The sequence below is a fragment of the Macaca mulatta genome, chromosome 5 (genome assembly GCF_049350105.2).
Source record: "Macaca mulatta isolate MMU2019108-1 chromosome 5, T2T-MMU8v2.0, whole genome shotgun sequence".
Classification (NCBI taxonomy): Eukaryota; Metazoa; Chordata; class Mammalia; order Primates; family Cercopithecidae; genus Macaca; species Macaca mulatta.
In genome coordinates, this window is record NC_133410.1 from 160,906,801 (window position 1) to 161,189,417 (window position 282,617).

General features: G+C 36.7%; 1 protein-coding gene, 1 non-coding gene and 1 pseudogene across 11 annotated transcripts; all 3 read right to left on the reverse strand.

The window, feature by feature from the left end:
- Positions 1–14,259: 14,259 nt before the first annotated feature.
- Positions 14,260–225,049, reverse strand: FBXW7 (F-box and WD repeat domain containing 7). 10 transcript variants are annotated; one of them, XM_078001493.1, is made up of 15 exons: positions 223,891–225,049; positions 159,687–159,734; positions 106,740–106,789; positions 105,575–106,144; positions 75,926–76,103; positions 42,401–42,483; positions 39,311–39,452; positions 30,603–30,737; positions 25,428–25,551; positions 23,593–23,729; positions 22,534–22,647; positions 21,085–21,266; positions 19,001–19,226; positions 17,207–17,417; positions 14,263–16,157 (listed from the first exon to the last, which is right to left on the reverse strand). In XM_078001493.1, exons 4-15 carry the CDS (start codon positions 105,811–105,813, stop codon positions 15,889–15,891), a joined length of 2,040 nt encoding a protein of 679 aa, XP_077857619.1. In that variant the 5' UTR covers positions 105,814–106,144; positions 106,740–106,789; positions 159,687–159,734; positions 223,891–225,049; the 3' UTR covers positions 14,263–15,888.
- On the reverse strand, positions 179,359–179,471 carry MIR3140 (microRNA mir-3140). The gene has a single exon (NR_128310.1). It is a non-coding gene; the product is annotated as a microRNA mir-3140 (primary transcript).
- A 15,119-nt stretch (positions 225,050–240,168) lies between the features above and the next one.
- LOC696923 (small ribosomal subunit protein eS1 pseudogene) lies at positions 240,169–240,908 on the reverse strand (annotated as a pseudogene).
- Between the last annotated feature and the right edge of the window lie 41,709 nt (positions 240,909–282,617).

Sequence of the window (282,617 nt, forward strand, 5' to 3'; positions counted from 1 at the left end):
GCTCCAGTGATCCTCCCACCTCGGCCCCTTGGGTAGCTGGGACTACAGGCGCGAGCCACCATGCCTGGCTAATTTTTTGTATTTTTTGTAGAGACGGGGTTTCACCTTGTTGCCCAGGCTGGTCTCGAACTCCTAGACTTAAGCTATCCACCTGCCTCAGCCTCCCTAAGTGCTGAGATTACAGATGTGAGCCACCACTGCCAGCCATCCTGCCTTTTAACTGGCAAAGCCTGGGGATGGATAGTTGGAGGTGGCACGGAGTGCAGCACGTGACAGTTCTACAGACTCAAACCCGGCTCTCTCAGGTTTTCTAGCCCAGTTGAAAATAATCGTTTACAGGGTGGGATGGGGGAGCATTGGTATTTCACTCCTTACAAAGCTCCTGTTGGGGCTGGAGGGTCAGTCTACAAAATGTCTGATGAGATTTATTGTCTTATGGGAGTCCAGTCAGAGAAAGGTCTCTGATTCCCAAAAGTTTTGCCTGAAACCCAGACCCTGTAATAAGACAGCAACCAGAGTGTGTCAGAAGTCACTGAGAACCACATTACTTCAGAGTGGGTGGATTTGGGGGACGGGGAGCAATATTTTTTCCACAAATCAATTCTGCTGAAAGATGGTGTGCCCTCCCACCCTCTGAACTCCCAGGGAGCTTCTGTCACGTGCAGTAGCAATTCAGCGGCCACTTGGTAAAAATAGCTTTATAATTTATTGACTGGCAAAATACTCTATTTATCAAACCACTCTGGGTTCTTCTAAAGATAAAATGGAGGTAAAACCCAAAAGGAAAATTAAAGCTTTAATGCAGTCTTGCAGACTTCTGCTTCATTTCATTGTAAATTGCACGCAATAAAACATAGCATCGGGCCTGCATAAAGCAGCTGTATAATTTTCTTTTGTGCAGGGAACTAGTTCTGAAGACTTCTCACCTAAGAGAAGGCTTACGATGGTGGATGACTCCCATACACTAATTATGTCTTCCTTTATATCTTTGGCTTGAACTCTAATTTGCTTACAGTTTAATGAACATCAGTTCTTGCTGAGAAATATCTAAGTACCTGGGAGATTGAACACTTAGGCAGTCAAATGCTCTCACTCCCAACACTAATCTTCAAACCCTCTGCATTCTAAACAGACTTCTAAAGGAGAGTGGCTCTTTAAAGGCTTGTGAATCACTTTTGAGCAGTAACTGTACACTTAAATTAAAAGCCATGATCTGGCAGGAGACTTGGGTTGTGCTTTTTAAAAAAAGAAAAGAAAAGAAAAGGCTTTCCTAGTTCAGGTACAAGGCATGAATTACTGGTTTCTATCATTGCCTGACGCAAAAACCATAAATTTTATAGCTGTTTGTTTCCCTGACTTTGGTTTTCCCAACAGTTTCTCCAAAAAGGCTTAGTTACTTTCTGCAGGTGTTTTCCCTTTATCTCTGAGAATTTAGAAACTGAGGAACTGGAGAAGCAGGGAGGCGGTTTCCAACCTGGACCTTGCTTCTCATTTCAAGGTCTCTTTCCTTTAACACTTTACTCCTGGAATGGTGATGCTGAGCTTACTTTGGTGGCAGATAATTTCAATATATATCATTACAATTAATGGCCGTTATGTGCTTCACTTGCCATGACTTCCTAAATTTCAGTATTTGAGATGAAGGACCATTCAGATCAGCACCGCAGGGCAAACGTACAGATTCTGGTTCAGCAGGTCTGGAACAGGACCCAAGAGTCTACATTTCCGAGCAGCTCTCTGGGGAGGTGGCTGCTGCCGCAGGACAGTGCAACACACTCTGAGTAGCAAGAACAAAACTCTGTACCTGGATAGTCTGAGTTCATCTTCATTAAGGCATCTTACAGATGAGGCCACCAATGTGCAAAAAGAGGAAGTAATCTATCTGGGGCCACCGAGCTGTAAATGGCAGAGTCTGAATTTGATTCCGTTCCATTTGATTCCAAAGCCTGAGCATACGACCCCTGCACATCGCTCCTCCCTTTTTCAGTAGGTGCTCTTGTGAAAAGGAAGACATGAAAAGAATTTGGTTCATTGCTCTTAATCCAGAATATTCTGTGAGTAGTCCTTGTTAAAGCCAATAAGCCATCTCTTAATTTACCCCTATTGTCAATCAAGGTTTGTGTCCAGCTGGGCATCACTGTGTTGCCATAGGAGAACCCAACCTCGACAAGCACTGAGTAGCCAAGGTAGGCTGGCCCAGTGCTCCTGGCAAGGCAAGGGAGGAATCAGCGTGATGGAGGTCTCTGGTCACATCTCTCTAATGTTTTCAGCACTCCCCAAGGAAGCCATTTTCTCTCTGATGACGTTGGGTCAGATTACTCAGAAGTGGATTGTAGGTGGACAAAGAAACTTTGGCACTTCACTTGAGGATTTAAAATGGCACAAAGTGTTGCTTCTCCATTTGGGTGAAATAACTCACTTTTTTCTAACACTGCATGCTTAAGTCAGGGCCCTAAAGAGAGGAGCAACAGCACATGGTGGTTAAATGTGTCCACACTGGTGCCAGAATGCCTGGGTTCAAACCCTGGCTTAGCTAGCTGCTATGGACTTGGGTAATTTACATAACCTTTCTGTGCCTCTGTTTTCTCACCTGAAAAGGAGAGGATGATAACAATATTTCCCTCATAGGCTTATTATGAGGATTACAGAATTTATTCATGTGAGATCCCTTGCCATGGAATAGCACCTCAAAAACATGAGCTGCCATTATTAACAGGAAGCTGGAACAGCCTTGCAGAGAGTGCTCCCTGAAATGTGGGCAATGTTTCTTTCTTCTATACCTATAGCCCAAGGAGCTAATTTTACTGATTCTTTACAATAGGGAATAATGGGAAAATAAACTTCTGCAAAGAATTGACACTATAAGTAGTCCAAAGCAGAGAGAGAGAGAAAAATGTATAGGTGAATGTTAGCACTTTTATGGATGATGCTTCTGTTTACACTTTGAGTCTTGAGGCTATTTAAATTAAGACCTTCGGCTTTGATTACAGCTGTGTGCACAGGCGATGTTTGCTGAGCCCAGTTCCTGTGCTATCATTGCAGGACTGAAATGCAAACATACTTGTAAAGAGGAAACACACTTTTATTTCCTAAGGGCCCTCTAATCAAGGCAAAAGCTATTACTTGATCGCATAATTAACCTTAGGAATAGAAGTGTAAACAGCACAATTCATGAATTTGTTAATTGGTCTTCCCTGCTACTGACATTAGCCCAAGTTGATCTGTTGTTCTCCTCTGTTGATTATCTTAAATAGGAAGTTTTCTAATTTGGATTTCTCCAGGGTGAGCAAGGGAAAAGAGTGAAGTAAGATATTTTTAACAGATTGAGAATATTCTGTAATTTTTTTTCCTAGAGGTGGACACAACTGGAGGGAAGATACTATATATCTTATCAGATTTGGACCTCTTTCCAGATTTCCATTCTGTGCACTGATTAGCCACATTGCTGGCTACTGATGTGGGAGCTTTCCCCCAACCTCACCCCCCAGGCAGTAAATACATAAAACAACCAGTAATGTTCATAAGCAGTCATGCTTCCTGGACTCTGAATCTTAGTCTAATTTGGTTCTAATTTATTTTCCCCATTGCAATGACTCCTTAGCTGAGTGGAAATAACCAGAAACACTGGGGTGTGTGTAGACTCAGGTCCTGCAGGTGGAGAATATGTGTGTGTGTGTGTGCGTGTGCTAGTCTGGGGCGGGGAGGCTTTGAGGAATATAGTACCAGGATCCATCTCCTATGAGTTTTAAAGAATTGTACTCACCAGCCAGGACACGAATTCTGAGACAAGTGGACATGGCACGTCTGTAGTAGGAACTTGGGCCAAGTTCCAGAAACAGCCAATCAACACTTCAGGGATTCTTTCTTTCTTTCATTGGAGTCCCTCGATATGACACCTAGTTATTCAATTAAATTAGACCTTAAGCCCCTAAGGGCTGCTTTAATTAAAAAAAAAAAATCACTGAGGGTACTGATACTAGGCCTGATTTGTTCACACATACTTAAAAATATTTGCAGATACATCTTAGGTATCGTCACTGATGACTTCAGAAACTTAAGCTGCCCACTTCAACCAACAGGCAACTTCAGTTGAGAAGGAATGGTTACAAAGCTCTTAACAAAGAGAAACTTGCTAGTGGTCTCTCTAGCTGCTTTGAAACCTTAAGGAATCTTGCTGGGTAACAGTCTAGGTCACCAAGCAGAAAGCCACAGTGAAACATATACAGATGAATAGCCTGTGGCTATGGGATTCAAACACCACAAACCGCCAAGTGCAGAGACATGGAATGCCTGTGGTTTGGGGGCTTTCTGGCAATCTAGGATGTGTTCAGAAGGATCAGGTGGCAGCAGACCTTAGGACTTAGCCTGGAGAGCTGAGCTGACACAGGGAGCCCCCCAGGCTGACTGCCATGCCTGTGAGTGGGCCTCTGAGGCTCTCACTGGCTCTAGGCCTTTAGTGAGAGCAGCCAGGGCAGATGATTTCATAGGCTATGTCTCTGACTGTCTTGGGCAGGTTTGGAAAGTCAGGAGTAACTCACAGTAATGGCACACCCTGTCACAGCTGGGCTGGGGACCAACGTACACCTGGACCAATTCACACTGCACACTTCCAGGTATGAAAGACTTTGGTCATCATGGGAATTATGAACTCACCCTAAGGATTCCATGTAGCGGGACTAATAGAGGTGCACAGAAGTTCTTCCAACTCATTGCTTCTGCTCTTCTATGGACCCCACTCTGGCCTTTTTGAAATTTTGATCTAGAATTTCAAGGGAAAAAATAGAGTCCCAAAAGGGATACTCTGAACTTCACTTTACAAAAAGTTCAGTCATTTTCATTTTACTGAAAAGTATTTCCATGTGGAGAAAACATTTAAGATGCCTGGTGGGAGATTTTGGAATTAAACCCCAATGAAAGTCAGGAGGAGGTGATGGGAAAACAGGTTGGAGAGGGGAGAGGGCACCTATATCCTTGAGGATCCCCAAGTGGCTGGTCCTCTTGATATACGATGCATGGGGTTACAACTCAGTTTATCCATCTGCACATACTCAAACCAGAACTTGAAGCCAAAAGCTCTGGATTCTGCTAGTTTCAGATCCTAATGTATGATGGTTTCCACCTTGAGACTGAAGAATGCTGCTAACAGTGATATTATCAAGTACTTTTTATTAAGAACTCATAAGCCAGAGACTATGCTAAGCACATTACCTACGTCATCTGTTCAGTCTTCAGAAGCCTGATGAGGTTAGGACTATTATTGTGCCTGTTTTACAGATGAAACAAGAGACCAGAGAACTGAGGTAATTTGCCCACACATGGATTCCATCCTAGCTTCTATCTAGCTATAGAACTCCTCTAGGAGGAGCACCCCTAAGCCCCTCTTTGTGACATGAGACTGACTAGATAGATCATTCTTGTTGATGGATTCTACTGGCATGGGTAAAGAAAGGTCACTATTTCTGAAATCGGCCGTATTGATTGCTTTTTTTGCAGAAGGTGTTGGGGGAACTTGCTTTAAAAAATATATTTCTAGCAAAGTAATGCAAACACTCAAAGTATATCGAAATGCTATAACCCTCCACTTTCCCCCAAACCACAGAGGCAAGTATTTTTAACTTTTAGCTAACTCTTCTGATATACATATATATATATATTTATATATATCATATATATTTATATATATATTTATATACCAGATATATAAAGATGGGATATATCTGACATATATATGGATATATATTATATATAATATGTGCATCTTACTTTTTCATTTTAGACACTAATAACTTCTAATTATGGTAGATGAGGATTTAACTCTCCCTCTACTATCCTCTCCTCCCCCATTGATGTTTTAGCAATCATATAGTATTTATATTTTTATGGCTACATATAGTTTAGTATAGTTTCTAGGTCTAACTAGTATACTATGTTTTTAAACATACTTTTAAAAATTAATAATTGCCTTAATTTTTATCCGTTGCATAGCTTTTTATATATTGAACCTTAAAAAATTTCTAAATGTACCATCAGCTGTTCGGAACCCTGAGACTTTTTTTATCTAAAAGCTCTGGCATGATAATGAGATGATTATCATTTCCTTTTGTACTCTTGGGACCTTTCTTCCATTACTTTCCCTGCTTACACCTCAACTGCTAGTTCTTGAATTCAAATGCCCACCTCCCATCCTAGAACTCGCTTCACCCATCTCCTGTGTTAAAATCCCTATTTTCTGTCTACCACGTTTTTCTTGATTGTGGTTTGCTGGACCACATATTCATTTCAGAAAGAAAGGGTTTCTGAGAGGGAGTGCTTTGCGGTCTTCCATGCTGAAACTGTCTTTATTCTCCCTCCCACTTGATTATTTCGCTGGGTGTAAATTCTAAATTGAAAATACTTTGCCTGTACAATTTTGAAGACTTCTGTCTTCTATTATAGCATCTGATGTTGCTATTGAGAAGTCCAAAATTCCAATTCTTATTTTATTTAACCCTGACTTTTCTCTCCACAAGTTTTTAGGAAGGTCTTTTTAGCCTAGGTGTTTCAAAATTTCATAATGATGGACATGGATGGGCAGTTTGTTTTTCATTCATTTATTCAAAGGGCACTCAGTGGGTCTTGTCATCTAGGGGTTTTCTGTCATCCAATTCTGTTCATTTTTCATGCATTTAAAAACATTTTATTCTTTGTTTTCTATTTTCTGTTTTGGACACCCTGTTATTTGAATGTCAGATGTCCCAGACTGATCCTCTAAGTTTTTAATATTTTTTCTACTAATTTCCATGTCTTCCTTTAACGTTTGTTTGATTTCCTCAATTTTTATTTTTCCGTTTAAGGTTTTCATTTTAAATTTCTATTATATTTTAGTTTCCATGAGCTCTTTTAAAAATTGTATCCTAGGCAGGGCAAAGTGGTTCACACCCGTAATCCCAGCACTTTGGGAGGCCAAGGTGGATGGATCATTTGAGCCAAGGAGTTTGAGACCAGCCTGGGCAACATGCTGAAACCCTGTCTCTAGAAAAAAATTCAAAATTAGCCAGGTGTGGTGGCATGAGTAGTCCTAGTTACTAAGGAGGCTCAGGTGGGAAGAACACCTGAGCCTGGGGGCATCAAGGCTGCAGTGAGCTGAGATTTTGCCACGGCACTCCAGCCTGGGGGACAGAGTGAGACTGTGTCTTTAAAAAAAAAATGTGTTCTGTTCCCATATTATAAGATGCAGTATCTTTTGAGGGTATAAAACTTTCTTTCTCAAAGTTTATTCCATGGGTTTTTGGCTTGCTTAGTCTTTTAAATCAGCGTCTTTTCTCAAATGTTCTTGATTCTTGACTATCTGTTCATATTTTAGAGACAGATGCTAAAAAGTGAATGGGAAGCTCTGTATGGTTGGGGCTCTTAGAATGAGAAATTTCTTCTCTGATTGGGTGGGGAGCCAGCAGTTTCACTGAAGGAGTCCTCTAATAAAATGCCAGTATCTAGAGACTTTTTCTCTCAGGTTGTTCACTTCTCTGGGAAAGAATCCTTTGGTATATTTCAGATTGTTGGCATTCTGGGAGAGGGTTAGGGAGAATGTAATCTCCATTTTTGTTTCTGAGCCTCTCCTGTGCCTGTGTGCTCAGTGAAGGGTCGGGTGAGGTGGGTAATGGGATAGGGGGTAACACAGATGTGGTTCCCTGGCTGAGAAAAGGATGTAGGACTCCAACTATTCCATGTGTTCTTCCTTTCAGCTAGTCCCCCAGTTTTCAGCTCCTGTCTTACCTTTGCCTTTCACAGAAAAGGAATTAGCTCGTTTCTCATTTGTGTCCCCCTTTCTGGGCACATTAGATAGTGGCTTTTCTACTCTACTCAACTAGAGTAATCCACTCCTACATCTGTTTTCCTACATCCAAAGTTGATGAAATCTTTTGTCTACTCAATTCTCTTCTCCTGCTTCCTTTTTGGGGTCCTGCTTTTTAGATTTCTCAATTGAAATAGGTTCTTTGGAGAGAAAGAAATAATTTGTCATTTTAGACTGGATTGCATACATACATACATACATACATACATACATATATATATATATATATATATATTTTTTTTTTTTTTTTTTTTTTTTTTTTTTTGAGACAGAGTTTCTCTCTTGTTGCCCAGGCAGTGATGTGATCTCGGCTCACTGCAACCTCCACCTCCTGGGGTCAAGTGATTCTCCTGGCTCAGCCTCCCAAGTAGCTGGGATTACAGGCACCTACCACCGCGCCCTGCTAATTTTTGTATTTTTAGTATTGATAGGGTTTCGCCATGTTGGCCAGGCTGGTCTTGAACTCCTGGGTGATCCTCCTGCCTTGGCCTCCCAAAGTGCTGGGATTATAGGTGTGAGCCACCACACATGTCAGCCCTCCTTTTTTTTCTCTTAAGTGTGTCCTTGAGCAAGTAACTTGACATCTTTGTGTCTCAGTTTTCTTACCTGTGAAATGAGACTTTGTATTAATAATAGTAAACCATGGGATACTTGAGAATATTAATAATATAAAAATACTTAGAGCTATGCTAAGTGTTACGTGCACAATGGCAGTTAGCTACGATAGTTTATTACAGGTAATAACAACAAACAGCCCTTTAACAAATACTATGTGCCAGGCACTATGCCAAGTGCTTTACATACGTTGTCTTATGTAGTCCTCATGTTACTTCATTTATAGATGGGGTAGAACACAGAAGTTGAGACAGGCAGACATGGATTCATGTTGAAACTGATTAAGCTAATCTTGAGGCCCTCATTTAACAGATCCTTGGGAGAGCTAGGGGTTGCTGGGAGTTGTAGTATTTCAGGTGGGCTAGAGAAGCTAGGCTGCAATCTGAAGCATTTCTGGTAATTGCCTAAAGAGATCTTACTCGGTGGCTCACACCTGTAATCCTAACACTTTGGAAGATGAAGGCGGGCGGATTATCTGAGCCTGAGCTCAGTTTGAGACTACCCTGGGGGCAACATAGTGAAGTCCTGTCTCTACTAAAATACAAAAAACTAGCCAGACTTGGTGGTGCACACCTGTAATCCCAGCTACTCAGGAGGCTGATGCAGGAGAATTGCTTGAACCCAGGAGGTGGAGGTTGCAGTTAGCTGAGATTCATATCACTACACTCCATCCATCCTGGGAAAATATATATATATGTTTTTTCATGTTGAAACCAGAAATATGAAGCTCCGTTGCTTTGCATAGCAGAAATAGATTCACATTACATCTTTTTCTGATTGGTTCCCTCCAGGAGAAGGAAAGTTTTTGAAATATTTCTCCCCAATCAATACCACCCTCAGACACAGCTTCGTTTTCATTCTTTTAGTCATCCCCGGCCCCAATAAAAATCAGAATTGTAACCTATACTCCCTCAGGTTCATCAGCCAGTAAAGGATCCAGCCTTGTCCCTTATGGGGGGACATCTGTGTCAGAAGCATTTATTCAAATTCATTTATCAGCAACCCTAAGCCCTGAGATATATATATATCTCAGAAGGATCTGCATTTCCTAGGCTTCAGTAATTTATCATCTTTCTCATTCTAAATGTTTATTTTTGGATCTAATTTTATTTTTTCTTAAAGAGAGTCCTTAAGTTTGTAAGCGTTAGGCTCCCGAAACCCAGATCCAACCTTGACCAGAGATGTATGCGGTTTTACTCTTTATCTCTATACCATACTCTGTTCTTGCTGGATGTATTTAAGCTGTTCAAACTCCCTTTAAAGGAGTGGACAACATACTTAAATTGAAAAGACTCATAGTTTTTCTAACTACATTTAGTAAGGAATAAGGGTCTGATGAATTCTTAGGGGCTGTAACGTAAGTTTAAAAAGCCTTGCAAATAAGCTTCCCCTCTAGGTGAGTAGCAGGGTTTAATGTCTCTTTTATAATCGATGGGCCTCCTGGAAGAGGGTAGATTGGCAATATACTTTTGTGGTCCATTACATTTGAATCTTTGATTTGCAAGTGGCTTCAAAGTAATTTTACTTGCAGAGCATGGCTGCTGAAGTAAAACAGAATCCAAACAGCCTTCGTAGGTTTTGCCATCACAGATATTCGAAAGGAAAGAATGAAACATCAAAATGTCCACTCAGTGGCTCCTTGTCCTTAAGAATCCTGTGGAGAATCAGATCATCTGAAATAGAAACTCTGCTATTTTTATACCCAATTGCAAATTGGGAAGTCGCCAGGCTTTTTGTCTCAGCAATGAGTCTTCCTAGGAACTGGATCTAGAATTTGTTTATACTTCATGCTCTGGTGAAAGGTGCATTCTGAATCCTTTCAGCTTTTGATGCTTTTCCTTTCCCTGAAGAATCCTTGAAATTTTTTGTCTCATTCAACCTAGAAAGAGAAGGTGGCAGGGGACAAAGTTGGCAAGAACCTCACTCATTTGGGCATCATTAGTATTAACTGAATGGATGGGACATGTTGGTTAGTCAACAATGTCAGATCTTGCTATGTTGTTTGCAATTCAAAGCAATGACTAGGCACTCCCCAGAAAAGGAGCTGGGTGCAGCTACTTTGGATCTAACTTCATATCCATCTCCTGGGCAGCAGAAAATGCCAAAAAAAAAAATTATGCATCAACTTTTCAAACTACCACATGGTTGCTTGATGCAGGACTCCAGGAACATCACACACACATCCTCTTCAGACATGGAGGCCACTAATCTATCATGGAGAGTAATTCTAGGAAGTCTCCTCTTGGCCACCAACTCCTTCCCTTTATGGCCATTCTTTACTTTTGATAGATGAAAAAAAGAGGCCTAAAGGAATGATGGTATGACTCAATAAGAACATGAGGCTTATTCTGAGTTTCCAATATATTCTTGTGCATTTGTGTGTGTGTATGTGTAAACACATACACACATAAACAAAAGCCATCTTCAAAATGCAGTAAGGCAGAGAACATTAAAACAATCTGTGTCAGAAGCATTTATTCGAACTTATTTATCAGCAACCCTAAGCTACTTCTACTATTAGAATTACAAATGGCACTGCAAAATAGGACGTTCTCTTCCAATTGCCATAAGGGACAAGGCTGGATCCTTTACTGGCTGATGAACCTGAAGGAGTATAGGTTACAATTCTGATTTTTACTGGGGCCGAGGATGACTAAAAGAATGAAAACGAAGCTGTGTCTGAGGGTGGTATTGACTGGGGAGAAATATTTCAAAAACTTTCCTTCTCCTGGAAGGAATCAATCAGAAAAAAATGTAATGTGAATCTATTTCTGCTATGCAAAGCAACGGAGCTTCATATTTCTGGTTTCAACATGGAATAGAGGGAGTCACAGGGGCAAGGACAGTAGCGGGCAGGCACCTCTGAGATGTCTTCTCTCCTCCACCTCCGTACCTTTGTTTCACAGTGTGCAATGTGTCTCTCAGGGAGAAATGTACAGAAAACCAGGGCTCAGCTGGGTCTGGGAAAGCTACCTTTGATCCCCATTTCACTTTAGAGAAGAGAAAAGCACAGAGGTCTTCTGTAGCCTCTAATCAATTCAAGGAACTAGAAGAGTTTTACAACAGACTAGCTCAAAGCGGGTAGAGAAAATGGCTCAAAGCAGTTAATACAAATAACAAAATGTCAATTACTATTTTGAAATGAAACAAATAAGGTGGGTTGAAACATTTACTTAACCATTTGGTAGGCATTAGCTGTTGCAAACTAATGAAATAGCTGTGGTAATTGAATCTTGGTAAAGGGGTTTCAAAGTGTCAAAATTATAAACAATTCTAATAAAAAATAATGAGATAATCAACTCTCTTTGCTCAATTCAACAAGTATACTAAGTACCTGCTACTGGCTTTTATGAGTTACTTTTGTGTCCTAATTTCAGCCTTAGTTTCAGGCAATGTTTGATATTTGGGAACTTGTAACATCTAAATATGAAGAGTGCCTAATCTGTTATGAAGATTTAAAAATGTACAGTTATATAAGGTGGTAAAGTTTTTCATTAAAAAGGCCACAAAATGGAGCTCTCTGTGACCTTTTTTTTTAACTACAATATTTTGATTCCTGTAGAAGGATGCTAACGTTTTCCCTTCAAGCAAAGATGTACTGTAATAAAGATTATTCATTTATTCTTAAAATGATGTTTAATGAACACTTAAACACAGTCATCCCTCTATTATTTGTGGGTTCTGCATCCACGGATTCAACCAAACGAGAATCAAAAGTATTTGGGAAAAAAAAGGGTGGTTATGTCTGTATTAAATATGTACAGACTTTTTCCCTTGTCATGATTCCCTAAACAATACAGTATAACTATTTACATAGTATTTACATTGTCTCAGGTATTATAAGTAATCTAGATACGATTTAAAGCATACGGGAGGATTTGCCTATATTACATGCAAATACTATTCCATTTTATATCAGTGACTTGAGCATCCATGAATTTTGATATCCACGGGAGAGAGGCTGGGGGGATCCTAAAACCAATCCTCCCTAAATCCTGAGGGATGACTGTATATACAAAACCACTGTTAGGTGCTCAATACCGGTCTATCTCACAAGGTTTCTTTAAGACTCAAATGAGAATCTAGGTGGCTCCACTTAAAAGAATGGATTGCTCTGTGTGTGTGTGTGTGTCTTCTATTTTTATTACATAATCTGAATGAGTCACAAATACATTCAATTCTCAAATATAGAAAGTTCTCTGGGTCTATTTACTTAAAAATTTTTAATAGAAGCTACCATTTACTAAGCTGTAAATGCCATCGGTATGCTATGTGCTTTACATTTCACCTAATCTTTATAATAACCTTAGGAGACAGGTATCCTCTACAATCTTAAATGAAGAAATACGAGGTCAAGAAACATGATAAAGGTCCCCATAACTAGACCATATTAGAACTGAGATACGAATTCAGGGCTATTTGTTTGCAAAGCCTGTGAACTCATTCTATTCTCTAAAGTTCCAAAAATGGATGTTTCTCTTCAATTATAGTTAAGCCTCATTTATATGCTCTTATGAAACAATCAAGCGGTTTCAAGAACTATCAAATAGAATTACAACTTTTTCTTGACAATTCACGGTCATCAATGTGAACGGTAGTCATGGTTTGGGCTGTAACCTGGTTTACTCTAAAGACCCTGCACCTCACGGCCTAGTAGGATTTTTGCCTTGCATTTAACCAGTTAGTTTTTTGTTTTTTATTTCCTTTACCCTGTCACTTTTCCTTGTTATTTTTGTGTCTGTAATTTGCTGTGGACTAATAAACCAAATAACCAAATGTACAGGAATGGTATCTAAAGCAGTGGTTCTGAAACTTTAGTATCCACAACTCACCTGGTGAGCTAGTTTAAATGCAGGTTCTTGGGTCACACTCCCCAGATGTTCTGATTTAGTAGCTTTGGGAGAATGAGGCCCAGGATTTGCCCTATGAGTAAAGAACACATACTTTATGACTATGAGAAAAAGGGGAGTCCATTTTTAGTAGCTTTTAGATATTCATCTAGGGCCTGGTTAGTTGAGATTACTGGATATATATGTATATATGTGTGTGTGTATATATATCTATATCCATATATAGATACATCCTATTTGAGACATTAAATATTTTTAGAACTACATAGTTTCAAAAACAACTTTATTTTTTCCCCTTACATTATAAAATTTAGATTTGTTGAACAAAATGGCTACAGAAGAGTCAGAAAGTACCAGAAAAATGGCTTATTTCCCTCTCAAACCTTGCTTTAGTCTGTCAAACTTTCTTAAAGAGCAGCATGTATTTAGTCTTTGGAAATATGGGTTTGAGTTCTGGCATTCTGCTAGTTCTATGATTCGACAAATTGCCTAACCAGTCTCAGCTGCAGGTTTTTGCTCGTCTTTAAAACGGGAGATAATAGTGCCTACTTCTCAGGGATAGTGGGAGCTTGAGAGAGAATGAACAGAAAGTATCGAGGGTAAGCACTTAATATGTGGTCAAAATTTCAAAATGAATTTGTTATTTATAAGGCTTCTAGTTGTAATTATCACAAAAGTTTTGTTGATTCTTTGATGGAACCAGATTTCATATTTATATACCCCAATGCAATCTACAGAGATGAGCACAGTGGAGTGTCCTCCTTCATAGTCTAGGAGAGAAGTAAGATTTGCAGTTGCAGCACATTATCCTTACTTTTGCTGTATAAAACAGGTCTGAAGTATTGATTTCTATGCCACACAGCAGGAGATGCAAAGAAACCAAGATTTTGCTGATTTAAATATTATAGACAAATCCTAAATACTTATAATGAAGGATTATTACTTCAGTGGAAGAAACAGGCATACTAACATGAAAAAACACATTTTATTGCACTTAAGTTATAAGAAAATAAAATTTCTAAGTGAATCAAACCATAGACACAATCCCTTTAAAGGTTGTTTTCCTCCATCATGTCAGGTTGTTACATAACTAAAATTAACCAACTTGAATCTGATTGCTTTAAATCAGACTATAAATAAAACAAACAAAAAAAATAAACAGAAGGAGGAAAAAAAGATCGCCTAGGATACAGTGTTAAACCACTTTCACAGTTCAGCTTGAGTTGTGGCTCTTGGAGAATGAGGCAAACCATTTGACTTTTTCATTCATTTTGTTTGTTTGCATGTGACGCCTTTACTACAAAAACTGAATAGTTTCTGCTTTGTCAGTTACTCAGAGCAATAAAACTGTAACAGTTGTTTTCCCAAATACTGTAAAACACTAAGACTGACCAGCGACTTTATTTTAATTTTGTGTTTTATATATTTTTAAAATATTTTGTCAGTTTTACGATGTACGTTCATCCATTCACCACAGCCCTCAAAAAGAAAAGTTTCTCCACAGAACAGGCAAGTAATAGCTCTGTTCCAAGGAATGTGTTTTAAATTTTGCCCAGATAAAAGAAAATAAGCTTTGCACACACTCTCAATTATTTACTTGCAGGCAAACTTCACTCTTTATTATCTGAAACTCTTCCATTCTCAGCCTCTTAGAGGCACAGATGGCTCAAGTTTCAGTGGCAAAAAGTCTTTTTTCCGTAACCAAACTAGAGCAAATTTGGAATTCAGTCTGGGACTAAAACGTCACAGCAGAAAAAAAATAAAAAAAAATAATTTGCTTTTTTCTTTCTTTCATTTAGCAGCATAAATAAGTTTGGCCACTGGGAGTACAGTACAGGGGTGGGACAACAATCCCATATTTGAAGACCTACTTCTAGCACCAGCATCAAGAATTAAATCCATCTCAGGACTCACAGAACCCAGGACAACTTGCCACCTTTGAGCAACATATGCATTGAAGAATGTATATGGAAGCAACAGTAAATAGATAAACAGAGGCTAATACTGTGATTGATTGACATTGGCAATGGTTGGCAAAAAAAAAAAAAAAAAAAAGGTTTTCATGATAACTGTACAAAAACAATTCACAGTAATTTTTTTAAGCTTTTTCACTCCAGAAAAATGACTTTTTGTTGCAGATGCTCTCTAATTAGAAAGTCAACCAGTACTTGTTTTGATGTTATTGCAGTTCCTTTCTAGGTGTCTAGTTGTCAGTGGTAAAAGAACAGGCTAGCAGAATCTGTAATGATGTTTCAGCATTAACACTGCCCAATGAGCACTGGAGAAGAAAATAAAGAAATAATTGCACCTGGTTTGATTTAGAAAGTCTCATTTTGCAAAGCTGCCCTCAGTCAAAAGTGAAGCCTTTTATGTGATGAGACAGCAGACGCCTCTCTTGTCAGTTATGGTTTGTCATCTCTTCTTCTTTTCCTTCTTAGTCTGTAGGTCTTTTCAATCTGTTGCCCCAAGCCAACATCCTGCACCACTGAGAACAAGGGATTTTTTTCTTTTTCTTTTCTTTTTTCTTTTTGCAGGGGGAAGGGCAGGGAGTATATCGTCTACACAATTGGACAAATTCATCTTTTCTGCTCTTCACTTCATGTCCACATCAAAGTCCAGCACCAGCAGCTTGGTTTCTTCAGTCCCATTCCGACTCCCAACTGCACACACCAGCTTTGTGTTTGAGGCTCTGATCCGCCACACGACTCCCCCACTCCCCCCACTCTCCAATGTGACTAGGTTTCGAATAAATTCACCCGTTTTCAAGTCCCATAGTTTTACAGTTCCATCATCTGAGCTGGTAATTACAAAGTTCTTGTTGAACTGTAAACAGGTCACAGCACTCTGATGCTTGTTGGGACCTAGACAAAAACCAAAAGAATTTAATTACTGGTTAGAAATAATGGCTATGGGTTAGTTACATTATAATTTGTAGACTTCTACTTTACAACATACAATAAATGCAACATTTGAAATGATACATATTTAGAAACCTATGTCCTCAGTATTTTAGGATCAGCAGGGATATAAGAAAATCTGGTAGCAATTTGTAACTGAAACATTAACTTTCAAGAGGCCTGTCTTCCAAGACACTTGGTTAGCTACCAGACAAATGTCTTATTTTCTGGCTGTGTGAACGACAGCATGCCTTGGTGAGGATGCAGATAGTGCAACTCCATACATACTGCTGATGGACAAATGAGCACTAAGAGATCTATTACTCCACCACTATGAACCACTCAAAGCTGAATGGTCACTATTCCAAAACTCTGAGAAGAGACAAAACCAATGAGTAAAAAGCTGCAATGTTGCCTATCAGATGCCGCCCCCCCTCCCCCACCCCAGAAAAAAACGCTTTCTAAGGGCTATAACAAATAGAAAAAGTTAATCATGAGGCATTGCTGTACCTCATCTAATATTAGTGATTTTTCACTTGTTTCTTTCTCTATTTTAGTAGGCACTATTATTCCTCTCCATTCCAGTTAAGCACGTGACTAAGAGGAGGCCAAATAAATTTTCTATCAAGGATGCTTTTGTTTTTTTCAATAAGGTAGCCCTTCAAAATTGGACTACAAATTCAAAATGCAATGGCCAATCAAAAAACATAATGAGTATGTTGCTTCTATGATATAGCCAAGATCTTTCTTCTCACTGTTCTTAAAGGTTAAGTAGAGTCAACTGAACATGCAGGAAGTGATTAAACAATTTTATATTATATATTAAAAACACAGTTCAAAACATTTCCTCAAGAGTAGACTAGTTCTGTAAGTCAGGGTGAAAATATGCATAAACTTTTCTGAAGTAATCATTCCGTATGAGGTTGACTCTTTTTGTAATGCTAAAGCTCCATATTTCCGTTGAATAATGATCTCATTTTTAATGAACAAAACTAAACGTAACTAATACTTACCTTGCAATGTTTGTAAACACTGTCCTGTTTTGATATCCCAGATTTTAACTGTAGAATCTGCATTCCCAGAGACAAGAATATTGTCTTTGAGTTCCATTCCACTTGTTAACGACTGGTGCCCTGTTAACGTGTGAATGCAATTCCCTGTCTCCACATCCCAAACGCGAATTGATGTATCAAGAGATCCACTCACCACATGGATACCATCAAACTACAAAAGACACAGTTTATTAGAATAGAAGTACGGATGCTCTTCATATTACTGACCTTAATCCTAGTAGGAAAGGGGGAAGAGGATGGGAAATGGGTAATGCCAGGAACAAAATGAGGTACTAAGGTAAAGTGGCAATGAGGATAAAGTGCACGCCAAGCCATTCTACAATGTATGTTCTCACACCTTTCTATCAGAAAGGTTCATCTTTATGCCAAGCTGCTTCAAACTAGATGCAGAAGCAACTTAAAATGAAAACAAAGCACCTAAAATGAACAATATATTAATTTTCAAATCATCTGGCCCCACCTAGCTATATATCATGGGTGACTGAGAGAATTGCTATTTGAGTTTTCCTTCCCACTAGGAAGCTAAGACTAATGACACAGCTTATGATAAACGGAGTGCTTATCAGCACTTAAGGCATGAAAAGGGCTAGAGATAACTTTCGTGATGTTCAAAAGCAAGTTCCATTAAAAACCGTGTGTAAAATAAAATTTCATTTATAAGAACCTAATGCTAATTAGGAAATGTGCCAAAAGATAACTGTATCTGGAATCAGAAGAGGTGGCATTTTGTTATCAAAAGCAAACTACATACCACCTCTTCTCCAGCTTCCCAGCTACACCAAAAGTCAACAACAATCTATCATTTCTATATAATAATGTGGCTACCTCTTTTCTCAATCAAATGGGGTTATTTAAATTAGAATATTATATTCATTAAGCTTCTGAGAATATCACAAACAGGTGCAGCCAATTTCCCTTCCTCCAAATTCATCACCTTTTCTAATTTAGCAAACATCTTGATCATATTGTCAATATTTCATGACATGGACAATATTCCTTCGACAAAGAAACAAATATCCTAAGAACAGAATTGACAGTACTAAGATTATGTACTAATTTGCTGAACATTAATGGGCAATAACTGATAAATAAACTATATAGGCTGTAGGAAATATTTTTACATTGAAAATGTTGCCTTTCTGGAAACAAAACAAGATTCATATTCTAAACTTCCTATTCATCTAGTCAATGATCTTAAAATATGGCAATGTTTTCAAGGATATGGGCTTGAAATGTAAACCAAAAAAAAAAAAAAATCTGTTTAGTCAACTTTACTTCCTTATGACTACAAATCAGTGGGCCTGGGACAGTAGAGTGCTTTATGCAGAAAGGATCTATTTCCACTTTGAATGGGGATGGAATCACAATTACATGGTCCATCAACTTTCAGCTATCAAAGCAAAGGGTCAGCTTTGGGCCATATTAATCCTCTGCAAAGGAGTTTCTTAAAATCCAGGTTACTCTCCTATGAGACTATTTAACCATTAATTAATATAGCAAACCTTAGAGTCCCAAATTGTCAGGTTACAAGACAAATATTTGTATTTAGAGGAGAAATAGATCACAGAAAATTGAAAGCATCTAAATAATTTTGAAATTTATATAAAAACAGCAGAATAATCTGGTTAATCTTTTTTGGATTGTACTGGAGCAGCAATTTGACAGCGATTATCTGAGTAAAACAACCTTATGATTCATCAGGAGAGCATTTAAGGGAGAGATAAGAGATCTTACCTGTAATGAATAGACTCTATTAGTATGCCCCTGCAACGTGTGTAGACAGGTTTCAGTCTCTGGATCCCACACCTTTACCATAAAATCATATGCTCCACTAACAACCCTCCTGCCATCATATTGAACACAGCGGACTGCTGCAACATGACCCATCAAAACATGTAAACACTGGCCTGTCTCAATATCCCAAACCCTAAGAGTGGCATCTCGGGAACCGCTAACAACTCTGCAGAGGGAAAAACAGAAAAACAAAACAAAACAAAAAAACCCATGTTTAGAATTTTTAATAATATGAGAAAACATGATAGATTTAGTCAAGGTTTTTTAGCTTTCTTTTTCTTACACAGGAACAACTCTTGTCAAAAGAAATCCTATGTAAAACCTTGGTATATAAACATACAATAAGGGAATGGGAAGTTGGGAAGCCTAGAATGCCTCATGCTTGGTTCCCTGACCTGTGGACCTTAGTTCCAGCACCTCGAGGTTCTGTGGGACTGAGTTTGAAAACCACTGTACTGTATTTTTTTTTAAAAGCAGCAGTAGCTGCCTCTAAATATATACAATAAGATTTTGATTTTAGAAATAAAATGTTAATGTGGGCATGTGTATAAAATGTTAATGGGAGAACTCTAGGTGGTAGTAGTTTAAAGAATTTAAATTTTCTTCTTTATGTTCTTTGCCATTTTCCAAAATTTCAATTATGGATGCATATATTCCCTTGTGATTAGGTAAAAAATTCAATAAAGGTTATACAACAAAACAAGTCAGGATTTGGAATTTAAACAGCTGCAGATTTGTGTTTACACTATACATTCCAGTAAAAATTAACCAGTTTTAGACATGTCCTCAAACACAGGCTGCTTATGCTTTTAATGATTAGATTTATAAGTATGCAATAGGCTATAAAAATATTGATATGGATCTTTAAAGATATGTACATTTTTAAAAACAATGGCTATCCCTTAAACATGTGGTTCAACATTAGCGCTACACTCTCCTGAAAACCAGAGCAACATGCAAATACTGTAATCACTTTTGGATTACAAAACAAAGCTGAAAACTCAGGTATCCTTATGTCATTCATTCTGAAGAGATAAAAGAAATATCACAGTTTCCATATTGGAAAAATTAGAAAATTAAAGGGTTGAGATTTAAGTCAGAACACAATGGAACACAATGAAAACATATTACAAATCTGGTGTGAAATCTGCTTAATGTAATGGTTCTTAATATAAGAAGATGCTATAGACAGAATTAAAGGTAAAGACTGCCATTGATTCACTGTAAGGACCTTTCAGAGAGACCTTTTTTGACAAATGAGGCAGAAATCACACTTGTTTAACAGGGGTATGATGAAGATAATAGAAAGATAGGATTTTAATAGGAGGGCTTTACAGGAGGAGATAAAAGTAACAGCAAAGGCACTGAGAAGAAAAAGTCAAGCAATCTAGTTTGGCAGACACCATTTTGAAAACTGGATTGAGGATTTCTTCCTTAATTCGTTAGTCAACAGTAGGCTCACAAAGACTTAAGAACTGGGCAGTGACACTATCATAATTATAAAAGGACTGTATGTCAGCATATAAAATGTAAGATGACCAAGTTAGAAAGTTGTGACACTAGTTCAGAATGAGAGAACAAATTACTCACAGGCCTCAGCTTTTGCCTCGACTTAAGAGATAGGGTGGGTGTAAGGTGGGTAGGTAATTTAAAAAGGCTCAGACGCTTGAAGCCTGAATTTGTCCCACTTGCAGAAGTAAGAATATCAAAAAAAGAGAGAGAAAAAATGATTTCTGCTTGAACATGATGAGTCATCAAAGATACAGAACAATAAAAAGGATTAGAGAGTAGAGAGCTTCAAAGAGGAAGCCGACAACACTAGCAAATGAAAAAGGAAACTTACAGACAATCCCCAATTTTAAGACAAAACACTATGGCTTTCCTAGAATAGAACCATCTGAAGTCTAATAATTAAATGTAATTTAAGAGCTCATTGTCACTATTTCAGTAACTCTATACAGAAAGGGCCCAAATTCACAAATAATAGAGGAAGAAGTCCCAACCACGATAAGATTTTCCCTTACCTTTTTTCATGAAGATGCATACAACGCACTGTGGAAGTATGCCCATATAAGGTGTGTATACATTCTCCAGTCTCTGCATTCCACACTTTGAGAGTCCGATCGGTAGATCCACTAATGATGATGTTGTCTCTCATTTGTGATGACCATACTCCACCTGTATGTCCCACTAATGTTCTCAGACACTGGAAAAACACTTAAGATGATTACTTTTGGGTAGAAAGGAAAAGTGATTTAAATAAAATTTAATAGCTCATTAAAATTTGGAGTAAAGTTATTTATTCGTTTGGCTCTTCAGAAAATATTATTTTACACATCCGTATAAAATGATCCCATCACTATTTATAGTTTTGTTTATTCAAAGCATTATAAATTTATATAAGCACAAGCAATTGAAGAACATGTAGAAAGCAAACATATGATATAAAATATGATATAATAAAAAGGAAACATGATATGAAAGCAATTATGATAGCTCTGGTCTCTTTGATGAAAAAATACTGAAATTGCAACTGGGTTTCTTCCATGGGAATAGATTCAATGAAAGTATGCCAACAGTATTGGGTGTGGCTACATACCACATTTCATCTGAATCTGCCCCAGGGCAGTATTTAGGAGCCAGTGAAGCTACTTCTAGACAAGTAAAGACAGACATTAAGGCCCTGAAATAAATCCCAAACTAATATTACACTATGGAAATATAAAGCTGCTTTAAAAAATTTTAACATCTGACTTGGCGTATTTATAAGATACTTGCCAAGAAGCACCATGGTAAAAGACATTTTAAAAGACATGGATTTTTTTTTGTTTTCAGACTCTCTTCTGTTATTTTTGAGGTGGCAATTACTTAATTCATGAAAATATTCTCTACTGGACAGATACAAATAAATATTTGCTAGAGAATCATTAAGGTATGATATGGTACACGGTCAAGCTGATTGCTTGGGCTACTTTTTTCTTCAAACTTACATTTAAATGCCTAGTCCACTCTCATCTCACAAAGGTTTGAGATAAGTATAAATTAACATGATTTATTAAGTTCTAAACTATAGGTAGGTTATCAACAAAGCAGTTCATAAGGAAAAATAAATACCCCTCAACCATACTTTTGAAAAACATTACAAAGTAATGAGGTATAACTTAGACAGTAAATAAAAGTGGGGAAAAATTGAGCCAAGAAAAATATAAAGCACCCTTGAAAATGTTAAAATATCTGTCACAAACTATGTAAATGAAAAAAAATTAATGAAACCTCTATCATGAGAAACATCATTATCCTCATGCCATTGATTTTCATAAATATGGGGGAAAAAGCTAAGTTACGAGCTCTGATATTTGCTATCCCAATAATTGAGAATCAAGAATGAATTCTGATTTTCTTTTTTCCAGTTGCTACTTGCAATGCTATACACAAAATTGTGACTTTGTGAAGTGTAGGAAGAGTGAACTTACTTTGCCCGTGACTGCTGACCAAACTTTTAGAGTGTTGTCATCAGAACCACTAACTATTCGGTTACCACAAAACTGTAAGCATGTGATCACATGATCATCATGTCCTTTCAGCACCTATAAGATAGATGTACAGATTAGAAATATGTTAATTAAATTATGTTCTTTAAAACACTGGTGAAGAGAAAAATGAAGGCACAAACAGGAACGGTAATTTGTAGTCTATCTCTAGAATTATAATTTATATAAAATATAAAGCATTATTTTTCCTGGCTGACGAATTCAGAATTAAACATTTTATTGTTTCCATAGTCTATTATTTATACTCAAAACATCAACTATTAAAGTTTTACTGCATCAAGACCTCATGAAGATGGTTCGAACACCAATGTATTTGACAATAATCTATTTTATCTGTTCAAACCAGAATATGCCTCTAATTTTTACAACTTTGACACACAAGAACAAAATACGCATCTATTAACCACAAAGAGTAACAATTATTAGCATTCTCAAAACAAAAAAATCTATAACATATACATATTAGTATCACAATGTCTCCCCAAACTGTTTTTTTCCAGTTGTAAAAATATGCTCAATAATTTAAAGTGTTCTTAACATTCTTTATATATTTGAAACGTTTTAATACAGAAAACCAGAATTATGCTTCAATTTATAAAAATAAGACACACGAAAGCCACCAATACCAAAACACAGACACTCCTCAAAAAATCATGTTTGGACTATGTGATCAGAGAAGGCAGCAAATTCTCAGGTAGAATGTGTATGACACAGTACAATTCAACAGGATATTGAGAGATTTTCATTTAAGTAAGATAAAAAGATACTCAATTTAACTTATCTTTTGTTCAAGCACAATTAGTTGTCAGATTAATTAGCAATAAAAGAATACTGTCAGTAATACTTTCAGTTATTTTAAAATATATGGTTTTCTTTCCACAGAAGAGAAGTGTCAAATTATAGTTTGCCAAGAAGTGAAATAGTACACTAGGTACTAACACTGATTAATGGTTTCTGTTACACTGTGCAGAGTTCAGTTACCTTAGGAGATTTGAGTTCTCCTCGCCTCCAGTTAGTATCAATTCTGTGCTGTCTGATGTATGCACTTTTCCATGGACTGTGTATGAAACCTGGTTTTATTACTTTTCTTCTCTTGATGTGCAACGGTTCATCAATCCCTGAAGTGTTAGAGGTCAAGAGTAAATTGCCTTCACCAACAATAACAATTATACATTTTATAAAGTATTCCATCTTTCTCTCTGCTCGAAACCACTGAAATGTAAGACATTGTCCAATTTCTAATACTGTTATCACAGTATATAGCAATAATGTAAAGTTTGCACTTTATATGGCATATTTTTGTATTCACTATTTCATTTCTCAAAATGATTCTAAAAGATGCTGGTGAAGATGTGAGGAAATTGGAATGCTTGTGCAAATGGTGCAGCTGCTGTGGAAAATAGTCTGGTGGTTCCCCAAAACAAACACAGAATTAACATATGATCTAGCAATTCCATTTCTGGATACATAAGCAAAACAATTAAAGGCAGAGCCTTAAACAGTTATCTGTACACCTATGTTCATAGCAGGATGACTCATAATAACTAAAAGGTGCAAGCAATCCAAGGGCCCATCGACAGATGGATAAACAAAATGTAGCATTAGATACATATACACAATGGAATAAAGGAAATTCTGACACATGCTATGACATGGATGAACCTTGAAGACATTACACTAAGTGAAATAAGCTGATTACAAAAGGAAAAATATTGTATGATTTCACTTATATGAGGTAGCTAGAGTAGTCAAACTCATAGAGACAGAAAGTAAAAGGGTGGTTGCCAGAGGCTGTGGAGAGGAATAATGGGGAGTTATAACAGGGGGCATGGAGTTTCATGTGAGGAAGATGAAGTTCTGAACACAGATGATAGTGATAGTTGCAGAACAACGTGAATGTACTTAATGCCACTGAAATGTACATATAAAAATGGTTAAATTGATAAACTACATATATGTTATTACAATTTTTAAAAGATCATTAAAAAAATGATTATATGGGAGAAGGGAAGGCAGAGATTAATCCCACTTTATGTATACAGATACTTAAGAAGGAAGATTTCACTGATTAATCCAAGTCCTACAGAGGTGAAAAGCAGGATGAGAAACCAAGTACCCTGGATCTTTACCTCAAACCTTTATTAACTGGACTAACCATCAATGCTTCCCACTTGACTATAACCACCATGAACGGAATGATCACCTATAGAGTACCTGCATCATGCTCTATGATTCTTTCTAAAAAAAGTTTGCTTCTGAGGCACATAATACTTTTATATTTTTTCAAAAATATTTTTCTGGATGTCTGCTGGGGAAAACAACAATAAAAACAACAAAACAGCTCTCCCAATACAAAGGATAACTATTCCTCTACTAAGGAAAAAAATAGGTTTCAAGAACATAAGCTCCATGACAGAAAGAGAACTTCAGTTCACTGCTATATCCCCCACCTTGAAGAAATGTCTGGCTCATAGGAGGTGTTCAATAAACATTTATGAAAAGAATTAATTAATACTAAATATTTGGATATTTAATTGGAAATGTAATTTTGGGGTTTCCTTTAAATCATCCACATCTTGACTTTTTCATTGTTTATTAATTCTACTAGTGATAGGAAGCAAATCAGATATATTTGCTATTAGTTATATTGCTTGTTAAAGGGGTTAGCTGTAAGATTTGGCTCATTTCAATGTGTAGAATAATCTGTGGATTTTATTATAAGTAGGTGAATATTATTTTTATTTTTTCTACTTGTTTTCAGAATCACTCTGCTTTTCAAAGTATAAACATATTCTCTGTGCAATTTTGAACCTTACCCTCTTCTTTGCATTTCTCTCTCCAGAGAAGGTTGTCTTCAGCCAAAATTCTCCAATAGCGACATGTCTGAGCCGCTTGTAGCAGGTCTTTGGGTTCCAGGAATGAAAGCACATAGAGTGCCAACTAAGAAAAAAATGCATAGTATAATACCCATATTTAAATAAATATATATATTATATAAGTTAATTATTCTCCACAGGATGAGATACTTGATAAATATAATTCTGCACTCTGATTTTTAAAATTATGAAAGGCAGTAACTTCAGTCCTAACAAATATATACCAGATAAAAAACACACACACACCTTATGGTTTTTATGAACTTCACTCTACTCTTTACCTCTTCAGGGACTACTGATTAAAGCTCTCTGTCTCTGCTCTTGCCTTGCTCTGTGAGCCTCAACTTAATAATTCTTTTTTAAAAAAATGTTATTAGTTGTTTAACTTTGTTCTCTATCCTACTACAATGTAAATTCACTGAAGATAGGACCTAAATGCTTGCCTGACAGACAAGAAATAATTTTTATATATTCTGTGTGGCATGACTTCAGATCATTTCTGATTGATATATATCATAATTAACAGTCTTCAAATCAAAGTGTTTATTATCATAATGAACTTTTGAAACACTTACATCCTTGACTGTAAATGACAAAGGGGGACAATTATTAAACCATTCCATAGACATATAAAAGTAATTGAGTTCTAATTACTTTACATTACTTATAAGGATCTTCTTGATGGGCCACACAGAGTTGTATATTTGAGCTAACTCTTTGGTATACCACTGATTAAAAAATTTTGTTTATAATACTTGTAAACTATTAATTTTTTTCAGTGTGTCAGTTCAAATAAAGAGGAAAAATAAAGAGAAAAAAAGGGGAATTATAGCCTCTGTTTATTCAAATAGCCTCACATATCACATAAAATTTTAAATTATGATACAAGGAAAACCATTTAAATAGAGCAATTAAGTTCAGTTTTCACAAGAACTAAATGACAAGAACTAAAACAAATTATCCATTAAAGGGTCAAGGGTCATATAGGGAGTAAAAGCACAATTTTAATTATTTTTGATGCTAAATATAAATTATATAATATAAATTATGCTTTCCCAATGACTTTACATATATAAGGAGTTCATCATGGGCTGGTGTGGTGGCTCACTCCTGTAATACCAGCACTTTGGGAGGCCGAGGTGGGTGGATCACTCGAGGCCAGAAGTTCGACACCAGCTTGGCCAATGTGGTGAAACCCCATCTCTCCTAAAAATACAAAAATTTGCCAGGTGTGGTGGTGCACACTTATAATCCCAGCTACTCGGGAGGCTGAGGCACAAGAATCACTTGAATCCGGCAGGTGGAGGTTGCAGTGAGTCAAGATCACGTCGCTGCACTCCAGCCTGGGTGACAGAGCAAGATTCTGTCTCAACAACAACAGCAAAAACTTACCATTCATTACATATTTACTATGTATTTGTTGAATATTATATATTCAGTATACTCAGTAAATACTGTGTATACAAAATACTCCAACCAGCCGGTATTCAGTTTACTACTACTACTGATGAATGATAGTGAAAAACTTTTTGTGAAATAATTACTTTTGGTATATCAGAGAAGACCAGTATTATGCAGAGAAGCTGAGTCGTTTAAAATAAAAAGGTATAACTATATTCAACAATACTCACACATATGTAATCTCAATATTGTACTTAACGGATACTCCAAAAGCCACTTAATTTGGGAATTAGCAATCAATCAAAGCCTAAGCAAGTTCACTTTGTGTCAGTATAGCAGTAATGTGATGTTACCATTATTAGTCTGTGTGTAATTGTAATTTAACATAGAAGTTATCAGGCACAAAAATATTTGTGCAAAAGAGATGCTAATTAATGACCAAGATATTTATCTAAAAACAGAAAAAGTCTATTCTTTTCTTTGCTTTAGTTACCTAACTAAAGTAGAAATCAGGTAATATACAGAAATAGTCAATGGATCTTAAAGACTAGGAAACAACAAATCCAGAATAGCTTAGATTTCAAAAGTATATCCCCAAATCACCAGGTAAAATTTCCAGCATTAATAGCGATTATGAGATCATCTAGTCCAGTGCATTAAAGAGAAACATAAAGAAATACTAAGGCGCTAAAGAAAGTTGAAGTGCTAACTCTATAGGTTACTGGCACACCTTCCTTAAAAGTAGTGAAGACCCTAACTCAACCAAGAACTTCAACTTATTAAATGTTTGCCTATTTACATCTAGCCAGTTCCATCAAAACATCTAAGCAATACACAAAATACACAAAGCAAAACAAAAAAAATACAAATTAAAAAATCAGAAAAGAAGGTTAAACTAGAGAAAAAGTAGAGCACAAATATGCTGTCAACAAGGTATGTCTTACAAGGTTTTGAATTAAACTGCCAGGCCAAAAAGAAAATAGCAATTAGTTGCATGATTCTTACTATGTATTATGAGGGAGTATACCAGTTCCCTCAAAGGAAGCAAGGTTTTGTCATGTAGGGCTCTGAAATGGACTGAATGTCTATATTCCCTCAAATTCATGTTGAAATCCTAACCCTCAATGTAGGAAGTGAGGTGTCTGGAAAATAATTAGGTCACAAGGTTGGAGTCCTCATGAATGGAATTAGTACTCTCATAAAAGGGACATCCGCCCCTATGCCCACCCCCAGCCCCCCCAAAAATTAACCAAGTGTGGTGGCACATGCCTGTAGTCCTAGCTACTCAAGAGGCTAAGGTAGGAGAATCATTTGAGCCTAGGAGTTTGAGGCTGCAGTGAGCTATGATCATTCTGCTGCACCCTAGCCTGGGCAACAGAGTGAGACTCTGTCTGTCCCACCAGTATGGCAGGGAGTTACGGGTTTCTTATAGCCAAGTCATGCAGTTAATGCAGTTTTCTATTAATTTGTTTTAAAGGTAAAACCCAGATAAGTATTTCTTCCTAAAGACCACTTCTGCCAGAGAAAAGCTCTTGAATTGAAACCTATTTCAGATAATTATCTTTTCCTTGTCCAACTCTGTAAGAATTGCTATTTTTTATTTTTCTCTATAACCTATATAAAAGACAACCACGTTGTACATAGAAGGTAGCCAGTATTTTCCCAGATTTGCTGTATTTCAGTGGATTAAACTAGTCAAGGAAAAAAAATTTTTTTTTAATGTTGGCTAATCCTCTATTAAGAATTTCAGGTTTTGCTCTAGATCACCTACTATAAGATTATGATTTTCCTGGTATTCACTTATAAAATAAAGACAATGTTATTCATCACAACCCTCCCATGTGAAACTAGTGAGACTTTTGTCAAGCTTTTTGAGATTAGTAAGTAAATGTTTATAAATAGTTTTGATATGTCCAAAGGAATTATAAGAAAAATAAGTCCATTTCCTGACAAGAAGGTAATAATGTTTTAAATAATAATACTTTGTTTCTGAGAAGATATTTTCTATACCATTATTTATCCACATAGACAAGCATTTTTCAAAACAGGAAATGTTTTTCCTGGTAGTTGAAAACAAGAGGGAAACACAGATCATATGCTAAACCAAGGCTCTCCCTTAGTCTCCTATGTAATTTCACTTCTTTTTCCCCAGGCAATCCTTAAAAGAACACTTAAACCGAAAGAATCTTTATTGGATTTACCCTGGTTATTGATTATTTGTTTTTAATTCTTAGATTTTTCAAAATACTTTCATATTCTGATCTTAAACCACATTTTGCTTGTTAAGAAGTTATTATGGAAATTCAAATAAAGCAAAACAAACCAAAAACCTCACCATTATTAGAAATAAGAGAAAAAAATGAAATGAGAAAGTCTGCCTTTTAACCAAAATGATACCCTCTAAAATACGGAGGATATCACTAAGAAAACTACGGAGAATATATCAAAGGTGAAGAAAATCACTTTCAGTCAAATACTTATGTAAGTGTTTCCTATTATTAATGCCCTTCTGGAAGCAAAGAGAGCTGATGTCACTTTCATAAGCTAAATCTATTCAAAGGATTCAGTTTTAGAACGAGTTAGCAAAACTAAAAATTTTCTTCTGGGCCAACGTCATTTTTAAAAAGCACTCAGTAGAAAACGCATTTCAGGAAGAAGAGATTTTCTATACTTTGCTCTTTGCTGGTTCCATGCATTAAATATGACACAACTATTTTATTCATATCCAACATGCAATTCTAATTGGGACTACCTTTAATATCATTAGGATATTTAGAATGATAATCTTAAAAAATGACTCCGTTTCTGTTCAAATTTGAAGTTTCAGGATAATTTGAAATGGTATATTAGTATTTTATATTGTATTCTTAGCTGATATATAACTAGTGGCATACACACATGACTTACGAAAATATAAATCATGGTGATGCTGATTATTTAATGTTATATTATTTCTGTTCACTGACAAAATAAAATTACTAGGTCTATAATATCAATAAAGGAACTGTATCTAAACTATGCCTTATTTATAGTTATGAATGCCCATATAATAGCTATGAATGCCCATATAATCAGTCTATAATAGTTTCAGCTTACATAAAAATATAAAAAGAAATAGGCATAAATAATTCCCAAAGAAGTGCTTTTAGCATATAATTAGTATGGGATATCTGTATTTGTGTAATGGAGATGGGGAGGAGAATGATTAGAAAAATATACACACGTGAAATTATAATATTTGTATTTAAAATAATTACACGATGTAAGTACCAGAGAAAAACTACTGGTCTTGAAGGGACTTAAGATATACAATAAAATAAGAGAAAAAATATTGCTATTTTAATAAGGTCAGAATTTTAAAAAATCTACTATAATGAATATACCAAGATAACTAAAGCCTGGGCTTCAAATAACCCGGCAAAAAAATATTGGTAAATAAATAATCAAATTAGTGAAACTCAATAGTTACTCTCATATATATGACTTATTCAAGTAGTGGAAAAGAGTTACTTAGTCCATATGCATACTTTAATCTGACAATTACATTATTAAGTCATGGCAATGTATCAATTTACAGCCCTCTTTACCACTAATTAAGAGTGTCAAACTGACAATACTGAATACAATAATTAGCATGACAATGTTTAAAGGTGGTAGCTGTTGAGTTATATATTCAAATAACACCCAATGAAGAATGTAATTGATAATCTTTACCTCTTTAGGGAGCAATGAAATGAAGTCTCGTTGAAACTGGGGTTCTATCACTTGCATCATATGTTTTACTTGTGTTGGTTCACAACTATCAATGAGTTCATCTAAAGCAAGCAATTTCTCTGGTCCGCTCCAGCTCTATCAAAGAGAATTAGAAATTTTTATTGTGTTAACAGATGTCCCAAATTATAGGCTTATAAAGGAAAACTCACATCTACACACAAACATAGTTGAACAAGGTAGAATTGTATAAAAAGTGGCTCCTTACAGTGACATTTTTTCCACAAGGCATTGAAGAATGCATTTAATTTCATCGCTTACCAACCACTTTCATTTTGTAAAAGGTTTAAAAAAAAATCATGTTTGACAGAAAAATAGTTTTTCATTACATTATTTTAATAGTTATATGTTCATCTACCACCAAGTCACTAATTGAGAAGCCAAAATTTTATTCCAGAAACATCATTTTGGGTTACTGAGTAAATAATAGAAAATTTTGACAATTTTGAGCACCATAAAATTAGACGGTTTTAATAAGGCATCATCTGAAAGGAGACGAGCAACATCATTCAGAGAAAAATCAGTAACTGGATATATTACACATTTGACAAGGGTCTTCCACAAATTAAACAGGCTTTGATTTGTTATGTGAAAACAAATACACAATAGAAAATTGAATAAACAATAAAAACAATAAACAATAGAAAATAGTAGCTGATAGTGGTAAAATTAGAATATAAACAAAGGCCAAAAGCGGGTAAGAAAGAGATACACTATAAAAACACAAAAACACACAATTATGCTTCAGAAATAAGAGTTCCTTTAAATGACATCAGGGGATCATCTTAAAACATTATTATTTTCCCCCCAGTGAAGAACACCTGCACAGAAAAGCCATGGTTCTTAAAAGGAAAAACTAAAATGCCATGTGAATAATTCAAAATGTTACAATTTCACACATTTAATTAACCTCATAATACTTAAATGAAAGAACATTCTTAAGCAGGCCTTTCTTTCTGCAAGTCTATACTGATTTAAGTACCATTGTAAGAATTATTGTGTCCACTTCAGAAGTGGGTGAATACAGAATAGGTGAAGTTTTCAGCTAAAAAGATCTGGATTTTGCCATTCCATTTCTTGTCCAAACAAGAAAACTTGATCCAAGACATGAAATATGTAATAACTGACAAGAGATACACTAAGGATATGAGGAGCTGTATTTGGAATACTTTTTATTTACCTCTGTGGAATCTACAACGAACTTCTTCTCATCTTTCTTATCATAAAGTATGTGTTAAATTGGCAATACCATAAAACATTTCAATGGTATTTATTTCCACAGTATATTCCATATTACCACCTAATGTTAAGGAAATACTGGTTCCAACCAGTTGTGTCCCTTCCTTTTGCTTCTACAAATACATGTATCCAGAACATTCACCCTGAGTCTTACTTTGTACCTTTTTTGGTCAGGGGGAGGACTTATTATACATAGAAATGTAAAATACTCATAAACATGTATATGTATACACGTGACCAATTAAAAGCAGTTAATTTGAAGTTTAATTATCTTGTTTGGTTTCTCTCACATAACTTCAAATACTGGTTTAAACTTACCTCTTTGACATAACTTATAGTGATCAATCTCCACTCATGTCTCTCCATTTGGTATCAACAAAACAAACTCATTAATTTATTGATTCACATCCCTCACAGGATTTGAGGTGGGTTTTGATAAAATGCTATTCCTCTCCATCTACATCACAGACAACGCATGGACACTAGTATAAGGACATGCTCATTTTGAGTGATGGATAACTATGCTGACTTGATTAAAATGTAGCTTTAGGCCAGGTGCGTAGGCTCATTCCCGTAATCCCAGCAGTTTTGGGAGGCAGAGGCAGGAGGATCACTGGAGCTCAGGAATTTGAGACCAGCCTGGCAACATAATGAGACCTTGTCTCCATAAAAAAATAAGAAATCAGCCAGGCATGGTGGAATGCGCCTGTAGTCCCACCTATTTGGGGGGCTGTGGCAGGAGGTCAAGTCTGCAATGAGCTATGATCACGCTACTGCACTCCAGCCTGGGTGACAGGGTGAGACTTTGTCTCAAAAAAAAAAGCTAATATATGAGACATATCTTTTATCAAGGCTTTTGGAGGATAGGGTGTAGAATTAAAGAAGACAGGACAGACGAACAGATGATAAACATCTAATTCAGACCTTAGCTAAGTATCTGAAACTGTGTCAGAAGTTTCCATATATTTAAGAAAAAGTACATGGAAAAAAATCATGCCTGTATAACAAAATATATCTAAGACTCTAAACAATATTTGAAACGATGCATTTTTATTTTAAATAATCTGTAATAAGAATCAAAGACAATTAAAAATGTCTCAATTTAAATTATATATACACTCAGTAGATGTTACTTCGTGTTATTTTATTAAAAAGTATACCACTGATAAAGATGAGTAGCATAAGAAAATGAGACTGTTTCCACTGACCATACATATTCAACAGTTCTATTGGTTAAAATCACATCTCTTTGGTGATTCTAAACAAAGATCTGGACCATAAAAACAGCTTTCCTCTCTCCAGCCTGGAGTCCTTCCTAAACTTCAGACCTACGTATGTTGTTGCTTTTTCAACATCTATTTTTGGATATGTAATTGAAACTTAACATGTCTATGATCTTTCCCTCCAAATCTATACTTCCACAGTCTTCCTCATTTCAGTAAAATAAACTCTATTTTACCAGTTACTCAGGCCAAGAAGTCTTTGGTCATTCCTGACTCCTCCCTCTCTTTTACCATCAGACAGTTTTGATCCAAATGAACTCATAGCCTTAAACTTTAAAATATATCCACAATCTGACTATTACTACACTGGATTGAGCTACCAGTATGTCTCACCTACATTACTCCTGTAACTCCCTAAGTGGTCTTCCAGTTTTCTACCTTTGCCTCTTTGTTCTATTCTCCACACTGTACTCGGTGCTACTGTTAAAGTCTTAACCTTCTTAAAACCCTCTAATGGCTTTTCATTTCACCCAAAGTAGAAATCAGTCCTTAGGGTGGCCTACAACATACCAATTTCCCATTACTTTTCCTCTTATTTACTCTGCTCTGCCATACACACTCTTTCTGTGCTGTAAACACTCCAGGCACACTCAGTTTCACAACATCTTTCCTTGCTGTTCCTTGGAACATTGTTTCCCTAGATACCCACATGCCTTGCTTCCTTATTTCCTTCCCTGAGCAACCTTTCTAAAATTGTAACCAGTTCCAAACCCATCCACCTCATCCCCTTCTGACTAGAATGCAGGTTTCCTGAAAAAGGGTTTTTTGTCTGTTTTTTTCACTATTGCATACCACGCCCAAGTAGGGCCTCGCACAGAAAAGGTGCTTAATAAATATTTATTGAATAAATAAATGAGTCCCAAAAGAATCAGGAAATACTATCTCTAGATTAATGCTGTCATCTCAATTTTATCTCTAGAGAGTGTTTCTATTCTTTGTATTTGATGGTATCACTAGGACTTGCTTGCTGATTCTGGCTCCAAGAGTGGTTTCAAATTTTGTATATATACAATTAAGCAGCAAGGGACATATACATTAACATGAAACCCTTGCAGCTAATGACTACATGTGTGTATATGAAGTAACCTACAGCAACCATTAACGAAGAATAGTTGAGAGAGAACTGAATTGGGGATCAGGAAATAATTTTAGGAGATAACTGTCATAGGTTACAATTTAACCTCTTCAGGCCTTGGTTTATCTGCAAAAGCAAAGTGTTGGATAACTCTTTTAATTATTATTTTACTGCTACTTGAGAAGTGGTTCTCGGAAAAGAGGAAAAAAAAAAAAGTACTTCCTTTGGCCTTTCATGTAGTCTTGTTGGAACATATTGAAGGGGAGAGGAAAAACATCCCAGGTTCAGAAGTAAATTTTAATTTGAGGACAAAATTGCAAATGCAAATTTGAAAATTCCCCATGGAAGTGGTGTTTTATTTCAGGTAAATTAGAGCATAGAGGTAGTAGAGAAGAGTAGAAGGAGCACTGAACTGCAATCAAGAGCCTGGGCTTCACCAGGAAACTCACTGTAGAACCACATGGAAGTCTCTTAATGAGTCTGAGTCTCAGAGAACCCACCTACACAGTGAGAGGCTTGGTCCAGGCCAGTGGTTCCCAAATGCCGATCAAGGATAGCAAGAATTACTGAGTTCTAAGACCCAACAGCAGAGAGTCTGATTCAGTGGCTGAAGACATTTTATTTTTTAAACAAACAGCTCATCCAGTGTTGATGTAGATGATCCAAAGCAGCACTTGTGAACCACTGGTCTGGATGATCTTTAGTGTCCCAATTAGATAGACTGTTTTATGATCTTGGGTAGTACTGCACCTGAATTTCATGTGGTAAAGAATTCACTTCTCTAGCACCTCTAGCACATGGTTATCCAGGCTGTTTGAACAGTTCCAGGATTCAAGTAACTTATCTCCCATTCTACTGTGGGCCAGTTTTAATTGTTAAGTTTAACTTAATGCCAAAATCTGACTCAAAGAACATGATTCAGGTTTCACTTTCTAAGAAACCAAGAATGAGTCTTTTCCTACTTTTATACAAAAGTCATTAATATATTAAAAACAGACATCACATGTTCCCTTAGTCTTCTCTAGCTCCAATACATGACTTTCTTCAAGTCCTTCACACAAAACAAGGTTTTTAAATCACTGTGTCCCAAGTACAATTTCAAAGTAATAATAAATTCAATTTTTGGCACCATCCTGTGGGTTTTAATTTTTTGTTGAGTAGCAAATAAGATGTAAATAAAGTAGGTTTGAGAACATGTACAGTTTCTAAGTGTTCCCATGAAACCTAATTAAATCTTTCAATGGAGAAATTTTTCCTCCATTTTTAATATCAAAACACATGTATTTTATACTTACCATTTTAAAATATTTTTAGTATAACATCTTTTCAAAGTACATAAATAGCTTAATTCAAATATGCTTTAATTAAAATAATGCAAAGCTAATGACATCTGTGTAAGGTTAAAGTTCTTCCATATCACTTTATCTTTGATCCTCACACCAACACTGTGAAACCAGTGTTAACGGTCCCTTTTTAGATCGAGAAAATTTCTGAGGTCCACTAAGATTATTTCTTCACCAAGGGAAGAAACTAATATTTGTTGAGTCTCCAATATATTTCCAAGTATAACTTTAAGCAGATGTACATGTTTTCTCCCCTTTGACAACTTTTTAATGTTATGTGTTTTATAGAGTGTGAAAATAAAGGCAAGACTGGTTATATATTAATGAAGTTATTGTTTTTAAGAGACAATGTCAAAATTTGAACTAAGAAGTTGTCCTTCTAAGTCATTTGTGCTATTCTCAAGATGCTTCTGAATACAAATTTCAATATAAAATAATGTTCATGTAATTAGTCTGAAAATTTTAAGTGAAAAACCATTTATTAGCACTTGAATGATATAAACAAGCCAAACAAATGACCAACTCGCTTCCCTAAATTAATCTGAAGCATCAATCTGACTGCCATACAAAGTGGATCAATGGCTACTGAAAATTCAAATGGTATAAAATTTCTATTTTTTTTTGGTTTTTGTCTTTAATTTGCACTTCTATTTTCCAGTGGCATTCTGTTTCAGTCCTCTTTTATGCAAAATGGAATATCATTTGTTCACACTCAATTTATAAACAGAGTACAGACTACTCTGTCAGAATTGATGGAGCTGGACCAAAACAATGCTGTATCACTGCCTTAGGAGCAATAGCAGAACAGTAAGGGGACAAGCTCTCCCATACTGCTTATTATGCAACAGAAAAGTCATCATGAAATGCCCCCAAAGCATATTTGTAGAAATCATGCCAGTTTAATTATCCCTCAACTCTCTCACATAGGTCAACTCATGACTTCCCCACTTTATTATGAAATTATATCTCTACAAGTTAGACATTAAAGCACTGTAAGCCTTTAGGCAAGTGAATCATTTCTAGTTACTCTGGGACCAGCCCTGAAAATAAAGGGCAGTGTACAACAATGAGGCCTTGGGTGTGTCAGAGACAGACATGGTACTCAGAAGATGAAGGTCCTGATCTACCTGTCTAGTTGACCTTTTGTTGCTACAGATTTCTTTGCTACAGAATATTTATCTGAAAAAAAAAAAATTAAAATACTATACCTGCAGGGTAATTCCACATGCTATTCCTGTTAACTAAGAACAAGGTTTTTTCACTGTACCTACTTCTTTCACAGGACCAAAAGCTAGTCTAACATTCTTTAGCTTATTGAATAAAGTTTTTTTTTTTTTTAAATATTAACATTTCTGAAATTGGAATGCATCTAAAAAAATCTATGGTGTCTCAGATTTGATGAAATATAGTATGTGGTAACATTTGGACATTTCATTTAAAAAGCATGAACTAGCTAAACAAGCAAACGGTGTACAATGAACTCTCTAAAATATCCTGACTAAAATAAAGCTGAAATGCCTCTTCCTATGGATCAATATTAGAGAGTCCCCTTAAAATTGAGAAATATCCTAGATAGTAAGCAAAGAATATTCAAGTATTCCAAAACGTTGGAAAAAACGAGCCCTACCACAGAAAAAGTAAATCTTACTCTGAACTACCTTCTGATGAGAAATAAGCCTTTTCATACAAAATAAGCATTTTGGAGGTTTTTCTACAGTGATGATAAAACTATTGCTAATAGTGTAATTTTCAATCATGTATTTTCTTATAAAAATATTAAATCAGTGAAATCATGTGATATGAAATCAGAATGATATATGCTGTTCACACTATATGCATGTGCTAGCATGGCAACACACAACCATATTCCTACCTCTTTGGCTTAATCAGAGATGATAAAAATATTTAAATTTTTTTTAAGGCTATATAAGTGTCTGAGTTTTATTTTCACCTCTTATTGATGGAAAGATTTCCTTTTAAAAGGATGGGACAAAATTAAAAATTCAGAATTCTGAGGGCATGCATAGGAAAAAATAAAAATTAATTAACATTTTACAAACCATCATGAACCAGAGGCAAAATAACTCAGGGGGGTGGGGTAGGAATAATCCTTGGGGAAAAGGTAAGTTTAATCAACAAATGACTATGAAAATGAAAACTTAAAAAAATTCTTTGTAATTGCAGTGGCTTATAACATTTTAATAACAATAAAATATAATTTTCATTCCTCTAACCCAGATTCTTTAGTACCATTGACATTCTGGGCTGGATAATTCTTTGGCATGGAGATCGTCCTTTATATTCCCTCTACTTACTAGATACCAGCAGTGTCCTGTGCCCTCATCCCCTCAGTTACAAAAATGAAAAATGTCTTGAGACACTTTTGTCTCAACCAGGGGAAAAACTAATCCCTGTTGAGAGCAAGGCTCAAATCTTTCAGTTACCAACCAAAAAAAGGTTATCCTAGTTTTTCAGAAATCACCTGAAGGGTAGAAAATGATTTTAAAAATCCATTTAAAAGCAATAGTGCTCCAAGTTACTTTTCTAGCTACAGAAGAAAAAAATAGACACATTTATCTCATATTCATCTAGGTATTTAAAATATTAGGGTTTATAAAGTGAACACTTTAAAATCTGAAACACTAAAAGTCAAATAAAGTATCATCTTTATCAACCATTATTCCCTTATGCATTGATTAAATACCTAACCATTCATGCAGCCAGAGGTAGGCTAGTAGATTCATTTTACATTAGTATGGAGGCTAACATCATATCTTCACTTTACATAATTTATATTATTTATTTACAATGAATAACTGAGTGAGAACTTAATCCTTGCCATTTATTTTGCTAAACACTTGATTTATATGCATTATCTTACTGGAAGAAGAGATAAATCAATGTAATATCACTATCTTAGGTTATAAAATTCATAATATTCAGGGTTTGGTTGTAACCAATCTTCCCTGTAAATGTCCAAAAAATATAAATACTATTAAAATATAGTAATCAGGATTCAAGTACGGTAAGCCATATACAAGCATGGCACTGAAGAAAAGAAGCTGTATTAACTCTAGCTAGCATGGTTCTTAAATTACTCTTAAATGCCTAACTTACAAGCAATGCAGTTTAGAAAACTAGACAACCCAGAAATTCAAACAAAGGAGAAGAGGAAGGTCAGTCTTATTATTTAAAAAGCAATTTAAAAAAAATGTCAGTGCACAGTTACACAAATAAGTATTGGACTTCCTCAATTATGACACTCAAAAATTGAGTTCCCTTGTTTTTAACAGCATTTTAAAATTGAAATATACATCACATAACATTCACCATTTTAAAGTGTATACTTCAGTGCTTCCCAGTATATTCACTCTGTTGTGCAACCATCGCCACTATCCAATTCCAGAACATTCCATCACCCCAAAATGAAAATCTGTACTTACTGGCAGTTAGTCCTTCTCCTCCCCCCATTGCCAGGCAACCATTAATCTACTTTCTGTCTCTGTGGATTTGCCTATTCTGGACATTTTATATAAAGAGAATCAACATGTGGTCTTTTGTGTTTGGCTTCTTTCACTTGGCAGAATGATTTCAAGGTTCATCCATAGTATAGTATGTAAAAGTGCTTCCTTCTTTTTTTAATGGATGATTAATCCCTTATTTTGCAGCAATTAAGTGAGGCATCTCAAGTACTATGTTCAGATATGTCACCTGAAACATTTTCAGCCATTCCTGGAGGCCTGTAGGTGGCTGGACAGATGTAATTCGGCGTCGTTGTTGCCCTTGGCCATTGGCTGCTCTGAGGTCCCCAAAAGTTGTTGGTGTTGCTGAACATGGTACAAGCCCAGTGGTACTACAAAAAAAAAAAAAAAAAAAAAAAAGGAGAGGAAGGAAAAAAGGAAAAAAGCAAGAGTGAAAGCAAAAATAGATGCTTATTAATAATAGATTCTAGTACAAAGAATGATGATCTGGCATATTTCAATCATCAATTCAGTTAATTACATTTCTTCCCAGAGATCACAGGTAAACAAAACCTATTTGCGGTTCTTACAGTAAGTTTCCTCCCTCCTACGTAACACCTGCTATTATCGCAGAAATGCTAATTGCAACCAAATAACAGAATCTCCATGACAAAACTGCAAGTTGTTAATATATACAAATAATGTGAAAATATTTCCTTAGAACATACAAGTCCCACTTCTTCTATGACTGGTCTTCAGTGACATAAATAAAAGTTTAAATTTTCTTTATACAAAGGGTTGTGATACTTTATTAATGCTTTAAAAAACTCATACATAGAAATACTATGTTCAAATGTTTTGAATTTCAAGAATCACATTATTCCTTAAGTTTGCCCCAGATGCCTATAATATTTCCAATTTTTTTATTGCTATTTATAAAGCTTGGTCTGAATAGTTGACAGAACTCAGTCTTGATTAGAAATACATTTATTCAAAACAGGTATTAAGAACTTATATACAAAACTAAATAAGATCATCTAAACATTTTTATACAGTAATTTAAATTTTGAGATTTAACAGTCTCAAACAAACTTGAAATTCAATTCTGCCACCAGTAAAATGAGGATGACTAGATGATCTCTCTAAAATTGTCTAACTACCCTAAAAATGATCAATTAACAGCAGAAAGAATACAGATATATAACTATATTATGAATGTATTAAAGTTTCCTTTCTAATTTCTGCATGTAATTAAACTAAACTCAAGGTAATTATTGGGTATCCATTTTAAGGACCTTGGAAAAAAAGCAGCAGGAAGGTCTGTTTTAACGAAATTATATTTGAAAAGAAATTCTCACTCAATTCATTGAGCTATGTTGATTATTTTAAATTCAAAGAACACTTACAAATTGCATCATAACAGTTAACAATCAAACTCTGATAAATTACTAATGAAACAACTCCTCCAGCTTTTTTTCTATCCAGCATTATTTTGTTAAAAAATGTATCTCAATCACCAGATTTTACAGAAAAGTCTTCTTACCTACCCCCTTTAAATCCTCTAATAGTATAAATCGAAGACAATCTTTAACATTCAACAATTAAATCTATCTTTCAAATTTAAAGGTAAGTTCTATTTTCTTTTTCTCCAAAATAGGATGTGTTTATAACAAATTTTTGATGGAAAAATCACAGTTTTATCTTATTAGCAAATGTCAAAAATATGACAAAATATCAAATATATATCTTCCTAACCAAGAGTCTCCAAAAAAACATGGAAATAAATATGCTGTTTGGTCTAATTTTGCTTTAATAAAATTATGTATTAACAGGCTAAAAATAAAACCTGTGCCTTTTCAGTTGCTTTGTCAATATAAAAAGTGAGCAACAAAAAACAAATTTTACTAAAATGTGCTCCGTAATAAATATTCAGCACTCATTTATTCTAAGTCGCCTTAAAAACAAGTGAACAATGTAATACCTTTGTCCTTGTATCAGCCATATTAATCGAAGACTGATACATTTAAAAAATAGCATTAACAGTTTAACATTAAATGCAAATTTCTCATCCAAGAAATACTTTATCATGACTAGAAGGGAAAAGCAAAATGAAGTGAATAGTTTCACTTGTCTCTCTATCCCTCCACACCCTCTGGTGGAAGTGCCAAAACACAGTAAAACTGTCAAAAGGCAAAGACTAACAGGAAGGGGGACAGTTAACATAAAAAAAATCACACAGAAAAGCAGCTCCTGAATAAGAGATAGCTTCATTTTTCTCTTCTGTATTATCTCTTCACTTTTTGAATGTAAGACTATTCCAATTATTATGATTTTCAAATTTCATAAAAGAGCATTTGAAAGAAATATTTTTACAGCTGAAATAAAAACAAGCTATTTTTCTGTAAGAGACACAATCTGTAACAATGTTCAACAAAAATTGCATCTGAGCAATGTTAATTGTATTGCATCTTATAGAACAAAAATAACTAAATCGAAATATTTTGAGAGAAAGGAAGAAACGTCATAACCATAAAGTTCTTGTGGTTTCTACTGTTAAGTTTCAATCACTTATTTTAAAAACTGGCAATTATACTAAAAATTCTGTTTTAAAGACCAAAAAAAGCTCTAAGATACTTCTGTCATTTAAATTTTAAAATGCGACATTCCAAATGACATTCAAAGCCACTTTTAATTGGCTGGGCAACAGACATTGTGCTTAAGTTAGCCTAATTAGTGTGAGAGTGGGAAAAGTTTTATACTGATGTAAAATTCAAAAATGATGGAGACTGAAATAGAAAAAGATTACAATTATATTTAGTTGTTATGGAAACTATTCTACTGGTATGGAAATGTATGTGTTAAAAACTTAAGACCTACCAAGCCCATAAAAGAAAATTTCTAACATATTAATTTCATGAAATAAGATTTAGTTAGTAATTGTTTTATTTCACTGCTAATAAACGTATCTTCAAATTTCCATACATAAATGTCTACCCTAGAACAGCTGTTGCTATAGTAACAAGACACAGGGGCTCATATTCATATTTTATGGTTTACTTTTTAGAATTCCTTAAAAATTGTAATTTCAAATTTTTGTTCATAAGATAATTTCTGCTTATGTCATACTTCAAATGTAGTAGTAACAAAACATAAACTAAGGTGGTATTCCTCTTCGTATTTAAAATGATATAGTTCTCAATTTCTAGTAATCTCAAAATGTGTTAAACAGTCAACCGTACTAGTAACATTATTATTCTATAAGAATAAACTAAAACACTTTCAGAATAAACTCTAAAAAACTGAGAATCACGACATAATCAATCATTATATTTAATATTACCTTGTATATTCTGAGACTTTGCATGGTTTCTTTCCCAAAGAAAAAGAGCGGACCTCAGAACCATGGTCCAACTTTCTTTTCATCTATAAGGTAAAACAAACAAGATATGTTTTTTAAAAATCGTCTAAATCTTGAGTCAGCATGGTTAATATTTTAAATTCTTAACTTTTCATATGCCTACAACTGTAATTATATATATAAAATAAATGTTTCATAGTTTCTTCTATTTGTTCTACTTTGTTTTCCTCTGAATGGAATGGAAAGGTGAATTTTTCCCCCTAATATTTTATCCAGAAGAACAATGTGTGATGATTTGAAAACTGGTATTTTTTATATATATATATATATATATATATTCCTTGAGATAATACATCTTTCATGTTTTCCAATTTAATAACCAACATAGGGAAAAATCTCATGTTAATCCCCACAGAAAAGAATCATATTTAACGTGCCTTCCTCGTGAATCTTCATTTTTCTTTAAAAACATGTTTTTAATAAAGATAAACAAAATTCAAAATTGTAAAATCAGAAATAAGTATGAAAGTAACAAACTCAATTTTAAACACTCATACCATTATAAAAGGGTAAAGAGCAGTATAAATAATCTTGAATAGTGATAAAGCATAAAGCAATTAATATGGGCAATAAGGATAGTTTTAAAAAGTAAATCAATAATAAGAGAAATCTGGAGACAGTATAATAACGCTGAGGGAAAAAGTCATCAATTGATATATATATAGAATATAGCTCTATTGACAGATACTCAGGACAAAATATTCTAACTTGAAAAGCAACAACAGAAAGGTTTTAAAAGAATCAGTTATGCCTCTCTATAAGGTGTATCCAAAATCTACATTTTAAGGTGTTTCATTATGCCATGCTATACTATATATTCAGAATTGTATCTTGTCAACATCAATATTGAAATATTCTTATATGACTATATGTATATTTTAATACGAGAAAATAAAATCTAATAAGATTCAACTTTTTCCATTTCAACAACCCCTTTTTAAGATTTGTGTCCACTAACTAATCACTGTATTACTGCAAGTTATAGGAGGAAAAACACTCCAGAGTGATAGCGAGCTATCCTCATGTTTATAAGTAGGTAAAAATCCTTGCTTTGCAGCAGCCTTATTTTCCTACCTCTTGCCTTACATGGGAACATCACAACATAGCATGATACAATATAAATACTAAAGAGACTAAAAATGTTTTAGAGCCACACGGAATAATAAAGACCATGTTTTTGTCATCACGAAGGGTTTTCTAAAATACTGGGATGATTTTACGATACTAGGGGCTAGAGGTGAGGGTACAACAAGCTCATCTACAATTTATACCTTAGTTCATGACATACCTACTGGAAAGAAATGGAATTGGTCTGGCTGGTTTCTTCCCTTCAGAAGTTTCTGTACTGATTACATTGTTTTAAAGTGATTCCTCTCAGAAACCATTATTTTCTTTCTCCAAATAATTTTATTAAAAAGCAAACATAAATATAAAAGCTGAAGTATATAGGCAGCCACGTGTTTCCATGTGTCTAATTTATAGATACACATATATACACATACATGCAAATGAATCCATCAGGAAGGTCAGTCAGTACAGACTACGTTACAATCTAGTTTTCTGATAACTTCCTCAAATTCTTATCTTCATAATTAGGAGAAACTTCGATATTTATTCTGATTAAGTTTGTAATACTGGTTTTCAGAACTTCCCAGGATACCTTGTAAAAAACATTGGTGCAAATACCATTTGCCACTAAAAGCAAACTTTATTTCCATCTTAGAAATCCTTCAATGAATAAACATGCCCAAAATGTGTATCAAGGAAACCAATGAGAAAGGATTTTATTTTACAAATATTTCATAAAGGAAAGCACCTTCTGTATGACTATAGAAGTCTTTTAAATACTGTTCTGTTTACTGAAAATACTGACTTCAGAACCAAAAATTAATTCTGCAATTTTTGAGGGGTACGGAAAGTAAACATGATCTCTTTAAATATAAATCCCAAATAGTCTCATGATTCTATACTTTTAAAGAGTCAACTAATGAAAAAAGAAAAACTATATATAAGGTATAGAAAAATTGAAGGCAAAAGGTTCACTAAAAGCCAACTAAGGATAGAGTATTTCCAGGTCAGCATTTAACGGAGCCACATTTCTAAAGTCTGAATATATTTTCAGTGAAAAATTCTCAGATTAAAATATACATTTAATCTTAAAGCTTTTTCCAGCTCACAGTTTTTCCATTATTTGCTTACATTCATGATATAAAACAGAATACCAGACATCCAGCCACCCACCAAAATTAGAGGATACTGCAGCCATCTCTGATGATACAGATTTTCCTTCTCAGGCAGGCATACACACACAATCACACAGCATAGGAAGAAAACAGATTACTTACTTTGTAAAAAATCATTTTTAATGTGCCGTAGAAACCCATATTTTCTGTATTTTTCCCCTTCAGTGATTCTGTGCCCCCGTGTGTCCGGCTGCTTGGCAGTCTCTGACAATATAAACCTTTTTCAGGTAGGTATGTCACAGATTCTAATGTGGACATGCTCAGGCACGTCAGAAAAGGAAGATTAGGGAGCAGAACCGGCAACAAAACTCCACAGTAAAGGCAAATGCAGCTCAGTATCAAACCGCTTCTCGGGACACACATACATACATGCAGCTTGACTGAGAAGAACTCGAGGGAATAATGAGAGAGAACGGAGAAGATTATTGGAGGAGACTATGCCCTGTCAAAGCCTTGACTGAACAGATTCCTCCCTCAGCAGCAGAGGGATCAGATTACATCTTCCCTTGAACACAGAATGGTGCAGTCCAGGATTCAGCAATGCAGACTGCACATCAATTATATGGTGATCCGCTCCAGGGAACCCGTAAGCACACAACGCACTGAACAGAGGGAGGATGTGGGCAGCAAATGAGACCGCCCCACACGACAGCCCCCTCTCCCCTTTCAAACTTTCAGGAGGTTATTTTTGTATTTTGTAAAACCTGCATTTTTGAAGAGTTTTAAATAGCAAGGAACATTTCCACAAATAAATCTTTTCAGAAACATTGTGAAAATAGGATATATTTTCATATGGTCCCCCTCAACAGAGGCAAAGCATGCTATTTTCACTAACTGTCATCCTACCGTAGTCCTGGCACAGACTAATCAGATTTTTCAAGTAGCTTCGATGGTACAAAACAGGCAATCCCAAAGAGAGAAATTAATAATTCTTTGGGGTTGACTGACAATAAAGTAAACTGGTTTGGAGCCAACAGCATTTGCAGAAATTATGTAATCTAACTTATATTTCAACCTGCATATTTTGGTATTGATTTAATAAAAACATCCTCTATGCTTTTCCAATTCAATCCTTTAAAACATAGTAATTTTCAGGAAAATGGCCACACGCTTCATCAATTTTTACTAAACATGAGAATGTCTTTTTAAGATTAACAAACTAGTACTACCTAAGTGTGTAAAGTTTGGCCGAAAGGTTATTTTCTCCCCAAAAGAGCAAACACTGGGCTCGCTGGAGAGGCTTACTTTTATTTGCTAATTTAATCTGGAGTAAACAGGAGGCACTGGACTTCTGTCCCCAAAATTATTTTGACAATCTATATTGCTTATCATTAAAAAGGCATTTTACATAATAAAGGTGCCACAGTTTGCCAGAAGGCAACATTTTTCCTGGAATGACTACTACATAAATCTAGATATTTCATCTTGCAACTTCCTTCACAACTAGCTTCAGGGACAATTATAAGATTCCTTGAACTAGAAAAGCCCATTATTAAGGGTCTAGTTAATTTACTCCTATCCTTCCCATTAGTGTTCTTTATTACAAGTAAATTGTGTGCCTATAGTTACCACTATTCGATGCAAGTTTCTCCAGAAAAACAAAACAACGATTTGGACTTACTAATATTTTAATACTCTCTGCTATGGTGGTAAATGGCATTCTTTAGTAAAATGGTTCTAAATACTGCATAAAGTAGTATCATAATTTTAAAAACAAAAATGTTTACCTTTATAACTAAGACATTATGTCAATGCAACATCTTTTACTTTAAAACATAAATGAAAATAAGATAATGTAAAATTTTATGAAGATGTACATCTTGAGTCTTCTAGAAATTATATTCTACTGTCTACTTATCTTTTTTAAAAAAATCTCCTACCTGGCTCTTAAACTAATTCTTACCCTCAGGAACAATATGTATATGTACTCAGTAGAAGTTAGTTATCTAAATAATCTTACTTCGAAGGGAAGCAAAAAAAACAAAAAATCTAATTGTTAGGAATGGACCCATAAACCCTTTTGTTAGAAGTTCTGAGGACTCAAGATTTAGGAAAGGGGGAAAAAAGGTGATTTTCCTCAATGTTCTGGACTATCAGAACACCTGAAATTTCATTCAGAATTTGTCAGCGGTAACAAGCTTTTCATAAGACAGGTGTAATACTAGTGCTATAACAGTATATACTTTGGCTTCAACTGAAATCATGTCCTATTTCTAGTTGAACTAACTTTTTCAAGTTAAGTCTACTCAGTTAAGAAGAGACCAACTTTAATGAAGTAGGGGATACTGTCTCAAAACCTAAAGAAATACCTCTTAACTTTGTATATTCAAAGGACATGCTCCCATGATTATATGTCTCCTACTTAGGGCTGTGAGTTACAGGAAAACCTGTTCCCCACAAATATTGTTTATATGGGGGTACTGTCCTGTAGATTCATGTTTTATTACCAGGTTTGTATGCTTCAAACATCGAAATGATATACAAAAAAGTCTACACTGAGAAGTCTTTCTACTACCACATATCCTCCATCTACCATGGTTCCCACTTGGGAAAGATTTTTATTAATTTGTTTATCCTTTAAGTGAGAAATGCATATGTTTATAAGTACTAATGAAGACCTTGTCTTCCCAAGTATTTAAACAATTCTCCCTAATATCTTATGATGTTAATTTGAACTGTGAAGAACTTGTCAAACAAAGCTAGTCAACTGAGCCTCTAACTGAATTTCAAATTAACAGAATAAAAATGACTTTCAACATTCTCTGACGTACTATCAAGGAAAACTGTGATCTATTGTATTACTGTCATCATAGTCTATATATGAACAAAGCAAATAAAATCATTCTCACATTTCTATTTACACCACTCTTGGCTAAAATATAGTTTGAAACTTTATTCACATTTAAGTTTTTAGTAATATAATATTTAAAAATCTTTGTTGGTTTGTGTATTTATCTTATCTCTGTGACAATAAACATTTTAAACTTTAGATCAGTCTATTATCTCTGTTAAATAAGTTTCTTTTAAGTATTTCATGCCTTATACTAAAATATTAAGTAGTAAGTTCACTGGGAAGAAGGCCAACCAAATAACTAAGAAACCAAATAGCTAAGTTAGTCAACCAAACAGCTAAGAAAATGCTTGTTTGTCATCTGTATTTTTAGAATTACTATTTCACTATATTAAATATATTTTCATTACAATAAAGTAAATTTTCATGTAATTTCAGCTAGGCAATCATTTCTCCCATTCTACAAAAAATTAATTCTTGTGTTGACTGACAACCTAGAAGCATTATTGAAATTCCATTAGCAAAGGGAATGACCAAGAATAAGGTCCTGGAATAAAATCCATCTGCTAACTCAGACCCAATGCTCATCTCATCACAACTCCACTGTGCTAGGTGTAGAAGTGGAACTAGTGTGCTAGCATAGAAGTCAGCAGTAACGAGGAAAAAAACCAGCACAAATATATGATGATGTCTTTGCCTCTGGGGAATGATGCCATAGAACCATTAACCTGTGAGCTCCTACTAGAGAAATGGCTCTCTCTGAGCAAATAATTGGGATGACTTAAGTTTTTAGAAGGGCCAGTTGTGGTTGTGAGCAGAAACAAAAAATAATGTACATACAGTGAGAAAAATATAAACAAATGGTCTTAAGTGAATCATTTATCTTCAGAGAAATACTTATCTTTGTACATAATGTCAACATAAAGGATGAAGTAGTTAATAGAGTACTTTACCTCACCTTGACTCTCAAGAGTTCATTATTTCCATCTTATATATAGTTCTTCTATTAACGCAGTTATCATAGTTCACTGTCATTATTTTTATACATCTTTCTCCCCTATCTCCTCCCTAAATATTCACATCTTATTCAATTTTATTTCTAGGGCATCCAGAAAATGTCACAAAACAAATAATTAATATTTTTGAATTGGCCATACAAGCAAATATCAGAAACCACAGCATTATTTTTCTAAAGAATAAACATACATTACAATCAATATTAAAAAGCTTAACTCAACTAAAAAGTTTATAATTAGTGGAAAATACTATGAATACTATTAGTTCTTTTCATTACCTTGCGAACATTTAAAAATACACTTCCATTTTATAACAGCAGGAGAATGTGTTTATATTCCTATGTCAGTGATTTTATTATTATCATGACAACACTCTGTACTCTGGAAAGGACTAGGAAACCACCACAGTTAGCTGTCTTGCCCTAAGCACAGAATTTAGATTACAGACAGTTCAAAATTACAGACAGTTCAAAATTTCAACATCAATGAAAGGAATGCCAACCATGTTGAGACTGAAATACTTTTTGAAATTTCACTAACTCACTGTCATTAACTTTCTGGGATGTGAGTGCTTATTAAAAGGTTTGCTTATTAAAACTGGCAAACTAATAAACCTGTTCTATACAGATATCAACTGAAATAGTATATATGCCCAGCATTTACATTTTCAATAACACAAATAGGTGGCAGTATTGACCAATAAGCAATTTTCCACATTTATTCATTCAGTAAGCATTTGTTTAGCACCTATTTTGTGTTGGGCACAGAATATTATATACAGTAATTAAGACTTTGTTCTTACTCCATTGGAAATATAGTCAATTAACACAAGAGCATAGTGTAATGTAATATACACAAACATCTGACTGTTAGAACTCATACTGAAACTAGTTCTGAAAAATTTTTGAGAACATGTAAAATAAAACAAGATAAGCCAGCTTTAGTTCAAAACTACCATCTAAGTAAACAAATACTATGACACTAGTGCCTTAGAAAACAATCCCAAACACTAAACATTGTAATAGATAATCTTACTTAAACTTATTTTTTGGGGGGAAGGGGATGTTTACAGTAATATATATAATCCCAACCTCTGTAAATCAAGCTGCAAATCAAAATATTACAGCTGACTGCTTTTAAATAAATTTTAATATAAGTATGATTACAGAAGTAGTACTTTTTTTTTTTAAGACAGAGTCTTACTCGGTTGCCCAGGCTAGACTGCAGTGGCGCAATCTCGGCTCATCGCAACCTCCACTTCCTGGGTTCAAGAGATTCTGACTCACCCTCCCGAGTAGCTGGGATTACAGTTGTGCGCCACCATGCCCCACTAATTTTTCTATTTTTAGTAGAGATGGGGTTTCACCATGTTGGCCAGGCTAGTCTTGAACTCCTGGCTTCAAATAATCCGCCCGCCTCAGCCTCCCAAGGTGCTGGGATTACAGGGGTACGCCACTGTGCCTGGCCAGAAGTTTTAAATCTTGAAGTGTAAGCTATTTAAAACTCTCCTAACAAAGATGCAGCCTCTGATGATTTGACACAAATCAACTGCAGTATTAGTTCAAACAGTGAAAGTTTTTTCATTCCTTCAGATCAGGTCACATTAGTCATCTGATGGACACGTGCACAAATGTATCTACAAATATATAAATATACATACATACAGAATTTGTACCCAATAATGCAAGTTAAGAGTTCTATTTATGCCAGCCACAGAATAATATGGGGGTTTTATTTGTTCCTCTAAAATTTATATTGTTACACAGCTGTCAGACTAATACTAAGTCAACATCCTCTACTTTTTCATAGACACCCAGCATCAGTGCAATAATTTGACAACAAAGTTAGCAAGTCACCGTGGAGTTTACTGATTTATCCAGAAAGCAATGAATCTTTCATACTTAAAATCCAAAATAAACTACCAATAAGCATTTGGAATTCGTAAGTTTCCTCTCAAAATTTCGTTGTGAATTTCTTATAGTAATACTTTCAGTAAAGTAAGACAGATATCATGGAAAAAAAGTAAAGTAAGTGTGACTTCAAGAAAAATGAAATCACAAATATGAGCCAGGAAAGAATTTAACATGGAGAAAGAATAAAATCAAATTTCCCTCAATATAAGGCCTAAACCCTATTCACTCTTCTGTTTTCTTTACACAAATCCATATTTATTGCTGCTGTTTGTGATTTTCAAATATATTTGCCTGACTTGAGAATAATTTTCCAAAGGTGTAATATATTAATCTTGTACTCATTTCAAGAACTGTTTAAAATTCTGGGATTAATTTCCCAAATTAGTGATTAGTCATAATAAAAAATTTTGAGAAGAGAGTTGAAGACTAAAAAAAAAGGTATAGCTACTGAATCAGCAAAAAACATTAAAAGCAGGAAGCCATAGAGTGATTTTGGATGTCATCTAATTCCTCTTTGTTTGTGGAATGAACACAAGCAATGGAACCAGAGAAACCTGGATTTAAGCACAAGTTTTGCCACTATCACAGTGTAATGTCAGGTGCTTGACCTTTATCAGTCTCAGTTTTCTCTTTTTATAAAAGAGTAGTGATATGCACCTACCTTACCCACCTAAACTACAGAGTCACTGTGAGGACACAGAAGATGCCTAGCACATAAGAGATACCCTAGAAATGGTAGGTGTATTTAACAGGTAAGAAAAGTAGGTACAGAATTAAGAGTCTTGCTCAGGCTTATATAGCTAGCTATATTTAGAACCTTGGTCTCTGGTCCCAAGATCAATAATTCTTACTGATTTCCATTAGATATGTGGTAGCTCAAGTTAAGTTAAAACACGAGACATTGCTAAAGAAGAAAAAAGTGTTACATTTTGCAAATAAGCATGTTTGTAAACTGCAACTAAATTTGATTATTCAGTTTATTGAATCATTATTTTAGGTCCATGTAACTATGCTTCTACTACATCTGGGAAATCTGAGGCAAAGGCCTGGTGACGGGGGAAAGGTGACAGAAACTGAGAGAAAATTTTAGGTTAAAAAAACAATCAATTAAGAAATAAGTCACCTAGGCCGGGCGCGGTGGCTCAAGCCTGTAATCCCAGCACTTTGGGAGGCCGAGACGGGCGGATCACAAGGTCAGGAGATCGAGACCATCCTGGCTAACACAGTGAAACCCCGTCTCTACTAAAAAATACAAAAAAACTAGCCGGGCGAGGTGGCGGGCGCCTGTAGTCCCAGCTACTCGGGAGACTGAGGCAGGAGAATGGCGTAAACCCGGGAGGCAGAGCTTGCAGTGAGCTGAGATCCGGCCACTGCACTCCAGCCTGGGCGACAGAGCGAGACTCCGTCTCAAAAAAAAAAAAAAACAACAAATAAGTCACCTCCTATGTCCCAATATCTGTGAAATGCTACCAAGGGCAAACAAAAGCATTATAATTACCTTCCTCCCACAAGATACTTAAAATCCAGGTGACAAGATAAGAAACGAGCCTGGGTGTGGTGGCTCACACCTGTAATCCCAGAGCTTTGGGAGGCTGCGGCAGGAGGATCATTTGAGGCTATGAGTTCAAGACCAGCCTGGGCAATATAGCAAGACCCCATTTCTACAAATAATGAAAAAAGATTACCTGGGCATGGTGATGTGCACCTGTAGCCCTAGCTACTTGAGAGGCTGGGGCAGGACGATCATTTGAGCCCTGGAGTTTGAGGTTGCAGTGAGCTATGATTATAGCACTCTACTCCAGCCTGGGTGATAAGGCAAGACTCTGTCTCAAAAACAAACAAACAAAAACTACCAAAAACAAAACAAAACAACAACAAAAACCATGAAAACAGGTGAGGCAGGAGAATCGCTTGAACCCGGAAGGTGGAGGTTGCAGTGAGCTGAGATCGTGCCGTTGCACTCCAGCCTGGGCAAAAAGAGCAAAACTCTGTCTCAAAAAACAAAAAAACCCCACAAAGACAAGAAACAAATAGAAAGCAATACTGGACTACATATCAATTGCCAAACTGGGTGGAGTGGGTCAGAAAATGGAGAAGTTATTTAAATAGTCTGAGAGTTCATAAATGACACGGTCTTGCTTCTGTGTTTAAAAAACAGAAGTTTGGTAAGTGTTGAGAGGGAAGAAGGAAATTATCACCTGTGGACCTGAGATGTAAATGGAAATATGACTATTATTAACTTGCAGGATTAATAGCATCTATTAGACTTCTAGTCACTGGTCTTACAAGGTTCATTAGGGGATAACCCATGTGATGCTATTTCTCCTAATTGAAACATTTAATACTAGAGTTAAAATGTTATTTAACTTATTGTTAAATTTCTTCAAAATACTTCCTGTCATGGCTCATCATTCCATTTTAGGGCATTATGTGTCTTTCTGCACTAGGAGAACTTTACTGTGTGGGTGTGAAGACTGTTGACTTTTTATCTGAGTTACAAACACTGACAAACAAGGGGACTTTCTGTTTGAGCAGGCATTCAAACTAGAAATCATACATACAAGCAAGTTGTGCTCCTGAATATATGGGGTAGGGAAATAGTGAAGAAAACATTCATTGAAACTGTATATTCCCAGAAAAAGTTCATGAAAAAACAATCCAAAAAGTTACTCGGGGCAATAGGTGAGTACACAACTCACCGATTCTTACCAACACGTGGCTGAAAGAACCTCTCCTATTCAAAAAGGTATGGCTCACTAAGAAAATTTTCATCTTGTTCTACCCCAGCCCTTTCTCCCCACACCTCTACTGTCTGGCCCCCAGACTCAAAGCCTCCTTTCTAAAGAACAGACTTCAGTATAGAGCATTTGAAGTCTCAGAAACTGCTCATCATGTATAGAGCTAGGTGACTATAGAAGGGTGACTGTAAAACTAGAAGGTAAGTGAGATTCGATAACACAATATAAGGTACAGCCCTTTTGAAAAAAGCATACATTTTATGTGCGTGCGCACTGTGTATGCTTAGAGTAAAGCCTAGAAAAATATATTAAAACATATTAAATATATAAAAATATATTAAAATGTCAGCCAACATTTGGCTGGCAGATACAGAAAGTCCAGATTCATACTTACTGAACTTTTTAAAATACAGGCATCCCTTCTCATCAAGCATCTTACTAATTTTCCAGAAGAATTCACAATGATAAGGCACAACTTGAACCAATCTTTTAAAACTCTAATTATGAATCAAAGTCTGTGAATTCAAACTGATTTCACTAATTGGAAAATATTTATTGAGTACCTATTTTGTTTTGGTGCTAGGCCAGTGAGAAACAAAAATAACACTGGGTTCTTGCTCTAGAAAGTGTGCCTCATGGTGATCTTTCATCAATTCTTTGCTTTTATGTAGCTTGCTTGCTCTTTAAGTATTCAAGTGTTTGACATGGCTGTCAAGTGAATAGGGAAGAACACAGTAATCAGGTGCCCACTACATTTTAAAAAGAGGATTCTATTCATTTTTAAAACATTAATTTACATTTTAAAGCTATTCCTATATACATATATATACTTCAACAAATTGCATTATTTGCTTTAAAAAAACATCAAGAATTCTATGACTAGTAAATACTTACATGATTTCCTACCTGTTTAGGAGATTCCAAAAGACTTTGAAGGTTCAGTAAATATTTTCAAGACAACTTAACTTGAAAAGGTATCTAATGTATACTTCTTTTATGTGCAGTGAACTGTAAGACTGAGAGAAGCACTCTGCTATCTTCTCAACATTCTTCTCATAGAAATATTTTATTTACAGATTTACTTTCTTAAAATTCATTTTAGCACATGATTTAAAAAATATTTACCTATAAATACTTGAGACCTCTAAATGTTTGAAAACTAACTTTTGCCAGGCATGGTGGCTCACACCTGTAATCTCAGCATTCTGGGAGGCCGAGGCAGGTGGACCCCTTGAGGTCAGGAGTTTGAGACCATCGTGGCCAACACAGTGAAACCCCGACTCTACTAAAAATACAAAACTTAGCCAGGTATGGTGGTGCACACCTGTAATCCCAGCTACTCGGGAGGCTGAAGCAGGAGAATTGCTTGAACTCGGGAGGTGGAGGTTGCAGTGAGCCGAGATTGCACCACTGCAATCCAGCCTGGGCGACAGAGCTAGACCCCATCTCAAAAAAAAAGAACAGAACTGAACAGAAAAAAAGAAAAAAGAAAAAAAAAGAAAAGGACAAGAAAAGAAAAAAGAAAGTTTGTCACATTTAATATATGATTCTAAAAACTCCTTTATGTGGAATGAATATCGTTAGTTTCCCACCAGTTGCATGAAGGCAGAGTATGTAATGATGGAATGATGCCTACTAAACAAATATGAATTATAACTAAAATTAGGAACTGCTCTGGATCGGAACAAGTGCATATAGCTGTGGTCTGTTAAGAACTGCGACATGGTAAACTGAGATCACTTTTTAAAGCTAAATCTTAGGTTCCTTAAAATCTAAGTTTATGACTTGATGTATGTTCATAATTACACAATATGAAAAAATTCTATGAGGAATAGTCTAAATCTACCAAAAGAATATAAATTCAAAGCTAGCAAAAGGATGCTGAACTTTAGTGTATTCTTAAAATTTCAATATCTTTTAGTTCATGAGATAAAGACACACACATTCCTTTCTTCATTTTAAACCTTTGCTTTAAAGTTATTCCATCAACAGACAACACAGCATATTAAAAAAGAACTTAGGGCCGGGTGCAGTGGCTCATGCCTATAATCCCATAACTTTGGGAGGCCAAGGCACGTGGATCACAAGGTCAGGAGTTCAAGATCGGCCTGGCCAAGATGATAAAACCCCATCTCTACTAAAAATACAAAAAAAATTAGCCAGGCATGGTGGTGGGCGCCTGTAATCTCAGCTACTTGGGAGGCTGAGGCAGAGAATTGCTCAAACCCAGGAGGCAGAGGATGCAGTGAGCCGAGATCGTGCCCACTGCACTGCAGCCTGGACGACAGAGCAAAGCTCTGTCTCAAAAAAAAAAACCAAAAAACAACTTGGAATAGTTTTCAAGAGAAGTTAAATGAAGACATGTTAATCATCACGATCACAACATAAACAGCAAAGATTAAAATTAAGTGATATTTTCTAAGATATTTTTAGTCATCTGACTTTTATTAAACCATTGCAATAAACAGATTTTGTTAGACTAAGATGTAACTTACCCCCTACCAATCCATTTATTTCAAACACTTCAACTTTGTGAGATTCACAATATCTGTGTATTATATATAGTAGCACAGAAAAAGCTAGTGACTGAGAGCAATTCATGTGAGCCTCTAACTCCAAATTCCATTATATTATCAATCTCATCCAAATGAATCCTGAGTCATATAATGATTCTCCATTTTCTAAACAATAAAACAAGAGGAAGAAAAAATTAAGCAGTGATTCCAATGTTATATTTTTAGATCTAGATCTACCACATTTTAGAAATATTTGTCCAGGGTTACTAAAAGCCAAGCACTAAGCAAAAAAGATGCAAAAATTGAGCAAGATGTAGTATCTATCCCGAAAGCACTCCCAACTCAGGAGGGAAGGACAGGCAAGTCAATAAAAAATGACAAATCCATTTGACTAATAAGTGAAACTGTTTAATTTGTACGACAGTATGTACAACTAGAAAGAGGAAGAGATAATATTTTCAAGAAATGCACATGGCAATATTTTAAACCAAACGTATAAAGGAAAAATAAACACTAGATTTTAAACTGACCTGAATGCTCTTTCAGTGTCCACTATCAAAGATGCTGCAAACTTTATTCCAGTTTGTATAAGCAACTCCTTTTCAAAAAGATGTTTTCTTAAGAATACAATGTATACAGGGAAGGAAACTCACTATATGTCAGGCACTCTTCCTAGGTGTTTTTCTTACATTAACTCAATGAAATGGGTTAACAACTTTCTGCAGAAGGTACTATTATTGTCTCTATTTTACGGATGAGGAAAGAGGCACACAGTTTTAAGTGACCCCCAAGGTCACTTAAGGTAGATGCGATTTGAACCTAAGGAAGTCTTGGTCTTCAGTTTACAAAAAAATAAAAATAGAGTTCTCTATATACAAAGCAAGAAATACTGGCAGTTTAAATATCTCTAAGATGTTTTCTTAGCTATTTCAGTATGCAAATGTGTGATGTGCATATGAAATCCACACTAGAGCCACTGCAGACTCACAGAAAGAAGAGACAGACTATGCAGCTAATTGTGTACTGTGATACACTTTATTTCTGGGAATTCACCAGGAGCAGCTTGACGACAAGTTAATATACTACTGTCAGTGGCTCCATTTGGTTAAGAACTGCTCTCATAATCTGTGACATTATAGTGACGCCAGGCAGTCATCAGTGGGCATACTGGAAGAAACACAAGACATGGGTTTTACTTCCTTTTCCCAAACCCTCTCAGGACTTCTGTATCTTACTCTCCTTCTCATGTCCTATGCTTTATTTTCCTAAAATAGGAAATAATGAAACAGAGCTGAAAACACAAACATCAAAGGATCTCCAATGGACTGTGCTTTCAAGAAAGCTACTAGGTTTTTTCCCCCTTACCAAAATGATTTGAACTCTATGGAAAACTGACAAAAGTTATGTATCATAACATTTATGAAAGAAACTGCTTCAAATGCTCTTTGTTGATTACTCCAACCCAAATACACTTAACAAGGGACTATGACTTCTTCATTGAAAATTCTTTTAGTACACAGCCTTAAAATACTTGACTTACTGAGTAGTAACATATTCACAGGATTTTCCATCTGAATATATAGAGCACATGCTTTTTAATATGTGGCTATCGTTTGGGCCCTGTTTCTTAACTTCATTACATAAGGCCTTTTTAAGAGCCAATCCATCTTTAATAATTGTCCACTTGATCCATGTGTGGTTATCATTCCTAGCAGTGAACATCTGTATTGATACATACGTATCTCTGTGATTCTATCCTATACTTTATTGTCTCAAGTATCTCTACAATTATATTCTACCTAGGATACATAATTATAACAAATGCAGATTTATATGGTTATCTTAGTCTGCCACAGACACTCTCATTCATTCAATATAATAGTCATTTAGTTGCCTAACATAAGCTAAACTAAGTCTTATGTCTGTCTCATGGCTGGAGTTCACAGCACAGTGGGCAAGATAATGAGACAAAACAAAGCAAAACTGCAACTATGGTAAATGCTGCAGTGTTCAAAGAGTGTTAAGAATGTTAAGGTTTTTCACCTAGTCTGTAGGTTCAGAGAAGGCATCTTCTCTCTGAATAAATGACTGAGCTAGGTTTGGGGCAGGGAGGGGTAACCACCTATAGCTAGAGGTAGTATGGCAGGTGTAAGATGAGGCTGAAGAAGTAGACAAGGGAGAGATTACCTAAGACCTCAAAGGATTTTGGGTTTTACCATAAGAGTAATGAAAAGCTAATGCTGGATATTAGTTAAGAAAAAGACATAATCAGATGTATTTCTTGAAAAAAATCATTCAGAGTGTAATGTTGAAAATAGATAGAATGGCAGTGATTTGAGAGTAGATGTGGAGAGACTGTGTGAGGAAGTTATTCCGCAAGACCAGGCAAGAGATAATGATGGCTTTGATTAGCTAGGTAGAAACAGAGATGCATAGGAGTGGGTGGTTAAGAGACATTTAGGACATCAAACTGATAGGGTGACCCACACAAATGGGTCATGCATGGCAAGTAAAAAAGAGGAAGGTATCAAAGATAACACCTATTTTCTCACTTGTGCAACTGGATAACAATGACTATGTTAGTTGGTTATTTTTGTTTTCTGGGGACCAGGGGTGAGGAGGATCTTGAGATATCTTGGAGATAACCAGGTATCCAAATCTCATGCTCCAACTGGTTCTGGCCCAGAAGAAAGGTCTGGGTTGGAAATGAAAATATGTGAATTATCTGTATATAGGCTATCTCTGATTTCCCAGTGCTTGAAGCCAACACCTTGTTACAGTGTGAGCACATTAAATATGTGTCTATCTTCTCCAATAGACTGTAAGTTCTATGAGGGCAGTATTTTGATTCTGTTTTGATTCTTGTTGTATCTCAGCTCCTCACATAGTTTCTGCATAGAGTAGGGTACCAACAAAAAATATTTATATGAGATAATTAGCAACTTAAGACATACTCTGATCAACAATGGTAGAACTACAGAAATAATAGAAAATTGTTAATTTTCAACACAATTTTAAAAACACAATTTTCTTATTTTCTAAATAAGAAATGATGTAGGTGAACAATACATTTTACAGGTTTCTCATTTTATAATTATATTGTATATTGTTTATAATACTTAATATATTCCCCCCCTCAGGGAAAAGTCATAAAAGTATTTCTAGATATTTATCAGTTATACAGTCCAAATACAAATTAAATTGGAAGAAAATAACTTTGATGTGCAATAAAAATGCAACTTTACAGTTTAGAACTTCTGTACCTTTAAAATGCCCAACAGAATCTAAACTTTCACTATTAAAAGGAATACACAGTTTTAGTAATGTTTGTTAAAGTACACCACTTCCCACAGATCTCATTAAAATCATTTTATTTATTCATAGTTATTAACTTCACAGGCAATATTTTGTACCTCCATTTTACTGACAAGAAATCTGAAGCATGAGTTTCTGAGTTACCAAAAGTGTTGTAACTTATATTAGCTTTAAAAACTAAATGCAAATCAAAACCACAATGAGATACCATCCCACACCAGTTAGAATGGCGATCATTAAAACGTCAGGAAACAACAGGTGCTGGAGAGGATGTGGAGAAACAGGAATGCTTTTACACTGTTGGTAGGACTGTAAACTAGTTCAACCATTTTGGAAGACAATGTGGCGATTCCTCAAGGATCTAGAACTAGAAATACCATTTGACCCAGCAATCCCATTACTGGGTATATACACAATGGATTATAAATCATGCTACAATAAAGACACATGCAAACGTATGTTTATTGCGGCATTATTCACAATAGCAAAGACTTGGAACCAACCCAAATGTCCATCAATGATAGACTGGATTAAGAAAACGTGGCAAATGTACACCATGGAATACTATGCAGCCATAAAAAGGATGAGTTCATGTCCTTTGAAGGGACATGGATGAAGCTGGAAACCATCATTCTGAGCAAACTATCGCAAGGACAGAAAACGAAACACCGCATGTTCTCACTTATAGGTGGGAATTGAACAATGAGATCACTTGGACACAGGACGGGGAACATCACACACTGGGGCCTGTCGTGGGGTGGGGGTATGGGGGAAGGATAGCATTAGGAGAAATACCTAATGTAAATGACAAGTTAATGGGTGCAGCAAACCAACATGGCACATGTATACATATGTAACAAACCTGCACGTTGTACACGTGTACCCTAGAACTTTAAAGTATTAAAAAAAAACTAGCTATACTTGTATATATTTCATATATATTATATATATTCACATTTTAATCTTTATGAAAAGAACAAGTTCTATTTCCTTTAAAATTAAATTGAATACTACCTATGTTACACGAAATTGCCTAGCTTTATTTTGCTTCAGTTGCTTTTCATTAGCATCTCCCATTGAGAGAGGATGTATCAAGAAACACTATAGTTAATAAAAAAGGGCCAAAAAGACTAAGATCCTACTAAAATACTTTAATAAAAATGACAGTTATTTTAATTATACTTCATTCACTTTGGTTTTGTGAATATGCAAAATATGCAAGAAATATTTTTAACAATAGAAACATTTCTGGGCATACCATTCACTTCTAACCTTGAATGCAGATAAAACACTCCTCGACTTAATATTCAACATAGTCAACACTAATTCAACATAGTCAACACTATACATATCGATATCTAAATCTTTAGTTTTCACTTTCTAATGAATATTCTAATATATGGAAACTGAAGAATGTTATTACCATTTTCACAAAGCATCTACACTTTTGTATATAGATGTAGACATTTTAAGTAAATATATTTAAGACTACAACAACACGAGTTGATGAACGATACCAGGTCACAGTATTAACGCTTTTAAAATTATACTAAAGAAAAAACATACTAATATAACATAAACAAGAAAAAAACTGGTAAGATTTTTTTTGGAGGAGGTATGGTTTGCTATTTATTACTTTTTTTGGTAAGAGTCGATCAATATTCTAAAAAGGTCTACAAAAAAGCTGAACAACCTCTCAAGCTCTAAATTCATGGCACTGACCTTAGACTTTCTCAGAATGATTTTTAATGCACTCTGTTATTAGTAAAACCTGTTCAAACACATGCCCCATCTGCCAGCACCCCATCTGCAAGAGAGCTTCTTATTCTTGTAGACATTACAACTTCTGCCTGCTTCCTTCTCTTCTCTACATACCAGCTGTATGGTAATGAGCATGAGCAGCTGAAAAATACTGCATGATAACAAAGCTAATATGAAAACAGCAGAACAGCACTTCCCTTCAATGAAGCAGTTGTAGCATGAACATAGCTGGTAAGCTATTAAATAGAGGTAGGGGGTTGTTAGAATTTTATTTCTATGTGTGCGGGATGCCTGTGTGTGTGGATGCATGCATGTGTGTGTGAAATATGGAATTTCTGTATAACACAGAAATAACAAGAACCAAGAGAAGCACAGGGTACTAAAGAAAGGTCTAATTTTCCAAGTACTTTTGTTAAAATTCGTGAATCAGTTCTTTAAATGTTTTAAGTCTCAATTCTTATGTAGTAATAATATATCAGGTACCATTTTGACAAGATAGTTTTCAAATTTGTTAAAAAGTATGTTCCATTTCTTAATTACCAAATTTGGGGGCTTCAGTAGGAAAATGGTGCCAGGACTTAAAATTATAATGGAAACTATATACTAGACATTTTAGCAGCTAACATAATATGTAAATCAATAAAACATATTTTTAATTCTTATATAGCGACTTTTAAAATTCCAATTTAATGACATTTGAAACCAACACATTTACTCTGAACATCTGAGAATCTCCAAACAAAATACCAAGATGTCACATATAATTTTCTTCATGTAGGGAGACATAATGGGGTTAATTTTTACATATATGATAGTCACACTGAATGAATCTACATAATGTAAGTAGAACCAAATCACATTAACTTTTTATGTGCAGCATCTTTCCACTTAGAGAAGATTAAAAGTCACTCAGGAAACTGTTTAAGAAAAATTATTCAAAATTTGCGCCATGCATCTTCTTTCACTACTCGAAGAAACTAAAAATGAAAAAAATACTCAAAATCTCTATCATAAGTACTATTACATCAGGAGAATTAATTGTAATTTTTACCAACACATCTAAAAATGTCTTAGGAGGGCTTCATAATAGTTACAGAACTCTTGTACATAACCATGCCTTCCATGGGTTATTTCATTTTATCCTTACAACAACCCTCTGTAAAAGGTACTATTATTAGCTCCATTTCACAGATGAGGCTTAGTAAGTGGTAGAACAAAGAACTTAAACCCAGGTCCAACTGACTCTATAGTCCATGCTCTTAGGCACTCTGCTTTTCTGATATGAACTCCACGAGGGTGATGGCTTGGATGTTTTGTTCACTGTTGTACTCTAAATGCCTAAAGCAGTCCGTGGTTCATAGGAGGTGTTGAATAAAGTGAATACATACATGGAAGAGATAACTGCTCAGTTGTCTTCTTTTAAATATTAAGTTGGGGGAAAGGTTACTATATTTTCTAATACAGTTTGTAATAACCTTAACCATTTTGATACTGAAAAAAAGATGTGCCAATTAAAGAATCTTAAAAATAAGACTGTTAATCTCAGTTTTGTTCACTTGTCATATTGAAAAATTATGACTATAAATTCTCATTAACATTCATTTTGAAAGAATGACACAGAGTAAGAGCAAAACTGTACTGATCTTGGTATTTTCAGATTTTTATGAATTCATTTATTCTCATTTTTATTGTCAGACAATAAAAATGCATTTTTCCTTTTAACTAAACATATTCCTTGACTTCATATATAAATCAGGGCCAAGAGCTTTCATAATATAAGAGATTTTGTGTAATACACGTAAGAACACGAACTGAAAGAATAGTTCCAACTTAATGAAGTAGTACTAACCATTCTTTAAAAAAGCAAGATATAGTTATGTTATCTTACAGAAGAACAAACTTCTAACAGTAACACAGATTTTTAAAACTCACAAATTCAGACAAGATTTACAAAAACAGTACTATACTGCCCCTACATGTTCATATTAGTAGCAACAATGACATTTTAAAATCTCAAGTGATAATGTAGAGATTTCTATGGATTACTGAAAAGCTGTTTAAGCTGAAATTGTTCCCAAGTGAACTACATGAAATCACCCACACATAAAAATGTAATTAAATAGCTCATAAGTTTCAATTTTCATGTTCAAGACTAGCAAAGGAGAAGAAATTTAAGAAAATTCCATTCAACATTACCATAAATTTTCTCAAATCCTCAAAACAGATTTTCCCATCATTATATGAGGATACCATAAAATAATCATAAACAAATGGCTAATTAGCCATGTGCTTTTGGGATAAATATTTAACCTTTTCTGTCCTTTTTATGTGTGGGGTGGGAAGTGCTACATTTACTTGAGGAAGAAAGTTCAACTTAAAAGTCTTGATTTAGTTGTGAGTAAATTCCTAAAGAATGCATACATGGAATTCCACCATAAAATTAATGTTTCAAGTTAATTATATCAAAATCTTACATGTATAGTGAATCACTGCAATGTTTTTAGCATTATCTACATTTGGAGTTGCGACACTCAATGGCCACTTTCAACTATTCTCTCTCTCAAAGAAAAACAAATATGCAAATAATGCCAATGTAGTAAGATGTACGTTTGAGAAATGATGGCTCTCCTAAGAAGAAAAGCCTGCTATTTTGTGGTTCAATAGCTCTGAAAAATATTCAGTATAGAAAAACAGAATTACAAAACCAGTATTAATATTTGAGAAAGACTCACTGCTTCCCCCATTCCTAAATTGCAATGAAGTTTATAAATATATAAACATAAGACACTATCGGCCGGGCGCGGTGGCTCAAGCCTGTAATCCCAGCACTTTGGGAGGCCGAGACGGGCGGATCACGAGGTCAGGAGTTCGAGACCATCCTGGCTAACACGGTGAAACCCCGTCTCTACTAAAAAATACAAAAAACTAGCCGGGCGAGGTGGCAGGCGCCTGTAGTCCCGGCTACTCGGGAGGCTGAGGCAGGAGAATGGCGTAAAAACCCGGGAGGCAGAGCTTGCAGTGAGTTGAGATCCGGCCACTGCACTCCAGCCTGGGCGACACAGCGAGACTCCGTCTCAAAAAAAAAAAAAAAAAAAAAAAAAAGACACTATCAAAGTCACAAAAGAAAACTTTATTAATCTAAGATATTGACTTTAAAAAACCCTACTTTAATAATTTTACCCTTGATATTTTAGGAATAAAATAGTATACATATAAATAAGAGATGTGCTGCATCAACAGGTAGTTGTGAAAGGAAATAACTGAATTGAAACTGCTAACATTTAGAATGTCATTTACCAAAAATGCTGGGCCTTTCCACTACTATTTCTATAGTAAAATTAACATCATATTAAAAAATTTTAAATTATATCTACCGTTATTTTTACCAAAATATAACAAATATAACACAAATATATATACCATAAATTTTATCTACCATTACATAACTAATTTATATGTGAGATACATGTTAGTTTATGCAAACTTCCATAGTGGCACGGAAAAAGGCAAGAAGTCTAATTCTGATCCAGGAATAATTCAGAAAGAAATCACTAGGCTGTGCTTGATAGAATTATTAAAAACACCAAAAGAAAATTGTTTTGCAAAAATATTTAAAAAAGGAGTTAAATGGAATCCTATTTATCCTTTCAGAGCATCAAAATAATATTTTGTTTGTAATAGATACTATCTAACAGTATTTGAAAACTGGCAGATTATATATTTCAATAAGGCCACTAACATAATTCTATCAAATCAGGTAAATTGTATGTACATGTATGTAGTTATATATACATATGAAAAAACTATAATACAAATTATCACCAAATGATTTAGGAATTAAAAGTGTATAATTTAATAAAGGAGCCTGATGACACACTATATGTTGGCACAAACTGTCTTATGCCTTGGAGGACTTCTCAGGACCACTAAAACATTGAAAGGACTTTTTTTCCCATTTTGTTCACTAATGTATCCCAAGTGCCTAGAACTGGGCCTGGCTATTAGTAGATGCTTATTTGTTGAATAAATTAATTAAGCTATGTTCATCTAATTTTGATATGTGACCATGAAATGTGGATGATGAGACAAGTCTGTAAGAGACATGAAGGCGTTTGTGGATTACTTAAGAGAAAGGTGTGCTGTCTTATTCATCTTTGTAACAGTAGCAACACACACTATGCATACTAAATATCAGCAGATTAAAATTAATTTTGTGGTGTTAATTTCCCATGAAAGTACTGGGACAATTAAAAAAAATGTGGTTGAGGTTCTCTACCCTCATTTAAAGAATAAGTCTATTAGCATGAGCTGTATTTTAATCACTGAAGAAAAGTAATATAAAAGCTCCAAACTATCATTGTATTATGTGGTTATAATAGCCTATAATTAGGTTAATAAACTTTAGGTACTCATCTATATATGTATGTTTTAAAATATTTAATATACATGTACTCAGAGACTTAAGATAAAGCTCAGACTACTGTAACATTTCAAAGTGTGTTCCGTTTTTTATGAGTGGGTGACAGTTGTAAAACTCTAAGGTCTCTGGATTTAGTTCCATGCTTTTGGAGACAGCTGTGTTCCTAAATTCAGAATATTCTGAATTGTAGAAAGGTAACAGAGTGCATATACTGTTTATTACAGAACACTTCCAGTATATCACACATTAATATTTCTCCAGCAAAATATATGAATATTTAGATAGATAATAAAGGTGATTGTTTTATGTTAGTTTGGGTTAGGTTTTGCTACCTTTATTTTTAAATTTCTGGTTTTCAGAGCATGCTGGATTTCTACTTTGCAGACAAGGGACTGTGGACTTATTTCACACTTGTTTACCTTGCCAGGAGCTTAGTTCCAAGTTTATTTTTAGCATATTTTTCATCTGTCTTCTATATTACAAGCCTTAACATTAAGTTAGTTTCTGTAAAACATAACTTAGTTTAAATTTACAAATTTAAATAGCCTTGCCCTTTGATGTCAAAATTATACAAATCGTTACCTAATTAAAAATTTGTTACATAAAAGACAAATTCATAGGAATTGTTTCCATAGTGTAATTACAGATTTACAAATCATGTGCTAAGTCGCTTTGTACTCATATCTGTCAACTCAGGCACAACCCAATACTAAAACATCATCTGATGACAAAAACATATAGAAGGCAGTATTATCAGTAATTAGATATTGAGAACATCATAAATTGTTGGGAAAGGTGAGAATTATACATTTAAAATTCCAAGATTATATGGCAAAAGTTAACCCTTAAAACATATGGACACTAAGGGGCTGTTCAACAAATCCCTACTCCAGATCCGTATACTGCAGTGGCTGTGATGCTGGAATAAGATTGCTTGAATTAGTGTCCCAGCCACATTACTTACCAGCTAAGGGGCAAGAACCTTCCTCGGCCTGAGATTCCTTATGTGTAACAGGTATAATACAACATACTCCACAGGGTGATTTTAAGGATTAAATGAGTTTATGTATAGAAAGTAACTAGATTAGTGCCTCTTCTACATACCAAATCAGACTCTATTTTATTACCCTATTTTATTGTCATCAAAATATTAACAGTAGTATTTATTTTCTGTCTCCCTAAACAGTAGTATTTATTTTCTGTCTCCCTAAACTAGAATCTAAGCTCCATGAGGGTATGGCCTTTGTCTGTCAAGTTCACTGTTATATCTCCAGGTTCTAGGAAAGTTCTCCACTCTAGGTGCTCAACACATATTTTTTTAGCTGACATTAACATTAATAAATTGATGACAAATGTGATTTGCAGCAGTATAATTAATATGAAAAAACATAAGTCATGATCCCAAGCAATGATACAAGTTCCCTCTATCAGTCCTCTGATCACCTACTTAGCAAACATCTTCATGTTTTAATTCAAGGTTACTGTGAAGCCCTTTCTGAACCACTCATATTGAGCTCTGGGTGCCTCCTCATACCCCCACAGTACTTTGTATGTAGGTCCATTTAAGCAATTATTATTTTGTACTATAATGGTTTGTTTCTAGTTTTATCACTGTGACTTCATTTGTGCATGGGCATGGGGGATCATCATCTTATTTATAGCCGGTGGCTGGCACAACACAGAGAATGCAAAGAAAACTGACAATTATATTGCTTACTCATGTTGATGCATGATGTGTGAAACATTCTTAAAGAGAAAAAGACCAAAGGATCTGAAATAGAATGATCTGATATGTGGTAACTAACAGTAATTAATGCCTTTATTGATAAAGTAAGTAGTGACCATAAAAAACATCAAAGGATCTAGAAATGCTTATATTTTCCAAGTACCAATGGAAGATATATGCAAGGAAGAGAAGCTTAGAAAGCCACATTTTAGTTTCCTCACTCAAACAAACAAACAAACAAAAACAAAATTAAAAAACCCCCACCACAAAACAGGTACCCTATCAAATTCCCTCTCTAAATTTGTTCATACCACCACCCCTATTCTTTCTTCTCTTCAAAGTACTATATTTTTTTCTCTATTTTAGCATTTTCTGATATTTAGGAGCTAATCTAGACTGCCAAAAGTACCACCTGAATGACTATACTGTGTGTGTTTCTTTTTCATTTTCAAAATTAGTAAGCAGTAATTACTTTTAAAATTAAGTGTCAAACTGTATCTGAGTTTCGTTAAATTTAGAAAATGAAATATTCAAAATCACAGCTGCACAGTCATTTAAAAACATTTAGTAAACAAAAACATGCCACATTCTTACAGCACAAAAATTCCTTAAAGATTTTTCCAAGTTTAACAGACACTTCAATGAATCAGCCATACAAATATTTATACTAACTTTCTCCTAAATATCTCTGGAAGCATAAAAAGGTATTAAAAATAACCTCTGAATTGTAAGAGTTTATAACCTAACCAACGAGGTATCTATACTAAGTTGTCATATAACATCATTGAGCAGCCCATATAGTATGCCTAGGGACCAAAGATAACAGCAATAATTGCAATATGTTTCATTTAATGGATGAGGACAACAGTGGATGAAATCAGTGCCAGAAGGGAGGTTTCAAGAGAGAGGTAAGCTGGACCATGAAGTCATGGAAAGGATATAGAAAAACAGAGGCATAAATGTAACCAGTAGATACCAAATAGACTACTTGCAGGAGAGGAGGGGATGATGCTGGCTTTTAAAAGGTTTTACATTTCTGTATGTTAAGGAGGTATCAATATATTTTTACTTGGCTAAGAGTTCTATGAAAGTGATGTTGAGTTTCATGAAATCCCTTTTAGTCATCAAGGCGTTTTAGAAGAGGAGACTTGCTACAACTATTTTAAATGAGAATTAATCATAGCTAGACTAGAATTTTGTTTTGTTTTGTTTTTAAGGCAAACCAGGATTGGGGCTAAATGACAAAGCTATGACAGAAATGTAATGCTAAGTAACAGTGCTATATGAAACAGGCAAGTATTTCTGGCAGCTGCTCCTGCTAGCATGAGAAGTACTCTTACAGTAGAGATTATTAATAGCTATATACTTTGGGAGAGGTTGTCACTTACACTGTAAAGATACCACGCTAAAATTCAGAAATGTAAAAGTATAATCTAATGTGACAAAAACTGAGACAACCATAAGAAGACTCGCCGTATAAAAAATACGTTGAATCAATAATAAATTATCAAATCATACCTGTGGGTCATCTATTTAGATAAAAACACAGATCACAGTTTTAAAACCATGAGAATAATTGAAGAAAATTACAGTTGAAAATAATATAGGTGACAAGTCTATGGCAAATATTATCTCCTATAAGAATAAAAAATATCATTACTATGAGTGACAAATAATTGTTTAATCAATTGATATATTTTCCTTATGAGGCCTTGGTGGGATTGTAAACTAGTTCAACCATTATGGAAAACAGTATGGCGATTCCTCAAGGATCTAGAACTAGATGTACCATATGACCCAGCCATCCCATTACTGGGTATATACCCAAAGGATTATAAATCATGCTGCTCTAAAGACACATGCACACGTATGTTTATTGCAGCACTATTCACAAGAGCAAAGACTTGGAATCAACCCAAATGTCCATCAGTGACAGACTGGATTAAGAAAAGGTGGCACATATACACCATGGAATACTATGCAGCCATAAAAAAGGATGAGTTTGTGTCCTTTGTAGGGACATGGATGCAGCTGGAAACCATCATTCTTAGCAAACTATCACAAGAACAGAAAACCAAACACCGCATGTTCTCACTCATAGGTGGGAACTGAACAATGAGATCACTTGGACTCGGGAAGGGGGACATCACACACCGGGGCCTATCATGGGGAGGGCGTAGGGGGGAGGGATTGCATTGGGAGTTATACCTGATGTAAATGACGAGTTGATGGGTGCTGACGAGTTGATGGGTGCAGCACACCAACATGGCACAAGTATACATATGTAACAAACCTGCACGTTATGCACATGTACCCTAGAACTTAAAGTATAATAATAATAATAATTTTAAAAAGAGGCCTTAAGTAAAAGCACATATTGTTATTTTCTCAAAATGAAAATTCAGTTCATAGAAAACCTAGAAAAACAAACATGGAAGTATAATGATACAGTATCAGCTAAGTAAAGTCCACAGAACTTTGCCATAAGAATAAATGTTCTTTAAACTATAATTTGTCTTGTAACAACATTAGAAACCCCATGTTGTTTTTGAACTGATACAATTTTTTCTGAAAAAATTTAATAATATTTTTCAAGAATTTAAGGAAGTTCATACTCCTTGACCCAATAAAACTAATTCTAGAAATCTGTGTACAGTGATGTGGTTAAATTTGTGTGTAACAATGTTCAAAGTAGGTCACAATCTAAATCAACAATAGTGAAAAATATGATATATTTATATGGCAGATTATACACTTTTGAATACCTACAGCCATGGGAAAATACTAGCAGTATATTAAAAATGAATTAAGGTGACAGTTTTATTTTAAAAATGATATGCTTAAAATCCTCATTGTGGTTATTTCTGACCAGTGAGATTACTAATAATTTAGGAAACTGTAAAGACAAGTGTCTTTTCTACATTATATATTTAACATGTCTAACAGCTTTATGAAGAGAAGTAAAAGATATTAAATATTGGAGGGAAATAAAAATTCATTATATAGCCATTGAACTCAGACTTTGGAGGACATTAAATTACCAAATTTGAGAGGGTAATAATTCCCAAATTTGCTTTACCAACAGAGCTTATGATGGTCAGTGTTCTGGGTATGTACAAAATCTTCATATTAATGAAAATTTTATTGTAGAATAATTAGAGATGTTATTTTCTGAAACAAAAGCAGCACGACTGTTTACTAATCCTAGCAGACCTTGCTGAAAGGTTCTAACGAACTCAACAGTCTACTACAGGAACATAATAGATTAAAATTACACACCCCTTGAACTAACTGAAGTTTATACATACAAAAACAACAAATTAGGTTATGTCTGAATGAGAAGACTAAAATTTTGAATGCAGGCTTGATTATTATCATGAACAACTGAACAATGAAGAAAAACCTGAACCTAACGCAGTATTGCTGAGAGGTGCTGTGTTTTTTTTTTTTTTTTTGGTCATAATTGTCAAACATACTAATTGATTAACCGATGAGAATGGTACTGCATTGTCTTTTGAGGATAGTCACCTGTTAGGTACCCTGTTCTCAGTTGCCTGACCCCGGACCCTGAAGTATCACCCCTCAGTTTACAAAAAGACACAGGACAAATATGCATACGGTCTGAATATTTCCAGTTTTTTCATGACTAAAACTGTTACATAATCTGTGGGATAACTTTATAAGTAAACAAACAAACAACAAAAAAAAACTTAAAAGAGATTACACAAAAAATTTTAAATTTATAAAGGGACCGTGCTACAAAAATTATTTGTAAGTCAATTGTTTGAAACTTTGTATTGTCTCATAGAAGCAATGTCAACAGCAATAGGCCCTCAGACTAACTCTACAAAATACTAATAGTTGAAAAGTGTTAAGTTCATAAGGAAAATAAATGTATATGTTACAGAGCATAGTAAAAGAGGAGCTAGTACCTGCAGCATTAGAGAGTCCTGAGATTAAATACCAGCGTTACGAACTGCCTGGAAAACTGGGAGAGTTATTAACTTGTCTGAGCCTCAGTTTTCTCATCTACTGAATGGAGATAAAACTTACATTGTTTCATTAACATTTAAACTATTTAAGGATTAAATAAATTAAAATATAAAAAGTGGCTGAGGAGTACCTAGAATACATAGTTGGCTCTTAAAATGATGGAAATCATCAATACCATTATTATACCATACATTTAGAAGATAAGTAATAAAAAGCAGTATGTTAAAATTCTAGTGATTAGGCCAGGCACGGTGGCTCTACCTCTAATCCCAGCCCTCTGGGAGACCAAAGGAGGTGGATCAACTGCAGTCAGGAGTTCGAAACCAGCCTGGCCAATATGGTGAAACCCTATCTTTACTAAAAATACCAAAAAGAAAAAAAAAAAAAATTAGCTGGGCGTGGTGATAGGCACCTATAGTCCCAGCTACTCAGGAGGCTGCAGCAGGATAATCGCTTGAACCTGGAAGGAGAAGGTTGCAGTGAGCTGACATCGCACCAGCCTGGGAGACAGAGTGAGACTCTGTCTCAAAATAAAAACAAAACAAAACAAAAATAAATAAATAAATAGATAAATAAATAAATAAATAAATAAATTTAGAGTAATTAGATACACAAAAATAAAATTCTTCCTCCCACAAACACAAAAGAATTAGAGAAAATGAGTCTTATAAAGGAAAGTAATGGCTTAAAGCTCCAGAACCCCATTCTAAAAACTCACCATAAAATGAAACTTACACATAAGCAAAAAGCTGTATGCAAAAGAAAATTAGTTTACTACAATACTGTTGTAACAGTAAAAACCTGTTTTTCACTGTTTTTATAAATAACATTTTATTAAAACACAGTCCTGCGTATTTGTTTAAGTACTGTCTGTGGCTGCTTTCATGATAGAAAGGCAGAGAGAGCTGAGTGCAACAGAGGCCAACTACACAGTCCACAAAGCCTAAAACATTTACTGGCCCTTTGCAGAAAAAGCATATGGACTCCTGATTTAAGATGACGATACATAAGACGTGACTGTAATACTTTTTCAAATGACACACAAATATTCTACTTTTATTTCTATTTTTATTTTAAAGAAAAATAATTTTAAGTATGGTATTTGGAATATAATTTGATATAGAATATAATCACTATGAAATTGTTTTCAACTACTGGAAACATCAGTTGTTTATCTCACTACTTCCTGAGTTCCTGGGTCTCAGATGCATAAATCCTTGTCCTTTATCTGCGCACCACCCTTTCCACCAAAGCTCTAGCCCATTCTCTCCTGTGTTGCTGCTGCCTATGCTACACAAACTCAAGAATATATGAGGCCCTCTAAATACAGTATTTGTCTGTAAACCAGCACAGTCAAACCTGATATATTTAAGTCCCAAATAAACCAACAATTGCATGTCATTTGGAAATATCTACTAAAATAGTAACACTGAAGAATAATTTTAAGAGAGTATTCTAAATGCTTGAAAGTGCTCCAAACAAACAAAAAAAAAATGAGTCAAGAGATGAAATTTACACATTAAAAGTCTATTTTCTTTCAACATACAATCATTATGCCGGGCATGGTGGCTCATGCCTGTAGTCCCAGCACTTGGGAGGCTGAGGCGAGCAGATAAAACGTTTGAGTCCAGGAGTTCAAGACCAGCCTAGGCAACATGGTGAAACCCCATCTCTACAAAAATACAAAAATTAGCCAGGTGCAGTGGCGTGTGCCTGTAGTCCCAGCTGCTTGGGAGGCTGAGGTGGGAGGATCTCTTACGCCCAGGAGGTGAAGGCTGCAGTGAGCCGAGATGGTGCCACTACACTCCAGCCTGGGAGACAGAGTGAGACACTGTCTTGCAAAAAGCAAAACAAAAAACCATGCAATTATTAGACGTAAGATGCATCTTAATATAATTTCTCTTATTACTAGAAAGAAAAAAATGTTGCTAGGTAAGCTATCTAGTGCCATCAAGATGTATCCTTATTTCATATATGCTTACAATGTGAAAAAATAATGCATCTTAGGATTTAAGAAATATAACATTACTATAATTAGGAATTCTAATTTCAAATAAAAAAGTTATTTTTCTATAACCTATAAAATAACTAGTTATTTTAAATATCTTTACCTAGTTAATTTATAGGTTAAATTATTTTTTTCCTGTAAAACTTCTCTTCCCTTAAAAGACAACCAAGGCTTTTTTTAGTTAAAAATTATATTCCCAAATTTTTCTGATACTAAGAAATACCCGCAGAACTTATTTTTAGTAAGTATTGAATTGATACTTATGACCAGGAAAATCTGAGAAAACATGAACAAATTATGAGTTTTAAGACTAAAAACATTTTTTCTTTCTCTCTGCTAATTTTAGCTTTTATTCAGAGGCAAGGTCTCTGTCACCCAAGCTGGAGTGCAGTGGCGCCATCACAGCTCACTGTAACCTCGAACTCCTGGGTTCAAGAAATCCTCCAACCTTGGCCTCCCAAAGTGTTGGGATTACAGGCGTGACCCACCATGCCTGGCCTAAAAATATTTTCATTTGAAGGTAAATGATTAATAGCTAGGTTGCTATTTATTTACTGTTGTTAGTATTAAATCCAATGCTTATAAATTATCTCAAATGAGCAACTAGAATAATTTATATAATACATTAACTACCAGTACTAATATTACACTTAATAGTAAGGTAAATTAATTTCCTGAAAATATTTGAAGAGATATAAATTGAAGTTATAGTTATTACTATCTTAAAACTTTTTCCACTATTTTCAAACTTTTTTTTATTTTGTGCAAAATATTAACTGTGCAAACATTAACTTGATTCAGTATCTATGATGACTGGAAGGAGAATACCATGCTTTCAAATCCTAATAGATCAAGACTGCATATAGTCTCACAAGCAGTAACTACAGATTACATTCAGCTCACGACTTGAAAAAAAGTGGTCTGCAAAATACAGAAGAGTGTTTGCTTTGTGTGCTTTGCTGTCAATGTGTATAGCAATCTGCTTGAAAGAAAGTAAAACTACCCAACGTAAAAGTCATACAATATGTCAGCTACAAAATATTATTAATTATAACATATTAAAAATATCTTTAAAATTTCTAATAAAGAAAAATGTGAAAGTAACAAAGAAAATGTAAATCAACTAACCATTTGCAAAAAGGAAAGAAAGGATATAATTTCGCAATCCCTCTAATATTTCTAGTAGTCAGAGTCAATGAGTTATGCAATAGTAAATTATTGGCAGGCAGGCTAAACTTCAATGTGTTCATTTTGTTTTTTAAATATCTTCTAAAAATTTTTTAGTACGAATTTCATTTTTAATATTTAGTTTTATTCTGCAATTATAACTGCAAGGCTGTAACTATAATTTAACATAACACAGTAACCTAGAAAAGTCAAATTAAATAGTGACCCCAGAAAGCCCTCAAGGAAGCCTTACAGTTCTCTATTAATTTATCTTACAGAATCTTCTCCTATGCCTTTTAAACTTAATGTCTATGTTAGAAGACAAAGATAGGAAATATATACTGTAACATAATGAGGTAATCTCCCATATGTATTTAAGTTTATTAAAAATACTCAATAAAAATAAAATTAACTTGATTAACATCTTAACCCTTTAATTTTAAAAAGCCCTACACTTCTTTTTCTCAATTTTTAAATTTATTTTATTGGTATTTTGTTTTACAGAGCTATAAGATAATAAATTAGTCTATTAGTGACTTTAAAGCTATTAGAGGCCTCTGTAAAATGCTCAAATCAGAGCAGTGACCTCATTCAGAAGAAGCCATTAAAATGATAAGGTGAAAGCAGACAAAATAAAAGAAACACTTTCTTAAAACAGTAAAGTACAAAAGAAACAAGAGGGTGCTGGGGATATTTGTATTCTGTTTTCGATGTTTAAATTGTATTACATTTTAACCTCATGCAAAAGTTTTCCAACATGGCTGCCACTTGTTTGGAGTAGAAGTGGAAACTACTCAAAAAGAACTAAGCTAATTAGAAAATGTGTTTTTATGAAGGTTAAGTTCCAGCAAATAGAAGATTCTCTTTATTAAGGAGGAAAAATATTCTTCCAGTGTTATGGATTATTCTATTTAATAGAATATTTCCCTTTAGCTAAAAGAAAAAGTACAATACAATTATGTATCGATTAAAAACAAAATAAAACTTTAAGGAATGCACAAAAAGATAGAACCCTAACAGTGTTGATATACACAAATACAGTCATTTAATCCCAAGCAGTGGTTTGTTTGTTTGTTTCAGGCTAATAAACCTATGTTAGATCTAAAAATATATTACTCTAATAAATAATATGAAACTGGCAATTTCAATTAACTCAGGAAATATAAAAAATTGCTCATGTTAATAGGGTTAAAACTTGTTGTACGGGGGAGAGGAGTACGTAATCCTGAGAAACATCCAATAGACCATACAAGTTCTACAAAATGTTTGTGAGTTCAGGATTGTCTATATATAAACCATATCGTGACTGCCACACAATAGCATGCTATTTTTATTTTATATAACAGCAAAAAGTAGTGTTCCTATTAAGTTCAAATGTAAGGAATAGCAATTAAAAAAAATACAGCTTAAGAGGCCAAAGAAGCCTAAGGATTTGGAATACCTTTTAACGAATGAAATTTCAGCTATATTTCCCATGTATAAGGAGAATACCATCAACTTTTTGCCTTTCATGCAAAATAAAAACTACAAATTTATAGTGTTAATATTTGTCAACGTATTTCAAAATATACCTTTTTACATTTACTAATTTTAGATAAATCTGCATGATTCTAATTTCATGAAAAATAAATGAGACAAAAAGGTGAACTGGGTAACCCTATCTTCTAGGATCTGTATCATATTATAAAACTATCACTTATATAAGTGTTTACTGGCTACATAATGCATTGACAGTTTTAATTTTAAATATCAATTGAAATTTGAGGCATCTCTTCACTGAAAGAGGCCAAAGTACTTCATTTAAATAAACATTCATATTTTTCAAATGTGTGAGACTTACCCGTCTTCGACAAAAAGGGAGGCCTTGGGCAATGATGCTAATGCTAAATATCTTCATCACAGTTTGATGTGGTAGAGGCTCTTTTGCACTTTTAAGATCAACAGGAACCAAGCCATGGTTTAGAGTAGCTTTTCCCGGTTTTGACATTTTAAAACTCCTCTTGGTTGACGAATACTCTCTACATGTAATACAGGCACATTACTAAGTAAAGCTCTAACCACTAAATTTAAAAAATATATATTTATTAATAGTTTTTAAAAAGGCTGAGAACCCAAGGCCTGCTGCTTTTGTCTTTCAACCTTCTCCTACCAAATGTCCTGACCTGTCTGAGGCTTGGTGAAGTGCAAACTATCCTAGAATAGCCAGGAATTATAAACTACTGAAGTGAAAGCTCCTGCTCCTGCCAGTCAAACAGCTGGTGAACCTCTCATACAAAGTCAGTAATGTGAACACAACCAAAGCAGGGCTATGCTGTAAGGTCCCTTTTAATATTTCTCCAACTAACTAACCTAAGAGTGTTTCCTAGAAAGTGAAAGTAAATTTTTACTTAAAAAAATAAAAAAAAACAAACATTGTATCCTGAGTATCTATTAAGTCTTCCTTATCCAAATGTCAGCATTAATATTTTAGGAATGTTTTGAATTGTGTTTCAAATTTAAGGATGGTGTTTACGTATGGTTAAAAAAAACCCACACATACATGTTTGTTCTACCTTAGATATATTATAATAAGCATTATTTTCAAGTGTGTGCTCTCTTTCCCTTTTCCATACACACCATTCTTTATCTCATACTCACTAGACATTAAATACTGTACACTCTGGTTCTCTAATGGCTGTTAATACACACTTCAGATTAATCTTTGTACTAGAGTTTTCAATTGTCAATCTCTTTAATTCTGAAAAACTTATTAATTATACTTGAAAGTGTAACAGTCACCCAATTGATTAAAGATATGTAAAAAGTGTATTTATTTATAAAGTAATCTATGATGGGAAGTAATTATAGTAAAATGGAGAGTAACTAGCCAGTCCATTGCAAATCCCTAGTGCCTAGTTTCTCCTTCATAGTATGGTCAGATAAATCTTCCTAAAACACAGAGAGGGGATGCAGTGTGCCATTTACTCCTCAGGAACCTTCAATGGTTCTCCAAGGCCTAAGATAAAGTCTGGAGATGAAGACTCTCCTTGAAGTGGCACCAAACTAAACTTTCCAGCATTATCTCAAATATTTCCCTAAATTAACCACTTGTGCAAGTATTAATTAATCTTTATACTATAATCCATATTTCTAATAGATAGTAGATAATAATTGTGAACTAACTGTTCACAGTGCTCAATCAACTATTCTCTCTTTCCATTCTATATTTCTTCTTCCAACAGCCAGTCAGCTGCAGTTAACTCTCCTTCCAACTTTTAACTTCCAAGCTTTTACGGAGTTTTACAGCAGGAATTTTGATGGAGACAAGAGAGGATTTGAAAGGAGAAAGTTAGAAATGGGTGATTTCTTTTTGACTTTGGAAAGATTGGCATCGCTAAATATTAAAGCAGGCTGCTGGGAAGGCAATCCATATACACGAAATAGTCCCATTCCTACTAGTAGACCTTTCTCTTATACCACAATTTAAAGTGTAGTTAAAAATGCAAAATCATTGGCATCAATGCTACACAAAAACAGATTTCTCCAAAGATATGTAAATGGGCCACAGGCACATGAAAAGATGCTCAACATCACTAATTAGGGAAATGTAAATCAAAGCCACAATGTGTTACCACTTCACATCCATTAGGATGGTTTTAAAACAAAACAAAACAGTAAACAACAAGCACGGGCTAGGATGTGGGGATATCAGAACCCTTGTGCATCCTTCGTGGCAATGTGAAATGAATGTAACTGCTGTGGAAAATAGTGTGCCAGTTCCTCAACAAATTAAACATAAAATCAGCACATGATGCAGCATTTCCATTTCTGAGTATATACCCTAAATAATTAAAAGCAGAGACTTGAACAGATACCTGTATACACATGCTTATAGCAGCATTATTAACAATAGCCAAAAGGTAGAAGCAACTCAAGTCTCAATTGATGAATGAATAAACAAAATGTGACATATACAAACAAGGGAACATTATTCAGCTCTGAAAAAGAAGGAAATTCTGACATATGTTACAACATGCATGAACCTATTAGGTTAATAGTAGGGGGTAAGGCAAGATTGGTAAGATTTGCTGCAGATCACCAGAAGGCTATTAATGGAAGTAGAGTCTGGAGCCCTTGGGAAAGTATTACGATGCGACTATGAGTCCGTTCGTAATTTGAGTTTGCTAGGCAAAATAGTATGGAAGAAGTGAGTCCATGGGCGATTATAAGGATGATTGCGCCACTGAAGCTTCAGGAGGTTTGAATGAGGGAAGCTATAATTACTAGGGCTATGTGGCTTACGGAGGAGTATGCAATGAGTGATTTTTAGGTCTGTTTGTCGTAGGCAGGTTAAGCTTGTTATAATTATGCCTCGTAAGGATAGCATGAGGAATGGGTAGGCTATATATTCTGTTAAAGGGTTAAGAATAGAGGTGAGTTATTATACTCACCTCTATAGAGGTGAAGTTATTATACTAAGTAAAATAAGTCGGTCAAAAAAGAATAGTGTATGATCCACTTATATAAGGTACTTGGAATACTTAAATTCGTATAGATAGAAAATAGAATGGTGGTTGTCTGAGGCAGGAAGGGGGGAAATAAGAGTTAGTGTTTAGTTGGCACGGAGTTTCAGTAGGAGAAAATGAAAATATTCTGAAGATGGATAGTGGTAATGGTTGTATAACAATGTAAATATATTTAATGCCACTGAATTGTATACTTAAACATGGTTAAAATATTAAATTTTATGTTATGGATATTTAACCATAAATTTTAAATGTTTTTAAACAAAAAAGTAAATGACTGAAAATGGAACAATCATCACCAAAAAAACTTCGAGAGATCTAAGGTTAGGAGAGAGAAGAGATAGTATGAGAGTGCTGGAAACCTATAAATTGGTAGTAGAAAAAAAGTGACAATGATATCCAAGATACCATGTCTACAGTCCTACGAGACAACTTACTACCCTGCAGAATGATTACTAGGTTCATGCTACTCTTAGCATCTCCTTAGATGCTCACTTTATTTCCCAACATAAGACTAATCATTTTGTTTGTGAAACATATGTCATGTTTTGTCCTTCTCTCATTAGACAATCCCTTTTGCTAAAGTAGTTCCCATGGAATATCCTTATCTCAGTTACTAACACTACCTATTTTGTTAATATTACAACACTTTTCTGTAGTCTGAGATTATTTTCAAAACAATTCTGTCTCAGCGATATCTTTGAAATCAATTGGATAATTAACCCCTCTGAATTTCTTTTCCTGAACTACACAGAAGATACAATTTTAACTGTGTGATACTCCAGTGCAGAAAAACTAGAAGAGGGTGATATATTCTACGAGTTTAACACCTTCATGGCATTTGGAAAAATGAATCAAAGATCTAGTTAACAATCAGTGGTTATTCCACTGGTTAATAAAGATAATTTATTGAATATTATAATTTTTCACTTTTACATTTAAAAGCCCTCAAGGAACTCTAAAGTCACATGTATTTACATGCAGACATTTTAAAGATAAGAAAAATCCCTAATCTCAATGAGTCTGATCCTGGAGGTGGGGGGAAAGATTTAGAATTAAAAATTTAAAAAAGTGGGAAAATTAAAACTAAAATCAACAGTTTCTAGTTTCTAAGAGACCAAAAGTTATTAAGAACTAAAACTAGGCTTTCCATTTTCATGAAATAATTTACAATGACAACAGAAACAAAACATAAGTGAACATAATTAAGGCTGTTTGTACCTCGAATGTTGAGTTTTTTAGTGGATACCGAGTTTTGGTAAGCTCAAAGGGGTGATATCCTAATTTAACTTTTTTTTTTTTTTTAAATCAGTAAATAGCTGCCCTCAACTGGATAATACAGGGCATTGCAACTGTGGCAAACCAAACACTGTAACAGAATCATGTGTTTGTCATGATATATTTTTGGAAAAAGAAGACATTATCAGTGATTGGGCAAAGTGAGTACTAATTTCCAAATACATATACTACAAGTTCCATTTTTTTGGAGGATTCAAGTAACAGTACTTCTAAAGCGATATTCCCAATCAACACGAAACACTCAAAATATCAAACCTTCAAATATAGACAAAAACCCTAATAAATGAGGGAAATCACAGACAAGGTATATAAGAACACCAACTGTTAATACTTCAAAATGCAGCTAATTCCATGTGTTCAAGAAAAGATAAAGTCTGAGTCTCAATTCTACTCTTAAAAACATTTAAGATACTCTTTAATACTACCCAAATTGAGACTCTTAAAAACAGACAAGCTCTTTTAAAGATGATGCCACAAATAGTAAGGCAGTACAATATGGTAGGTAGGAGCATGGACTCCAGAACCAAACTGACTTAGTCCAAATCCCGGCTTTACCAGGTATGACCTTAATTTAATTCCTTTGTGTCTCAATTTCACCTAGGCAGTACCTACCTTATAGGACTGTTGTGAGGATTAAAAATTAGTTGATATAAGTATACAGAAAAATGCTTCACATCTAGTAAGTGTTCGATAGTGTTAATTAAACTGCCATTATGATCACCACTACTATTAATGGAATCAAAAATCACGCAGAGCTTTGTAGATAACATTTCCAATTTTAAAATCACCAGCAAATAAAGCAGAGATTCTAAAATCCATCTACAATAACTTTGGAAAAGAATATTTTAAAACATATTATCTGTAAGTTTCAGAAAGACTTCTATTCTGTCAAAATTTTTGCCAAAAAATGAAGCTGTAGTATCTTAGCCATAGTGTCTTAGCATTTTAAGATTCCAGATATCACTGATCATCCAAGAAAGGCTAAATATTAGGGAACTTGTAGTAAAGAAAAGGTCTTTATATAAGGTAACTTATTTTGCCCACTTATCACTTCCTGATTTTCTTTCTTCTAAAAATTTGCATCTGCAAAAACAATTATATATAAATGTTACATGTAACAAAATATCACCAATACGGTATCTGTAAAATGCATTACAACTCCAAGCACTCCAATTCTCTTGTAACAACAAGAAAAATACCATCACAGCAATTTACTCTGGAGTTCCATCTTTTCTTTCATTCAGTATTATACAAAAGGCTAGAAATTTAACTGCTCCTGACCAAAGCTACAGCATATGAGCAGCACAAAGATTTTCCATTTTTCATATATTATTCCTGAATCAGCTAAAACAAATCACTCAGAAGATGTAAATCTCCCTGCAAATTCAAATTGACTTTATACCAAGAGTTTTCAGTCTTACCTTAAAAACTTCCACAGGAAGAATATCAACATATGTTATTTGAATTCAGTATTATTCACTGCTTCTGTGAATTCAGGCAACAAGTGACTTTCTCTGTTGTAGAAACAGAAAGTCCCACGTGCTAAAAAGTATGCCATTACTAAAGTGCAATAAATCAGAATCAAAATCCTTCTGATCAGATAATATGGTATTATCAAGTATACTCATTTATTCACAGATACAGAGTAAGGCAGATTATTTTCTCTAACAATCAGTTTTTAATCTTCCTAACATCATAGATATCAGAGTGTTAAAGTATTTCCCTACCAAGCAATTCATGAATGAAAGCAATTCATGGTTGAAGATGGAGCAATTTAAACACGGAGGAAAACAATCAGAAATCAAGAAATTAAACCCTCTGCTTAATGATAAATTAACTATCAAGCTTGTATAAGCAATAACTGTAAAAAAAAAAAAAATCCAGCAAGCAACATATTACTTTAAATGCAGAACCATAAACACAATTAGATAGGGCATCAAAGAAAAAAATATGGCATACTTTTTTTTTTTTTTTTTTGAGACTGAGTCTTGCTCTGTTGCCCAGGCTGGAGTGCAGTGTTGCAATCTCGGCTCACTGCAACCTCCGCCTCCCAGGTTCAAGCAATTCTCCTGCCTCAGCCTCCTGAGTAGCAGGATTACAGATGCCTGCCACCACGCCCGGCTAATTTTTGTATTTTTAGTAGAGACAGAGTTTTACTATGTTGGCCAGGCTGGTCTCGAACTCCTGACCTTGTGATCCACCTGCCCTGGACTCCCAAAGTGCTGGGATTACAGGCGTGAGCCACCATGCCTGGTTGGTATACCTTTTAAAGTTTTAGTTTTTTTTGTTTTTTTGTTTTTTTTAAGTTTTAGTATTCACAAAAGGTATGTCAAATAAATAAAAATTTTTTAAGATGAAAATCACATTTAAAATGATTACTAAACATGTTCTAAAAGATATTTATTTACATGCTCAAAGTGCTCACTCAGATTACAACTTCCAATTACAATGTATTTGAGACATTATATGTATGTAAACATTCAATGGGTCGCACATTGCACTTCCCTGCTAATTTTCTTTATTTGGGCAACAAGGACAGCCCCTAACTAAGAGAAATATGCTTGGGTTCTGAAGCAGCACATACAACATACACAAGTGTTATAAAAATGTGACCTGATAATTGGACATTTGCAAAATAAAAGCATTGCATGTACATGCCTATATACACAGATATGTAGCATTTTCAAAATAAAAATGCTAGAATACTAGATTATATAAGGTATTGTAACTGCTCTGATTTATGGAATCAACATCTCAATGTTAGACATCTAAGCTGTTTTATATTCCAGTTATTTCAAAAAATTTGGCTGAAAATACATTATAAATTAAAAAGTGAAATACAGAAAACCAACCAAAACAAGTGCTAATAAATTATAAGTTGACAGATGACAAAACTATCCCACGGTACGCCAGAAACTCCAAGATTCAAGAACCTTAACTATTTAATGTCTTGCAGTACAATTACCTGGAGTTTATACTTCAGGTTTCTACAAAAAGGAGGCTAAATATTAATAGAAATAGATGGTCTGACTTCTCCTCAGATGATTGAGATTAAGTCCCTTGCAGGTTTAAGAGTATATTACATCTCTAAATCAACAGTGAAAAGACAACCTACAGAATGGGAGAAAATATTTGCAAACTATGCTTCCAACAGGGGGCTGATATCCAGAATTTACAGGCAACTCAACAACAAAAACCAAATAACTTCATTAAAAAGTGGGCAAAGAACATGAATAAATACTTCTCAAAAGAAGACATACATATTTTCTCATGCCAATAAGCATGAAAAAATGTTCAACATCATTAATTATCAAAGAAATGCAAAGTAAAGCCACAATAGATCTCATTTTACACCATTCAGAATGGCTATTATTAAAAAGACAAAAAATAATAGATGTTGGCGAGGATGTAGAGGAAAAAAATGCTATACGGTGTTGGTGGGAATGCAAACTAGTACAATCTCCATGGAAAACAGTATGGAGATTTCTCAAAGAACTAAAAATAGAACTATCATTTGATCCAGCAATCCCACTACTGGGCATCTACCCAAAAGAAATGAAATCATTATTTTAAAGATGCCCAAGAATGTAGTGTGTGATTATTATAGTTATACCTTTAAGTCAATTATGATAACTAACCCACATATATATGTGTGTACACACACACACAAATGGAATACCATTCAGCTATAAAAAAGAATGAAATGTCTTTTGCAGCAATATGGATGGAACTGGAGATGATTTTTAAGTGAAACAACACAGAAACAAAAAGTCAAATACCACGTTTCACTTACAAGTGAAAGCTAAGTAAAGTGTACACATGAACATGGAGTGTGTAATAATAGATATTAAGAGACTCAGAAGGGTGACACGCAGGGAGGATGTTGAGAGATGAGAAATCACTTAATGGGTATAATTTTACTATTTGGGTGACGGGTACACTAAAGGCCCAAATTTCACCACTATGTAATATAGCCTTGTAAAAAAACCTGCAGTACCCCTTAAATTTACACACACACAAAATAAGTATATTACAGCTCTAATAATATTACGCACATGGCCTTCTTGTAAGAAGGTTCAATTTGGTGAGCTTTCTTTTATTATAGTTTAGTGAACAATATAGCCAGTTTATAAAATATATCTAAATAAAACGCATTGCTTCTTCTTTTGTGTCTGACTTCTTTTACAAAAGGCATGTATGCCTGTGCTATAAATGTTTTTGTACAGTAATACGAAAACATTTTTATTGGAAAAAAGGTACAGGCATAATGATTTTTACATAAATTTTTAAAAGATGAAATTCAAGAAAAATAACCTCAGGATTTTTCTGATTCCATATTATACTATAATAATATGTGTGTGTTTATATATTTTTTTCCTCTCCTACTGACTATAGTAGTCTAAACACTACCATACAGAGTATATTTGACTTTTTTTTTAAGGAGTAAACTTTGGATTTTATTTATATTTGTGCCTAAGAACTTTAGTTGTTAAAATACTTTTCCTCATCCTTTCATTAAGCATTTTAAAAAGTACTTAAGATGAAACAAAAATCCAACTATCTTACTGAATTTTTTAAGTATTTCAGAAATGCCCAGTATGAAGTCTTCAATGACTTAACATAACCTGTCTCATGATTAAGCTTAACTCTTACAGGCTGAGCTGGGTTACCCCAGCTGTTAAAATGGCCTTACACAGCTGCTCACCAAGAATTTAGTTCGTGATTATTATAGTTACACCTTTAAGTCAACTATGACAAAAATGACACAGTAATTACAGGTATTTCAGTCATGCAAAAAGCCTCATGTAATGACAGAGTAAATGATTTAAAGCAACCTAATTTTCCATAATTCTCAAAATAAAATTTAAGTGTAAGAAAGACAGTAACTTCTTTAATATCAGTACTTAAGTCCATAAACATAAACAGTTCAAACATAAACAGTTTAAACATAAACAGTTCATCAGCCTTTCAGTTAAAATAAATTAAACATTACTTACCAGTAATTTCTTTCTCTTAATAAAAATTCTGAAGAGTATTGCAGGCCAGGGAGTTATAATACTAATTACACTAATAATTAGGACTAAGTAAATAATACTAATAATTCTTCTAAAATACAGTAAGAGTGTATTGTTTTGCTATACAGCTTTAAAAAATTAAGCTATAATGCAGATTTATAAAAATTTATCTTACGAAAAATAAAAAGCTACACTTACAGAAATGTAAAAAATCTGAAGGAGTGCTGGCGTTTTAAACAGGTAAAACAGTAAGGAGGGGGAAATGATTATTTCCTACACTGCTGAGTTTCTGATGCAATTATAAATAAAAATCAATATATTTTGAGTAAGATAAACATAGTACCATACTTCATTTATATAATTTTCAGTAATGTGCTATGAAAGTATGTGGGATTTATTAATATTAACTGAAAGTACTTCAGCACAGAATTTAAATATGGGATTAAAGTACAGAAAAGTAAGATTAAGCAATAGAAAATACATATTTAGAACTTAATTCTTGGACGGGCTGACAGTTGATACCACTGGCCTTTTATGCTGTCAATATTACATATTCAACAAAGTAATTTTTCTGAAAAACATCAATGTTATTTTTTGTAGCTGAGGTTTAAATTAAGCTGAGAGCCTAAGTTTTCATTCTTTACAATAAATGAAACACTAACTGGTTATCAAGAAAAATTAAAAACGAAGAAACAAAACTCAATTCCTACTATTCTATAGTATGCCTGTAATAGAAAGATCTTGGGATAGGAAGATAAATAAGTCTAAGGAGACTATCAGAGATCAATAAGAGATATAAAGGAATTCTGCAGCTGTAGGGCTTAGAAATACATACACATTGTTTCAGACTGGAACAATGATGAGGGGAAGGGATTAAACACTGACAAGAGTTTCTAGTAGATCATGCTTTGTATCACTTAATCACCAGGAGGAAACTTTGAGGTATCATTATCCTTGTCTACTTGTTACAGACAAAACTAAGGCTCAGAAAGGTTTACAAATTTGCCCAAGGTAACACAGTTGCCAGGTAATGGAGTTGAGATTTTAACCCTGGTATGTCTAATTCCTAAACTTGTGCTTTGTAACAGATCATCTATCCAATTCCACAGAATGTTACATCCTAACTTAGTTGTGTTACTTCCTAAATTAGTTGTTCGGAGACACTTCTTTGTTAGTGTTTCAGATATGTAAGTTTGTCAGATATAAATGAGTTCTAGATAACTGAAATAAAGTATTGTATAAGACATTTACATATTATATATGGAATGTTTTAATGTGCCTAGTTTTTATGAAGTCCAAATTTAAAAAAAGAAACAGGAATAACATCGAAGATATTATGACCTCCTATAGCAAATTGTATTCTCAAAAATAGTCACAACACTGTCCCCCATCTTGCATGCTCTTCTTGTAATGTGATTCTGACACTCCTTTCACAAAGAGGTAGAGGCCATGTCCTCTTGCCTTAACAACAGGCCAGACTTTTGTGACTGTTTGGACCGTCAGAGATAGTAAAAATGGTATCATGTGACTTCCCAGGCTAAGTCATAAAAAGGAGATTCAGCTTCCAGCTTGCTGGAACACTCACTTGGTAGTCCTGATGTGGTAACTAAGTAGTACCTTCAGGCCACCATGCTCTGAAGAAGCCCAAACTAGCCCAGGTAAAAAGACTGTATTACATGGAGATGTTCTGAGACTATACGGAAAAAGAGTTTCTGGGTCAGCCCTCAGCTGTTCTAGACCCCTGCTTTTGCACTTCCAGCCATGATCTGACTGCCACCCAGAGTTAACAATGGCCAGATCAGCACTCCCCAAATTACAAACCTATAAGAACAATGAGAAATAATAAAATAATTCTCATTTGCTATATCCACAAAGCTTTGATGGCGACTGGTCAGGTGACAATGGATAACCCAAACATCTTATAAAACAAGGAGTTCTAAGTTGGTTTATAGTCATCGTAGTGGAGCGTTAATTTTACAATGTAACAGGAATGGAAAGGATAATGGGTGATTCAAAATGAAAACGTAAGTGATCATCTTGAGGATGGCAAAATTTTGGGTGACAATTTCCCACCTTGATACTCAATGGAAATGAGGCCTTAGCAAGTTTCTATTTTCATAATAAAACTTTTTTAAAAGTTTCATATTACTTTGGCTTGAATTTACATCCAAAGTCATTCGATATATGACCAAGAAAGGAAAAATCAAACTCACTTTTGGATTTCCTAAAATTGTGCTTTTGTCTATATTCCAAGCGAACTCAGATGACAAGGGGATAAGGCAAGTACAATTAAAGGAGAAAAACCAATTAGGTTTAAGACCTGAAAAGCCCTTTTAGAGGGTACAATTGATGTCATCATATAAGTACATTGGCCCAGCAAGGCCATTTGTTCTATATTTTCAAAAGAAGGTGAAAAAAATCAATACCTTTATGTGAACTCTCAAGATTTTCCAATGTTGGCAACAAATTTAAATGTTTTAAAAATACATTCAATGGTAGGCTGTCATGATGAAAAGAAAAAGATTTAAATACCTACTATATGAGATATCATTTTGTCATCTCTATTCTGTTCCTTTCTGGAGTAAAGAAGCACAAAAAAATAATTAAAATAAAATGTAAGATTAGTGATAATCTGATAGAGAATAATGATTCTGTCTTAAAGTTTTAATTTTCTTTTCTATACCAAGTAACAGAGTAAAATGATAATGAGGAATAAACCCCAAAACTGAAACTTACGTGATAAACACTACAGAGGTACGTACCTCAGTATATTTAAGTTTTTCACTCATTAAACCCTAAGACAGATGGCAGCATACTGGTAAAGTACAAACAATGCATTCTAGAAAATTAAATTTATAATGTAGACTTAAATTAATAGAACCAACATCTGTAGCTAAGCAAATGAGTAACTGCTGGCACTTACTCCTCAAATTCACCAGTACCTTCTTCATGCTTCCATTCCTGATTTGCATCTGATTTCAATAACCAAAAACTGCCATGGAAACCAACCAAGTAATGCATCTCCTAAAAGCAACTGCTATTTCTAAAGCAGAGAAACTACCTTTTGCATCAGCAAAAACCAACTGACAGAAGGACAAGCTATATTTGAATAAAACAGACCCTTTTCTAGGGAGGGGGAAAGATACAAAAAAATTTTAAGCATCATTTTTAAACCTGATCTATGAAAACAATCATCATTCTTCCTGCATTTCATATAATTAGAGGTTAAAGTTTATATGCAAGATGCTACCCTGACAACAATACTTATTATAAGGAATCAAGTTAATGTCCTATGTTAGATACAGCTAGAAGTTATCCCAATAATTTATGAAGTGTTCTCTAAAATGTATCCTAAATAAAGATAATTTTAACCTACCCAAAACTATTGTTCCATTCATAGTGATTGCTTCATTTGTTTATAATCATCTCTTCACTGTGAAAAACATCGATATTTTCTGTAGTATCAAGCAGTAATTCTAGAATTTCTACAGAAGTGCCAAAGAACATCTTCCCTTGCATTTATTCCAGTTTCAGCTATTCAGTTCAAGAACACCCAAGTATCATTAAAGAATAAAACTTGCCTTTTCCTGTCTTCTGAACATTTTCATATGAGTACTCAAAGCTCTAGGATTAGCAAAATTTACTTGTGGGTTCTTTTACAAATTCCTTCTAAGTTCAGCATTAACAACCAATTAGGGAAAAAATACCTGTCAGGGATCAAGAGTGCTTCATAGTTAGTAGTAACAAAATGTACAATATCAAACAGCTGAACTCTATGCTAAAAGCCGTAATAATGTAGGCAAAAGTCAATGGAATAGTTTCAACTCACCCAAAAGAGTATCTTTGGAACTAAAAATATTTTGCATAGCATTCCTCCTAGCCTGAACTAGTAAGTTAGTTATAGCATAGACTTGTAACATTACAATAATTAACCTTATAAAATATAATAGCAAATGCTTAAGGATTTGCTATATGCCAGTCATTATCCTGAGTACTTTGCATACATTACCTCACTGAATCCTCTCCATAACACTATGTGTTAGATACTACTACCGTCCCTACGAAACTACAAGGTCAATGGTTTGTGCAAGGTCAGACTGCCATGAACTGACAGAGCTAGTATTTGAAAATCCCCCAGTAGTTTGACCTTAGAAATCACACCCTACCACTATTGACGAGCATTAATGCATTTGTTCTAGATATACTGTTGAGGACGTGATCTACTGAATCACTCCGAAGCCCTATGTGGGAAATTCCTTTTACATAATATTAGGAAAGATGCATGGGTGTGTATGTGTGTGTGTGTGTGTGAGAGACATCTTTTCTCTTCCCCTGAGGACTCAGTACATCGTCTTCTTAATTTTATCACAAGGAAGCAGAGACTCCAAACTAAAGGCCAGTGTTTTGCAAACTTCAGTTTACATGAAAATCATTTGAGAGCTTATTAAAAACGCACATCCTGACCCTGGAGTTTAGTTAAGTAGCTCTGGAGAGTAACCCAGAAATCTGTTTTTAAAAAGCACTCCAGATGCTTCTGATGCAGCTGGTCCAAGGTAACACTTCGAAAAATACCAGTGCATACACTTAGGAGTGGACAACCTATATCCTATTACCAGCTTTCTCTAACTCATTATAACTCATTCCTTACCTCTTCTCATGACCTTGCCCTCATATTCTACTCCAGTATGGTCCCTGGTTCTGATTTTCATGTACACTTTGTCACTTTATTATATGTATTTCTCCTACATATAGACCACTTCAAATCCCAAATTCCTTGTGGAAGCTGGATATTCGTTTCTTTAAAATGAGGTCAATTCATTTGGCAGTTTAATACCTAAAATCAGTATACCAAATTCATAAGGAAAAGTCTGTAGGTCACCAGTTAAAGCACTTAAAGTGCTATGCATATGTCGCACTTCCACTCCAAACAACCCAACTCCCATTAATGGATCAGCACTGGAGGCAAAGTGTACTGTAATTTTGTAATGGGTGATAAACATTTCTACAGAACATCTTCCTTTGCATTTATTCCAGTTTCAGTTATTCAGTTCAACAATAATAGTCCATTCTTCTTCCATACATGATAGTGGAAAACGGGTGGTCTATGGGTCAAACCAACCCACGGAAGTGCTTTTGTAAAATTTGGACACCAATGTATTTTAAAGATTAAGAAATATCATCTGAAAATCTGAAATTCCAACGAATTTTGAAAAATTCAAAAACATGGCAATATCAAGACCCTCTTTTTAGAGACGTTTTAGCTCCCTGGCTCTTATATCCCATTTCATTCATATCAATTAACTTTCGGGACCCTATGGTCCAGAGGGTTTTCTGCTTGAAAATCATTCCAGGTTAGGAAATAAATCATTGATGGAAATTAGTTACAATACAGGTGTATGATATTCTAGAAACATCTCTAGTATTCATATTCATACTAACCTGCTTTTTCCAAATCTGTGACTTCTGGGTGGATAAAAGTGATCTCTTACCCTTTATAAAATACTACATACCCTGTACTTGCCCCCTCCCATTAACCCTTTTAAAATGTAATGCAACTAACAATGAATATATGCATTTAGCATAGTAATCTACTCCCAACATCACCCTTCCCCAACCCCTCCCTACCAGAGCTACTAGTAAATTGTGGTTTATCTTAGAAAAATAATGGCAATTCTTTGAGTGCTCAATAATACTGTTAAATGAATCAAGTTTTAACTAGTAAGTCAGTGTTTTCTTCAGACACATGTTAAAGACACAATACTGGATGTCTTCAATCCATCAAGAGCATCTATTATCTCTGCCACTCAAAGAAGGAGTCCATGTGTTTTTCAAAATATCCAAATACTGATCTTTTTATTTGATTTACCTTCTTGACCATTTAAGAGTTCAACATGCACCACCTATATTATGCTAACAATAACTCAATTCATCACTTGTGCAAAAGGATGAGAATTCAAGCTCAGCCTTCAATTACCTAAGCTCATGTCAACCTGTAAATAAATGTGGTTTTCAGAAAATGGCAGTGATACAGAAAACTAGCAAACACAGCACTAAGGCATAAGAAATGTTATCAGCTAGAGAATACTGTTTATCATAGCAGTGACTTTAAAATAATAATAAGTTCATCAATATTCAAGAGGACTAACATCTCAGTAAAATTTAGAACTAAAGATCAAAGTTTTGTCACTTCATTATTATAGTAACTAATTTGAAGAAATAATTTAAGGTATTAAAATTGGCAAATCAAAGGAGGCGAGACTTAAAAGATGAGATTCTTTTAAGTCTTTAAGTGAATTATTGTTCCTTCTCTTTCACATGACCCTCTTTTATTGTCTCCTCTAGGTGTAAACAATGTGTTTCCTCTAAGTTCATCATACTAATCTTCCTACACCAAAAGACTGTATAAATAGTAGCTAACGAGAAATGTCCTTATTTCCGCCCCCTGAAACATAATACAGAAATTAATAATGAAAAGTGCTCTCTAAAGTATATCTAAGGAAGAAATTAAAATTTAAGCAAGGTGCTACTCAGATCTTGAACTTCTTCTCTAGAAGCTAGCAAAGATCCAATAGTATACAGTCGATGGGTCATATGTAGCTCAAAGTCAGTTTTTTGGAGCCAGCACAATGTTTTTCTTTTTCTTTTCTTGATATTTCTAAAGACAGAGTCTCACTCTGTCACCCAGGCTAAAGTACTGTAGTACTGTCACTGCAGCCTCAAACTCCTGGGCTCAAACCATCTTCTTGCCTCATATTTTTATTCTTTTAACTGAATATTAATACCTTTTGGGGAAGGCATATCTTATGTAGTTCATGAGAGCCTGAACAGTCTTACTGGCTGTTCATGATTCTCTTCACACATTGACATTACCTATTTAAGTACCTATAGGTTACATTTCTCATTTCTTTACTCTAAGCAGCCAAAAAAAAAAAATGAAGAAGATTAAATCAGTTGTTCAAATATTCTTTACTCCAGGATGATTAGGTGGTTATGCCCCACAATATTACTTTCTGTGCTAACACAAAATGACATTTAGACAAGGGAAGTAGCTTCTTTGGAGAGAGAATTCTTTTCTCACATACATGCCAAGAAGTCCCAGAGCAAATAACAATGAAAGGCCTATTCTTTTTATGCTTATATGTTCAGATACTTGAGAAATTTTCTAAAAGCACACTTATATTTCCAAAGCATAGTCAGTCTGCACATACATTTATCCCAAGATTCACTCTTTCATCACTTTTTGTTGTTACGAAGTAGCAAAATGCTAGTTGCTTGTTTAAAAAAAAAAAAAAGCAAAAACAAAAACCCTAGGTATCCCACATATTATCTGACAGTGCACATAATTACTCTTGAGTGTATACTCCAAATTCTGAGCAAGACATACTATACTAAAACACAAAGTAGGAAAGACAAGCACATACTAAGTATATTTAAATACATGGAAAGCAGCTCTATCTATAAGGTACTATATGGCCCTCTAGTGTTCAGTGAAGAAACAGATAAATTCTTAAGGAACTGTGTGCTTTTGATATGTTTCATAGTAAAAAATATATATATAAAATTTTCTACGTATGCTAAACATACTAATATATGACTTCTACAAAAACCTAAATATTTTATATCTTCTATGATTTTACATCTTTGTGCTTTCTTTTGAATTACTATCCATATTTAGAATATCCAGTGAAAGAATTCTGAAATGTTCTTAAAGTTTTTCCCATAAATAATTGTAATGCTAAATGAAAAAAAATAGCATTTCCAAATTAAGAACTAGACAATAGTGAATGTAAGGCAAATTTCAAAGAAAAAAAACAAAAGACTGGGGTCGTGTCTAAAAACTAAGTATTTAAACACACCTAATCTCAATGCTCTAACCATATTTTCTTTTCTCTGTATTCTACTTGTGATCCATCCAACTTGATTCTTTTTATCATATTAATTTATAGAAAATAGAGATTAATTAAATACACAAAATTACGTCTCTCAGAAGAGAGGCCAAAGATAGGACTGAGATTTTAGGACAAGAGTCAAAGTAAAAGTAGACCCACAAGCAGAAAAGAATCTCATTAATAAGATTCATAAAATTGTAACCACTGGCCAAATGTTTGTAAAATCGATAATACTGTTTAAAGTTGGTGAAATAATAATTTCAAAAGGAACTTACATTTGTTACATGTTTAAAAAATATATTTATATATACTTACATTTACTGTTTATATATTGGGGTTTTGTCAGGGGGAGAGGTGGGAACTGAAATACAAGCAAGATATAAAATTTATCCCCAGCTTTTTTACTCACCTGCTAATGTTAAGTAATTAACATTTCCAAGCTAAACCTTTAGAAGCTACAGGAGGACTCTGTGAAAATCCTATACTTGGCATCAACACAAATCCTTCAAATGTCAAGGAAAGGTAAACTGCCTATGGCAAACAACCTTCAAAGTACCACAGAGTCATCTACTAAACCATTAAGAAATAGGACAGAAGGACTCTTAGCAAACTAGGAATAGAAGGGAGGAACTTTCTCAATCTGATAAAGACTATCTACAAAAAGCCTACAGCTAACATCACACTTAACGATGGAAACTCAAAGCTGTCCTACTAAGATCAGACACAAGGCAAGAATGTCCTCTTTAACCACTGCTTTTCAACATCGTAGAGGAAGTCCTAGTTAAAGCATAAAGACAAGAAAAAGAAGTAAAAGATAAAGAGATTAAGAAAGAGGAAATAACACTGTCTTTTTTGGCCAATGATATGACACTCTACATAGAAAATCCTTTAAAAAATGGACCAAACAAAAGCAACTATAGCAAGGTTGCAAGATATAAGATTAATATATAATAAGTCAATTATTTTCCTATACACCAGCAATGAAAAAGTGAAATCTGAAATGACAAACATAGTATCATTTACGTTAGCAGCCCCCTGAAATAAAATATTTAGGGATGATCTAATAAAATATGTATAAGATCTATGCAAGGAAAATTATAAAACTCTGATAAGAAAACATCAAAGAAGAATGAAATAAATGGAGATATATTCCATATTCTTGTACAGGAAGACTCAATATTGTCAAGATGTCAGTCCTTGCCAATCTGGTCTACAGTTTCAAAGCAATACCAATCAAAATCTCAGCAAGTAACAGATATCGACAAACTGATTCTAAAACATATGGAGAGGCAAAAGACCCAGAATAGCCAAAACGATACTGAAGGAGAGGAACGAACCTGGGAGATAGACACTATCCAATTTCAAGGCTTACTATAAAGCTACAGTAACCAAGACAGTGTGGTATTGGTGAAAGAATTAAAAGTAGATGAATGGAACAGAATAGAGAGACCAGAATATGGTACAGTGATCTTTGACAATGGAACAAAGGCAGTACAAGGGAGAAAAGTTAGTCTTTTCCACAAATGGTGCTGAACCACTGAACATCCACATGCAAATAAATGAATCGAAACAATGATCTTACACCCTTCACAAAATTAACTCAAAATGGATCACAGACATAAATGTAAGGTGCATAACTATAAAACTCTTAGAAGATAACATTAGAGAAAACCTAAATGGGTATAGAAAAGACTTTTTGCTGGGGTAGAGTGGTATGATCTCAGCTCACTGCATCCTTGATGTCCCAGGATCAAGCAATCCTCCAACCTCAGACTCTCGGGTTGCTAAGACCACAGGAATGCACCAACCACCATGCCTGGCTAATTTTGTGTATTATTTTATTTATTTTTTTTTTTTAAGGAGGAGGTCTCACTATGTTGCCCAGGCTGGTCTCAAACTCCTGGGCTCAAGCGATCCTCCCACCTCAGCCTGCCAAAGTGCTGGGATTATAGGTGTGAGCCACGGCACCCAGCTGGAAATGACATTTGAGATACAACAACACAATACTAACAGCATGATACATGAAAGAAAGAATTCGTAAGCTGGACTATACTAAATTAGAAATGTCTGCTATCTGAAAGACACTGTCAGGAAAATAAGAACATAAGACACAGACTGGAAGAAAATATTTGCAAAATGCACATGGGATAAACGATTGTTATCCAAAATATACAACAATAAGAGAACAACCCAACTAAAACATGGACAAAAGATCTGGACACACACCTCACCAAAGAAGATTTACAGATGGGAAGTAAGCACAGGAAAAGATGATCAGTATCATGTATCACTAGGGAATTGCAAATTGTAACAAAGAGATACCATACACACCTATTAGAATGGTCGAAATCCAGAACACTGACAACACCATATGCCACTGAAGATATGGAGCCATAGGAACTCTCATTCACTGCTGGTGGGAATGCAAAATGATATAGCCACTTTGGAAGCCATTTGGCAGTTTCTTACAAAATTAAACATACTGTTAACACACAATCCAGGAATCACACTCCCTGGCATTTATGCAAAGGAGTTAAAAACTTAGTCCATGCAAAATCCTGCACACAGATTTTCACAAGCAGCTATATTCATAATTGCCAATATGTGGAAGCAACCAAGATGTCTTTCACTAGGGAAGTGGATAAACTGTGGTATATCCAAACAATGGAATATTATTCAGTGTTAGAAGAAAATGAGCTATCAAGCTATAAATATACATGGAGGAAAAGTCAATACATATTACATCAGTAAAAGAAGCCAATCTGAAAGGCTACATACTGTATAATTGCAACTATATGACATTCCGATAAAGTTAAACTATGGAGACGGTGGAAGGATCATGGTGATGAGAGACTGGGGAAGAAAGGGATGAATAGGCAGAACACAGGATTTTTAAGGGAGTGAAACCATTCACTATGGTACTACATTGGTAGATGCGTGTCAGTACACATTTGTCCACACCCACAGAGTGCACAACACCAAGAGTGAGACCTTGGTGGAAACTATGGATTCCGGATAATGGTATGACAATGTAGATTCACCGACTGTAACAAATGTACTATTCTGGTAAAGGGGAAGCTGTACATGTGTGCACCAGGGGGCATATGGGAACTCTCTGGGCCTCTCATTCAACTTTGTTGTGAATCTAAAACTGCTCTAAAAATTAAAGCTTGTTAATTTAAAAAGACAGACTGGCTAATGCAGGAAGTCTCCAAAAAACATTTTGCAAACCTCAAGGATCAACAATCCAAACACAAGGTTTCCTTGTAAAGGACGAGTGTATTTCTTCTTTCCAGATTGGAGGGATAAAAGAAAAAAGATACACATGAAATTCTAGGTGAAGGAATGTAGAAATAATTCATGTAAATGGGTCAAGATCTCAGTGAAGCAGAGGGGAGTGGGGAAAATTCCCTTTGAGAGGCTGAACAAGTCAACTGTTTAAACAGGTTATCAAATAATAATAAGGCTATTATTATCGTAATAACCAAAAGAATCAGGAATATAAAAGAAGTATATGCACTGACTCCAGCTACACAAAATATATATCCATGTGGTCAATGACTGACAAGTATTATGTAAAAATTTATACACTAATTCTTTATTGACTAATAATTAGGTTATCAGGGTACCTGATAATACAATAAATATTACTAGGCAATAAAATAAGAAATCAAAGGGCTTAAATGAGAGACGGAGAAAAACAAACTTAATACAATGAGTCACAATAAATATACCACAAAGAGATTTAGTTGAGGCAACATTTGGGGACATGAAAATAAATGTTAGGGCGGTAGCTTTATAGGTTATTTCACAGCCCACTCATCCCAAAATTCCTAATATTGTTTAACTGAATTTCCAAATGTTAACATAAGTACATTTGTTATATGTCCATAACCTAGACCCAGAATAAGATCTGAGTTCTAATCCCAACTCCACTATTTACCAGCTGATTGATACATGATTAATTACTTAACCTCTCTTCACATATTTCTCATGTCCACTATGGGGTTAAAGATTAGAAATGACCTATTAGGACTGTTAAGATTAATGAGAAAAAATATAAGTATATATATATATACACATTCTGAGAACACACTGAAGGCATTCAGTCTGGAGAAGATCACAGATTAATACGGCAGCAGTCTTCTCCTGTGAAAAGAGCTGTCACTGCTCTAGGCAGAAGAACAAGGACCAAAGCAAAGTCAGAGATGTCAACATTAAATAAAGAACCCTAACATAAATAACTGTCTAAAACTATGAAGATACTTGACATTGCAGTATTCCTTTGTAATGGCCTCATTTGTAAGTTCAAGTCTGTTGGTAAAGCCACTGGACACAGGTTTGGCCTTGGTGATCTCAAAGGTCCACTCCAGTTTGGAGTCCATCTTAGGAGACTTAAAATTAAGACTAAAAACTCTTAACATGTTAAATATATTAGTTTGATGAAATGGGGGGTTGGGAATACGGGAAGGGAGTGAAGGGAAAGCACTAACGATTTCCTCATAAAGCAATGGCCACTTTGGAATTATGTTTTAAGGCCAGGCACGGTGGCTCATGCCTGTAATCCCAGCACTTTGAGAGGCCAAGGCAGGTGGATCACTTGAGGTCAGGAGTTCGAGGCCAGCCTGGCCAACATAGTGAAACCCTGTCTCTACTAAAAATACAAAAATTAGCTGGGCGTGGCGGCAGACACTGGTAATCCCAGCTACTCAGGAGGCTGAGGCAGGATAATCGCCTGAACCCAGGAGGTGGAGGTTGCAGTGAGCTGAGATTGCACTACTGCACTCCAGCCTGGGCAACAGAGCCAGACTCCATCTCAAAAAATAATAATAATAATTGTGTTTTAAAACAGTAGTCACCAACCTTTCTGGCACCAGGGACAGGTTTCACGAAAGACAATTTTTCCGTGGACGGGGGAGGTGGGGGGACAGTTTGGGATGAAACTGTTCCACCTCAGATCATCAGGCATTAGATTCTCAGAAGGAGCATACAACCTAGATCTCTCGCAAACGCAGTTCACAATAGGGTTCGTGCTCCTATTAGAATCTAATGCCACAGCTGATCTGACAGGAGGTGGAGCACAGTCAGTAATGCTCACTCACCCACCACTCGCCTCCTGCTGTGAGGCCCAGTTCCTAACAGGCCACAGACTGGTACTGGTCCATGGCCTGGGGGTTGGGGACACCCATTTTCAAAGACAGACTCTGAAATTGCTCAGAGAAAGGTTTTTATATGAAAAATATTCACGTTTAGAGAGAGCCAAAAGTGCTATCAAGGCCAAAGAACTCTTTAAAGAAAACACATATTAAATAAATATCTTCAAAACAAGAAAAGATACGACTATGCTATTACTCTTCTAGTAATGTGTTAAGCTGATCTTAGAAAATTGCCAGGGTAACACCTGAGCCCTAAAGATGTGAAGAATCAGTTACACTAGGACTTGAAGAGTTCCGTGCCCTTTCCACTATGAAATGGGGGGTTGGGAATAGGGGAAGGTTTCCACTATATTCAGCTGCATTCTCATGCAGAGATCATTATATAATGCCATTTCTTGTGAGGAACATCTTTTTATCCAATCCTCCATTAGGAGCATTACACACCATGTAAGTCATCAAAAAAGATTACATAGAATAATTGGTTTCCAGCAGAGAGTTATTTTTCCAATAAAGAGTCATATATGCTTGTTATAACAAAATGGAGAAATTCTAAAATGTATTTAAGAAAAAAATAACATTTTATTCAACCACATTCAGAGATAATTCCTAACATTTGGTACAATTTCTTCTGATCTTTTTCTTTGCATATGTATATATGTAGATGCATACACACACATATATAAAAATCTATGTTTGCTTCATAATTAAGATCACACTGTATAGAGTTTTGAATCCTATATTTTAAATAAAATATTTTTAAGCATTTCCCATTATTAAATATTCTTTCAAATGTGATATTTAATGGCTGTATGAATTGCCTTCAATCGATTTCTGCATGTTACAAAATGATTCCTAAGGTGGGATTTTTAACTTCTCCTCAGGGGAGTCTCAATGTAACTATCTGTACGTATACTGAATACCTGAGTCTTAAACTCAATTTTAATGATGTGCCCATTTACAATTTCTGGTCTAGCTTAGGTACATCTTAAGAGGTGAAATGAGGCTGGGGCATGGTGGCTCACACCTATAATCCTAACACTTTGGGAGGCCTGGGCAGGAAGATCACTAGAGCTCAGGAGTGTGAGACCAACGTGGGCAGCATAGTAAGACCTTGTCTCTACAGATAATTCAAAAATTAGCCAAGCGTGGTGGTTCCACGGGTGGTCCCAGTTACTCTGGAGGCTGAGGTGGGAGAATTGCTTAAGCCTGGGAGGTGGAGGCTGCAGTGAGCCGCGATTATGCCACTGCACTCCATCCAGCCTGGGCAACAAAGCAAGACCTTGTCTTAGAAGAAAAAAAAAAAAAAAAGAGGTGAAATGACAACTGTTCACATTACAGTTTGCCAGTCTTCAACTCTCAACCTGAATTAGGACTGAAGACAAATTTATCAAATTTCTACTGCTCAAAAAAGTGAAGAATTTTATGTTAACTTAAGACAAAGCTTACCAAAAATGTCACCAGGTAATACCAAATGAACTGCACCACGAAGAGAAGCAACAACAGGTTCAAAGGAATTAGATTTTCTAAATCTAGGAAGGTATAAAGATAGGGGATTTGGACTTGGATTTGAAGGATCTGGCTGGTGGGAAGGAGTATCATTCAAAACAAGTAAAGAGGAAAGGAGATGAAACCAGGTAGAAACTATGGTAAGATATTGGAAGACTTCAAATGTTCTCATTTAGGTTTGGCTTTATCAGTGGGAAACAGGGCACCAGATATCTGTATTGAGGCTATTATCTATACAGAGCTAAAAATTCATTTAAAAAACTCATCCAATTATTCATACTGCCAACTCACCGTCAAGGGCATGGCATCATAGCCTGATGCAAACAGAAGCACAAGCAAAAATGCTCTTTACATTTTTAAACACTAACCCTCCCCTCCAATTTTTATCTTACAAGTGCCTGGCGGGTAAGAAAAAGAGAGACTAAGTGATCAAGTCTGTTAAATTCTTCAGCAGGCCCAGACTCAGATCATAAGAAGTCAAGTCACTTTTCCATCCACTGACCAGAAGACGGGACAATTGAGAGAGAAAAGAAAATATGGGCAGGAAAATAAAAACTTGGTTTGGGGAAAGAAACTACTAGTAGTTTCAGTTTTCAGTGGACCACTCAGATGATGATGCCCAACAGACAGCTAGAAATGCAAAACTATGGCTAGGGTGAATGAATGGAGCTTGAGAAATCATTTTGGAGTTATCTACCAAAGTGAAAACAAAATTCATCATGATATATTCCTATATCCTTTTTCTTCATACTGTCTTCCCTACCACCAACAAAAAACAACATTAAAAATGGATCAGATCATTATAATAATACACATGGGAAACAATTTTCTTTGGAAGTATTTTGAAGATAACTATTTGTGGTATTTGTGTATATTTCAGTGAGGTTTATCATCTGTATAAAGAACAAATCATTGGAGCGCTATAAAACAATTTTAAAATGGCCCATTTGGTGTGAAGATTATTCTTTAGTCTACAATGAAACCCCATAATTAAAATACTTTTTGAGCTGGGCACGGTGGTCCACGCCTGCCGTCCCAACTACACAGGAGGATCTCTTGTACCCAGGGGTTCAAGGTCAGCCTGGGCAACACAGCAAGGCCGTATCTCTTAAATAATTAATAATAGTAACTGTCATGACCTGCAGTGAATGAGATACAGTTTATCACCAACATTTAGAGTTATTATGGTTTAACACAATATTAACAAATATATTTAAAACTATATTAACAAGCATTAATTAGAAATTAACCATGAGCTAAAATTCATTGTGGCATCCATATGGAAGATTCATTAAAGCATTTAAATATACAGAAGCTTTAGCTAAAGATTAGAAGGAAGTCTACAGAAATTGACTTAAATTCTAATGAAAGGAAAGGGTACATATTTTATCAGCTAGGGAGATCTGTGGGTAGCATCGGCTTCAAAATTTATGTCTATTTTTATTGAAGATGGGCCTAGCTTATTATAGTATTCTTCTAATCCTCCTGTGTACCTTTTTAAAAGACTTTATTTCTCTACTTCTTTTTACACTAGAGGGTGATATGATGACTGAATGCTGAAGGTCGTAAAACATACATATAGAGACTGACAACCGCTGTGGGGAATGAAGTGTATTTTGTGGGATTTGGGGTAAGGCACAGGAGACAAATAAAATGATGTTATAAGGCCTGTATCTGTAAAATATCTTGAGTGTCCCAGACACTATGCTACCTGATTTACATAAATTATTTCACTTAATCCTTACAAAAACCTTAAGAGGTAGGCATTCTAGTCTTCATTTTACAGATAAAGTAATAGGTTCACTGAGATTACATACTTACAGTTACATATAAGTGGCATAATCAGAATTCAAACTCAGATCTGAAAAGTTCTTATCACTCTAATATGTTAAGGGAAAACCCATCTCACCCATTGTCCCCATTTCTCCCATTTCCATCATCCTCCCCACATGTTTAAAATTGGGCTAAACTATGCTGAGTCAATGTTTCATTTTTCCTCCCTCACAAAGGTAGGGGACATGGCTATTCACTGGGCCATGTTTACTAGTGGATGTTACTCAAGATGACTGCCTTAAATAGCATTTTTTGCTCTCTGGACATGTCTACACCAAACAAAATTTGAACTTACGTTATTTGTCTTGTAGGTAGACTAGGCCAGGGACTTTCTGAAGAAGCTATCATTCTCTAGAACTCTACAATAGAGTGTAACTTAGAGCCCTGTTATATTTCCAATGTTAGACACATTGTCCTACAAAGTTTCTCAGCAGCTCTGGTCCTAGGAGGTGGTTGGAGAATGGTGGACCAGATACCCTGATTGGTTAATGATCCTATTACCTGATTCCTCTATTGTTCAGAACTTATAGACAAGAAAGAAAGGGTCTTATGCCTCTAAACTCCAATATACTAGATGCTTCTCCACAACTCCCCCCCTCTCTACTTATTTATTCTGAAACAGGACTCTCTATGGCCCAGATCACTGCAGCCTCAACCTCCTGGGCCCAAATGATCCTCCCACCTCAGCCCTCAAAGTAGCTGGAACCACAGGTGCATGCCATCACACTCAGCTAATTTTTGTTTTTTGTAGAGACAGGGTTTTGCCATGTTTGCCCACGCTGGTCTTGAACCCCTAGGCTCAAGCAATCTGCCCACCTCAGCCTCCCAAAGTGCTGGGATCACAGTGTGAGCTACCATACCCGGCTATCCTTTATACATATGTATTTTTTGATAAACATTTATTTCTTATTTGAGGCAAATGGATAAACACGGTTTAATTACTAAGAGGAATCTAACAATCAGGATGGGAAAAAAATAGACTAATTTCAGGTAAGGAAGTTATGTGAGACGAGAACAGGTGGAAGAATCCAACAATCAGGATGGGAAAAAAAATAGACTCATTTGAGGTAAGGATGTTATATGAGAAGAGAACAGGTGGAAGCCACTATGACAGATATGGAAGCATCAGAAATTAGTGCTCAAACACACTTCTCTTCATCAAAAGATCAGGATACCAGATCTGGCCTAATAATTGTCTCATTTGTTTTTCATGTTAGTAGAAAATTAGTTGATATCTGCATAAAATATGTCAAAGATTCTTCAATATGAGCTGGGCATCTCTTCAGAAAACAATTTTAAAAAAATATATATGATAAGGATGTTGACAAAGGAAGTAAAAACTGAAGAGACAGACATTTATATCTGGAGAACCAAGTTGACTCTAGAATTTACAGGCTAGTCAAATTTAGAGGAACAGCCAGCACACAACCTCTGCTTTAAAAGCATGTTTTATGGATTCGAGAGAGTATGACCTCTATCAGATTTTGTAATAGCGTCATTTCTTCCTGATTACTTTAGCCTTGAGCTGTAAAATCTTCAATAGTGTTTTGTTAAGTGCCACAAAGAAAAGTAGTTAACTGAGCTCTCTGTCCTTTCTATAGGGTAGCTCTGATCACTTCAAATGGGACACAGTATTAGAAAATCATCACACGCCAGAGTCTCTATGACTATATTGGAAATCTTGTTTAGTGATGTTTGTCATATTCTACCATAGGGGGCAGCATAGTACATGGAAAGAGAAAGGGGTTTTTTGCAATTAGGCAAATCAGGATTAAAATCTCTCATCACTTAGTGTGATCTGGGGTGGATCATTTGGCCTCTCTGTAACTTCTGTTTATGTATCTGTCATAGGATCTTTCAAACAGTGTGAGCTTAATAAATAGCAATTCTTGACTATCACTTCCCTTGACTTTTAACATTAAGACAGTATGGAATTTTTAACATATATTGCTTGCCATAAGGCTCCCAAAAGAACAAACCTTTAGTGACAAGGGGGGAAAAACTGTCCTCAAAGTTTTGACAGTTTTCAAAATGCTTTCAAAGAATAAAGCAATGCAAGGAAGAATTAAACATCTTTTTTTCTCATTAATATCATATTTGCTTATGCAGCATATTTAGGGATGACGGATAAAATTCAGTCTAGCTGTCCACAGGGTTTGTTTATGAGAACGTCAAAAAATAAAACTTGAAAGGTATCCTGAGTAAAATCTGTAGAAAGCTAATCCTATATTAACATTTAAAAATGGGATTTCATTTCTTATGCCTCTACTCTCAAAAGTCAAAGTTTAAGACTTGAATGAAACTATGGTCTAGGGTAATGTCTGTAGAAGTGTCTTAACTTTATAATGATCAAGAATTTAAAGCTCTTCCAAAATAAAGTACTTGAACTAGTGAGAGCTTCTATTTATTGTATTAAAACATCTACAGACGGAGAATATTGACATTTTCTTTTTAGGTAAAGCAGTACTAAGCGACTTTTCTAAATGCTGTTGAAAGTGCTCCGGGAATACTCTGGCAGAAGGGTTTTAGGAATGGACAAAAAGGAAAACATTTAGAAAAATTTCAGACTGAAATCGTACTTATAGAAGGGCATCACTGTCCTGGCAATCAAATAGCTTTGTATTCTTCATGCCATACTTATGAAGGCAAATCATCTCATGATCAACAATATATCAAAAAGTATACATACACACTTATATAATAAATGCATATACACATCTATATTGTACATGTGTATATATACAAATGCATACACACATCTATCCCTGCTATGGTTAGGGCCCAGTCCATTCTTGTTATCTTGCATGTACAAGAATAACTGTTATTCCTGATTCAGAATCACTAGGAAAAAAAACTAACAAATTCAGTATACTTCGTTTTTAAAGAGGTAATCATCACACACATAAAATTTCTGTTAATGATTTTATCTTGAAGGTAAAGAAAAGATGAAGTACCTGTCAAACTTGTGAACTGGAAGGTTTCCTACAGAATATAAGGATGACTTTTCCTTTTGGAAAAAGATAAAGTTTTGTCTAACTAGCTTTTTTTGCTTTTAATTTAAAGTGTAGCAGAAATCAGCAATAACTCTGCATTGTTCTGCAAGGCTTAGTTTTGATTGAACCTCTTTCTGAAATAAGATAATGCAATTGGAACTTAAGTATTAAACCCCTATTCCTCTAACTGAACCCTCAGGAAAAAAAGAGCTGTATAAACTCCCTTTTGATATAGTAACCTTGAAGAAGGGGATTAAGACTGGGGGGACAGAAGGGAGGAATGACACTATATAAGGTCTGAGCCTTAACAAAGCAGTGTATAGTTGTTAGCGGTAGAGCCATCTGGCTGAGATCCAAAGCTACTGCTTCAACATCTTGAGACAGGGATGATACAATGGATGAAAAATCACTACTTGATGTCACGTCCTTCTTAGATCATGCTAGCTAAATATAATCTGACTTGCAGACAGGCTAGGTAAATTAGGGCCAAACACATTTTAGAAAGTCAAGGTTTTACAAGCAGATGTAAAACATGATTTAGCAATTCAACTATTATTAATCCAAGTGTGTAAGACACTTCATTCCAAGTCAAGTTAGGTTAAATGATATGATGTCAAATCAGTTAAATCAGTTTGTATATTGTTTATGGCCTAAAATCACTGTAAAATGTAAGAAATAAGCAAGTAGGAGTAAGAGGATGAACTACCACAGACATTATTTTAATGTCTATAAAACAAGTAAGCTATTATTCAAGTTAAAATGTTCCTTTCCAAAATATAGTTTAACTTGTAAGTCTATTCTACATGAATATCCACTATTTCTAATTCTCAAATCATAAATAACTAGAACTAATTTGAGGCAACTTTTGAGTAATTTATGCCTTAGAGTGACACTTGTAAATAGACAGCCCACTCCAGCAGCTGCATTTTGTAAATAAAAAGCTTCTTCATTACTTGATTTACACAAATCATATTTCACCCAAAACCTCTACACCCCACACAAGCTACTAATCCCTGCCCGGAACTCAAGGTTTAGACAAAAATTTGATGTTAATAACTTTTCATAGTAATAGGCTCAATTACTTTCCCTCCATTTGTACTCAGATTGTCCCATTATCAGTATTTCTACTTGTTAATACTTTCCAATACCTTCTGTAAAACAAAAAACTAGTTCATTTTATTATTACATATCTTAAGATTAATTTTTAGTAATACAAAGACTGAGAGGAAAGTTTCATTACTTAAAATAGGTATGTAAAGTTTCTCAAGTTAACAATATAATGAATATACTCACTTTTGTGGTTTTTGTATAGAATGGGGAGGAGAGCTGGTGAACGGGCAGGTCCACAATACTACTGGAGTTTGTGACACTGTTACTATGTGTATGTTCATCTTCTCTGCTACTATCATCTGACTGATCAAAATCATCACTCTCCTGGTCCATCTCCTCCTCCTCCTCATCCTCCTCATCTTGTTCACCAGCATGTTCTTCATCTTCCTCTTGTTCTTCTTGGTTTCCTGAGGAGTCCTCATCTACTGAAATAAATCTATTATTGTTTTCTTCCAATTGTCCTTGCTGGGAATCATTTTGGCCTCCAGGTCTAGGTTCTACTCCAACAACTTCACCATTCCTTGCAGTGTGCTCCTCCTCTTGTTGTCTAAGTTGCTGTTGCTGTTCCTCCTCTACCACACGATTCATCTGTTCTTCATCTACCTGGCTTGAGGAAGGGTTACCTCTCAGAGAGCCTCCAGTTCGTCGTCTTTTGCTGCCCACAGAGAGCAGTTCCTGATTCATTTCCAAAAGCCAGCTTGCTACTTCTTGGACCTTGGCTAGACTATCAGAAGATGCAAAGGTTTTCACATTCTGCAGGGGAAAATAGTGGAAAAAACAAGATTTGTACAATCTATATTATGTTCTACTTTCATGTTATATGTCTACATTCTAAATATCATTAATGATTGCAAAAAAGTATTGATGCCACCAAGGCATTAAAATGCTTTTTAGTAAACAATATAGAACATTTCAATTTTAAAAGTTATAAGACTTTATAAAGACATGCACAAAAACCATAGTAAACAACATTAATCGCTTTTAATAATTTTTAGCATAAAGATTTATAGTTTAATTCCTTTGACCAATAAAACATAAGCATATAAAACAATTTCAACTTTACATCAGTAGTTCATAGACTATATCCTATATAAAACTTCCACAAAATTTTAAGAAGTGTATCAAAAAAAAATTTCAGTGTTCAGTTAAATTTGGGAAATGCTGAGGTAAATCAGATTAAAAGGCTTTTTATCCTGGTATTTCCCAAACTTCTCTGATCACAGAATCTTGCCTTCAGACACAGTTTTCAAGCAGGTAACAATTATAATCATTATTATTTTAATTCTTTTACAAATGACTGGACAGAAACAAAAAATTTATTTAAAAAAAAAAGTTCATAAGTTCATACCCTCTGACCCAGTAACTCCACTTCTGGCAATCTATCCTAAGGAAGTAATCCTAAAACAGAAAAAAAAAATTATACAGAGGATGCTCACTGCAGTTTATCCACAAAAGCAAATATAAAGATAAAAATAAATGTAAATAAAAGTAAAAATTCAAATGCTCAATATAAAGGAATCTATGAGATGGGATATATACAGTGTAATCCCTAAACATGACGTTCATAAAACATTTTTTAAAACACGGATGTTATATTATATTACGCTAAGGGGAAAATACTGGAAATAATAATGATTATAATATGATTTTTAAACTGTATGAAGACTAGAAGACAACATTTCAAAATAAACTGCATCTTAGGCAGTGGTATTACAGATGCTTTAAACATTTCTGTTTTTATCATATTTCTCAATTTTTACATATCAAGCATGTTTACCTTTATGTTTTTTAAACCTGGCTCTAGAATTTTATCTGATACAGCATCTTTTCATGATATTTATTCTTACACTTTATCCTTTGTTGGTATCTATATGGACATCTTTGAGGTCAGATAAAATAATGCCAACATATTGTGCACACACAAGAAATTAAGCACCCGTGATCTAAAACTTGAAACTGTTAACAAATGAAGTATTGTCAATTCTAGTCTTTTTCAGAGAAAACCTTTAGTATGATTTACAACAGTGTATGATAAAACACCAACATCAACAAACAGAAGTCCATATCCTAAAATTTGAGGAAGGTCTTTTATTTCTTCTTACCATAATACAAAATGTCAAGATATATCAAATATTTGATATATTCAAGTTCAGTCACAGTTACCGATAAAATCATGTTATATATTTATATATATTAATATATTTTTATATATTAATATATTATACATTTAATATAATATATTAATATATATAAGTTATATATATTAATATACATAACATGATTTTATCGGTAACTAATGTGACTGAACTTGAGTTCAGTGAAATAAAATCTGATGGCTAATAAACAACATTAAGGTTCATGGATTTCTTGGCAACTGGATATGATGGGAACAGAAATGATTCAAGGTCAGGAAGAATACTAATAAAAGAAATAAAATTTTAAACTGAAAATGTTCCTCACTTTGCAGGCAAGGTAATCAGGCTTAAAATGATTTAGTAAATTTCTCAAGATTACTAGCTTTAAGTAAAGCAGGGACAAGAATTTAACACCCAAGTGAGTCTTCTTTCATACACCTTGAAGTAACCACATAAAATCCTGAAAGAATATTATTCTCTAACACTGATACTGCCTTCTTTTCCAAAACTAGAATCACTACAATACTCAAAGATTATTACTCTAAAACAAATTATTTGCTGAGCATTCAATATGCTTCTTGTACATGCCAATTTTCTGGAGGATAATGTTTAGAATAACGTATCTTTCAAGTTACCTGATGACATTTCCTCTTTTTGACCAGAACCCACAGTAAAATTATGTTTAACATCACAACTCTGCATGCATGCATTTAAACATATTAAAACAATGGTTTCGAGAAAGGGAATTATGAAACACTTCTGGTATCTAAAGTCCCTATAAATCACCACTGTTAATGAAATACAGTTGATTTGCATTCACAGTAATTGCGTTCTATAAAATTGCTGCAACCACTGAATTAACAAATACTGAGCCATTGCTCCTAGGGGAAATACAGTTCTCACAAGCCTCTGGTCACAACATTGTTGCCAACTGATCAACGCATAACCTTTTTTATGTGTGTTTCTGTCTAAATATATCTTTAATATAGATTGATTCATCAGCATTGAACTCATGGTCAACAGCATTATAACTAATGCCTGAATTAAGTTTATTTAATACACATTAGTTTATCTTTAAGGCAAATTACAACCTTCCTGCACTCAGGAACATTAAACAGAACTTCAGGGCTATGTTTTGGGGCCATTTTAAACTGCCCAATCACTAATGAAAAGCACCAAAATGAGGAAAATGCTATACTTTTCCTCATGGACCATGAAAATGACACTTGTTTACAGTATGACAGCTGCAACAAGAAGGCAGAGCATCACCCTGTTGATCTCAACTAGAAATAGGTTTGTCAGGTGGCTCAAACTTTGTGACACTGCATAGTACATGTCCACAAATGACTATGAAAGTATCATTTGAAGCTGTGAAAGTAACTGTGTTGTTCCAGTTCTGCTAACCTAACAAAGGATAAATGATCAGAGACATTAAAAGCTCCATTAAAGATATTAGTCAATGAATGTTTCAAATACATTGAAAGTTCAGATAGCTCTGATAAAATAAAGTTGGACTTTGCATAAAATAATGGCTGGAGAAAAGAACATTACTGTTCCTTTTGTAAGTGTGGGGAACAACATTCTTCTGGCAGTGTCTTTCAAGGTAGTGGAAAGTCCAGAGAGGTCCTGACCTATGGGTACTTTAAAAAGATGCCTACAGTCAACTCCATTCTGAATGAAAAAGAGGTATAATAATTCTGCTGTTCAAACAAATTTAAAATAGGCTATTTAAAGAAAGTAGAGCTACTCCACTTTCCCCAAATCCTAGAAAATACAGGGTAACTTTTATTCACTATCCTTTGTTGATTTAGTGGCATTTCAGGCCTACCTTGGGTGGGGGGGTGTATTTTACACAACTTTCTCATGAACTTTTAAAATATTTTCTCAATAATCTTGTTATTCAAAATGACCTTTGATAATTCAAAACCATTTGAAATGCTTACTCTAGGATGCTTAAAGGAATAAAAGTGGGCACAGATACAGTTGTTAAATAAGTGGAGCTCTGACAGCCTATCTTATATTGAACTACAGTTGCGAGCTTCAAAGGAAAATTCCAAGCCAAGTACTAACTTTGAAATCATAGTAGACACTGAGGAATACAGTTTATACCAATAAAACAAGAAGTACTTTAAGCAAATTACTAAAGCCTCTGAATCACTGGGCAATATTAACATTTTCAGAATTTACATGGGCTGGTATAATCCATTAGACTTGAGCTACAAAGTGATTTAAGAAGCTTTAGGACAAAGATAACAAGAAAGTAAACCAATTGTACTGATCATCAGGAAGAGTAACTCAAAGCTTGGAATCACTTTCTGCAAGAAGTTTAAGATTTTCACTGAATTCTAAAAGAGCCAACACCCATCACTTCACATATGAACTTCCTATACTCCAAATTAATAATTTATTAATTACTATGATTAGGAGTAAGTACCTGAAATGCATAATGAAATAAGTTTTATCTTACTAATCCACTGCTCAACACCCACTAAGAGCTTCCCATTTCACTCAGAGTAAAAGCCAATGTCTTTTATGGTTGCCTGTTGGGTCCTTCTATCACCCACATACATTCCCACCACTGTGAACTCATATTTTACTTCTCTCTTTCTCACTTTCTGTCACCGTTCTTTCTTGAGGGGTAAAGTGTGCTGCAACCTCAGAGCCTTTGTGCTGGCTATTCCTCTTTTTATTATTTGTACTTCCTTCATGGAGGACTCTGTTCAAATGTCCCCTATTTAATACTTTCTCTAACCATCCAACTTAAAATAATACCCACCAGCATCACCTCTTCTTTTCCTTTGTCCTGGCTCTACTCATTTCCACAGCACTAAACAAAAGCAGAAACAGTACCTGCTATATAGTAAATACCTACCTATCCATCTATCCATCCATCAATTTATTTCTGTACTATCTGCCTTCCCACACTTTAAGTTCTATAAGGAAAAGGGACTTTTGTTTTTCATCACTATTATCTCCAGCACTCACAAAAATGCCTGACTCATAAGGCACTCAAAACATTTGTTCACTGAGTAAATAATTATCAAACCTTTTTATGCATGCTCTTCACCAAAAGAGAACTTCAAGCCAGGTCACAAACACAACATCAATTACTTTAAATACATTTTTTAAAGTTGTACTCCGTATTGAACAAGTCACTTGTAGTACTTTTGAAACTGGTAGGACATAAATCCTAATATCTTAACACATATTTGTGAATTATCTACTAAGTCATAAAAAATCATTTTTCCCTCTGCATCAAATTTCTTGTTATTTTCAGCATAGCATGTAAAAAACAACTGTGTGACTAAAAAGATTAATACTTTAAAAACAATTATCATTTTTTAGTATTTCTGGTTCCATATTTTCTATACAGCAGCTGAGAAATCACATTTGTAACTTTAAAGATGAAAATGTTTCAGGGACTGCAAAATTTGATGAAAAGCTCCTTAGTAATGTACGTTAACAAAATCAACACAAAATGGGCAATACTGGCGAGTGTCATCACATATGCAGCAAGTAATTCATAAAGTTTTATGGATGTACACTAAATAATTTAAATCGACTTGGCTAGTCAATCACATATATCTTTACTGCAAAGGATGGAAAAGACTATTCCTCAGTCCACATGACAATATATACTTTTTGTTATTTGAATTATAATACATATTTTGTTTTTGGCTAAATTTAATCCCTCATTCCCGTTCATGCCACCACCTGTGTGATATGGGCTTGCTCCATAATAACTAAATTTTAAACTGGTTGTTAAATCTCAATGACTCTTTTGCCATTTTTATATCTTTATACTCTGTTGGTCACTGGCTCTCTTTTCAACTCTCTCCTGTCCCTTAATTTTCCTGGTACATTCCTCGGTGCATCCCTCAGGCAGCACTGTTACTGTGCTCCAGCGCTAGCTCCTCCCTTCTTTGTTGTTTCTTTGAAAGTCAGGGTTTCAACTACCACATAGAAGCTATGATTCCCCATACTATTATCTCCAGTCAGACTCCTCTACTGAGCCTATTAATTTCAAGAAGGTGTCCCAAAGTCACACCAAATTCATTATTTTAACATCCAAACTTCTATTTCCCCACAACATGCACACATACGTGAGGCCCAAATTTGTTCTTAGATCCTCCTATTATTTTCTCTATTTCAGTGAATGGAACCATGTTCTAGCCAGTTGCAGAAGTAAGAAACCCTGATGGCTCTTCTTCCTTCTTTTCCTCAACAATTTAGTCAAAAAGCTATTAGATGGAGCCAAGCAAGCTAGGTGTATATGTGGGAGGCAGGTAGTCCGAAATTCGGGAGTTGAAGCAGAATGAAAAGAGCCTTTCTGTAGTGAGGGATGGCGGCGGGGAGGAACAGAGGCAGACCAACAAGGGTGCAAGGGGTGGCAAAGCTTGACTCTAAGAAGCATGAGGAATAATCCATATAGTTAAGAAGCCCCCGTAGGTCAAAGGCAGAACAGAGTGACAACATCCCCATGGGTGGGTAACACAGTAAAGAGTGTTCACATGAGGGAAGGATGTCAAAGGCTGAAGGAAAGAGGAGGGTGTAGTGGCCACAGTGGTACCCTACTCAGATGTCCCTTCAACCTAACCTGCTATGAGGAACAGAACTGCTTGACAGCCTCCAGCTATCGCACCTTGGAATCCATGGCAACCACCCCTGGCCTTGCTGCCTCTGGGCTTCTCCCAGCAAGCTACTGAGCAGGGTAGAAGTACTAGAATGGGGATTGCTCCAACAGAAAATGTGGGAGGGTAGTAGGATGGGGTGGGAGATTCCCTGCACATCAAATCTTGTCTTGACATCTGTGTCTCAGAGGACCCAAACTAACACAAAAAACATCTGTATAAAAGTACTGATATCAAAAGCTCTTGGGGCAAAATGTTTTAACATCTGAAAGATGTTATAAAATAGTTAACTTCATTAAACAAAGGTCATTTCACTCATTTAAAGAACTCTTACACACACACACACACACACACACACACACACACACACAATCCACTTAGCAGTGGAAAACTTCTCAATAGGGTATCTGAACTGAAACGGGCCCTTTAAAGAAAACAGCAGGCTAGATTCTGTTGAATACCTGAAACATTAATAGCTGTAGAAACTAGCCTACGTAGTACTTATGTTTCAGTCTCTGCAAGGTGTGAAAAAAATGGTTGGGTTTTTTTTTTATTTCAAAGGACAACATTCTTAGATTTAAAAGGAAAATGAGCTTTTGAAAAACATGTTACAAAAGAAAATCTTGAAATGTTTCTATTGCTGTTTGGGCTTGAGAGTGAGGAAGGATATCAGCAAGTCTCAAGTCTTATTGGAAATCACCTGGAGGAGTGCAGAACAAAACTGAACACATTTTCCTTCACTTAAACACAAGTGTAAAACTGGAAAAGGGATCCTGTTTCTGAATGTTCTGACTGCGAAAATTTGACTTGAGAAAAGAGGAAAAAGATCTGCAGTTTTACCATACATTAAAGATGAGTTTTACTAATCTTTCCCAGATAAGATGTAGATTTCTATGAAGAAAAGATTATCATGCTACTCACAGAAAAAGACTGAACATTATGCTGCAGCAATTTCTCACACATATGAACAATCTTTTTTTATTCAACAAACAAGAATAAGCTAAGAAATAGTCTTATTTTAGTTGAAAATGAAATTAACACGATTTTCTTATCTCATGCTTGACCTGTAACTGATATGTGCAACAAGAAACAAGGATAAAAGACAAATACAATTTTTACATTAAAGAGATAAATTCGCATTAAAGAGATAAATATAATTTTATGTAAAATTCAAAAATAATACTTTTATGCATATATCAGCCTATACAAGAAGTAATCTAGTAGGCATACAATTGAGCCTGACTATATCACTGAGTAAAGTTTTTCAAAATCTGGTTTAAAATTGTGTCTAAATTATACTTTTATTCATATTGCTTTGGCTTATGGTTTTAGTAGCTTTCCTATTCAACACTGTAAATTAATTTTCATTTTGTAAGCATCATTAATTAAAATCAATTTATAATCTTTATTAAATTAAATCTGCTGAGCCTAAGAAAAATGAAATGCCATTTTGGCTTATGCTAGTTACTTAAGCAAAATGTATTACATTTCTTATGAGTCCGTAAAATTTATAAAAAGATATTAATTTCAAGTAAAGTGAAGCTTAATTACCACGGGGTTGAATTTTCCCCCAGGAAAAAGTAACTTAAACATCATTTTTAGTTTTAAGAATGGGGTGAAAATTACTCTTGTGTATATCACATCACATTTGGATCTCACATAACAGAAATGTGTGGTAAGGCCCACTAGGATAAGGTAAACACACACACACACACACACAGCGGCAAAGTCTTTTAAAAAAAAAAAAAAAAGGAAAAAATGGAGTTTCCTCTGCCTTCTGTAATGACTTTCACTGGGGCTGCTATCCTTTGTGAGTTGAAGAAACCATACAAAAAGAGAAGGAGGTTAATGATTTCACCAATACTTATAACTCAGAAAAAATGCAGGTTCAATTCCAGACCACTGCAATAAAGTTAATATTGCAATAAAGCAGGTCACAAAAATTTTTTGGTTTCCTGGTGCATATAAGTCACATTTACACTACTAAGTGCATAATAGCATTATGTGTAAAAAAAAAAAAGTACATACCTTAATTTAAAAGGACTATATTGCTAAAAAAAAAAAAAAAAAAAAAAATGCTAATGATCAACTGAGACTTCAGTGGCTGCTGACTAATCATTACGGCTGTGGCAATTTCTTAAAATAAGACAACAATAAAGTTAGCCACATCAATTGACTCTTCCTTTTATGAAAGACACTATGCTATTTGACAGCATTTTACCTAACTATAGAACTTCTTTCAAGATTGGAGGCAATCCTCCCAAACCACTGCTGCTTTATCAATTTATCAACTAATTTTATGTAATATAAGTCCTTTGTTGATATTTCAACAATTTTCAAAGCATCTTCACTAGGAGTAGGTTCTATCTCAAGAAACAGCTTTCTTTGCTCATCAATAAAAAGCAACACCTCAGCCATTCAAATTTTATCTTGAGATTTCAGCAATTGTCATATTGTATCAGGCTCTACTTCTACTTCTCTTGCTATTTCTACCACATCTGCAGTGACTTCCTCCACTTTAGTCTTGAGCCCTTCAAAGTTGCCTATGCGGTTAGAATCAATTTCTTCCCAACTCCTATTAATACTGATATTTTGAACCCCTCCCATAAATCACGAATGTTCTTAATGGTACATAGAATGGTGAATCCTTTCCAGAAGGTCTTCGATTTACTTTGCCCAAATTCATCACAGGAATCACTGTGGCAGCTATAGCCTTAAGAAATATATTTTTTAAATAACGAAACTTGAAAGTAGAAATAACTCCTTGACCTGCGGGCTACATAATAGATGTTATTATGTTTATCAAGCATGAAAAAAATAGGAATCTCCTTGTACATCTCCATCAGAGTTCTTGGGTTACCAGGTGCACTGTCAATGAGCAGTAATATTTTCAAAGGAATCTTTCACTGAGAGCAGTAGGTCTCAAAAGTGGGCTTAACATATCTAGCAAACTGTGCTGTCATCCAGGCTCTGCTGTTCCATTTATAGAGCATAAGCAGAGTAGATTTAGCATAATTCTTAAGGACCCTGTGATTTTCAGAATGACCAATGAGCACTGGCTTCCACTTGAGGTCACCAGCAGCATTAGCCCCTAACAAGAGAGTCAGCATGTCCTTTGATGTTCTGAAGCAGGTACTGACTTCCCCTGTCCAGTCAAAAAAGTCTTCGATGGCATCTTCCAATAGAGGGCTGTTTCATCTATGTTGAGAATCTGTTATTTAAGGTAGCCACATTCATCAGTGATCTCAGCTATATATGTGCTGTATTTCCAAATCTGTTGAGTTTCCCAAATTTATAAGCCATTATGTAGTTTTAAGGGCAGTATGTCTGAGTATTATACTGGAAAGTTTCTATTGGAATCATTAAGATAGACATCAGGCATTTTAAGACACTTTGTCAAACTCTCTATCTCTTTCTGCTTTGAGACAACACTTACTATGACAATTTAGAATGAATATGATTGCTGAAGATAATCCAGATGACACTGGACTATTACTGATGAAGCTCTAGGGAAGTTTTTATTAGATTAGCAGATCTATAATATTTTTTTAAAAACTATTTCCTTTTTTAGAGTAAAATAAAATACAGATACAGAAAACTATACAAAAACTTCATACCTCAGTATATTCAGAGAATACATTCTTGTGACCACCACACAGCAATCTGCCAGCAAGCCCAGAAGCTCCTCCAAGTGCTCTGATTCAGTCATAGCCCTTTCCTTTCCTCTTAAGTAACTTACTTCTTTTAAATTATTCTCAATTACATCCTGTATTTATCCCTTTAACAGCTAAGTAAGCCTCCCTACATAACTATTATTTAATCTTGACCATTTTTAAGAAGAGTTGCTACTTCTATTCAGTCTCTTTTAATCTACAGGTTTATTTTCCATTCTTTTCTTTTTCTTAAAATTTATGTTTGATCTGACTTTTAGTAGTGTAGATTTGACTGATTATTTACACATAATGCAATTCAGCATATTCATCTGGTCTCTTTGTTTCTGGCAAATTGGAAGTTGGATCCAGAGGCTTTATTGAACTTGGTTTGTTCCTTTGTCTAATAATGTGTTACTTCATTACGTGTCACCTAGCATCTGGTTTCCCTCTTATGATTTTAGCAGCTGTTGATATTCACTGCCTCCATCCATTAATACAGAGAAGGTTGCAAATGGTGGTATTCTAATACTCTCATTTCTTTTTAATTTATTAAAAGAAATTATTTCATAAAGAAACGTTTCCCTTATTTGCTATTTAATTCCTCAGTGCTATAGTCTACTTAGAAAAGTTGGTAGTGCTATATTACTCTAGCATGTGCTAGCTGAGCTATTAGATAATATTTGACAGTAAAAACCCTGTAAATTTTTATTGATAAAATTTTAAAATTATAATTTTCTAAATTTTAGATTGGAGAAATAAAAATCTGCCAAACATGTCAAGAGTACACATTTTCCCAAATAATATACAACAGTGGTTATCAAGTTTGATTTTGGTGCCTATCAGTGGTACCACCATACCTCTAATGTCCATCAGACGTAAAGCACATAAATGATAATTTTACCACTGGTACTTTTAAACAACAGAGAACCACACAGCAATGAGAATGAGAATGACAAACTGCAGCTAACAATATAGACAAATTTTACAGACATAATGCTAAGCAAAAACAACACAAAACAGACAAGAGTATAAATTGTATTATGCCACTTTAAAGAGTTCAAAAACAGGCAAAACTAATCTATGGTGTTAAAAGTCACTATGGTGGTTATATTTGTGTTTAGAGGGGTGGGGTGCTAGACTAGTTTCTAAAAGGAGTCACCAGAGGAGGTTCTGGAATAGCAGTAATGTTCTATTTTTTTATCTGAGTGCTGTTACTTTTCTCAGTGTATGCTGTATTCCAGTAAAAGGTCAAAAAGTGAACAATTACGGTTTCCAGATTTGAGGGGGAAAAACACAACTTTGCTCTGGCAGAATTCCTTGGGAGATGCTTTTTCTTTTTTTCAATTTTTTGCAGAGATGGGGGTCCCACTATGTTGCCCAGGCTTGAACTCCTGAGTTCCAGTGATCCTCCTGCCTCGGCCCCCCAAAATGCTGGGATTACAGGTGAAAGCCACCGTGCCTGACCAGATGCTGCTTATTTTAAAATGTACATTGGGATTCAGTGGTAGGGCCCAGTTTTTGCGTTTTTAGTATTTTCTACCCACACAAGCAGCCACCCACGACTTTGATGTGCATGGCCCAGGGAGCATTCCTTTGAGAACAAGACTTTTTGCATTTTTCTGAAACTTTGACTAAAAAGACAATCAATGGTTATTAAATGTAATAAATAGAATGGTTCAAATATATTATGCACTTGACATTAAAGAGAACTATAGTTAGAGACACTAAACCAAACATCCAAAACATAGAATAGTTCTATTACTTAAAACTCTCTCTACTTCTTATCATATTTATTTAAAACCATCATATTCTTAGATCTTTTCATTTCTGTCACTAAACAAGAAGTACCCTGCACCACAGCGCACTTGTTTTAAGCGCCTGGTGAGTTACCATGTATGTTAACAATGAGTGGAGAACAAAACCTGCTCAATTTCTTGATAGTCTGCTACAGACACTAGTGTTTTGTAATTAGCAACATGTTAAGGAATTCAAATTTATGTCGTAAGTTACAAATCACTACATATCAAAGGTATGTAGGGTCAAAACGTCAAATACTAAATCTAATGCTGCTAAGGATCTAGAGTCAGCTAGTTATTAGGCAAATAAAGTAACACTGTAAACATCAAACGAATGCTATGTACTCTAGACAAATTAAGACTTCTTTCTTAAAATTTAAAATAAAGCTAATGTTCACTTGCTTTGCAGATCATTGGCTCTGCAGGTCACTGGTTCAGACATCAATTGACTATGTATATGAATCACTTAGGAGTCCTGTTAAAATGCAGATTCTGAGTTGGTAAATCTGAAATGGGACCTGAGATTCTGCATTTCTAACAAGCTCCCAAATGATGCCATTACTGCCAATCAATGACCAAATTTTTGAAGAGCAATGCTCCACTCTTGTCTACCTGCTTTGTTTTCACTGCTGCCAAAATATCCTAAGGCATAGATATGACAGTGTCAGCTTCCTCCTTATATATTCCACCCTTTGGTGATTTTACAAGTTCATCCTCCTTACTGTGACACACAAAGACTCTCAAAAGTTGCATGTGGCCTCTCTTGAGCCTCATCTCTGGGTCCATCTGCCTCATTTGCAGCAATTCCATACCCTACAATTCTACTTTAAGCCCAGTAAAACCAAACATCTCACATACCCTAACTCTTAATTATTCCCGTTTGTAATATTTTGTTTTGTTTTCCTACTCCACCCCAGGTTTCCCCCTGATGGTACTTCAATACCCACTTTAAATATTGTATTTTTAGTAAAAATCTTCCAAGGTCTCCCTGGAAGGAGTTAAGTATAACTCTTAAACTCCTAGTAGAATGGCCAACTACCAAACAAATACTATGAAAAACCTTCTCAAATGAAACAATTAAAATACCAGATAAAACAAAAATTAAAATAGTAGGTCAGATAGATAAATAAAACCACAGTGAAGAAAAAAAAAAAAAAAAGAAGAAGAAATCCATATGGCCAAGTACAAAGGACCCTGGGACCTAAGCATGACCAAAAACCAACTTTTGCCCTGAGAGTTTTTCAAAATTGGAAACCTTGGGTTTCTAACTTATGTACTGGCACAGGTGCTGAAGGCAAGAAAATAAGCCAAAAGGCCACATAAGATAGTTCTCTAATAGGAAACCCCCACATAAAGCTGGGAGCTCTACAAGGTGAATACCTGTAATTGTTTAGGGTGAACAGAAAATAAACCCACCACACAAAAATGGACAGTCAGGGATTTTTCTGTCTCAGTTTTAGCTCCAGGTAAAGAAGCAGGATCCCCGCCCCACCTACACCCCAAGAATTTATGACCATAAGCAGACCCTCACACAGGGCTCTGTGTCGCTCTGAAATCCTCAAGCAGTGACCTTAATTAAAAGTGGTAACCAGGTGGTAATGTTCCTGGGCAACTAGCTGAAGCAAACCTTAGTTTTCTCTGAAGCAATATAAACTCAACTCAAGGCTCAAAGAATTCCTACAGAAAAAGCTCCAAGGAAGCATGCAGCTTGAGAGATGTATGACTAAATAAGCAAGACAGGTTAAGAGGTGTGAAAAACAGAATCACAGCTCTAATATATATCTAGTTGGAGTTACAAAAAGATATAAACAGAAGAATGAAGAAGAGTAAATATTTCAAGATATAATGGCTATATGCACTTTTTTTTTTTCTTTTTTTTGAGACAGAGTCTTGCTCTGTCACCCAGGCTGGAGTGCACAATCTCGGCTCACTGCAGCCTCTGCCTCCCGAGTTCAAGTGATTATTCTGCCTCAGCCTCCAGAGTAGCTGGGACTACAGGCGCATGCCACCACGCCCGGTTAGTTTTTGTATTTTTAGTAGAGACGGGAGTGTCACCACATTGGCCAGGCTGGTCTCAAACTCCTGACCTTGTGATCCGCCCGCCTCGGCCTCCCAAAGTGCTAGGATTACAGGCGTGAGCCACCGCCCCTGGCCAGCTATGAACTTTCTATAATAGAACTGTTGCAATACATCAATTATCAAATCCAGAAAGCTCAATGAATCTCAACCAGAATAAATATGCATAAATTAACATCCAGACACATTACAGTACAACTACAGAATAGTCAAGATAGAGAAAACATTAAAAAGAAAAAAAAAACAACTAAAGATAGTTTACCTAGAAAGAACTGCAATTAGGCATTTGACTTAATTTTGAATAGCAACAGTGGAAGCCAGAACAGTGGAATGATAGCTTCCTTTACTGAAAGAAAACGCCCAACCACATTTTTATAACCAGTGAAGCTATCTTTCAAGGACAAAATAGAACTCTACTAGGGGTGAGGGAGTTGCAATAGTTATACATTGTTCCCAATCGATATTTGCTTTTACCATAACATTCTAGACAGCTGCCAGATCCCTTGGGTCAGAGGTCCCTAACCTTTTTGGCACCAGGGACCAGTTTCATGGAATACCAACCACAGACCAGGGGAAGGTGGGAGGAGCAATGGTTTCTGGATGAAACTGTTCCACCTGAGATCAGTTTCATCCAGCATTAGTTTAATTCTCATAAGGAGCAGGCAACTTAGATCCCTCGCATGCGCGGTTCACAGTCGGGTTCTCACTCCTATGAGAATCTAACACTGCCGTTGATCTGACAGGAGACGGAGCTCAGGCGGTAATGCTCACTTGCCAGCTTGCTCACCTCCTGCTATGCAGCCCAGTTATTAACAGGCCACAGACCAGTACAGGTCCACAATCCAGGGGTCAGGGACCCCTTAAGTAACAGCCACCTCCCAAACCAGAGGTATGAAAGAAAGATCTTAACCATTATGCTAAGTTACTAATGCCAAAGAATGACGCCACCTTGCATAAATAACAGGAATTTTCTCTTTGTAAAGCAATTCTCTTTATATTATGCAAGTCTACTATTAACTTTTCAACATCTGACATTCAAATAAATTTAAAAGTATCAATGTATACTTTACAAACTGTCATTTCATTTGTCAAAAATTATCTCTGTATAACAGTACAAATTGTTGTATTATTTAAATCTTTTAGATATTACTCCCTATTTTAAAGAATAGCTTGAAAAGTTAGCTTAAAACGTTAACTTTGTTGGCCGGGCACGGTGGCTCACGCCTGTAATCCCAGCACTTTGGGAGGCCGAGGCAAGTGGATCACAAGGTCAGGAGATCCAGACCATCCTGGCTAACATGGTGAAACCCTGTCTCTACCAAAAATACAAAAAATTAGCTGGGCATGGTGGTGGATGCTGTAGTCCCAGCTACTTGGGAGGCTGAGGCAGGAGAATGTAGTGAACCTGGGAGGCGGAGCTTGCAGTGAGCCGAGATCACGCCACTGCACTCCAGCCTGGGCAACAGAGCAAGACTCTGTCTCAAAAAAAAAAAAAAAAAAAAAAACCTTTAATTTTGTTAATTTAATTTAAAACAGAAGTCTAGGAAGAAAGCAGCAACACAGTATTTGGATCTTCCCAAATCTATAAACAGAGCAAGAAGTTACCAAAACCAAACTCAATAGCAGAGTGTCCTCGGACCCCTAAAATACAACTGGATAAAGGCAAACCACCAACATCCCCAAGACCTACATGCTATCAGTATCACAGCATGAACAAGCAAAAGGAAGCAACAGAGATCAGACCTGCAACAGGGTGATCCTCCCAAATAACCAGCCACTCAGCAGATGAAAACTGGTAGGTCGTTTGCCCACTCGGATAACAGACAAGTGTAGTGGGCCCTCAGCCAGGACTACAGGGACAAGAGAAGTTTAGTCTCTGTGAAATTTTCAAAACCAGGGCTCTCATTCCATAACAGGGCCTCACAGTAATGAGAAACTGTGGGAGTGAAATAAAAATCGCACAGAATAGAGACAAAGGAAAGAGAAGGGCCACAAGAAGCTTGGGAAAACAGAGTCAATAAATCTCAGAAAACTATTTTAACACTGTACACAATACAACAGGGAGCTCTGTAAAATTAGAAAAAAACATTTACATTAATAGATGGACAACTTCACAGGAGAAGTCAACCGGAGCTCTTTGAGAAGGACAAATGGGATGGTGACAGAGTTTAAAGTCATGCCACATGAGAAATCATTTAATGAAATTGGTGTGGTTATGCTTGGAAAATAAGCTAGATAAAATTAGGATTAAATTTCATTTGTGTAGCAAACAGAGAGGCCATACCAAGTAGAAATTTCAAGGAGAAGATTACAACTTCAGTAAAGGAAGAATTCAGTAAAAATACAATTGATCAAGAAATGCAACGTGTTACTCAGGGAGTGGAAGCAGAGGTTAGATTCTCTGATCAGAATCACTAGCATTTATTTATCAACTGCCATGCATCGAGTGCTAATATATGCATTTGACCTGTATTAACTTAGTTAATATTTAAAATACCCTTTGAAGTACATTATCCATATGCCATCCTCATGACCTCATTAAGATAACCTGGGAGTGTTAAGACCAGGCTTCCAATTAACCTCTGCAATTCATTAGCTTCTGTGACATTAGACTGGGAATTTAAATATCTAGAATCAGTTTCTAAACCTGTAAAATAAGGGGATTAGATAAGATTGCCTCTAAACCCTTCCAGATGAAGAGTCTATTAGTCTTTGTATGCCTCGTAATTCTGAAACCTAGAAGAGCAGTTTCCAGACCTTTTGGTCTTAGAACCTCCTTCATACTCTTAAAAATTATGAAGGACTCCCAAAAGTGTTTTGTTATGTGAGTTCCATCTGTTGAGACTTACTGTATTAGAAATCAAAACTGACAAACTTTTAAAACATAAGTATACTTGCATTAACTATCAGAGGAACATCGTAACAAGTTGTAGAGTCAAATACACTTGGAAAAGAATGACAACAAAAAAGCCAGTAATTTCTTAATATGTATTGTGAAAACAGGTCTGACCTTTCAGACCTCCTGCAAAACGTCCAGCAACCAGTGGTCCCCAGACCAAACTTTAAGGACCACTGACCCTATTCCTGACCTTTGAGAGGTTAAAGAATGATTTTCTTTCCACCTAAAAAGAGTTGAAGTTACACCCTTTCCCGTGGAACCTTGGGTAAGTTTTTGGTTTGGAAGACAGTTATTCTAATCTTGTAGGAAGTACCCAAAATGGGTCAAGATTTGAATTAGGTAACCCTAATGACTGACTGGTCTCGTTTCTACTGACACCATACTAAACTCATGACAAAGCAGCCTAAGGGTGTGGTCTCGTTTCTACTGACACCATACTAAACTCATGACAAAGCAGCCTACGGGTGTGGTTATGCTTAGAAAGTAAGATAACATTAGGATTAAATTTCACTTGTGAGGCAAACAGAGAGGCCATACCAAGCAGAAATTTCAAGGAGAAGATTTCAACTTCAGTAAAGGAAGAATTTTATAAATACAAAATTCAACCAGGAGCTTTTTCCTAGTCTAATTTTATACTTACAAAACGTTTTATTTCTAACAAATATTCTTTATTCTTATCTAAAACCATTAGCTCAGCTGGAGCCAAGAATGGTTTATCTTTGACCACAATATTGTATATTTTCACTGTCCTGGGACTGGAATTCAGAAAGAGCGATTCAAGGGACAACTACTTTCATCAGATGAATTGTGCCTGCGAGGCAGTGTAGCACAGGTTCTGAACCTCTTTTCTTCATCTGTAATACAGTATCTATATCATAGGTTTGCTGTAACAATGAAATCACAATCATAGGTAAAACATTTAACAAGGTTTAGTACAAAATAAGATTCAATAAGAGTTAATAACAGTTATTCTGGAGTTGTGTTGAGAACTGGTAAGGAGGCAAGAAGAAATATATTCAAAAAAAGCTGAATATATTCTTTGGATCACAGTCCATAGAATTTGATTTCATTGTTTTGCCTAAAATCTTATCAATTCAGACTATTAAAGTATTTATAATCAAATGTAAGCATAGATTGTACTTAACAGATTCACACATAGCTTTCAGGACACTTTGGCTGGGCTCACGCCTGTAATCCCAGCACTTTGGGAGGCCAAGGCAGGTGGATCACCTGAGGTCGGGAGTTCGAGACCAGCATGACCAACACGGAGAAACTCCGTCTCTACTAAAAATACAAAACTTAGCTGGGCATGGTGGCACATGCCTGTAATCCCAGTTACTTGGGAGGCTGAGACAGGAGAATCACTTGAACCTGGGAGGCAGAGGTTGTGGTGAGCCAAGATCCGGCCATTGCACTCCAGCCTGGGCAACAAGAGGGAAACTCCATCTCAAAAAAAAAAAAAAAACACTTTAGAAAGCAAGAGCAATCAAACTGTGTACATGAGTTTTTGGGTGTGGGGAAGAAGTGAGATGCTGGTACAAATTACCAAGACCCTTTAGTCCTGAAGCAGTCTAGACAAAACACTTTAATCAAATCTTATTTGATTTCTTTTACTTTGTTAGGGGGAAGTTGGGTGGTGGGGGGTGGTGGGGGAAGGGAGGAGAGGGGAGAAGGCTCATGACCCTGATGATTGAAGGAAAAGCAATGTGTAGGAGGTCTGAGAAAAAAAGAGTTGTAGTTATCCTAACAAGGGTCTTTTTATATAAAAAGAGATAGCCATAATGGCATCATGTCACTGTCACCTGTACCTTATTTTCTCTTGATACAACAAGATACTAAGTATGCTAGAAGACAGCTCGGCTTAGTGGAAGGAGCATAAATTTTGGCTCAGATATATCTGAGTTTCAAACTTGGTAGTGAACCTTACTAACTACAAATCTTTGGGCAAGCAACCTTAATCCAAGCCTGTTTCCTATTTCGTAAACCAGGAATAATGATTTCAGAGTTCAGGATTAAATGAATATGCAGTCACTAATAAATTGTTGGTATGTAGTAGGCATTCTGTAAGTGTTTGCTGATTAAATGAATGCAGTGGAATCATCTTTACTAATGTGAATATATAACTGGCTTCATACCTACAAGATTTTCGGCTAATATTTTAATTCTGTATCTTGAGTAGCTAAATTGGTGTTGTAGAAAAAAGAAGACGTATTTTATGGCTTTGTTGTTGTTGTTACTGAATGAGTACTCTAACTTTGCCTGTGCAAGAGAAATAACTTCAGAATGACAAGGAAATCCAGAAAACCAGAATGAAGGAAACCTACTCAGAAACTTGAAGATCTAAGAAATACTCCTTCAACAAATCTGAAATCGGTGCTTTTGGAGAACAGTAACCATGGTTACTATTTTCCTAGTTCTTTGAACGGCTGAGTTTAGTGGTAAAATCCTGAAGCAGTCCTCACTGTAGTAAGAAATTCAAGTTGTGGCCAATCCACAATGCTTTCTCTTAGTTTGAAGTTGAATGTACAACACAGCATTATTTGTATTGAAACTGAGGGTGTTTTGAAGTTTGAGAATGTCAACTATTGCCTTATTAGGTTTGTCCAGAAATACTGCTCTATAACCTGAAAAACTTTTTAAATTTCTTGTGTGAAAATTACAGATCATTACATAAGAGATACTGTTTACTGATTTAACCACTATGATAGTGTAGCTTTATTTGTACATAGAGAAGATCTTTATAAGAAAAGCATGATATTTCTTACCGTTTAAAAAAAAGTTCTCTCTGTACTAAAAAAAGAAAGAAAAAAGAACAGTTTTAAGTGGATTATAATGTTTCTTGGTGTTAGAATTAATGTTGCAGATATTTGTAGTTTTTTGGATTTTGTCAGTGGTGGTGGTGGTAGTAGGTTTGGCTTTTTCAGTCACAGTATTGACAGATAAGAACATTAGAGGGATGAAACCAGAGTAGAATGAAGTTCATTTTACTGGTTTCTATTTTAGTTATGTAACTTTTAGAAATTTTCTCATCTATATATTTTGCAAAGGTCTAACTAGGGTGGCTATTCTTCTCATAATCTTTAAAATTAATATCTTTATAGCAACTACATTATATTTATTTTTGGATGCAGGGTATATACCTTTGGTCAGTATTGTATCCCCAGTGCCTGACATATATTTCTCTTTTCCAATTCAAATACACATTTTTGAAACCACACTGTGTGCAGTACAATCAAACAGTATCTCCTTCAATATATCCACTCAGCCTTCCTGCCAAGAATTTGAAGAGGAAGATGGAATGATTGTTTCTGAGAGTCTATCTGTGAATAGCGATTGCCAGGCATGTTCATCTAACTGTGGTAATTGTTTGCCTTAGAGAGCAAGAAAAGAAATCTAGACAGGAGTTTCTGAAATGGGAAGGAGATGAAATAAAAGCAGTGCAGATATACCCGAGTTTTAGCTGCATTCTGTCAAAAGACAAAATTACAACAGTTGAGTTACAGATCTAACTGGCATTTATTTGCATTTCATGAATCAGGGCAGCCCCCATTCTGCAAGGTAGAATTAGAGGTCCCACTGAGCAAGAGCACAAGAGTGGGTTTTGTTAAGGTGGGAACAAGGAAACAGAACAGGAAAAAAAAAAAGCTGATTGATTAATATCAGATTATTTCAGTTTACTTTTTCTAAGAGTTTAAAGCACAGGGGAATCAGCTGGAATCTCCTGTTTTCAGGGAAAAAAAATGATCTGCTTTGGGATCTATCTGCTTCCTGAAAGTTTCTATTTGATTATGTGGCAGTTAACATGAATGACTACATTTTAGTTGGATCCGGTCCACTGGGGCCTAGGGCAAGAGTACAGTCCAAAACAATGGTGTCCCATAATTTTTACTCAACAATACTTACCAATCGAAACCTCCCAGGAACCCAGATAAGAGGGTATCAAGCAGTAGTAAATGAAAATAAAATGCCTAATTTAAAAAGTAAATAACAAGAGGACATTTTCTCCTCCTTGTGGTTCATATTTAAAAATTGCCATGCCAAAATTATTATTACAAAGATGGGAATCCTATCTTAAAAAACAGACTCACTAGTTTTACACTAGTTTTATACAGTGATGGGCTTATTCTGAAGCTCAAAACCCTCTTCTAAAATGACTGTGAGGCAGAGTGGAGCCCACAGCTAAAAGGATTTGAATGAGTACTTGCTACTCCTCAGAGACTCACTGTGATTGTGTAGAGGCTCCCTGTAAAGATGCTGAGTTATTTCTGAAATTTAGCAGATTCTGGTTTTCTCTAGTTCTGTAGTCACTGGCTGTTTAGGGTAGTGGTTTCAAATGTGCTTCCTTCTAGTATAGCTACTTATTTGGTCCTATCATATTCTTCAGTCACAATTCTCTCTACCTCCTAGAGAATGTTTCACCGTGAACTATGTGCTGACTTGCAATACCAAGAGTTGTGAACTCTAGGAAAACTGTCGCCTTGCCTGTTGAAGTGGAAAAAAATCAGTATTCCAGGCCTCTATCCTAGCTTTCTAATGTGAGCATATCTGGTAGTAGAACAGGGAAGTCCCAACTAAAGACAGCAAAGAAAAGAAGACAAAAGCATTCTTCCACATGCAACAGACTCATAGAAGGAGAGTTAAAGACATAGATGTTTTTACCTTGCCTTCAATTAATATGTAATTTAATTGAGGTACTTTTTATATAAATTAGAATGCATAGTGAGTTTTAAAAAACATATATATCTATGTATACAACCTTAATCGAGATATCGAATATTTCAGCCAGGTGCGGTGGCTCACTCCTGCAATCCCAGCACTTTGGGGGCCTGAGGCAGGTGGATCATTTAAGGTCAGGAGTTCAAGACCAGCCTGACCAACATGGTGAAACCCCATCTCTACTAAAAATACAAAAAAATAAAATAGCCGGGCGTGGCGGCACAAGCCTGTAGTCCCAGCTACTAAAGAGGCTGAGGCAGGAGAATCACTTGAACCCGGGAGGCACAGGTTGCAGTGAGATGAGATTGCGACACTGTACTCCAGCCTGGGAAACAGAGCGAGACTCTGTCTCAAAAAGAAAAAGATACAGAATATTTTTATCACTCCAGAAAGTTCCCTCTTTTCTCATGTCCCATTCCAACCACTCCTTAGGACGCTTAGATAATCACTGTTCCATCAGTGCAGATTAGTTTTGTGGATTTTTAAACATCATTATCTATATGATGTTTATATGACTCATGCTGCATTACTTTTGTGTCTTTTTCCTTAATTCAGCATACTGTTTTCGACATTTATGTTGTCACATGTATCAGAAATCCATTCTTTTCTGTCCCTGTGTACTTTCTATTTTATGAATATACCTCAATTTATTTATCACTTCTCTTGATGAATGTTGGAGTTGTTTTCAGTTTTTGGTTATTCTGAATATAGCTGTTACAAGCATTCTTGTGCCAGCCTATTTGTGGACATTTCTCCTGGGTAAATAACTAGGAGTGCTTGCTCATAGGGTGAGTGTTTTTTCTAAGAAACTGTCAAACGTTTTCTACAGGGTTGGTCCCATTTTACACTTCTACCAGCCATGTATGAGAGTTTCAGCTGCTTCCTATTTTCACCAACATTCGGTGGTGACTGACTTCTTTTAATTTTAGCTATTCTTGTCTTGTGGATGGAAAGTAGTATGGCATTGTGGTTTTAATCTGCATCTCCGTGGTGGCTAATATTACTGAGGACTTCTTCATGTATTTATTAAACCTTCTCATATCTTCCTTAGTCAACTGTCTTTTCATCATTTTTTCGCTCAATTAAAATTTGCATTAAAAATGAACAAATAAGTAAATCAATGACTTCTGTGATTGTTTGCCCTTTCTCAGACAGATTTTTGCTTTCATATGCAAACACCGAAGTCATGGTGACTGCAGCGCTCTACCTAAAAAGAAGGAATCTATGTGCTCTCGGTCACAAGGTTTTTTCCAGTAGTCTTCAGTCTTGAACTTCAGCAAACAGAAATATCCATAACAATTTAAAATGGACACTTACATTTTCACGTTTAAAAATCTATATTCACTATGCTTTCTAGTTTACAATCTGAAAAAAAAAATATTGACTATTTTCTGGGAAATGGAAAAATTATTCCATGCATCTTACATGTATTTGCTGGTTAAGGCTTTTAGAAATTATAGGAAGTAACAGAATACAGTTGTCCCTCAAACAACATGAGTTTAAACAGCACAGGTCCACTGATACGTGGATTTTTTTTCAACAAACACAATCAGCTCTCCATATTCACATATCAAAAGTATTCTCCACATTCATGGGATATAGAAACCTGAGTATACAGAGGACCAACTTTGCATATATGTTGGTTCTGCAGGACTAGTATACCTAGATTTTGGTCCTGGAACCAATCCCCTGCACATACTGAGTGATGCCTATATATGGTCGGTAATAATGTTGTATAGACAGCTGAGTTTCACTGTCTGAATGTAGAAAAGAATCTATTATTTATTGTCTATGTATATACATGAGTATATCCCTGCATTTTAAAGCTTAGTACTATAATGCAAACTTGTGATGTGGTACCAATTAACATCAAAAAGAGGGAATAAAGTAGAAGTAGTTGCTGCTTTCTTCATGAAACTGGAAAGTGGGACATTTGCAATAGCAAGCATGTTCACTTTTCTAGCCTTCTACTTCTTATAATGTATATAAAAAAGATAATATGTTCATCAAATCTGTCCTCTATGCCTTAGTTTACACTTCTGTCAACCTAATAATACTGCATTGCCTTCTTAGTCTCTATGTCCCCAACTTTCTCCAGAATGTTCCACCACTATTTACTGACTTTTTTATAAAGAGAAAAGAGAGGTTCTTTTATCAAGACCTATGCCATTCAATTTCAGTAGTTCTTTGACAAGGATATATAGAAGGGAGAGGGAAGGTGACTTACCTTGCCAGCAGGGTAAGACAAAAAAACGTTACAGGGAAGAAAATATCATTTGCAAAGATGCAGACATATGAGAGCATGTGACATATTGAAATACAAATGATCAAAATTGTTGAGAAATACACAATTTCAGACAAACTGGTGTGTATAGATAGAGATTTGTATAATGAGCTTCAGAGTTTAGATTTTATCCTACAGAACAGTGGTTTTCAGAAGTTCTGCAGTCACTTGAGGGTTCCTAATTCTCTGTTCCCCCAAACTCCTTTCCCACACACACACACACAAGCTCTTCCTTTACGTGTTTAATATTCTGCCTTCATTTGAGCAATGGGTTCAGCATACAAAAGGTTTGGAAACTACTAATGAGATGTTGGTATTTCATGTTCTGGCAGCAGCACAGAAAGCAGATGAAAGAGGTGGGAGACAAAAGATAGGCAGATGACTAGGGGTGCTATTCCAATAGTTCAAGCAAGAGACAGATGGCATCTGCTTAAATAGTACTAAACAAGTGGGACTGATTGTAGACATCCTTAAGAGGTAGACTTAGCAGGACTTAGTGATATGTATAGTGACAAAATTGTGGAGACAAGGCAAAGGTTGTTTGCAACAAATGATGTAAACCAGAATGATGTCCAAATCCCTCCCCCATTCCCCTGCTTTTTTAATTTTCAGAAAAGTCCTACAAACAGTACAGTATTAAGAACTTATACTTCCCCTAGGGCATTGAAAATAAGTTTCCAGGCCAGGTGCGGAGGCTCACACCTGTAATCCCAGCACTTTGGGAGGCCAAAGCAGGTGGATCGCCTGAGGCCAGGAGTTCGAGACCAGCTGGCCAACATGGTGAAACCCTCTCTACTAAAAACGCAAAAAATTAGCCAGGCATGGTGGCAGGTGCCCGTGATCCCAGCTACTCGGCAGGCTGAGGCAGGAGAATCACTTGAGCCCAGGAGGTGGAGGTTGCAGTGAGCCGAAGATCGCACCACAGCTGGAAACCACACTCCAGCCTGGGTGACAGAGTGAGACTCCATCAGAAAGAAAAGAGGTGGGGAAAGGCGAGGTCTGGGGAGGGGAGAGGAGGGGAGGGGAGGGGTTTCCAACATGATGCACCATCCCCTACCAAACACATAAGTATGCATTTCTTATAAAAAGGACATTCTTCTTCATAATCACAATATAAATGTTTAAGGAAAATCGCATTGACATATCAAACTGTCTATTCCTCAGACCCCATTTGAGTTTCATATCTGAAATACTTTCTTGATCCTTTCTTTACTTTCATTTCTTTAACAACTTCGAAAGATTATAAGCCATTCATTTTGTATAATGGCCCTTAATTTTGGTTTGTCTAATTTTTTATTCACATTATGCATCACAGGCACGAATATGACGGAAGTAATACTACGTTTCTCTCATTGCTTTGTATTATCAGGTAGGCATATTTCCAGTTCGTCCCATTACTGATCTTCACTTTCAACCTTTCTCAATCTTTCTACACTGGAGAAACACTTAAAATAATTTTCAGATCTCAGGGACGCCTGCATTAAAATGGTTATATCTACAACTCACACTACATTAGCTTGATTACTGGTCAGTGCTCTTCTGAGTAGAGGATTTCTTTTCTGCAGGTTTGTTTTACAGGCATACCTCATTTTACTGCACTGCAGTTTACTGCACTTCACAAATAGTATATTTTTTTAAAAATTGCAAGTTTGTAGCAATCCTGTGTTGAGCAAGTCTATCAGCATGATTTTTTCAAAAGCCATGTGGCAACTTCATGTCTCTGTGTCACATTTCGGTAATTCTTGTAGTATTTCAAACTTTTTCATTATTATTGTATATACTATGATGATCAATGATCAGTGATCTTTCATGTTACTACTGTAATTGTTTTGGGGTGCCACAAACCGCACCCATGGAAGATGGCAAACCTAATCAATAAATGCTGTCTATTCTGACTACTCCACCAACCAGCCATTCCCCCATCTTTCTCCCTCCCCTTAGGCCTCTCTATCCCCTATGATAAAACAATATTAAAATTAGGCCAATTAATAATCCTAAAATGGCCTCTAAGCATTCAGGCAAAAAGGAAGAGTCACATACCTCTCACCTTAAATCAAAAGCTAGAAATGCAAAAGAAAAGTTCTTGAAGGAAATTAAAAGTGCTACTCCAGTGAACACATAAATGATAAGAAAGTGAAATAGCCTTATTGTTAATATGGAAAAAGTTTGAGTGGTCTGGATAAAAGATCAAATCAGCCATAAGATTTCCTTAGGCCAAAGCTTTATCTAGAGCAAGGCCCTAACTCACTTCAATTCTGTGGAAGCTGAGAGAGGTGAGGAAGCTTCAGAAGAAAAGCTGAAAGCTAGCAAAGGTTGGTTCAGAGGCTTAAAAAAAAGAAGCTGTCTTGATAACATGTAAGTACAAGGTAACGCAGCAAATGCTGACGGAGAAACTGCAGCAAGTACCTAGAAGGTCTAGCTAACTAAGATCACTGATGAACGTGGCTACACTAAACAACAGATTTTCAATGTAGATGAAACAGCCCCCTATTGGAAGATGCCATCCATGACTCTTCTAGCTGGACAGGGGAAGTCAATACCTGGCTTCCAAACTAAAGGACAGGCTGACTCTCTCGTTAGGGGCTAACACTGTTGTTGACTTTAGGTAGAACAGTGCTCATTTACCATGCCAAAAACTGTAGAGCACTTAAGAATTAGGCTAAATATAATCTCCCTGTGCTCTACAAATGGAGTAACACCACCTAGATAGCAGCACATCCATTTATTTCAAGACTTTACTAGACACTTTAAGCCCACTGTTGAGACCTACTGCTCAGAATAAGATTCCTTTCAAATATTACTCATTGCTCACTGACAATGCACCTGGTCACCCAAGAGCTCCGATGGAGATGTACATGGAGATTCATGTTGTTTGCATGCCTGCTAACACAATACCCATTAATTGTGTTAATTAGCACATTGCAGCCCATTAATCAAGGGTCATTTCTACTTTCAAGTCTTGTTTTAGAAATACATTAGCTGCTATATACACATAGCGAATCCTCTGATGGATCTGGGTAAAGTAAGTTGAAAACGTTTTGAGAAGGATACAGCACTCCAGATACCATTAAGAATATTTGTGTTTCACAGAAGGAGGTCAAAATATCAATATCAACAGGAGTTTGGAAGGAGTTGATTCCAGCCCTCATGGATGACTTTGAGGGGTTCACGACTTCAGCAGAGGGCTATTTGGGAGGCTGAGGCAGGAGAATCACTTGAACCCGGGAGGTGGAAGTTGTACTGAGCTGAGATCCCACCACTGCACTCCAGCCTGGGAGACAGAGCGAGACTCTGTCTCAAAAAAAAAAAAGGAAAAAAAACCTTCAGTGGAGGAAGTCGCTACAGGTATGGCAGAAATAGCAAGAGAACTAGAATTAGAACTGGAGTTTGACAACATGACTAAACTGTTGCAATCTCACAATAAAACTTGAATGGATAAGGTGTTGTTTCTTCTGAATGAGCAAAGAAAGTAGTTTCCTAAGACAAAGTCAAACAATTTAGAATACTGCATACGCTTAATTGATAAACCAGTGGCAGGATTTGAAAGGATTACCTCCAGTTTTGAAAGAAGTTCTACTGTGGGTAAAATGCTATCAAACAGCATCACATGCTACAGAGAAATCGTTCATGACAGGAAGAGTCAATCAATGCAGCAAACTTCATTGTTATTTTAAGTAACTGACACACCCACTCCAACCCTCAGCAACCATCACTCTATCAGTCAGCAGCCATCAACAATGAGGCAAGACTCTACACCAGCAAAAAGATCATGACTCCCTGAAGGCTCAAGTGATTGTTGGCAATTCTTAGCAATAAAGTATTTTTCAGCTGGGTGCAGTGGCTCACGCCTGTAATCCCAGCACTTTGGGAGGCAGAGGCGGGCAGATCACTTGAGGACAGGAGTTCAAGACCAGCCTGGCCAACATGGTGAAACTCAGTCTCTACTAAAAATTAGCCAGGTGTGGTGGCGTGCACCTGTAATCCCAGCTACTCGGAAGGCAGAGGCAAGAGAATTGCTTGAACCCAAGAGGTGGAGGTTACAGCGAGCCAATATCGTACCACTGCACTCCACCCTGAGCAAAAGAGCAAGACTGTCTCAAAAAACAAATAATTAAATAAATAAATAGGGGGGTGGAGCAAGATGGCCGAATAGGAACAGCTCCAGTCTCCAGCTCCCAGTGTGAGCCACATAGAAGACAGGTGATTTCTGCATTATCAACTGAGGTACTGGGTTTATCTCAGTGGGGAGTGCCGGACAATCGGTGCTGGTCAGCTGTTGCAGCCGGACCAGCGAGAGCTGAAGCAGGGCGAGGCATCGCCTCACCGAGGAAGCACAAGGGGGAAGGGAATCCCTTTTCCTAGTCAGGGGAACTGAGACACACAACACCTGGAAAATCGGGTAACTCCCACCCCAATACTGCGCTTTAAGCAAACGGGCACAGCAGGAGATTATATCCCACACCTGGCCGGGAGGGTCCCACGCCCACAGAGCCTTCCTCATTGCTAGCACAGCAGTCTGCGATCTAACCGCAAGGCAGCAGCGAGGCTGGGGGAGGGGCGCCCGCCAATGCTGAGGCTTAAGTAGGTAAACAAAGCCCTGGGAAGATCGAACTGGGTGGAGCTCACAGCAGCTCAAGGAGGCCTGCCAGTCTCTGTAGGCTCCACTGTACATTAAATCATGAGCACTTTCCTATGTCTTACAAAATCTTCCCCATATGACATTTTATGGCTGGATGGTAGTCCAAACAAATGGATATAAAAAACAAACCACTTATCTGATGTTTGAAATTGAGTTGTTTCCAGTTTTTCACCATTATAGACGATAATGGTGTGAACATCCTTGTGCCTAAGTCTTCCTGTGAATCTGATTATCTCCTTAGCATAATTCCGAGAAGTAGGTTTTCTGAGTCAAAGTTTATGAATACTTTTAATCCTAAACATGTTCCTAAAATGAGTACCACAAAATAACCAATTTACATTTCACCATAAGTCAGAAGGATAATTTTACAAATCATCTGTGGTTTGTAAACAAATTCGTAAAAGAAAGGAAAAGCTGCAAGGCAAAGAAACAAGTTAAAACAGGAAAACATTCTCAATATAATTGGTTGTAACAATTTGGTATAACCAAGAATCATGTGAGAAGCTTATCTGAAAAAGAAGATCTCTGGATCCCATTCTGGTGATTCTTTCAGTGGGCCCTGATGTAAACTGGTACTTCTAACCACCATCCAAAGTGATAGATACAAGTGATCCCCTGAACCATACTTTCTTTGTTTGAGACAGGGTCTCACTCTGTTGCCCAGGCTGGACTGCGGTGGCACAACCACAGCTCAGCTCACTGCAGCCTCGACCTGCCAGGCTCAGATGATTCTCCCACATGGCTGTGACTACAGGCACACGTCACCACATCTGGCCAATTTTCTTGCATTTTTTGTAGAATGAGGTTTTGCCATGTGTCCCAGGCTGGTCTCAAACTTCTCGACTCAAGCGATCCATCTGCCTCTACCTCCCAAAGTGCCGGGATTACAATGTGAGCCACCATGCCCAGTCCTGAACCACACTTTGGAAAACATTACTCCAAACAGTACAAATACGCTTTATATGAATAATTACTTCCTACGAATTATTGCTGAGTAAGAGGTGAACAAATCACTTCTTATTCAAGACTAAAAAAATTAGGTAATCATTTATATAACATCTTCAGATGAAATTTGGCTTCATCTGTACACTCACAGCTTAACTGAAAGTACAAATACAGAGTATCTCTTATCTGAAATGCTTGGAACCAGAAATGTTTCAGATTTGGGATTTTAAAAAAATATTTGCATTATACTTATCAGAAATTTCAAAATCCAAAGTGCTTCAATGAGCACTTCCTTTGAGCATCAGGCTGATGCCTAAAGTTTTGACATTGATTCTCCTATTTCCTAGTTGTGTGATTTTTAGAAAGTTGTAGAATCTCTCTGAGCCTCAGTTTTCTCATGTTTAAAAATAATCATTAGAGTCTTTCTCATAAATGACATAATTATCACAGATGTGCTTAGTACAGGCCAGGCACAGTGGCTCATGCCTGTAATCCCAACACCTTGGGAGGCCAAGGAGGGCAGATCACTTGAGGACAGGAGTTAGAGATCAGCCTGGACAAAATGACAGAACCTCGTCTCTACTAAACGTACAAAAAATTAGCTAGGTGTGGTGTCAGGTGCCTGTAATCCCAACTACTTGGGAGGCTGAGGCGGGATAACTGCTTGAACCCAGGAGGCAGAGGTTGCAGTGAGCCGAGATTGTGCCACTGTACCCCAACCTGGGTGACACAGCAAGACGCTTTTTTTTTCTTTTTAAGTGTTTAGTACAGCGCTTGGTCCAAAGTAAGGGTTCAATCAACCAACCTACAAACCATTTTACCAAGGCAACAAAGATGACTGCACACAGCTTATCTAATATACCATATAGGAAGAAAGCACCAATAACGTAATGGCCGCCCTTCTTAAAAGGTGTTTACTAAAAAATATGCTAGGTACTGAATAAACTCCCTAATGACATCATCTTTGTTAGAAAGTCTAGAAAAAAATGGCAGCACCAGATTTTAATCCCAGGTCTATTCTTTTAACCACTAGGATAATTTCCAGAATTACTATCCTACTTAGGAAATATTGGATATCAAAGAGATAAAACAGTATTCTTAGCAAAGAAATGTTACCCACCCACCCCCCCAAAAAAAGGCATTAAAAGTTAAAGGAAATGTTTTAAGATCACCTACAACTTGACTCTTTAAGAAATTTCATCCTTCTTCCTAACTTCTATAACTTCAAGGTCAAGTATTCTAATACTTCCCACTGGTAAGGGTAAATTGAAATCTTTTTAATGGACATTTCAAGAGCATGTTTAAGGGACTTTAAAATGTTCTTATGTAATTTGATCAAGGTTATCAAATAGATTAATGGCAAAGCCAAATTAAGTCCAACTCTTTTAATGCTCGATCCAGGGCTCTTTAGAAAAGGCAGCTCCACTGAGGCTAGAACTTCACACTGCACATTTATTTTACATAAAATACTGTCTAATCACAGTATCATAGTTATCTTTCTAACTTTTATAAAGAGTAGTCAACACTCTGGTGTTTACTTCCTCGTCACCTATTTGCTGAACCCATCACGAAAAGATGCTTTCATGTATGGCACTCCAGTAAAATATATCCATGATTAATTTGCTGGTGGCCCATCATTAAACATTTTCAATATATATGAAATTCAGACACACCCTTGACCAAATCCTAAATGATATTAATGTGCTTATGTTCATGAGTGTTCACAGAAGGGTTTTTCTTGAAAGTCGGGAGAGTCTATAAACTTTTTACCTGTTGAATAATAAATGATTACAAATACTAGTGTTTAAATTATATTCAATCTTCCTTAATTAATGTTTAAAGTATCTGAATTAAAGGAAATGTGCAGACTAGCACAGATAATATTTTCAACTTTCTATAAACACTAAGGCTTCAAACACTACGGGTGACTATTTGAGTATATCAAAAAGGAAAGTTCTCTTAACATGGTGATTTGAATACCACATGTGATGACAATTTTATGCTCAGTTTCTACTATAGTAAATTGTTAATGTTATTTAATTTTTGTAAATGTTTTTAGATGTGGTTGAGAGAAACGGTGTCTCTATCATGGCAAGAACATATATAGGGAATGATAAAGAATTCAGTATTTTTATGTGGCGGAATCTGTATAAAACACTTTACATGAGGTAGTGGTATTGGTGAGGACGTGAGTGGAAGAGAGTTTGTTTTCTACTATAACACCATCAGCAAAACTTTTAAGTAACCAAGTCTTTGACAGCATCTGAGTTTCTATTTTACAGTTAGCAATATTCCTACACTTCTATATTTGAACCAATTATTTGTTTAAAAGGCATAGAAAAGGAAAACAAAAATTATTTTAAAATAATCACTTTGAAATTTATAATACTGGATATTAGATTTTTAATTTGCTATATCCTTAAACACTACTTTAAAATAGCTTTATATATCCTCATCAGTATCCCTTAGAAGTAATACAACTCCTATTTCCTGAATAGTGCTGTACCCATGAAACCACTAAGAAAGTAAAAGACCAAAAAAGGATGCAAAACAACCGTGGTACAACTCAAAGAGGTCAAGAACCTTACCATCATTCTAATTACAGCTAGAGTTTGAAGCTAATGAAATTTACGAATGTGAGGAATATTCCACTTCATTTAGATAACATAGCATAATCACCAATAACTCTCATATTTGAGAGATATACTCTCATGGTCAATACCAGAATATGTTGATGCTGAGCTAGGAATATGGAGCAGAAAAACTATGAATTGATGAGTGAAATAATATATAATCTCTAAAATTTCATGAGGGCACACAACCATCAAATTACTGAGGCTACACACAAAACTTGAAAGAAAGAAAATGAGAAAGAAAAACTAATCTAATCTTTAAAATAAGTGCTGCTGCTTTAAGTGGCCGGCAGTCTCACATAAACTCCAGGCTGAAATCACAACATCCATTAGAGTGCTCCACAGCTCAGAGCAAGCAAGCAAGTGGTTGTCAGTGCAGCTAGTAAATCACCTGATCCTATTACAAAATCAATTACTGCAGTGCATTTCCATTGCTACACAATCTGATGATGACAAAATGATATTGGATATCTACTGCAAGGTCAAGAAAACTGCTAAGAACATCTTTAATTGGTCTTTTATTTTTAATCATTTGGTCCTAGTCATAATGCATCCATTTTCATTGCATATTTTTATCTGAAATAAATCTGTGTAGTTACCTTTGGTTGCCTGGGACATTCGATGGATAATCTCTGCAACTGGTCTGATGTATGGCTACAAGAGAACAAATCGGAGCAGCAGGTCGAACGGCTCAACCTCTTCATTAAAGAAGAAATAATGCTGCAGCCACAGCCACACATTGACTTGCTCAATGGATGAGAACTTGACTTAAAAAATCAGAACTGGTGATGTCACGTATATACTCAAAATTGTCAAATTGCCTCATTCTGCAGCTCTTTGGCTGAAAGAAACACTGCTAAAAAAGAATAAAACAACAGCTTTGCTACAGAAGATGCCAGCCACAAACTCATCACCAAGAAAAACTCAATATTAAAAATAGAAGTCTCCCAGTTACTCTTTAGAAAGAAGGTAAGGTGCTTTAATATTTTAAATTGTTTTATATTAAAGCCCAAGTACTTAACAAAGGAGCAAACTCAAGATAAGACACCCCAAAATTATACTAACCACTTTCTGCCTTCCATCAATTTAGATCTGTTTGCCTACTCCTTCAGCTCAGCCTATCCAACCTGTTCCCTCTGTAAATGCACACTATTTCAACAACCAACAGGAATGAGCTCCACCCCTCCCCATCTCCACACACACTGTTCAAGAACCGTTCAATATCTGGAAAAGAACTGCTGCTGCATTGCTTTGAGAAACAACAGGGAGCAAATTACTGGACGGATTCTTTAACTTACCAATCAGAACTGCTGACCTTTTATGACTCTACAATTCAAGAAGCCTGCCAAATACTCACAGTAAGAATAATCAACCAATTTTACTTTTATACTGTAGATTTATTTACAGAACTGTTTTCAATCTTGTTCAATCTACAATACAAAAATATAGGCCTAAGTATTTTTTAAATAAACAAAATGTAGACGTAGCTAATACAAATCTTTGAGGACTGATGAGAGAGGGTAGGAGGGTAACTGAATAAGACATGCAAGTAAAAATTCCCTCTGGATGCTTTATGTAGACTTGAGAAGTAATGGAACAATAAAAATCTATAGCAAAAATATTGGTGCAGATAATGATGTAATAAACAAGCTGGAGAATCCAAGGTGGCTCCTGCTATCATAAATGTTAGAAGAGTTTTAATGAGAAAAAAAGGACATATGGCTATATAGGTAGGTATTGACAACAAGTAAAAAGCCATCAAAAACCTCATTGTTTTGATACTGAATTTTGTCCCACTTACTTATCTGCATTTCATTTAAAAGATTATTTTAAAAACCATGAACCACCCTGAAAACATAAGCAACAATATTAAGTATGTTAGCTATACTATAATATCTTTTATATTTAAGCATTTTACCTTTGCCAAAAATGCACAAAGATATCTGTCTATACCACATAATTAATCCACATTACAATTTCCAGGACAAGGGAGGGTCACATTAATACAAATACTTTATAGTCTTCCCAAATAATCATACTTCAAATTACTATAACTTAAATGAACATTCACAGACCAATGATTGCTAATGTAATAGCACCCTTTTTGGGGAAGATAGTCTAAAAACTAAATAATAGACACCTTGAATTAAAGTACGTATTTTAAAACTTCCCATTGTCTGTGGCACTGAAAGGTTTCTTATTTGTGTATGCAACATGCTCAATTTCTTCCCTGGTTTAAAGCTAAAAAGATCCAGCACTGCTTCTGCCTTCACCTTGCACTGCCCTTTTGATATTCATGTTATACTTAAATCAATTTCCAGAATATCTAAAAACAGGCATGCATTTCACATTCAATTTTTAAAAAATCCTTTGGTAGATAAAGGCTATGGAAACAAACAAGAACAATAATGCAGTAACCTTTTACTCGCCTGCTGGAGGTACTGTCTGCTGCATAGAATTTTAAATCCTCATCTGCAGATGCAATTGAGCTGGGTATTGCCAAGAACTCTGCTTTTCCTGTGCTACTGCTACACAGCTATTCATCGAAAGAGCACATTATGTAGAAAATCTGAAGTACTATCAAATCTGAAATTTAAGTTTCTTAAATGAAAAAAAGAACTTCTAAAATCTAGCTATACTCCTGCTCTGTCACACTTTCAGATGCATGTCAGACACGTTAGGGAAAAATGTCCTAGTACTGCTGATGTACTCCTAACAAATGGGTAAGCCAGGGAAGCTAAGAGTAGTAATGAAAAAACGCCTCATGCTAACATAAAAACAAGGTATCAGGTATTAAAACCTGGTAGGATTTGTGTTGCCAAAAAATGTATAACCTGTCCATAATAATTTGATATCTGTATTAGTTTTCTAATTAACAAAAGCCTATAAATAAATCATGTGTCTAATATTACCAACAAGCATTAAAAATCCTTGCCATACTGCTATTAATGAAAGTTATCTTACTAGCTATTCAGTCTGCATTACTATTGTTCCTAAAGAAAATTATGAAATAAAAGATTCAAAGGTATAGAATACCTGTGAAATAGCTTGACTTGCAATGTTCCCTCCTCCTCATCCCCCACACCAATATCCCTTGGATCTTATATTAATTACAACTTAAACAGAGTATAAGCAATATGAGATATTCATTATTTATCACTTTCCTCCACATCAGCTAATTTGATGTAGAGTATTATTGATTCTTAGGTTGCAGATAGATGGAGCTGGAAGGCAAACCAACAAAGATAAGGTTTAAAAATTACTAGAAAAAAAAGCATAATATTGTTTATGAAAAAGTTTATAATTAACTTTGTCTAGGTACAGATATGTTTTCAAAGAGGAAACAACATTAATACTTGCTCACTAACAACAATTAAGGATCTTGAGTATTTCTTCAATTAACTAATACATTTGAAAGTTGCTTTCCCCTTTAATTACAAGTAACCGTCAAAACTTGTTTTAAAAATATTTAACAATCCATTTCTATCAAATAATTTTAATTTCCTTAAGATACAAGGTGATCACTTCTCTTAAATGGTAGTCTAAAAGATGTGAAATCTACAAACACAATCCTAAACAAGACATACTTCCTCAATGCTCAAATTTATTTGCATAAGCATAAACTAATTTTTATGGTTCCTCTAAAGGTAAAAATGTATCAAATAAGAATCCGGCTCCCAGATCTCCCAGGACGCTGAGTCAGGTGCGAGTAGATTGCTTGAGCCCAGGAGTATGAGAGCAGTCTGGGCAACATGGTGAACCCTGTCCCCACAAAACATACAAAAATTAGTGGGGCATGGTGGCACTTGCCTGTAGTCCCATCTACTTCCTACTTGGGAAGCTAAAGTGGGAAGATCACTTGAGCCCAGGAGGTGGAGGCTGCAGTGAGCCATGACTGCACTCCAGCCTGGATGACAGAGCAAGACCCTGTCTGGGGGGAAAAAAAAAGTATCAAATAAAAACTTAGCCAATTGACACTATATTTTAAAAATTATTGTTTCATTTAAAAACACTATTTGTCACACATAGTGTCTCAGAGATGACTCCAGCAATTTTCAAAATATGAACCCTGGGAGTTCCTGAGACACTTACATGGAGTCTATAAGATCAAAATTATTTCTATAATAATACTAAGATGTTACTTATGTTTTTTACTCTGTCTCTTGAGTATACACAAAGTAAAGTTTTTGTCAGAGTATACAGCATGTAATATCCTAACAAACTGAATGCAAAAGCAGATATGAGCATCCAACTGTATTCCTGTAAGCCAGACTTTAATTGTGTAAACACGTAATTAGCTGTTATTTTTAAATAAATTTAATAAATGAAAACTATTTAAACTTCTCAGCCTTATTTTCTAATAGGGTAAATATTAAGAGAGATAACCCACATAAATCAAAGTTTTTTGGGGTCTTCAATAATTTTTAAAAGAGAACAAAACAAATTTAGAATCACTAAAAATCTTTGCTCACATTTTCTCCTTAAAATACAGAGTTGGTTATTAAAAGGACTTCAGTAATTTTAAAGCAGTGATTAGAAAAATACTCACTTTAGAACAGCAAGCATAAAATGTTTCTAAATTTTCACTGTCATTATAAAACCCAATATTTAGCTGTCATTGTTGAGCACAATTGTTATCAGCTGTGTCTCATAACAGTGTTAAATACTAACATCTTTATTTTTTAAGTAGTAGAACAACTACAGTAGTTCATGGAGCAAAATTTAAAAATCTAGCTTATAAACATACATTGAAAAAGGAAGAATATCAGTTGTTAGGAAAACGGAAATGTGACATTATATATTTTTAATATAAAAAGAAATTATAAGAACAGTTTCTAAAACTCATCTTGCCTGTACAAATCACTAGTTTTAAGTAATTTTTTTCCTGAGAAGAAATACATAAACTTTAAATAGAACTTCAAGAACGGATTGTCTTGCAGGATTAAATAAATTAGGAGGAAAAACACTTTCAAGAATACATTAAAGACAATTAGAGAAATTACAGTATAAAAACTTAATTACTGGCCAGGCCAGTGGCTCACACCTATAATCCCACTACTTTGGGAGGCTAAGGCGGGTGGATAACCTGAAGTCAGGAGTTTGAGAACAGCATGGCCAACATGGTGAAACCCCAGTCTCCACTAAAACAACAAAAAATCAGACAGGCGTGGTGGCACATGCCTGTAATCCCAGCTACTCGGGAGACTGAGGCCGGAGAATCACTTGAACCTGGGAGGCAGAGGTTGCAGTGAGCCAAGATCGCGCCACTGCAGTCCAGCCTGGGCAACAGAGTGAGACTCTGTCTCAGAAAAAAATTTAAAAAAATACTTAATTATCTATGCTGAGAATATGTTAAATGCTTGAAATATTAAGGCTTTACAGTCAAACCGGAAAGATGATTTCTTAATCTTCTTATGCATTAGCCCACATTTTCCCCTGTAAATCCCACGGAGTTAATTTTCAAAGGGGTTCTCCTTGGTTCTGTCCTTAACCAAACCCCACATCACCCCATGTCTTCTAGAACTCTGGTCCATTCAGTCTATTCAGTCATCCATGCAGTCATTCAAATGTTTACTCAGCACCTACCACATGCTTCACAGGTATGGATAAAGAAGATGCAGTCATACAAAAACAGGCTAAAATCTCTCCTGCCTTCATTGAACTTTTATATTTCAAGGAGAAGGTACATAAAAAACAAAAAGAAATACTTTTCTAATAGACGGTGGCAACAGGTAAGGAGAAAAAATACAAGAGGAAGGATGAAATGGCCAGGAAATGCTTCATTTTCTTAATGAAAAAGTAAATCAAATTTTTAAAGATTTAAGGACATTTTTTAAACGCTGAAAGAGTGGTGGCAGCAAAAACGTGGTCAATGAACAAAATTTTGAATTTTTTCAGCATGTGTTGGTTTCTAAAAGAAAAAATATTTTTAGAATTTTTTTGAATTTTTAAATGAAAGTTTTCAAAAAGTAGAGAAAAGACTATAATGAACCTCTATATATCTACCATCACCTATATTTAACAGGTACTAAAATATTAGCAATATTGCTTTATCTATCTTTTATTCATTTTTTCCAAGGTATTTTAAAGTAAATTCCAGACATCGCGTCATTACTTCACTCATCCACATACATCATTATGTATCATTAAATAATTTGGCCACTGCCTTTAATGCTCACAAAATCACTATACACATTCAAACTAAGTATACTTCCATGATGTTAAGTAAAATACCAGTCAATATTCAAATTCCTCATCTTATTTTAAAAATGTATTTTCTAGTTAATTTGATCTAAACAGAATCCAAAGAACGACCCTTTGTATATAACTATAGTACTGCTTCTTTTATCTCTTTTACTGGAGAGTAACTCCCTAAGTTCTTCTTTTTTTTTTTTTTTTTTTTTTTTTCTCCCATGCCACTAACTTGCAGAAACCATGTTAGGTGTCTCATATTCTGAAATTGTCCGTGTTTCTTCACTGTGTCACTTATCTTGTACCCCAATCTCCAATATATCCTACAAATAACTTTCTTTTTCTTTTTGTTATTTTTTTATTTTACCTACAAATAACTTTTGATAATGACTATTCCAAATTCCAACCTGAAGAGAAATACTAGCAATATAGCATCAGACACAGGAGCTCTTCTAATTCCAGAGAAGTACTTTAAGTCTACTGGAAATTTTCAAACACTAGTTGAACTGAATGCAAAAAAATTTTAACAGGGTGCAATAGCTCTGAAAGGACAGAAGAGGGAACTATAATATTTAGGAATTCCACACTAAACAGCCGTTTTTAAAAAAATTTAAACACTGACTTTCAACTTGGCAGTAGCTAAAAATGTAGAAATAATTACTTTTTTATATATCCTCCTTCCAAAAAACAAACAAAAAAACCTAGAATGCAGAAGAAAGAGATATGGAAGATAAGGATAAAGACTAAATGTATGGATATTTTTAAGTTGTATCCACTAATAAATATTAACCGTTAACAAGAGCTACCATTTAATATTATTCTACCAAACAATGCACTTCCATTGTCCAAATCAGTAATTAAAAAAAGCATATGTCTAAATAAAACTAATATACGTGTTTCCTTAAATAACCATTAGTTATAAATTAAAATGTTTTTAAAAATTATTCTTTAAGAAATATCATCAGGAAATCCAGAAATTAAGGTTTAAATTACATATCCATTTACTCAAAAGGAAGCTGTAAAAAGATTTAATAATGATAATATCTCAAGAATAAGTATATATAGTCTACTAAGATATTTGTTCTAAATACTGATTTTTTAAATCTAAATTTAATTTGTAAAAATATAAATCTGTCACTTTAATTAAAACTACTTTATAACAAGTACAGAATAGAACTGCAAATGTATCCATAAATGACCGCTGTTATACCCAGGCAAGACAGGAGAGTTAGCCACATAACTGCAGGACAGAATTCAGGTAAGCTTTCTGTCACAATCTAAACAAGGATCCCCTTCACTTCAGTTTCCAATAATACCTTCCTCATTTCCTTCAAAGCCTTCACAAGCAGCAGCACCTTTAACATTCACATTTCCACCAAAAATCTCTTTATGATGATTTAGGTATTCTCTAAGATGGTACACATTTTCTCTACTGTGCTCCTCACTTCCTTCTGGGGCCTCACCAGCAGAGCCTTTAACATCTGTATTTCTACCATCTGTACATTCAAGACAATCTAGGTTTTCTCTATTATGTTCCTCAGAATTCTACCAGCTTCTGCCAAAACCCCAACTTCAAAGCCACTTTCACCTTTTTAGATATGTGTTACAGCAGCATTCCACTTATAGGTAAAATCTGTATTGGCTATTGTAAGAAATTACTATAAACTTGGTGTAAAGCAACACAAATTTATTAGCTCATGGCCCCTTCCCTTCATCTTCAAAGCACATCATTCCAACCTCTGCTGCAGTCATTCATCTCTTCTGCCCTGATTGGTTTTGCCTCCCTCTTACAAGGACTCTCTCATTATACTGGGCTCACCTGGATAATCTTCCCATTTCAAAATCCTTAACTTAACCACATATGCAAAGTTCCTTTAGCCATGTCAGGTAACATATATACAGCTTTTGGAAATTAGGATGTGGACATCTTTCAGGGGTCATTATTTGGCCTACCAAAATACAACACAAAAAGCATGAAATATAAAAGAAAAAATATAAACATGTATTCATCAAAATAAACTTTTGAACTTGAGAAGACAATGGTAAAGAAAAAAAGGCAAGCCACAAACTGAAAAAATCTGCAAATAGTTATCCAAAGGACTAGTATTTAGCACATAGAAAGAACTCTTATAATTCAATAATAAGACAAACAATACAATAAAAAAATTAAGTAGTCAGGCACTGTGGCTCAAGCCTGTAATCCCAGCACTTTTGGAGGCTGAAGCGGAAGGATGGCTTGAGGCCAGAAGTTTGAGACCGGCCTGGGAAACAGTCAGGCCCTGTCTCTTAAAAGAAAATATTAAAAAAAAAAAAAAAAAAGTAGCCGAGTGTTACAGTACACATCTGTAGTCCCAGCTACTCAGGAGGCTGAGACAGGGGGATCACTCGAGCTCAGTAGTTCAAGGCTGCCATGAGCTATGATCATACCACCGTACTCCAGCCTAGGAGACAGAGCAAGACTCTGTTTTATTCAAAATAAATAAATAAATAAGCAAAAGATTTGAAAAAATACTTCAACAAAAAAATATGTGAATGGCAAACAAGCATAGGTAAAGATGTTCAACATAATTTGCATTTTCCTAATGATTAATGAATACCACAATAAGACATTATTATACAGCTACTAAAACAAATCAAATTAAAATACTGACCATGCCAAGAATTCTGAGAATATGAAGCAACTGGAATGCTCATACACTGCAAGTGGTAATATAAACTGATACAAACTGTTTGGAAAAGTTTGGCAGTGTCTTATAAAGGTAAACATACACCTACTATATGACTCAGCCATTCCACTTACAGGAGAAATAAGAGCACAAGTCCACATAAAACGCCACACACAAACAATTGTGACCACTTTATTTATAATAGTCAATTATAAATAACTGTTAATAACCCAATTCAGCAATAATAGCTAAATGGAAACAGGCAAAAAACAAATTGTAATATGTACTAAAAATGAATATTCCCCAGTTAAAAAAACAAAAACAAAAACAAAGTATTGATTATTCATCCAACAATACAGGCAAATCTCAAATACATTGAACTAGGGCTGAAAGAAATCACACAAAAGAGGAGACACATTATATGATTCTACCTACATAACACTCAAGAAAATACAAACTGACCTACAGTAACAGAAAGCAAATCAGTGGTTGCCTGGGAAGTGGGGAGGGAAGAGATTACAAAGAGGCTTTTGAGGGTGATGTATATATTCATTGTATATATACATTGTGGTGATGGTTTCATGAGTACACATATAGGTCAAAACTCAACAAATTATGCACTAATTAGAATTCAATAAAATGGGATTTTTTTAATTAAAAAATTAGAAGATGAAAATGGAGCAGAGAAATTAAAACCTGAAAACAACTTCTCTAGTAGAATCCTAACAAACAGTCTAGAGACAAAGTAAAGAACCTCAAAGACAGCTCAAAAGATAAAAGATGTTGCACTGACACTGTGGAATTTAAGAAAGATTTCTGGATAGAACGTAAGCAAAAGGGTAGTGGTACTCAGTTTCCAATTCATTTCTCTTCTACTCGTATCTTCCCTACCAATACTAAAAAAAAAAAAAAAAAAAAAGCTACTTCAGGAAATTCTTTTAATTTGATGTTTAAGATATACTTTCTTTTTATTTATTTATTTATTTATTTTTGAGATGGAGTCTTGCTCTGTTGCCAGGCTGGAGTGCAGTAGTGCTGTCTCAGCTCACTGCAACCTCTGCCTCCTGGGTTCAAGCGATTCTCCCGCCTCAATCCCAAGTAGCTGGGATTACAGGCACGTGCCACCACGCCCAGCTAATTTTTGTATTTTTAGTAGAGATAAGGTTTCATCATGTTGGCCAGGCTGGTCTTGAACTCCTGACCTCATGATCCACCTACCTCGGCCTGCCAAAGTGCTGGGATTACAGGCGTGAGCCACCGCACCTGGCCTAAAATATACTTTCTAAACAGGTTGACACAGTGGTCAAAAAGAAACTATACTAGTGACGGAGCACATCTATTTTCATCTTTTAAGAGCATCTAATATATTTTTTCACTTGCTTTTACATTCCTAACTCTGAAGAGGTAGAAGATATGTATCATATTAGTCAATTAAAAAGAATGAGCTAGATATACATCATCCGACATGGTAAAGAGACTATTAAGAAGTCAACACATATAGGCTCTAGGTCAGATATGTCTTAGCAGCCAATATTGTATCAGACAAGCCACCATTTCACACACATCCATTTACACATTTAAAAATGAGAGCACAGTTAACATCATGCTGGCATGTTACCACAGTCCCGTATCTACCTTTCAGAGAATCAAACAGTATGACACACATAAAATTCCTTTGTAAATCAGCTCTATTAAGACTAAACTAACTTACTTCTAACTGGGAAAAAGAGCTTGCAGTATGGATATAAGAAACTAGGCAGGAAGGAAAGAGAGGTGGGGGTAGGATCTTGTAATGAAGAACCAACCCAGGTATGTTCAGCTTGCTATGCCACTTCTATGGACCACAGGAAAGTTTCATCATAAATAAGAGATAAATAAACAATTCAATTTTTTCCACTTTATAGCACAACTGAAAGCAAGACCAATACAGCCCTAACACAGGTTGACAACCACAATTGTTCCCCAACTGACATAACTTATAGAAATTAGGATCTAACTACTTCCTCTCTGTATATTCACTCCAAGGTGCAGTGAAATGGCCCCCTAGGAGAGGTGAGGAGCCCTGCCTAGGAAAGTGGTATTCTCTACTGTCTAAGTTACTACTCAAAACAGTACAGCTAGTTCAGACTATAACTACAGCACGACTTTACTACTGACACCAGCATTCAATCTACCACAAGTGCTACAAAGTATTTAAACCAGAGAGATAACATCATTATCATCATATTTTCAAAACCATCAGCACTTCCACTTTTTCCAATCAACCTAATTCAATAAAACAGAGTACCCATTTTTACACAGCTTCCACCTAGTAAACACAGATTTTATCACTACTCCATCTCTTTGGAGCAAATAAGGTACTACAGTACCACAGCCAAATCAGCTACAACAGTAGCCATACTGTTGTACGTATACATACACAGAGCAAACTCAACAGTCATTCCAAGACTCTTTATAAACAGCAATTAATTCATACACCCTGGTGATCAATGGAGAGTCACATCACAAGCAGACTGCCCTTATATTCATACAGCAGGGATTCCAAACCAAGGGGCAGGGCAGGAAGTACACTAGTCCCCCACTTATCCACAGAGGATATGTTTCAAGACCCCCCCAGTGGATGCTTGAAACCACAGATAGAACTAAACTCTATATATACTATGTCTTTTCCTATACATATATACTTATTTGTTTAATCTGTAAATTGGGCAAAGTAAAAGATTAACAACAATAAAAAGAACAATTAAAATATAATGTAATAAAGTTATATGAATGTGGTCTCTCAAAACATCTTATTGTACTATAACCACCTATTTTCAGACCGTAGATGACCATGGATAACTGAAATTGTGGAAAGCAAAACTGTGGATAAGGGGGACTACTATATATGAAATACAGAATAGCCAAATTCATGAAGACAGAAAGTAGATTAGATACTGCCAGGGACTAGGGGAAGGGAAATAGGAAATTACTGCTTTGTAGGTACAGAGTTTCTGTTTGGAATGATAGAAAAGTTCTGGAAAAAGTAGTAATAAATGAACAACACTGTGAATGTAACTGTGCCACCAAATTGTACAGCTAAAATGGCAAATTTTATTTTATATGCATTTTAACACATTTTTAAGTTTTTTTTGAGACAGAATCTCGCTCTGTCGCCCAGGCTGGAGTGCAGTGGCACGATCTTGGCTGGCTCACTGCAACCTCCGCCTCCCGGGCTCACGCCATTCTCCTGCCTCAGCCTCCCGAGCAGCTGGGACTACAGGCGCCCGCCACCACGCCCGGCTAATTTTTTTTGTATTTTTAGTAGAGACGGGGTTTCACCGTGTTCGCCAGGATAGTCTTGATCTCCTGAGCTCGTGATCCGCCTGCCTCGGCCTCCCAAAGTGCTGGAATTACAGGCATGAGCCACCGCGCCCGGCCATTTTTAAGTTTTTATAAACCTATTATACATTACTAAAATTAAACAATAACCTTAATGATATATGCCATGTTCATAAGTTAGAAGACTATTAATACGTTAATTTGTATGTCATAACACATATTAAAAATTGTACAATATGTACATTCTCAAACTCCATTATAAACCCAACAATACAGCATCATAATTTTTGCTTCAAGTTATATGTACTTGTTTTTAAAATAAGGAAAAATATAGTTTATAAAAATTAGAGTAAATTATGTATTTACTAGTTTTGATGTTGATTTCCTCCTGCAGATGGCACTTGCCATCTGCTGCCATTTCCCTTGAAATTGATTCCTTTAGAACTGCTTGCAATGGTGGTTGGCTGGTGAAAAATTCCCAGTTTTGGTTTATCTGAACATGTATTTATTTTACCTTCACTTCTAGCTGAACACAGAATTCTTACTTGATAGCTTTTTGCCTTTCAGGTCAATATACCATATTCATGGCTAGAGGTCGCCATTGTTTCTGGTAAGTTATTTCTGGCTACTTTCAAGAAATTCTCTGGCATTGAGCAATTTGACCACTTATGTGCTTACATCTGTTTTCTGTGTGTGTTTATCCTGCTCGAAGTTTGCTGAGCTTCCTGGATACGTAAATTGACACTTTCCACCAAAGTTGGGGGGGTTTTCAGCCATTATTTATTCCCCATTTGAGACTCCATTTAGATACATGTTCAAGCACTGTATTACTCCAAAGGTCTCTCAAACTCTGCTTATTTTTCTCCATTCTTTCTCTTCAGATAGATGACTTTTATTAATCTATCTTTAACTGATTCTTTTGCCATCTCCAAACAACTGTTTCGCTTATTTAATTTCATTTCATGGGCCAAGCACAGTGGCTCATGCCTGTAATCAAAGTACTTTGGGAGGCTGACATAGGCAGATCACCTGAGGTCGGGAGTTCGAGACCAGCCTGGCCAACATGGTGAGACCCCGTCTCTACTCTACTAAAAATACAAAAATTAGCCAGGCGTGGTGGCACACGTCTGTAATCCCAGCTACCCGGGAGGCTGAGGCAGGAGAATCGCCTGAACCCAGGAGGCGGAGGTTGCAGTGAGCCGAGATCGTACCACTGTACTCCAGCCTGGGCGACGGAGCAAGACTCCGTAGCAAAATAAAATAAAATAAAATAAAATAAAATAAAATAAAATAAAATTTTAAAATTTCATTCCATTTACTGATCTCAACCCTAAAATTCTCTTTTGCTTCTTCTTTATAGTATCTGTTTTTCTGTTTTGATCTCCTATCTATTCATTCAACAAGACTTCATTGCTTTTTATTTGCATTATTTTTTATTGCTGTACTGTAAATTTTATTATGTTTTTTCCCAACTATTTTTGAACCATGGTTGGTTGAATCTGCAAATGCAGAAACATGGAAACAGAGGGGTGACTGTATTTTTCTTTAATCCTTTGAACATAGGATTCCTTAAATTATTCTGACTATATTTAGGGCTACTTTAAAGTCTGCCTGCTAAATTCAATATCTAGCTATACTCAGGGTTAATTTCTATTGAATGACTTTCTTTACCTGAAAATGAGTCATACTTCCACTTTATTTGCATATCTAATAATTTTTTGGTTGAAAATGCATATTATAAATAGCAAGTTACAGCAACCAGATTTTGTTGCAATCTTTCAAAGGACCATTTGGTTTTCATGTTGTATGATTTGAATGGGCTTATACGGATTCAAATTGCAAACTTCAGTAAGTCCTCACTTAATATCGTCGATAGGTCTTGGAAACAGCAACTTGAAGCAAAACAACAAACAGCAAGGTCCTTGAATACTGTCATTTCCTTTAACTTAGTTTTGTTATAAAACTGATGAGGAAAAAAATGTTCTGTTATACATTGTTTCCTTTAAAGTCAGATTCCAAGAACCTATCAATAACGTTAAGTGAGGACTTACTGGGTGTCTCCCTTGTGGTAAGCAACAATGATTTTGCTTAGTTCTTTCACCTTCCAGCGGCTTCCTCCTTCTAATCTGATGCCCAGGGCATCCCCTCTGCACTGGGTAGTCTGGTGGTCAGTGAAGGAACTGGGCAGAGATTATACTCAGATGTGTAGCCTACATCCTCTGATGTTATCTTGCTTTCAGTGTTTGTTCCCTAAATTTTAACTCTTCTGTCAACAATATGTTCTGTGCTCTGACACCTCAAGCCAGCTGTTGGCCACGCGAATTGCCTGCAAGTTGAGAAATGTACTGTCAAAAAAAGAAGCAATCACAAACCCCACATGGTTCAATTCTTTCAGGAGCAGATTCCGCTCTTGTTTCTACCTGTTTTGACACTGGGTCCTCTGCAGTCTCCCCTATGCATGTATAGTTTCGTGATTAGCCATGATTTGGATAGAGTTTACATTCAGATTTTGGATCTTACTTATTGCTTCCATGATTTCCCTGAGTAAATTTCCAACTGTTAGGCTACCCGTAACTTCTTTCCTATGCCACTGAACGATAGGAGGCGAAAATATAAGCAAGAAAGCCACAAACATACAATTACACATTGCAGTTGGAGGCTCTCATCTGGCTTCTGCCTTCTTTGGTTACTTTCCATTGCTTTTAAAACAGTTAAAGTTTTTCTTTCAATATTTTGTCCAGATTTTATAACTGTTACCAGAAAGATGGTTCACTCAACCACTTCACTAGCATCCTTCAAAGAAGAATCTCAAAATTCTAATTAATGAAAAATTTCTCACACCCTTGATTTTTACTCCTTCCTATTCCTTCCACCAACTTAAAATCTTTACCTCATCAGACAAGAATTTAAAGTACTCCCACTTCCATTTCGAGTCTTTTTTTTTTTTTAATCTCACATAGTACACTGAGTAATCTTTTGTCTGGCATATTACTTGTATCATTATAAAGAATGTTTTTGGCCGAGTGTGGTGGCTCATGCCTGTAATCCCAGCACTTTGGGAGGCTGAGGCAGGTGGGTCACTTGAGGCCAGGAATTCAAGACTAGCCTGGTCAACATGGTGAAACTCCGTCTATAATGAAAATACAAAAATTAGCTGGGTGTGGTGGCGGGCGCCCATAATCCCAGCTACTCGGAGGCTGACGCACGAGAACCACTTGAATCCAGGAGGCAGAGGTTGCAGTGAGCCAAGACATCACACCACTGCACTGCAGCCTGGGCGACACAGTGAGACTTTCTGTCTCAAAAAAAAACAAACAAAACAAAACAAAACAAAACAAAAACAGTCTGTGAATATCAGGAAACATGTCATCAGAAACTTAGTTGTAAGTTTCAACTCCACCACTACCCATAAAACCATAAGGAAATCACAATCTCTGTGATCTTGATTTCCACCATCTGTAGACAAAAATGTCATCTTCCTCATTAGTCAAACTTAGGACGAAAATATGACAACTAATATTAACAAGTGTAGACAAGAAGTGGTCAGAGATATTACAGCGCTTGTGACATGAGAATAGGTGGACAGTTAAAACCATTATCTTAACAAAAAAAAAAAAACAAATTGAACGGATTGGATAGCTCAGATAAGGAGTTCGTTCATGATTCAAAAAGCATTTACTTAGTTCCAACCATGTATCAAGCATTGTACAAGACAAGCTTTTCCACTGGGAAGTAACAATTTTGGGGTGCTAAGGACATGGCGATTGAGATAGTGGTAAAACAGGTCACCAAGAAAAATGTGGTATTTCTGAGTCATCAACTTGGTGATAATCTACATAATGAACAGGAGACCTATTCCTCAAAATGATGTGTAATGAAAAAGAGCTAAGAGCAAAGCTTCAACCCAATTTATACATAAGTGGTATATAAAAGAAGAAAGCAATAACAAAGAAAACAAACATTTAGCCAGAGAGAAGAGAAAAACCATTAAGGTTTATTACAGAAGACAAAGGAGAAGTGAATGTTAAGAAGCAGCAAAAAAACAAACGCTAAAAAAGACAGCAAAGGATGAAAAGTGAAAAGACAAAGATTTAGCCATTTGGAACTCAGTTTTATCTTCGAAATAATAGCATGTTTACAGCCAGATCCATCCAGCTAATGTTTATCTACCTGGTTAAGTAAGAAATGTGTTTACTTACACTTAAGAAAGCAGAACACCAGCAAAAATAATAGCAAACTTCAGAAAGTAGTTGAATAAGAGCTGAGAAATTGGAGACACCTAGAATGGACTATAAATCAAACAACCTTGGAGATAATGGGAAGGAAGTAACGTACTTTTCAAGATTAAGTCTGATAAGGCAGAGAACCCAGCGTGAAGCATAAGAGGAAGAAAAATGGTAGAAGAAAGAAGGGCTAAGATTAAAAACAGAGATAATAAGCTTTTGAAATGAAAACACTTTATTCTTTAAGACGGACTGACGAAAAAAGGGTACAAAATATGCAATGAAAAAGGAGTAAGAGAATTAGGGATCAGACTGGTCATTTGAGCACAGTAGAATGGTTCCAAATAACGTGCGAAATGAAACAGATCAAAAAGATAAAAATTACCAGGAAGGAACTTGGATAAACTAGGAAGGGAAAATGTGAATTTGTACTAGAAACCTCTCAAGACAGGAAACTGATGAAACTCTAGCAATGCTAGGCAGCCCATGAAGAGGAAACAAAAGCAGAAGAAATGAACAGTTGTAATTACATAAAATAACAGATTAGAAATTGTGTGAAGACAGTTAAAGAGAGTTTGGAAATCTCAAGTATTCAAAATAATAAAGTCAAGACGTCTATGTATGTGGCTTAATCTGGATTAAGTTTTTCATTAAAGAAGTGAATACTGAAAAAAAGCTTTTAAGAAATATTCTCTGCAATGATGTGGTTACTGCAATAACTTCACATTGGAAGAAAAAGGGGTATTACTGTTCAATGGTTTGCAGACATTTGTGCAAAAACAGTATTGGCAATTAGAATGATCCAAGTCCAGTTGAGCCTTTCTGAGTAAGATTAGTAATCAACAATCCATCTAATGAAGAACAATTTAATTGTTCTATTCATATAACCAGAACCAGTACCTCCAAGGTGTATTATGGATCAGCAGAGCAGCAAAGCTGGACATGCCCTGAGAAGCTGTGCTACCTGTTATATATGGAAGCCTCTATAGACTCTAGTGACAAATTAGTAGCTTAAAGGTACTTACCTTGAAGAGAAAAAAAAAAAAATCTCTATTGACATTACAATCCTATTTAAAATATAAATACTTAAAGAAAATTAATGTATACTCAATTATTATGATAGTAAGCACACAGAACAAGAGAAGGGAAGAGGAAAGAATACGATATAAAAGCTATTTTGCATTAATTCAGCCATAGATAGGTCACCAAAATCCTCTTAATTACCACATTTGATATAAACCATTGGAGGTAGCTCTCAATTATGTCTTTTCCTTACTTTCAAGAGTATTGAAAATTTAACAACATCATGAGTAAGCTTTTCATTTCCTTTTCCATTGCTAAATTTCCATGGAAACTATAACATAAACTATAAGAACATCAATATATAGAACAATATTACCCATCTGGCCAGGCACGGTGGCTCATGCCTGTAATCCCAGCACTTTGGGAGGCCAAGCAGGTGGATACCTGAGGCCAGGAGTTAGAGACCAGCCTGTCCAACGTGGTGAGACCCCATCTCTACTAAAAATACAAAAATTAGCTGGACATGGTGGCGTGCGCCTATAATCCCAGCTACTCAGGAGACTGAGGCAGGAGGATTACCTGAACCCCAGAGGCAGAGGTTGCAGTGAGCCAAGATCATGCCACTGCACTCCAGCCTGGGTGACAGAGACTCCTTCTCAAAAAAAAAAAACAAAACAATATTACCCATCTAATAGGCACTCAAGTGACTGTTAGCCAATGAACACCATGATTTTAAATCGACTAACAAGAATATCAGTGATCTTAGCACTATGAAATCTCATCCAAATAGGCCTTTCGTTATTTTAAGTTGACAAAGAATACTGTCAGATAACACGAAAGGTAAGAATAGTCAATTCCCCTAATAAAACCACATCTAGCGTATTTATATTACAACCACAACCTCACACAGAAAGCTAATGCTTTAAAGATGAGTGACATTCCATTGTTACACACCATTTCTCCAGAAACTAAATTAGACATTATAGGCCAAAATATCATGAAATATACCTTCAACTGACCACATAACGTCACATAACGATAAAAAAAAAAATAAGGAACTAAACTGGTACCTTAAAAATTAAAGACACTGGCCGGGCACAGTGGCTCATGCCTGTAATCTCAGCACTCTGGGAGGCAGAGGCGGGTGGATCACCTGAGGTCAGGAGTTCCAAGATCAGCCTGACAAACATGGTGAAACCCCATCTCTTCTAAAAAATACAAAAATTAGCCAGGTTTGGTGGCACATGCCTATAATCGCAGCTACTCAAGAGGCTAAGGCACGAGAATCGCTTGAACCTGGGGGGCAGAGGTTGCAGTGAGCCAAGACTGTGCCACTGAATTCCACCCTGCGCAACAGAGCAAGACTCCATTTCAAAAAAAACAAAAAAAAATTAAAGACATTTACTTAATAGAGGAAAAACTTACATATTCCATACATAAGTTTACAAAGAAATCAAAATATCATTGCTTAAAAATAAACTGTACGATTAAAATCAGTGAGATTATCAAAATCTATTCCTTCTTCACAAGAAAGATAAGCACCTGATAATCCTTAGTCTAAAAAGCAATGGTTTCTTAAGCTATGAAATGAAATATGCAGTAATTGTCATAATAAACTAAAGTATTGATAAGGTTTGGCTGTGTCCAAACCCAAATCTCATCTTGAACTGCAGTTCTCACAATCCCCACGTGCTGTGGCGGGACCCAGTGCAAGGTAATTGAATCACGGGGATGATGACCTCCATGCTGTTCTCGTAATAGTGACTGAGTTCACACAAGATCTGATGGTTTTATAAGGGGCTTTTCCCCCCATTCACTCTGCAACTTCTCCTTGCTGTCACCATGTGTTTGCTTCCCCTTCTGCCATGATTATAAGATTCCTGAGGCCTCCCCAGCCCTGAGGAACTGTGAGTCAATTAAACCTCTTTCCTTTATAAATTACCCAGTCTTGGGTATATGTCTTTATTAGCAGCATGAGAACAGACTAAAAACACCTATTAAAGATGGCCCCTCCCTTCTTCAATCCAAGAAAAACTACATAAATTCACAAGACTAATATCAATAAACATATCACGCACAGCTAATATTTTCACAGTAACACATGGGATCAAAACATAGGTTTTGCTTAAAACAATTAGCTGAGGAACTGAAGCACAAATACAAGGATAATTGCCTCCTTTGGGCTTTGACTGTCAAACACAGAAAATGCCAATGCTTTTTTGTAGTCCTATGACAATTAAAACTTTGTCATAGACCTAGGCTATCAATGAGTATTTATTTAAAAACAAATCTGCAATATAACACCAAAAGAACAAGCAACAAAAGGAAAAACAGATCAGTTGAACTTCAGAATTAAAACTTTTCTGCTTCAAAGGACACCATCATAAAAAGTAAAGAGATAATCCATAGGAGAAAATATTTGCAAATCATATATGTGATGAAGGACTAGTTTCCAGAAGATATAAAGAATGTTTACAATATTCAACATTAAAAAGATAATCCATTATTTTTAAATGGGCAAAGGAGTTGAAAAGATATTTCTCCAAAGAAGATACACGGTCAATAAGCATGTGAAATGATGCTTATCATTAGTCATTATCAAAATCAAAATCAAAATCACAATGAGATACAACTTCATACCTACTAGAATGGCTGAAATACAAAAGACTGACAATAAGTGTTTATGAGGATGTGAAGAAATTACAATCCTCATACATTGTTGGTGGCCCTGTAAAATGGTACAGCCATTTTGACAGTTCCTCAAAGAGTTACACACAGTTACTATATTTTCGAGCAATGCCACCCCATCCAAATATACTCAAAAACATATCTATACAAAACTTATATAAGAATGTTCATAGAAAAACATTCCTAATAGTCAAAAAAGGAAGTGGCTATAACTCATTAACTGATGAATACATAAATGATATACAAAGAAATACTCAGCCACAAAAATGAAACACTGATACATGCAACAACATGAGTGAAGCTTTAAAATATCATGCTAAGTGAAATAAGCCAGACACAAAGGACACACATTGTATGATTCTATTTTTATAAAATGCCCAGAATAGGCAAATCTATATAAACAAAGCATATTAGTGGTTGCCTAGGGCTGGATGATAAAGGGTATTGAGAAGAAGGATGATGAAAGTAACCTAAGATTACACAGTACTGGTGGTTGCACAACTTGGTGAATAAATTAAAATATCACTGAATTGTACACTTAGAGATGAAATTTCCTGGTATGTAAATTTCATCTCAATAAAACTGTCACTAAAATTAATAAATTTGCTAAGATGAAATATACATGATAAGCACACAATGCAAAGACGACTGCTTCCCTCTAACTGAAATATATGCATCAATAGGGGAAAAAATGACAATAAGTTACTCTTTTCTGCTTAATACATCTCCAGAAATCAGTTACCACCTTCTAAAGTAGTAAAAATCTGTTTAAGAGATCTCTGTGGCATCATTTGTTCCTAAAAGTAGTTATATTTATTACAAATGTACAGTAAACAGAACAGTGTAACTGTTGAACATTTTGGCATCTACTGTGGTTACTATAAAATTTAAGAAAAATAATTTGGTCAAATATTTGCTGTTTCAAACACATTAAAAAGTATAATAAAAGAAGCCAATGCTTATCACTAAATATTTTCTCCTTAATCTGTTACTGACTATATTAAAAACAACAACCAAAAGCCTATATTATGACACATCATTATGCAATGTCTCAGCACTTCTTTCTCATTTTGAAGCATATTTAATAACTTTAAAATCTATTATGATTAACAAAAGCATTTTGTATCTATATAATCATAATACACAAGTATAAAATACTACGTAATTGAAGTAAAATACATTCTGAGATTGACTCACCTACCTTTACTCAAAAATGAAAAAGTCAAAGCTTTATCTATGAAATCATAAGTTTATGAAATTCTTAACTATAGACACCTACATAATTTTTCGTATTTTAGTCTTGGAACAAAGAATAATCTAGATAGGAAATACATACATGCTGACCACAGTATTTGGCTCATGTTGGCATGCTGCAGCAAATAGGACCTAAATACAAGGAGGAGTCAAGTAATGGATGGCTAAAGAAGAAATCTGTATTAGTGTTTTCACACACAAGAAATAATACAAAATCTCAAGTAGGGGAAATCCTGTTTTATTCATAAAGTATTAGCATTCCTGCTCACTAAAACAATTTCTTTCCTTGAACTCTTAATATTAAGGCTGTACACTTGAAAGAATTTCTGGACACAACATAAAGAGCAAGAGAGAAAATGATTGGAATAGGTTTAAGGAGACAAAAATTCTAGTAACCAAGTAAAATTTAAAATATTAATTATAACTGTAATTTACACTCACTATTATAAATGTCATTCATGTAGCATATGTGTAAACTTAAGTTACATACAAAATATTTAACATGGAGAATATTTACTTACCAAATATTTAGACAGCCTTTTCAAAATCCTGCTGGTGGTTGAGATTCCCTATATAATAAAATTTTTTTAAAAAAAAGAAGATGAAACCATTTTCAACTTCAGAGTTATACCTACTCTGTAATGTCTACCCAAGGATTCCATTTAATGAGGGTAATCTGCTTCAGTAAAACAGTTTAAAACCCCAACCATACGCTAAAACTTCGGCATATTACACATATGAAATAATTTTTTCATAGCCTTACAATTTAAATGTTATAGGTAATATATAGAGATGCTAATGAATTATAAAGACACTGGCAGAATTTACTAGACCATGTAAAGAATGAGCTCTATCAAAACTTAGACAAAAAATTATAGATCAAGACAACAGCATACTAACAATGTCTTAGGGAAGCATTCATGCATTCAGTTCTTCCTGACAATCAACATATAATGTAACACATTCTGGTATCTAGTTACCATCTTTTAAGTGGCACCTAGACAATCTAACTATAGAGTCTACTGAGTTAAAACAGAGCCAATGAAGTGGGAATATATTTCACACAGTATTCATTCTATGTTTATCAAAAAATTAACATGAGGAAGCATTTTAAAATCCATCCTATGTTGGTACTTTAAAATAAAAATATTTTATGCATAACAAAAAGAAATGTATAACGGGCAAATCAATTTTACTATTTACAAAAGCTAGCTGTTAATAATTTTATAATAAGCTTATAGTACAAATCCTTTCCATCAAGTCTCAAGTCCAATTTATTTCAAAAATCTAGAATAAAAAGCACTAAATAATATTTATGAAGCTCTTCTTGTCTGCCAGGCAATTTACTTTGTATTTCAAAAAGCATATACATACATTTTTTAATCACCTCATGCCTCACAGACATTAAGTCATCAGCTTAAATACAGTAGCTGCATTTGATGATAAAACTCAGTATTTTTAAACTATCAGTATGACTCCCCAAACACAAAATGTAACAAGACATAAAATGACATATTAAGTAAAACTGACTGCCCTCTCTAAAGTCAGGAATAAAGCTGTTTTTAAATTCCTCTTAAAGAATCTCCATAGTGAAAATCACCTATCATAACTAGCAGGAAATGTTGCCATACTAGAAATTATAGTATCACATATAAAAATAAAAATGTTTTCTCATGAGTAAGCCGTATCAATAGATTTTCTATGACTACTACTGTTAAAATCAAAATCAGTAAAATGAGTAACATCTATCCACAAGCCACAGAAAAGGTGGGGAAAAAGTAAGGTATATTAGAGACCTATATATAAAATTTTAAATAATAAAGCTTATATAGTGACGAGATAAATACTGTCATGATATTTAGGCATAGATTTAATGCACAGCACAGAAAAAAAAAAACTGAATTTCATTACAAACAAACTAAATTTCATTACAGTTACAGGGAGGGAGGGAGGGAGGAAGGAAGGAGGAAAGGAGGCAGGGAAGGGGGAGGGGGAGGGAGGGATGGGAGAGGGAGGGAAGGAGGAAGGGAAGGGAAGGGGAAGGGGAAGGGGAAGGGGAAGGGAGGGGAAGGGGAAGGGAAGGGAAGGGAAGGAGGGAGGGAAGGAAGGAAGGAGGGAAAGAGGGAAGGAGGGAAAGAAAGAAATGGCTGGCACAATGGCTCACACCTGTAATCCCAACATTTTGGGAGACCCAGGCAGGGGGATTGCTTGAGGCCAGGAGTCCAAGACGAGTGTGGGCAACATAGTGAGACTCTGTCTCTACAAAAAAATTTAAAAATTACCCAGGTGTGGTGGCACATATGTGCAGTCCCAGCTACTCAGAAGGCTGAAGCAGGAGGATTGCTTGAGCCCAAGAGTTCGAGGCTGCAATAAGCTATGATAAGGCCACTGCACTCCAGCCTGGGTGACAGAGCGAGACCCTGTCTCTTAAAAACAAAAAAACAAAAACAAAAAAAAGAACCAAGAATGGGCTGCCCTTGGGGAAAGAGGATCTAGGATCCAGTTGGTGCAGCTTATGGCTTGTCCCTGTGTGTACAGTTGTTAAATTATTCTTTTATTTTAATTTTTAAAAAGTTATCCTTTAAATAGATGATACAGGCATGGAGCTTAAAAGGAAACCTCAAAAGGCACAAAGGATTTGTCTCATTTTAAGTGAAAAAATACTGTATCAACATCAAGTAATTAAACATTTCTTTGTTTATCATTAAAAAAATTAATAAAATTAAATAAATTAAAAATGAAAACACAAGCTACAGTGTAGGAGAAAATATTAGCAATGCACATGTTCAACTAAAGACTCGCACCCAAAATATTCTTTAAAAACACTTCAACTGATCTAAAAAGACAAACAGATTTTTAAGATAGGCCAAAGACCGAACAAAACTTCAAAAAGACATACTATTACTCTCCAAAATGACTAACTTTTATCTAAAAAATAGACAATACCAAATGTAAGCAAAAATGTGTAGCAACTGACATTCTAAAATACTGCAGGTAAAAATGTATAATAATATAATATAAACAGTATGGAAAACTGTTTGGAAGTATCTACTAAAGCTGAAGATATAACCAAAGACTAAGTGATACTACTCCTGAGCATACACTCAAAGGAAATGTATACATTTATGCACAAAAAAAAATGTACAAGAATTATCACAGCAGCATTATTTGTAAGAACCCAAAATTGATATAATTTGAATGTCCATCAGCAGAAGGGAGAAATAAACTGTAAGTATATTCACACAAGGAAACCCTAAACCTCAGTGAAAATGAAAAATGCTGTAAGCCAAATATCCATCTCAAAAACATATTGCTGTGGGCAAGAAGCCAGTTTAAAAAAACTTATAAATCATACAGTCTTACATACTATATGATTTATTTATAAAAATTCAAAAACAAGCCAAGCTAATCTCTAATTACAAAGTCAGAATATTAGTTACCTTTCATGTAAAGGAATATGACAGATACAGGGAACTTCTGAGGAGCTGACATCTTGATCTGGGTTGTGGTTACAAAAGTGTGTTCACTTTGTAAAGTTCATCAATATAAAAAGCTCATATATACTTTGTGTATGTAAATTATACTACAATTTTTAAGTTTTTCTAATCAAAGATGAAAAATTACCTCAATAAAATAACTTTAAGCCATCATACTAACAATATGTAATTTACTAATTAAAAAATCTGAAATTCCTAACAATGTATTTCAATTTATTTCCATTTATTATATAAAGGTAAATTAAGTATCTCTGGTCATTTTATATAAATATGTTTAAGAGTAGTTTTAATATAAATTTTACCAGCAAGGGATTCCTTATGATTTTCTACTAATAGTATAAAAAATTTTCCATAACATCTTACTAATGCCCGGCCTGGCAACATAGGGAGACCCCATCTCTATGAAAAATACATTTTTTTAATTAGCTGGGTGTGGTGATGTACACCTGTAGTCCCAGCTACTCAGGAGGCTGAGGTGGGAAGATAGCTTGAGCCCAGGAGGTGAAGGTTACAGTGAGCAGTGACCTGCACTGCACTCCAGACTGGGTGACAGAGCAAGACTATCTCAAAGAAAAAAAAAAACAAAAAAAAGTCTTGCTAATGCTTTCCTAGACAGACTCAAGTTAAATTTACAAATATGTAAATTTGCACACATTTTAAAAGCATTAATAGCTTACTAAGATGTTGATTTCAAAAGCAACCAGATAGCCAAGCCACGCATTCATAAAAACTTTAAAGCAAATTACTTCGTCCTATTGGTTAGAAAATCTTACATCTTTTAAAGCGATATCTTTTGAATCTTTTGAAGAAAAACCGGTATATATATTTTAAAAGATGAGGTCTTACTCTTTAGCCCAGGCTGGAGGGCAGTGGCATGATCATAGCTCACTACAGCCTCCAACTCCTGGGCTCAACCTGCCTCAGCCTCTGGAGTAGCTAGGACTACAGGTGTGCAACACCATGCCTGCCTATTTTTTTTTTCCATAGAAAAGAATTGCAGTATAATTTACATATACAAAGTACATATGAGCTTTTCATATTGATGAACTTTACAAAGTGAACACACTTTTGTAACCACAACCCAGATCAAGATGTCAGCTCCTCAGAAGCTTCCCTGTATCTGTCATATTCCTTTACATGAAAGGTAACTAATATTCTGACTTGGTAATTGGGTCTTGCTACATTGCCCAGGCTGCACAAAACTGACTTTTTAAATCAGTCTGACTCCACAACCTCCCCAAGCATGAAACATGCTTCTTCCAATTCAGATATTTATCTTTCTAAATGGCATATTTTCACCAAGAACAACTTGAGACTTACAGTGATCATTATGGGCAACTTTTGATATGAACAAAATTGTTAATTTGAGAGGCACTCTAGAACAAAAAAGGAAAAGAACCCTCCCTTACGAGAAATTTGTTTTATCTTCCTAAAAGAGGAAGATTAACTTATTGAATATAAGGGATACCTCCCCAGGGGTCACATATCTCAGCAAAAAAAAAGACAAATACTAGACAGACTAGGAATATAGTTAGGGTCCACTTTGAAGCCAAGAGCCAATAGTGACCAAATTAAGACAACAGATCCCATCCCAAATCTAAATAGCCCACAGAATCAGATAAAGATTTATTAGGAAAATTAACCAAACTTTATAACTTCCAGTAATATTGAAGATCTCAGAGAAGACTGCAAAGATATAAGCAAAACAATCTTCCCTTTAAACAAAAGATGCACAATGAATTCAGCAACTGTATGCTGTTCATTTAGCACTAAGTCTAATGAAGACTGTTCATGAATTCTAACCATGTAAATACTGGTATTTTTAAATCTAGCATATTTAGATAGTGTTCTTAAACTATTTTCCTAAGAGACTAATTCTTTTGTTTTCAATTTTAATTTTGGCGGTAGAAAAGCTGGAGCCAGCCTGGTAAAGGTTTTTAAAAAGCACAGACAACTAGTCAAGAATTCTAAGTAGTTATGTGAACATCAGATTTGAATGAACTAGGACAAAGCATTAGAAATCAATTCTCCAATTACCCATCACCTTCTTGATTTAGCCTAATAGTAATATTTCACAAATCAAACTAGTACAAATCAACAGTTTATCTCTACCTTATACAGAATTGAATCCTATTATCTTGTATCTTTCAAAGGTCTTTTTAAAACTTCATCCCATAACAATTTTCTTTTTTTTTTACACAGAGTCTTGCTGTTGACAGACTGGAGTGCAATGGTGCAATTTTGGCTCACTGCAACCTCCACCTCCCAGGTTCAAGTGATTCTTCTGCCTCAGCCTCCCAGTAGTAGCTGGAACTACAGGTGCACGCCACCACGTCCAGCTAATTTTTGTATTTTTAGTAGAGATGGGGTTTCACCATGTTGGCCAGGATGGTCTCGATCTCCTGACCTCATGATCTGCCCGTTTTGGCCTCCCAAGTGCTGGTATTACAGGCGTGAGCCACCATGCCTGGTATGGTAGTAAACACCAGTAATCCCAGCTACTCAGGAGGCTGAAGAGGGAGAATCACTTGAACCCGGGAAGCAGAGGTTGCAGTGAGCAGAGATTGTGCCATTGCACTCCAGCCTGGTTGACAGAGCAAGACTGTCTCAATAAATATATATATTTTATATATATATATATATATATAATTAATAAATAGAGGCCAAGTGTGGTGGCTAATGCCTGTAATCCCAGTACTTGGGGAGGCCAAGGTGGGAGGATCACTTGAGGCTGGAGTTCAAGACCAGCCTGTGAACACAGCAAGACTTCATCTCCACAAAAAATAAAAAACTCAGCCAGGCATGATGGCACATGCTGTAGTCCCAGCTACTCAGAAAGGTGGGGCAGGAAGACCACTTGGGCCCAACAGTTTGAGTGCACTCCAGCGTGGGCAACTGAGCGAGACACCATCTCTAAAGATAACAGTAATAATAAAAGAGTAATAAAAGACCAGGAACAAAGCAAAGATGTGTTTTTACCACTTCTATTCAGCCTTGTCCTGGAAAGCTCTAGCAAGTGCAATTAAGAAAAGAAATGAAATAAAAGGTATACAAATTTAAAATGAAATTTTGTAAAACTGCCTTTATTCAAAAGCATGTTGTCTACATAGAAAATCCAAAGGGTTTTATGATTATAATATGATTTTAACAAGTTGTGGAATATAAAATCATTATGTAAAAATCGATCATATTTTTATATATCAGCAATAAATTAGTACATCAAAAATTTTTAAAGCAGTAGCATTCACAATAACATCCAAAAAAGATATACTTCTACAAAATATTTGCGGGATCTGTATGCTGAAAACTATAAAGCACTGATGAAAATAAGCAAAGACCTAAAAAATGGAAAAATAACTATATTCACGGATTGGAAGGCTCAATATTGGTAAAATGTCAAGTCTCCTCAGATTGACGTGTACATTAAACATAATACCAATCAAAATCTCAAAGTATCTTTGTAGTTATCAACAAGCTGATTCTTAATTTATAAGAAAATGCAAAGGTACTATAATATCCAAAACAATTCAGAAAAAGAACAAAATTTGAGAACACTAATTTCAATAACTACTATAAAACTGTTACTATTTAAGACAACGATGTATTAGCAAGAGGACACACACAGAAATCAACACAACAGAATCATAAATCCAGCAAAATATACTTACAAATAAGGACAACTGATTTTTGACAAAAAGGTAAAACAAAGGTAAAAGGCAACTCACTGAAGGAAAAGATAGTCTCTCTTCAACAAATAGTGCTAGAACAAGTAAATATCCATATGTAAAAACAATGAACCTGAACTCTACCTCATAACTTATACAAACAAAAGGTATTGCCAGACAGATCACAGATCTAAATGTAAGACACAAAATAATAAAACATCTGGACGAAACAAAGAAAAAAATTCTGATTTTCAACTAGGCAAAAAGCTCCTAAGACAATTCATAAGAGAAAAACTTGACAGTAATCAAAATTAGAAACTTTTATTCTGTAAAAGAGATTGAAGAATATGAAAAGACAGATCACAGACTCAGAGAAAATACTTGCAAATCACATCGGACAAAGGACTGTACCCAGAATCAAGAAAGAACTCTCAAACTCAACAATAAGAAAGCAAATAACCTGATTTTCAAAGCCAGCGAACCATCTGAACAGATAACTTCACTATCTTCTGTCAGGTAAATCAGAGTGGTATACTCATGAAAAAAATTTGCCTGAAGACAAAATAGTATAGAAATGAGCAGAAAATATTACTGGGAGATAATTTTCTAAGAGACTCTCATGTTTCTGCACCTCTTAGGAGCAAGACACTCACTACCCTTTTGGTATGCACTATCCTTTTGAGGATACTTTTACAGCAACAGTGTTGGGAGACAAAGACAGTATCTTGCTCCAAAGCAAAGAAAGGCATTCTTACTTCCTAATATACACTACTATTCAGGTTCTGTAAGAAGTTGAAGATTCGGCATCTGTTATGCAATCCACAGTGTGTACAAGCATCATGTGGCCTTCCTCTTCACACTGCTATATGGGAACCAGGAGTTGGAAAACTGGTTGGGGGGGTGGGGTAGGGAAGCAAGCTAATACTCTGGTCACTGCTACTGCTTGCTGCACTAATAAATTGTCCTTCAACTCCAACTCAGGAGTCTCATATCTTTAACCACCACCCATAAAACTACAACTGAGTAATTGCTAGCTTGCAAGTAGGGTAAAATGTCAGCTTCTTCACAGTTCTTGACAATGGGACTCCAGTTCCAAATAAAAGGGGTAGGTCAATATTAGAATAATATAAAAGTTCTAAGAAGGATCCAAATGCCATTTGGAAGAGTATTAGCAGTCATCAGACCTATCATCTCTTACCAGAGTGACATATTTCTATTTTTCTGTGTTTCCTTCCACCCTCATTGAACACGTATTGTAACAACTATATGCATTTGGAAATCTTATAAAGTCAAACAATGAAAATGTCTCAATCCAATTGCGGCATCATCTAAAAAGAATCCAGTAGAAGTATTTAAAAGAGGAGACATTAAATTTGGGGGGAAAAAATAGTAAACCCAAAAAAGCCCATAAATACTCAACCACTGCATATTTGACATTTGCATTTTTCATATATCATCCCAATATTTCCCAGTTTCGCTTCTTAACATTTTGCATTTTAGGGTATTCTTAAATATGATCAGGTCAATAAGCATCTACTGTGCTGAGTTACTTGTCCTTTTGATCTCTTCTTTTTCTGTGCCCACAATCTAGGAAATATGACACCTTTTCCAGTTTGGTTTATTTCTATAGGGCCAAAAGCAGAAAATTTTTTTTAATCTGCAAATTTAAATTGGTGACTCTGTATAACTTAATGTGAAGCAGAAAGGACAATAAATAACATGATATGAGAGTACTGAGTTAAAATTCTTTACTGATACTCTTTTTCATTTACATAGCTATAATATTTCAAAATGCATAAAATTTTTAATACATTTTCAAAGAGGGAGCAATGAAACAAACAAAAATTTTATTAGTGAAAATATTTTCCATAAATAACATCAAAATACAAACTTTTACTTTAAAAATATTTTTGTATTATAAAATATATATAAAATGTACCATTTTAACCATTTTTAAATGGACAATTCAGTAGCATTGAGTACATTCAGAATGTTGTACAACTATCACCACTATTCATTTCCAGAACTTTTCATCATTCCAAATAGAAACTCTATACTCATTAAGCAAACTCCCCATTCCTCCCTCACCCTAGGCCTTATATACTTGCCAGCTTTATATATTTGCCAGCTTTCAGTACCTAATTTAAGTAGAATCATACAATATTTTGTGTCTAGCTTATTTCACTTAGCACAATGTTTTCAAGGTTCATCTATGTTGTACCATGTACCAAAATTTCATTTGTTTTTTTTTTTTTTTTTTTTAATTAATTTATTTTTATTATACTTTAAGTTGTAGGGTACATGTGCATAACGTGCAGGTTTGTTACATATGTATACTTGTGCCATGTTGCTGTGCTGCACCCATCAACTCGTCATTTACATCAGGTATAACTCCCAATGCAATCCCTTCCCCCCTCCCCCCTCCCCATGATAGGCCCCAGTGTGTGATGTTCCCCTTCCTGAGTCCGAGTGATCTCATTGTTCAGTTCCCACCTATGAGTGAGAACATGCGGTGTTTGGTTTGGATTAAGAAAATGTGGCACATATACACCATGGAATACTATGCAGCCATAAAAAAGGATGAGTTTGAGTCCTTTGTAGGGACTTGGATGCAGCTGGAATCCATCATTCTTAGCAAACTATCACAAGAACAGAAATTTCATTTGTTTTTATGGCTGAATAATAATTCTACTATATGTGTAAACACATTTGTCCGTTCATCTGTTCATAGACATTTGGCCTTTTTTTACCTCTTAGTATGAGTAATGCTGCTATCAACACTGCTGTATAAGTTATCCAGTTTGTGTCCGTTCTTTCAATTCTTTTGGAGATATGCCTAAGAGCGAAATTGCTGATGATACAATCATTCTACATCAAACTTTTTGAGGAACTAATAAACTGTCTTTCATAGCAGCTGTACCATTTTACATTCCCACCAGCAATGCATGCATGGTTCCAATTTTCTCCACATCCTTCCCAATCCTTGCTATTTTCTGTGTCTTTGCTAATAGCCAAATTGTATCTAAATGTGGTTTTGATTTGCATTTCTCTAATGACTAATGGTGCAGAGACTCTTCATATGTGTTTATTGGCCATTTTATATCTTCTTTGGAGAAATATCTGTTCAAGTCCTTTACCAATTTTTGAATTAGGTTTTTGTTTTGTTGTTGGGCACAGTACTTTTCTAAGGTTACAAAAAAATTAAAGGCAATCTTGCTTTAATGAAATTAACTGTTATTCTCAGATTAAAGAACTAAAATAGGCTTAAAAGCAGTAATCTAATAATCAAGGATGTCGTAGATCTGATTACACAGCTATTAAATAAAGCAGAATATGATGACAGTGAATGTCCTTCCAAGCAAGCTACTTTGGAAGACAGTTACACATAAGCTGAGCTTTCATCCATGGAGATGAACCTCTTAAGAGATGCAAATGACAAATATTTTATATTTACTGATTTTATCATAGACTATACTGAGTAGTGAAACATATCTTTTAAAACAAGTCTTACAAAGGTAATAAAACCATTAAGACATCTAGTCAAAAAAAGTAAAAACAAGGTAAGCAGGTATCTTGATGTTTTCTCAAGTGTCTCAAAGATACCTATTTTTAAGCCTTCAGGGTAGAGAGAGCAATCCAAGGGCAAATGAAAATGTATGTATAACATTTGCTTGTTACATCTCTTTGGTCTCGCCTGTCCTAAAATAGTCTCTCTCTCACACACACACATCTTTTTCTTAAGACAATGATGTGTGAGGACTCATAGCCAGTTTTCTTATAGAACGTCCCACGTCCTAGATTTGTCTGACTGCTTCCCAGAATGTATTCTGACTTACTCCACAACTTTCTGTATTTCTGGGAAACAAGATCAAGTCTAGAAACCTGACTGGATTCTAGATAAACATCAGGCAAGAATACACCCAAGGTTACATCATTCCGTATTACATCATAACAAAAGGAACATGGTATCAGGCTGTCCCATTATAAGTGTGACCACTTAGTTCAAGTGGCAATCTACAGATCTGTTGCAAAGGTACATTTTCCCTTGGTAGTTGTACAAGGTTTAGAGAATAATTGGGCACCACTGCATACATATCATGCATGTTCACAGCACTCTTACACCTAAAGGTTTTGGCATCCATTGATGCTATTGGCACAGATTGTTTTCTTCAGAGTTTACCAGTTCTAACACTGCTATAACAATTCTCTAAGGAGGGCCTTCCTTTTCTCTTTCTTTTCTTCTTATCTCTCTGGACTCATGGATTTTTTTTTTCAATAGAAGGTTTTATAATTATAGGTATACTTCATTGTACTGCATTTCATTTTACTGGACTTCAAAGATATTGTAGATTTTACATTACAAATAATGGTTTGTACAACCCTGCATTGGGCAAGTCTATATGGTGCAATTTTTCAAATAGCATGTGCTCACTTTGTGTCTCAGTATCACATTTTAGTAAATCTCAAAATATTTCAAACTTTATCATTATTACTGTATCTGTTATGGTGATCTGTGATTTTTGATGTTACTATTGTAACTGCTTTGGGCCACCACAAATCACAAAGATAGAAGATGGCAAGCTTAATTGATAAATGTTGCGTGTGTTCTGACTGCTCCAACCACCAGCCAATCCCTCTCTCTCTCTCCTTCTCCTCAGACCTCCCTATTCCCTAAGACAAACCAACACTAAAATTTGTCCAATTAATAACCCTACAGTGGCCTCTAAGTGTTGGAGTGAAGAGTCACACATTACTCACTTTAAATCAAAAGTTGGAAATAATTAAGCTTAGTGAGGAAGGAATGATGAAGGCCAAGATAGGCCGAAAGCTATGATCCTTGCACCAGTTAACCAAGTTAAAAAAGGAAAAGAAAAGTTCTTGAAAGAAATTAAATGTGCTACTCCAGTGAACACATGAATAATAAGAACAAGAAAGAACCCTACTGCTGATATGCAGAAAGGTTTGGTGTTCTGGATAGAAGATCAAACCAGCCACAATATTCCCTTGAGCCAAAGCCTAATTCACTGCAAAGTCCTCTCTTCAATTCTATGAAGGCTGAGAGAGGTGAGGAAGCTACAGAAGAAAAGTTTGAAGCTAGGAGAGGTTATTTCATGAGGTTTAAGGAGAGAAGCTGTCTCCATAAAAGTGCAATATGAAGCAGCAAGTGCTGATGGAGAAGTTACAGCAAGTTATCTAGAAGATCTAACTAAGATCACTGATGAAGGTGGCAACACTAAACAACAGATTTTCAATGTAGATGAAATAACTCTCTATTGGAAGAAGAAGCCATGTAGTACTTTCCTAGCTAGAAAGGATAAGTCAACGTATGGCTTCCAAACTTCAAAGGATAGGCTGACTCAACATGTTAGGAGTCAATGCTACTGGTGACTTCCAAGGGGAACAATGATCACTTGTCATTCCAAAAATTGTAAGGTCCTTAAGAAATAAGCTAAATCTACTCTGGCTTGTGCAGAACAGAGCCTTGATGAAAGCGCATCTATTTTACACCATGGTTTGCTGAATATTTTAAGTCCACTGTTGAGACTGTTGCTCAGAATAAACGATTCCTTTCAAAATACTACTCATTGCTCATTGATGATGCACCTGGTCACCCAAGAGCTCTGATGAAGATATACCAGAAGACTCATGTTGTTTTCATGCCTGCTAACACAACATCCATTCAGCAGGCCATGGATTGAGGAGTCCCTTTGACTTTCAAGTCTTAATATTTAAGATATTTCATATCCCTGTCAATAGATAGGGATTCCTCTGATAGATGTGGGCAAAGTAAATTGAAAGCCTTCCGGGAAGGATTCATCAATCTGGACACCTTCAAGAACATTCATTATTCATGAGTGGAGATCAAAACATCAGCATTAACAGAAGTCTGGAAGAAGTTGATTCCAACCCTCATGGATGACTTTGAGGAGCTCAAGACTTCAGCAGAAGAAATCACTGCAGATATGACAGAAATAGCAAGAAAACTAGAAGCAGAGCCTGACAACATGACTGAGTTGCTGAAATCTCAAGATAAAATTTGAATGGCTTAGGTGTTGCTTCTTATAAAAAAGAGCAAAGAAAGTGATTTCTTTAGATGGAATCCACTTTTGGTGAAGATGCTGTGAACATTATTGAAATAATAAAGGATTTACAATATTACATACTTAGTTGACAAAGCAGCAGCAGGGTTTGAGAAGACTGCCTCCAATTTTGAAGAATTTCTACTGTAAATAAAACACTATTTAACAGCATCACATTCTACAGAGAAATCTTTCATCAAAGAATCAATTGATGTCACAAATTTCACTGCAGTCTTAGTTTTAAAAATTGCCACAGCCACCCTAACCTTCAGCAACTATCACCCTGACTGGCGAGCAGTCATCAACATCAAGTCAAGACCCTCCAGCAGGAAAAAGGTTAAAACAACTCACTAAAAGCTCAGTTGATCATTATTAGCATTTTTTAGCAATGAAGTATTTCTCAACTAAGGCATGTACATTTTTTCAACATGTTATTACACACTTAACAGACTACAATATTTGTATAAACGTAACTTATATGCACTAGCAAAACAAAAATGTGTGTGACTCCTCAGTTTATTGTAATATTTGTTTTATTGTGATAGTCTGGAACCGAATCCACAATATCTCCAAGATATGCCTGTGACTGCAATCATTATTTCGGAGGTGGCCACTAGAACTCCTTTGAGTTGGTTCTTTTTTACATAATTCCTCAGTTTTTTACCACTTCCTTGTTTTCTGGCTTGCTGTGTGTTTTCCTAAGAACTGGGATCATCTGTTTTTCTGAGACATCTTGAATCCTTTCAATGGGGAGCCATATTTGGCATCCAACATGCATGTAACCATTGCTACTGAGACTGTCCATGCTTCTTAGATTTTCTGGTAGACAGAACAGGGTGGGGGGAGAGATATTTATTTACTCATGGATTCATACCAATATTTCCAATTAATCTGAGGTAAAATATTTTTCTTAGTTCCTTTTATTCTATATTTGTGTCTTTATTCTCTTACAGTGATATATTTTAGTTCCTAATACTATAATAGGTTGACTTTTAAGTTAACCCTATCCTATAAGATAAATAAAATAATTTTAAGTTTACCACAAACAATAGACCTACTGAGTTAAGTAAATGAGATTGTACTACACAGATCATTCTATAGTTTCATGAATAATCTGGGATATTTTGCCATACGTGGTCACAAAGATCTTATTCTTTTTAATCAGCTTGATAATATTCTAAAATATGGATGTACCATTTCCCTACTGGTGAACATTCAGATTATTCCAACTATTTAGTTGAGATATCATTATTTGGTATTACAAATAATGCCAAAATTAACATACTTGTACATACACCTTTATGCATATTTCTATAAAAACTATTTGTGTACATTCTTTGAATTATTTGTACTTATTCATAACCCATTTTTTCAATTTTATTAATTTTTAGAAGGTCTTTATTATGTCTGTTAAAACTTTGTTACATGTTACAAATATTTTCTACTAGTCTGATCTTGTTAAAATGTCTTCTCTCACAGAATTCCATTGTAATAGAGTCAAATCTGTTTCCCTCTTTAGATATATGGCTCTTTATAGGGGAAAAAAAAAAAGCTTTTTGAGGCTGGGCACAGTGGTTACCACCTGTAATCCCAGCTCTTCAGGAGGCTGAGGTGGGAGGATCAGTTGAGCCCAGGAGTTCAAGACCAGCCTAGGGAAGATGACAAAACCCTGTCTCTACAAAAAGTACAAAAATTAGTTGGACACAGTGGCACACAGATATAGTCCCAGCTACTCGTGAGGCTAAGGTGGGAAGATTGCTTGAGCCTGGGAGGTCAAGGCTGCAATGAGTCATGATCATGCCACTGCACTCCAGCCTAGGCAACAAAGTGAGACCCTGTCTCAAAAACAAACAAACAAACAAACAAACAAACAGATACTTGCATCTGTATACAATTTCCTTCTCAGTTTTTATTTATCTGGACCCTACTCCTGTATCAGTAGCATGGTGTTTTAATTACTACAGCACTACAGTATAGCAAGCAATACGGTATAGTATAACAATACCGGTCTTATTTTTATTTTTAAATTTTACACTGGATAATTCTCATTCACATACTATACTACATATATTTGAAAATCGGGTTGTCAAACTTCTCGAACTCCTCAAAAGAAAAAGCAGCTATTTTGACTAGAATTGCTATTAATTTTATGGGTTAGAACTTTGAATAGTCTACATTGGACACTATTTGGTTTTTCATTCTGAAAAATAGTTCTCTCTTCATTTATTTGATCCTAGAATGAACTGTTGTTATTTTCTTCATACAAATCCTATTCATTTTTTAAAATTTATTCCTACTTATTTTATGGTTTTATAGCTTTATGATTGGGTTCCAACATCCATTCTACATAAATTTTTAACTATGTATAGAGGATTTTTTTTCTTAAAATGATAAATATCAAATACACAAAATGAAAAAATCAAGATTCTTATTAAAGAAAAAGTAACCATCAGTCTTTGCCTTTAAAAGAGAGATAAAGCAAGAATATGACCCTTTTTGCAGTTCAAATGCACAGTATCTACTTGAGGGGAAAAAGAGAAGCTTTTTCTCTTTGAGCTGAGATTGCACCACTGCACTCCAGCATGGATGACAGAGAGAGACTCCGTCTCCAAAAAAAGGAGAGTATACAGCCCAACTAAATGGATGAAGAAAAGAAAACATGAATTCTAGCTAACAAAATTAAACATAGTAATGACAACAAAAATACCAAAAAGACTGGGAAACTGTAAGAGCTAAGACCAACATTCTAAAGATCTAGAGAAAGGAAGATTTTTGTACTAGTAAAAATACTTTTTAAAGAGTAAAACAAAAACATATATAATGTAAAACAACAGCAAATACAACATATCAATTAGATAAAACATACTAGTTACACCAAGATAAGTAAATAGGCTTAACCTTCCTATTAGAAAAAGTTTCAAATTGCCTATGTGAAAAATATAATTAAAATAACTATAAGCATAGCACTCTATAAACCTTCACTGGGCTATCTGCTATAAATAAAAAACTGCATAGAAATCTTAAACGTTATTGAGATTATTATTAGGAGTGGTATTGCTATAGTAATTCCAATGTTATGTATATTTTAAGACAGAACAAATGAATAAACATATATTGATGTTATTGGTAAACTGGATCTTCATTATGGAAGAAGAGGAATATGAAACAAGGAAAGGAAAGAACCTTAGTCTCACTAGGAACTCAAATATCACTAGTTTTTAAAAGTATATTTTCTTGCTCTGTCTAATGAAAAGAACCAATAGAAGCAATGACACCCAGTAACGCATCAATGATGTTGGCTTCCAAATACCATTCCCCACTAAGAGAAACAAGAACTTTTGGTAAAACAGCCAAGTCCAGGTCTGGGGTAAGAATACCATAAGGTAAGGAGAGAATGTTTTGTTGTGCCACAAAGCAAATTGGTGCTGTAAAAATGAGGGGGCATGTCAAAGAAACATACAAACCAGACTGAGTTCTTGCTGGCTAAATTGTAACAGTTTGAGTCACCGAAGGATACACAGTTATGCGTCACGTAACCACAGAGATATCTTCTGAGAAATGTGTTCGTTAGGCTATTCCCTCACTGTGGTAACATCACAGAGTGTATTTACACAAGCCTACATGGTATAGCCCATTGCTCCTAGGCTACAAACCTGTACATCATGTTACTGTACTGAGTACTGCCAGGTAACTATAACATGGTGTGTCTGAAAATATCTAGACACAGAAAGGGTACAGTAAAAATACAGTATAAAAGATTTTTTAAAATCATATGCCTATATAGGGCACTTACTATGAATGGAGCTTACAGGACTGGAAGCTGCTCTGGGTGAGTTAATGATTGAGTAATGAGTGAATGTGAAGGCCTAGGGTGTTACTGTACACGGCTGTAGGCTTTGTAAATATACACTCGAGACACACTACATCTATTTTTAAATGTTTTCTTTCTTCAATAATAAACCTTAGCTTACATAAACTTTTTGGTTTTTAAACTTTTCTGACTTTTGTAATAACATTTAGCATAAAACTAACACATTGTACAGCTGCACAAAAATATTTTCTTTCCTTTTATCTTTATTTTACAAGTCTTTTCTATTTTAAAAAAATTCCTGTTTTACTGTTAAAACTGTTTTGCTAAAACCTAAGACACAAACACACACATTAGACTAGCCCTACACAGGGTCAGGATCATCAGTATCACTGTCTTCCACCTCCACATACTGTCTCACTGGAAGGTCTTCAGGGACAGTAACATGCACGGAGCTGTCATCTCCTAAAATAACGATGTCTCTGGAGTACCTCCTGAAGGAACTGCCTGAGGCTGTTTTGCAGTTAACTTTTTTTTTAATACATTCAAAATAACAACAAAGAAGTACATTCAAAATAACAACAAAAAGTATAGCATAGTAAATACATAAACCGGTAACATAGCTGTTTATTATTACTATCAAGTATGTACTGTACGTAATTATATCTGCTATACTTTTATCCAACTGGCAGCACAGATTTGACTTACACTAACACCACTACAAACATGTAATGTGTTGGTTGTGACGTTGGTCCTAGGATGTTATGACAGCTACAACGTCACTATGCGACAGAAATTTTTCAGCTCCATTATAATCTCATGGGATCAATGTCGTATATGCAGTGCATGACTACATAACAATAATGGATTTTTAGTTCACTGAATTAATGAAGAAACCATGAGCCCACAGTGAAAGGACAGAAACTCCCTTACAGAAAGAGGAATGCCAGCTAATAAATGTGGAAAGAATAATAGGTGTAGAAAATCATTTTGCAAGCATCAATGTAACCAACAATTCAGGTATAAATCAATAATGGATATTAAAAACACTGGGAGAAAGGCTGTTGAGAAACAATGTTTACTCAGTCTCAAGGCATTACCCCACAGATTAATGATTAATTATCAATGGGAAAAGGATACTTTTACAATAGAGAAATCAGGTCACACCACCTTAACCAAGTAATGAAACTCAACATCATAAATAATGGAACAAACTAATAACACAGAGGAAAAAATAAACAAACTTTAAGTACATACAAATATCAACATGAATAAATCTTGATATAAATAAACACTGAGTGAAAAAAGCAAGTTAAAAAGTTATGCCAACAATATATTATTTTTTACATTTTAAAACTAAATCAGTACTGTTTATCTTTTTACACAAATAGGTGTTAAAAAGTATTGAAAACTTACAGGATACCTTTAGAAAAGTAATTACCTCTAACAAGAGAGAAAAAAGAATGAGATTAGTAATCTCCAATTATATTTTTAATTTATTTTTAAAAGTTCTGAAACAATGATAGCAAATTTTGGCAGTACAGATACATAAGCATCTTATATTCTTCCTTGTATTTTTTTATATTTTTAAGTATCATTTAAAATTGTTAAATTTAAAATAGACTGCTGTTACATAATTTTTAGTTTTAACAGCTAGCTATATAACATTTAGTTCTGTAATTCTTGCTATTTAAAACAACCATTTTGAAGAACTTTGATTTAGAAAGTCACCAGTGACTCCTATTTCAATCTTTGATGTAAATCAACAGAAGCAAATTGGCACTTCCAAAATGATTCTAACAAGCAAAATGCATTTCATGTAAATAAATAAAAAATAATTTGAAAAGTATGCCATCCAAGTGGCATTACATCTTCTCCAGTTTAATATTTCCTGTATCTCATATTGCTTTTAAAATTGAACATCCTTTGGAGAATTGAAAGTTTGCCTATTTTAATAATTTGCTTTTTGTCAATCACTTTGACCTAACTCTACAAAATCATCCTATTAAAGTTATTATTTTAAATATCAATTAACAGGTCTATAAAAAATCTCCTGTTATAAGACTGGTGCACAAAAAAAAATGTAAATTTTTCAAGTGATTTAGCAGTAATTTAGTTCTTCACCATGTTCCTTAAAAGGCTTTAATCTATAATCTATTTGTAAAAACTTTCTATTTTCTCCTTAAGAGAAGGTCAACGGCTTTCACTTCACTTGTCTAACATAATCATGAATTGAAATAAGAACTCTCAGCTCTTTGGAACAACAATGCTACCAGTATGCCTAGGCCAATAAAGCGATTCGTTCATTAATGCTGCTAATAAAGCAACCTTTTGTTAGTCTATGAAACATCAGACTCTTAACTTTGCAATTTTTCCCTGTTTTGCCACATGAACTTAAAAGTTCTCTTACAGGCCACTTTAATAACTAAAACACTATCATTCAAAAATTCAACCTTCCACTCTAGGTAAGTTAATAACTTAAAAAATATTCGCTCCAACTGCAGAAAATTATTTCTAGATGAAATTATATTTTAATTATTCTCTTGTGCCTTCCCATAAAAACCAATTGTATAGAAGTCTGTGCTATCTTCCATTAAACAACTAAAGAAAGCACCCATATAATATTCTCAAAAAGAAAAGCATAAATGTTCATTTATTCAATTAGCACTAATCAACCAACTACAGTAAGCAAGGCAAAGAAAATACGGCAAAGATTAATACTCAATTCCTGCCTTTACGCAACTCAATTTAGGGAGTAAGCCAGGTATCTGTACAAATTACTATAAGGTAGTTTATAATATTAACTACTAAATAGAACAGTAAAAAGAATATAATTAACTGAGCTTAGACAGGATTTTTTTAAAACCTTCCATGAGACTTTTGAGGCTAAATAGAGAGTAGTCTATTTTAGGTAAGTAAATAGCACGTATAGAAACACAGATGAATCAAACACCAAGGTGAATTCAGAAATTCTTAATTTTGTAAGGCTCAAGGGTATCATGTATGTAAGGAATTATTAGGAAATGTCTCTCAGTTCATGAACGGCCATGTTTGTGTTGATCTGGAATTTGAACTTTATTCCAGGCAATTGGCAGTAAATAAAAGGCTATAAGTAGTAGTATATGGTGCTCAGGTCTGTTTTTTAGAAAAGTCACTCCTGAACTACCTGAATTCCCAAAAGCTCTTATTTTCAATAACTTCAGAATACATAGCTTTTGGTAATTCAGGTACCTCAAGAGGACACAAATGGTAGGCTTCCAAGCCTACGAAGACATTCATACTCAGTATAACTATGTACCAACTCTATACTGGTAACTTAAGTTTAGCATTTTCTAAACTAATTGCCACTTAAAGAGAAAAATCAATACATGAAATATTGCTTCTAATATTAGTCAACTATTTTAAACCTCTTCAAAGTATTGGGAAAAATACCAGTTTCCAGGAATAATAAAGTCATGTTATTGATAAATTTTAAGAGTTGCAGTTGAAGTCAACAGGATGTGTTTAGAATTTATAAAATTAATCTTAAACTTTAGCCCACTGTAATCCTTACTGTAAACAGCCCTGGAACTGAAACCTGGCACCCTTATCTTCTTCTGAGTACCATATTTTATGCTTACTACCCTCCCCTCAACACCACCCCCGATGCCTACCTTGAAAACTCCATGTTCTTATACGACCCTGGGCTACACTGAGTTAGTCCAACTTGACCCAGTCATACCAGTGTTTTCAGTTGTTACCTATTATGACTAAATCCATAAGCATTCTTTTAAAAAGCTTTGCAAACATATTTTCATTTCTATTAGGGAAGTACTTTCTTCAACCACAAGAAACAGAACTAGAAGCCAATAGCTACAACATGAATTAACTTTGAAAATATTATGCCAAATGAAATAAGAGAGTGACAATAAGACAAATATTGTATGATTCTATTTATGAGGTACCTAGAATAGTGATAGTCATAAAGACAGAGAGTGTAACAGACGTTACCAGGGAATTAAGGGAGGAAAGATGGGAGTTATTGTTTAATGGGTATCAAGTTTTTATTTGAGATGATGAAAAACTTCTAGAAATGGACAGAGATGGATTGTTGCAAAATATTGTGAATGTACTTGATGTCACTGAATTGTATATTTTAAAATGGTTGAAATGTACATTTTATACTATGTATATTTTGCCACCAATAAAGGAAAAAAAAACCTTAGAGGAAAAATTTGTTACTTATTGGACTCCCTAGAACCCAAAAAAGTAAAAAAGAGCTAACATTTAATAAGTACCAGGCATTACATATACTACCTCATATAGTCCTCCCAACAACACCATAAGGTACACTTCGTATCTCTGTTTTAATGAGGAAGAAACAGGCAAAAAGCAGATAACTCAATGTCACAGAGCTAGGAAATACTGGGCACAGGACTCAAACCCTGGCAGTCTGACTTTGTTTCTCAAGCAGCAGCATAAGTTACAAAAACATTCATTACAGAAATCTATATTGTTAAAGTTGTCTAAATACTCCATGGAAATATGAACTGGCAAAAATCAAAACATAATCCTGCACCTACAATACCAATAATGTGTATCTATATTAAGGACATGTTTAATGGTACAATTATAAGCAAAGCATATTTTTTCTATCTTTATTACTTATGAGCTCACACCTTCATTTGGCAGTAAGATACATCAAAATTTAAAACATACAGCAAGCAGTACAAAAAATAACAAAACAACAAGCTCTTAAAGATCACTGTCCTTGATAAATACCAAAACTAATAGTCAAAGGAAGAAGCACATTAGAGAAAAGAGAAAAAAGAGGTGATTTTGAATATTCTTTGCAAAGAGGAAAGGGGTCTTTCACTCACATGACTTAATACTTACATAATAAGTAAGAAGCATAATAAAGCTCAAGGGCATTTGAGAACCAACTGACAGGACTTTCTGGACATAGTTCCAGATCTAACAATACAGTATTACTGCCCCTTGTTTTTATTAGATGCCAATAAAATCAGAAAGAAACCATTATCATTTCTCAGTCATTCTCTCACATTCACAAATTTTGTAACACATTGAACTTACAATGTAAGCAGTGATAGAATAGTTCTTCAATTTGGGTATCTTTTAATTTTTTTTAAAAACTACACCAACATAATCATTCAATAAATGTATTACTATTCTAGACACTAAAACAGCAAGAATAGATATATCTTGCCCTCCAAAAACTTAGGCTTAGTCTAGTGTAGAGGTTGATAATAGTTAAACAAATATATCATAATTATGATAAAAGCTATGAAAGGACTTAACAGGGGCACTTAAAACTAGTGAGTGTTCTGAATCAGAAAAGGCTTTCCTCCAAGGAAGTGATGTTTAGAATGATATTTGGAAGATGTCTTAAGAAGTCAAGAGGAATTTAGGATAGTGGCTGGTGGGGAGAAAGGAGTACAGAATCAGGGTACGATTCACAAGAGAGGAAAATTACCATTAGTAAGCATTCTTTATTAAGCTGGTAGTGAGACCACAGGTGCTGTTTAAGTGTCTTCATCACTTTAATTTAAAAATATCTCTTTATGTGGAAAATTTTGAACACACAAAAAACAAAATAGTATACTAAACTTCCCCACTTCCGTTACTTAACTTCAGCAACCACCAACGTTCTGCAATTCTTCTTTCATCTACACCTCCCACTCCCTATCACCCAACTCAATTATTTCTATAATTTTTAGATAAAACTTGTATATTTTATCTAAGACACAAGTATGCCATTGAAATACATACTTCTTACCTGTACAACTTTAATAGATAAGCCCATGTAACACATACCTCTATGAGATATGGAACATTTTCATCACTTCAGGAAGGCCCCTTATGCACCTTCCCAGTTGAGTATCAGCATTTTCCACAAGCAAAAGGCAACCTTTGTTCTGTTTTTATTTTTTCACTACAGATTAGCTTTGCCTCTTCTAGAACTTAATATAAATGGAATAATATAGTATCATGTCCAGCTTCCTTTGCTAAGTATGTGAAATTCATCCATGCCACACTGTGTACATTTGCCATTTTGTAGTTCTTTTATTACTGAGTGGCATTACATTGTACAAATATACCAAAAAACGTTTAGTCATTAATCCTATTGATATTTGGGCTGCTTCTAGTTGTTAGATATAACGAATAAACAGACTATAAATATAATTTTTAAAACTTTTTTGTGGACATATTTTCATTTCTTTTCTGAAAACACCTAGAAGTAGAATTGCTGGATCCAAAGGTATATGCTTAAATTTATAAGAAATTGCCAACGGTATTCCAAAGTGGCTCTCCCATTTTATACTCACACCAGAAATTTATGAGTGCTCTGGATGGCTTCCCAGAATACTTGTCGTTGACAGTCTTTTTAATTTTACCCCTTCTAGATGGTTTTAGTGATTATTTTATGGTTTAAGTTTGCATTTCCCTAATGACTAATGTTTGTATCTTTTTATGTGTTGAAAACTGGGTAATGTTATAAATGAAAAATGAGAACCATATTAACATAGGAAACAAAAGCAAAGATTCTGGAGGAAAAGGTATATTACGCCTGGACCAAGAGGCCATGCTTTGCTATAGGGTAGCTATGGCAAAGAGTAACAAAGAATAGTTAAGGCTAAGGAGGCAGATTAGGGTCAAATCACATGGATGCGGATTATTATGAGTTTAGATTTGAACTCGTTTCTTTAAGGTACCTCCGGGATAAGCTAAATGGCATTATCAAATAGGTCTGAAACTTAGGCAAATAAGTGCTGGAACAACAGGTATGCAGTTCCTTCATAAGTGGAAATCAAAGTGGTAAGACTGCCTGGGGAGAAATAACAGAAGGAAGAGAAAACAGAAAATACCAAAGGACCAAGACTCAAGAAATTTCTACTTTTAATGACCAAGCAGAAGAGAAGCCTGTAAAAAAAAAAAAAGACTGAAGAGCAATAGATCAGAGAGGCAAAATGAAAATCAAAAGTTTAAGTATAGTGTTTTTTTTGTTTTTTTGTTTTTTTTTTTCCCAGGGACAGATTCTCACTTTGTTGCCCGGGCTGGAGTGCAGTGTCACGATCTTGGCTCACTGTAACCTCTGCCTCCCGAGTTCAAGCGATTCTCATGCCTCAGCCTCCCAAGTAGCTGCAATTACAGGCATGTGCCACCAAACCTGGCTAATTTTTGTTGTTTTAGCAGAGACAGCGTTTCACCATGTTGGCCAGGCTGGTCTCAAACTCCTGACCTCAGCTGACCCACCCGCCTCGGCCTCCCAAAGTGTTGGGATTACAGGTGTGAGCCAATGTGTCCAGCCAAGGATAGTTTTTCAAAACTGCTTAAACCTGCTAGGAGATTATGTGCCAGACTGTCTCTCCTGAAATTCACATGTTGAAGCCCTAATCCCCAGTACCTCAGAACACGACTGTATTTGGATATAGCGCCTTTAGAGAGGTGAGTAAATTCATCCTCCAGGCCCTAATCCAATCTGGACACACCAGAAACGCATGCATACAGAGGAAAAACCAAGTGAGGACACAGCAAGAAGGCACTCTCTGCAAGCCAAGGGGAGAGGCCTCAGAAGAAACCAAACTTGCCAACACCTTGATCTTTGACGTCCAGCCTCCACATTGTGAGAAAATTAATTTCTGTTGTTTAAGCCACCCAGTCTGTGGTATTTTATGGAAGCCCTAGCACACTAAGTGAGAGATCAAATAAGAGTAAGTCTAAAAATATCCACTTAATTTACTAACAGAGAGGTCGTTGGTATCAATAAGCAAATACTATTACAGTGGAATGAATAAACTGAACAGGTGAGTCAAAGGTGAGAAATGGAAACAACAATTTCTAGCATTTGGATAGGAAAGAGAACAGAAAGGTCAGTAATCTGGTACCCATGAATGCTTATTGTTTTTATTTTTTTAATAGTAGGAATTAAGCGTGTTTAAATACTGACGAGAAGAATCAAGTGTAAAGCAAAGTTAAATATACCAAAAAAAAAAAAAAAAGGAAATCATCAACAGCATAAGGTACTGCAGAGAAAGGGAGAGAGCCTTAGATAGAAAGCAAGACTACCTCTATTTTAACATTAAGAAGGAAAAAAATATAGAAAAGATAGTGGGCAACTAAGGGTTGCATCGAATACTCCGATTTTCACTGGAAAGTAATAGGAAAAGTTTTCTGTAGAAAGAAAAAGGGCATGTTGGAGGTCTGAGGAGAACAGATGATTGAAACAGTCATGGTAAAGATAAGGAAACCAGCTGACAAGGATAATGCAATGGATTTCCACGCAGTATTAGGGTCTGTGATCGACAATCATGAATTTATAAGTTTTTTAAATGTCCTTTGAGGTAACTTTCTACTGCAGCATTCAGGTAGTATAGGAATGAAAGAATCTGATAACCGAGTTAATCCAGGATTAGGATTTTACCAAATAAGTGAAAAACCGCTTGTCTGAGGAAGAGAAAAATCAGTAGATTTGAGGAGATCAGGGAAATAAGACCAGGATATAAATAGGAGAGTCTATGTAAGGATGCTAAAATGATTGAGAATTATTATAGGACCTGGAATGTACAAGGAGATTATGAGGAATATGCCACTATCTTCCCAGAATAAGTAAAATCTACAAGAAAGGCTGTAGATAACAGCTAAAAGGAGGTTGAGACCAATAACTAATACTGTTCTAAATGCTTTACATTATTATTTCTTATAATAATCTGTAAGACAGGAGATACTATACTACTAATATTGATGAAGAAACAAATATAAAGAAGTTTTAAGAAACTTACCCAAGGCTGCTGTTTTAAACTAATTGTAGGACATCAAATACCAGAGTGAGACAGCTTCAGGGCACAGAGTTCCCAAATAAAAGGAAATTTCAAATAAGGAAATTTATATAGTATAAGCTATACTTTCAGTCCTAACACTGTATCAGATCAGATCACCTGAAAAGCCTTCCCACAGAAACTTCATGCAGAAAGGGTATATCAAAATAATTCTTTTAGGCTGGGTGCTGTGACTCACGCCTGTAATCCTAGCACTTTGGGAGGCCAAGGCGGGCAGATCACCTGAGGTCAGGAGTTCGAGATCACCCTGTCCAACATGGTGAAACCCCGTCTCTACTAAAAATTTTTAAAAAAACAAATTAGCTGGCTGTGGTGGCGCGCACCTCTAGCCCCAACTACTCAGGAGGCTGAGGCAGAAGAATCACCTGAAACTGGGAGACAGAGGTCGCAGTGAGCCGAGATCACCCCGCTTCACTCCAGCCTGGGCAACAGAATGAAACTACGTCTCGAAAAAGAAAAATATATATATATTTTTTAAATTAATCCTTTAGCCACCATGAAACAGAAATCTTTAAGTGTGTGCCAGTAACATGGAAAAAACAGTAACATATTAAAAACATATATATTAGGCTGCAAGTTGGAAATGTTTCTTCCCTTCAATGAGTTGTTAGTCTTAACCTATATTTACCCTTTGACTCATATGCAGGGACTAGAAATGAGACCTTTGGCCCTTAGTGTGAGACTTCAGTTCTCAGATACCCCTTTCTACTCCATACATTAATACACACATAAAGCCAAGACCCAGGAACACCTGCAATTTTAGTAAAGGGGTCCTACATAGGTCAATAACAGAAGAAAAATATAAAGACATAGGCTTAGAAAGCAACAAAAAACATCTTTATTCCCTAATTATATGATTATCTGCATGAGATACCCAAGAGAATCTATCATTAGAAGTAAGAGTTTAGGCCAGGTGCAATGGCTCATGCCTATAATCCCAGCACTTTGGGAAGCCAAAGCAAGAGGATCGCTTAATCCCAGGAGTTCGAGAGCAGCCTGGGCAACAGAGCAAGACCTCATCTCTACAAATAATTTTAAAATTGGCTGAGTGTGGTGACATGCACCTGTGGTCCCAGCTACTTGGGAAGCTGAGATGGGAGAATTGCTTGAACCCAGGCAGTCAAGGCTGTGGTGAGCAGTGACCATGCCACTGCACTCCAGCCTAGGTGACAGAGTAAAACCCCCCACCTCAAACAAACAAACAAAAACAACTAAGAGTTCAGCAAGATTGAGAGATACAAAATCAAGATACAAATAGCAACTTGTTTCTTAGCAATTTTTCTGTTATACTAATTGGTTTGTAACTACCAGTAACAAAAAGTATTTTTATAAAAATTTGCCATTCATGATGGTAACAAAAATCATAAAGACCTAAAAAAAAAAATCTAAAGAAGACTTGCATAAAGAAAAAAATGGAACTGGGCCAGGCGCGGTAGCTCACGCCTGTAATCCTTGCACTTTGGGAGGCTGAGGTGGGTGGACCACCTGAGGTCATGGCCCAACATGGTGAAACCCTGTATCTACTAAAAATACAAAAATTAGCCAGGCATGGTGGCAGGCACCTGTAAAACTTAGCATTATTCAACCTGGAAAACTAAACAATAGTTAAAAGGAATGAATTAAATCTACACATGTCAATATGAACATATCTAGAAAAAAACATTGCATGAAAATGTTTCAGGTCATCTTTTGCGTAAATGTTTTATGTGCACAAAAACAGCAGGGAAATAATCTCAAGGACTTTAGGATAATGAGTACCTCCAAAGAAGGGAGAAAAGTATGGGGAGTGGAGAACTTTAAAAGAAAATCAAATGAGGCAAAAGGTTGATATCTGCTTGACCCCGAGGTTAGGTACACAGGTGTTTGCTATATTACTTTCTGTACTTTTTTTGTATATTTGAATTATTTCATAATTTACACAAAATTTTAAGAGACTGCAAATAGTAAGCTTGGTGAAAAGAAATTGCAGAGGGCACAATGGAAGGAACTAGGAAGTACGAGAGAAATAGAAGGCTTTTGTCAAGGCAAAAAAAAAAACAAACTCATGAAACATTAAGAAGATAGTAATTCAGAAGATATGGTCACCTACTAATGAAAATTACTAAGAGGCAAGTCTCAGACTCCTTGAGGAAGATGGAAATTGGGCCTCACGGCCAGACTATGCATCTAACTAGTTTACTATCTCAGCTCATTCAGCCTGGCATCACTGCGATTCTCAGCAACACTCATCACTATATATTATGAGGGTGACGTGACTGTGCTGAACCTTGAATCTAATAGGTGCAAACCATTCTGTTGGATAATGCAAGGGATATAAAGAGGCATAGTACTAGTTTTCAGGGAGCTTATCATTTAGTGTGGAAGCTTAAGATGCATACAGAAAAACAAAACAAAACAAAAAACACCTTGCACTTAATGTCTAAACAAGTGCTACTGGAATTCAGAGGAAGCAAAGAATCCATCAGGCTGCTTGGATGGTACAAGAAAGGTTTCACAACAATAGTGGAGCTCAAGCCAAGTAGCAAAGAACAAGAAACAATTCAAAAGGTACAAAAATTGGCATTCCTGGTAAGAAAAAATGATGGCAAAAGATGCAGAGCTCTAGGAAGTGAAAAAACGGAGTAAAAGTGTTTGACAATTTTCAGATCTCAATTAGAAAAATAAAATAGTTTGACAATAAATAAAATCTTTAAAGTTAGACAATCAATCAGGGCTCTAAGCTGTCAACAGAACCTATCTGAGGTGGTTTCAAGAGAAAATAAATTTATTAATATATTAGGTGATTCCAGTAATTATCAGAGAATTGAAGAATCCACTTGGAGGTATGAAGCCAGGAAAAATACCTAAGTCTCCCCACTAAATTGTTCCCACCCTTCAGCCCCAGTACCATGAAAGCTGAGCCTAGGACAATAAGGCTCACCAGTACCTCTGTTACTGCTACCTCTAAACAGTTCAATGTCTCGCCACTCAACATCCACATTAGGAAGCAATTCCAGGCAAGAGCTGTTACCCTGCATTTCTCTGACCCTGAATTCATGTCTTACACAGATGCATCTGATCAATAAAGCCTAGGTCATATGCTTGTGCCCTAGCTGCAAGGAATGCTAGGAAATTGAGTTCTGACTCTATAAAACATGAACATGCAAACTTATCCAACATTGAGAGGCTATCTGAAATGAGCAACCATAAATACAGATCAAGGTTTGTAGATCCTCAAGCCTTGTACAAACAAAACTCTCTGTTCCTCATATGGAAGTAAGAACCAGAGACTTACCAGTTATTGCACAGAGCTCCAATATCAGAATCTCTCGGTGATATCCCCCTCCTTTCTGTTTTCTTACATAACCCATGAATTAAACTGCAAAAAGAGGCCAGCTCACTTTTGTGTTTTTTGTAGAGACAGGGTTTCACCATGTTGCCAGGCTGGCCAACTCACTCTTATGGTAGTTCAAGTCAGGCCTTCTCTTATGAGACCTAAAATTTTTTGTTCATACAGATAAAGTAGGATCTTAACAGGCTGTCTCTCTATTTTAGACCTAGGGATCCATGATCCTTTAGCCAGAGCCAAAAAGAATTCAAGTCAGTACACCTCTGATCATCATGCCTGTCAAGCTACCCTATCAATATGATACCTGGGCCTTACCTAGCATCTGGCCACACCCCCTGAAGTAAAAAAGACAATTTCAATGAAAGTATCTCCTCTAACCTACAGACAAAAGCAATTGAATTATTTTTCATGTATGTTGGCACTCCCCTCAAAGTTTTCTCATTAGGTTGGCGAATGAAGTGTCTTCCAGACCTCTTAGTAGAGAATACTGGAGAGGGAATAGGGGAGCTAAGTGAATAGTCACAGTGATAAATCCACTCCACCAGTTCTATTTCCTTTAATCTTTTGACTTCTTCCTCTATATTATGCTATGCATTTCTAGGCATTCAACTTCATTTAGTATAAGTCAATGCTGAGACCAAAGGAGCAAACAACTAGAACCACTCCTGGCTACTTGAACGAGAAGAATGAATTCAGAATCTCTGATAACTGCACCATACCAATACATTCAGCCAAATGCAAAAGCATGTTTCTTTCTCTCTCACATCCTCATCACCCATTTCTACACATATTCCTGAAGGTTTTGCTGCTATGTCAGCAAAAAATATATATTTTTTTTTAAAAATTACATAGAATCCTTTTCTTCCCACTGTGACTGCAAAGGTGCAGCATGATATAATCTGACTCCAGTTACAGGTATGGAAACATGAGTATCATGGGAAGGGGTATAAGGAAACTAGCTTCCCTGTGGATGGTAACTGTCTTAAGCAAGGTTGTTAACACAGGGAAGGATGGCTTCTGCTAGCAGGAGAGACTCAGAGTTTGGAGACTTGAAGTAGTATGTATCCTCTATTCCCCATATACAGAAATGTATTCGAAAGATTATTAGCAGCCAAAAATATCACATGTACAATTTAAAAAGTGGGTATTTATAAATTGCAATTCTGTATCCTCATATTTTCTTAAAATTAGGCAACATAAGATTTCTTCTATTTGGTTTTGTTACCATGCATTTGATTACTATTAATTATTACAACTTCACACTAAGATCAGGCAGCAGCATTCTGGTACTCAAATGTAAGAGCAACTGAATTTGTGCCTCTAGAGGGCAGCATTTCTCACAGGATAGACAAGTCCAACTTAAAGTCACTGGAAGAAGTGTTAAGAAATGCAGGAAGACAAGCTTTAGCAAGTTTCTTTCTTGTAAGATATCTCAAAGTCTTTGATATATTAATGTGCACGGTAAAATATTCAATAGGCCATTATTATGGTACATAGTGTTTCTTCAAACTTAATTAGAGAACTCTTTCAAGGACCATCTCTAGTGACTAGCAGAATGTACTTTGGAAACCATCTAAATGGGCAAATTCTCTCAAGACAAGTTCCACTTCCTTCTTTATTCATGAACTTACGCTTCATATTTTTAAAACAAGTTTTTAGACATCTCCTTATATCCTCATATCATGACATAATGACAGAATGAAATAAACACCAGCAATAACATTCATTTACTTCTGTGGAAATTAAAAACACGGAAAACTTACTGCCTAACTTGCTCAAAGGATAAAAGCAAAGTAACAAAGAAAAAAAGTTTGGTGCTTTAATAACTAGTCAAGATATAGCCACTACTGGCTTTAAAACCACAGAGGAGTTGAAGTACTTAATTTAAAAAACTGTATATCCATCCAAACTCAGGATATTAAATATTTGAGCTCCAGTGAAAATCTTTCCACAATCCATGTCAACTGAAATTGAGCTTGCTAATCTAAAGGTTTGTTGTAAACCTGATGAGACCTCGATACGTCTCTACAGATGAACATTCTTTTTTTTTATTTGTGAAAGAGTTATTAAGCAAAACATTACTCTCTTTTATTTTTGGTTTTTCACCCAAATGATGAAAGTCTTTAGAATATAGATATTTTTCCACTCTCCAACTACTCTAGGAACATAGAGGCAAGCTATGATTTCAAATATGTACATCCAAATGCTTTTCTGATTAAATCCTTTTATCCATGAAAAATGTTAGAAATTTTTTCTACTAATTATTCATGACTATAAAAGATACCACAAAGAAAATGCAAGTAGCTCTAAGTAGCTCTTTCCAGGGTGCTTGATTCAGAAGTCCCCTTGGTACTGTTCCTATGACATAAGCCTTAGCAAAAATGACTGTAATCTGTAGTCCCAGGTAACCAAAATACTGTAATCACATACATAACCAACTCTCAAAAGCTTAATTTCTAATACATTAGCTATTAGCCACATATGACTACATGTGGCTAGTGTTACCAGGGAATTGAGTTTTTAGCTTTATTTAGTTGTACTTAATTTAAATTTAAAAGTTGAAGCTGTATAAAATGTCTTTCTACTAAAGAAAGTTTTATTGTTTTGGTAGTACTACATTTCATTGTGACCATTGCACTGCATATTATACTCCACAGCTCAGGATACAGTGAGTCATTTCTAGTATTACACAAAAAAATACTGATCTGGTCAGTAAAAATTAGCTAATTCAGTTAGAATGAGTATTTTTCTACTCACCAATCTAACTCTGTAATGCGTTTACTTAAATATGCTTCTCACAAATAACACAAGTTGCAGCAATGCCTATGTAAATCACAACTGGTAATTCAACTGAAATACTTTTTATTTTTACTTTTTAATTTTAATATATTTTGAATATAATTAATTTTCTTACTTTAAAAATGAATGGATAACAGGACACATTTTTAAAACTAAAAAGAAGGCATTACAGCAATACACAATCAAGTAGAGATACAAAAGCTAATGCTACCACCAGAACAGTAAAGTAAAAAGAAACTGGAAGAAGGTATGCCAGAAATTTTCTAATGAATGACAATTACAGTTAGCTATGACAGAGCAAAATTAAAAGCTATTTCTTGTGTTTTAAAGTTTTACAAGTAGACAATATTAGCAGACATTTTCAACAAATACATAGTGAATTTTATAAGAACTTTCTGCTCTACAGTCCAAAGAAAAGCAAAAAAATTAGCCAAATGATGTCAGAATTACATGTCCAACAAACGTGTGTAAAAGATTTTTAACAAATCTGGGCTTGTAACTGTGGTCAGCTATAAACTGGCTTAAATTCTTGCGCCAAAGGAAAGAAAATCACATTTACATAAAGAGATGGTAAATAAATTATTTCAATTATAGAAATTTTGTTAGAAAATTATGAGGAATACTAAAATAGATACAACACATGGAAGATATTCAATTAAGACACCATCCATCATATGGAAGACCTTTCTAATAATATCAAAAATCAACAGATTAAAAATTTGAAAAATTACTATTTCCCTTCAGCTTTAGATGAGCCATGTGATATAAGAGATGCTACCTTAATAAGTCTTTTTTTTTTTTTTTGTCTTTTTTTTTGAGACAGTCTCGCTCTGTTGCCCTGGTTGGAGTGCAGTGGTGCAACCTCGGCTCACTGCAACCTCCGCCTCCCAGGTTCAAGCGATTCTCCTGCCTCAGCCTCCAAGTAGCTAGGATTACAGATGCACACCACCATGCCTGGCTAATTTTTTGCATTTTTTAGTAGAGATGGGGTTTTGTCATGTCGGCCAGGCTGGTCTCGAACTCCTGGCCTCAAGTGATCCACCTGCCTCGGCCTCCCAAAGTGCTGGAATTGCAGGTGTGAGCCACCATGCCCGGCCCCAGTTAAATCTTTTAAGTAAGTTTTATTTGAAAGACCTTCTAAATTTAAGAGAAGTTGTCACTACATAGCTTTAAAAAAAAAAAAAAAAAAAAAAAAAAAAAAAAAACCAAGAGTGGCATAGATGTTTTTAAATCCTTTACCTCTGTCAAAGAATTTCAGCTAGGTATTAAACAATTAGTTTCTATCACAACAGACAGCTCCAGCTATGTTAGGAATTTTACAAGCAAAAATTGATGTTTCTCCTATTCCTTTATTCCACTGTATAATACACATTAAAAATATCTGTGTCCAGCTTTCTGAAGCAGACTATGAAAAGCCCTATGTAAAGAGTTAAATTGTTCAGTATGTACATGCCAAAAATAAGAATCCTAGCCAGTTCATGGAAATGTTGAAAAAACAGAAAACAATACATTTAAAACACCTGTGTTCTTTGCTCACCGGGTATAGCAGAATAACTTTACAAAGATCTACTCTAATGTTAACTCTGATTTTAGAAAGAGATGCTTTTCACTATTGAGTAATAAAACACAAAAATGGCAGTATTCTTTTGTTTTCTCACTTATATCTCAATGCCTATGAACAAGCTTAACTTGCACCAAAGAAAGGTAGAGTTTATTTATGACCAGGCTACACAAGTAAAAGTAAAATAAAAAGAAACGGGAAAAAAGGTATGCCAGAAATTTTGTAAGAACGTTCTTATAAATTTACATTGAAATTTAAAGTTTTCACAACGCAATCAATAAAAAAGATTTTACACTTTGCTCTAACATAAATCAACATGCATAAATTTTAATTGACAGTGTTTTGCAAAGTGGTTGCAAAAATTACAAAAAATCATTGAAAAACACTTTATTTAATATAGATTTGCCTAACATCCAATATCCTTTTGAATGTAATGTTAGTAATACGGAGTTGACACAAGAGTTTGTGAATTTGCTTGAGTGGCTCAATTTTGAAATGGATATAGTTTTGCTTCAAAATCTAATACATTCTACCAAAAAACATGAACAAGTTTTACCAATTTAGATGCAAATATTATAGAAAAATTATTTTTTGGTACTTAATTCAGGTACCGAAATACTTAAGTTTCAAATACTTAAGTGTCTTTGAAACAATTTAGGTATGTGAATCTACTTTTCCAACCATAAATTTTAGGAAATCTAAAGGAAGATCAATTACTTCTGGTAAAAAGTTAGTGTTGAAATTGATATATAAAATATCTACCAGATTTCAAAAACCTAGTACAAAGAGAGAATCTAAAATAACATTTTTTTTTATAAAGTATATGTTGAAATGGTAATATGTTGGCTCCATCAGGTTAAATATCTTAAAATTAATTTAACTGCTTTTTACATTAATAAGGGTACTGCAATTTTTAAAATAACATGGATATGGTGGCTCAAATTATACAGTCACACATCGCCTCATGACAAAGATACATTCAGAGAAACGTGTCAGGCAATTTCTTCTTTGTGTGAATATTATACAGTGCTTTTACACAAGTCTACATGGTATAACCTATTGCTCCCAGGTTACAAACCTGTACAGCATGTTACTGTACTGAATACTATATGCAACTACAGCACAATGATATTAACATATCTAAATATATAAAAGGTATATTAAAAATAAGGTATATAAAATTTAAAGCGGTGCATCTCTACCATAAGTGAAGCTAGCAGGACTGGAAGGTGCTCTGGATGAGTCAGTTAGTGGTGAATGCATATGAAAGCCTAGGACATTATTGGATACTACCATATACTTTATAAACAGTGTACACTTAGGCTGTACTGTAAGATTTTTTCTTTCTTCCATAGTTTTAATTTTTTGGCTGTTCTGTAATAACACTTAGCTTAAAACACATGGTACAGCTGTATAAAATTATTTTCTTTTCTTAGTATCCTTATTTTATAAAAGTCTTTTTTTCCTGTTTTAAAAAAAATTTTTTTTTAACTTTCAACATTGTTTTAAGACACAAACATACACAATAACCAAAGCCTACACAGGATTAGGATCATCAATATTGCTGTCTTCCATCTCCACATACTGTCCCACTGGAAGGTCTTCAGAGGCAATCACACACGTGGAACTGTCATCTCCTATAACAATGCTGCCTTCTGGAATACCTCCTGAAGGGCCTTCCTGAGGCTTTTTTGAATTCCTTTTTTTTTTTTTTTTTTTTTTTTTTTTTTTTTTTTTTTTTTTTGAGACAGAGTCTCACTCTGTCACCAAGATGGGAGTGTGGTGGTGCTATCCTGGATCACTGCTACCTCCACCTCCCAAGTTCAAGCAATTCTCATGCCTCAGCCTCCAAGTAGCTGGGATTACAGACGTGCACCACCACACCCAGCTAATTTTTGTATTTTTAGTAGAGACAGGGTTTTGCCACGTTGGCCAGGTTGGTCTCGAATTCCTGGCCTCAAGCAATCTGCCCACCTCAGCCTCCCAAAGTGAATTTATTTTTTAAAGTTCAAAGAGTACATTCTAAAATAACAATAAAAAGTGCAGTATTGTAAATACATCAACCAGTAACACAGTCCTTTATTATCAAGTATTAGGTACTGTACATAATTGTATGTGCTATACTATTTTTTTTTTTTTTGAGATGGAGTCTTGCTGTCCCCCAGGCTGGAGTGCAGTGGCGTGATCTGGGCTCACTGTAAGCTCCGCCTCCCAGATTCACACCATTCTCCTGCCTCAGCCTCCTGAGTAGGTGGGACTACAGACACCTGCCACCACACCCAGCTAAATTTTTTTATTTTTAGTAGAGATGGGGTTTCATCATGTTAGCAAGGATGGTCTCAATCTCCTGACCTCATGATCCTCCCACCTCGGCCTCCCAAAGTGTTGGGATTATAGACGTGAGCCACCGCACCCGGCCATGTGCTATACTTTCAGATAACTGGCAGTGCAGAAGATCTGTGTACACCATCACCACCACAAACACATGAGTAAGGTAGAGCACTAAGACTTCATGATAGCTATGATACCACTAAGCAATAGGAATTTGTCAGTTCCATTATAATCTTAGGGGACACATTTCTTCAAAACATCTCAATATCCCTAAGAGCTAGGTAAACAGGTAATATTGCACAGAAGATGAATAAACTGGTACTCTTATTCCCTACCCCCACAACCTGAAACAATTTAAATGAAACGTATTACAGCAGTGTTTCTCAAACTGTAACATGTTTCAGGATCACCGAAGGGCTTGTTAAAATTAACTGCTACAACTAGGTGGATCCTGAGAAGTCTGCATTTCTAACCAGTTCCAACGTGAGGCTGATACTATACTAGCAGGGGGCCACACTTTGAGAACCACTGATAAAGACAACTTACAGATAAAATCAATGTGCAATATGCACATTGATTGTGTAATGCACAATATGAATGAATTCTGTGAAGACAAAACAACATGGTCTATCTAATAACTTGCTTAGTTAAAATCTCAAATATGTAGGATCTGATGGCTGGCAAATTACACACCACAAGGTTTCCCTTTTCCAACCTTCTAGAAACTGCTGTCCATTTATTATACATTAGGAGCATATGCATGTATTAGAAATTAAATGATCAGAAAAGACTGAAACATTTATAGACATTGAAAAGCCTAATCAAAAAGGTACTCTGGATGGATGGCAAATCACCCTCCCACATAGAAGTGAACTGAGATTACCTGAGACAAAGTCAAGATTTTTCTTTTAAAAACAACTCTGAGATCACTACACCAAATAAATAAATGAGAAATGTAAACATTCCTATACCATATAATATTAGAAGGAAACTCTTAGAAAAGTTTTTTAATTGTTATCAAACACCCAACAAAACTAAAGAAAAAATTCAATTGTGTTCCCATGAAATAATGTATTTGACACAATGTAACTTGTGAAGAAACCCTCCAGGATTAATCAGTGCAAAATGAATCTGCTACAAACTAAACAGAGTCTGCTACAAAAAGAATTACTGTGTATAAACTAATTTCTGCACATCAGGGTAATGTGTCCAGATCATCCAACATGGTTTAAGACACAAAAACTTTTTAAAAGATGGTAAGATATAAGTACCAGGGACAGGGGGAATGGAAGAATTCCAATTTCCAATAAAAGGAATCAATATTTCTTGGTGAAATGGCTGATTTCATGGCTGGGGCAGAGAAAAGTACAAGATGAGACTAGAACATTTTGTGCTGCTAGAAAGTTAAGCCTTCTGACCAGGTGTGGTGGTCCACGTCTATAATCTCAGCACTTTGGGAAACCAAGGTGGGAGGACTGCTTGAGACCAGGAGTTTAAGAGACTAGCTTGGGCAACACAGCAAGACACTCTCTCTATTGGAGGAAAAAAAAAAAAAAAGGCCAAAACTAGCGGGGTGTGGTGGCACATACCTGGTCTGTAGTCCTAGCTACTCCAGAGGCTAAGGCAGGGGGATCACTTGGGCTCAGAAAATCAAGATTGCAGTGAGCTATGATCATACCACTGCGTACTCCAGCCTGGGTGACACAGCAAGACCCTGACTCAAAAAGAAAAAAAAAAAAAAGAAAGAAACAGAAAGTTAAGCTCTCACAAAATGACGGAGACATGTCAAAAGGACCAGGAACTTCCTTGAAGAGGCTTCACGGGGCCAAACCTGGGATAATTAGAGCAGCAAAATAAATAATGATGATAACAGATGAAATCCATAGAAGAATCTATAAGTCCATCTGATATAAGAGAGGGAAAAAAAATCCGTGAGTCCATGTTGATATACATAAAACATTAAATAAATACATAACAAGGGAAAGTTCTTCCTTACCAAAAACCACAAACCCAAATACAGAAGAAATTATGGAAACAGAAAATCACCATGACAAAATCATCAATAAAAGTTAAAGTCTGGGGCCAGGCAGTGGCTCACGCCTGTAATCCCAACACCTTGGGAGGCCAACACGGGAGGATTGCTTGAGCCCAGGAGTTCGAGACTAGCCTGACAACATGGTGAAACCTCGTCTCTTCAAAAAATATGAAAAATTAGCCAGGCATGGTGGTGTGCACCTGCAGTCCCAGCTACTTAACAGGCTGAGGTAGGAGGATCACCTGAGCCCAGGAGATCAAGGTTTGCAGTGAGTCGTGATCATGCCACTGCAAAAAAAAAAAAAAAGCAAGGAAGTTAAAAATTGGTAGAGTATGATGAGAAATGATAATTACCTGTGTCCCGAAGTACTTATTTTTAAGTACCTTCCCATAGGATACTTTTTGTTCCTTTACTTTGAATCTGAATCAACACTACTTATTAATTACAAAGGAAAAAAAGCAACTAGAGTGGACAAACCTGACTGATACCACCTTAACCAAAGGAACTGAAAGTTAATACCACTGATAATTGGACACATCAGCATCATGTGCCTCTAAATAAGATTCATAAAATCATTTTTGCAGTATTCTTTTTTTTTTTTTTTTTTTTTTTTTGAGACGGAGTCTCGCTCTGTCGCCGGGGCTGGAGCGCAGTGGCCGGATCTCAGCTCACTGCAAGCTCCGCCTCCCGGGTTTACGCCATTCTCCTGCCTCAGCCTCCTGTGTAGCTGGGACTACAGGCGCCCGCCACCTCGCCCGGCTAGTTTTTTGTATTTTTTTAGTAGAGACAGGGTTTCACCGTGTTCGCCAGGATGGTCTCGATCTCCTGACCTCGTGATCCGCCCGTCTCGGCCTCCCAAAGTGCTGGGATTACAGGCTTGAGCCACCGCGCCCGGCCTTTTGCAGTATTCTTAATCAAAAATGCTTAAAGTTAATTGAATCATAGGAAAACATCATACAAACACAAAGTGTGCAATACTGACCAGTACTCTTCAAAAGTGTAACAGTCACAAAAGGTAAAGAAAGATTGGAATTGTTTCAGGTTAAAGAAAACTAAGAAAATATGATAACTAAAATACAACACATGTGTAATCTTATATTGTGATCCTGGACCAGAGAAAGGCCATTGGTGAGAAAAGGGGTGAAATCTGAATAAAGTCTGTAGACTATATACCAGTATTACATGAATGTTAATTTCCTGATTTTGATAATTGTTCTGTCATTGCGTAAGATGTTAAATTTTGGGAACTTGAATGAAGGGCATATGAGAATTTACCCTTTATACTATATTTGCCACCGTTTTCCTGAGTCTAAAAAGAAAAATGAAACCACCAATCAAAACCAAACTGGCAAGTCAGAATACAGTCTCGTTTTTCTATCATGTCAAATTAATGTATGTATCTGTGAAGAAGCTAGTCTCGTCTCTTGTTAACCCAGACTTTCATGGTGATAATAAGAAAAATGACGTTTTAGAGTAGATATTGAGGTTAACAAATGTAAACTATTATTGCTTCCTGCTTTAAAAAAAATGAAGGAATAAAGATAAGTCAATAACAATCACGAATAATCTTATATTAATTCCTGCCAAAATTTTTACAACAGTAATTCTCAACTGGGAGCAGTACTACCCCTCAACAAGTGTTGGAGTTGTTTTTTGAATCAGTAAGTATACACAATTGTGAAACAATGACTTCACAATGAGAGAGAGGAACCAAGAAAGTTAGGACTATCACTCAACGGGTTGTCCTATTGACACATACTCCCTACAGGACGATGAAGAATGTGACTATGGTCAACAACAGGTAGTCCATTTGTTACTGCTATAAAACAGCCTGAGAGGCCCATATCTGCAGAACCTCCTGCTCAGTAAAGTTAAAGAGCTTGTTATAACTCACACACCCATTTAGGCAATTGAGCTGTGATTAAAACTGAGATCTCCTGTGTTCCTTAAAGTATAAGAGGGGAAATAAAGGGAAATAACACTTACCTAAATATAGCCATTAAGAAACACTCTCAACAGTAATGAATGGGTAGCACACAGACAAAGATGTTCAATGGGTAGCACACAAAGATGTTCACTGGAGCATTTTTAAAATCAGGAACACCTAAACTTCTAGTAAATTACAACACATCACACCATTTTGGTAGAAGAGTTAGAATAATAAATGACTCAAATAAATGCTAATTCTCTTGTCAATAAACCCCAAGTTACAAAAATGATTCTACTTTCAAGTACAGTTATGTCAGTATATCTGTACTACTAAATTTTGGAAGAACAACTGCTGATTCAAGATGCCTGTGTACTTTATTTTGATAAATACTGTCAAACTGCTCTCTGAAAAGGCCACAAAAATGTATACTCCCAACAATAGTATGAGAGTAACTTCCCCCATATTCAAAACTTACGTATTATCAACCTTTTTCAAGTTTGTGAAAAATAATTTTTTAACCTTACTCATTGTTTTCACAACAAGTAAAAAAGGGAGGAGAGAAAGAGGAGGGCGGTAAATGTGAAAGAGTACCATAGGTCTCTCGAGCCACAGGTCAAGCCTAATATGGGGCAAGAGCAGAAACAGACTTTTCATAACTAAAAACACATTGGGAAAGCTACAAGATTAATCCAAGGTGATGTTAAAAATCAATTAAGGAAAATGCAAAAGACAGTGACTGGGGAAAAAAATGAAACTTTCATGAGTTCAGTACTGAGTTCAGTCTATTTAATAAGGCTAACCTCACAACATCCTTCTATATTACCTTTTGCTTTAATTTTTCAATTAATTTTTATGTAAAGAGTAAGAGCAAGGGACAGGGTTTTTTCCCCAAATGATTAGAAAGTTGTTGCAATATAAATTACCAAATAATCCATCTTCTCCCCTACCAATCTGAAATGCTGCCTTTGATACAGATTCAATAGCTACGTATACTGGGATCTCATTCTGTCACCCAGGCTAGAGAATGCAGTGATCACAGCTCATTGAAGCCTCAAACACCATGGTTATTTTTTTTTTTTTTTTTTTTTTTTTCCGGTAGAGACAGGGGGTCTCTTTACGTGGCCCAGGCTGGTCTCAAACTCCTGGGCCCAAGCCATCTTCCCACCTCAAATGATCCCAAAAGTAAAGTCTGGGATTTTATTATTTTTCTGTGACTTATCTCCCCTTTTGCTCATAACATGCAGTATGAATATAACAGGAAGGATAGGAGCTTATTTAAAATCAGGAACATCTGGGTTAGCATGCTGACACAGCCCCCGCTCTGACCCCCACTATGCCCGGTCCTCTGTGGAGTGCATAACCATGGACAATTACTTAAAAGTTCTAATCCTCCATTTTTTCATCTATAAACAAAGTTTTTGAAAATCCATAGTTTCTTTTTTTCTATTTATTTCCCTTTATCTCCTCCTCTATGCTTAAAAATATGGGTAATCAAATTTCAGGTGGATAGCAATTTCACTTTTGGGAAATTATCCTGCAGAAATATTGGCATACATATGAAATGATACATGTGCAAACTTATTCACTGTAGTATTATCAGTAATAGCGGACCTGGAAACAATCTAAATGTCCACCAATATGGGACTAGTTTCAAAAGCAATAGCATATTCATTACAATGGAATAAACAATACTATTATGAAAAAAATGAGAAAGTTCTCAGTATGCTAATATTAAAAGATCTCAGATCTACTGTGAAATTAAAAACCAAAGTATGTATACTATGTTTTTCTCTGTAAAATGTGAGAGAATATCACTATATATTTGTATTTGGTTCTAAGTGTATGTGTGTGTAAGACATTCTGGAAATATTTTAAGTAAAAATATTTCATTTTTACTATTTCAGGCATGTGAAAAGGAAAAAAAGACTGACTCTATCCGGATTAAAACAAAAGACTCAGAAAAAAACAAACTACTAACAAAGTTAACCAGAAAATCAATGATCTGAATGAGTTTCTATGTATCAAATGTTTATTCAAAATGAAGGTTTTTGTTCATGTTATATGAAACTAAGTATTTCTTTGAATGGACCATGACAGAAAAAAATTTTGTTTTGCTATAATATATCTTCTTTACTGAAACTTGTCTTTCTCAAATTCTCCATACTACACATACTCCTTAGTTTGTCAGTATTAAAATTCACTTTTTAAAAATTTGATCAGATGACAAGTTTATCTATATTGTCTACATAATTTTATAATTCATATGTAGCACATATTTTAGACATAGTAAACAACACCAAGATGGTAAATAAGCGTGGAAAAGAAAGTAACTTGAAGCTACACTTTGTAAGACTGCAAACTAAATATTTTTCTATTATGTTTATAGACAATAGGAAAGCAGCGGAAGCTTTGACAAGAATGGAGGATGATATTAAGAAATTAATGTTCTTGAAGAATTAATGTGATCTCAAAAAGCAGAAACAACCCCGAAGTCCATCAACTGATGAATGAATAAAATGTGGTACCCTCCATACAACTGAATACTATTCAGTCCTAAAAAGAATGAAGTTCTCATGCATGCTACAACACAGAAGAACACTGAAAACATCGTGTTACGTGAAAGAAGTCAAACACAAAAGGCCATGTACTGTATGATTCCATTTATAAGAAATGTCTAAAATAGGCAAATCCATAGAGATAGAAAGTAGATTAGTGGTTGCCAGGAGACTGCGCAAAGGGGAAATGGGAAGTGACTCCTTAATGAGCATCAGGGTTCTTTTGAGGTAATGAAAATGTTCTGGATTAATAGTGATAATTACTGCACAACTGTGTGAATACAATGAAAACCACTGAATATTTATTTATTTATTCGAGATGGAGTTTTGCTCCTGTTGCACAGGCTGGAGTGCAATGGCACCATCTCAGCTCACTGCAACCTCTGCCTCCCAGATTCAAGTGATTCTCCTGCCTCAGCCTCCCGAATAGCTGGGACTACAGGCGCACACCACTATGCTCGGCTAATTTTTGTATTTTTAGTAGAGACGGGGTTTCATCATATTGGCCAGGCTGGTCTCAAACCCTTGACCTCAGGTGATCCGCCTGCCTCAGCCTCCCAAAGCAGGATTACACACATAAGCCACTGTGCCTAGCCTGAATTGAATATTTAATAGAGTGAATTTCCTGGTATGTAAATTATTCCTCAATAACTAAAAAAGTTGGGGGATGTGCAAAAAGATCACAGACAGTTAAAATAGAAAGCAACTACACTGGTTTAGCAAGGAGTACATAAAAGTCCTCAAAGTTTCTATTGTTAACCCTAATCCAGGGAAGCACCATTCAGGTTACTGTGCTCCAGAGTACTCCACTCACAGAGACCCTATTGGAGGATACAGCCCAAGAAAAAGAATACATAAATTTAAACAAAGAGGTAAAAGAATTGTCAAGAATGTATGTCTGAATGTGAACAGGAAGGAATTATGACAAAAAAGAAATCTATTTTCTCTTTGATTTTAAAAAGCAACATTCCCAAAGATGAAATTCAATAAAGTTTACCATTGGTTATCTCTGGACTGGGGAAGTGAGGACCATTTGTTGTCTTTTACCCAGACTTTTCCAACTCTTCAACAATGACATTACTTGTATAATGAAAATGTATAAAAATCTTTACCTTTATAAAAATAAAAAACTTTGTATCTCAACCATATAAACCATTCTGAAACACTAAAGCCCTAACCTATGAGAGTCAAACAGTTGTTAAAGACAATTTCTTGTGGAGTCCACATGCTATTGTCTTTTCCTGAAAAGTTCATAATCTATAGCTACACTGTCCACTAAGGTGGTCATGAGTGCTCGAAATGTGACTAAGTCCAAATTCAGATGTCTTGTAAGTATAAAATATACACTGATTTCAAAGATTTAGTATTAAAATAAGAATTTTAAATATCCAAGTCTTCATAGTTTTCATATTGATTAATGTTAAAATAACATTTGGGATATATCGTGTTAAATAAAATATATTATTAAAATTAATGTCGGCTGGTTCTTTTTTTGCTTTATTAACACAGCTACTAGAAAATTTAAATTTAACCATCTCGCTTGCATTCCATTGGACAATGCTGTATTAGGAGGAGGTAAGTGGGCTTTTTAGGGACTTCATTTGAGTCTTCCCTTGGGGTTCCCTTTTTCTTATGTTCTAAGAAGCAACATTCTTCCCAGAGCATTTCCTGCACTGGAAAACACTATACACACCAAGGAGCATGAAACAAGCGACAAATATATGAACTGACTAGAAGGGAAATCTTTCCTTCATGTTTCCTACAACTCATACTGTAATATGAATTCTCAACAAGAAAATCTGAGATTAATACATTTTGAGATTCTCAGGGGTGGGGCAGTATGTTCTCTAGGGGATGATATAAATTGAATATATGACACCTCCAAATCTCAGGTTGAAATCTGATCCCCAGTGTTGAGGGTTGGGTACAGTGGGAGGTGCCTGGGTCATAGGAGCAGATTCCACATGAACAGCTTGGTGCTATCCTCAAGGTAATGAATGAGTTTCCCCTCTATAAGTTCTCATGAGAACTGATAAAAAGAGCCGGGCATCCCCTCTCCTCTTTCTCTCCTTTCCTGCCTCACCATGTGATACCTGCTCCCCTTCACGCTCTGACATGAGTGGAAGCTTCCTGAAGCCCTCACCAGAAAGCAGATGTTCTGACATCATGCTTCTTACACAACCTGCAGGAACCATGAACCGAATAAACCTCTTTTCTTCATAAATTACAGTCTCGGGTATGTGCAGCAACACAAAAATAGACTAGGACAGGAGGTATGTGACAGGTGAAAAGCTTCAGTAACACTACAAAATTATTTAGGAGCTGAGAATGTCAAGTTGAAAATCACCTCTGTTTATAGCCCTACAAAGACAGTAAGTAGAAATATGGATGAGGTAGCTATGCAAGCATGTATGGTTTAAGAGAGCCAACTCTGGGTATGCTGGAGAAAAGTTATCTTAGGCAAAACAGTTCAAGAACATCTAGGAAACGTACTTAGAAAGCTTCAAGAAGAATCATTTTACCCCCACACTGAAGGAATAAACCTAATGCCTAATGAAGAAACTAGGATTTTTCTAAGAACAAAGAAGAAAATACAAAAATTTAAAATAGCCTGTCTCCATATCCTCTTTTTTCCTCACTGTTTAAAATACCAAAAAATTCAAACTAATTTGTAGTGACAAAAAAGCAGATCATTGATTGCCTGGGGTGAGGGTGCAGGGAAGGATTTAACTGTGAAGGGGCATGAAGAACCTTTTGATGGTGATAGAAATGTCTTGTAGTTTACTGTATATAAATTATATCTCAATAAAATCAACTTAAAATAAATGGCGGGAAAAAAGCAACAATGCTTTACAAATCACCATTTGCCCATGGCAGTCACAACATAGCTGTCATTCTCCGTACACTTGCAAATTTGGTAATGCCAGTTTATTTCACCATAATTCGTACTAAATTCTGTACGTTCTTGGTACACAAGTCAGGCTTACTTCTTAATTTTAAATGTCCTGTAAAATACTATGATTCAGCATTGAAACAAAAAAAATTACGTTTACAAAAAAGCATACAAACACAACAGCAGAAAATAAATTTGACATTTCTGAAGCAGATATTGCGGCTGCAAGAATGACCACAATTCTTTTTTTTTTTTTTTTTTTTTTTCTCAAGGCACTATCCAAGCAATAATGCATTGTATGATGTTTTAATTCAACATTTTTTCTTCCTTAGTCATATATAAAGTAACAATTTGTCTTACATTTTAATCCAGCATTTTTCTTCCTTAGTCATACACAACATAATGACTTGGCCACATGGCAAGAACATGGTGGTGGGGGTGGGCCTCTAAAGAGCTCAAAGTGGTCCCTGGCTGACAGCTAGCAAGCAAACAGGGACATCAGATCTACAAGCACAAGGAATTGAATTCTTCCCACAACCAGTGAGCCTGGAGGAGAACCCAGAGCCTCAGAAGAGATAGTAGCCCCATCTGACTCCTTAATTTCAGCCTAGTGAGGACCTGAGGAAAGACCCAGCTAAACCATACCCAAATTCCTGACCAACAGAAACTGTAAGATAAGCTGCTAAATTTGTGTTAATTTGCTGTAGAGCAGGGTCCACAACTGGTACTGGTCCGTGGCCTGTTAGACACCTGGCCGCACAGCAAGAGGTGAGCTGCAGGTGAGCATTATCACCTGAGCTCTACCTCCTGTCAGATCAGCTGCAGCATTAGAGTCTCATAGGAGCATGAACACTGTTGTGAACTGTGCATGCAAGGGATCTAGTTGCATGCTCCTTATGAGAACCTAATGCCTGATGATCTGTGGAACAGTTTCATCCCAAACTATTCCCCCCTGCCTCTCCTTCCCCGCATCCATGGAAAAACTGTCTTCCACAAAAATGGTCACTGGTGCCAAAAAGGTTGGGGACTGCTTCTGTAGAGCGATAGAAAACTAATACCATGCAGATGACTATTTAGATTTGAGGAAACATGGTTTACATTATTTATCTTAAAGGCTGCTAGTCTTTACTGTATCATCAAAACAATTTCTAAAACTTCACATTATTATAAGCAATATAATTCAATTTCACAAGTCAACAGGAAAAGGGGTAATACTAATCTCAACACTTTACAGGTTAAAAAAAAATTATAACTGCTAAGAATTTATTTCTTCCACCAAGCAGGCACACAAACAATACTGTAAACTTAGTATGGTTTTTTCTGCTTTTCTTGTTTGTTTGTTTTTGAGACAGGGTCTTATTTTGTCACCCAGGCTGGAGTGCAGTAGCACCATCCCAGCTGGCTCACTGCAGCCCTGTCCTCCTGGGTTCAAGCAATCCTCCTGCCTCAGCCTCCCAAGTAGCTGGGATTACAGGCGAGTGCCACCACACCCAGCTAATTTTTGTATGTTCAGTAGAGATGGTTTCGACATGTTGTCCAGCTGGTCTCGAACTCCTGAGCTCAAACAATCCACTCACCTCAGCCTCCCAAAGTGCTAGGATTGTATGTGTGAGCTACTGCACTAGGCCATTTCTGCCTTTCTAAACCAATGACATACAAAAACAAAAGCCCAACCTTGGTCTTTATCCATTTCTACGGAAGTATAAATAAAGTTGGATGGGTGGTTTTTTTTAAAAAAAGAAGTTAATTTTGAGATCTAGCATGGCCACATTATTGAAGACACTCATCCAGTTTCTAAGAACCTTGGTAAACTCGACTATTTAAAAAAAGGAAACACAGAAATCTGAATAAAGTCTACTATAATCTAATTAATAGTATAAATAAACAAATGGAATAATAATGCATGCTCTGCCAACCTCATAGAGTATATAATTAAATGCCAATGAAAATAGCCAGTACTTCTATAGCTCTTACTGTGTGCCAGGCACTGTTTTATAAATATATAAGAAATAAATTTACAGATGATACAGATAGTATAGAATAAAGATTAAGGTCCCAGGCTCTAGAGCCAGACTGCCTGGAAACAATCCCAGCTCCACTATTAACTAAAGGTGGGACCTTGACCATGTTTAACTTCTCTGTGCCAAATTCTCAGCTATAAAATAGGGATATTAACAACACTTACCTCATAGAGCTATCGTGAGGACTGGATGAGGTAATACACACGAAGGACACAGAACAGTGCTTGTCATATACTAAACACTCAAGTATTGATATCAATATTATTTGTATAGTGGTGCCATATTAACATTCACTTCTAAGAAAGGAAACCTGTAGTAGATGATGTCAGAGAATACTAATGAGCCTAAGACTTAAAACTCTGAAAATCTTGAAGTACTTATCTGATTCCTTCTACCCCAACCCCTAAATTCTAGTTACCAGAATTTAGTCCCATTTAGGCATTTTTAATATTTTATAGAACATCATTCAGCACTCAATACTTATTTTTTTCTTTTTTTCTTCAAGACAGAGTCTCGCTCTGTTGCCCAGGCTGGAGTGCAATGGTGCAATCTCAGTTCAATGCAACCTCCACCAGCCGGGTTCTAGCAATTCTCCTGCCTCAGCCCCCAGAGTAGCTGGGATTACAGGCACGAGCCACCACACCCAGCTAATTTTTCTAGTTTAAGTAGAGACAGGGTTTTACCATGTTAGCCAAGCTAGTCTGGAACTCCTGGCCTCAAGTGATCTGCCCGCCTCGGCCTCCCAATGTGTTGGGATTACAGGCACGAGCCACTGCACCCAGCCTACTATTTTATTTATTTATATATTTGAAACAGGGTCTTATTCTGTCACCCTGGCTAAAGCATAGTGGCAGGATCTTGGCTCACTACAGACTTGAACTACTATGCTCAAACCATCCTCCCACCTCAGCCTCCCAAGTAACTAGGACTACAGGCGCACAACAGCACACGAAGCTAATTTATTTTACTTTTGTAGAGACGAGGTTTTGCTATGTTGCCCAGGCTGGTCTCCAACTCCTGGCCTAAAGCAATCCTCTTGCCTCAACCTCCCGAGTAACTGGGATTATAGGCATAAGCCATCACGCTCAGCACTCTATACTTAGTATTTGCATGTAACTTATGATAAAATTTTATAAAAGCATATAATTAAAACTTCTGGAAAGGGCAAAGTTCAAATGTATTTAACTATAGTTACAAATACAGTATTTTAAATGGAACCAAGAGAAAATCTTTCACAAAACATTTTTAAAGGCCAACATCTAAGTTTAGCTCTTTTTAAGGTAACAAAATTACAAAAACTATTTTAAATATCCTAATGAAAAAATAAAAATACAGATATAAAAACTATGTTCTCACAGTATTAATTAAATATGAAATATCTATAAATAAACTCACTGGGTAGGGAATCGTTCTACAAAGTATGTAAAAGAAGAAAAAATAATTTTTTTTTAATTACAAACACCAAATCAGCAAACAAAAATAGTTTAAGAAATTACATAAGGGAGGCCACGTGCGGTGGCTCATGCCTGTAATCCCAGCACTTTGGGAGGCCGAGGCGGGCAGATCACGAGGTCAGGAGATCGAGACCATCCTGGCTAACACGGTGAAACCCCATCTCTACTAAAAATACAAAAAACTAGCTGGGCGTGGTGGCGGGTGCCTGTAGTCCCAGCTACTCGGGAGGCTGAGGCAGGAGAATGGCGTGAACCCGGGAGGTGGAGCTTGCAGTGAGACAAGATGGCACCACTGCACTCCAGCATGGGCAACAGAGTGAGATTCTGTCTCAAAAAAAAAAAAAGAAAAATAAACTACATAAGAGAAATATTCCACAGATACCCATTGACTTAAATAATTTACACCCAAGAGACTAACAAATGTTGATTCTCAGATTTTTTGCTACACTTCACAAGGATGCCAAACCACAGGTTTTCAAATTCTAAATAATATATTTGAGGCTCATCCCCTACCCAAGAATAATCTCCTTCAAAAGATTTAACTCTCACTAAAAAACACAATTAACACATAAAATCAGTTTGCTCCATAATCTTAGACAGATTTTGCCTAAATTTCTTCCACTGCTAACATACCTGGGACACCGATCCTGATGATGATTCCAAGAGCAAGACTAAAAAATGAAGGTTAATGCAAATCAATTCAAATGACAGACTTCAATTTCACATTTTGTATACTGACATAAACCTGGGAATTGCTTCTTCATGAGTCTGTTAATCTGCCTTCCAATAGGATGATTTTCTGTCATTTTCCTCTCATGTCAGTACAACTTTCCATTTTCAACAAAAACTTAAGAGAGAGCATGCATGATTAAAAGCATAGACCATGGAGTATGACAGATCTAGATTTGAATCCCAGTTCTGCAAGTTAAAATTCCTAACTATGTGTTCTTGGAAATTTCTCTGAATTTGTTTCCTCTTGCCATAAAACATCAGTAGTTATTTCATATGAATCGCTGTGAGGAGTAAGTTAAATAACCATTGTCAAAATCCTTAGCACAGTTCCTGACATACAGTAAACATTCAATACATGGTAATAATAATGATCATGAATTACAAAATCTACATTCTTATCTTCTAGATTTATACCCCTCTCCTTACTTGCTAATTCTTTAAAAATAACTGGGGGTAAAAAATCAATCATTATCAAAACAAAGAGACCTAGTAGGTAACTTCGTCACCTCCAGTTGTCCTTTTTCCTACGTTTCAATAGCCTCAGTCATTACCCATACTTAAGAGTATCTACTCACTTTATTTGGACCCAAATGTGCAAAGGGGATCAAAGTCCTTATTTAACAATTTTACTTAATGATGGCTCCTCCATGGTGTAAAAATGATACTACATATTCATCTTTCCAACAAACTCAACACCAGAATGGACCCATGTTGCGAAAAAGAAATCAGCCAAAAGCACTATTCAGGAAGTATCCATTGGATCAATGTTTCACTACTAAGTCAAAAATAGGAAGGTTGACTTTAAGAATAAGATGTTCCAAAATATCTAAGACACTTTACTTCTAGGATATACTTTCTAGAAATGCAGAAGAAAAAAAGTGCACATGAAAATTTTATCAACTCCTGGGATTTGCTTCTAATTCATTCAATAAATATTTGCTAAATACCTATGGGCAAGCACAACACTAAGCACTTGGAAACAAAGGGGACAAAATAATGTGTGGTCTCCCCTCCCGCTAACCCCCACAGAACTTATTTAAAAGCTTTCCAGGTTTTTGTCTCTTCCATTCATTTGTTAACATACTATATGTCTATAATGTGGCAGGAATGTTAGATACTTGGTGGAGCAGGTGTTGACTAAGACAAGACTCTTGCCCTCAAAGAACTGACAGATCAGTAGAAGAGAAAAATACAAACAAGGATGTTAAGTGCTATAAAAGCCACAGAGATACTGTGGGTAACCAGTGGAAAAAAGTAACTAACTCTAGCTATATTAATCAGGACACACTTCCTAGGAGACCAATATTTAAGTAGGGTCTGAAGAGACAAATGTTTCCCAGATGAAAAGAATATTCCAAGCAGAGGAAATAGCAAGGTGTAGAGACAAACATACAAGAAAGAATATACATGTACACACACATACAAATAGACATTAAAGTATATACATGCTATATATACATGGACACACAACCAGTGTTTGGATACAAGTGAAAGAAGTCATCTGAACCACAACATACAGAAAATGATATGACTTCTTAATTCTTCCAAAGATAATACACAACACTATAAATAGCAGAAAAGTCAGTACATTCAAATTCCAGTCTTAGGGTATTAAGGCTGGATTCTCTCCCACAAATAAGGGGACAGTGGAAAGAGATCTGAAGGGTAGATTGGATCTGGATTAGAAGGGATCCCAAAGGGATCCCAGCAAAGAAGAGTTAATTCAAGTGGGAATACAGAGAAATAACAGAAGCAAGGCAATTAAGAGGCTCCTGAAATGGACAAGGGAAAAAAATTTTTTTTTTTTTTTTTTTTTTTGAGACTGAGTCTCCCTCTGTCACCCAGGCTGGAGTGCAATGGCGCGATTTCAGCTCACTGCAACCTCCGTCTCCCTGGTTCAAGCAATTCTCCCTGCCTCAGCCTCCTCAGTAGCTGGAATTACAGGTGCAAGCCACCATGCCCAGCTAATTTTCTGTATTTTTAGTAAGGGTCCAATTTTAAACAGTAAAGGGGAAAAGTACACACAGAAAAACAAGATTCTAAGTTAAAGAGCCCTTGACTTGGTGAGCAATAAAGCATAAGGAAAGAGAGAGAGCTCCAAGGTTTCCCCCAACAGATCATTCCATTTACCTTGATACTTTTTTAAGAGTACATTTGACTTTATGAATACACATTACAGCATTCATATCTCATAAGCCCTCTATTCTCAACATACTTTCACATGAATAGTTTGTCATTAAAAAAATTAAATTAGTAAAATCCATCTGGAACCTTGTCTCAGTTTCTGAAAAAAGTATAAGGACTTTTAGATTAATTTTGGAGTAATTTCCCTGTAACCTTAAAAAAAAAAAAAGAAATCTACTAACCTTCTTACATGTCTGTCTTTTAAAATGAAGGTTAAATGAAGTCTATCCATGTCTGTGACTCATCTTTATCAATAATCAGCATTTATACAGAATCTAACTGGCAAAATACCTTATATAAAGGAACTAAGCTGGGTTTCCCAATGTTGCTTGGCAGGGCTGGCATTCTGGACCAAGTAATTTTTTGTTGTGGATGCTGTCCTACACCTTGTTTATAACTGACCTCTACCTACTAGATACCAGTAGCATCATTCCCTCTCCCCACTCCCCCAAATGACCATCAGAAACATCACCAAATAGCGCCAAATGTTCCCTGGGGACCCTGTTACAGATTGTTATACGGTAGGCACTGTTTCGAGGTTCTCATTTACTTCCCTTAATACTAACAAAAAAGTATTCATGAGGTAGGCAGATATCATTTTCCCCTCCTTACAGATAAAGAAACTGAGGGAGGTTAAACAACTTGCCACAGGTCACACAACCAGTAAGTGTGGTAGCCTGTACTTGAACCCAAACAATGATGGCTCAAGTTCCTGTTCCTAATCACTGTTGAGCTCTACCACTAATGACCCAGTATTTATCACCTGACTCTTGAAAAGTAATATTTTGAATCTTATCTAGCACTAACAACTCAAACTACCACCACAAGTGAAAATTAAAAGTTCACAAACTCAATTCAGGATAAATTAACAAGCATTTTTTAAGCACTGATTATATGCACAGCACTAACTTTTAGGAACTACAGTGGTTCAAAGAAGAAACTATCATTTATTAAGGATCTGGCTCCAGGACCCCTTTCACACATTATCTCTTTGAGCTCTCACAACATCCTTGGGAGGTATTATCTTATTTTCAAGAGAGGAAGCTCAAGGTCAAAATAGAAAAGTGGTCTCTGACCTAAAAACTTTCACAATTTAATTGGAGAGACCAAAAAAAAACCACGTTTTAAAGAAAATAAGCAAATTAAATGTCAGTTAAAAATAAATAAAGGGTAGAAAACACAAAATATGAGAAGGAAAAGTATACAGTTAGACTAGTAAGAAAATACTTCTAAAAAGAGGTTTCTAGTATTCCCTCCTCTTAAGAAAACGGCATAGAAGAGCAAAAGAGGAGCAGCTGGGCAGGAGCAACATCTCTCTGAACGATGTGAAATACAAGTTTTGGGGACTGAAAGTCTTGAGATAGCCAATTTAAGTAATAAGTCAAGGAAATGATGAAAACTATCATTTAAGGCTGCCTTAAAATTAGTATCAAGCTGAAGCTGGAGACAATAAACCTAGTCTATGATATGTTTTTAGGGTGCCCCTACCTCCAAACACTCTCAAGCACAGCAACAGGAACAATCAAAAAGTATTTAAAGGTTAAGACTTCTAGGGTTGGTTAATGAAAGCTTAGACAAAGTCCAACAACCAAATCTCCTGAGTGACACATCATCTATTTTGTTTTGTGTATTTTGCCTCTCCTAACCAGAAAGTAAGTTTTAAGAGAGTAGGTATTTTTTGTTTTGCTTATTTAGATCAATTCCTGGCATAGTAGGTGTTCAGTAAATCTGAACTGAATCTGCTGCTGAATAAAGGCAGTATTCAAAATAGTAACAAGTTCAGCAAAAAAAGATCACCAATGTCTCAGCATTCAGAAAACCAGCACCCTCACAGAAATAACAATAACTTAATACTATAATATTTCTTATTACTGCAGCAGTTAACATTTACTGGATGCTAACTTAGCCAGACACTGTGCTAAAGGCTTACATGCATTATCTCACTCAATCCTCTTAATTATCCTATGGGGGAAATAGGTACTATTATTATCATCCCAGTTTTAAAAGAAACACACATGAAATAAATAACTTGCCTGAAATCACAAAGCAGCAGAGCTGGAACCTGGGTCTATCAACTCCAAAGCTTGCCTCTCAGCTACTATGTCACATGTAGAATGACAAGCACCCCTCTCAGACAAAGCTAGCAAAATAGGGTCAATGAGGAAAAAACAACAACAGAACAAAGAAATTCCTCTGTAAGTCAAAAACTCTTTGGCCATCATCTTCTCCTAGTAGGCATGGTGGAAATTTTCCCACCCTAAAATAACACTGATTATCCCATACAAACTAAATCTTTAATGGTTTAAAGAACCCAAATGTTGAAAAGCTATGAATAAAAACCAATAATCTAATCATCATTTCAAAGGGTGACAGATAACAAGTGGTAACACCTCATGTCCACAACCCAAAGAAATAACAGGGTGTGACACATGACTAAGACTGACCTCCAAACTTCCGGAGCCACTCGCCCTGATATCTGCCTCTTCCTCCCTCCTTTACTGCCTCTCCCCACCTCTGTACAACCCCACTCTCTTCTCCTGCTCAGTTATTAAAAAAAAAAAAAAAATGAAATTTTGTTTCCTGCTCTAAATGTCTAAACCTGGTAATATAAAAGTTTAGCATTTCTCCGCAGAGGGAAAAAAAAAAAAATCCACCTGCGTAACACTCAGTAGAAAAAGGTTTCCCCACTCACTGTATAACCATTCTAGTTTATACTATCAAATTCACACAGCAGTCAATTAAGAGACCACCAATCATGCAAAAGAAAACTTACAACCCAAATATTTATTTACACAACCTCCCAGTATTACATACATAATAATCAGGAAGAAATTAAGTAAACTAGAGAGAACATGCTCTTCTTCCCATCCAGTAACTTATTATAAAGTCTTTTTTGAAAAACTATGAAATGTAAAGATCCCTAGAAGCATAATCCAAATCATTACCAACAAAGTATTTAAAATGCTGAAAATTTGTTAAACTAGAATATTCATTAATCATCTAACCAGAGATCCACTAGCAGATAAACCAATCTAATTTCTACATTTACACCAAAATCTAAAGCAAATTTTCCTTAAAAGGAGAAGTCACAGCTAGCAAGATAATCAGTGCTAAAGATTTTATTTTTTTTAACTTTTATTTTAGGTCTGGTGGTACATGTGAAGGTTTCATAGGTAAACATGTGTCACGAGGGTGTGTTGTACATATTATTTCAACACCCAGGTATTAAACTCAGTACCCAATAGTTATCTTTTCTGCTCCTCTCCCTCCTCCTACCCTCCCCCTCAAGTAGACCCCAGTGTCTATTGTTTCCTTTTGTTCATAAGTTCTTACCATTTAGCTCCCATTTACAAGTTAAGTACACGCAGTGCTTGGTTTTCTGTTCCTGCATTAGTGTGCTATGGATAATAGCCTTGGTTTTCTGTTCCTGCATTAGTGTGCTACGGATAATAGCCTCCAGCTTCATCCCTACTCCCACAAAAGACATGATCTCCTTCTTTTTTATGGCTGCATAGTATCCCATGGTGTGTATGTACCACATTTTCTTTGTGCTGTAATGAACATTCATGTGTATGTGTCCTTATGACAGAATGAATTATATTCTTCTGGGTATATACCCAGTAATGGGATTGCTGAGTGGAATGGTAGTTCTGCTATCAGCTCTTTGAGGAATCGCCATACTGATTTCCACAATGGTTGAACTAATTTATACTCCCACCAACAGTGCATAAGTGTTCCCTTTTCTCTGCAACCTCACTAGCATCTGTTATTTTTTGACATTTTATAGTAGCTACTCTGCATAGTGTGAGATGGTATCTCATGGTGGTTTCGATTTGCATTTCTCTAATGATGAGTAATATTGAACTTTTTCTGCTTGTTGGCTTCATGTAAGTCTTTCGAGAGGTGCCTGTTCATGTCCTTTGCCCACTTTTTAATGGGGTCATTTTTCTCTTGTAAATGTAAGTTCTTATAGACGTTAGACCATAGACCTTTGTCAGATGCAAAGTGTGCAAATATTTTCCCCCAAGAATATATCTCAATCATTTTTTTCTAGCTTAGATTTTTTTCATATACCTTAAATATAGTTCTATTCAATAAACAAACTATGAAGGAAAGCATAGCAAAACTGTTCTCAACATAGAAATTCTTTCCAAATACAAAAACAATCAAGAAGCATTTATTTATTATATTGGCCAATAAAACACTGATTATGCCCTGCTTGAAGAAAAGGTATTTCTGAAAACCAATCTTGTATTTAACAAATACTAAGCACAAAAAAAGGAACTTTTAAAACCCACATACTAATAATTTCAGGAAAAAACAAAAACTAAAATTAAGTAGTTAAAATAGAATCATGTAAACAAAACTACTTCAATCTGAATTTGAGATGTAAATGACACAGATAAAACTTCTGTTTCAACTTCTTAATGATTTTTTTAAAGCTTTTTATTTCCAAGGGTTAAAGAGATGGGCAATTAAAAGGGCTGATAACTGAATTAGATCCTGCTATTTCTAAATGGGCTATTTAAACCATAGTCACTATCATAGATAATCACTAATTATTCAAAAAAGGATTCTTTTCTGGTCCATGCACTACTGAGATCTTTGCAAATAAATGCAAATTCCAGTTATGTTCAAATCAGTCTTTCTTTTCTATTAAAAAAAGCACAACAGTTCTGTCATTTCTTCAGTTTTTAATAAAATGTTAATGAAGTTTTAGATGCTTCTGAAAACACAGAATTACTTCAGTATTATTCACCAAACTCAAGTGTTGAATTTAAATGTTGGGCAATATAAGGCCTGATTTAAATCTTCTATCTATAGCACACTTTAAAAGAACTTAAACTTAATAAATTAACACTGACGGGTCAAATGCTATATGCCAGGCACTGGATTAAGAGCTTTGCATGCTTTATATTATCTCATTTAATCCTAACAACCACCACGTAAAGGACATGTTTTACTCCATCAACAGGTGATGCCACCAAAATTAAAAGGATAATAAATAGCTTGTTCAAGGCCATGAAGCCAAGAAATTATTGAATTATGAGTTATTGAATTCATATTATGAATGTATTTTATTAGGTAAATGAGAAGTAAACTAGCTGCCTGTGTAGTCAGAAGTAAACTAGCTGACTCCAGGTAGACCTGTTTTCAACCATTAGGTAATTATAAATTACAACTTTTAGTGAAGCAACTCCTTCTCAGACCTAAAGAATGTCATGCAAAGGTATATTACCCCCGATACACCCCCCTAAAAAGCATACAATCCTAAAGGCTGTTAAAAAATACATACACTCTGACCATGCACTGTGGCCCAAGCCTGTAATCCCAACACTTTGGGAGGCCATTTCAGGAGGACTGCTTGAGTCCTGGAGTTTGAAACCAGCCTGGGCAACATAGTGAGACCCTGTCTTTACAGAAAATTTTTTTAAAATTAGCAGGGTGTGGCAGTACACACCTATAGTCCCAGCTACTCAGCAGGCTAAGGTGGGAATATCACTTGAGCCCAGGGGGTCGAGGCTGCAGTAAGCAAGGATCACACCACTGCCCTCCAGCCTGGAGACAACGTGTAACCCTGTCTCTAAAAAAAATAATTTTATACAAACCACACACACTCTCATAAGCATTGGCTAGATTAGGAATTTTTGTTAAAAATTTAAAAATTATATACACACACACACATTCTTCCAAAAACAAACCAGCAATTTGCCTTGAGACTTCACATTTGGAACTGACAATATACATTGATGGGTTCGTTTTAAGATGCTGTGAGATGAAAACGCCAAAGCCAGAGGATGTGATCCTCTCAGAGAAAAGGCTAAATAATATTAAAAATATTTTGTAGTCTTTTAATATTTCCTAAATTCCAGAGCAGTCATGCAGAAATGAACATCTAACACAACACACTAGGTACATGTACACAGACATATACACACACAGAGAGAGACAGAGAAAACATGCTATCTCTTTCTTACAGCCAGATTTCCAGTAGCTATCTTCCTGCTAGAAAGAAAGGGCAAAGGTGACAGAGCATAGCAACAGGAACTGCACAGTATCTGACTGACCCACTAGCTGTCCCTTAGGTCTGATGGGGGAAGAGCAAAAGATACTCAAGCAATAAGGTCTCTTGTGCGTTTCTGTTTGTTTCTGATTTTCAACTACCTGTGTGGCAGGATAATACAAGACGAACACTGGCTCTCATATTTTCTTCTTATAAGCCTTCTGCTTTAGAGAAATCAAGTGTTACTCAAAAATTATAAAGGAACACCTCTGAAAAATTTTGTTAAATGTTATTTTAGTTTGTCATTCCAATATCCAGATCGAGTGCTCAGTGAAAAACTGCAGATGCTCCCTCAAATGTTTCACAATTCTGAAGTTGTAATAAGAAGAAATTTTTAAAGATACTTGCATGTAAAAATATAATTACTAGAAGATATATATCCCATAGTGTTCAGAAAATGTCACATACTTTGAAAAAAATGCATTCCATTTAAATGTACTGTCAAAGGTATCATAAGGAAATACCAAGGAAGTATCATCAGAAAGCAGCAAAAACATAAAAGTACATTAAGACATAAAACAGGATGATATTAAGTGATATCAAAAATATTTTGTAAAGTCCTTTAATACTGCCTAAATTCCAGAGCAGTCATGCAGAAATGAACATCTAGCACAGTACACTAGGTACCTCTACACACACATACTCTGTGTGTATGTGTGTGTACATTTTCCCCCATTATACTTAATGGGGGAAAAAGTCTAAAAACAGGACAATTTAACAGCAAGAATTCACTATTTAAAAGCAATTTTACTCATCTTTTTGTAATGACAATTCAGTCACACTAAAAAAAAACTAATACACATTTTTTCCTGGTTCACTGAAAGTATCAACGAACGAGAATATTTCTGTTTGGAGTATCTGCAGATATGAGATGCACACCTTGTGTCTTTTAAATTACCACTCATCCTTAGGCTTGGGACAATGATAAAATTACCTGAAAAGGCAAAGATTAAAAGATTTTTAAAATAATAAAGAAATAATCCTTTCCAAATAAATAGGAAAACAACTTTATAGTGACCTTCTAAAAGACATACTAACATTGTCAGATTATATACTCTCTTTTTAAAAGAAGAAAAATTAAAAAGTTGTTCAATTTAAGTAACAATATGTAGAAATACTATATATAAAGTAAAAGCAGGTTTCATACTCACTAAAAAGTGATCATTTTTGCAAGAGTAATCTCCACCCCTGCCATAAACAAGGGAATCCTAAAATAAATAGGATTTATGAAACTAAATATACCATCATCCAATGTTGGTATCTGCTGACATATGAAACAAGTATTTTAATATTAACTGTAATGTAAAATTGCACAAAGTGAATTACACTTTCTGAACAACACACGTGAGAAAGATTCACTCTTAAAAATATAGCAATGCGGCCGGGCGCGGTGGCTCACTCCTGTAATCCCAGCACTTTGGGAGGCCAAGACGGGTGGATTATGAGGTCAGGAGATCAAGACCATTCTGGCTAATACAGTGAAACCCCATCTCTACTAAAGAATACAAAAAAATTAGCCAGGCGTAGTGGCTAACGCCTATAGTCCCAGCTACTCAGGAGGCTGAGGCAGGAGAATGACGTGAACCCAGGAGGCAGAGGTTGCAGTGAGCCGAGATCACGCTACTGCACTCCAGCCTGACCATACAGCGAGACTCCATCTCAAAAAAAATAAAAAATAAAAATAAAAAAATAAAATAAAATAAAATAAAAATATATATATATATACACACACACATGTATATATATATCTCTCTCTCTCTCTCAATGCTAGTCGGGTGTGGTGGCTCACGCCTGTAATCCCAGCACTGTGGGAGGTCAAGGAGGATGGATTACCTGAGCTCAGGAGTTAAGAGACCAGCCTGGGCAACATGATGAAACCCCATCTCTAACAAAAATACAAAAAAATTAGTCAGGCGTGGTGGTGCGTGCCTGTGATCCCAGCTACTCGAGAGGCTGAGGTAGGAGGATGACTTGAGCCCAGGAGGCAGAGGTTGCAGTGAGCTGAGATCACACCACAGCATTCCAGCCTGGGTGACAGAATGAGACCCAAAAAATATATATATACACACACACACAAACATACACACACACATATATATGTGTATATATACATGTATATACATCAAAGCTTTTTAAGGTACACATTTAAATGATTTAAGTAATTTGTTAAGATACACTAGTATTTGAAATTAACAAAACAAAAACTGCGGAGCCAATAATTCTACATACTGAATTAGTCACTGCAAGAGATTAAGACTTAAAGAGATAGCAGTATCAAACTTTAATGCTCTTACAGTTTGACTCATATTATTCAAACCAACCATAAACACTTCTAATTTTACATATGAAGAAAATGCTTTACATTTACTTTCAGGTTTCTAAAGTATGACCACAAGCTTCTTTACAGATACTTTTGGCCATGATACTAAGCCAGTATATCACTAAATGTCAATTGTGGTTATCTTTAGATAAGAAATGCAGGTAGTCCCTATTTTTTAGCTGCATCCCTTTAAAGATGGCATCACCCATGCCCCTCAATCCATAGTTTGCATCATCATGAAGGCAAAAGTATTTTACAGTAGAGTATGTGCTTTATGCCGAATCATTTTAAATGAACTCAGAGAAAAACATCTCACCTAGAAAACAAAGACCACCAAAAATAGCCAGTCCTGGCTTTGTAGTGTAATAAAGCTCATACTGTTTGTTGGTGGATTTGGCAGTTGTCTGTATCAGGGGTCCAAAAACTTCCGCCTATGGGCCAATTGGAGGAAGGCAACATTCATTCACTTCCTTGTTGTCTACAGCTGCTTTCACACTATAAGAACAGAACTAAAAGTTGTGACAGATCATGTGGTCCATAAAACCTAAAATATTTACTAACTGGCCCTTTACAAAAATAGTTTGCCAACTCCTTCTCTACCCAATGAGATGTCAGAAGCACCAGAAGACTTCTCCAAGAACCATCTCCAAAGTACAATGCAATAAGCCTATGCTTTGGGGTCATCTGGTGGGTGCTAAAACGCATACACACAAACATTTCCCTCAAGTCTCTAATTCCCTATCAATCCAAAGTTGCCAAGGCAAAGTATATGAAGTTACCACTCTTCTCACTGTCCTTACTAGTAAATAACGTTAACTATAAATGATTGCCTTCTAAAATTCATCTGAACACGGCTTCGACTTCACAAAAAATATTGTGGAAAGTGGAGGGTGACAAGAGAAGGCCTCCATATGGCATATAATCCAATCCCTGTATCTTCACCCTAGAATCACCTTAGACCTATCTCCCTGTTGAAACATCTCTTCCCCAGAGTTTCTGCCATTTGAATAATCACTGTTAAGAAGTCAGAGAAGCTACTGGGAAAGTGTAGAATTCCAACTAAGGAGCACAAAAAAGTGTGAATATATATTTCCTTCCTCACAATCCTTAATCCTGTTAAAGTCAATACTAAATGCAAGCCACAAAAATGTCTACATTTTTTAAGTGCCAAGTTGCTTTTTGTTTTTTAATAAAGAGGTTAAAAGGAAAAAAAAAAAAAAAAAAAAGCATGTTCAGCACTGCTGTGCCTACACAGGGATATCCCCTCCATTGTATGGGACACAAAGACACACACCAACTGTGAACAAGGGAAGCAGCCTTCTCTGTCAGCTATTTTTGGCCTTACTTCGTCATATTAAGACCAAACGTACGATAATAATGCACAGCGAACTTTAAAAACATGAATTTGAGGAAACAAATCTGTCCTTCTATTTATAAATTCCTTAACAATGAAATTATCATTAAATATGCTCTTCTGAACTTAATCTCAAGGGACCTATATACCCTATCTAAAAAATAAATAAAAACTTTTAGCTTGTTTCAAAAACACAGAATAATATACCCTGGGACTAAACTGGTGGCCATGTTTAAAGCCTGCTCATTCCTTTTTAACTTCAACTCTTATCCACTTCTAAAACATCTATTTTAGGTAGTGTCTCATTCATTCAGATTTTCCCCCTAACTAAAAATACCCACTTTTCAGCTCTTCACTTTCCATCAGTACTCTGGGAAACCTAAATACGTTGAAAATAATTCCAACTTTACATTTTCAGTGTATTACCTGCTAAACTATTTTGCTGTTTTGAAACTGCACCAGTATCCAATTGTTGCCCTAAAATTTCACATCCAAAACAAAGTTTACTGTACCATTTCCAAACTCTTTTTTGTAAGAAGTCGCTAGCAACATACTAAGCATCTTCTTTTTCACTCCTCCTTCTGTATAGCCCTTGATAGCCATGACATAATAAAAATGTTGGTTCCCTAGAAAAAGAAAATCCTAATCCAGGCATAACTGCTTTTGCCTAAAATGTAATTTCTCCCCAGTCATCTGAAACTACTCTCTCAGGAACATTCTTCTCAATTGCTTCTTTGAACTGTAATCATGTGTCTACACAAACACAACTGACCCTAACACTACTCAACAACCTCCATCTGTATTCCCTTCAAACCAACTTCATAATTTTATCTGTCCCTTATACCTTCCAATTCCAAGTCTTAAATATGTTGTCTCTACTTACTCTTTTCTTCCTAAAAGAAACCTTCACAGATTTGGCTTCAACACTTCAATTAGTTGTATATGTACACGTCCAAAAGCAACATTTCCCTAGTGAAAAATGTAAAAACATATTCACATCTATAAGTTGCCAAATAATATCTAACATCTAGTGTGGTCTTAGATAAATATTGGTCTATCGCCCCTCTCCTATAGCTTTGCGCAATTTGTGTTTGATTGTCTCCACCACCACCAAGTAAAAGCATCTCAAAGGCAGGGACCCCAAATAGTTTGTCATTTCTACCCAAACATGCTAAACGTTACCATAATTTTTTGGCCCAAACATGCTAAACATTACCATAATTTTTTGGCCAGACGCAGTGGCTCATGCCTGTAATCTCAGCATTTTGGGAGGTCAAGGTGGGTAGATCATTTGAGGCCAGGAGTTCGAGACCAGCCTGACCGACATGGTGAAACCCTATCTCTACTAAAAATACAAAAAAATTAGCCAGGCGTGGTAGTGCATGCCTGTAGTCCCAGCTACTCGGGAGGCTGACGCAGGAGAATCGCTTGAATCTGGGAGGCAGAGAGGTTGCAGTGAGCTGAGATCGCTCCATTGCACTCCGGCCTGGGTGACAGAGCAAGACTGTGTCTCAAAAAAAAAAGAAAAAAAAATTACCATAATTTTTAACCAATCTATAGTTAAAGCAATAAAAGTAGGTCCTAAAGTTAGTAAGCAACTTTGACAGAGCACAACCTACATTCAAACTAGTTTGTTTCTTAGTTTGTCCTCCCCTCCGTCCCAAAACACAGCTTCTACATGACTACATTTCTCTTTATCATATCTTTGTGAAAAACGGAATACGTGACTCTAAGTCTAACATTACATCCACTATTCAGTATTTTCATGTCAGTACACATTTAAAAGAATTTAAAGTTCCTTACCAAAGCATAACAAGGCAACTAAAGAAAAACAATTCAGTGGGAGAAGTTTCAGAGGAGGGAAAAGTGGTCAAAGAAATGAAAGACATTATTCTAAGACAAGAGTTGGAGAAAATGACAGTAGAAATAATGAAAGTCTATAAAATTAAGAAAAGATAAACTGAGGCTTGTCCTGGTATTTCTTGAAATATAAACTCTGTGTCCTGAAAATTTAGGGACACAGGTACAGAATATGTAAATGAATTGTCACATAATACACAGGCTAATAAACTTGCAGAACTCATTACTTTAAAAAAAAACAAACATTGTTAAGTTTGAGAAAGTTTTAAATTAATCTAATCAAGATCCTGAATGGAGAACTTCGAATAGAGAGATAATCCCAGGCTTACATTCATTCCCACAAAGCATCTCTCAGCAGTGGCTTCAGACAGAACGAGCCCACAGTTGTCTAGATGGACCACAATTCTCAGTATAGTACTGCCTATGCCTTCCTACATAAAATCCTGCTCTATGTTTAACCCTTAAGGTCTGTATATGAAATGTTAATTACTTTTATGAACCTTTAACTTGGCACTCTGACAAGATACCTAAAATACAAGTCAAAGGTTTTATAAACTTCAACTTTAAAATAATGGAAAGAAAAAATCATTCCTGACTTAAATATCAAAGGTGTATCCTAAATTGATACAGAAATAAAGATAATTCAAAAGAGCAAAGCCTCAAACCAAATAAAAAAGTCCTCAAACCAAATAAAAAAGTGTTGTCATTTGTTACTCTAAAAAAAAAAGGGGGGGGGGGGTGAAGGGAAAAAAAATCACAACTTTTATAAAATGATTAATGTGATAAATGCTCTTCCCCAAAAAAGTTGTGATTCCTGAGAACTCAAGTTCCTGAATAACTGACATCTGTTACAGTGTCCTACTAACACACATGAATTGGATCCAGGAACTGAGAAGCTTAACTCCTGTACCAATAGGTACTGAAATGAACCTCTCTCAGGACTGGCTTTTGGTTTTGTTTTGTTTAAAAAAAAAAACAAAGGAATTTTACTTTCAGGGGTCCACAGGGTAAGTGGTTCTCACTCGGGAACCTATATGAGAGTACCCCAGAAACAAAACGTAAACCGCACACACCCACAGTACCAGGAAAAGTTTACAGATACAGACGGCCTCTGTGCGCACATATGCTCTGGCTTCCTCAATTTCCCTTTGCCAACTACTGGCCAGAAAGGTGCGAGTATTCACTCTGGAGAAAGAACTCCTCCAAGTAAAACCTGCATACTTGCATTACTCGTACAAAGAGCTAAAAAGTCACAAAATACAGGCCTCTCTAACACCTCTCCCCCTCTGTGAATAAAGCTAGACCCTCTCATTGACAGACTCCCAACACTACTGGAGAACATCAGCAAAACTCCAGGAGGAAGCGCCGGCATCCTCCCACTTTCTCCCCCTCAATCCCCTCTCCCGGGGCCACTCACACTTTTAGAGAAGAGCCGCGGCGCCGAGAAAGTGAGTTGGTTCCCTTCCTCCTTCGGACTGAGGCGGCAGCTGCGGAAGGCTCCGGCGCGGTACTGAGGTTGAAGCGGTGCTCGTGTCGCTAAACCAGGCGGCCACCCGGGTCTCTTCCGTGCTGCCAGGGGAGAGGAGGCGGCGGCCCCGCTTACCTCCTCTTTTCCTCTTCCTGGGTCTTTTCAGGCTGCGGCTTCTGCCCGTCCAGGGCCACTTCTCCCGGGACAGTCAGGTTTGGGAGACTCCGAATTTTGTTTTTGTAAAGTTTCCTCTGGGTGGAGGCTGCAGCCGGCCCCCCGGGTCCCCCCCGGCCCCGCCGCCCTCGGGACTGGGGCGGGGGAGGGGGGCTCTAAGAACTCCTCCCGGAGTCCAGCCAAGGAGCCGGGGGGCCGGCGACTGGCCAAGGGAGAAGACCCCCGGAGGGGGCTGAGGGGAGGGGAAAGGTGAGGAAAGGACGGCGGCGTCGGTCCTGCTCTCTCCGCCGCCCCAGCCGCAGCTTCACATCGGGGTCCCCGCCCCCCCGGCCGGGGGGTGGTTGCCGAGCTTGGTTGGGGCCCCGGTTCATACACTCCGGGGCAAGATGCTACGGCCCCGGGCGGGTGGCCGAGGCGGCGGCGAGGCGAGGGACCCGGCCGGCTCCGCTCGGCGCCGCCCCCGCTCCCGGCTCCCGCATGTGTCGCTGCGGCTGGGACCCCCCTCCCTACACCTTGGGGGTCTCTCGCCCCAGGCCCCCCGGGACGAGGCAGAAGCTCCGGCGCCTCCTCAGCGTTCTCTCACCACGGAGCAGCTACCCAGTCCCGGCCGGTGGTAGCCGCCTCCCTGCCCCCCAAGCCGCCGGCTCCGGCTCAGGCTCGGGCTCCGGCTCCGGCTCCGGCTCCGGCGTGTGCAGCAGCCGCCGCTGCCGGCCGGGAAGGTGAGGGGGGGAGAGGAGTGCGGCCGCGGCTCTCGCTGGCCCAGGTGAGAGCGAAGGTCTCGGCGGCCAGTGCAGGGGGGCTGGGTCTCTCGGATACGCCTTCGCTCTTACTCTCAGCGGCGGCAGCAGCGACAGCGCCCGGAGCTCAGCTCGCTGTCTGCCTCGCTCTGTGCGGGGCTCTCGCCTCACTCCAGAGAGAGGGGCGGGAGGAGAGCGGCGCCTGCCGATGACGCAAGTCACCTAGCAACCACTCTCTTCCCCCTCCTTCTTCTTTCCGCTCTGAGGCTTCCTCCGCTGGCCTCTTTTCCCCTTCCAGCCACCCCGCCCTGGGCGCCTCTGGCGCCCTCTGATGACGCTCCAAGGGAAGAGGAAGTGGGGATCGGCGAGCGGGTGGGTGCGCCTCGGGCCGCGGGACTCGCAGCCGCCGCCGCCGCTGCCGCCTCTACGGCCGCGTCAGAACTGAAGAGAGGAAGGGGAGGAGCCGAGTCGAGCCTAAGCTGCCGCCCGATCTTACCCCTGACCCGAGGGCGGCCTGGAGAGCTTGCTCTGTAGCGGTTTCCTTCGGGGCAGGTGGGGACTGCTCCTTTGGGGGGAAAGAGGAGGCCCAGGCCGCGCCTTCAGACAGCTGCACGCACCACCCGAAGATGAGGCATTTGGCCCCAGACCCTTGAAAAGCCGGACTGATCGAGGAGTTCCCGCACAGCCTGACCCGCTGCACCTGCTCCAGGGAGAGAGCGCCCCAACCTTCCCGTGGCATGGGGTGAGACCCGGCGTTGGATAACGTGTGGTCGGGACGAGCAAATGTTTGATGAATGAATGAATGAATGAATGCCTCTCTCACGTGGCACTCACGAAGCTCAGAGGATATGGTGGAAGTGCAAGTGCTTTGTAAACTACAGTGCATTGTACAAATGAGTTGTAATAAATTCCTTCACTCCTCCTAGCCGTGAAAGGAAACAGGGGTGCGGCTTGAGTACAGTCACAACCTGAGTCTTTAGTGGACAAGGAGACGAAATGCCGGGCAGAGGAAGGAACCCATCCTCGTGCAGATTGTTAGGATGGCGGGAAGGGAGGATTGGAAGGGAGCCATCCTCTGGGAGATTGTTGAAGGATTTTTAACTGTCAGGGGAAGAATTTAATAGTGCCTCACTTTTACGAATGGTTCTTTCTTATGGCTTGGGGCTTTCGAGAACTTCTGATCTTGGTTCATCAGTGTACGTTGTCATCAAGAAATGTTAGCCTGTGTTTCAGGTCTGACTCAAAGGTTATTTTCTTTCTAAAATAAATGTTATTACTATTATGCAGCTTTTCCTACAGATGTTATCCTGGAAAGGAAAGTCAAGTAAAAACTCATGAAGTTTAAAGTGTAGTTCTCTAGGAAAAGAAATTTAAGATAAAAGGACCAGAATCCTCAGAAATCTGTCTTAAGTGAGTAGTATGAGGAAAAGATTAAAACAGCAGCAATGATGAAAGCAGATTCCACAATTCTGTCCGTGGACCCTAGTACACTCTACCTCCTTGGGAAGCAGTAGTAATGGACTTTACAAGTCTTTCCACCTGAAGGAGAGGGTGAGATAGGAGCAAGTGTAATATAGACAAATGTGGGAAGCTCTGGGTTTCTCCCACTACTGCCACTACCATCTGCAAACAGTAGACTAAGGAGCCTTTTAACTGGGTAAATACAAGGCCTCGTGTTCATTAAAATGCTGCGGGAAAGGTGGTGGGAGGGGCAAAGGAGAATGTGGCAAAACCAAGGAGAGACTCACAGACTAGCACCTGACCCTACTGCCCTTGATCTGAAGTTCCAAGAGCCAGGTTAAATATCCTGCTTAAATTACCCTGGATTTTTCTGTCTTTACATGACCAATCCCCTGCTACAGCCTTCCAAATAAGACTCACAGTTAATCAGACCAACAAGTGATGGTTTCACATGGCTACAAAATAAATATTTTTTTGTTTTTCCCCCTCTTCCTATCTTACAGCAGGGGAATGGTGGAAATTAAAGGAGTAAAACACACAGATTTAGGGGATTTTGTGAAGCTAAACACCTCAGAGAGTTTAACCTTTGTGGGCTTTGAAGGAAAAGAGTGCAAACATCAGAATTCTGCAGCCCAGCAGAGAACACCTCCAGTTAAGTGTGTACCACATAGGGTTTTTCAGCAGCGTGATCTTCTGTTTTCACTGTCAGTGGCTCCACCTTACAACCTCAGTGCTGAGGAACAGAAGGGCACTCAGGAGAGCCTGAGCCACCTACTTAGAAAGTATTTAATAACAGCACACTAAGCTTACTGGGCTAGATACCCTCCTCAACACCCAGCTTGATAACAGGAGGAAACAGCTGGAACTGGAGGCTGGAGAGAAGGAAGTTCATACATTTCCAACTTGGTCTGCATCTCTTTAGTTCCTTGTATTGCTTATTAATCCAGAGGAGAAAACAGCTAGTTAATTCAAAATTCCAAAAAATCTGAAGTTTTAGCTAATAGTTCCTTCCCTGGTTCATCAATTTAAGATAAAGACCTAAAAACTGTGTTAAAATATAGAACAAAGGAGATTCTTATAAGGTTTTTGACCTCTACACTTGAAAGTGAGCTCTTATGAGAAATTAATCAATGTTTTGTTATTCCACATCAGTGGGTTTTACTGTCAAAGATTGTATAAGCTAAATTATCTGGCAAAATTTTGCTTTCCAGAAATGCTATCTATAGTATATTAATTTTAACATTTTTATTGTGAAATATAGTTTAAATACATAAAGCAATTATATAGTATAATAATTATTATAAAGGAAACCACCATGTAACCGATCAACCAGGTCAAGAAATGGAATATTTCCAGCAACTCAGAAGTTCCCCGCCCTGCCCCATGACCTTCCTGAACACAACTCTTTCCCTCCCTCCTAAATGTAGCCATTATTCTAACATTTGTGATAATCATTTCCTTGCTTTTCTTTGTCGCAAGCATGCATCCCTAAACAATATATTGTTTAGTTTCACTCTTTGTTTTGAACTTGATGTAACTGGAACAATATAATATGTAATCTGTTGTTCTTGCTGCTTTTGCTCAACATTGTTTTTAATTCGTATGTTGTTCAGGTTGCTCCTATAGCTGTAATTTGTGCATTTTCATTGCTGCATATTACAGTGTCCCATTGTACCAGTATGTGACAATATGTTTAGCCATTCTGTTGCCGATAGACATCGGGGTTGTTTCTAGTTTAGGATTGTTATAAATGCTAATGTGAACATTCTTCATATATGTGTTCCATCACATCTATGTCAGTTTCTGTATAGCATATACCTGGGAGTGGTAAGATGTATCATAAACTTGAATAAATAATGCCAAGTTCTTTTCTAGAGGGTTACACACTCACATTAGGTATGTATGAGTCCCATTGCTCCACACCTTCACAACACTTGACATTGTTGGTTGTTTCTGTTTTGCCAGTCTGGTGGGCGTGTAGTAGTATATCATTATGGTTTTAACTGGCATTTCTCTGGTTACTGATGCTGTTGAGAACCTTTTTGTGTACAACTAGCCATTCGGATTTACATTTTTGTGGTGCATTATTATCTTTTCAATGTCTAAGTCTCTGAGATGCCCAGCTTCTCAATATCCTTTCATAGTCCATATTTGAACAGGTAAAGTAATGTCATGGGATGTTGAGGGTGTCGCTTTTCTGGCCGGAAACCTCTGTGGCCTGTGGCGCCTTTGCCCAAGTCTTGCTCAGGCCCACTGGGCTCATTCCACCTACTTGGCCTGGCAGGCTGTGCTCAACTTACGTTACCGGCCTGGATCCCACGTCTGCCAAGAGCAAGTACGGCGTGGAGCAGCAAGGCATGTGTGAGCGAGCGTGAGGTCTGGCTACTGCACAGTCAGACACACCAGCTGCTGCAGTGGGGCGGGCAGCTCCAGATGTGCCAGCTCTCTGCAAGGCTGTGGCTGGACCGGGCATACTGCAAGCAGCTTCCACAGCTGGCACCAGGGAACACATTGGCACCCAGAGGCTTGGAGATGCCAGGAACTGCAGGGACCCAAAGAGGGAGTCACAGCCCTGGGTTGGGGAGCTCCCAGGTCTGGACTCCCCGAAAGGCCACAGCCCTTCTCTTCACCCACAACTTGGCAGCAAGGGGGATGTCTTAGCCCCGTTTGTGTTATAGCTCCTTTAGCCTCACGATTTGGCAGGTCCCAAGTTCTTCTCCTGTGACCAGAAAGAACGAGGTATGCAGACAAGTGGAGGGTGAGCAAGATGTTATTGAGTGATGGAACAGCTCAGAGGAGACCCACAGCGGGTAGCTCCTTTCTGCAGCCAGGGTGTCCCAATGAGTGTTCAGCTCCTAGCAGAGAGGGTGGCTCCTTTCTGCTAGGCAGGTTGTCCTGATGAGTTTTCAGCTCTCAGCAGAGAGGAGAGCTCCTCTTTGCAAGGTAGCTCGTCTATGCAGGAAGGTTGTTCCAACAAATGTTCAGTTCTCAGCAGGGAGGGTAGCTGGTCTCCGCAGCTGGTCATCCTAACAAGTGTTCAGCTAGCAGCAGAGAAGGTAGTTCCTCTCTGCAGCTGGTCATCCATCCTCTGCTCAGTTCTGACTGAGCCCCGGGCTTTTACGGGCCTCAGAGGGGAGGAAGTGCATGCTGATTGGCCCTTGGGCAGGCCCAGGAAAAAGCACCATAAGTTCCCCCTCTGGTGTGCAGGATGGGCAGCCCAGTCCCCGGGCTTCAGGCCTTACCCGGCCTAAAGGTGGGGCTTCACTGCGAACCTGCTCCTTTCCACTCTGAAGCCTGTCTGCCTCCTACCACTTTTCATGGCACCCAGGCTATTCCTGCAGAGGGGCGCCTGTGAGGCCAGGCCTCAGCCCTGCCAACCCTTGCCTCCCTCCCATGCTTGTCGGCGCCCAACATCTAGAGGGGGCGGAAGCAGCAGGGGGCTGGCATGTCAGTACTGCCCCAAGCCTGCACATACCCAACTGGGCTGTGACAGAACTCGGGCTTGGCCCCAACCCCGTTCTGAGATCGGAGCAGGCTCTGGGAGCGGAGAGAGGCCAGGCAGTGGGAACAGACACCCCCAGGCCTGCAGGGGGAATGGGGCCTTCCTGTCCCCCAGAGGGTGCAGAGTGCAGAGATGCCCTGGTCCTGCGCCTGGGAGGGTGGGATTCCCGCCTGCTCCATGGAGTGTACAGGCAGCCCCAGCTGCGCCTCCTTGCAGCCCAGGGCGAGGACTCCAGGTCCTTGCTGGGCCGCTCTCTGCCCACCTCTCCGTGCCCGACCATGCTGCTCCCCTGCTGGCAGGCAGCTCAACCTTGCCCCATCACAGCAGCCCCCAGGGCAGTGGGCTCTGGGGACTTTCCACCTCCTCCGCACGTGCTCCCCACAGTGACAGTGGGCGAGAGCAGTAATTCAGGGTCAGGGTCTGGAGCAGTGGAGGCTCCAAGGCTGGGAATGGGTCCTGTCTGGCCATATGAGGATGGGTACTGGGGGCCGCCGCACAGTTGTCCACCTCGGGAACGTGGGGCGCAAAGGTCCCACAACTGCCACTGCCACTCCCACGGCCGCTCCTGCCACCAATGCTCACACATCCGTGCTGCAGCCGGCGTGATGGCAGTGGCTGCTCTGGACGGCCTGCCATTGCCATCAGTAATGCCACCAAGTAAGTTATATTTGGGACAAGTTCCTTCCAAAATAAGAATAGTTATAGGTTACCTAGTTATATTTTTTTATTACTTTGATTATAAACTTTTTCGTTTAGACAGGGTTTCACTCTGTCACAAAGGCTGGAGTACAGTGGTTTAATCATAGCTCACTGAAGTCTCAAGCTCCCGGACTCAAGCGCTCCTCCTGCCTCCGCCTCTCAAGCAGCTAGGACTACAGGCACGTGCTACCACCTGGCTAATTTTTTTATTGTTTATAGAGACAGGGTCTCACTATATTGCCCAGGCTGGTCTCAAACGCCAGGACTCAAGCAGTCTTCCAACCTCAGCCTCAGGTGTGAGCCACCATGCTCACCCTATAAACTTTTTTTTTTCTTGACTTTTTTCATTTTCTTTTTTTCTTTTTTTACTTTTTTTTTTTTTTTTTTGAGACAAAGTCTCACCCTGTCACCCAGGGTGGAGTGCATTAATGCAAGTGAACACAGCCCACTGCAGCCTCAACCTGGACTCAATGGATTCCCCCACCTCAGCTTCCTGAGGCCACAGGGATGCACCACCACACCCAGCTAATAAACTTCTTAAAAGTTGGCCTACAGCGCTTTTTTTTCTTTACCATCCAAAATCATGCAATTTTTCAACTATTAGACTATTGCCAGCAATCCCTCATGGTGGCTTCTTTTTGTTGTTGTATTTTAGTTTCCTCCAAGAATATAAAGGCAATTTTAATTCTCTTGAATCTGTGTAACTAAACTTTGTTTTGTTGCTGTGTATTTTTCTCAAGGCAATTGTGCAAAAAAATTTTTTCCCTGCACATATTCTTTTCATTTCCCAGGTTCATTGATTTTTTAAAAGTCACAATGGCTTTTTCTTTACTACTAACATTCCTGCTACAATTTATGGATTTTTTTTTTTAATTTCACTCATTAACATCAAATACACAACATTGGTGTCACTGCCTGGCATATTTTCCCAACATTCTACATTTTATTATTTTCATTAATTTCTTATCTCTCAGTTCTCTGTTTAGAATCAGTGATATTTTAAAACTGGAGGAAGGTGAGACCCAGAGAAATTGACTTACCCAGAGTCAGGAGGGCAAGTAAATGGGAAGCCCGGACTCCACCACAAGTCTTCAGATACGGTACGCTTGTGATTGTATCACTCTGACTCTGTCTTCTGGAACAATAAGGTAAATTAATTCCCAAAGTCTGTAGAATATTGTTCATTTCCACATGGCAGACCTCTTATTCTACAATTGAATAAGGTTTATTTTAAGCCTCACAGCTTTAGGATCAGATTAATATTGATACAAATAGAAATAAATTTTTTAAAAGTTAAAGATTAGGCCAGGCACAGTGGCTCATATCTGTAATCCCAACACTTTGGGAGGCCGAGGCAGGTGGATCACCTGAGGTCAGGAGTTCAAGACCAGCCTGACCAAAATGGAGAAACCCCGTCTCTGCTAAAAATACAAAATTAGCCAGGCGTGGTGGTGCATGCCTGTAATCCTAGCTACTCAGGAGGCTGAGACAAGAGAATCGCTTGAACCCGGAAGGCAGAGGTTACAGTGAGCCGAGATTGTGCCATTGCACTCCAGCCTGGGCAACAAGAGCAAAACTTTGTCTCAAAAAATAAATAAATAAATAAAGATTAATATAAATAGTAGCACTAAAAATGGATTAAATGGAAGAAAACTTGCTTTAAAACATAAAGTTTCTCCACTCTCCCCTTCATCCCTTATGGCCAATCTGTCACTGGTCCCTATTGCTTCTTCAAAGAATCGCCATACTTCCTTAATAACTGAGAAAAGAGTTTTACCAAATAGAAGTGTCAAATGTTGCAGGAATGCCATTGGATATGGTAATGAGTTTCTTAATAATTTCATAGTACTGTAAAAATGTTGGAGGCTTTCAGAATTTAATGATATTTTAAAATACAAGAATAGGCCAGGCACAGTGGCTCATTTCTGTAATCCCAGCACTTTGGGAGGCTGAGGCGGGCAGATCACTTGAGGTCAGGTGTTCGAAACCAGCCTAGCCAAAATCGTGAAACCCCCATCTCTACTAAAAATACAAAAATTAGCTGGGTGTGGTGGCTTGCACCTGTAATCCCAGCTACTCAGGAGGCTGAGGTATGAGAATTGCTTGAACCCAGGAGGCAGATTTTGCAGTGAGCCAAGATCGTGCCAGGGCACTCCAGCCTGGGCGACAGAGTGAGACTTTCTCATAAAATAATAAAATAAAATAAATAAAATAAAATAATTAAAATGCAAATCAACCTGGAAAACTTACAGACTAATGATGAGATTTCCCCTGTGTTACCTTTCTGATCATCTGTGTTTGCAAAAAGATTAATACTGAAGATTAATGATAGATGACCACTGGCTTTAATAGAAATTGAAATAACTTTGAATCACGTATAATCATTGAAAATGTAACCTTTAGCTTTAGAGGAATCCTTCAGGATACAAGCCAGTTGATTTTGTCATAAATAGTCATGAAATATTTTTATCAATAAAATCCAGCTATTTTTAAAATTAAAAATTGAGTAAAACAGAATTAAAAATAGCTTCTTAAAAATATTAAGGTAGGCTTAAATGTAACTAAACTTGTAGAGCAAAGGCTTTAAAATGTTCTGGCTTGAAATTCAAAGTTAAATTATTGAATTAACAATAGGGAGTTCCCAAAGGGACCAGCTTTATAAATATTATTAGTATATTTTTTGTTTTAACTTCCAAAAGGCAGTATTGAGTCAATAAAATTTTACTATCATCTACTATTTTCTAACATCAGAGCAAAGTACTGAACATACAGTGATGAGAAGAGGAAAAAAAAGACCATGTCCCTCCCTTCATGGAGCATACAGTCTGATACCTAGAATGTGCCAGACTCAGTACTTGGCCCTAGCCACTACCATCTAAAATTATTTAATCTAGGCCAGCCACGGTGACTCACGCCTGTAATCCCAGCACTTTGGGAGGCCAAGGCAGGTGGATCACTTGACCTCAGGAGTTCAAGACTAGCCTGGCCAACGTAGTGAAGCCCCATCTCTACTAAAAATACAAAAATTAGCTGGGTGTGGTGGTGCGTACCTGTAATCCCAGCTACTCGGGAGGCTGTTGGAGAAGAATCACTTGAACCCGGAAGGAGGAAGTTGCAATGAGCCAAGATCGTGCCATTGCACTCCAACCTGGGCAACAAGAGCAAAACTCCATCTCGAAAACATTAAAATAAAATTATTTGATCTATATTTTGTGAGGATGTGATCTACAAATAAATGAGTCACTGCTTGCATTCTCAGGATAAACAAATGGCATTCTAGAAACCTTCAATCCTATTTGTCATTTTTCAAATTTTCATTATGGCAGTTTTTAAAAATACAGAAACATGGCCTGGCATGGCAAGTCACGCCTGTAATCCCAGCACTTTGGGAGGCCAAGGCAGGTGGATTGATTGAGCCCAGGAATTCAAGACCAGCCTGGGCAAAATGGTGAAACCCCATCTCTACAAAAAAATACAAAAATTAGCTGGGTGTGGTGGCACAAACCTGTAGTCCCAGCCACTCGAGAGGCTGAGGTAGAAGGATTAGCTGACCCAGGGAGGTTGAGGCTTCAGTGAGCCGTGATCATGCCACTGCACTCCAGCCTGAGCAACAGAATGAGATCCTGTCTCAAAAAAAAAAAAAAAAAAATACAGAAGCATTGAACATTACAATGTATGGTCATACACCATAATGCTCATAATACCATCATATACTGAGGCTATTTCTCTTCCTTTGCCATCTTTATTGTCATCCATATTGTATTAACTTTCATCGTCAAACCCATTACCTGATGACTCACAAATAATCTGCAGATCCTCCGGAGTCACATCCACACTGATTATTTACCGAATATTCCCAGCACAATTCTGTTTAGCTCTCCTTGTTAGAGTGGAGTCTTAAGGCCATACCCAGCTCTAACGAAGGCTGAGAAGGCCCCGAGTATTGTTGCCCGAAGTGAAGTTTGAGTTCTGTTAATAAGGGAAGCAGGAAAAATAGTTATAGGGTAGAAAATTACCAGTGTCTGACACACCCTTAAAGATGTTTTTATTAAACAAAAGGACCATCTACCCCAGAGATGAAATGCCACTTTCTAAACCCCAGAAGTAACTGCCATTAGTTTTTCTTTTAAATGGCAATTTTCCCCCCAATGCTTTGCATACAAATATCAGTAATATGTTGAGTCTCCTTTTTGGCTTCTTATAGTTTAAAAATTCTAGGAATTTAATTTCAGGAGCATTCTTTAATGTATGAGTTTGTGGTCTCCATTTAGTTGGCTTTGAGTACTGTACATCATCATTGCAAAACACGTTTTGGTGTGGGGGTGTGTGTGTGTGTGTGTGTGTGTGGGTGTGTGTTGGAGATGGAGTCTCACTCTGTCACCCAGGCTGGAGTGCAGTGGCGCGATCTCAGCTCACTGCAACCTTCACCTTTCGAGTTCAAGCGATTCTCCTGCCTCAACCTCCCGAGTAGCTGAGACTACAGGCACGTGCCACCATGCCTGGCTAATTTTTGTATTTTTAGTAGAGATGAGGCTTTACCATGTTGGCCAGGCTAGTCTCGAATTCCTGACAGGTGATCCGCCTGCCTTGGCCCCCCAAAGTGCTGGGATTACAGGCATGAGCCACTGCGCCTGGCCAAAACATGTTTTATTAGTGGTATTTTAAGCTCTTTTTTAGGCCCATATATAAGAATGATCATTCATTTCCTTTTAAAACCAAAACTAAACATTATGTTTATTGATTTTAAAACAATCTGAAACCTACAGAAAAGTTGGAAGTCCACTACAAATCCCTCTTTTATATTGAGCCATTTGGGAGTCAGTTGCCCATGTGATGCCCTATATGTGGGACATTCTCCAGCAGAAACACAGTACAACAGTTAAAATTTATTTTTTAGGCTGGGAATAGTGGCTCTTGCCTCTAATCCCAGCACTTTGGGAGACCAAGGTGGAGGACCATTTGATGCGAGGAGTTCAAGACCAGCCTTGCCAATATGACAAAACCCCATCCCTACTAAAAATACAAAAATTAGCCGGGCGTGGTGGTAAACACCTGTAATCCCAGCTACTCAGGAAGCTGAGGCAGGAGAATCGCTTGAACCTGGGAGGCAGAGGTTGCAGTGAGCCTAGATCACACCATTTCACTATAACCTGGGAGACATAGCTAGAGTCTGTCTCAAAAAAGAAAAAAAAAAAGAAACAGAAAGTAAAAATTGATTTTGTAATCCATTTAAATTGATTTAAATTTTAGTCCATTTTTAATTATCAATTGACCTTTATAATCAATAATATCTAATCCTGAAATCCCATCATGTGATCAATTATCCCGGTAAAATTCCTTATAGCAAAAATAATGGATCCACTTTAGAATATGTGTTGCATTTAATTGTCACATGTCTTTGGTGCCCTTTCTCTGAAACATTTCCTCAGCTTTTCTTTTATTTCCATGACCTCAGTACTTGTGAAGATTACAGCTAGTTATTATGGAACATCACGCAGTTTCAACGTGTTTGGTTTTAGCAGGAACATCACCAAACCGATGATATTCATCACTTTACGTTCTTACTGCATCTCATCAGCTGACGCCCAATTTTAATTCATTCTGTTACTCATGACGTTCACTTTAATCACTTGATTAAAATGGTATCTGCCAGGCTTCTCCACAATGAAGTTACTATTTTGTCCATATGGAATTAATAAGTATTTTGTGTGGAGATGAATCTAGATAAATATTCAATTCATCATCAAACTTCCATTTTATTGTTTTATTTCTATTAGGCTCATGGTTTCCTATTTTGTTAAATGGATTATAACCTGTTACTATTATTATTTATTTATTTTGATGCTTAAATTGCTCCCATATTTGGCTAATGGGAGTCCCTTTAAATTGGTGTCTGTGTCATTTCGTCCCATCATTCCTTGATTATTTACTTTTTTTCTTGCATAAAAAAAGTGTTCTGGCTCATCTTATACCTTTCCTGACCCAGTATTGGAATCACTTATTTCTCCAAGGGGTAAAGTTGCTAAATAAAATACAGGATAGTCAGTTAAATTTGAATTTCAGGTAAATATATATTGCAGATATGTCCCATGCAATAATATCTTCTTTGCTAAATATTTACTGTATTTTCATTTGCCAAATCTGGCACCCTGCCAAGGAGCCCTGATTCCTTTAAGTGGTGAATGGTATTTAGACGCCACAATCTGGCCAGGAGTGATGGCTCACGCCTGTAATTCCAACACTTTGGGAGGCCAAGACAGATGGATTGCTTAAGCCCAGGAGTTCGAGACCAGCCTGAACAACATGGCAAAACCCTGTCTCTACAAAAAAATACAGCGATCAGCTGGGCATGGTGGCATGTGCCTATAGTCCCAGCTACTCAGAAGACTGAGGTTGGTAGAACACCTAAGCCCAGAAGACGGAAGCTGCAGTAAGCCATGATTGTGCCACTGCACTCCAGTCTAGGTGATGGGAGTGAGACTCTATCACAAAAAAAAAAAAAAAAGAAAAGAAAACAACAACCACCAGAGCAGGTCTGCTGATTCCAGTTTTGTTTCACAGTTCTTAGGCTGTCTCGGTAGACAGTGCTAGGGAACACATACACACTCACATACACATTTACCTCTGTACATGTCAACATTGACATTGATGTCATATGGATACAGAAACATTGCATTCCATGAGTTCACACCGATATTCTAATTCTAATTCAATACCTCAGGGATTATTCCAACTTTCTCCCTTTCCATATTTATGACTCCTTTCAAAGTGAGAAACTGGACTCCCATGAACCTTAATATATTTATTTGTTTGATCCATCCCCTGGTATGTTAACCAAACTTGCATTGCTGCCACTGCTCCCTCCCCAGTGTCGCTTCCTCCTCAGTCTGTGCCCTGACCCTTGTGCCAGGCCATCCCCACATGTAGACACCCCCTTCCCTCAACTTGTGCTCTGGTAGCTCACCCAGGCCACCCCACGGTATGGATGCCCTCTTCACCTTGCTTGGGATCTGGTACCCTGGGTCAGGTCACCCTACTGCATGGATCTCTCCTCCCCCTGCTCAGGCTCTGCCACCGTACAGCAGTCTATCCTCCACTCATAAACCCTCCTTGTCCTGCTATGGAACTTACACCACCAAGATCCTTCCCCAGTGGGATATCCCTCAATTTCAGTGTGTTTTTATTTAGCAGGAACATCACTAAAGTGATGCCATGCACACCCTCCTTATCTCGCTGTAAGCACAAAAGTCTTATATAAGTTACACTTAAGTTTGAACTATTATATTACTCTTATTGCTAATAATACCAACTGAGGTTTTCGGTGTAAAAGAAAGTTTGGCAGAGGCAACTGGAAAAATAGTTATCCAATGATATTTTTATTCATTTAAATTGAGTTGATACTAACCAATATTTATTGACTAATAATAAAACCTCAAGAGAAGTCAAAATATTAAATGTAAACTCTTGGCTGTAAACCTGTGTTTCCGCTTCCTCCTAAAACCCCCTAAGATAACAGTAAAGGAATGGAAATGATACCAAAAAAAATACAAAGAGAACAGAAGAGGTGATGGCAGCGGAAAAGAATTGTCAGGAAATTCTAGAAGATAGAAAGTACTTGGACAAGGAATGACTGACTTAGAGAAAAAGAAGCTAAAGCCTATGCTCCTGCACCAGTGTCCAGCACTCTTAGGCTAATCCTTGATGCAGAACCCCAGAAAATGTCAGAAACTGAAGTCACTAATTGCCTCTCAAAACACAGGGTAAAGCAGAAAGCAGGCTTTCTCTTAAGCATGAATGGGCAACCAAGGATGACCACATGTTTGAGGAAAGTCTAATATAAAAGTTAAAAAGAAAATTAACCTAGAGAAAACAGACAAAATGGAAGTAAAAGTTATCAATATTGAGTTAAAAGTATATTAAAATGAAGGGGGGATGGTGGGGGCATGCATGAGTTTTAAGATCATTAAAGACTCAACTTTAATTGTGGGAAATTAGTAGATGTCTTGATTTCAAAAATTATGACACATATGTATAAGCATGTTAGATGCAAATACTAAAGGAAAAAACACCTAAAAGAGTGGAAAATGGTTGCTCTAAGGAAGCCATAGCAAATGAGGGGAAAGACAAGTGATACTTGATTTTCTTTGCTATAAGAAACTCTTGTTTTCCCCTATATCACTTTGATAAAAATAATTTAATTTAAAAAATTAAGTTTATACAGATTGATGTGTCTTAATATAGCACAGTTAGATAAGAAGCAGACTGAAGTGGAAACAACCAGAATTTGGCACCTAGATTCAAGTACCAATTCTGCCCATTTACTGTTCATGTAACTGTACAATAACCCTTGAGATTCAGTTTAGTTTACACATTTGTAAATTGGGGATAATTATACTTGCCTTACTGTATTAGCTTGCCTGGGCTGCTACAACAAAATGCCATGGGCTAAGTGGTTTAAAACAACAGAAATTATTGTCTTACAGTTCTGGAGGCTGGAAGTCCAAGATCAGGGTGTTGGCAGGTTTGGTTTCTCTGAGGTCTCTCTCCTTGGCTAGGAGATGCCCACCTTTTTCCTGTCTTGAAATGGTCCTTAGTGTATATGTGTGTGCATTCCTGTTTCTTCCCCTTATAAAGGTATCAGTCATCTTGGATTAGCCCCATCCCATGGCCTCACTTTAACTTAGTCACCTCTTTACAGACCTTATCACTATATACATTTACATTTTGAACTACTAGGGGTTAGCACTTCAACATATTGATTTTAGGAGAATTCAATTCAGCACCTAATACCCACCTGTTACATTCATTCATTTGCTTAGATTTGTCTCCTTCCATGTTCCAACCTGTGCTAGGCACTGAGGATTGAAATTGAGAATCAGATGAGATAATGACATTTTGAAAACTAACTTAAAATACAAAAAAAAAAAAAAATCGCACACATTAAAGTATAGCCCACCTACATAATGCTTTGCTTGCAGGAAATCATTAAATTGAATGAAGTGAAATGACGAAAATGAAAGCTTTCTAAAAGGGGGAAAAATGGGAAGCATGGACAAAGTTATAGAATAGCAACTATTATTTTTAAGCACCTGATAGGTGCCAGGCACTGACTATAAAACTTACGTAAATGGTCTCATTTAATCCTTAGTATGACCCTGCTGGGTAGCTGGCTACCAAAATCATTTTACTGGTAAGAAACCTATTACTAAGAGACTGTAACATCCCAGAGGTTATACAGCCTTGTGGCTTGAATTTGGATCTACTTAATGCCAAAGGAACTCATGTTCCTTTTACTACTCTCTACTGTAAATCACAAACATAGAGAACTATGGTTAGGCTCTATTTCTTTGCATTATTTTTTGTTAAATATTACGTATGTTCAAAAAACCGTTATTCATGTGTATGGAGAATAATAATAAAATGAACACCTGTGTACTCACCAGCTGGCTTGAGAAAGAGAATATTGCCAGTACCTTAGCAGTCCCTGCATACATCTCTCTAGCCCCATTCTCTTCCCTTTTTTCCCAGAAGTAACCATTATTCTAGTTTTGTGCTTACCCACCTGTGATACACACACACACACACATTTTCATTTTCCATGGTTTTTTTTTTCACAAATAAGACTTTTTATTTGCCATTTTAAATGTCTGAGCATTAAACGGATTCTTGGACTGGTGGTTCATATCCATCAGCTCATTCAACTTTAGCACCTGTCTCTTCTCCAGTAGCTTTTCCAGAACTGCTACCTTTGCCATGAAGCTCCATGAGATTTCCCAATTCAAACTTGGTCTTCTTCAGCATTTTTACTTTTCTAATGAAGACATCATTGAAAGAATAAATAGATTGGTAAGCCTTATCTATGTCTTTTCCAATGCTGTCTGGAATCAGTTTATTGACCACTTCTTTCAAGTCATTTGTCTGTACCTCTCGGGTCATGATTTCCATCATCTTCTTCCAGATTTGGTGGACCTGTTGGTGCTGAATGTAAGAGGTCTTCCGGATCTGATTGTTAAGTTTTCTAGTAAAAGCAACACAGAATAGACAAAGCAAGTAACCATCAGTAGTCTTGACATCAACATGAGCTTCAATCATGTCTGCCATTTTTTGACCACATAACACATTCTGCCACAGGTAAGATCCATGCCATGGAAGTTAGGTAGTTTTTTTCCCTGAACACCTTTAGTAATCAGCTTGAAGTTTCTAAATGCAACTTCATAATTTTGCAGATCATCAAGACTCACTTCAAACACATGACCCTTGAGGCCATCTGATGCAATTTTGTTTCCTTCAGTCCTGGTGACTAGTGTCTCTCCAATATTTCTTATATTGAACATAGCAGGTGCTTTCACATCATACCAGTCTTTCTTAGAAAATAGATCAACTAGGCTGGGCATGGTGGCTCACGCCTGCAATCCCAGCACTTTGGGAGGCCAAGGTGGGTGGATCACGAAGTCAAGAGATCGAGACCATCCAGGCCAACATGGTGAAACCCCATCTCTACTAAAAATACAAAAAGTAGCTGGGCATGGTGGCGCTTGCCTGTAGTCCCAGCTACCCGGGAGGCTGAGGCAGGAGAATCGCTTGAATCCAGGGGGCGGATGTTGCAGTGAGCCAAGATCACGCCACTGCACTCCAGCCTGGTGACAGAGCAAGACTCCATCTCAAAAATTAAAAAAAAGAAGAAAATAGATCAACCACTTTCTTCTTGGTTCCCCTTTTGCTGCCTTTTGTGAGGCACTTGTTCTTGCTGCTCAGAGAGCCAAAAGGCATTTTGCATGTTTTCAAAATCTAAATGATTCATGTGTTATTCTGGGACTCACTTGTTTCCTACTCAATATTAGGTTCCTAACTTATTCAGGCTGATACACGTAACCATCATTATATCCCCAGGGCCTCTGATGGTCTAGTACCACCAACCTAGTCTCCAGAATTCTGTTATTCCCATTTACTCTGGGACATTTCTTACCATCAATCTTAATCTAGAGGACAAGCAGTTCTGAGCTTCTCAGAATATATTAGCATATTGTTTATCACTTTAGTAAGGGAGTGTCCTCTAGGACCTCCCAAGAAACATTGCTGGCTGGTGGGTTCTCTGGTATTACATAGTAAATGCATTCTTGGCCAGGTGCGGTGGCTCACGCCTGTAATCCCAGCACTTTGGGAGGCTGAGGTGGGCAGATCGCTTGAGCCCAGAAGTTCAAGACCAGCCTGAGCAACATGGAAAAACACCATTTCTACAGAAAATACAAAACTTAGCTGGGCATGGTAGTGCATGCCTGTAGTTCCAACTACTCAGAGGGCTGAGGTGGGAGGATCACTTGAGCCCAGGAAATTGAGTCTGCAGAGAACTGAGATTGTGCCACTGCACTCCAGCCTGGATGACAGAGTGAAACCCTGTCTCAAAAAAAAAAAAAAAAATGCATCCTTACTTCTAATCTCTTTGAACTTACTGACCTCTTCTTCATCTCTCTTCTAAGAGGTTCCAGCATCTCCATCTTGTCATTATTTTCAAGTTTCAAGGAGCTATTTCTGCAATGTATTAGGTACAGTTCTAGGCATTCTACCAGAAGAGTGAGTCCCGTGTCACTGAATAATACACCTGTATTAACAAACTGTCCCCTATTCAGCCTTATATTCTGCCCTCCCTGATTTGGCACCTTTAAGATTCATTTCCAGGCAAGTTCTCCCACTTCCTGCTAGTACATATTTGCCAGGTTTTGCAGTGCTTTTGGTGAATAACCCCTTTCTTCAAATAACAGTATTTCCTTGCTTGACTCATAATAAGATTTCTCACTATTGGTCTAGAAGCAATGAAGAGAGGTAGGGACGGATCTTAGAAACAAGCATCGTCCTGCAAGGCATTTGCCCTTGCTACGTGAGACCTTGGCATAGTCTACGAGCAATAGAAGTCTGATTTCTCCTAGCAAGGAGAAAGGTTCCAGAGTATTCTCACTCTGAGTTTTAAGAGGAATCTGGGGTTTTAAGGTCCTCGAGCCCATCCACCCAAATATCTCCATCGGAACTCTCAAGGTCCCTCTCCTTCTTTTTCAGGTCCCTTACTTTAGCATTAGAAATTTGGGGGCTGGGCACAGTGGCTCACACCTGTAATCCCAACACTTTAGGAGGCTGAGGTGGGTGGATTGCTTGAGCCAGGAGTTGGAGACTAGCTTGGCAACATGGTGAAACCTCGTCTCTATGAAAAAAAAAAAAAAAATTAGCTGAGCATGGTGGTGCATGTCTATAGTCCCAGTTACCTGGAGGCCTGAGGTGAGAGTAGATAGATCACTTGAGCCCAGGAGGTTGAGGCTGCAGTGAGGCGTGTTCGCACCATTGCACTCCAGCCTAGATGGCAAAGTTAGACAAAGAAAGAAAGAAAGAAAGAAAGAAAGAAAGAAAGAAAGAAAGAAAGAAAGAAAGAAAGAAAGAAAGAAAGAAAGAAAGAAAGGAAGGAAGGAAGGAAGGAAGGAAGGAAGGAAGGAAGGAAGGAAGGAAGGAAGGAAGGAAGGAAGGAAGGAAGGAAGGAAGGAAAAGAAAGCTGGTTGGTGGACTGTGAAGCCAGCCTCCTTTTTAGCTCTGTTGCATTTAAAATCAAACTTGGGGTCTTATTCTTCAGCTCATTATACCCTCTGTCTACAGATGAGGCTCCCTTTAAGTGATGCCATGAAAGATTTCTGGCTTTTAACCCATGCTCTAAGTCAATGATTACCTCACCTGAGCCTGCTATTTCCTTCCTTTGTGGCTTCTCTAGTAGTTAACAACAACCAACCAGCTCCACAGTTGTCATAATTATCATTGTCCCTGTATCTTTCAGTTCAAGAGCTACTCTATCAGCCAGTGCATTCCCTCCCCTCCCCCCCACACCTACACACTACCCCAGTTAATCACAGGCAAGACTCGTAGTAATAGTGATGCTATAGCACTCCAGAGATCATCACTGCCCCACTTACTAACAATGATGGGGTTTCTGTTGACCTGCTCTCTGTTGGCCAGCAAGTGATCCAATGCTAGAATCTCATTCTGAGGGTCTCCTGCCTTGGGCCACTGCTCTGATTTACTGACTTAGGCTAGGTTCCTCCAAAACTAAGGATTTGAGTACAAGTGGTAAGTTTGAAGTGTAAAATGTACCAGGAAGAACTAGTAGAGAAGTGGAGACATGAGCCAGCAAAGGAAAGAGGCCAGCAGAATATTTAATTGCCAGGTTACCCACTGAGAACAATTGGGGCTCAATCCCACCAAAAACCTCTGGGAGATGTGGAATACACATCAAAATTTTCCCATCCAGGGGGTGCAGGAAAGTTGGGGTATTTGTCTTTCAACTCCCATTTGCCCTTGAGTAAGAGCTGTTCCCCCAGCATGGACCTGCCCCATAGACAGAGAGAAGCTTTTGGGCCACAGGCAGAAAGTCACAGGTGCTTTCAATAACACTGGCTTTTACTAGATAGTCCCAAGGGATCTGGGGGATGTGGGCAGGGCACGGATGGCTGTCAGCTATACATGTTCCAATGACTTCCTGTCTAAAATAGCTTTGTCACCCTTCTTTATCATTACCCTTCCTCTTCAGCTGCTTTCTTTTACTTCTACCTGACATTCTATTCTATTTCTATTTCTTTTGTCTTTCTTTCTCTCTCTCTCTTTTTTTTTTTTTTTTTTTTTTGGAGGCAGGGTCTGGCTCTGTTACCCAGGCTGGAGGCTGGAGTGCAGTGCAGTGGTGTGATCTTGACTCACTGCAACCTCTGCTTCCTGAGCTCAAGCTATCTTCCCACCTCAGCCTCCTGAGTAGCTGGAACCACAGGGGCACACCACCATGCCTAGCTAATTTTTTGTATTTTTGGTAGAGTCAAGGTTTCACTATGTTGCCCAGGCTGGTCTCAAACTCCTGACCTCAAGTGATCCACCTGCCTTGGCCTCCCAAAGTGCTGGGATAATAGGCATGAGCCACCGTGCCTAGCCACTATTTATATTTATTTTCTTATCTGTCTCTTCACTCCCACTAGAATATAGGCCAGGGACTTCATCTGATTTATTCACCACTATATACATCCTTATACCCAGAACAGTGCCTAAGACATAGTATGGACACAAAAAAATTCAGAATGAATGAGTGAATGAAAAAAAAGTGATATTTGCAATATAGTTTGAAAACAGCCTCTGCGACTAGGAAGTTAGGAAGGAGAAGGAAATTATTAGGGTTTGAGAAGAGAGGTTAATTGAGTGGAGCCATAAGAAGCGAGTATGAATTTGCCAAGGGAATCAAACATGAAAAAGTTGTTCCTTTCAAAAACTTTTCGGTTTCAATTGACTAAGAAGAAAACAGCTAATGCATTGAGAAGAAATAACAGAATTATAAAAATCAATCCTCTTTTAAAAAACAAACAAACAAACAATGGAATAATCAGTTTAGCCAAGGATTACCAATGGACGCTAAAACTGTTAGGAAAAAGTTAATGCCAAACAAGATATTCAATTGTGGTTAAAGTACAGCACACAGATTGCTTGCTAATTGCTAAGGAAAAAATACACCTTCATAGAAGAGAGATCTAGCAATCACCACCTTAAACACACGATCAAATTTAGCATCACACAGTGAAACAGCCTATTTACCTCCTCGTGTGATACAATATGAAGGACCCAGCATGATCTAGGAAGTATTCTTGCCAAAAATAAATCAAGCCTTCAGGCCTAACTTCCAAAACATGGAGGTGTAAGTTAAACATCATCACAAGGAAATAATTGGACCAATCATTTTTGTCTGGATTTTTTCACTTAGCATAATTATTTTGAGTTGGTTTTTTTCCCTCCTGTATCAACGGGGTGTTTGTTTGTTTCTTTGTTTGTTTTTCATTTCTGAGTTCCATTGTGTGGGTATACCCCAATTTGTTTATCTGTTCACCTGTTGATGGATATTCGAGTTGTTTCCAGTTTGGGGATATTACAAATAAAGCTACTAGGAACATTTGTGGACTCATGTTTCTTTCGACTTTTGCTTTCGTTTCTCTTGAGTGAAAAACCTAAGGGTTGAATGGCTGCATAAGTATTCATAGACAGTTACATCTGGCAGGTATGTGTGTAATTTTTAAAGAAATGGTTCAACTGTTTTTCAAAGTATCATTTTACATGCGCACCAGCAGTACATGAGAAATCCACATTCTCATCAATGCTTAGTTTGGTCAGTCTTTTTACTATTATCCATTCTATCAGGTGTGTGATGGTATCTCCCTGTGGTTTTAATTTGCATTTTAATTTTATGAAGCCCAACTGATTGATTTTCTTTCTTTTATAGTCCAAGCTTTTTGTGTTATATTTAAGAAATCTTTGCCAAACCCATAGTCACTAAGATTTTTCCTTCTGTTTTCTTCTAGAAATTTTACAGGTTTTTTTTGTTTGTTTGTTTGTTTTGAGACAGTCTTGCTGTGTCGCCCATGCTGGAGTGCTGTGGCACGATGTCGGCTCACTGCAACCTCCACCTCCCAAGTTCAAGGGATTCTCCTGCCTCAGCCTCATGAGTAGCTGGGATTACAGACACAAGCCACCATGCCCAGCTAATTTTTTGTATTTTTAGCTTTTGCATGTAGGCCCTATGATCAAATTTAAGTTACTTTTTGTATATGATGTGAGGTGAAAGTCAATATTTATTATTATTTTTATTTAGAGTATACGCTTATTCTAAATCAGCTGCGAAGTGCTGAGATTGAATATACAGAAGATACCAGTGAGAAGGTAGACACTGGTAGGAAAAGGACTTGGTGACTGACTACAGTCTACATTTTCCAGGACAGTCCCGATTTTTAATTTTCTGTCCTATTTTCCTCCCAACTTCTATTATTAAATAGTTCAAACATACAGAGAAGTTGAACTAGTCCTACTATGTAGAAAACCCATATTCCTAGTATATAGATTCAACAGTTGTTAAAGTGTTTCCATATTGCTTTATTTAGATATTTTTCAGAACCATTTAAACATAAATTATATAAACTGTGACACTTTACCCCTAAATGCTTCAAAATGCAACCTTAGGCTAGGCTCCTACATAAAAAGTAATACAATTTTTATACCCAAGGAAATTAACGATGATTCCTTATTGTCACTTTGTATTCAATCCTATTCAAATTTTCCCTAGTAGTGTCAACAGTGTTTTCAAACCAGCATTCAATCAAGTTGCACCCACTGCATTTGCTTTTTTTCTTTTATTTCTTTAGTCCTTTAATCTGGAACATTCCTCCACCTTTTGAAAAAAGAAGCATCTTATAGACTGTAGCATATACAGTACATATTGCATAATTCCATATATATAACATTTTGGAAAATGCAAATTAATCTATAGTGACAGACAGCAGATCAATGGTTATCTGGAAAAGAGGCAGAGTGGGGAAAGGAAGGAAAAGTGGATTGCTCAGAGGAAATTTTTGGGGTGATATGTGCATTGTTTGATTGTGATGATGGTTCCACAGTTCTATACATACCTCAAAACTACTAAGTTGTACATTTTTAATATGTGCAATTTACTGTATATCAATTATAATTCAATACTCTAAAAAGCTGGAGGGGACAGAATGCACTTGCTTCTAAATTTCTGATATCCTACTTCCACTTACAGCACTTTACAAGGGATTTGAAGAGGCATCTATCTTAAACAATAGCAATAATACACTTTAAGTTTTAAACTACATTTTATGAAAGTGCCTGAAAACAATTTCGGAAAACATTTAAAAATGCATTTTCATTTAAAATCAAAAGAAAAAAATTTCAGTGGCTGCGCATTAATTGCCTGCTGAATTAAAGAGGGAGCTCACAGAAGGGTCTAAACCTTTCTTGTCTGCCTTTTCTCCCATTACTACCTTATGTACATCCCATCCCAGATTGACTGAAGCCTGTACCACTGATGCCCTTGTCCATGTTCTTTCTGCTTGAGAGGCCCTCTTTCCACATGGGCCTCCTTCTCCCGTCAGCCATCTCCGATAGGTAGAAATCCTACTCATCCCGTAAAGCTTCTTCTGGAAGCTTTGCTGATTACTCTCACCCTAACCAGCTGTGTGTTCATTCCCACAGGCACCTCTACCCATGGTTCATCCCGCCCCCGGTGTTCTTTCCAGGACTGGGGCCAGGGGGAGGCAAGTGAGGCACTTATCTGAGTTGCAAATGTTAAGGGAATGCCAAATAACTCAGTAACCCAGTATTTTCAAATCAGTATCTAATCAAGAGTCACTCATTGCATTTAGTTGTCTCTTTAGACCCTTTTTATCTAGAACATTCCCCCACCTTTATCAAATGTATCTTGCAGAACGGTACCATATTTAGTACATATTGAATAACTCCATTTTCTAATTGTATATAATATTTTAAATAAATATTTTAACAAATCAAGATAATGCAAAAAATTGATGTTAAACAAAATATCAGAATTTAAAATAAAGACAGGATCAGCATTACTGATTCTTTCTGAGCCTTGGGCTCCAACATGGCTCTAGCCAGCACCGGCTCCTTTACAAACTGCTGGGATACAAGATCTCACTCATCTTGTATGCCCTGCCACACCTGTCCTAGGGCCTGGCAAGTCACAGGCACCCATTCGTCTGACAACAATTTTCTGCTCCTTCCATGTATTACTTCCCTCATTAAAAGAAACAAATAAAACAGCAGCAGTGATTAAGTCATCTAAGTTTAGATTCATGAAGGAAAAAATATATAACAGGTTTGTATTCAAAGAAAATAAGAATTATCTCTAAGACAAAGTATTTCAGCTATATCCTACAAGTGAAGATAGTCCACAAGGGGAAAAAAAGCTATTATTCTAAATATTTTTCCTTTTAAAATACTCTTTTTTATTGCCAATAATAATCAGCCTGAATAACTGAAATCATCACACCTCCTTCTTATCTTTGGTATAGACATTTTTTTGGTTATAAACAGATGCACAATTCTTGATATAAAATTTAATATACTACATATAGCCCCATTTCCAGATTTTCTTATCTTTCAGTTATAGATTTCTTTCTTGCAGCAGGGATGAAAAGAATTGTCTGTTTGTGGGCGTTCACATTCTTTGGGATTTAATAACCATTTTGACAGTCCTTTTTTGTTGGCCTAAGACTTTAAAATAAAATCTAGGGAAAGATTCAATGACAAATATGGTATCTCAGTATCACCATTGTGTTCCTGCATTAATCAGAGATTTAATTATTTAATTCATTTCTTCGAGTATCATGATATCATCCTGTGTAGTCTATTTTCTAATCTGGCTAAAACCGGTTTGGTTCTCATGACTCTGTAATACACGGATAGTACAGAAAACCTCAGTGCTTAAAGGGGAAACAAAACTAAAATAACTTACTGATTTGCTGTATATTTTCATGTTCTTAGAACTATTGTTTCTAATGTTATATGTACAATTAAACTGCTTTGTTTGGTAATATATTCAATTTTTAGCATTATCTAGTCTTATCAGGAGATAAACACAGCAGAATTCAAATGGCTTAAGTACTCTCTGTGTAAAAGGATAAATTCTTGCTCCTTAAATTAGGGTAAATTATGCCCCACATTCACTGGAAACTTAAAACTGCCATTAACTATCATGGAGATCCATCAATTTAGTTCCATCTTAAGAGTGAACAATAATGAACAAGGATAAGAGACATAAAACATGAAATGGTTTTAAATGAAACAAAACTGATTAGAACCTAGGACTAGATTCCTCCATTTGTTAATCCAGTGAAATCTACCATATATAAGAGTATCTTGCCTATCTTCAGGGGGAAAACCAGCCAAAGACTTGGAGGATGTCTTATGTATTTTTTCATCAATATTATTGGTGATTCATAAATTGTCTTTTGAAAGTTTAACTATAATTTTAGACTTTATTGCTGACAATAGGCAGAAATGAATTCATGTATGTTAGTTATTTGCTAGGAAGGAAGATCTCATGATTCTTTAGGTTAAAAAACAAAAACGAAACAACACAGCTAGAGACCACCTTTTGGGGGACAATTGCCTTTCTCTTGCTTCATCAAGTTTTGTAGCAAGAATTAGAATAGGGCCAGGTGCCGTAACTCAATGTCGAATCCCAACACTTTGGAAGACTGAGGCAAGAGGGTCACTTGAGGCCAGGAGTTCAAGACCAGCCTGGGCAACATAGCAAGGCCCTGTCTCCAAAAAATAAATAAATAAATAAATAAAATTAACTGGGCATGGTGACATGCAGCTGTGTTCCCAGCTACTTGGGAGGCTGAGGTGGGAGGATGGTTTGAGCCCAGGAGTTCAAGCCTGCAGGGAGTCATGATTATGCCACTATACTCCAGCCTGGGTGACACAGCAAGGCACTGTCTCTTAAAAAAAAAAAAAAAAAAAATTAGAGCAGGATCTGCATTGTAAACTAAACCAGGAGGACTCATTCCTGTTACACGAAGGAGCTGGAACTGGTTAGTCTGGAAAATGGTAAATCGGTTATGGGATTATGGGTAACATTGATCTCCTCACAGATGATGTAAGCAAGTGATTTCCTCAGGGAACGAAGAGAAGAGTTTCAACAGACCAGGAACAGTGCTTATTGCCTTAGAAAATTCATTGTTGCTGGACACTGAATATAGGACAATTTCAAAGCTTAGATCAAGAACCGTAATCTTGTTTGTCTTGTCTACTCAGCACCCATCACCATGTATGGCACATAGTAGGTGTTTAATATAGATGACAAAGTTTTTAAAGTCTATAATCATGAAGATATGTGGAGGAAACAACAGCATATAGCTGAGTGAAAGAAGCCAGTTTGCAATAGATACATATGATTGGAACTACATACATTCTGCAAAAGGCAAAACTACAGAGATCAATGATCTCTGTAGCGGGTGGGAAAGAAGAATAAATCAGTGGAGAGCAGGGCAGGGGATTTTTAGGGCAATGAAACAATTCTGTATAATATGTAGTATTAGATACATGTCATTATATATTTGTCAAAACCCATAAAATGTACAATACCAAAATTGAAACCTAATGAGGTTCAAATTTGAGTCCTAAACTATGGACTTTAGTTAATAATAATGTATCAATATTGGCTCATCAGTTATAAATAACACATGTACTGCACTAGTGCAAGATATTAATAATAAGGGCAGTTGTGGTAGGAGAAGAAGGTATATGGGAACTCCCCGTACTTTCCTGCTCATTTTTCCGTAAACCTAAAGCTGCTCTAAAAAGTAAAGCCTATTAATTTTTTTTTAAAAAGTCAACGAAGCTTTACTGTGCCCCTGACTTTTTTTTTTTTTTTTTTTTGAGATGGAGTCTCGCTCTGTCGCCCTGGCTAGAGTGCAGTGGCGCGATCTTGGCTCCCTGCAAGCTCCGCCTCCCGGATTTTACGCCATTCTCCTGCCTCAGCCTCTGGAGTAGCTGGGACTACAGGCGCCCGCCACCACGCTCTGCTAATTTTTTACATTTTTAATAGAGATGGGGTTTCACTGTGTTAGCCAGGATGGTCTCGATCTCCTGACCTCGTGATCCATCTGCCTTGGCCTCCCAAAGTGCTGAGATTACAGGCGTGTGCCACCGCGCCCAGCCTTGTGCCCCTGACTTTCATTCCAGGATGACATAAAAGGGGCTATCAGAAACTGGTTGAATAAATGATTGTGATATCCAAGGTAATATTCATTAGCATCTATTTTCTTTTTTGTTTTGTTTTGTTTTGAGACGGAATCTCGCTGTGTCACCCAGGCTGGAGTGCAATGGTGCCATCTCGGCTCAATGCAACCTCCGCCTCTCGGGTTCAAGCGATTTTCCTGCCTCAGCCTCCCAAGTAGCTGGGATTACAGGCGCGTGCCACGCCGGCTAATTGTTTGTATTTTCAGTAGAGACGGGGTTTCACCGTATTAGCCAGTGTGTTCTCGATCTCCTGACCTCCTGATCTGCCCACCTCAGCTTTCCAAAGTGCTGGGATTACAGGCGTGAGGCACCGCGCCTGGCCCTCATTAGCATCTATTTTCTTTTGAGTAAATAATTATTGAATGCCAACTACAGGACTGCTAGCCAAGGTATGGTATAGAAAGAAAATAAACTGCTCCTTATCTGAGAACTTCAGATTGTTCTCAGATTTATTTACTGGTTTTCTCAAACAAATAAAAGAGCTGTTTTATTCTCTTGACCACAAGATTCTTCAAGATGGAAAATATGTACTGCCAAAGAAGAAAGAAACACTTTAGGGAGTGTGACTAGTAGGAATTTAAGCAAAAGTGATTGGGTCAAAAACAAAGGCTCAAAACTAAATGTACGAAGGCAGGGAAAGCACCTCGATAAAAGTGAAGGTGCATATAAATGAATATCAGAATTAGGATCTCTTAAAACAGTCAGAAAGTTTATGTATGTATGATTTTGTAAGTCATCTGTGACACACTATAATCACCTGGAATTGGACAGAGGATGGAACAAAATCAACCCCTTTGCCTGCTTGCCTTGGACCCACCTCCAACATACACATGCACACACACATGCATGGACACACATGTGCACACACAAACACACACAAACTGTATTGTTTTTAAGGATCTCTAAGTTATAGACAGTTCAACGCAGCCACCGGAGGAAACTGGCATGGGAAAAGGAGATGTCCCATCTGGTGTTTAAAATGAAACAAAACAAAACACAGGTGTATACAATTCAGACATCTTTCTCATCACGAAAAAGGCACAGGTAGTTCTGCCTCTGTTTCCACACCCACTCCTTTGGCTGACCTTTTGTAACTTCCATTATTCTTCACATCTGGCTGGGTGTATAATTTAAGCTGGTTTTATCTCCACACCAATTGCAATACATCAAGTGGTAAAGAAGGTGACAAAATGAAAGCAATACAATTTTCCCTAAATCCCACCCCACACAAAGACAGGCCAAACTTGAATTGAGGTGTTTTGTTTTTGTTTTTGTTTTTGACAGAGTCTCATTCTGTCACTCAGGCTGGAGTACAGTGTTGCGATCTCGGCTCACTGCAATCTCCACCTCCCAGGTTCAAGCAATCCTCCCACCTCAGCCTCTGAGTAGCTGAGACTACAGATGTGCACCACCATGCCTGGCTAATTTTTTGTATTTTTAGTAGAGATGGGGTTTAGCCGTGTTGGCCAGGCTAGTCTTGAACTCCTGGCCTCAAGTGATCCACCCTCCTTGGCCTCCCAAAGTCTTGGGATTACAGGTGTGAGCCACCATGCCCAGCCAATTAAAAAAAAAAAATTTTTTTTAAGAGATGAGGTCTTGCTGTGTTGGCCAGGCTGGTCCCAAACTCCTGGCCTCAGGTGATCCTCCTACCTTGACCTCCCAAAGTGCTGGTACTATTGGTGTGAACCAACACACCCAGCCCTCAAGATAGATTAAAACAAAACAAAACAAAACAACAGCAACAACAACAAAAAAACCCACAAAAACCAACAACCCACACACAGTCCCCAAGATTCCAAGCATTGGGAAAAGCTTCTTAAAGAGTTGAATTATAACAGATTCAGGGCATTTTTTGAATATCCCTAATGAGGAAGTAATATAGAGTTAATGCTTTATAATTGAAGGCTCAGTTCTACTACTTACCAGCCAGGAAAGTCACACAGAGTGTCTGAACCTCATTGTCCACATCTCTAATACAAGGGTTGTAATAACACTTATCCTTTACAACAGACAGTTGTTATAACAAAGATAAAATGAGATCAATGAAAGCAAAAGTATCTCTCTATCATTGTCATCATTGTGATCATTATTCCTTCTCTCCCTGGAAAAATACAGATTCCCCAAGAGATACCCAGGAAAGTGCCTACATATTTTTAGGGTATAATTCAACCCTTGGTGAAACCTTGAAAAACTGGAAATATGTAGGTTTGCTTTCAATTTCAGCAGATTGTTATCACCAAAGCTGCAGCATTCCGACATGCTGGTTATGCACTGCACAGCTCCAGGGGACACCATTCATGTGATTCAGGACCCATAGCTGAAAACTAAGGTTTAGTAGGTGAAGATTTCAGATCCTACCTTCTGTAATAAACGCGTAAATGGTTAAGCAAACCAGAGAGCTAGCTATCCAAACAATTGGCACGTGGCCCTCATATTTTCAAATAAATTTGAGAAGTGTAAAAAATTCAGTGAACAAAAAGGATCTCTATTCTGAAGATGTAGCTAAGCCTTTTTTATTATTCATTTATTTATTTATTTACTTTTTCATTAAAAAGCTAAGCCTTTTTTATTATTCATTAATATTTATTATAAATAAATATTATTTATTTAGCCGTGGCCCAGGCTAGAGTGCAGTGGCGCAATCTTGGCTCACTGCAAACCCTGCCTCCCAGGTTCAAGCAATTCTTGTGCCTCAGCCTCCTGAGTAGCTAGGATTACAGACGCCCACCACCATGCCCAGTTAATGTTTGTATTTTTAGTGGAGACGAGGTTTCACCATGTTGGTCAGGCTGGTTTCAAACTCCTGACCTCAGGTGATCCACCCGCCTCAGTCTCCCAAAGTGCTGGGATTACAAGCGTGAGCCACCACGCCCAGCCAACTGAGCCTTTTTTTTTTTAAGTGATAAAAGATATATACAAATACTACAACTAAAAAGAGACAACAAAAAGTGGAGGAATTTTAGCTAAAAAAAAAAAAAAAAAAAAAAAATCCCACTTATTTGGAAAGGTATCCAATCTTATTTTACTACAAAGAAAGTGCTAAAAATACATTAAGTCCTACCTCCAATTCTGATATCAGCCACAACAGAAATGTCTCCTAAAATGCAAATTTTAAATAGTGTCCTAAGAGAAAACAACACAAAGTTTCTTCCTCATGCAAATGAATTTTGCCCTCAAAAAGAGGAGACTGTGATACCAGAGCCTCACCTACTTGAGGGCAGGAAACTTTGACCCTAGACAAATTTGGACATTTTCCAGAAGTTTTCGCTCCTAAAGTATATGCAGTTCCAACCAACAACTCAAAGGAGTTTTTTTTTAACTTAAAAGTTATCCCAATCTTTGTCTGAAAGAGTAAACACATTAAAATAACATGAACATTCTAGAGCGAAATAAAGTAGGGAGCTAGCTCTACCAGGCACTAAAACATATCATAAAGCAAGCTTGTCTAACCCATGGTCTGAGGGCCGCGTGTGGCTCAGGATGGCTTTGAATGCAGCCCAGCACAAATGTGTAAACTTTCTTAAAACATTATGAGGCTTTTTTTGCCATTTTTTTTCTTTAGCTCATCAGTTATCCTTAGTACATTTTATGTGTGGCCCAAGACAATTCTTCCAGTGTGGCCCAAGGAAGCCAAAAGATTGGACACCACCTGTATATAAAGCAATACTAATTAAAACTTGGTGGCACTGGTATGTGAATTGAGTTGACAAAGCTCTCCGTGAAACATAATAACCTATAGTTAAATTCTAGTATGTATAAAATACAGTTAAAAATTGTATCACAAATCAATTCACTCCACATTACTCTCACTCCACATTACTCTCCTTTATTTACTTCCCCTTACTTATTTCTATCATAAATTATCTTACTTATTTGCTTGTTTATTATCCGCCTTCTGTTTTAGAATGAAGGAAACATTTAGGATAAAAACTCGTATGTACACTAAGAATATAACAAGGGAACAATAAGCATTTGAGAAAAGATTAAAAGAAAATACATAGATTTACAACATTGGGGTGATGGGGATGGATTGTGTCTTAATTTCCTTCATATTTTTTTTATTATCCACATTTCCTGTAATGTGTTTATATTGCTTGGTGATTAAGACACAGATAGAAAAAGATCATATGTTTTTCAGAATCCACTAAACTTCCTGGCATTTTAATAAAGAATTTCAGTCTTAATTTTCAGAAATTGTAGCAACAGGTTTTGCCAACAACTACCCTCACAAAAATCTCTTGGTTAAAAAAGAAGGGGGAAAAAACAGAATAAAGCAAAAAAGAACTGAAAAGGAACATCAGGATGGTGGTTCATTAGAGTGCTCCTAATCACTAAGGATAACACTTGCATTGGATCATTCGTTAAAGCTGCTGATTCACAAAATATAACTGTGGTGGGTTTCTATACATAAACATCAGCGCACATCAAGACCTATCAAAGATCAGCTACAATAATAAAAGTTCTTAGAATTATCTGGCCCAGGGCATGTGCGGTGGCTCACGCCTGTAATCCCAGCACTTTGGGAGGCTGAGGCGGGCAGACCACGAGATCAGGAGATCGAGACCACCCTGGCAAACACGGTGAAACCCTGTCTCTACTAAAAATTTAAAAAAAAAAAATTAGCTGGGCGTGGTGGCGGGCACCTGTAGTCCCAGCTACTAGGGAGGCTGAGGCAGGAGAATGGCATGAACCCGGGAGGCGGAGTTTGTGGTGAGCTGAGATCATGCCACTACACTCTAGTCTGGGCGACAGAGCGAGACTCCGTCTCAAAAAAAAAAAAAAAAAAGAATTATCTGGCCCAATGCCACAGCCAAGTGCATGATGAACAGAGTCTGCAGCCCAGTAGTTAATTGAGAATAAAAGGCCTAGGGTCTATATGTTCTGCAATTTTTATAATTTCAGTGGTATTCACTTTTTCTTTTTTCATGTAACACTCCATGCTATGGTTTGAATGTTTGTGTCTCTCAAAAATTTATGTTGAATCTGAATCCCTAGTGTAGCACTATTAAGCGATGAGATCTTCGAAAAGTGATTAGGTCATGAGGGCTCTACCCTCATGGATGGAATGCATGCCTATGTAAGAGGTCTTGTGGGAGTAAATTCATCTCTACTCATTCTTCTGCCATGTGAAGACACAGCATTCATCTGCTCCTGAGGACACAGCAAGGCGGCGCCGTCTTGGAGGCAGAAAACAAGTGCTTACCAGACACTGAATCTGCCAGCACCTTGATCTGGGACTTCTCAGCCTCCAGAACTGTGAGAAATAAATTTCTACTATTTGTACATTACCCAGTCTAAGGTACTTTGTTATAGCATCAAGAATGAACTAAGACACTCCACAAAAGTTTTCCCAGCCTAAGGTTCTCACATCTGTTTCTTCAACTCCATGGTGATCTACTTCCTGGAAATCACATTTCTCTCTTTCCAGGCCCTCTCCTAACCTTGTCATACACATGGACCTTGGGCCTCTCAGAGATCCCCAAATCACCTCTGGTTTATCTGAGTTTCATATGTTTTTCAACTACCTAGTCTCACCTTGATGGATAACATCATTTACTTTTTCTATAAACAGTTACTGAGTGCCTATGTATGGTAGATTCTAGCCATTAACAAGGGATGCCTCTTTTCTTAGAGCCTGTAGTTTGCTAGAAGAACCAAGCAGAACCAAGTGAACAAACAAAGTAAGTATAAATTTTGGCAAGTTGTAGGAAGGAAACAAATAGGATTGCCTGTGAGGATGATTAGGGAAGGTCCTCTGAAAAGGTAAGATGAGATCTGAAGTATGAAGAGGGACAGCCTGGGGCAGGAAAAAGCACAGCTTATTTGAAGGCTTATATAGCTGGAGTATCATAAGCAAGGAGCTAAGTGGCACAAAAAAAGATGAGTGTGGTTGGAAGATGCCAGATCAAGCGTGGCCTTATAGGTCCTGGTAAGGAGGTTGGCTTTTATTTAAAGTGCAATTTGAAGCAATGAAAAAGCTTTAATCTGAAAAACAACATGTATAATTTACTTTTAGTTTTGTTTTACTCTTTTCCTTTACTTATCAGTTCTCAAAATAAATGAGTGGGTTCCTAAGGATTATTTCCGTATAAACTTTATAATGAGTTTGTCAATATCCATAAAATAACTGGGTGAGATTTTGATTGGAATTGTATGGAATCTATAGATTAAGTTGGGAAAAGCTGACACCTTGACAATATTGCATATTCCTATCTATGAATATTGAATATCTCTCTCTCTCCATTTAGTTGTATCCTTGATATCTTTTCACAGAGTTTTTTAGTTTTCCTTATCCTGCAACCTTGCTTTAATCACTAAAAAAGTCCAACTTTGCAGTAATCACTAATGAGTTTCTTTTTTAATGATTCTTTGGGGTTTTCTACACAGGCAGTCATTTAATATCCTTCAGAGTTTTTTTTAGTACATCATTATTAACTCATGAATTTAAACATTTTGATCTGGTTCAATCTCTTATAATTACTATTTTATCAATACTTAAATTATCCTTTCTTGGGCCAGTGGGATTCTCTTTAAGTGGCCTCCTGAGTCCTTTTGACATGACCTCAGTAGCCTTGAATTGCTTCACTGCTAACTGGTATGACAAGATATTCAAGGCTAGTCTTTCACATTTCTTGCCCCAGACCTGTAGTCAGCTTATTCTCCAAGTTGCCCTAATTTCTTTTATTGGAAAATTGTAGTTAGAAGTCACAATTCTGGATGTTATTCTAAAATAATCCTTGCTTTTATGTGAAGAATGGGATAAAAGAAAGCTGAGTGGAATCGGAGAAACTGGTTAGGAGGCAGTGTGTGTTACCCCCAGTGAAGAGACAATGGCAATCTGGACTGTGTTACTGGCAAAGGAATTGGAGCGAAATGGGTGAATTTGAAATATATATTCGTGTCACGGCCAATGAACTTGCTATTGGGTTAGATGTGGGGAAATAAAAGAAGAGAAAAACTTGAGGACAACTTTCAAGTTATTGGGGGAAGACAGACGGAGCATATCATCAGAATAATGACTCTTCTGGGATAGACATGAAGTGGAATATTAAATCCCTATTTCAAAATCCTAGTGGCTTAATTTTATTGTAAATATATTGTACAAATACTGTTTCAAAAAATCCCACATACTTTGTAACTGTTTATATTACTTTGTCTTCTCTTGCAGTCCTTGTTGACTAAATCTGCAATTTAGCAGTTGCAAGCAATATGTTCACGCAGTCTAATGGTCTGCCTTTTTCCATGTAGACAATTTAAAATATTGCTTTAAAGAGTACTCAATATACAATAAAAATATTTGACATACAATAATTTATTTAATTATTTGGGGGTATTTCAGTTGCTTCCAATTTTTAATTACTGTATTTTAGTTAAGACTCAGTTATAAGCAACAAGTGATTTAAGTTACTTTAACTTGAAAAAGGTGATTTATTGTAAAGATAGAAGGGTATGCCATGGGGTCAAAGAATAGGAAAGTAGTTGGGCATCTGGAAGGAGACAGAAATGGGTCGGCCTTTTCTTTGTTTCTTACCTGTTTCTCTTGGTAAATCTGTTTTGTTCTTCTTTCCTTTACCCTAATTACCTCTTTGTAGGGGAGTAGAGTTACCTCATAGCCTGAGATTATTTTATCACCCTGACCACACACAAAGACTAACCTGCAATTCTCTGGTCTAGTTCCACATTCTAGCTTGTGTTAGACTGATTTCTGGTTGAACTGTAGATCAGGAGGTGGGATTACCCCAGACAAACATGGCTGCTAGGGACTCACCCTCTCGAATGGGAGTGGGAGGAGTTCTAGGGAAGAGAGGATGGCTCATGGGCTGGGCTGACCCCTAAAAGATGTCTCTGTATTTTGAATAATGTTACTATAAACAAATTTGCAGAAGTTACTTTTTTTCTTTGTACATTCATCGAGGCAAAATTACGGGGTCTCAGAATTGGAACAGTTTCATGACTTACTCCCTATGCCAGCCGGGCTGTGTTGATGACATGAGAGGAAATAAGGAAGTTGGGAAATACTGGTCTGGCAACTCTCAGGAAACTCTTCCTTATCTCCATGATTCACCTTTTAAATCACTGCCTCTTCCACTCTCAGTAAGTACCAGAATGAATATACGCTCTTCACTTTTGTTTTTTTTTGTTTTGTTTTGTTTTGTTTGGTTCCCTCAGTAATGTTTGTTGAACAGAAGAAATTAGAGGGCAATCCAATCCGATGCTCATGTAGTAGCATCACATCATTAAGGGAATTACGAAGTCACAAATTAATTTATTCTCACAAATAAATAACCCATACCCTCTAATTTTCTTATTGGTCCCATTGTTCAATTCTTGTAAGCACTTTTCTGGTCTTTGCCATCCTCTTTCTAATTTCTCCCCTCAGACTGAGGATCTGAAAACATCCCCTTCAGAGTACAATACTAAGAAATGCTCATCAGCATGAACTATTAATTTCTCTGAGTAAATGATAACTTTCAAGGATATTGATCACCTAAGTACTTTACATTTTTTTCACAAAAGTTTTTCCACAATTTTTCCACATGGTTCATTTTCAGTCAGGTCCAGAATTTTAACCTACCCTGGGATTCCGTAGCTCATGAATTTGGGAATTGGACAGGAGTCGGTACAAGATCACAGGAATTGGGAGGAAGAGTAGAGAGAAGCAAGTCCAAGGATTTCCCAGGTCAACGCTGTCCAGGATGACATGGGTTGGTAGACCCTGAAAGAGGCCACATGAAGGCAGATAGGAAGTGAGATGTCAGCCAGTTGAAAAGATGGGAGGCATCCAACTAAACTAGAGGAAATGGCAAAGTATGGCCTCTGAGCAGGATAAGTAGCTACTGAAACAAAGGGTCCTGACTGGGCAAGGAGGCAAAAGCAGGCATGGGGTCCAGGTGTCCAAATGGGAGTCAAAGGGGTAAATAAACCTGGTCCAACCAATGGACCAGGCAGATAGCCAAAAAGGTTTGATCCCATATATTGAGGGAAGTATTTGACATGTGTTTTCAATACATTAAAGTGCCAAAAAATTGACCTTTTTCTTCACTCTATTGTGATGTCCCCATGTTGCTTTATTAAAATAGTGTAATTCAGAATTCACCAAGAGCCTGACTCTTGGTTCAAAGCCTCATCCTTCTGTCCTGTTTTTAAACGCAAGTGAAGAGGGCTGACACAGTCTGGCAGGCATGTTTTTGTGCGCAGCAAGACAGAACTCGTCATGTACCATTGTCTGGGGCTGCAATGTCCTCTGGAGGGTCACACAGTCCTTAAAATTTGAGTATTTCCACAGTTACAATGGGGAATGAAGAAGTCCTTTCCTCATATCATTCATTGTTTTACACGCCCCAACCTAATTTTAAGGGTACAGAGGGAATGGCAGCTGGTTTCTGAGTTTGTAGGAAAAAGTACTAAGAGCAAATAAGTAGTTGGGAAATTGTCTTGACATTTATGGAATGAACGAGGCATTATTGTGTAATAGAGGGGCTTATAACTGTTCTGGGAACACTATTCCAGTGTGTTAGAGATGGTTGGCCATTTATTTTAAAGAATTAAAAGAATGGCAAAAGCCACTCTAGCGGTTTCAGAGGAATAGCTGTGGGAAAAACTTAGAGAAGAGGAGGGGGAGGGGAAATGTATGAGGGCTATTAAGCAGCTGTCTGTTAAGGAACATTTAATTTAAAATAAGATAAACATTCATTGTGCTGTAAACAAACAAACAAACAAGCATTTTTTGCAACATTTTCATTCCCACCTCCTTACGTTGGTGTTTTCAGACTTTATTAGAGTGTAGTGTTGAAAAACGATGTGAAGCTCGGATAGATTATGGTTTTATTCCATTTGTCAGTATTGAGGGAAGTATTTGGCATGTGTTTTCAATACATTATAATTCAAAAAAATGCTTTTTTCTTCACTGTATTGCAAGTACCTCCATGTTGCTCTGTTTAAAATTGTACAGTTCATAATAGATTAGGAATTACTCTAATAAATATGGTCAAATTTCTCATTTGACACAGAACTGTGTGTTCTTCTGTCTTTGTTAGTTACGAGCCCCCTCTGTGTACTTAGTTCTTAATAAATATTAAGTTATATATTTGCTTTCATGTCCTTGGCTAGAAATTACATGACTGGCCATACTCTGAAATTTTGTACCATTTTGGTTAATGCACTTTTTGTAATAATGAATCAAAATAGATTTATTGTCAAATGCTTTCTTCAATTCAAAGTACAGAGAAAGGAATTCCAGGATCTTGAAAGCACTAGGGAAATGTGACTCTGTAATGGAATTGTGTCTAATGAAATCTCCAGGACCAACTGAGGAATGTTCTTCTCACCATAAACTCCAGAATTGGAAGAATTCTTTTAAAAGAGGAATATCTCAAATGAGATGTTATTAGCAATTTTAACAATTATTTCAATTATCCTGGGTTATGCATGATAACTTGAATCTATTAAAAGGAATGAATTGGGCTCTGAATTAACTAGATGGGACTATAATTTTTCAAAGCAGCGAACTCCAACTTGTATTTAGTAGTATTTTTTTTCACTATGTTTCTGACCTAGTTTCAGACATGGACTTGCAAACCCCAGGTCCCTAGGAGAGTAGGAAGAAAAGTTACTCACTTATATTCTGCAATTTATTACACTAATTTATGGTCCTTCAAGTCTGGGCAGGGGATGGGCTGTTGTTTTATAGAAGAACCTTTTTGTCCTTTGTTGGGGACATTTCCAGCAATTTAACAATTGACTCTAATAGAATCTTATGAATAAAACTAATGAAAACATGAAGAAATGAACTCTAGAGACCAAACATACAGTAGCTTATTGTTCACTCTCTGGAGAATAGAAATACCTTCTCTAACAAGGTACAATGGTGCAAACAGGAACTAACACTCGGGTTTCAATGCACAAGGCACTCAGAGTCAGGAGACGGCCAATACTGCTGACCTTAGTCAGGTCAGTATGAACAAACTCAAGAAACTGGATAAGCAAACAAATAAATGTGCTTTAGCTTTTGGATGAGTTCATATGATTATTAAAATTATTTTAAGAGAGAACAAATTATCAAATCTAGTTCTTTGTCCTTTGACCCATATCAATGCTTTTTTGTTTATTTATTTTTTTATTTTTTTATTTTTTTTAGGGGCCTATGTATAATAAGCAGTGCTTTCTTCTCTTTCTGTAAGGCCAGTCCTTATTTTGATTACTCCCTTGGATCTTGGGGAGTATATGGCTAATATGAAAAGGAAGGATTAGTACAACTGAAATACCTAGATGGTTTTTAATTACCAAATTCTTCAATACGTCAAGCCTTTTACTGGAGTTGCAAACATAGAGAGACTCCACCAGGGCTAATTACTTCACTTGCCGGGGTCTGAGTGTCCTCACTTATACAATAAGGGGTATATGTGATCAGTGCTATCCAAGTCTGTTACCCATGCCACTGGTAGTATAGAAGATGACTGTAGGTGATAATGGACAATTACTTTAAGTGACCCAATCTTGGCTCACTGCAACCTCCACCTTCTGAGTGATTCTCCAGCCTCATCCTCCCAAGTAACTGGAATTACAGGCGCCCACTGGCTAATTTGTGTGTGTGTGTGTGTATATATACATATATATATATATATATATATATATATATATATTTTTTTTTTTTTTTTTTTTTTTTTTTTGAGATGGAGTTTCACTCTTGTTGCCCAGGCTGGAGTGCAATGGTGCGATCTCCACTCACCACAACCTCCGCCTCCCGGGTTCAAGCAATTCTCTTGCCTTAGCCTCCCGAGTAGCTGGGATTATAGGCATGCCCCACCACGCCTGGCTAATTTTGTATTTTCAGTAGACACGGGTTTCACCATATTGGCCAGGATGGTCTCGAACTCCTAACTTCAGGTGATCCACCTGCCTCGGCCTCCCAAAGTGCTGGGATTACAGGCATGCACCACTGTGCCTGACCCAACATTTCTGAATATTATTGTTTAGTAGTAAAGTAGGTAGTTTTTAAGGGAAAATTTTAAATAAATGATATAAGGATGACAAAATAGTGACATATTATTTTCTAATGAGTGATATTCGGGAGACACTAGACAAGCTAGTCCCTAAAGTATATTTTAGCTTTAAGTCTAAAGTGTCTATAATTTTTAAAGCTTTTCTTCCAAACTTTACTCAATTAATCTCACTAGAAAAGCCATAATTAAATAAAACAGATGAATGTTAAACAGTAGAAGTAGAAAGAAAGAAATGCCAAGTGCTTGGATAATTCTTAGACTTGAAAATCACTCAAGAATTAAAACTGGGCCAGGCATGGCAGCTCACACCTGCAATCCCAGCACTTTGGGAGGCCGAGTTGGGCGGGTCCCCTGAGGTCAGGAGTTCGAGCCCAGCCTGGGCAACATAGTGAAATACCATCTCTACTAAAAATACAAAAATTAGCCAGGCATGGTGGAGCGTTCCTGTAGTCCCAGCTACTCAGGAGGCTGAGGTGGGAGAATCACTTGAGCCCGGGAGGCAGAGGTTGCAGTGAGCCAAGATCGCACCACTGCACTCTAGCCTGGGTGACAAAGCAATATTCCATCTCAAAAAAAAAAAAAAGAATTAAAACTAAATACCTTTCTTCTTACATAGGATTTTCATGCAATTATCTAAGCAACTTCATGCAACACTTTCATAAAAGCCTTTAAAAAATCCCCATCTTGAATTATAAATTCTGTAAATATGTCCCAAATGTTTATATTATGATCAACACTGGTGTTCTAAGAGAGTTGTAAATTCCATTGTGGTTACCCTTTAGCTGCTTGTTGGGATGGTGGCACTTATAAGAAAGGTAATAATAATACATATACTAATTTTGTTTCTTGAGTGCCCAGCAATAGCCTTGCACTTCATAAACTTTACGTTATGTAATCCTCACAACAACCCTACAGATGTATCAGTTCCCCTATTTGCAGGTTAAGAAACTGCAGTTCTTTGAGTTTCCTAACTTGCTATTACTCAAGGGCTCACAGCTAGACTGTGGTGAGCATTTAAAAAAATGCTACATAGGTCTGTCTCATTTCTAAGCACATGCTTTTTCTACAACATAAAAGTTTTATGTAAGAGCTTTAAAGAAACATCCCTCTGTCTCTCTACATAGGAAATAAAGAGCCCTTTGGACTTGACCAAGAAAAGCTTTTGAAGGAACTCAAATTCTTGAAGAGTCAGTCAGACACTTAGGCTGGAGAAGTAACTACAGGGTGGGTCACTTCAAAGAAATAAGTGGCTGCCCTAGATATCTGTCATCTCATCTTAACAGTTGATGCCAGCTCCCAGGGTCTCTGGATTGAGGCTCTTCCTCGCCTCTGCAGATCACCACTCCTGCCAGGGCAAAAGCTCGCTTCTTTCCTTCCTGCAGTGGCTTTTTCCTCCCCCACAACTTATCTGTTCGAATCCCTAGGTAGGAGCCTGCCCTCTTACCGCCCTTTCCACCAACTGTTAACTTTCAACAGACAGTCACCACGCTATTTGTCAAGGTAAAACATCACCCCCAACCTTCCCTCCCATTTTATCATCAAGGAGTCCCCTTTAGGATGCTCTTAAGAACTCAGAGGAAAACCACCCATTCATTCCTTTTCTTTGATAATTCTCTATGTCATCCCAAAACAATGTGGGGAGATCTGAAGTTAGAAATTATTTCTGAAAATAAAATGACCAACCCTCCGATCCTTGCAAGAAAAGAAGTTTTTACATATATATATATTTTAAATAAAGAGACCAAAAGAAGTATCTTATCAAGTGAGGAAATAAAACTGAAAACATCTCTGGTATTTGGAAAGCAGTCTTAATCATCAGGATGCTAAGGTGAGAAGGAAGCTACCTGTAGGCATACCTTGTTTAAAACACAATGGTTTCAGTTATAGACAGCTGACAGGTGCTGAGAGCAGTTGCTCAAGGGCAGAGAGCCCAGCAAAGAAACTATGGATGCAAATCCTTGGCTTAATCTCACTATAAATTATCTCTTATCAGCTCCTTTCTCACTCATAGGCAAAGCCCTGAAGGAGGTTGCATCCGTAAGGTGCCTCTTCAAGGCCCCCCCGCCAACCCAATATATGGATTGACATTTTTATAGCTCAAAAATGGCTGAATATCGGGAACACCAATCTGTACATTTCCTCCCATGATAGGAGGTGGGATGTGCACTTCTGTATTTTACTAGGTCTCCGCCTCTGTCACTTTGCCTCATCCACACTGCACACTGCATGTCTGCATGTGGATTGTCCCTTTGCAGTGCCAACCCCCACATCCAGACATCACCTTAGCTCAGATTGACCCCTGAGCTTCAGCCTGGGCAGATACTCTGCTCTTTGGCCCCTGTCCTTGTGCAATCTGCTTGGGAGAGAGTTTTAACTTTACAAGGATCCCATCCAGAGAAAAGTAGGGACAGGATGTTCTTTAGGGAATTCCCAGCACTGAACAGGGCCCAGAGGGTCACTTAGTATACATATACACACCAAAGCACAGATGCCCTCACCCCTATTACATACTGTACACTGACGTTTTCTTTTCTTTTCTTTCTTTTTTTTTTTTTTTTTTTTGGAGACAGAGTCTGTCTCTGTCGCCCAGGCTGGAGTGCAGTGGTGCAATCTCTCACTGCAACGTCTGCTTCCCAGGCTCAAATGATTTTCCTGCCTCAGCCTCCTAAGTAGCTGAGATTACAGGCATGTGCCACCAAACTAGGCTAATTTTTGTATTTTTAGTAGAGATGAAGTTTCACCATGTTGGCCAGGCTGGTCTCAAACTCCTGATCTCAGGTGATCCGCCTGCCTCTGCCTCCCGAAGTGCTGGGATTACAGATGTGAGCCATCATGCCCAGCCACACTGACATTTTCTAGTTTATTTTTTTCTATTTTGTTTTACTTTTTTAATGCATGTGGGTACTCACTAAATTTACGTCATGATCTGTGGATGGGCCATGACCTACAGCTTGAAAATTACTGCTCCATGGGGAAAATGTAGGCGAAGGCCTTCGGGATAAATTATTTGTACAAACGAAAACTTATTAAAGTGAGCTCCTTTGTTAAAGTGATCTCGCTTTCCTGCATGCCATGACCTGGTCCTTTGGTCGTATCTCACTCATTTTTTCAGGACCATGACCCAGCGTTCTGTGACCAAGGGGGCTGGATGGTGGCTTTCCGACCTTATCCTTGCCGTCCTTAGGCCTCCGCTCCCCAGCTTTACCCCGGGCTTTCTTGCCCCGTGGAAATGTATGTGTGCTGTGATACGAAATTGTAGCTTCAGAGACTCAACAGTTTGCCATTTTAAGGAGTCTATGTTTTAATCTAATTCTAAACATTCAAGATGTATTTGGCACAGTTTATCTTAACCAATAACGCCACACACAACAAGGGGACCCGAGTACTAACATCATCTCAATGATGAAGAAGATTGAGATTGAGAAATGGCAAAAATTACACTTCCCTAGTATAATATTTTTCAATGTCTATTCTATTCTCTGAGATTAAAACCAAGTTAGAATTTGTCTTCGTAACTTTTATTATAGATTGTGTAACTTATTTGCGGTATTTGATTAGTCAGTCTCCTCTGCTAGAGGAGTTCAATGAGAACAGAGATTATTTCGTTCACTCCCCAGCAACTAGCACACTGCTTGGTACACAGTAGTTTTCAATAATTATTTATGGAATGAATAAAGAATTCCCTTTAAGAAGACATCTGTAAGCTATTTTTTTCCCCACAAAGGCTTTAAACTTTCATGCCTTATAAGCTAGAGTAATGAATGTGGATTTGACATTGTATCTAAAAACTTGTAGGGGCCTACAAGTTTGGGTAATCTTTAGAATCCCAATTGGACCACAGCTTCAACTGTCACTTTCTAATTATGATAGCTGCATCTATTGCAAACCTCACAATAACTCTAGGAGGTGGGTAGTAGTATTATCCTCCATTTCGCAGAAGAGGAAATTGAGGCCCAGAAAGGTTTAATCTCTATCTCTTAAGGCAATGCAATTTTGACTTTATACTGCCCTTTTTGAAAGATCTTGTTATTCTAAAAAACAAACAAACAAACAAACAAACTTTTTTTCTCCCTATTCTTGTGAGAATCTTTTGTGCAAAGGGAGCATTAAGAAATGGCATGGAGAGGAATGACATTAAAATCAAGTTACTCCGGCCGGGCGTGGTGGCTCACGCCTGTAATCCCAACACTTTGGGAGGCCAAGGCAGGCGGATCACTTGAAGTCAGGAGTTTGAGACCAGCCTGGCCAACGTGGTGAAACCCTGTCTCTACTGAAAATGCAAAAATTAGCCGGGTATGGTGATGCATGCCTGTAGTCCCAGCACTCGTGAGGCTGAGGCAGGAGAATCACTTGTACCTGGGAGGTCGAGGTTGTAGTGAGCTGAGATCACACCACTGCACCCCAGCCTGGGTGACAGAGAGTGAGGTTCCATCTCAAAAAAAAAAAAAAAAATTGGATATTAAGACAGAACTTTAAGGACCAGGCTAAAGCTGCTCTTGCCAACACCTAGATATCAGTGAAGGTTGACTGTTGGTTCTTCCACTTTCCTTCCACTCCTTCTTTTCCCTTGTCCAACCCCACCTCTGACCTTAGGAACTATACTGACATTCTATCTGCGTGCTCACAATGGAAAGGTGTCAATAACTAACAAAGTATTAGCTGATAACATTCAGGCAACGGTCCCCTTAATTTCCTCTCCCAGGTAGCACAACTAGGGCTTGGACAGCTGCTGGAGATGCCATGGTGGTCCAGCCACCAGGCGGAGCAAACCCATGGAATGATGTTTAGGTGTAAAAATCAAAGAGGGAAATTACACAGATACCGAATGATCCTTTGGTGGCCAACTCTGATCTTTTATGAAGAAGAAGTTAGGAAACAGGGTGAGAAATAGATTTTAGGGCTACTGGAATTGATTATTTTGCAATGCTAAGGAATGGCGGGAAAAGGATTATACAACATAATGAGGGAGACCTGTTACTGGTCTTCCCACACTGACTCACTCTGACCCAGGGTCATTTCTTACCTATCTGGCCTGGTGATTTCACATAAAATATATATATACATATATGTATATAACATACACACATATGTTGTATGTATATAACATACACACGTTATATATATATGACATACACACATATGTTATATGTATATTACATATATGTATATAACATACACACATATGTTGTATGTATATAACATACACACGTTATATGTATATGACATACACACATATGTTATATGTATATAACATATATATGCAAATATATATATATACATATGTTAAACAGAAACTACAAAAACCCGAGTTCCTTTTTTTCCATGTCACGTAAAATAAATTTTTCTTTTCTTTCTTTTTTGAAAAAGAGAATACAGTGGCAATATAAACATCATGTTTTTTTTAAAAAACATGTAAATATTATAACAAAATTTCTTCATTTTTGCTTGTTACTTCCCACATGCATCGTTCAAATATAGTTTTATTTGTAGTGTACATACATTTTGTGCAGAAATATTTAACAGTAAATAAATCCACCCACTTGAATAAAAATCTGTGCTTCTATCTGTTTATTAAAATTTACCATATACATTGCCAGATCCTTTAATTTACAAATTCTCCATAGGTTCGTTTATTCTTCTTGTTTCCAGGAATGAAGGCTACTACAGGACATTAGACATTTTGCTTAACTTTTGGACTTGTGCTGTCAGGGGGATTTTACTTGTAAACTAAACCTGATACACAATTGAACCAAACAGGGCATTTACAACCACAGTGAATTCACAATAGCAAAGATATGGAATCAAGCTAAATGCCCATCAAGTGTGGAGTAGATGAAGAAAATTTGGTACCTGTGCACCATGGAATACTATGCAGCCAGAAAAGAGAACAAGATCATGTCCTTTGCAGCAACATGGATGGAGCTGGAGATCATTATCCTAAGTGAATTAATGCAGAAAGATAAAACCAAATACCACATGTTCTCATCTGTAAGTGGGAGTTAAACATTGAGTGCACATGGACACAAAAAAAAGGAACAATAGACACTGGAATCTACCTGGGGATGGAGAGTGGGAGGAGGGTGAGGATCGAAAAACTACCTGTTGGGTGCTATGCTTGTGACCTGGGAGATGAAATAATCTGTACACCAAACCCCTGTGATACCAAAGTTACCTAGATAACAAACCTGTGCATATACCTCTGAACCTAAACAAAAGTTGGAAAGAACAAACAAACGTAATAAATCAAGCCACAGTGCCTTTTGGGTTCTCCCTGGCTTTCATATGGCATCAGCTTTGACCACTCTATTACAGTTTCTCGTCTTGCAATGAGAGACCATCCATCTCCACCTTCTCAGACACTCTCCTGCCTGCTTTCCTGACTTCACATTCTCCTGGCGCCCTTCCTGCTTCTTCAGCCGTTCCTTCTCAGGCTCTTTTCCGGCTTCTCCTCCGCAACACAGTCTTTAAATGTTGGGATTTTCCAGGCTTCAATTCAGGGCCCCCATTTCTTCTCTCACAATATTCTCTCCCTAGGGCAGTTCATGTATTCTATCTATTCTCGTTATTTTAATGACTTCCCCACCCTCCTCTCTAGGCTCATATACCCCACATATTCACACTACCCCAGCTTATCAAACCGCCCACCTGCCATTTCCCTTGTTTTACTGAAGGTGGAAGATGCTGGTGGAAATAATCACAGAAACATCATAGAGCAAGCCATCTTTAAGAATTCTGAACTTTCCTCTGCCAATGTTTATGGGAAGAGATAATGTCAATAACTGTGTTAGCCAAGGCTGCTCTTGTTGAATTATCAGTAAAAATAAAGAAGTCATTTGATCTGACAAAATGAGTGACAAAAGGGGTTTATCATCGTGAAACGGGTTCTGATAAAATGTTCAAACATCTGGGATTCTCTCAGAGTTGGATATCCCTTTCTGGTTTATGAAAAATGCATTTTTAGAAAATACCTGGCTTGAATTCCTTCCGTTTTGTTAATTTGGTAGGCAGTTCAAAATACTAAATAGTGTGAGTTAGCCAGTCTATTCAAGTGTTTTGAAAGGAAAGGAGTGTGCATTGAGTGGCATTACAGAACTAGAAAGCAAGATAATTTTATAATATTCCTTTAGATTTGTATTACTTTATTTAACTATACAAAATGTATGCAACTTCTTTATTATCACCATAATGGCAAAGATGAACAGACTTTTTTTTTTTTTTGAGCCAGAGTCTCACTCTGTTGCCCAGGCTTGAGTTCAGTGGCACAATCTCAGCTCACTGCAACCTCCACCTCTTGGGTTCCAGCGATTCTCCTGCCTCAGCCTTCTGAGCTGGGATTACAGGTGTGTGCCACCATGTTGGGCTAATTTTTGTATTTTTAATAGAGATGGGATTCCACCATATTGGCCAGGCTGGTCTTGAACTCCTGGCTTCAAGTGATCCACCCGCCTGGGCTTCCCAAAGTGCTGGGATTACAGGTGTGAGCCACTGTGCCTGGCCTAGAAATATTTATTGATTTAATTAATTACATGTGTATCTTTGGCTGTAGCATTATATATAAGGGTTCTCTAGAGGGACAGAATTAATAGGATAGATGTACATGTGAAGGCGAGTTTATTAAGGAGTATTGACTCACACGATCACAAAGTGAAGTCCCACAATAGGCTGTCTGCAAGCTGAGCAGTAAGGAAGCAAGTCCAAGTCTCAAAACCTCACTGTAGGGAAACCAACAGTGCAGCCTTCAGTCTGTGGCCGAAGGCCCGAGAGCCCCTGGCAAACCACGGGTGTAGGTCCAAGAGTCCACAAGCTGAAGAACTTGGAGTCTGATGTTCCAGGGCAGGAAGCACCCAGCACAGAAGAAAGATGAAGGCCAGAAGACTCAGCAAGTCGACTTCTCCCACCTTCTTCTGCCTCCTTTATTCTAGCCGTGCTGGCAGCTGATTAGATGGTGCCCACCCACACTGAGGGTGGGTCTGCCTCTCCCAGTCCACTGACTCAAATGTTAATCTCCTTTGGCAACACCCTCACAGACATAACCAGGAACAATACTTTGCATCCTCACTCCAATCAAGTTGACACTTAGTTTTAACCATCACACATTTTAGCAGCATGTTTCAATTGATCAAAAAGGAAATAGCTCAGATACATAATCAGGTCTAAGGGGAGCTGGGCTGAGTGACCAAGCAGGCCCTCCCAGAGCCCCTCAGTTTTTCTTTTAAATGAAATCATCCCCACAGCAGAAGTAGCATTTTTGCCTGAGTGTGTGGGGTGGTGGGGAGACAGGGACTTGTTAACATGCAAAGTTACCAACCCAAGGGAGCAAATACACCCATATATAAAAACAGAAACTGAGGAGAGCTGACACCGAGAAGGGTTGAATAACAAAACCAGGGTGCTTATATCAGCCATGACTTCTAGGCAAGATAGGATATTTTTTAAAGATTGTACTAAAACTAGATGTTATAAACATCCTGTCTACTTCTATGAGAGCCTGCGGGGACAGCTCAACACAGAGCAAAGGATCAACTGAGAGAGAGAGAGAGAGAATTTCCTGGGTAACAGGTGGCCGCTGCAGGCACTTGCTGCGTGTGTATTGACAGAGGGAACACTTGCCTTCTGCTCCACACTCATACATATCTGGCTTACGACAGAAACACAGTCGACGAAGGCTCTGTTCTTAAAGGGAGCGCTTTGGGCAACTGCAGATGGGGAAAGAAAACTAATGAAGAGCCTTCATGCAAGGAAATGACCATTTTGATGATGACAGGCATGGATGAAGAACAGCATGGAGCCTAGAAGAAGATTCTTAATGAAAAATATCTAGGGGAAAGTAGAGCCTGAGAGGCCAGCATGGACACAGTGACCTCTGTGAAATCTGGCTAAGAGTCAAATTAAATCCTCAGTGAGATTAAAGGTTAACATCAGAACTGCCCTGTACATTTTTATATGTTTAGTAGATATACATTTTGATTGGGTTAACTATTTGGTTAACTCTATATTGTTAGCTGTCAGAGTATGGATTCAATCAGTCTGAACTTATTTTTTGAGGTGTATGTAAAGCTCTGAGTTAAAAAAATTTAGAGGCTTTGTTAAAGAAAGAAAGTGTCCTTCATGAACCCCACTATCAACTGCAATCAAGACTCCAGAGTGGACAGACCAGCCTGGAGAGCGGTAAAACCAGGTAAGCAGCACCTCTTCAGGAACAGGGATGTGAGGAGGTTTATTCCTGCCTGCTCATAGTTGTTTTACTTCGAACTCGTAAGAATTGAGGTTAATGAACGTGACGGCTTCTGGTTGTACAGTGAGAGGTTAAAGAAATAAGGAGAAGGACTAACAGAAGGTTCTTACTTTACCATCTGCCATAGTTCGGATGTTTGTCCCCTCTGGATCTCATGTCGAAATGTGATCTCCAGTGCTGAAGGTGGGCCTAGAGGGAGGTTTTTGGAGCGTGGGGGAGGATCCCTCATGAATGTCTTGGTGTCCTCCTCATAGTAATAAGTGAGTTCATGCAAGATCTGATTGTTAAAGAGTCTAGGGTCCCTCCTACTTCTCGCCTCCTTTTGCCATGTGTGTCACCTTCCACCATGAGTGGAAGCTTCCTGAGGCCCTCACCAGAAGCAATGCAGGTGCCATGCTTGTGCAGACTGCCAAACTGTAGCCAAATAAAACTCTTTTCTTTACAAATTACCCAGCCTCAGGTATACCTTTTTAGCAGTGCAAAATGGACTAATACAGAACATTTATGCTGAGGAATGTGGTGTTGCTGTAAAGACACCTGAAGATGTGGAAGCAGCTTTGAAACTGCGTAATGGGCAGAGGTTAGAAAAATTTGGAGGGCTCAGAAGAAGACAGGAAAGTTTGGAACTTCTTAGAGACTGGTTAGTCTTAGAGACTGATTGTGACCAAAATACTCATAGAGACATGGACAGTGAAAGCCAGGCTAAGCAGGTCTCAGATGGAAATGAGGAAGTTATTGGGAAATGGAGCAAAGGTCACGCTTGTTACACCCTAGCAAATAACTTTGCTGCGTTGTGCCTATGTCCTAGGGCTCTGTGGAAGGTTGAACTTGAGAGTGATGACCTAGGGTATCTGGTGGAGGAAATTTCTCAGCAGCAAAACATTCAAGAAGCTGAGTGGCTGCTTCTAACAACCTACATCAGATATGAGAGCAAAGAAATGACTTAAAGTTGGAATTTATATTTAAAAGGGAAGCAGAGTGTAATGTTTGGAAACATCACAACCTAGCCATGTAGTGGAGAAGGAAAAAGCATTTCAGGACAGAAATACAAGTAGGCTAAGGAGCAACCACTAGGTAGAGAAATTTGCATGATTAAAAAGGAGTCAAGTGCTTATAGCCAAGATAATGGGAAAAGTGCCTAGAAGGCATTTTGGAAATCTCTGAGGTAGTCCCTCGCATCACAGACCTGGAGGCCTAGAAGGAAAGAATGGCTCCAGGGGACAGGCTTATGGCACCTTGACCTGTGCAATCTCGGGACACTGCTCCCCCCATCCCCACTGGGGCTCAAAGGGTCCCAGGCACAGTTTGGGCTATTACTTTGAAGAGTGCAAGTCACTGTAAGCCTTGGCAACTTCCATGAAGTGTTAAGCCAGCAGGTGCTCAGAATGTAACAGCAAAGAAGGCTCAGCAGTTTCCACCTAGATTTCAGAGGATGTATGGGAAAGTCTGAGTGCTTAAGCAGAAGCCTGCCATAGGAGCAGAGCCTCACAGAGAGACTCTACTTCCTCTTGCTCCTTTTTGCCATGTGATGCGCCTGATCCCCCTTTGCCTTCTGCCATGAGAGGACGCTTCCTGAGGCCCTCGTCAGAAGCAGTACTGGCTCCATGCTTTTACAGCCTGCAGAACTGTGAGCCAAATACTTTTTTCTTTATCAATTGCCCAGCCTCAGGTATTCCTTTATGGCAATGCAAAATGCACTAACACATCATCTTTTTTACTTTTGTCTTTCACCTTTTCAAAGTATAGAAGGTCCTCAATTTATAGTGGTTTGACATACGATATTGTGGCTCTATGATGGTGTGAAAGGGAAATGCATTTAGTAGAAACCATACTTTTTTTTTTTTTTTTAGTTTACACTGATAAGAAAGATATAGACTTTGTGTTAGATTATTTTGCCCAACTGCAGACTAATGTGAGTGTTCTGATTGCATTTAAGGTAGGTTAGACTAAGCTACATTGTTCAATAGGTTAGGTGTATTAAGTGCATAACAATGCATATCCTGTCAACAGACTTAAGATATTTTCAATTTAGGATGGGTTTTTCAGGATATAACCCCGTCGTACATAAATCAAGGAACACCTGTATGTGTTTGTCCCTAAAAACCAGGCTGCAATCTCCCAAGACCACTGGCATCCCTTGCTGGGGATGGTGTGCAATGCATTATCACCTTCACTCTAAGGGAGTGATGACTGAGCTGAGAGTCAGAAAAACAGATTTTAGTTCATGTTCTGTACTAGCAGCTAGCTGGAATGACCCTGTTCAAGTCTTCTGATTTTTTCATGTCATTTCATAATCTAGTTCTGCTGACAGTACTCTCCCCTCATCAGACCCAGGGCCCTTTCTAACTTGGCTCTTCCTACTCCCACTCTATTTAACTCTGCCTGGAGAAGCTCTCCATGGGCTGGACCCATAAACTCACCTGGGCTGGGGCCTCTTTCCAAGAAAGCCTCTGTCAGCTTGCAAAAGATCTAAGACATTTCTCTACTTCCATCCCCTCTCCCAGTCCCCCTTACTTATCTATAATTCCAATGCCTTCCAGGCCAAGTCAAATCCTGATTTCCCCAAGAAACATCGCCAGAGTCTCTCAGAATCTGTCCTCTGTCCTCCAGGGTGATTTACGTACATGTCTCTTTCTCCTGCTCCTGCTTGATTATGGATTCCTCAAAGGAGGGGTTAAATCTCCTTTGCCACAGCCCCTAACATTTTGCTTTGTTGAGTCTGTTGGACAAAATAATTGGTTTGAACAAAATAATTTGTACTAAATTTGTATTAAATAAATGTCATTGGGATACATGTAGAAAATTTCTGTTTAGGTTATTTAATACACACACAACATATTCTAAGTGTTTTTAAAATGCCTTTATTGAGATATAATTTACATGCCATAGAATTCACTATGTAAAGTGTACAATTCAATGTTTTTAGTATATTCACAGGGTTATGCAACCATCACCAGAATCCAATTTTAGAATCTCTTTGTCTCTCCAAAAGGAAACCCCGTACCCATTAGCAGTCACTCTCCATTTCCACCTATCACCCAGCCCCTGACAACCACTCATCTACTTTCTGTCTCTATAGATTTGCCTATACTGGACATATAAATAGAATCATACAAGACGTGGTCTTTTATGACCTAAGTTTTATGCTATTGAAACGTTCCGAAATTTTTCTTTTTGAAAGGTTGGCTCCTTTAAATAAACCTCTGGCAAAATCCATTCCAGAAGGGAGAAATCATTAATCAGGCAAGAGGAACACTGAATGACCTTTCTAAGGGTATTTGTATTTTAGCAGGGAATGACAACAACGTCGCACAAATACATGATTCTTATTTAAGAGGAAGACACTTTGGGCAAATGTAGAACACATCATGGGAGCAGTTGTCCCCTCCTAAGGCTGACTCTTGCTTCTGGCATCTTCTGCTCCTCCCAATCCTCCAGCATACCCTGCTTGGAGAAATTGTCAAGCTCTTGGAAAACGCCAAAGTTCACTATGTACCTTCTCGCTAATAGGATGAGGCTGAGTTGTTTTGTTTTGTTTTGTTTTTTTAAATAACTCTTGAAAAGTTTCCTGAGAAGTAAACCCATCCTCTCTAAGAAATAAGTATAAATTTTTATCACCAATTTCATGTATTCTAAGATGCACATTTTTTCACACTTAAATGTTCCTCAAATTGGGATGCATATTACAGTTGCTGCTGGCCTGGTGACAGTCAAGGAGTTGCCATTGCTTACAGGAGTGCAAGCCTATTGTAGCTGTTCACAGGGCATTTTAATTAAGATGTGTGCCTGGTTGGTCCCACCCATGTGAGCTCCCAGGCTGCTGGCAATGTGTATGCTATGATTTGACATCAACATTCTACACAATGTCAATGTGTAGGAATTTCAGGAATACCCTGGCCTTATATTTTCCTGTTAACAAATGCAAAAGAGTGATATGCAATCTAAAAATAATCTGTGTCTAAAGAAGTCTGAAGGAGCATTTTCAAACTGATTATAAAGAAAAAAGCTTATGTTAGAGTTTAATTAGCAGGTATCTGTTCCCTTTCTTAGTGATACAAAAAAAAAATGATACATTTTACGATCTTCCATTCTGCATCTTAAACTCAGTATATCCCTGGTGTATTATCTCAGTCTATGCTCTTCATGCATCAGGGAAGGGTTGTGAAATGAAGCAGAATTCTGACCGAAGTAAGGGGAGCTGAAAAAGGGAGCTTTGCTTTAGAAACTTTTGAGGTTACTTCTCATTCCCTGGTGCTTGTACAGAAGACAACAACAACAACAAAAATCATGACAGAGAAAAACAAGTTGGGTTACACAAGATTCTAGTGGGATTCAGTTTTCAGAGTGCTGGCAAATAGCCTGGAAACAGCTCTATAAGCTCCTGGAATCCTCCAGAGGACTGCAGAACTCCATAAACCATATGCTGACATCATCCCTGTCTGGGCGTAGACAGGACCAGCAGCCACCCAGGAATGGCCTTAAAGAATCCCTAATGAATTAATCATCATAAACCAGCTTGGAAGCAGGAGAACATGCTCATGCCGTCAGTCTGCCTTTGCCCAGGAGTTCCACCTCCCATTCACCAATTAACTTTACAGTTGCATCTGCCTTTCCTGCCAAGCTCTCCCATAAAGGAATTTATCACCTTCTGTTCTGCTTTTCTTCCCAAATGTGAATCAGAAACCAACAGCACTGTTTAAAAAGGCACTTTCAGCAAATCCAATTATGCCCCCAAGCACCTTTACACAGAATGAGTGAGCTCTTCTGCCCGTCCTTTTGTGGCTTTATTAAACCCTGCTGGCCCAGAAGCTCACTGCTAGCTTGGGCCAATCATAATAAGAAACACTTGTTTATGTGCCAGGTACTGTTCTAAGGGTTTCATATATATTAACTCATTTCATCCTCATGACAATCCTTTGAGATCAGTACTATTATTATCCCGTGTTACAGATAAGGAAACTGAATCATAGAAAAGTTAAGAAACTTGCCCAGGGTCACACAGCTCCAGGAAGATGAGATGAGGGTTGAACCCAGGCAATCTGGCTCCAGAGTCCATGCTTGTAACCACTCCACATGCTCTATAATGAAGAAAGATGGTCAGACATTTTATTTGCCTTTTTCTAAGTAAAGATGTGAAAGTTAGCTGGTCCTGTGGCGTTCACACCTTAATCAGTCTTGCTTGGAACTCAGTATATATAAAGGATCCAATCAGAGATGCCTTGTTTGAAATGTGGGTAAGGGCCTGCAGGCATTGCCCCTGTATGCCTTCCTGCTGAACCCCTGCGGTGGCCTTGGGTATTTCCTAGGACACCAGGGTCTTCTGGAAATCACAACGGGGAAACCTCCACCTAAATGCCTCTTCTTACAGATGAGTTACCTGAGATCTCCAAGCAGCCGGAGTTCCCAAGGCTGCAGAGCTCAGCAGGGGCAGAGCTGCTGGCAGAGCCCAGCTCCCCAGACGCTCCACCAGATTCTGGCTCCCTGGCCCCGCCCCAGTATACTGCCTCTGCATGTCAGTTAGCGCCTGCAACACCGCACTTAATGAGGACAAACAAATGTGCTCATCGCATTGAGTTCAAGTGTGAATGATGTGGTCTTTCTGCTCCTGCTTAGCAATCCTTTCTCTGGAAAGATCTAGGGCAGACACCACAGAGCTTTATACATCAACTTCCAGAGAGCAGGGGTGGGTTTACTGGGAAGCCCTCAAAATCAGAGCTGCAGCATTTCCGATTAATCTCAATTAGTCTCATCTTCAAGGGAATTTCCACTATCACTATTATTTCATCCATGGATATTGTTTGGAAGCCTGTCCTTCTAACCTATCCCTAGTACGATAGGGGATAGAACCCTTAAACCACCTGAGAAATTTGGAAGGGCCCATGCAAGTTAGTAATATCTCTTTTTTTCTGGAGTATACATCTCCAGTTTCTTCTGTATGGATCACTTTGTATTTGCAGAGAGCCCACAAAGCGTCATTGTTTTTGAAAGCATTGCCTCTTGAAAATAAATCTGTGTCCTTCCCTCGCAGCAGGCGCTATCAAGACCTTTTCTGAGGGCTCAAACCAGACAGATGGAGTAAGTGGCCATGAAGTAGGAGTAACTTACAATTACTGCTGTGTATTTTTAAGTTCATAAATAAATAATTCTTCAATTGCAACACTTTCCTTTGTGCTAACTGAACTTTTACACATGGTGTACATCTACTGTGATAGTAGGAGTAATATCTCCCTAGGATATTATGAATAATACCACAGGCTGTACATCCACTGTAATATCCTACTCCTAGTAATATCTCCCTAGTATATTATGATATCACATCACAGGGTGTATACCCACTGTGATATTAGAAGTAATATCTCCATAGGATATTACAAATGATATCACAAGGTGCACACCAACTGTGATATTAGCAGTAATATGTCCTAGGATAGTAGGAATAATACCACCGGGTGTACACCCACTGTGATATTAGGGGTAATATCTCCCTAGGATATTACAAATAGCATCACAGGGTGTACACCCACTGTAATATTAGGAGTTTTATCTTCCTAAAGTATTATGAATTATATCACAGGGTGTACACACATGGTATACACCCACTGTGATATTAGAAATAATATCTCCCTAGGATATTACAAATGATATCACAAGATGCACACCAACTGTGATATTAGCAGTAATATCTCCTAGGATAGTAGGAATAATACCACCGGGTGTACACCCACTGTGATATTAGGAGTAATACCTCCCTAGGATAGTATGAATAATATCACATGGCATACACTTTCTGTGATATTATGAGTAATAGGTCCCTAGGATAATACTCCTTGTATCACAGGGTGTGCACCCACTGTAATATTAGGAGTAATATCTCCCTAGAATATTATGAACAATATCACAGATTGTACACCCACTGTGATATTAGGAGTAATATCTTCCTAGAATACTATGAATAATAACAGAGTGTACTCCCACTGTGATATGAGGAGTAATATCTTCCTAGGATATTATGAATAATATCATAGGGTGTACACTCACTTTGGTATGAGAAGTAATTTCTCCCTAGGATATTATGAATAATATCACATGGTGTATACCCACTGTGATATGAGGAGTAATATCATCTCCCTAGGATATTACAAATAATATCACAGGGTGCATACGAACTGCGATGTTAGATGTTAGGATATTATGAATAATATCACATGGTATATACCCACTGTGATATGAGGAGTAATATCATTTCCCTAGGATAATACAAATAATATCACAGGGTGCACACAAACTGTGATGTTAGATGTTAGGATATTATTAATAATATCACATGGTGTATACCCACTGTGATACGAGGAGTAATATAATCTCCCTAAGATATAATGAATAATATCACAGTAGGTGTACACATATGGTATATACCCACTGTGATATTAGGTGTAATATCTTTCTAGGATATCATGAATGATATCACAGGGTGTACACCCACAGTGATATTAGGAGTAATATCGATATTACTCCTAATATCATAGTGGGTGTACCTGACATGGTCATTTAATAACTTTTTTATAACTCCAGTCACATACATAAAAAAATTGACATTGGCCAGGCACGGTGGCTCACGCCTGTAATCCCAGCACTTTGGGAGGCTGAGGCAGGCAGATCACAAAGTCAGGAGATTGAGACCATCCTGGCTAACACGGTGAAACCCTGCCTCTACTAAAAATACAAAAAATTAGCTGGGAGTGGTGGCGGGTGCCTACAGTCCCAGCTCCTTGGGAACCAGGGAGGCCGAGCTTGCAGTGAGCCGAGATCATGCCACTGCACTCCAGCCTGAGCGGCTCCAACCTTAAGACTCCATCTCAAAAAAAAAAAAAAAAAATTGACGTAGACTTGCCTCCCTTTCTGACATTGTCTGATGGTGTTTTGATAACTTTGATAGTGTGATACATTTATGCAGGATAGAAGGAAAAAAGGAAATAATCATATTTTTTGCTCATTACTGATTTTTTAAAAATCCTCCCTTCCTCTGCATGAATAGATGCATTATATTAAGAGTCAAATGGCAACCACTGTATTAGGTTCGCATCTCTGGCCATCTTCAGATATGTCTGTCTTTGTCTTTTGTAAACTTAGCCAAGTTATTTATGCTCACACTTAACTTCTCTCTAGAAATAATGCCATTCCAGTCATTAAGAAATAGAAATTCTCAAGAGAGAGAATTCACAGGTATGGCATTATTGTGGGGAAATTGAGCTGCTTATTTATAAAAGACATTGTTAACAAAGGAAGAGAATTCCACTTTATGTTCAGATGGCTATTTTCTTGGATCTCATGCAAATCTTGATGTCATAGTCTGGGGCAGGAATGAGCACCAAGTAAATGCCTTCTTAAGTAGATGTAGCCAAGTATAAAAGAAAATATATACTGTCCCTTAAAATTTAGTCTATGGACCATAAATGCTATTAGAATTGCCTCATTTCTTCCAGCAGTTTTCTAATCTAATTGCTGTAAGTGGAATACTTTCAATACACAGATGTTCAGTCTCCACCCAAGACCTCCTGGGTCAGAATCTATTGGGATCTGTCCCAAGCAGTGTGTATAAAGGTTTTCTGCTATGCCTACCCTAATTGGCTAAGAACAACAACTCTCAATGGTTCATCCTTTGATATCCTTTAAAAACAAAAACAAAACAAAAAAACCCTAAAGCATTTTTGTAACTTTTTATAATGTTTTCTTGATTCCACTGATGCCAAAATTAATTTTCCTGGTTAAAACATCACAACTCCAGGCTGGGCCTGGTGGCTGGTGCCTGTAATCTCAGCACTTTGTGAGGCCAAGGCGGACGAATCACAACGTCAAGAGATCAAGACCATCCTGGCCAACATGGTGAAACCTGTCTGCACTAAAAATACAAAAATTAGCTGGGCATGGTGGTGTGTGCCTGTAGTCCTAGCTACTTGGGAGGCTGAGGCAGGAGAATCACTTGAACGTGGGAGGCAGAGGATGCAGTGAGCCAAGATCCTGCCATTGCACTCCAGCCTGGGCAACAAATTGAGACTCCATCTAAAAAAAAAAAAAAAAAAAAAAAAAAAAAATCACAACTCCAGAAGATGATTTGAAGGGTAAAATTGACAGCAAACGATCCTTGGGGAAAAAGACGGGATAGAAAGTTTGGGGACTTCACCAAATTTCAATTTGAAAGAAGTGCAGTATATGCAGGTTAAAACCTCTTGTCAACTGCTGACTTTATGAAATGACTTGGTGTCAAGCCAGTAGCAGACAGGTGCCTCTGTGCCACTAAGTATTGACTTGACCATTGTCATTAACAGGCAGGTTTAAGCATAGTGGCCTGGCAGCACAGCCTCTGAGGCATGCAGATGCTCCCTTTCCTGGGTGGGACCTCCAAACCTTGGGAAGAATTGGACTGAGTATCCGTGGAGAGGGCCTTCCAAAGCTGTCATTCCCAACCAGTGCTCAATTCCTTCTGGAAGCACATTTCCATACACACCCAGCATTGCTGATAAGACAGGTTGCTGTCCTGGAGTGTGAGCTGTGCAAGGGTGAGAAATGGTTAAACAAGGCATAAAAGGTAGGCAAGATTATACCAAGCTTAGGTTAACAGATATTTTCATATGTCTACAAAGCCATTTGACACAAAAAGATCATTCTCCCTTATGTAAATCAACACCCTTTCAAAATGGAAAAACATGAAATAAAAAGGAATCACAATAGGTTGAATATAGTCTGAGCTACGTTTTTCTATGTGCAGATGCCTGTCGTGAGTAGCTTGTAAAGTCAGTCACTGTGACCGTTCATGCATAGGCTTTGCTGATTTTACAAATACATAGTAATGCAGCCGCCTCTCCAAGGGCAGGCTGCAGCCTGATGTTTGCACAGCCAGCAGAAATAATTTCTTGTGGGAGATAGAATTTCGTCGTTTAGCAATATTCCATCAAAGGAAGCTGCACCCTCAGCCACACACGCTGTTTATTTCAGGGGAGTTGGCTGCCCTTCCCCTGGCTGCTTCCCTTCTAATTAATAGGCAGCCAGCAGGTAAATCAATGCATTTTACACAGGATGGCAGAGTAGATTCTGGAGATCTCTATATTAGGAATATTTATTATGTGATGTAGCCACAAGGTTTTAAAACATATGTGTTGATTTTTCTTGATTATTGAAGTAAATCATGTTCAAGAAAGAAAGGTTGAAAAATAATAAACCTTGAAAAAATCATTCTTAATTCAGTC

What these genes read in the sequence shown, in the direction of transcription:
- FBXW7 (XM_015139318.3), bottom strand. Translation starts at nt 106,075, where the DNA reads ATGAATCAGGAACTGCTCTCTGTGGGCAGCAAAAGACGACGAACTGGA. An exon ending in AAAGTCTCAGAATATACAAG is followed by an intron (nt 39,453 to 42,400) that starts GTAATATTAAAT and finishes TTTTTTTTGTAG; the next exon opens with TACCACTGGGCTTGTACCAT. An exon ending in ATGCATCTTCATGAAAAAAG is followed by an intron (nt 19,227 to 21,084) that starts GTAAGGGAAAAT and finishes TTCCCTCTGCAG; the next exon opens with AGTTGTTAGCGGTTCCCGAG.